A 224,437-nucleotide genomic window follows, 5' to 3' on the forward strand; every position below is an offset into this window, starting at 1 on the left:
CTGTGCAAGTGGAAAGAAATGAAAGACATTTAAAAATGGAAATATCAGGGTTCAGTCCAAGAACTAGTTTTCTACTGTTGCCATAACAGATTACTACAAATTCAATGGCCTAAAATAAAACAAATTTATTATCTTACATGAGTAAGATATGAAATTAAAAGATGCAGTCGTAAAATCAGAAGATGCTTGCTCCTTGGAAGAAAAGCTATGACAAAGCTAGACAGCATATTAAAAAGCAGAGACATTACTTTGCCAAGAAAGGTCGGTCTAGTCAAAGCTATGGTTTTTCCAGTAGCCAGGTATGGATGTGAGAGTTGGGCTATAAGGAAAGCTGAGCGCTGAAGAATTGATGCTTTTGAACTGTGGTGTTGGAGAAGACTCTTGAGAGTCCCTTGGATTGCTAGGAGATCCAACTAGTCAATCCTAAAGGAAATCAATCCTGAATATTCATTGAAAGGACTTATGCTGGAGCTGAAGCGCCAATACTTTGGCCACGTGATTTGAAGAACTGAGTCATTGGAAAAGACCCTGATGCTGGGAAAGATTGAAGGCAGGAAGAGAAGGGAACGACAGAGGATGAGATGGTTGGATGGCATGACCAACTCATGCCATCCAACTCATGGACATGAGTTTGAGCAAGCTTCAGGAGTTGGTGATGGACAGGGAAGCCTGACATGCTGCCATCCATGGGATTGCAAACAGTTAGACATGACTGAGTGACTGAACTGACTAATTATCTTACTCTTCTATATTTCAGAAGTCCAACATGAGCCACACCAGGCTAAAATCAAGGTGTTGGCAGGTTTTGGTTCCTTTCTGGAGTCTCTAGAAGAGAATTTCCTTGCCTTTTTCAGCTTCTAGAGGAAATTACACACATTTCTTGATTCATGCCCCCCTCAATCTTCAAATCCAGTTACATAACATCTTTCTGACCCTTCTTCCCTCATCACATATTTTTGTGTTTCCTTTGCCTTTCACTTTTAAGGGCCTAGCAGTTACATTGGTCCCACACAGATAATCCAGGAAAATCTCCCTCTTTTAAGGTCAGCAGACTGGCAACCTTATTATCATCTACAACCTTAATTCTTCTTTGCCGTGTAACAGTATATTCACAGGTTCTAGGGGTTAGCATGTGGACATCTTTGGGGGACAGGGGCATTATTCTGCCTACCACAGACCTGGAATTCTGAAAGAGGAGATAAGCTTACTACCTGGTATGCGTGATAGCTATTCCTCATGTTCAGGATTTCTCTGGCCTCCAGACCGCGTTAGCCATACCTCCTACCCACCTCCAGCCCCCCTATCAATGCACTGTCACACTCTGTACAGTTCTTTCATAGAACTTACATAGATCGTTTTCTGCAGTTACAAGCAGCTTTTTAGACAAAGCCTAAGAACCTAGCCCTCTTTTGAGCTTCCTTCCTTACCTACCAAAATGGCCACTCCCCATGAAGTTTCTGCCACTTGTCTCCTTGGGGCATTTTGAGCAATGGCAGAGGCCATTTCCAGGCTGGACCTCCAGTTCAGGGAAACAAATTGTTGGGCATCTGCTCTGTGGCCAGCTCTGCACAGAATGCGATCACTTATTCAGCCTGCATGAATCTTTACCTGAAACCCATGAGGTAGGCATGTTATTATCATCCTATTTCACAGGGGAAGAAACTAGGCTCCAAAAAGGTAATCTGCCTGATCCATGGTCACGTATTTAGAAGGATCAAAACTAGATTTTTAATTCAAATCCATGTGCTATGCAAGAGCTGACTCTCTTGTCATGAATTGTGACTCAGAAGCCACACCATCTATTCCATGCCAGTTCCACGATCTCCAAACCCAAAGTGACTGTAATAACAGGAAAAAGGAGTTCTGTGGAGATTGCTGACTGCATACCCAGTATCTATTGTCCTTAGTAACACAATCACCCCTTTATTTGGAGATAGTAATGTCCCCCACTAAAAGACTTCATTCCCCAACTTAGAGGAGACTAAGGAGTAAGTGGAAGTCATTAGCTGCGGGATCCACAAAGTTCTCTATTGTATGCTTAACTCTGCTGCCAGATACTCCTTTTGCCTTTTTCTCTCTTTAGTGCCTACTTGGAATGTGAATGGATGGCTGGAGAGCTGACAGCCCTGTTAGATTTCAAGATGACCATGTGAATGGAAGTCACACACTAAAGAGAGCAGAGAACAAAGGTGGACAAAATCTGTTTCCTTACTGATCATGAAGCTCTCATACAAACTCCAGCCTTCCCACCTTCGAATTCTTTTACATGAAAGAGAAATAAACACATCTCTGTCTTGCTAGAGCCATGATTATTTGTGTATTCTGCTATACGTAACCAAACTTAATTCTTTATTGAAATGGGAATGGAAGCTAACATTTATTGAGCACCAACTATAATTCATGAATTTTCTTATACTATCTCATAATCATCCCTCAAAATAATTCTGAATCACAAGTATTATCTCCACTTCAGAGATAAAGAAACTAAGATTGAGAGATGTTAGTTTTTCCAGGGTCATTCAGTAGTTAGCATAACTGTGATTCAAATCCAACTGATTCTAAACCCTAAGTCCATGGTCTTTTCCATGGCATAAGGACATACTGGATGACTTCAGAGAGTAAATTAAAACTACTTCCTGAGGACACACAGGTGCTCTCAAGTGAGGGGTCCCCCTTGAGTCCTCGGCACTTCAAGTCTCACACAGATGGTGTCTTCATTTGTGCATGAAAGCAAGTCTTGCACGTTTTCTACTTCTTCCTTCTGAGGTGCTGAAGCAGAAAGTTTAAACAGCTGTGAGAAAAAGTTTAGGACTTGGCCTCATATGCTCTTAGAATATTAAAACGGGAAAGGCCCTAAGAGGTCATTATTGGACACGTGTGGAAACTAAGACCAAGAAAGGCAAAGTGACCTTTCTAACATACTCTGAGTTGGAAGCACAACCAGGATTAAAATCCTGGTCTTGATTCTTAGTCTGGTGTTTTTAGCTATATCTGACCACTTTTCCTCCCTATTAGTAAAAGAGAGCAATTGTAGAAAAATGTTTTCCTTAATCTGATGTTTCATCTTTGTCTGCCACAAGTGCCTAGAGGGTTAAATCAATCTTGAATGTTTGGAATAAACCCCATTTGGTCATGATTTACCATCCTTTTTACATGTTGTTAACTTGCTAATTGGAGAAGGCAATGGCACCCCACTCCAGTACTCTTGCCTGGAAAATCCCATGGACGGAGGAGCCTGATGGGCTGCAGTCCATGGGGTTGTTAAGAGTCCGACAAGACTGAGCGACTTCACTTTCACTTTTCACTTTCATGCATTGGAGAAGGAAATGGCAACCCACTCCAGTGTTCTTGCCTGGAGAATCCCAGGGATGGGGGAGCCTGGTGGGCTGCCGTCTATGGGGTCACACAGAGTCGGACATGACTGATGCGACTTAGCAGCAGCAGCAGCACCTTGCTAATATTTTGTTAAGGATTTTTCTATCTGTGTTCATTGGGGAAGTTGGTCTATAATTTTCTTTTTGGTAACATCTTTTGTTAGTTTTTGTATCCAGGTTAATCTGGCCTCATAAAACAAGTTTGAAAGTATTCTTTTCTCCTCTATTTTCTAACAGAGAACACTTGACATTATAAATGTTTAATAGACTTAACTGCTAAAACTAGCCATGTCTAAAATTTCTTTTGTGAGGTTTTGCTAGCCAGTTCTATAGCCCCCTCAAAAGACAGGGTTCTTGAGGTGTGCCAGTATTGATATGTTGTATTTTTCAAGGAATTTGTCCATTTCATCAGTTTCAAAAATTTATTGATATGAAATCGGTCTTAATATTTTCTTATTATCCTTTGAATGTCTGTAGGATTCATAATGATGGCCCCTGTTTTATTTCTGATATTGGTCATTTGTGTCTTCTGTCTTTCTCTCTCAATCTTATCCTCTCAATCTCTATCATTCTAAATAGCTGTTTATCAATTTTATTAATCTTTCCAAAGAATCAACTTTTGAGTTTGCTAATTTTTCTATTTTTTGTTTCCTACTTCATTGATTTGGGGTCTTTATTATTTCCTTCTGCCTATTTACTCTGAGTTCACTTTTCACTTACCTAGCTTCCTAAGGTTGAACATGTGGCCACTGTTTTTATTCCATTCGTCTTTTATGATATAAACATTTAAAGTTATAAGTTTACCCCCATTCAATGCTTTGGCTGCATCCCCCAGATTTTATATGTCCTATTTTTGTTATGATTTAGTAAAAAATATTTTCTAATGTCCCCTGTAATTTGTTCAAGTGATGGGTAGTTTAAAAGTGAGATCTCCAAATATTTGGCTATTTTTTAAGATAGCTTAATGTTGCTGATTTGCAATTTAGATCCATTATGGTCAGAAAGCAGATTCTGCTTGCAGATACACATATTATAAACATGCAGATGTTATCTATATGGCAACTGTAGCATACAGCAGGGCTTCCCTGGTCTCTGTGCTAAAGAATCTACCTGCCAATGCAGGAGACATGGGTTCGATCCCTGGGTCTGAGAGACCCCCCTGGAGAAGGAAATGGGAACCCACTCCAGTATTCTTGCCTGGAAAATCCCATGGACAGAGGAGCTTGGCAGGCTACAGTCCATGGGGTTGCAGAAGAGTCAGACATGACTTAGTGACTGAACAACTCCAGCATAAAGTAAGGGGCTGAGGAGAGAGTAAATTGTTCTCAGTTCAGTTCAGTCGCTCAGTCACGTCTGACTCTTTGTGACCCCATGAACCGCAGCTCACCAGGCCTCCCTGTCCATCACCAACTCCTGGAGTCCACACAAACCCATGTCCATTGAGTCGGTGACGCCATCCAACCATCTCATCCCCTTCTCCTCCTGCCCTCAATCTTTCCCAGGGTCTTTTCAAATGAGTTAGCTCTTCACATCAGGTGGCCAAAGTATTGGAGTTTCAGCTTCAACATCAGTCCTACCAATGAACACCCAGGACTGATCTCCTTTAGGATGCACTCGTTGGATCTCCTTGCAGTCCAAGGGACTCTCAAGAGTCTTCTCCAACATCACAGTTCAAAAGCATCAATTCTTCTGCTCTCAGCTTTCTTCATAGTCCAACTCTCACATCCATACATGACCACTGGAAAAACCATAGCCTTGACTAGAGTGTCTAATTTCTTATATTTTATGAGAAGCATTAAAATATTAATTCTAAGTGGACTGTAAAAAATTAAGAATGCACAGTATATTTTCATCCCAAGAACAGCCACTAAAAGTTCATTTTAAAAAGTATGGCTAAATAGTCAATAAATAAATTAAAATGGAATTCTTATGTATAGCTAATAAATGTGAGTAGTCAGGAAGAGAGGATCAAAAGAGCAAAATACAGAAGGGGCCAATAATAAATAAATAGTAAAATGGTGGAACTACATATTAATCACTATGTTAATATTAATGACATTAAATGTATATTAATATTATGCATAATAATTACATTAAATAACATATTGGGTTGGCCAAAAAGTTTGTTCAATTTCTTCCATAAGATGGTATGGAAAAATCTGGAATGAACTTTTTGGCCAATCTGATATTTTTTTTTCATCTTTGATTTTCAGCAGTTTGAGTATAATAAGCTCAGATGTGATTTTTCTCTGTATTATTCTGTATAAGGTCAACTAAGCTTCCTGAGTCTGTAATTTTATGTGTCTTACCAAATATGGGGAAGCTTCAGACATTTTTTCTGCATCATTTTTTTTATTCATCTCTTCTCAGATTTCACTAACACATGTGTTAGACCTGTTAATATTATCCTATAGACACTTATGCTGGGAGGGATTAGGGGCAGGAGGAGAAGGGAACGACAGAGGATGAGATGGCTGGATGGCATCACTGACTCGATGGATGTGAGTCTCAGTGAACTCCGGGAGTTGGTGATGGACAGGGAGGCCTGGCGTGCTGCGATTCATGGGGTTGCAAAGAGTCGGACACAACTGAGCGACTGATCTGATTGGATCTGATAGACACTTATGTCTCTGTTCATTTTTTTTCAGTCTTTTTTGCCTCTGTGTTCTTCAGATTGAACAGTTCCTATTAATCTGTAGTCAGTTCACTGATTCTTTCTGCTGTTGTCTCTAAAATGCTTTTAAGCCCGACCAATGGATTTTTCAGTTCTAGAATTTCCATTTGGTTCTTTATTAAAATTTCCATTTCTCTGCTGATAGTTTCTCTTTGTTCAATCACTCTGAATACATCTTTCTTTACATCCTTGAATATAGTTATAATAGTTCTTTGAAAACTCTTATCTGCTCATTGTAACACGTAGTACATCTTGGGGTCAGTCTTCACTGATTGCCTTTTCTCTTGAGGTGAATCCCATTTTCCTATTTCTTCATGTACCTAGTAACACTGGATGGTGGCGTAGATATTGTAAGTGATATTTGGTAAGACTGAATTCTACTTTGGCTTTGAAAAGTGTTCTTCTAGAGAAGGTAGTGATTCTGGCTCCAGCTCTGTCTTCTCCACTGTGGTGAGCAACAGCAGATCTCTGTCCAGTTCTTTCAGCCTTAACTGGGGTGCACAGAGTCTGCCATATATAGTATAGTATAGTTCAAGGGTTAGCAGACCATATCATCCTTCCTGAAATACTCAAGGCTGCTAGGTGACCGAGAAGACTCATACCATGAATAGAAAGTGACTGAGCAATGCACCCAAATTTTGTGTTTTCTGGATAAGTACAATTTCTTAATTTCCAACTTTTTAATTTTGCTAAGCAAGGACATTAATAAACAAAACAAAATCTATCCATATTATCACTATCATTTCACAAGAAAGGAAAGGGATTTTAACACCAAAAAAAGTAGAAAAAGAAATATTTTAAAAAAAAGAAATATTTTAAACTGAATGTATTCTGTGTTAGTAAAAATTCACCACATTGCATTACTTTTCTCCCTGGATGACTTGATGAAAATTCCATCCCAGCTGGGTTCCCAACCTAGGAAGGGAAGCTGAGAATTTTTGTGATGAAAGTACTAAGGATCTCAATGTTTGCCAAAACCATTGCTTTAAAGGAAGTTTTAAAACAGAAAATTCAGGACAGTGTTTCCCAAACTTCAATCATGTGAAAATACCATCACAAATATTGCCATGGCTGCATTCACCTGCTTTATTTACTTTCAATGTGTCATTTGTTTACTTAAGTTTATTTTAAAATGAAAGTCTTATATGAACACCATAAATGGAAAGCCATATCCCTTGCCATAAAATCAAGAAAACACAAAATGCTGGAAGGCCCTCAGTCCGCCACCCTTCTGTTGAAAAGGGAGATTAGCAGAGATTAGGGGTTCAAGTTACACCTGCACCAGAATGAAATTTTCTGTTTGATTTAAATTAAGGACAAAAGAATTGAAAAGAACAATTTTCTCATTGTGTAATTAAATGTCATTCAATGCCATGTTCATGTACTGTCTAAAATCACCTCCTAGTGAACTTATGGATGGGGGAAGGGATAGTTAGGGAGTTTGGGATCAGCATGTACACACTGCTATATTTAAAATGGATAACCAACAAGAGTCTTCTATATAGCACAGAGAACTCTGTTCAATGTTATATGGCAGCCTGGATGGGAGAGGGGTTTGCCAGAGAATGGATACATGTATATGTATGGCTAAGTCCCTTTGCTGTCCACCTGAAACTATCACAGCATTGTTAATTGGCTATATTCCAATATAAAATAAAAAGCTAAAAAACAAGGAAGTGTATAAAGGGGAATGGAACTTCAATTATTTATTATATTATATATTATAATTATATTACATATATTGGACGTCCCTTATAGCTCAGTTGGTAAAGAATCCGCCTGCAATGCCCAGAGACCGTGGTTCGATTCCTGGGTCGGGAAGATCTGCTGGAGAAGGGATAGGCTACCCACTCTAGTATTCTTGCCTTTTCCTTGTGGCTCAGTTGGTAAAGAATCTGCCTGCAATGCTGGAGACCTGGGTTCAATCTCTGGGTTGGGGAGATCCCCTGGAGAAGGGAAAGGCTACCCATTCCAGTATTCTGGCCTGGAGAATTCCATGGACTACAGTCCATAGGGTTGCAAAGAGTTGGACACGACTGAGTGACTTTTACTTTTCACTTTCACATTATATATATTATAATTATATATTATATATAAAAATATATAAAAAATATTATATAGCATATCAAAGCCTTCTTTGAAAGAGATATTATAATGAGATGAGAGTTATTTCATAAAAAATTTAAAATACATATAAAAAAGTTGCAGTAGTACAAGAAACTCCTTCCCCCAATATTGAAAAATAAAATAAAATCATCTCTTATGCCAAATAATAATATCTTGGCAGATAGTCTATTGAATCAGAGGCACTATCACACTGTAATTAAGAACATTGGCTAAATTAAAAAAATAAAATTCAGCAGAGGTTTGGGCAGATTGGAGCTCCCTTCTCCTGCTCTCTCCTTTTGAGATAACCCCTCTCCTTGGCTTTGCTGGTGGCTCAGAGGATAAAGCATCTGCCTGCAGTGCAGGAGACCTGGGTTCGAACCCTGGGTCAGGAAGATCCCCTGGAGAAGGAAACGGCAACCCACTCCAGTAGTATTCTTGCCTGGAGAATCCCATGGATGGAGGAGCCTGATAGGCTATAGTCCGCGGTGTCTCAAAGAGTCGGACACGACTGAGCGACTTCACTTTCACTTTGTTTTCTCTCCCTTACAGCTGCTGTATCCTCTGAGTCTTTAAAACAGTTCGATTGTACTTCTACTACCAAATATCAATGAGCCTTATTACATGGATGTTATTTATTAATAAGCAATTGAAACTGTTGGTATATATTGTAGTTACTTATAGAAAAATTTGAGCTTTTATGTAACAGCAATCTGCCTGTAGTTTAACCCATTTCAAATACATGCATAATTTGTGACTCTATCCTTAAATATGAAAGCTCTATTTTAATACACTTTTCTAAATATTTAATATTCTATATAAAATTATATCATGACATTTCTGTTTCCTGATATTTTTATTCTTGATCAGTGGCAGATAGCAAAATATTTGCCATCTCCTTGATTCTTCTAATAACAAAGTCCATAACTATTCATGACTCCTTTATAAACAGTTGCTTCTCATAGACAAACAACTGCTGCATAACAGGTAAATCAATGTATGCTTGCATCCACCAGAAAGAAGCTGATAGATGAAATAAAACTGTGGGTACAGAGCAAGAGTGAAAAGCTGCAAATATAGTAGCTGAGCTTGTTGATTTGGGAGAAAATTAGTCATTTATGCCTACTAAATTACACTTCCTTGTAATCATATCTATTATAATTTTTTCGACTTTATTTCACTTTTTAAGAAAACCAGCTTGACGATATATAGAAAGAAAAAAGAAGTGAAAGTCGTTCAGTTGTGTCCAACTCTTTATGACCCCATGGACTATAGTCCATGGAATTCTCCAGGCCAGAATACTGGAGTGGGTAACTTTTCCCTCTCCAGGGGATCTTCCCAACCCAGGGATCAAACCCAGGTCTCCCATATTGCAGGCAGATTCTTTACCAGCTGAGCCACAAGGGAAGCCCAAGAATACTGGAGTGGGTAGCCTATCCCTTCTCCAGGGGATCTTCCTGACCCAGGAATCGAACTGGGGTCTCCTGCATTGGAGGCGGATCCTGCATTGCAGACGGATTCTTTACCAACTGAACTATCAGGGAAGCACTTCAGGGAAACTTCCCTGTCAGGGAAGCATAACAGGGAAACTGTTAAGCAGCAGTTGGTTGTTTATGACGGTGTATGATCCACCTGAATTTTAACTGCCTCACAGGATGCAGACCTGTGGCAAAAAGCTATAAAACTGAGAAACCCAGTGCTATTCCCTTCTAAATATTGACTCGACTCAATGTCCGCCTTCTTCTTATTACTCTCTATAGCACTTAGGGTACTGGTTGTTTCTGTTTTTTTGTCCAGAGTTTATCATGGGAAAATTGATCCAATCGAGTTATCCCCTATTGTCAGATCTAAAATCACTAGCATTTTGGGCCCATTAAAGAGACAGATCAGCTGGACAGTCTCCTGAGGTGCTGCTCTCTAAGGAATGTTGAAGCATCACAGGAATAAATCAGAAATATGGTAGAAGAATGAAATAATGCCATGTGCAGCAATATGAATGGACTTGGAGATTATCATATTAAGTGAAGTAAGCCAGGCAGAGAAAGACCAATATCACATATCACTTATGTGTGGAATCTTAAAAAATGGTACAGATGAATTTATTCACAAAACAGAAATAGGCTCCCAGACATAGAAAACCAACTACGGTTACCAAAGGGAACAGTGGGGGTTGGAGGGGGAGAGATAAATTAGGAGTTTAGGATTAACATACATATACAACTATATATAAAATAGGGCTTCCCAGGTGGTTCAGTGGTAAAGAATCTGCCTGCCAATACAGGAGACATGATTTGATCCTTGGGTCAGGAAGATCCCCTAGAGAAAGAACTGGCAACCCACTCCAGTATTCTAGCCTGGGAAATCCCATGGACAGAGGAGCCTAGTGGGCTGTAGTCCATGGGGTCGTGAAAGAGTTGGATACGACTTAGCAACTAAACAACAATATATAAAACAGGTAATCATGGACCTACAGTATAGCAGAGGGAGCTATACTTAATATTTTGTAATAACCAATAATGGAAAAGAATCTAAAAAATATATATATAACTAAATCATTTTTCTGTATACTCTAAATTAGCACAATGTTATAAATTAACTATACTTCAATTTTTAAAAAAAAACTGAAAAACAAAGAAATACAGTGACAATTTGCTCAAGTTTCCTCAGGTTACTCCTTCCATAATAGATGAAATACAAATTGTTTCTTCTGTTGCTTAAGTAAACACAGTTCTCAAATAGACATTGGAGAACTTAAAAAGTTCATTGATTCAGACATGACTCTAGGTCAATACATATCTAAGTCATTCTTTTAAAAGTTGTATAATACTCCATGGTCGCTGTAATATATCAATTCTTTTCTACTGATGAAATTCAAAGTAAGTTATTTTTCATCTTTTGTCTTTTGGTTTTGTTTATAGTTTCTTTTGATATATAAAAATGCATTTACTTTTAAGAGGTAATGTATGACTGTTATTTTCAGGTACTCAATCACTCAGTCGTGTCTGACTCGGTGACCACATGGACTGAAGTCCTCCAGGCTCCTTTGTCCACAGGATTTGCCAGGCAAGAGTACTGGAGTGAGTTGCCATTTCCTCCTCCAGGGGATCTTTTGGACGCAGAGACTGAACCCACATCTCCTGCACTGGCAGGCAGATTCTTTACCACAGAGCCATCTGGGAAGCCCATGATTTTCAGGTGGCGACTCTTAGTTTCGGCATTTTATCTTTTCCTTCAGAAACTCTTCTTTATGATCTTATAAATAATTCCTCACATTTGTATCTAATATTTTTATATTTCACATTTAGATTTTTAATCCATCTGGAGTTTATTTTTGCATGTGATGTGGGGTAGAAGTGTAACCATGTTTTCTTCCAGATGGATCGTCAGTTCTGCCAGCACCATATATTAAGTAAACCATCTTTCCCCTCTAAACAAAATGTCATCTTTATTTATATAAAGTCCCCACTTGAATTTGTTTCTGGACTCTTTATTATGTTCCACTTGTCTTATTCATTCTTATGCTATGTATGGTTTTATTATAATAGTATTATAATACATTTTATTATCTTGTATGTAATGTAGAAATTGTGTTTAGCTAGTAGCATAGATACCAATAACAGAAGCTTAACCAAGAAATAAGTTTATTTCTTTCATGTAGAAGAAGTCTGGTACCCTAGGCTAGGGTTGGCATGGTAGCACCATGTTCATTAAGAATCCAATCTCCTTCTATTGCTCTGCTCAGCCATCCTTTAGCAGCGACTTTCACGCTGAGTATTGCCTCATGTTCCAAGATGGCTACTGAAACTCCAGCTGCTGCTGCTGCTAAGTCACTTCAGTCGTGTCCGACTCTGTGCGACCCCATAGACGGCAGCCCACCAGGCTCCCCCGTCCCTGGGATTCTCCAGGCAAGAACACTCGAGTGGGTTGCCATTTCCTTCTCCAGAAACTCCAGCTATATATCCCTTATCCCAGTTATGAAGCAAGCAGAGCAGGGAAGGGCAAAAAAGTACATGCAGCTGTCCAACATCCCTTTTAGGAAGTTTCTGGAAGTCCCATCTAACAAGTTTATTTATATCCCTATCTGAAAGTGAAGCATTTTAGTCTTTTAGTAGCTGGATATTGATTGTGAACCTAGCTAGTCTCAGCCCTCTCCCCTCCCATATCCTTTTCAATTTTTTAAAAATTGTCCTCAGACATTTATGTTTCTTAGTTAATACTTTATTTTTTAGAACAGTTTTAGATTTACAGAAAAATTAGGGATATGGTGCAGAGACTTTGCATCTACCCTCTTCCCATATACTCTCCCACCCTCCCACCACACACACTCACACACACACACAGAATTTCTGTTATTAACATCGTGCATTAATATGGCACATTTGTTAACAATTGATGAACCAGTATTGATAGTGCTACTATTAACTGAAGTACAGAGCTTGCATTAAGGTTCTCTGTGTTGCACATCTGTGAGTTTTGGTACATGCATAGGGCCATGTGTCCACCGTTACAATATCACATAGTTACCATACGAGAAATTTACTGTGCTCCACTTATTCATCCCACTCCCAACGCCTCTGAACTCATGCCAATCACTTGCCTTTTTACAGTCTCTATAGTTGCCTTTTTCCAAATGTCATGCAGTACATAGCCCTTTCAGCTTCTTTAACAAAAATACACATTTAACTTTCCATCACATCTTTTTGTGGTTGAGAACTATTTCTTTTTATCACTAAGTAATATTATATTGTATTATATGGATATATCACAGTTTATCCATTCACATATTAAAGGACGTCTTGGTTGCTTCCAGTCTTTAGCAATTATGATTTAAACTACTATAAATGTTTGTGTGTAGGTTTTTATCTGGACATAAGCTCAATTCATTTGGGGAAATATTAATACCTAAGAGCACAACTGTATGGCAAGATTATATTCGGCTTTGTCAGAAACTGCCAAACTGTCTCCTACGTACCAGTTTGCACTCCTATCAGCAATGAATGAGAGTTCCTGTTGCCCTGCATCCTCTCTGACATTTAGTATTGTCAGTGTTTTGAATTCTAGCTATTCTCACAGTTTTGTAATTTCATTGTTGTTTTAATTTACAGCTCCCTCATGATATAGGTTGAAGATCATGGCATCTGGTCCTATCACTTCATGGGAAATAGATGGGGAAACAGTGGAAACAGTATCAGACTTTTTTTTTGGGGGGGGGGGCTCCAAAATCACTGCAGATGGTGACTGCAGCCATGAAACTAAAAGATGCTTACTCCTTGGAAGAAAAGTTATGACCAACTTAGATAGTATATTGAAAAGCAGAGACACTACTTTGCCAACAAAGGTCCATCTAGTCAAGGCTATGGTTTTTCCAGTGGTCATGTATGGATGTGAGAGTCGGACTGTGAAGAAAGCTGAGCACTGAAGAATTGATGCTTTTGAACTGTGTGGTGTTGGAGAAGACTCTTGAGAGTCCCTTGGACTGCAAGGAGATCCAACCAGTCCATTCTGAAGGAGATCAGCCCTGGGATTTCTTTGGAAGGAATGATGCTAAAGCTGAAACTCCAGTACTTTGGCCACCTCATGTGAAGAGTTGACTCATTGGAAAAGACTCTGATGCTGGGAGGGATTGGGGGCAGGAGGAGAAGGGAACAACAGAGGATGAGATGGCTGGATGGCATCACCAACTCAATGGATGTGAGTTTGAGTGAACTCCAAGAGATGGTGATGGACAGGGAGGCCTGGCATGCTGCGATTCATGGGGTCACAAAGAGTCGGACACGACTAACCGACTGAACTGAACTGAACTGAATGATATAGGTATGATGTTCAGTATCACTTCATATGTTTGTCATCTGTGTGGAGTGTCTGTTCAGATCTTTTGCCCATTTTTTCAATCAGGTTGTTTTCTTATTGTTGAGTTTTAAGAGTTGTTTTTGTATTTTATATTTTGTATACAAGTCTTTTATCAGATACGTGTTTTAAAACATTTCCTCTCAACCTGTGCCTTGTCTTTCTATTCTCTGAAATGTCTTTTGTAAATTTTTTTTATTTTAATAAAGACTGTTTAATCAATTTTTTCTTTTGTGTTTTATGCTTTTAGTGTTGTATTGAAAAAGTAATAGCTAATCCTGTGGGGACCTAGATTCTCCCCTATATTATTGCCTAGAAATTTTAGTTTTTTTGGTTTACAGCTATGTCTGTGATTCATTTTGAGTTAATTTCTGTGAAATGTGTTAGATCTGTGTCTAAATTCATTTTCTTGCGTATGAAGGTCCAATTTTCCATCACAATTTGTTGAAAAGACTGTCCTTTCTCCGTTGAATTGCCTGTTCCCCTTTGTCAAAGATCAATTGACTATATTTGTGTCAGTCTATGTTTGGACTATCTACTCTGTTCTATTGATCTATTTGTCTATTCTTTTGTCAATACCACCTCATCTTGATTCTTGTAACATTAAAGTAAGTCTTGTCAGTTCTCCAACTTTGGTCTTTTTTCAGCACTGAACTGCCTATTCTCAGTCTTGTGCCTTTCTACATAAACTTTAAAATAAATCTGTTGCTATCCACACACACACACACACACACACTTGCTGGGATTTTGACTGGGATTAAATTGAATCTATAAATCAGTTTAGGAAGAATTGATATCTTAACAGTATTGAGTCTTCCTATTCATGAACATGAAACATTTCTCCATTTTTTAAGCTCTTCTTTGATTTCTTTCCTGGTAGCTCAACTGGTAAAGAATCTGCCTGCAATGCAGGATACCCCAGTTCTATCCCTGGATCAGGAAAATCCCCTGGAGAAGGGATAGGCTACCCATTCCAGATATTCTTGGGCTTCCCAGGTGGCTCAGACAATAAAGAATCCACCTGCAATGTGGGAGACCTGTGTTCAATCCCTGGGTTGGGAAGATCTCCTGGAGGAGGGCATGGCAACCCACTCCAGTATTCTTGCCTGAAGAATTCTATGGACAGAGGAGTCTGGTGGGCTACAGTCCATGGAGTCACAAAGAGTCGGACACGACTGAGAGACTCACTTTCACTTGATTTCTTTCATCAAGTTTTGTAGTTTTCCTCATATAGATTATGTATATTTTTGTTAGGTTTACATCTAAGAATTTCTCTTTCTTTCAGTGCTAAGGTAAATGATACTGTGTTTTTCATTTCAAATTCCAATTGTTCATTGCTATATATAGTAAAGCAATGGAACTTTTATCTTGGAATCTTGCTATTATTATAGGTTATTAGTTCTAGGAGTTTTTGTGTCAATTCTTTGGGACTTTCTACATAGACAAGCATGTCATCTGTGAGCAAAAACAGTTTTATTCCTTCCTTACCAATCTGTATACCTTTTACTTCCTTTTATTATCTTTTTGTATTATCTAGGAGTTTCAGTAAAATATTTAATAAGAGTGGTAAGAGGGAACATCTTTGCTTTGTTCCTAGTCATAGGGGAAAAACATCTATTTTCTCATCATTAGAGTGATGCTAGCTTGAGAATTCCCTGGCAATTCAGTGGTTAGAACTCGGCACTCTAACTGCTGTGGTCCCAGGTTCAATCCCTGGCCTGGGTACTGAGATCCTGCAAGCCACATAGCAGGGCCAAAAAAAGAGAAAATGCTGTAAATTTTTGTAGATGTTCTTTATTAACTTGAGAAAGTTCTCTTCTGGTCTTAGTTTTCTGAGGGTTTTTATAATGAATGAGAATTAGATTTTGTCAAATGATGTTCCTTCACCTACTGACATAGTTATACTTTTTCTTTCTAGCCTGTTGATGTGTTGTGTTACATTAATTGATTTTTTTTAATGTTGAGCCAGCCTGGTATACTTGGAATAAATCCCACTGTGTTGTGATGTATAATTTTGTATACATTGTTGAGTTTGATTTGCTTATATCTTGTTGAGGACTTTTACATCTACATTAATAAGAGATATTGGTTCATAGTTTTCTTTTCTTATATTTATCCGGCTTTGGCATTAGGGTTTTGCTGGAATCTTACAATGAGTTAAGATGTGTCCCCTCTACTTCTATTTTCTGGAGGAGATTATATAGAATGGGTATCATTTATTTTTTAAATCTTTGGTAGAGTTCGCCAGTGAACCCACATGGGTCTGGTGTTTTCTGTTTTGGAAGGTTACTAGTTATCGATCCAATTTCTTTAATAGCTATAGGTCTGTTTATATTAGCTATTTCTCCTTGTATGAATTTTAGTTGTTTCTGTCTTTCAATGCATTTGTCTATTTCATCTAAGGTAGCAAATTTGTGGGTACCGAGTTTGTTCTTTTTTAATAATATCCTTTTATTCTTTCAATGTCTAGTAGAGATGACTCCTTAACCATTTCTGATATTCATTTTTTGTGTCTTCTCTAGCTTTTTTTTTAAAACTTGACCTGGCAAGAGGTTTTGATTTTTTTCAAAAGACAGGATTTTTTTTTTTTCATTAATTTTTCTCTATTGCTTTTCTGTCTTCAAGGGCATTAATGTTTGCTTTTACATTTTTTCTTTCTTTCTGGTTGCTTTAGGCTAACATTTCTTTACTTCCTCTAATTTTATAAGGTGGAATATCTTGCTTCTTTTCTAATATATACATATAATGCTATAATTTGCCTTTAAGCCCTCTTTTTGCTACAACTCACAAATTTTGGTAAGATGTATTTTTGTTTTCATTTAGTTCAGCATGTTTTTTAAATTTCTCTTGACATTTCTTTTTTAACCCAGGCATTATTTAGAAGTACATTATTTAATCTCCAAATATATTGGAATTTTCCAACTATTTTTCTGTACTGATTTCTAGCTTAAATCCACTATGGACTGAGGGCATACTTCTATATGATTTCTATTTTTTTAAATTTGTTAAAATGTATTTTATGGCCCAGGAATATAGTTTTATATGAACTTTCCAATCCCTTGGTCCTGTTTATTTATTTATTTATTAGAGGAAACAAGATTGGCAAAATGTTAACATTTATTAGGTCTGTGATTGTGAAAATCTCCATCACGGAAAGATTTCTAAAATTACTTTAAAAACATAACAAATTTTCTGATACATAGTCAGGGATAAAACACTGGGATAAGCCATCATCATCATCATCATCAAACAAGATGATTGTGGGTCTTTGTGTCTCCTCCATCTTCAAATTCTTCCTCTCAGACATGCTGTCCTTTTTTCTCTTTGACTATGCTGCATGACTTTCAGGATCTTAGTTCCCTGACCAGGGATTGAACCCTAACCCTTGGTAGTGATGCTATGCTATGCTATGCTAAGTCACTTCAGTCGTGTCCGACTCTGTGTGACCCCATAGAAGGCAGCCACCAGGCTCCCCCGTCCCTGGGATTCTCCAGGCAAGAACACTGGAGTGGGTTGCCATTTCCTTCTCCAATGCATGAAAGTGAAAAGTGAGAAAGTGTACTGAATTGCCAGGGAATTTCGGCTCTTTCCCATTATTATTTAAACATGTTTGTCTCCCTCCCTCTCTCTTCCACTTCATAGGTTAGTCATATTTGACTGTCTTGATTGATAGCTTTCAGTGTCTTTGAAGTTTGTGCCCTGACTTGCCTAATCAAAAGCTCCATTTCTATTTAGATTTTCTGCAGGTGCTTTGCATCCCTCTTCTTCTGTGATTTCCATTGGCTTAGGGTCACTTCCTTTTTCAAGGCTGCCCATCCTTCTGGCAAAAGTCCCTCTACAATCAGCAATCCAATCTTATCATATATATTATATAGAAATACAACATATTATTTAAAATCTTATACATATATTTTTCACATTCCTAATTTTTCATTCTAAGAAATTCTCAGCCACTAGAAAATTCTGCATACACTCATTGAAATTTCCTCTTGATTTTGTAATTTCCGTCCTCAAATTGTTCAAGCGCCCAAGTAGCTGGGCAGGAAAGGGCCCCAGTTCTACTGTCTGTAGGACCCAGCAGGGCCTCTGCAGACCTTCTAACATGGACACTTCCCCTTGGGGCCCTGTCGTCTCCTCAGCTGCAAAGTCAGCCTCCAGCAGCAACCTCACCCCGCTTCGCTGGACCACAGCTTTGCTCAACTACCTACACCTCCTTCCTGGCTCTTGACACAGTTCACTCTTCTCTGCTTCTCACTCACTGTCCCTCTACCTGCTTCCTTGCTCCACTGCAACCCCTCCTATCCCTTCCTCAGAAGGCAGGGAAGAGAACTCTGCCTCACCAGCTCCTTTTTCCTTTATTCCTTTGACACTGTCCACACAGACTTCCCTCTTCCCTCCCACATTCTCATGATTCTCTTCCGGTCTGTTGCTGTTGTTGTTTTACCTTTTAATATAAAACAAGTACATACTTAGCAGCAGACATTTGATAAGCCTGGTTAAATTAAGATTCCTGGGGGCTTGATCTTCCAGGATATTGACTGTTGGCTGGGATTGGCTTAAAGGCCCAAGAAAAGGATTTGAAAACTCCATTCCATCTACTTAAGTGTTCCACTTTCACCAGAAAAATATTTTCTTAATGGCAAAAATGAGAATTGTGAGCCTGGTATTGACTAAGATCCTTTTGAGGTCCATGCATTATTCCTCCTGTGTTATGTTTATCAAAATAGATTAAAATTCAGGAAACTATAGCAACATAATAATAATAAATTCTAATTGCAGAAAAATTTAAAACATGACTAAGTCAAAAGTGAAAATAAAAACGGTCTGTAATTCCAGCAACAGCATTTGTTTTCCTGATACCCATGTGGAACACAGGCTTACAACCCCTCATCTATGATTCAGAAAGTAAAACCTTTTTGCTTTTGTTTTTTAAGCTTGCAGCAAATCTGTTTGGCTGTGCAGCCTAATCCAAATGGAAGTAGTGCTGTTTACAGTCTTTAGTTATCCCAATTAGTATGAATAGTCATGCTTCACTGCAGAAAGATTAATGGGTTTGGTTGCTGCCTCAAACAGACTGAATGAGCACCTTTGTAAAATCTGAAAAATTCTAAATTCCAAAACACCCCCAGAGGTCAGAATTATGGACCTGAATACTAGAAAGAAGTGATGATAGTAATAATAATTGTCATGATGTATGACATCTACAAGTTCCAGGTACTCCTCAGCCCATTACATATATTAATTAAATTCTTATAGCACCCCACAAGGCAGGTACTGTTATCTTCACATGAGAAGAGGGTGTATTGTACCTACTGTTTTATCGCTTGCTCTCTGCACTTAATATATCTTGAACATCTTTCATTTGAGTGAGTATTAATCAGAAGCCTTATCTTTAGTGACTGCATTGTGTCCCGTTGTGTGGCCATGCTTCCCTTAGCTAGCCCTCTGGCGTTGGACATTTAGATTGTTTTCACACCCTTTCTCTTTGATGCATTTCTCCACGAGATCTTTCTCTAGAGATCAGTCGGTTGCTCGTCTCACACCTTTGAGGAAAGCACGTGACACTACTCATTGGCTCCCTGAAAGGAAACCCTTCCTGCTTATTGAACATCTCCTATTATACATATATATGTTTTATCCTAGCAGGAACATGGTCACATCTCTATATGCCCTTATCGGATTTCCCAGTGTTTGGAGAATCCATTCTGCCATTATTGGGTCAGGATCTGAAATGATGTGACTCTCACTTCATGAAACACAGCCTCTTCTGTTTTCTGCCCTTAACTCCTTGCAGTTCCGCCAGTCTACTTCCTTCTTCATCTGACTTAGTTTCAGAGCGTCAACATGTCATCTAGATGACATCTGATTCTTACTTCTTAACCCTAAATATTTAGTCATATAGGTCCTTTTGGGGATGTCTTTTAACCTTGATTCTTTTCCCAGATTTGGCACTAAAAGCTTATTTTGCATTTGGATTTGTTTCCTGTGGCTGCTGTGATAAATTACCCCAATCTGAGGAGCTTAAAACAACAGAAATTCATCCTCACAGTTCAGGAGGTCAAAAGTCCAAAATCAAGGTTTGAGCACGGTCTGGAGTCTAGGTGTTCTCAGAGTCAAGACCCCTTGAAGGGCTGGAGGACAATCCTGCCTCTTCCATCTCCTGGTGGTTCCAGGAGTTGCATGTAGGCTGCGTAACCCAGATCTCCATCTCCATCTTCACATGGACTTTTTGTCCCTTTGTCTCTCTTCCACATCTCTCGTGAGGACACTTGAGATTGGATTTAGGGTCCACTGGGTAATTCAGGATGATCTCACCTTGACATCACATCTGCATACACCTTTTTGCCCAAGTAGGTCACATTCACAGGTTTCAGGGGTCATGACGTGGGCATACCTTTCAGGGGCACCATTGAATCCATGACAGCACCACTCTCCCCAAATCTAGGGATTGATTTTTCTCCCTTCACACTTTCCGAGTGGAATCTCTTGCCCTTCTTGTTCCCATCCAAGGTAGCCCATCCCCCTCAGAGATGTTTCATTCCTGTGGAGCTTATGAGGTTAAACAATGGTCAGGAGAAAAATGGTTCCTTTGTTCGGCTAATCTACAAAAGAATCCCAAGCCAGTTCTCTCACATACATTAAACATATTTTCTTTACCAAACTAAGTGTTGCTACTTATGCTAAATCTATGAACAATTTTTTTTCTTTACTGTAAGGACCAAAGGTTACATTCCAAGGAGGAGAAAATTTTTCTTGCGTGTCTGCAATATATTAAGTGCTGTTACATTACCTTGTTTACCTCTCATAACAACCCTGAGACTTGCAGACCATTTTCTCTGCTTTAGAGAATCGAAAACTGAGGCTCAGAAAGGTTAAATAACTTGTTAAAAATCACACAGTAACTAGCAGGACTCAGCTCTGTCAAACCCAATGGCCCTTAGATCTCTTCTCTACACCAAACTGCCTTTTGAGTTTTATAGATAAGTGCAGCACGGAGACAGTAAATGCCTCAGAGATCACTAATGATAGTGACAGGACCAGAAGCTTGACTCAACCGCCAGTTCGTTGTTCCTTCCATCACACCACACTGTCCCCGTAGAAGAGAGGTTACCATTTGAACCGGCAGAAGGACACGCACCCTGATTGAGCTCAGAAAGTGCCTGAACTTTGATAGGTGAGCCTGAGTCTATTCTGTCTCCACTGCTGGGTGACAGATGCTCCTGGACCAGTCATTTGGCACCTTTGAAGTTCAGCTTCCTCCTCTGTAAAATGGCATGACAATGAAACTCACCTCCCCACATTGCTGGGAGGATTAGAGAATGCACCCTAATGTATAGGGAGTGAAGGTGTTCCCCAAATGGTAGCTGTGGCAACTCTGTATATTGCAATCCAATGTCTCTTTAAAATTAAAGATGTTTTTAAATTATATAAGAAAAAGAAATTCATGCTTATAGTAAAGAGTATAAAGAAAAACCTCTCCACCTCCCAAAGATCCTAGCACTTGTCTGTGGAGGTAGGTATTGTTAACAGTATTTTCAGTATGATTCCACAAATTTTTGTGCATTTGTAAGTATATATTCACCGACTCAATGGACATGGGTTTGGGTAGACTCCAGCAGTTGGTGATGAACAGGGAGGCCAGGCGTGCTGTGGTGCATGGGGTTGCAAAGAGTCGGACACAACTGAGCAACTGAACTGAACTGAACTGAAGTATATATTCATTCATTGCACAAATAGGTTCATACAAATTCACAGCTTGCTGCTACTGCTGCTGCTAAGTCGCTTCAGTCGTGTCCAACTCTGTGCGACCCCATAGACGGCAGCCCAACAGGGTCCCCCATCCCTGGGACTCTCCAGGCAAGAACACTGGAGTGGGTTGCCATTGCCTTCTCCAATGCATGAAAGTGAAAAGTGAAAGTGAAGTCGCTCAGTCGTGTCCGACTCTCAGCGAACCCATGGACTGCAGCCTACCAGGCTCCTCCATCCATTGGATTCTCCAAGCAAGAGTACTGGAGTGGGGTGCCATTGTACTTTTTACTAAATCATTGCTCCAGGTGTGTTCTCAGGAAGCAGACTCTGAGACAGACTTTAGGGTGCCAAATGCTTACTAGGAAGTGCTCTTGGAAGTAACATCTGTGGAAAGGAAGGAAGGCAGGAGCAAGAGTGGACAGAAGAAGTCAAGATCTTGGACAGCCTTGGACTTCCCTCATGGTCCAGTGGTTAAGAATCCACCTCCCAGTGCAGGGGACAGAGATTTGATCCCTTCTCTGAGAAGATTCCACCTGCCGCAGGGTAACTAAGCCAATGTCCCACAACTACTGAGCCCAAGAGCTGCAGCTACTGAGCCCACATGCTGCAACTACGGAAGCCCAAGCACCTTGAAGCCCCTGCTCTGCAACAAGAGAAGCCATCACAATAAGAAGCCCATGCACCACAACTAGAGAAAGCCCATATGTAGCAACAAAGACCCAGGCCAGTCAATAAATAAAGTATTAAAGAAAAAAAAAAAAAAAGATTTTGGATAGCCTCAGCCAACCAGTTAACTCAGTTAACTGGAGCTCCAGAGTTAACCAGACCATCAGAATTGCCCCAAGCCTTGTTGGTCCCAAAGACCTGGGCTTCAGCAACCTCCGCACCCCCACTATCAGTGGGCCAGCCTGGGAAGGCATGCCCTGGGACAAGGCAACTCTCTGCAGCTGAGGCCATCTGCGCCGGAGTGACAGCTAAGCTGCTGCTGCAGTTGGACAGGTCCTTCTGATTGGGTATCCATCAGTGCATTCCGTGCCCACTTAACATCTCAGTAACACTGAGATGACTTAGCAAGACACAGCCTGCAGCTGCCCACAATGCCAGGAAAACTCGGATGAAATAATGGTACACAACCACCATGGCCTATTTGTCTAACGACTGGAAGACCTATGTCCTGCAGACCTAGTGACTGAAGCCACTTGGGTCTGTGTAAACTTAGAATTAGTTTTATGTGAGTTTTTACTGTCTGGGGGCAGTCACTTTACCTTGTCTTCCCCTTTTGACAGCAGAACTTTTGGTTCCTCTTTGGCTGGGAATATGGTGAAGGGCTGGGGGAGGGGATGCAATTAAGCAAGCACATTTCTCTGAGAGCGAAAAAGAAAGAGGCTAAGGATTCCCATTCTATAAAAAAACAAGCACAAAGGGTCATTCACGTACATGACAGTTGGCCCTTTCTATTGACTTCCTCTTCCCCTGTAGTATTTATCTTTGTCCAGCACTTGCTGAATCAAGTCCCAAGGTGAGAATCTGGAGTCATTGCCACATTGTCTGAGAAGATAGATGCCCAGGCAATGCCCACCAACGGGGGCTACTGTGCAACTCAGCACACCCACACTGTGACCCCATACCTTCCCCGCCCTTCCCTCTTCTTTCCTCCCTCAAATTTAGGCATCCACTTATCCACAGAATGACAAGGAATGGGAAAGGGTAGACTAGACTCCATCCTTGGCATGGAGACATGCTTGAAAGCAAGAATTTGGCTCTAATCAGTATTGTGCGTGTGTGTGCTGCGTGCTCAGTAGCAGCCGACTCTTTGCTACTCCGTGGACTATAACCCACCAGGCTCCTCTGTCCATGAAAATTTTCAGGCAAGAATACTGGAGTGGATTTCCATTTCTTTCTCCATTAATCAATATTACTGATGGGAATATAGCATTTCAAACCATTTTGAAAAGCAGTTTGGCAGCTTCTTATAAAGTTAAACACCACAAGAGCCAGTCATTCCAGCCATAGATAAAGGAAAACCCACGTTCACATGCAGATCTGTACACGAATGCATGCGTGTGTGCTCAGTTGTGTCTGCCTCTTTGTGACCTCACGGACTGTAGCCCTCCAGGCTCCTCTGTCCATGGGATTTCCCAGACAAGAACACTAGAGTGGATTGCCATTCCTAGTCCAGGGGTTCTTCCTGACCCAGGGATCAAACCTAAGTCTCCTGCATTGCAGGCAGATTTTTTACTGCTGAGTCACTGGGGAAACCTTCACATGAATGTTTATAGCAGCTTTATTTATAATAGCTCAAGCTGGAGACAATCCAAAAGTTAATCAGATAAAATTATAGAATATTAATCATCAGTAAGAAGGAATAAACTATTCCTTTTTAAAAGGAGATACACAAAACTATAAAAGGATATACACAAAGCATGAATGAACCTCAGAAACATGCTGGATGAAAGAGGTGAGACTTAGGGGTACATACTGTATGATTCCATTTATGTGAAACTCTAAGAAATCAATTTAATCTATATCAACAGAAAGCAATCCGTAAATGCCTGGGATTAAAGGTAGAAGGAAACTGACGATAGGAGAACAGAAGAAAAATGATGGAAATATTTTATATCTCAACTATGGTGGTGATTTCATGGGTATATAAATTTGTCAAAATCCATTAAACTGTGTACTTTAAATAAATGGATTTCATTGTATGCAAATTATTCCTCCAAAAGTTGATTGAAAAACAAAGTATGTAGGCAAATATTTTAAAGAAAAATATAAAAAGCAAATGAAACCCAGGAGTTTTAACTTTCCAGCTATTTTAACATATTGTAATTTATATTAAAACTGTGAGACAGATAATAGAAAAGCTGTTAATATAAATCATTCTATTCATAAGGGAGTATAACCCCAAGACCACCTCAATAAGCACTAAATAAATATTTATTTTATTTTATTTTTAAACTTTACAATATTGTATTAGTTTTGCCAAATATCGAAATGAATCTGCCACAGGTATACATGTGTTCCCCATCCTGAACCCTCCTCCCTCCTCCCTCCTCCCTCCGCATACCATCCCTCTGGGTCGTCCCAGTGCACCAGCCCCAAGCATCCAGTATCATGCATCGAACCTGGACTGGCGACTCGTTTCATACATGATATTATACATGTTTCAATGCCATTCTCCCAAATCTTCCACCCTCTCCCTCTCCCACAGAGTCCATAAGACTGATCTATACATCAGTGTCTCTTTTGCTGTCTTGTACACAGGGTTATTGTTACCATCTTTCTAACTCACATTCCAGATACAAAAACACAAGTAGAAACTAGTAATAGCAAACTTCCTTGACTGGATAAAGATTATTCATCTGACGAAGAAAGTATTTCAATTACAAGTGCCATTGCATTGGAGGATCTTTCTAAAGGCATCACTGGGACTCATCCTAGGAGAGCCATATACATATACATCCTAGGAAATGTGAGGGAAGAAAGAGGAAGCATATTTGGTTAACATAATGATCGGGTCGGGGTGGGGGGGTATGATAATGGTAAACACTGGGTAGGAACCCCAGATACTAGATATTTGCAATACAAGAACAGTTCTACAGATCAAAAAACTGCCTCACATTCCACACAACTTTCTCATGTCCTGCTACTTTGTTTCATACATCTGTGTATATAAACACAAGGCATTTTTTTCAAGGACTTAACACATAATGAGGAGCTTCTCTGGTGGCTCAATGGTGAAGAATCCGCCTGCCAATGCAGGAGATGCAGGTTCGATCCTTGAGCTGGGAAGATCCCTTGGAGAAGGAAATGGCAACCTACTGCAGTATTCTTGCCTGGGAAATCCCACAGACAGAGGAGCCTGGTGGGCTACTGTCCATGGGGTTGCAAAGAGTAGGACATGACTTAGTGCCTAAACAACAACAACATGTAATGAAATTTTCCAGGAATAAAACTACAACATAATTTGATGGAGTATTATACTTTTGTTTTTTTCAAGTTTTTCTCAGTTGTTGACTATTTAGAAAAACCTTGTCACCACTATAGGTATCTGAATATGCCACGTCTGTGTTTATATAAATGTGAATTGTCACATTCCCAGTAATAATGTTCATAGATAGCGGCATCTGCAACTTTGTTATGACTGTTGGTGTATTTGTGTGCCAAACTTTTATGTATTGAAATACTACTATCTTATTATAAGCTAATTATGCTTTCTTTCTCCTTTACATTATGACATATATTGATGTTTAGAAATCATGAGATTAGTACCCATGAATTCAGATGTTTACTAATTTCAGATTAGTAAAGATGTTGTTGCATAATTTTTGTTACAAGTATGATGGAATAGAGAACCATCGTTCTGGTGTAACAAGCAAAGTGAGGGAAAATATAGGAAAAGAAAAATAGAAGCTGTTTGTCAGAGATATAATTGTATTCTTAGAAAACCCAAGAGTCAACTAAAATCTATTAGGATTGGTGAGAGAGATTACCGATAACTGTAAAGGGTCTTATTACTGCAATATAATGAATATGCAATGGTTTTGTTTTTCTTGATAAATAGCAACTGTGCTTTGCAAGCCCCACTCCCCACCTTAACCTGACACTAGCAGGGACAGGACGGAGGGTGGTGATGAAGATTAAGAGTTGCCCATGAGTGTCTCTTCTGCTACATGGAATGATTTCACTCTGAGCAATGGTTATTTCCTATGGAGGTACAGAGAGGAACTGTTGAGTAGGGGGAGAGTGAGGCTCACATTCTCAATAATGGACAGCCTGCATGGAGGGCTTTGCCCCTGGTTATTCCTCTATTGAGTCCTTTCCCATTCTTGTTAAAGAGAGGGAGCAGGGAGGAAAAGGAAAGGATAAAGTAAAATTTTAAAAAGAAAGTAAAAGAAGAATATTAAAACAAGGAAGAAAAGGGGGTACATACACTTAGAAAAAAAGATATGATACCAAATGTTAAAGTACTTGGTTCATTTGGAGGGTGGAGGAGGTTGGAAAGGTATCAGATGACTTTCACTTCATACAATTCTATATTATAAAAACTTTACAATATGAACCAGCAACTGTACTCTTGGGTGTCTTCTCAAGACAAATGAAGGTGAATGTCCGCACAAAAAAAATCCACACATGTTCAGGCAGCATTGTTTATAATTCCCCAGAAGGAAGTCACACGGAGAAACACAAATATCATGTGATACTGCTAATATGTGGAAACTAAAAAAAAAAAAATGGTGCAAATGGACTTATTTACAAAACAGATTGCAATGAACCTATTTACAAAACAGTGAATCTTATTTCATTTCAATGACAATGAAAACAATTGTCATGGATATAGAAAACAAGCTTATAGTTACCAAGGAGGGAAGTAGGAAAGGAATAAATTGGGAGACTGGGATTGACATATACACATTCCTAATATAAAATAAATAACTAATAAGAACCTACTGTATAGCACAGGGAACTGTGCTACTCAATACTCCATGATGACCTATATGGGAATAGAATCTAAAAAAGAGTGGATATATAGGGCTTCCCAGATGGCATAGTGGTAAAAAACCCACCTGTCAATGCACGAGATGTAAGGATGTAAGAGATTCAACTTCGATCCCTGGGTGGGGAAGATCCCCTGGAGAAGCGCATGCCACACCACTCCAGTATTCTTGCCTGGAGAATCCCATGGATAGAGAAGCGTGGTGGGCTATAATCCATAGCGTCACACAGAGTCAGACACAACTGAAGCAACTTAACACAGCACACACATATGTATACATACAACTGATTCACTTTGCTGCACAGCAGAATTTAGCACAAGCTTAAAAATCAACAGGACTTCAATAATAATTAATTTTTAAAAATATAATAGCCAAAAAGTAGAAATAAACAAAATGTCCATCAACTGATGAGTAAATAAATAAAATGTTTTATATCCCATATAGTAGATTACTATTAGTCAATAAAAATAAATGAAATATTGACATGTGTTGCAATACAAATGATCTCTGAAAGCCAGTCACATATTATATGATTCCATTTATATGGAAAGTTCAGAATATGACAGAAAGTAGATTGGTCTTGCCCAGGTTGGGGGAAATGGAAGGCAGGGTGGGAAGCGACAGCTAAGGGATATGAGGTTTCTTTGGGGGATAATAAAAATGTTCTAAAACTGATTGTGGAGCTAAAAGCCATTAAACAGGTCAATTGTATGACATCCAAATTATATCTCAATAAAATTTTAATAAAAACTTTACAAAGGATATGTACTATTTTATACTAATAAAAATTAGTGATTTTATCTGCTAAATGCACATATTATTAATATTATATAGATTTCTTATATATTAAATATTCACCCCCCAAATATCCAAAATTTTATAATAGGATTCTGTCTTGAGTCCCCTGGATAATTACTTTTATAAGTAGGAAGGTTATCTAACAAAAGCAAGAAGGAATATAATACATTACTGGCAAAAAGAAAAGAAAAAGAAAATCAACATACAGCAGTGAACAAAGATGAGAGTCTGGAAATAGACTCAGCTAAACATAAAGACATTATATGATACTGTAAGCTTTTTAAAATTCCGGGGTGAGGACTCTTTCTTTAATGAATTAGTTCAGTTCAGTTCAGTCGCTCAGTCATGTCCGACTCTTTGCGACCCCATGGACTGCAGCACACCAGGCCTCCCTGTCGATCACCAGCTCCCAGAGTTTACTTAAATTCATGTCCATTGAGTCAGTGATGCCATCCAACCACCTCATCTTCTGTCGTCCCCTTCTCCTCCCACCTTCAATCTTTCCCAGCATCCGGGTTTTTTCAAATGAGTCAGCTCTTCACATCAGGTGGCCAAAGTATTGGAGTTTCAGCTTCAACGTCAGTCCTTCCAGTGAATATTCAGGACTGATTTCCCTTAGGACTGACTGGTTGGATCTCCTTGCAGTCCAAGGGACTCTCAAGAGTCTTCTCCAACACCATAGTTCAAAAGCGTCAATTCTTTGGTGTTCAGCTTTCTTTATAGTCCAACTCTCACATCCATACATGACTACTGGAAAAACCATAGCCTTGATTAGACAGACCTTTGTTGGCAAAATAATGTCTCTGCATTTTAATACGCTGTCAAGGTTGGTCATATCTTTTCTCCCAAGGAGTAAGCGTCTTTTAATTTCATAGCTGCAGTCACCATCTGCAGTGATTTTGGAGCCCCCAAAAATAAAGTGTGACACTGTTTTCACTCTCTTCTTTCACTTTCATCAAGAGGCTCTTTAGTTCTTCTTCACTTTCTGCCATAAGGGTGGTGTCATCTGCATGTCTGAGGTTATTGATAGTTCTCCCAGCAATCTTGATTCCAGCTTGTGCTTCCTCCAGGCCAGGGTTTCTCATGATGTACTCTGAATATAAGTTAAATAAGCAGGGTGACAATATACATCGGTGACGTACTCCTTTTCCTATTTGGAACCAGTCTTGTTCCATGTCCAGTTCTACCTGTTGCTTCCTGACCTGCCTACAGATTTCTCAAGAGGCAGGTCAGGTGGTCTGGTATTCCCATCTCTTTCAGAATTTTCCACAATTTATTGTGATCCACACAGTCAAAGGCTTTGGCCTATTCTTTAATGAATGGAGCTAGAATAATCAGTAATTGAGGGATGAATTAAGTCAGACCCATATCTTACAACATACTGCAAAAAGATACTCCAGATCAATCAAAGTGTTAAATTTAATAATCATAGTAAACAAAACAAAAGAGAAATGAGAATGGAGTATTCATTAGCTCTTTGAAGGACTAGTAACTTTCTCAACTCAAAATGCAATTAGAAAAAAGTATCACTAAACCCAGATATTCAAATGCATCATTTTTTTTCATTTTTAAGTCTTGACAAGTAAACAAAATTAAGATTAAAAAGTGATTAGATTTACGTATATGCTTTTTTGTTGTTCAGTTGCTCAGTTGTGTTGGACTGTTTGTGACCCCATGTACTGTAGCATGCCAGGCTTCCCTGTCCTTCACCATCTCCCAGAGATTGCTCAGATTTATGTCCATTGAGTCGGTAATGCCATCCAACCATCTTATCTCCTGTCTTGCATTCTTTCCAAGACCCCTGCTCAACATCACTCCATGAACCTTTTCTCCTTCCTTCAACTATGTGCTTTTCACAAATTTGCTTCTCACAACACAGGCAGTGCCTGTCTGAAATGAACCTCTCATCTGACTCACTGTGAATCCCCCCTCCCTTTTATTAATAAGACAACATATTCTTGTTTCATTTTTTTAATGACACAGTTAACAAGAAGCAAAAATAATTTAACTATAATATTTGATGCTAGCTCTCTGGTATAATGTCATATTTTTAATGGGAGTAGAAAATGATACACAGCCATAAAATTATGCATTATTTTTTATCCTGTGAACGTGCGTGTCTGTGTGACGATACACATGTGTGTATGTCTGAAGATATTCATTATTAGTAACATCTATAGTGGCAAAAAAAATTGCACTTTTCAAATGTACAGTAACAGGGTAAGCATTACCTTGTAAGCCTGACCCCTCTCAAAGACTGATTGGAGTAAGGACAGATGCCTGACACATCCATCAACCAGCCAGTGACCTATCATTTGTGTGACATGGTTTAAAAAAAAAAAAAAGATAAACTGAGCCTATTAAGAGTCTATCTTTTTTACATTAAGCAACATCTATTGCCCATTGAGTTTAGGGCTTAGAGGTGAAACATTATCTATAAGACCAGTGGTTCTCTAATTTTAATGTGCCTGACAATCACCCAAAGGGCTTGTTAAAATACAGACTGCAGAGCTTACAATTGGCTAGGTCTGGATTGGGGCACAAGGATTGGTATTTCTAACAAGCTTCAAGAAATTCTGATGCTGGTGGACCAAGGACCACACTTTTGAGGACCACTGATGAAGACATTGCCAAAGTGCAACTATTTTTGGACAATGGACAAGCATGTGTGCAGAAGGGAGGAGGATGGAGAAGACCACAGAGAGAAGCAGAGACCAGACGTGGTTCCTGACTACTTTCCAGTTCCCATGAGCCCAGCTGTACTTGAGTTCCTGATTTTAGATTCTATTGGACCTTTCTGTAATCCTTATATTAAAGTTCCTTTCATTTCACTGGAGCCTCCTTGCAACCTGAAAGCTTCTCTAGAACACAGTTGAAAGAATTTTGTGTCCTTCCATAGAGACAAAGTGCATTATCCCTAACTCTATTCCAAACCACTTTCTATGTTACCAAGGTAAAAGGTTGGTATGCATCTTTTCATATCTTTCTCTAAGCTCCATATTTACATATATGCAAGGGTTACTATTTTTTTTTATAGAAATTAAATTATTTTGAGCTAGAATTCCGATTCTGCTCCTATAATATAGATCAACATATCTGTGGCTTGAACAAGATGGGAATTTGCTTCTCTTTTGAGTATCAGGCCCAAGGTGGGTAGTCCAAAACTGGTGAGGTGGTTCTGTTCTGGGAAGTCAACTTGGAATCCAAGCTTCTTCCATCTTTCAACTCCACCATCCTTGGGGGTTGTTTCAACCATATTTTCCAGGGTGGTTCACACCATGTCTGTATTCCAGGCAACAGGAAGGGGAAAGGGTGGTGGTCCTTTCCTTTTACGAACAGATTCTCAAAGAAGGAAAGATCACTTCTAATCATTCTCCTTTGGCCATAATTTAAAACCAACTAACTGCAAAAGAGGCTTAGAAAGACAGTATTTAGCTGATCAAACATGCCTGGTTAAAATTTAGAGATTCTGTTACCAAAGGAAAAGGGGGAAGAACGGATCTTAGGTGTTGGTGGGGGGGGACATTTAATAATCTCTACCACACAGACTGGTGGCTCAGATGGCAAAGAATCCACCTGCAATGCAGGAGACCCAAGTTCTATCCCTGGGTCGGGAAGATTCCCCTGGAGAAGGGAACGGCTATCCACTCGATATTCTTTCCTGGAGAAATCTGTGGACAGAGGAGCCTGGCGGGCTATAGTCCGTGGGGTAACAAAGAGTCAGACATCACTGACAGAGTAACACTTTCACTTTCCCCATGCAGACTATAGACAGTGCTCGACTGAAGCGACTTAGCATGCATGCACTGCAACTTGTTTATTTCATGATGAACTTTCAAGTCAATAAATTTATATCCAATTTGCTTTAATAGCAGCCAATCTAATATCTCATTGTACAGTTATAATGTACTATGTTCAATACTCCTATATTGGTGAGTCAAGTCCACCTTTCTATACCCAAAAAGTTTCTTCAGTGAACATGCTTGCTGATAGACTCCTGGCTTCCTACAACTTTTGTTTCTGAGGATGAATTGCCCAAAATGAGTCAAAGGATGTGTGAGATTTTATGGGTAGCCATTCCCTTCTCCAGGGATCATTCTGACCCAGGGATCAAACCCAGGTCTCTTGCATTGCAGGTAGATTCTTTACTGTCTTGAGCCACTAGGGAAGCCCTTTAACCTTAATGTATATTGACAAATTACTCCCCCCAAATGATGTAATGCTAAGTTGTACATTCATCAGCAATAAATGAGAGTCCTCATTCCATCATGTTATCATTAATGATCTTATTTTTTGCCCATGTCACTTAAATTTGAATTTCTCTGAGTATAAGTGAGGTTGAGGCTATTTAAATCATCCTCTTTATTGATGGTTTTAATTTCCTCTTCTGTGTATTCCTGATTTACCTATGTATCTGTTAGAATCCCAGCAGGAAACCGAATTCATCTGGGATGGTTCAAATGAAGGAGTTGTAATGAAGGCCTTACTAACAGAGCTGAGGGCAGAACTAAGAGGGTAAATAAAAGATGAAGAGCCGGTGAGACACCCAGAAATGAAGCAGAGGGGATCTGTTGCTTCCTCCCAAAGCCGTAAGGACAAGACAAGGAACTAGTGTTACCCACTAAGCCCAGTGAGTACTTACCATGAAGGAAAAGATGTCCTGTAGGAGCTCCTGGGGTGGAAGCATTTCACTCATGCCAGAAACATATCACCAGAAAGGAGAAACATCCTGACTTCTTTCTCTTTCAGCCCTTAAATCTCTTACTGGTTTTGCCCATTGGTCAAACCTAATGAACTAGACAGCCAGCAAGGATCCCCAGTGATGCAGATCCACAGAGCATCCTCTCAGGGCAGAGAACAGATCTGAGGACCAGACAGCAAGGCCAGCACAGCATCCTTTACCCCTTTTTCTACTGGGCATGTGTTCACTCCCTATCAACTGATGTTGTTGTTGCTTAGTCGCTAAGTCGTGTCTGACTCTTTGCAACCCAAGGGACAGTAGCCTGCCAGGCTCCTCTGTCCACAGGATTTCCCAGGCAAGAATACTGGAGGGGGTTGCCATTTCCTTTTTCAGGAGATCTTCCCAACCCAGGGATCGAACTCACATCTCAATTCTTTACCAAGAATGGTAAAGTGTCAGGCAGATTCTTTACCACTGAGCCACCCAGAAACTTGTCAAACACTAGGGATATTAATCCTTTGTCTATAATATGTGTGCAAATGATTTCCCCCATCCATCACCATCTATTGACTCTTGTCTATAGTTTATTTTTTCATAGAAACCATTTTTATAGGCTTGGATTCTATTTTGCTTAACACAGTCTCTACCATCATCCACAAGGTTTGATAAATTGTCTTCTACGCTATTTTCAAAAGTTTTCTTTTTCTGACTTTTGCATCTTTACTTGCTTTGAATTTACTTTAGTATAGAGCATGAAGTAGAGAGTCTCTTTGTTTTCTCCAGATGAAGGGTCAATTATGCTAGCCATAATCATACTTTCTCCACTGATATAAAATAACAACTTTGCTATATTAGCTTGGAATATACACTTTAAATTCATTTCTGAGCTTCCTGTACGATTCCATTACTGGTTTGAGTCAGTGGTGTGCTGGGGTAGTAAGGAATGAAAGCAAATAAGAACATGTAAGAAAGAACCAAGGTCTGCAAAGTGAGAGAATGGCCAAGAAATTCATGAAAAAAATCTTTTGAGTAGACTTGACATACTAAAAGTTAAAATTTTCTATAATGCTGTTCTTTTCATCAGAGTATGGTATAGTCCGAAATGAGTACATAAAAACAGTTAAAAGTGTAGTTGTATTCTAGTACTTTATCTTATCTTCCACATTTCATCTGTGTAACCCAAAGGTCCACCTCTTGATTATCTCAAATTTACCTGCTTTCTGCAGACACTTTTCTTGTTTTTTGCCTCTCCCTAGCTGCCTCTTGCACTCCTGTTTCATGGTTGTTCCTAGAACAATTTCATGGGCCACTTTTTCTCATCCTTTTGTCTGTTTTTCTTTCTCTGATCTTAGTCTTCAACTCCACCAGCTTCTACCCACTCCTCCCCTTCCCCCTTCACTTGTCCCAGGAAATTAAGGATTCATATTTATTTACTGTAAAGCACAACACTATATTACTTATCTCACTCTAATCCAGGCCACCATGAAGTTCTAGATGACTACAACCATGAGGGTCTACTAAAGTATTTGGCAAAGCAAGATATCTCACATTCTGAAGATTTCTGTCTCCAGCTTAAAAAATATTTTTTTATTCTAATTTATTTTTCTTAATTTTTGGTTGTGCTGGGTCTTCATTGTAGCAAGCAGGTTCTTCATTTCAGTGCTCAGGCTTTCTCTAGTTGCGGCACTCGGGCTCACTTGCCCTTCATCACCTGGGATCCTAGTTCCCCGACTAGGGATGGAACCCATGTCCCCTAGATTCTTAACCACTGGACCATCAAGGAAGTCTCAGTCTCCAGCTCTTTAGACGGACAACTTTTCTTCCTGCTCCATATGCATGGTTCTCACAGAGCTGTAATCACAATTTTTGTGCGTAAGAATTTGTGTTCTACTTTCATTTGATGAAGTAACATCATTTGTATATGCATACAAATTTGTGTTCTACTTTTTAATTTGATTTTTCAAAAGTAGTCTTCTCATCATGAGTCTTATCTTTAAAATCTGTATCGTTCCATCATGTAGAAATGACATAATCAACACCCGTTTCTCTAGTGTTGACATCGAAGTTATTTCCTCTTTTTTGCTTCGTAAAATTTGTAATAAAACATTTTTAAACAATTGAACTCCTCTTCCTATCAAATTATTTTCTCAAAGCAAACCCCTGGGAATATGTGAAATGCAGAATGAGAAGTTTACATGTTTATTACCCTCAGTGTATACTGTTAAATTTTTACACCATACAAGCCTGCCAATTTACAATGCCATGAGTTATGAAAATTTCTCCATAGCCTCATTTATGTCAGATTTTGTTTTCAAAAAAGTCAAGTTTATTGATGCAAGTTACACTTAGTGATAATTTCCATTTTCATGTTCATGATTTCCAGCACTGTTGAAAAGTGTACCACTTATTTAAAACTTTTGCTTTCTCTTCTGTATGTTGTCTATGTCCTTGTCCACTTGTAATTGACTTCCTGATACTCTCATTCACACACAGTTGTTAATACTTCATATCTGCTGGAACTGTTTCCTCCGATCTTTTCTATTTTGTACTTAGATCTTCTTCACTTTTACTATGTCCTAATCGTTCAACTTTTCCCTTATTATTTATTCATTTATCTATGTTAGAAGGTAGAAAAGGATAGTTAAAAGTGTATAAATTCAAATTCCACCATTCCTGTTCTTGCTCTGCCACTGTGAGTGACTGGACAGATTACTTAGTCTCTCAAATACCTCTTCCCGTCTGTAAGGACCAGATACCACTGGCAATGGCACTGAGCTCATAGAGTCTTATGAGCCTTAGAGGAGATAATGCAAAAAAAAAAAATGTTTACTGCATAGCAATTAATTAAAGTAGTTCATCACTGTTACTATCATAATCTTTTTATTCCTTCAATAGCTCAAAAACTGGTTGTTTTCCCCTAGTTGTGATAAATGACCAACTCTTTTTTATCAGTTTTCTTTTTAATCTCAACAGTTTATATATAGCCTGTGTTGATGTGTATATGATGGGTGAATAAGAACCAGGAGAAGGAAGTGTAATCCAAGCACTTGGCCACATCCATCAGGGATTCTAACGGGGCAGTCACGAGGGTAATGGGGGCATTCCCATGGGAAAGTGGGGCTTACACATAAAGTCAAAGAGGTTAGTTAGTAAATAGGTTGTTCAGAGTAACACCTGCCAGTGAACAGGAGCCAGAATGGCAGGCAAGGAGCCACAGATGGTAATGTACTTATAAACCCAAATGGATAACGGCTCAGCATCTGACAAATGAAGAAGTGTAGCACCAACACGGAGTGAGCTGATGCCCACAGGCACAGTGAAGTTGGCCAATATTTAGCCAGTATGCATCACAGTGGTGTTCAGTGACACACTGGTATACATTCGTTCTGCTAGAATGCATACTCCTGGAAGGGCGCCAGCTCACTAACGGAGGAAAATTACAACCATCATCAGGAAAGCAGGAAGCCCCTGGCTCATCACTACAATGAACTCCATAAGCCTCTCAGCTGTACTTTAGGAAAATTAAAACTGAGCCCCTTTCCCCAGCTCCAGGCCAGGTTGTGCTGCCTCCTGGATCCAGGTGAGCAGCACTCAGAGCCCACTGCCATCTGCACTGTTTCAGCAGCTGCTGGGCCAGCTCTAAGTACAGTATTGCCAGCATTTTCCCACTCTAACATATTGTGCATTAGAAATTATCCATTGTGACAGCCTCCAGCCACACCAAGATGCATGTCCGGGCATCCAGGTTATCTCCTTATATGCAAACTACTATTTTTATTAGCATTTCATTTAAACATTTGAAGTGATCTGCCTCTAACCTCATTTTGCCCATAAGCCCTATTATTTGTACAGTTCAGTTTTGCAGAAAACAAGATTTTTCAGAGGAATGCAAAAGTGTTGGGCCCCTGTGTACATGAATGTCCTCGTATTCTCTTGGTCTTGCCTTCAACCCCAGCTATTGTTCAGGGACATGATTCCACATTGGCTTCAGCCTTCCTCCTTGGCCATGCCTCGGCCCAAGTATGCACTGCCCATCTCCCCTGACTCCCGAAGTGCTTCTCCGATGTCGTGGTATGGGATGCCTACATGAGCATACTTGATACTTGCTTGTGTACAACCCAGACGTGCAAAGCGCATTACGACCCTTTGGGGCAACCAACCCTCTGCCAGTGCTTACTGGGAGTCGATGGATGAAGATTTAAAAACACTTCTCCGTTGGCTGGTCAGTTGCAGGCACATTCAGAAGTTCCTGTTGAAATCAGGACACAGTTGCCCACAGCAGTGACCAATGCAACTGGCTTGACTTTCCCTCCTTGCCCAGCCAGTCTCCCTAGTCCCTCACTCCTGCTCTCTGGAATCACCTTTCAGAGTAACCACCTGCATACATGTCCTTAGTCTCAGAATTTTCTTTCTAGGGAAACTAAGGCAGTACATGAAAGTGAAAACAGCTTTACTTAACAGTTCATCAATAATCACTGCCCAGTCCTTCCAAGGGCCTTTGCCATCCCTTCCTCAGGAACCCCTGGATCTTTCCGTGATGGTCCACCTACAGGAGTGATGTCTGGCAGAGCCAGGAGCTGCCAGCATCCCACTCCAACACTGAAACAGCATCTATTCTGATGGTTGTACATCTATCAAATCAGTGTTAAGTATTTTAGAATCACCCTGCCAGTGAGATATGGGTATAGATGAATGGCAATCAAGTCCCTATGTTCAACGAAGTGAGGACTGTTCATAAAAGCAAGGTTAGAACACTAGGTAATTTAGACTACATGTCCACTAAGGATGAACAGAAAAACCTGGGTACAATGTTAAAAGTAACAAACAGCTAAGTAAGAAAGTAAAAAATTATGAAGCCACTTAATTGGCTCACAAAAAAAGATCTTCACAAACCAGATAATCACAAGGATGTGATCACTCACACTCACCAAGAGCCAGACATCTTGGAATGTGAAATCAAGTGGGCCTTAGAAAGCATCACTATGAACAAAGCTGGTGGAGGTGATGGAATTCCAGTTGAGCTATTTCAAATCCTGAAAGATGATGCTGTGAAAGTGCTGCACTCAATATGCCAGCAAATTTGGAAAACTCAGCAGTGGCCACTGGACTGGAAAGGGTCAGTTTTCATTCCAATCCCAAAGAAAGGCAATCTCAAAGAATGCTCAAACTACCGCATAATTGCACTCATCTCACACGTTAGAAAAGTGATGCTCAAAATTCTCCAAGCCAGGCTTCAGCAATATGTGAACCGTGAACTTCCAGATGTTCAAGCTGGTTTTAGAAAAGGCAGAGGAACCAGAGATCAAATTGCCAACATCCGCTGGATCATGGAAAAAGCAAAAGAGTTCCAGGAAAACATCTATTTCTGCTTTATTGACTATGCCAAAGCCTTTGACTGTGTGGATCACAACAAACTGTGGAAAATTCTGAGAGAGATGGGAATACCAGACCACCTGACCTGCCTCTTGAGAAACCTGTATGCAGGTCAGGAAGCAACAGTTAGAACTGGACATGGAACAACAGACTGGTTCCAAATAGGAAAAGGAGTACGTCAAGGCTGTATATTGTCACCCTGCTTATTTAACTTATATGCAGAGTACATCGTGAGAAACACTGGGCTGGAAGAAGCACAAGCTGGAATCAAGATTGCTGGGAGAAATATCAATAACCTCAGATATGCAGATGACACCACCCTTATGGCAGAAAGTGAAGAAGAACTAAACAGCCTCTTGATGAAAGTGAAAGTGGAGAGTGAAAAAGTTGGCTTAAAGCTCAACATTCAGAAAACGAAGATCATGGCATCTGGTCCCATCACTTCATGGTAAATAGATGGGGAAACAGTGGGAACAGTGGCTGACTTTATTTTTTTGGCTCCAAAATCACTGCAGATGGTGATTGCAGCCATGAAATTAAAAGACGCTTACTCCTTGGAAGGAAAGTTATGACCAACCTAGACAGCATATTCAAAAGCAGAGACATAACTTTGCCAACAAAGGTCCATCTAATCAAGGCTATGGTTTTTCCAGTGGTCATGTATGGATGTGAGAGTTGGACTGTGAAGAAAGCTGAGCGCCAAAGAATTGATGCTTTTGAGCTGTGGTGTTGGAGAAGACTCTTGAGAGTCCCTTGGACTGCAAGGAGATCCAACCAGTCTATCCTAAAGGATATCAGTCCTGGGTGTTCATTGGAAGGACTGATGTTGAAGCTGAAACTCCAATACTTTGGCCACCTGATGGGAAGAGCTGACACATTTGAAAAGACCCTGATGCTGGGAAAGATTGAGGGCAGGAGGAAAAGGGGACAATAGAGGATGAGATGGCTGGATGGCATCACTGACTCAATGGGCATGGGTTTGGGTGGACCCCGGGGGTTGATGATGCACAGGGAGGCCTGGAGTGCTGTGGTTCATGGGGTCGCAAAGAGTCGGACAAGACTGAGCGACTGAACTGAAACTGGAACTAGCTCACTCTCTATGCCTCTGTGTTCAGAGTTCAGAAGCTCAACAAATAGGGGCAGAGAAAGGAAAACAACACAATTCCCTCCCATGCCTCTTCTTCTTCCCTGACTTGTTTTGTTGTTAACAAGTTTAAAATTCAATATAATCTCATTGGATGTAAAATAAGTAAATAAACACCCTTTTATTTAGAAAAGAACGAGATGAAGAAACAGTGACATTTCTGCCACAAAAGTGAAGACTGAATAGGCTTCTTTGCCTTGTGAGCTAGCGCTGCTTAAAATTATACTCTATACGAGGTTTTGAAGCAAAAAGAAGAAATTAAAGAGACTGTCTAATATAATAAATATTGCATATATAAACAGGTTTACGTAATCCTATTTGCATTTTCTCTGTAACACTTGAGTGCAAGAAATATCACATTTCTTTATTTTTTACAATCATATTAAAACTAACTTAATCCCTCAAACACTCTCATGATTGGTCGAAATTCACCCTTCCCAATTTGGAAGACCTCCCCCAGTGGGCTGATCAGTACCACCAAACACTTTTCCCTGTCTGTATCACAGATCACAGCCCAGACAACTGTGGTCTAATCAAGAATGATCCACTTCCACAGGTAATATCCATTATCTCCCAAATAAACTTAACTGTAGTCCCAAAAGTTGCCCAAGCAGCTACATTTATCTATTTATCTGTGTCATTTATCTATTGCTGTACCTATCACAGAACATCCCCAAAAGTAATGGCTTAGAACAACCATTGTATTGTTCGTGTTTCCTATCCTTTCACGGCTGAGTATGATGTTAGCTGTGAATTATCCATATTTCGACTTTATTATGTCAAAGTACTTTCCTTCCATTCCCACACTCCTAGTTTGTTGAAAGTTTTTTTTTTTTTTTTTACCATGAAATGGTATTGAATTTTATCAAATGCTTTTTCTGTATCTATTGAGATGACCATGTAATTTTTATCCTTATTATATTTAACGTGGTGTATCATATATTAATTTATTTTCATATGTTGAACCATTCTTGCATCTCATCCTTGCTTCCCACTTGGTCATGGTGTATGAGCTGTTAGATTCAGTGTGCTAATATTTTGTTGAGGATTTTTACATCTATAGTTATCAGAGCTATTGGCCTATAGTTTTCTAGTGGTATCTTTGTGTGGCTTTGGTATCAAAGTAAAACTGACCTTGTAAAATGAGTTTAGAAGTGTTCCCTCCCCATACCATCCCTCTGGGTCGTCCCAGTGCACCAGCCCCAAGCATCCTTTATCGTGCATCAAACCTGGACTAGCGAGGGAGGGGAGGGAGGAGGGAGGAGGGTTCAGGATGCGGAACACATGTATACCTGTGGAGGATTCATTTCAATATTTGGCAAAACCAATACAATATTGTAAAGTTTAAAAATAGAATAAAAATTTTTTAAAAAGAATATATAATTGGATGATTAAAAAAAAAAAAGAAGAAGTGTTCCCTCCTCTTCTAGTCTGTGGAAGGGATTGAGAACAACTGGTGTTAATTCTTCTTTAAGCACTGGTAGGATTCATCGGAGAAGGCAATGGCAACCCACTCCAGTACTATTGCCTGGAAAATCCCACGGATGGAGAAGCCTGGTGGGCTGCAGTCCGTGGGGTCGCTGGGAGTCGGACACGACTGAGCGACTTCACTTTCACTTTTCACTTTCATGCATTAGAGAAGGAAATGGTAACCCATTCCAGTGTTCTTGCCTGGAGAATCCCAGGGACGGCGGAGCCTGGCGGGCTGCAGTCTCTGGGGTCGCACAGAGTCGGACACGACTGAAGCAATTTAGCAGCAGCAGCAGGATTCATCAGTGAAATCATCTGATATTGGACTTTTCTCTGTTGGGAGGATTTTAGCTACTAATGCAATCTCTATGCTTCTTATAGACCAATTCAGATTTCCTATTTCTTCATGATTCAGTTTTGTATGTTTCTAGGAATGTATCCATTGCTTCTAGGTTATCCACTTTGTTACAATTGTTTGTAGTAGTCTCTTATGATCTTTTCATTTCTGTGGCATCAGTTGTAACTTCTCCCCTTTCATTTCTTATTTTATTTATTTGAATCTTCCATCTCTCCTTGTTGGCCTAGCTAAGGGTTTGACAATTTTCACTTCCTTTTTTAAAAAACCAACTCTTGGTTTCACTGATTTTTTTTTCTAAAATGGTATGTGCATTTTAAACTTAAGTAGTTTGGGTGAGCTTGTTTTCCAAGAGGATTAGGGCAATTTCTACTCTGTCTGGAAAAGGCAGGGGGTGATATGGTTCTCTATCTGGAAGAAATTTAAGTTGGAACCTTGCTTTGCACTATAACAATAAATTCCATAGAAATTAAAGATGCAAATTAAAAAAAAAACAATTAAAATAGGAGAAAATAAAAGATAACATTCGTTTAACCTTAGAATGGAGTTGGTCCTTTTAAGAAAGACTGAAAACTTAGACACCATAAAAAGAAAATTTCTGGATTCAACCACATAAACATTTAAAACACCATAAACAAAGCCCAAAGATAAATGAAGAGACTGGGAAAGAAACTGGTAAGATACAAAAAAAGTGTAAACATTACTATGAATAATTCTTTCCAATTAATACGAACAAAATATGTAAATAAGCTAACTGAAAAATGGACAAAGACTAGGAACAAATATTTTAAAAAAGAGGACTATAAATAGTCAATTTATGAAATGTTCATCCTCAGAGGTAATACAAGAAAGACACACTCAGCCACCGCACTTGTGGTCTGAGATGGCCCACACTGTCTGTGGAGTGTGCTTCTCTCTGAATAAATGCACTTCTTACCCCAAAAAATAGCAAGACACACTCATATACCTAGTCATCACTATAGCCTGTAAGATGGGCAAAATGGAAAATATTGCTAATGTCTAATGCTGTTGAGTAATAGACGCTCTTGGTCACTCCGACAAAGAAATAATTTTAAGTAATCAATTAGGCAATTGTACTTTCACACCTTACTTTTTTTTTTTTTGGTTCATTGACTGTATTTCCAAGCAAATGGTATTAATTATATCACCAGCTGCTGAATGAAGGTGTGAAACAACACAAATCAGAAGCGGTAGCACTAGAAGCCTGCTCATAGTAATAAGTGACAGAAGTGAAGCTCCGTCTTCCACTTTGCAAAATTTTAATGCAGTTTTCACAATTCAAGAAAAAAAAATAGCAAGAAAAAAATTAATGTTCTCATATTCTTTGCTGATTCTGCTGCTTGTTTTGGAACCTAATTATGCAGTCTATATTGCATTTCACTTCTGCCAAATGAATCTTATAACTAAGCACTCTCTAATAACATGAACTCTTATTTCGAAATAAAGGCTTTCATTTTATTTCCTTCTTTATTTGCAAGTAAGAAAAGAGGAAGTATCACAGGAAACTTTAGGAGGAGATTTTGATCCACAAAAAGAAAGAAGGCAACACAGTCCAGAAAGGAAACACAGATCCACCGGGTTGTCCTACGGTGCAGACCAGAACAGTGTCAGCTAAGGGAGGCAAGACCTCAAAAACCAGAAAGGATGTACACGTGTGTCAGTTGCCACTGGACTTTGTTACAGATCATTCCTAAGAGGTTTTGCCCTTTTGTCCAGCCCCTTCTCCGAGGTCACAGACCTCGCAGAAGAAAGAGCGGTCTGGTGGAGGCTGACCACTAGGTGGCACTATGCACTGTTGGGTGAACCATCCCCTTCCCAGCTGAGACAGGGCTCCCATTTCTACAGATAAGATCTCAGGCCTGCTGGTACTGCTGCTAAGTTGCTTCAGTCATGTCCGACTTTGTGCGACCCCATAGACGGCAGCCCACCAGGCTCCCTCATCCCTGGGATTCTCCAGGCAAGAACACAGGAGTGGGTTGCCATTTCCTTCTCAGGCCTACCAAATCACAACTCTCCTTCAAAATCCATAAACTCAGTTAACTTTAAGAACCATATCATTTTTATCAGAAAGAAAGAATTTTGGTTTGTGGCATGCAAGGGACTTCCACTCTAAATACTTTTTGGAGTAAGTTCTGCAGCCATGAAATTAAAAGACGCTTACTCCTTGGAAGGAAAGTTATGACCAACCTAGATAGCATATTCAAAAGCAGAGACATTACTTTGCCAACAAAGGTCCGTCTAGTCAAGGCTATGGTTTTTCCTGTGGTCATGTATGGATGTGAGAGTTGGACTGTGAAGAAGGCTGAGCGCCGAAGAATTGATGCTTTTGAACTGTGGTGTTGGAGAAGACTCTTGAGAGTCCCTTGGACTGCAAGGAGATCCAACCAGTCCATTCTGAAGGAGATCAGCCCTGGGATTTCTTTGGAAGGAATGATGCTAAAGCTGAAACTCCAGTACTTTGGCCACCTCATGCGAAGAGTTGACTCATTGGAAAAGACTCTGATGCTGGGAGGGATTGAGGGCAAGAGGAGAAGGGGACGACAGAGGATGAGATGGCTGGATGGCATCACTGACTCCATGAACGTGAGTCTGAGTGATCTCCCGGAGTTGGTGATGGACAGGGAGGCCTGGCGTGCTGCGATTCATGGAGTAGCAAAGAGTCGGACACGACTGAGCGACTGATATGATCTGATCTGATCTTCCCTATTTAGTGAATGTAACTAATGAGCCTGCACTCTGGATCCCAAGAGCCTCAACTACTGAGCCCACGTGCCATGACTACTGAAGCCTGTGCACCCTGGAGCCTGTACTCTGCAACAAGAGAAGCCACTGCAACGGAAAAGCCCACGCACTGCCGCGAGTAGCCCCCATCTTTGCAACTAGAGAAAGTCCAAGTACAGCAATGAAGGCCCAGAACAGCCAAAAATAAATAAACATTAAAAAAAAAATCTGAAAAAGAAATAAAAGGGGGACCTAAACCTACCAGACCTTAAAGCATGCAATAAAGCCACTATAATTAAAGCAATTGGTACAAATAGCTTGACAGCAGAGTTGAACAGAAATTCCAGAAAGAAATTCTAATAGATATGAAAAATTTTTTGTATACAACAAAAGTGGCATCTGAAATCACTGGGATAAATAAATGATATGAGGATATCCAGGAACCTTTTGGAAAAATAAAATTCCATACCTCATTGATGGATAAGAAAAAACTTCAACCCAATCAAATATCTAAATGAGAAAAAGAAACACTTTACCTACTAGAAAACAATATGGTTAAATTTCTTTTTAACCTAAGTATAGGAGAAAGCTATCAAACTGATTCAAGATCCAAGAATAATAAAAGAAAAGATTGATAAATTCAACTACATAAAATAAACTTTTGAAGGAAAAAAAAAAAAAAGAACACCATAAACAAAGTAAAAGGATAATTGATTAACTGGGAGAAAATATTTGCAACATGCATTACAGATAAAGGACTAAACTCTTAAAGTGAGGAATAAAGGACCAAAAACTTGATAAAAAAAAAAAAAACAGAGGGAAAAAGATATGAACTAATACTTCACAAAAAGATCTACAAATGGTCTTTAAAGTATGCAAAGATGTTCAGGCTCACTTATAATTAGGGAAGTGCAAATTGAAGCTACAATGATATATCATTTGTCACCTATTAGATTGGGAAAATTGGGGGGGGGGATGGAAAATGACAGCACATTCTGTTGATAAGGCTGTGGGGAAACTGGTACTCTCACACATCACTGATAGAAATCAAAAGTGGTGCAATCCTTTTACAGGGGAACTTGCCAATATCTGACAAAATGCATATGTACTTACCTTTTGTCCTAGCAACGCCGCTCTAGGAATCTGCCCTGAATTTACACCTCCATAAATATGAAAAGGTTGTTCACTGCTGTATTGTTTGCAATTGCAAGAGATTGGAAACAACCTAAATTCCCCTACATAAGCGAGTGTTTGAATAAATTATGGCATATTCACACAGTGAAGTACTTTGCTACTGTAAAAAGAATGAGGAAGAACTGATATAAAGTGATTTCCAGGATATTTCACTAAATGAAATAAGCAAAATGCAAAGGAGCATTTCCTGAGAAACACTTTTATCATGGTGACATGAAGACCTCTGAGGAACTTCCTATAAAACAATCATAACTCATAAAAATTAGCAAAAACATACAAATGCATTTAAACTCTCTGAAAATCACCCTAAGGTCACCCTTATATATCCCACCTTCCTTGGAAAGGATTTGCCAAGCAAAAACGCAATGAAAAGTCTCACCACTGAGGCACTGAATAGATCTGATTACATAAAAATTTTAAATCATATATGTTAAAAGGATCTTAAAACCATATTATTTTAAAAATAAAGATAAACAACCAAATGTGAAAACAATTTGCTATGTAGAAATAAATGCAATGTGGAAATAAAAACCTATTCAAATGAGGACTCAGAGCTTTACTGAGCAAAGAAGTCATCACCACCACATGTTTTTGGCAGAGATTCAAAGTGTCTCGGGAGTGGGGAAAGCCTTATGGTGAAAAAATAAAAAGCTTAAGGTGTGCTTTGATGAGACTCTCGGCACAGAGAAGCTGGAGGTAGACTAACTAACTAGAAGGAGGGTATCTTACGAGATTAGTTTGGGGAGTATATTTGGCTTTCTCTGGTTGGTCCTGAGTTGGAAATTGAGGAGAAGAAACAAACAAACAGGAAAAAGGAAAACTAATAGTCCTTGTTCAACTCTTGATGGTCCTGGGTCACTTTCTACAGAGGTTCTGGTTTGGTGGCCTGGACTGGCCACTACAGAGGATGTAAAACAGAACTCTATTGTCATACCTGGTCTGGCTATTGTCTATTTTTTGTTTGTTTGTTTTATTGTCTGTTTGTATACTCAGTCTCTCCGTAGTTATGGTGTATAATAGGAGAAGCTTATAAAATAGGAATAAGAAAAATTTAGAAGTCCTCAAAGATTAAATGGTCAAAATACATAAAAATACAATTTAATCTAACTTTGGAATTAGAATTAACAAATTCAGTAGGTTCAAATCATAGTTAAGTTTGAAATCTGATTGATTGTCAATGCTCAAGATAAAAGAGAGGAAGATGATTCAATTCTATTATTCCCTGTTATGAGTGTATGTCATGGGCAATGCAGACCCTTGTTCAGATGGTCTTATAAAGTGGGTTAGGATGACTTTGTCTTCAAGAAACAAATGGCCGAATAAATTATGACCCACAGAGAAACACTGATAAAGAGTTAGAGAAACTGATAGTATCAGCTACAGAAGATACTATTAATATTTTAGGGATGAGTTAAGATGGTGTTTTCAAACTATGGGTTATGATCCATTAGTGGGTTTTAAGATCACTTTACAGGGTATAAGCATTTTTTAAAAAATTAATGGTAGAGAAAGAAATATTGTGTTTTTTTGCATTAGCAGTTAACTTTTAGAACCCAAATTTTGGGTAAAATGTGACTTCAGTGTAAACATTAAAATAATTCAACCTCACAGTAGAAGTAAATAGAGATAATTCAATATACTGTTTGTCTAAATGCTACTACATCAAATTGAAAACTTCTGTGCATCAAAGGTTACATTCAACAGAGTTACCTACAGATGGGGAGAAAATATTTGTAAATCATACTGCTGATAAGCTCTTAGTATCCAGAATATAAACAGAACTCCTATAACTTGACATCAGCAACATCAAAAACAGAAAATCCAATATTAAAAATGGGAAAAGGACTTGAACAGACATTTCTCCAAAGATGATATACAAATTGTCAACAAGCATATAAAAAACACTCAACATCACTAATCATAAGAGAAATGCAACTCAAAATCACTCCCCCCACCAAAAAAAAAAAAAACAAACCCCGAAATTAACAAGCATTGGCAGGAATGTGAAGAAACTGTTGTACTTTGTGTACCTTGTTATTAACCTCTCAAAACTTTTAAATAATAATGAAACAAGAGGAAACTGGGCAAGGCACAACCTTTAAAAGAATGACATAGCCCAAGGACATGATATAAACTGATTAGAACAGAGTAGGTCCAAGATGGCAGACAAATCAACTTCCACTAGACCTTGAGCCTTAGTAAACTGCTCATTGTAACACATCAGCAAGCTAAATGACATACCCACAGGCACCATGGCAGTTTCAAGGCTGACCATAAAATTCAAAAAGTGGGCAGTACCACAATTCCTAGAAATCCCCACCCCTTCCCTGAAATAGCTGGAAAACGCTTCCCACTCATTCAGTTCAGGTCAGTTCAGTCTCTCAGTCGTGTCCTACTCTTTGCGACCCCATGAATCGAAGCACGCCAGGCCTCCCTGTCCATCACCATCTCCTGGAGTTCACTCAAACTCATGTCCATTGAGTTGGTGATGCCATCCAGCCATCTCATCCTCTGTAGTCCCCTTCCCCTCCTCTCCTCCTGCCCCCAATCCCTCCCAGCATCAGAGTCTTTTCCAATGAGTCAACTCTTCGCATGAGGTGGCCAAAGTACTGGAGTTTCAGCTTTAGCATCAGTCCCTCCAATGAACACCCAGGACTGATCTCCTTTAGGATGGACTGGTTGGATCTCCTTGCAGTCCAAGGGACTCTCAAGAGTCTTCCCAACACCACAGTTCAAAAGCATCAATTCTTCGGCGCTCAGCTTTCTTCACAGTCCAACTCTCACATACATACATGACCACTGGAAAAACCATAGCCTTGACTAGACGAACCTTTGTTGGCAAAGTAATGTCTCTGCTTTTGAATACGCTGTCTAGGTTGGTCATAACTTTCCTTCCAAGGAGTAAGCGTCTTTTAATTTCATAGCTACAATCACCATCTGCAGCGATTGTGGAGCCCAGAAAAATAAAGTCTGACACTGTTTCCACTGTTTCCCCATCTATTTGCCATGAAGTGATGGGACCAGATGCCATGATCTTAGGTTTTCTGAATGTTGAGCTCTAAGCCAACTTTTTCACTCTCCTCTTTCACCTTCATCAAGAGGCTTTTTAGTTCTTCACTTTCTGCCATAAGGCTGGTGTCATCTGTATATCTGAGGTTATTGATATTTCTCCTGGCAATCTTGATTCCAGCTTGTGTTTCTTCCAGCCCAGCGTTTCTCATGATGTACTCTGCATATAAGTTGAATAAGCAGGGTGACAATATACAGCCTTGATGTATTCCTTTTCCTATTTGGAACCAGTCTGTTCCATGTTGAGTTCTAACTGTTGCTTCCTGACCTGCATACAAGTTTCTCAAGAGGCAGGTCAGGTGGTCTGGTATTCCCATCTCTTTCAGAATTTTCCACAGTTGTGATCCACATAGTCAAAGGCTTTGGCACAGTCAATAAAGCAGAAATAGATGTTTTTCTGGAACTCTCTTGCTTTTTCCATGATCCAGCGGATGTTGGCAATTTGATCTCCGGTTCCTCTGCCTTTTCTAAAACCAGCTGGAACATCTGGTTCAAGCCCACTCATTAGCCTATGAGATTTTTTGTTGTTCAGTCACTGTCAAGTCCAACTCTTTGCGACCCCAAGAACTGCAGAAGGCTAGGCTTCCCTGGTCTTCACTGTCTCTCAGGGTCTTTTCCAATGAATAGGCTCTTCACATCAGGTAGCCAAAATATTGGAGTTTCAGCCTTAGCATCAATCCTTCCAATGAATATTCAGGGTTGATTTCCTTTAGGATTGACTGATTTGATCTCTTTGCTGTCCAGGGGACTCTTAAGAGTCTTCTCCCACACCCCAAAACCTGACAATCCCTGTCCTGGGGCCACTCTCACTTTTAGAGATGGCCCACAGTCCTTGTCTGTGGAGTGTGTTTCTCTCTAAATAAATCCACTCCTTACCTATCTCTTTGCCTCTCAGTGAATTTTTTCTGTGATGAGATATTAAGAACCTGAGCTTCATTAAGTCCTGAAGCCAAGTGTGTCCTTCTCAGTTAAAAGACCAGGTATTCAAGTCTCAGTCTGGGTTTTGGCTGGGTTTGAGTCATGGCACATGAGTTTAAATCCCAATCAGAGTTACGCGTTTCACTAATGTTAAATGTTGGTGAGAGTAATCTCACCACCATTGCTGATAGAAGCATCTCTTACCAGAAAGCAGTTGGCAGCATCTTTCAAGAGACTTTAACACCCATCAAGAGTTTAACTCAACTTATTAATTAATGAGAAAACAGTTATAATCAGTTCCGTGCTGCGATTCATGGGGTCGAAAAGAGTCGGACACGACTGAGCAACTGATCTGATCTGATCTGATCTGATAATCGGTTCCAAAGAGAATTCAAAGAATCCCACAGGAATAGGTCAATCAGGAATACTTTAAAGAATTTACAAATAGATAACAAAGCTGACTGTATCTACTTGGGAATTTTGGAGTCCTTTGTCCCTTCACCCAACAGAAATCATTTGCCTATCTATGGACCAGAGTCCTTTGTCTTGTTACTGATTAGCAGAGACTTGGGACAAACAGGACATTAAGTCATCATTTTTTCTTTTCCCTTTCTCCCCCCATTTCAAAGTCTTATGACTTTTCCTGATAGCTGAACCAATCAGAATATAAAATTAAATATTTAGCATTGTCTCAAGGAGAAAACAAAAAGAGAGAGAGAAAATACAGCCCCAAATATACATTAAGTGTGCCTTTGTTCTTAATGGTAGATTTAGTGGTTTACTTGGCTCCCCTGGCGGCTCAGCTGGTAAAGAATCCACCTGTAATGTGGGAGACCTGGGTTCAGTCCCTGGGTTGGGAAGATCCCCTGGAGAAGGGAACAGCTACCCACTCCAGTATTCTGGCCTGGAGAATTCCATGGACTGTATAGTCCATTGGGTCTCAAAAAGTCGGACAAGACTGAGCAACTTTCACTTTTTTCCACTTTTCTTTCTTCAACTTTTCTATCTTTTTCTAAACTGTCTACAATCAGAACATAGTCCTTTTAGAATAAAAACTAAATTTTTAAAAACACAATATTTTAATTATTAATAATTAGCATTTTAAATAATTATTTTATTATAATTAATTGAATAAATTCAATATAATTAAAATTAATAATATTTTAAAACTGTAATTTTAGGTAAAGACAGTTTACAGGAGGCACAAAAACAAATAAATGTACCCCTAAAATTCAATTCTAAGCAAGAAAATTTTATCTAGAAATCTAAAGTTAAGAGAACCAATATAAAACGTCTGGGATTAGCTACCTATGGAAATAGTCCCAAAAGCGATCCTCTTCTTGTGAATGTTTTTGAGGAATCAAAATGTTTTCAAATTCCCTAGGGAAATCACAGTCTAGATCTAAAATTAAAATAAGGTGAGTATCTTTTATTAATTGCAACATGAATTAATACTAAGGGTGAGATTTAGTAAAGTTAGATTTTGGTCTGCACAAATAATGAAGAAAAGATCTAGACATAAATGACTTGCCATTGTTTCGTCAGTAGTCCTCAGAGGAAAGAATATACTGACTTGAAATGGCTGGTCCTAAATACTTCAATTAAAAAAATTTTTTTAGTCAAGAAGGACAATTTATTGTTAAGTTTAAGAGAAATACTTCTAAAAGAACATACTAGAAATACTTCTAAGTACTAGAAATACTTACAAAAGAACATTCCTTTTCTTCTGTTAAAGTATAAAACATGGAAGCCAAACTGGAAAATTTCCTGAGCCATGTGAGAAAAACTAAATCATGAACATAAGTGAAATGTAGGTTATTTCTTGTAAATGTCTTTGATAATCATAATAGAAACTTAAGTCATCTTCCTCAAAGTGGTATAAAATAATTACTTTTAACCAATCCCCTACCATCTGGAAACTCCCTGATTGCAGTAACCAATCAAGGCAAAGCTTAAGGTACTTCCTCATTTTCACTTTATAAAGCATCCTGTAAGGTCATGCTTCTGAGCTTTTTTTTGTGTGTCAGCTTTCATTTATTTTATTTTTTAATTTTAATTGGAGGCTAATCATTTTACAGCTTCTGAGCTTCATATCAGTTTTGTATTTGAAAGCTCCTGGTTTGCAAACTGTTGTTATACGCACAATAAACTTATCAAATACTATCTTACTGATCTGGTGGTTTTAATTTTACTATTTCTGGATTTTTGACAGTTCTTAATCTATCTTTACCTCTATGATTTGATATCATGTAATCATATCCACTAGAATGATAAGACTTATACACATGTAATCTCCTATTATAAATACCAATGATGGACCCCAGGTATGTTGGTTGGTAGAGTCCACCTTAGAAATTCATCCTGAACTTGCAGTGTCTTTACAAAGAAGTTCAATATCCTTGGCAGCACCTACAACAGTGAGAGTCTGAAAAGTCAGTGCTCAATTGTGCTAATTTCACATGTTAGCAAGGTAATGCTCAAAATCCTTCAGGCTAGGCTTCAACAGTACGTGAACTGAGAATTTCTAGATGTACAAGCTGGATTTAGAAAAGGCAGAGGAATCAGAGATAAAATTGCCAACATCTGTTGGATCATAGAAAAAGCAAGAGAGTTCAGAAAAACATCTACTTTTGTTTCATTGACTACACTAAAGCCTTTGACTGTGTGGATCACAACAAACTGTGGAAAATTCTTAAAAAGACTGGAATACCAGACCACCTTACCTGCCTCCTGAGAAACCTGTGGACATGGAACAATGGAGTGATTCAAAATTGGGAAAGGAGTATGTCAAGGCTGTGTATTGTCACCCTGCTTATTTAACTTACATGCAGAATACATCATGTGAAATGCCAGGCTGAAGGAATCACAAGCTGGAATCAAGATTGCCGGGAGAAATATCAACAAACCTCAGATATGCAGATGATACTACCTTAATGGCAGAAAGGGAAGAGGAACTGAAGAGCCTCTTGGTGAAAGTGAAAGAGGAGAGTGAAAAAGCTGGCTTCAAGCTCAACATTCAAAAAACTAAGATCATGGCATCTGGTCCCATGACTTAATAGTAAATAGATGGGGGAAAATGGAAACAGTGGAAGATTTTATTTTCTTGGCTCCAAAATCCCTGCAGATGGTGACTGCAGCCACAAAATTAAAAGATGCTTGCTCTTTGGGAGAAAAGATATGACCAACCTAGACAGTGTGTTAAAAAACAGAGACATCACTTTGCTGACAAAGGTCTGAATTAGTCAAAGCTGTGGTTTTTTCCAGCAGTCATGTGTGGATGTGAGAGTTGAACTATAAAGAAGGCTGAGCACTGAAGAACTGATGTTTTTGAACTGTGGTGCTGGAGAAGACTCTTGGGAGTCCCTTGGACAGCAAGGAGATCACACTAGTAAATCCTGGAGGAAATCAACCCTGAATATTCACTGGAAGGATTGATGCTGAAGCAGAAGCTTCAATACTTTGGCCACCTGATACGAAGAGCTGACTCACTGGAAAAGACCCTGATGCTGGGAAAGGTTGAGGGCAGGAGGAGAAGGGGGACAACAGAGGATGAGATGGTTGGATGGCATCATCAACTCAATGAACATGAGTTTGAGAAAAGCTCTGGAAGTCGGTGATGGACAGGGAAGCCTGGCGTGCTGCAGTCCATGGAAGTTGCAAAGAGTTGGACACAACTTAGCAACTGAACAAAAACAGTGTTCAGAAAACACCTGGAGATATAGGTGGTCCCGTATGGGAGAACCGCTTTCTCATTTATTGGCCTCAGGGTTCCTATCAGGTAGCCAAGCCTCCCTCAAGAGACAGCAATTCTTATCAGGAAAGAAAAACAAAGTAGCGATAAAAGATGAGAATTAGAGAATCACAGGCAGACATAAAGTTCTTAAGTCTTGGTGATCATTTTCATCTATGACTGGACTTTAATTGATCTACCATCAGACAAACAGCACTGTAAAATAGTTTCTTTTCTTGGATTTATGAGATTCTGCTGTTGTTTGCATTATTTACATAGTGAAGATTCTTCTTCAAAACACTCTCAGTTTGTCTCAGGGATAATCAAAGGAAACGAGTTTCTCTGACTGGCCCACCCTTCAACATTTTTGAATGTAAAGAAGGACAATGTGTTCCTCTGGCACAATAGTTCTCAGCTTCTATGACTTTAAGGATCTACTGTATTTATAAACCTTGTCCCCCCAAATATATATATGCTCAGAATAATTACATATACTCTTGGCAAGCATACCCCTAAAGTCCATTCATGAATCTCCTAGGGGTTCATAGATTCCAGGGTTAAGAACTCCTGATCTAATGACAGCTTTGGAAGTTGATCCAGGGGGATTTCCTGGTGAGAAGCAGGAGTGACCCAACTTCCTCTGGATTATTCCCTTCCTTCCCATTACTCGGTCCCGCTACATACCCTCTCCTCACCCTTGGTCCACTGTTTCCTGGTCTAGAGAGCACCGGGCCTCATTTACCTTTCTATTCCCCTCCCCTAAAACCTCTGAAGCTTTCTGCCTTCCTCCTTCAGACTTCCATTCTAGTCTGCACTTATGGACAAGATTGGGAGGTATGGAATAAAAAGAGTTTATTTGTTTTAAAAATATACAACATGGATGAACCTTGAAGACATCAAGTGAAATAAGCCAGACACAAAAGGACAGATGTTGTACGGTTTCACTTGTATGGGGTACTTAGAATAGTCAAAATCATAGAGGCAGAAAATAGAATGGTAGTTATTCGGGACTGGGGAAGGGGAGAATAGGAAGTTGTATTTTAATGTGTTTAGAGTTTCATCTTGGGATGATGTGAAATTTGTGGAGATGAATAGGGGTGATGAGCACGCAATAATGTGAATGTACTTAATGCCATTGAACAGTATACTTAAAAGTGGTTCAAATGGTAAATTTTATGTTATATATATTTTACCATAATAAATAAAAACGGTGCACATTTACTAAAACAGTCTTCTGTTAGTGTGACAGGTGTTTGATTAAAGAGGTAAATAGGGGAACAAGATAAGACATGCAAGCTCAAAGAGCTCATAGTCTAACTGGAAGATAATCCATATATCAGAGGATTGAAATAATACTTTGCTGCTCACTACAGATTGGAAGAACTGTCCCTGACACTTTCTTATTTCAGGTCTGTGAGATTGGCAAGGGCAGGACTATCACCATCCCTCCCACACCACATCTTTACCCTTCTTCTAGTCCAAGATCAATCATGGATAGGATGGCCAACTAAGTTCAACTTTATAAACGACTGCTGAAAAAATTTTTTTCAGATATTTACATTTCTGAACAAAAGTGAATGGATGAGCAGCGATAACCTGAGATTTCCTACTGCTACCCCAGTTCCTTATTGAAAAGACCCTGATGCTGGGAAAGATTGAAGGTAGGAGGAGAAGGGGACAACAGAGGATGAGACGGTTGGATGGCATCACTGACTCAATTGAGCACGGTCTGGGAGATGCTGAAGGACAGAGAAGCCTGGCCTGCTGCAGTCCATGTGGTTGCAAAGAGTGGGACATGACTGAGTGAGTGAACTTGGAGCCAAGCCTGTTGACTTTTACTGAGTCTGAAAGATGCTTTTCAATAACTTGTTTAACAAGTTGTTTGTGATTGTCTGGACTGCATCAGCTCTTGCAATTCCTTGGGATGCAAAATATATAAATATATATCTTTTCCAACTCAGTCTTTATTGACTCTTTCACCTTGGTATCACCAGTGCTTCAGGTGGAAGGGAAGTGTACCTCATGCATGTCATGAACCCTAGAGCACCCTTCTCAGAGAGAGGATAAATCCAGTTACAGAACCTATATGGCAGTTGGGAGGGGTGGAAAAGGAGCACAGTAAGTACAGAGACTGAGGAGGATGTTGGAGAAAGTTCTTCAGCAACAGGGCGAGGTGGTACTGAAGAGAGAAAACACAAAATTGTAGTCAGCTAATGTCCTAGAGCCAGTTGCTCAGCCACTCACAGAGTGAACTTTTTTATATCTAAAATGAAAGTCTTAACAATACCTACTCAATGGTCTGTCAAGAGCATCAAATAAGAATCTGTATATGAAAGTTCTTTGTAAAGTCCAAAAAACTACTTTAAGATTAGCTTGGTGTTTATTTATATGTGCTTTTGTATGTACATATTTCATGAGAGTAATGGGATTTCAGATGATCTTTGTAGAATGGGTAGGAGTTAAATTGCCAGAGAAGAGATGAGTCAGTATGTGGGGGAAAATGATAATGCTATGATAAAGAGCAATTAACCCAAACAAAACACAATTAAAAGAGTAATATGAGAGGCACTCTTTCCAAAATAATGATACCTAGAAAGTGAAGAGGAACTAAAAAGCCTCTTGATGAAAGTGAAAGTGGAGAGTGAAAATGTTGGCTTAAAGCTCAACATTCAGAAAACAAAGATCATGGCATCTGGTCCCATCACTTCATGGCAAATAGATGGGGAAACAGTGGAAACAGTGTCAGACTTTATTTTTTGGGGGTCCAAAATCACTGCAGATGGTGACTGCAGCCATGAAATTAAAAGACGCTTACTCCTTGGAAGGAAAGTTATGTCCAACCTAGATAGCATATTCAAAAGCAGAGACATTACTTTGCCAACAAAGGTCCATCTAGTCAAGGCTATGGTTTTTCCTGTGGTCATGTATGGATGTGAGAGTTGGACTGTGAAGAAGGCTGAGCACTGAAGAATTGATGCTGTTGAACTGTGGTGTTGGAGAAGACTCTTGAGAGTCCCTTGGACTGCAAGGAGATCCAACCAGTCCATTCTGAAGGAGATCAGCCCCGGGATTTCTTTGGGAGGAATGATGCTAAAGCTGAAACTCCAGTACTTTGGCCACCTCATGCGAAGAGTTGACTCATTGGAAAAGACTCTGACGCTGGGGGGGATTGGGGGCAGGAGGAGAAGGGGACCACAGAGGATGAGATGGCTGGATGGCATCACTGACTCAATGGATATGAGTCTGGGTGAACTCCGGGAGTTGGTGATGGACAGGGAGGCCTGGCGTGCTGTGATTCATGGGGTTGCAAAGAGTCGGACACGACTGAGCGACTGAACTGAACTGAACTGAGTATTAATATTATCATTACCTACTGTTTCAAAAATCCTTCCTAATGTAGTAAGATATGAAATAGAAATGAGAGGAATGAACAACAAAAGGAGGAAACAAAAATTATTATTTGTAGGAACTTCCCTAGTTGTCCAGTGGCTAAGACTCCATGCTCCCAATGCAAGGGGGGCCCAGGTTCAATCCCTGGTCAGGGAACTAGATCCCATGAGCCACAGCTAAGAGTTCTCATGCCAAAACAAAGAACTGGTGCAGCCAAATAAGTAAGTAAAAATAAATATATATTAGAAAATAATGTAGTTTTTTTTTTTTAAATCATTATTTGTAAATGATGCAGTTTCAGTGCTAGAAAACTAAAAAGAATTGATCAAGAGGTTTGAAATTAATAAATGTGTTAGCTAAAATAACTAGAAAGAAATTAATATGTAAAGAAGCAATAGGGAATCCCCTGGCAGGGCAGTCCATTCTGCACTTTCACTTCCAAGGGTGTGGGTAGGGCACAGTTTCAGCCCCTAATCCAGGAACTAAGATCCTGTATCCTGCGGCCAAAAAAAAAAAAAAAAAGGCAGTAGCATTTCTCTAACCAGCTGGAAAAGATTCGTGAAATTATTTTCCAAGCCAGGTCTTTTCACTCTCCTGTCCTTCCCTCCCACCCCATTGCCACTGCCCTGAGGACAGTCTCATGCATTACATATATTCATGTTAATTAGGATCAATGAAATTAAAAATTTATCCTGAAGATTCTGTGTTAACCATGTGGGTGGATCAGGACTCTCTAATAAGACAAGTGTTTATGAGAGGCCCTTCATGTAATGCTTTTGTTGTTTTTGTTAAGGCTTATTTCCGTTTCAGTTTCTCTTAGGTCTTGCTTTCCTTTCGTCCCTCCAATAACTGTTTGCTGTGAAATATAATAACTTGTAGACTTTTGTGATAAGCTGGCAATAAATGCCAGTGTCTGTCTGCACATGGAAGAGAGTGATTACTCTTCTCTTGTCTCCACCCATTTATCATCTAGACAAAGGCTGTGGGGAGGGTTAGCAGAATTATATACTCACAGCCTCCCTCAGCCAGAACATTCCTCTCCCAATCTATCTGCCTTGTCCACCAACACCTGCTGAGGATTTTATGGCCACAGTCTGACTGTCTGCAGCACTCTGCAGTTAGATGGGTAAGCACACTCAAGTCCTTGGTCTGAAGAAATTTAGCCTCTCTGGCCCCAAGGGGACTTTGGCCCTGATTTTAGTTTGAAGTTGAAGAATGTTGAAGGGACTAGGCTGTGACTGGGAGGGCTGAGTAGCTAGATCAGAATGTAGCTGCTAAGTTACTTCAGTCGTGTCCAACTATGTGCAACCCCACAGACGGCAGCCCACCAGGCTCCCCCGTCCCTGGGATTCTCCAGGCAAGAACACTGGAGTGGCTTGCCATTTCCTTCTCCAATGCATGAAAGTGAAAAGTGAAAGGGAAGTCGCTCAGTCTTGTCCAACTCTAGCAACCCCATGGACTGCAGCCTACCAGACTCCTCCGTCCATGGGATTTTTCCAGGCAAGAGTACTGGAGTGGGTTGCCATTGCCTTCTCCAAGATCAGAATGTAGAAGAGGGTGAAAAATGCCCATTTCTTCACTGCCACCTGGGTCTTCTTCCTGGGCTGAATTTGGTACCAGGAAAGGTACATGGATTCACTGAGGGTTGGTGAGGAACATGATTCCTCTTTCTTAGCTTGGCCTTTGTACTTTGAAGCTGAGCACTGTGAGACCAGGCAATGGAGTGAGTAGGGAATGTTACCAGACTTGGTGATAAAACTATGTCACTAGTATTAACTAAAATCCCAATTAGACTTCACTAGTCTTTTCCAACTAATGTCCTTTTTCTGTTTCAGCATCCAATCCAGGATAGCACATTGCACTTGGGGCTAACGTGCTTTTGACCACTGTATAAACCTTCTTAAATGACCATTTCTAGCTCCATTTCTGTACTTTCTTCTAAGACTTTCTATCAAATGTAGAGGACCCAAAATTCTAAAATGGTCAAGTTTAATAAAACTGTCTCAGAACTTTTCATAAACATTTTTTGAAGTGAAATTTCCAGAACATAAGTGTAACAAGAGGTTGCTATTTTAAAGAAAAGAAGGCTTCTACAGTCAAATGAGTTAAAGCAATGCTAAATGCCAATTCCCTTCTTGAAGAGGCAAAATTTCTATCAACATGATAAAAATCTCTGCAAAGTCCCGAAACAAATAAACCAATTTTATCTGATTTGACAGAACTTTTCTCAAATTTCAGTCATTCGTGTACCACCTTCACAGTCTTTGCCATACCGACAATTTATACTGTTACTGATTTAATCTTTTCCTTTAAATCCACTCACATTTTAAAAGGAACATTCTAAAGTACTTTTATATCATTATTACAAATGGAAAATTAGGATCATTTGCCAAAATTAATTAGAAAAAAAATGTTAATTTCAACCAAGTGAAAGTGCAAGTAGCTCAGTTGTGACCTTGTAGTCTCAACTGAGACCTCCAGCTCTTTGTGACCTCGTGGAGTTCCAGAGGAGCCCTTCTGTCCATGGAGTTCTCCAGGCAAGAATACTGGAGTGGGTTGCCATTCCCTTCTCCAGGGAATCTTCCTGACCCAGGGATGGAACCCAGGTCTATTGCATTGCAGGCAGGTTCTTTACCATCTGAGCCACCAGGGAAGCCTCCTGAAGTCAACTCATCTAACTCCAGTGGTTCACACGACAGTTTGGGAAATACTGGTTAACAGAACTGCTTTTTTCCTATCACCTGTTAACATCCTAGGGAGATACTTTGGGAAATTATGATCTAGTTGGTCTATCTCCAAGACTCAGAAGATCAGAAAACATGCACAGGAAGCTAGTGGTAAAGCCCAAATTAAAACTGAAGGCCCCTATGTCCCTCAAGTGGTCCCCTCACAACCCTACTCAACCTCTGAATTTCAGATGTTTCCTGGGCATGGCCAAAAGAGGTTCCTGGGGGGTCAATGTTTGTAACACAAGAAATCCTGATTCTACGTGATCAGGTTGTGATCACACATTTGGGGTTTTAAACAGATTCCCAAACCCAGGTCTAAAAGCTCCCTGTTTTCCTCCAAGTTTCCTACAGGGAGAGAACTTGGATCTGATTCTTTGTCAAAGCAAACAGGTACAAAGTGTTTTCTGATTCCCAACTACGCCCAACCAACTCTCATTCATAGACCAGGTACCTGCACTTTGAACAGTTCTTCCTAAAGTCATGTTATTTTAAAATTTAATTGTGTTTGAGCAAAAGGGTGTGGCAAGAGGGGAAGCTACTGTTAATCAGTAACAGAGAGTGGCAGATAAACAAGGTGCTTTCGGCTGGGCCGGGCACTGTTTGGTCCTCAGTTCTTCTTAAAGTGGCCCCTGAAATGTGAGTACTCCATTCAACTCAGAGTGTTCTCGGCTGTCTTCTCATCCCAAGGGGCTAGACCACAGGTGCTCCTCTCTCCTTCTCCACTTGGCCAGTTGCTCAATGCTATGAGTGGATTTGACAACTAATGCTCACTAATCCTACCCCAGCTGATTTCCAACATTCAGACCAGACATGAGTGCCATTGGACTTGGTAGCCTTTTCTCATTCATAATATTAGACACCTAAAATAATCCAGTCTGTGCTGTGTAATGAGTAATAATAGGTAAGTATTGCTCTTAGCCCTTACCCTTACAGAGCTCTTGTTTCTGTGTTGGTTACTCCTGGTACATTATCCCACTTTCCCAGCTGGTGCTAGTGGTAAAGAACTCTTGCCAATGCAGGAAACATAAGCGACTTGGGTTTAATCCCTGGGTTGGGAAGATTCCCTGGAAAAGGATATGGCAACCCATTCCAATATTCTGGACTGGAGAATCCCATGGTCAGAGGAGGCTGGTGGGCTACAGTCCAAAGGATTGCAAAGAGTAAGACATGACTGAAGCAACTTAGCATGCATATTCCACTGAATCTTAGGATAATTCTGTAAGGAAGATATTCTTTTTCTCATTTTAAGATTAAGTAAACTAGGGCTTAGGCAACTTAAATACCTTTCCAAATTTTCTGTAGTTAACACATGTCAGGTATGAGATTTGAACCCAGGCATATACTTAACAGCAAAGCATATACTCTTAGCCCCTACCCTCCCTTGCCTTGGGAGAAGGGATGGTTTTTACCCTCAAGGAGTTCACATATTTATGATAGTTATTTTGAAGTCTTAAATATCTGCCATCTCTGGATATGTTTCTATTTTTTTGTCTGTCTCTCTTAGGGGTTTATCATATTCTCCTCTTTCTCATAACATGCAGAGTTTATTGAATGTTGTACATTATGGATGTTACGTTGTAGAGCAGCTGAATATTGTTGTCTCCCTTTAAAAAAATGTACACTATTTTTTTTTCCTGAAAATAAGTTAATTTACTTGGGATTAGTTTGATTTGATCACAACTTTTTATTTTAACCCTTTTAGAGACCCTTTATCCTACAGGTAAAAAAGCCCTGTGCCTAAGGCATGTGTTTAAGAAATCCAATTTTAAGGCCTAAGTTTACATTAAGGTCGCTCTACCATCTCTGATCAGAACTCTAATTACTCTCCCAGCATGCTGCGACTCCAAGGATCTCTGTTCTCACAACCCACTGGTAGCTGTTTTCTTGCAGGCCTTCTGGATGCTTTCCTGTGTACATGCAGTTTGGCATTCAAACGAAGACTCGATTTCCAATAAGGGAATCCTTTTGCATATTTTTGAACTACCTTTTAAATGCAGCTCTCTCCTGTCTTCCACTTGCCTCACAAATTATAGGCACCACGATGGTCTGGAATTCTGATCCCTGCCTCCTCAGCTCGGCAAGATCTCTGTGGTCCATTTTGGCTCTACTTCCCTGAACCACAATTTGGAAAGTGTGTCCAGACAGACAGTTGGGTTGAACATGGCTTTCACCTCATGTATTTCTATTTCCTTGAAAGTCACACATAAGCACTGCTTGTTGGTCAGTACCTAAAAACAGTTGTTGCAGACATTTTGCCAATTTTATAGTTGTATATAATGGGAAAGTAAGTCTAATATCTGTTGCTCCATTATAGTCTGACCTGGAAAACTTGGACATTTCTTTTTTTTTGTTCAATCTGACTATCTCTGAATTTTAACTGGCATTTTAGTCCGATTACATTTATTGCGCTTATTGATTGATCTATATTTTTTTTCTATTGTCTACCTTTTGGTTGAATATGTTTTATTTTTTCAATTATTTTCTTTCCTCAGTTTTTTCCTTTAAAAATCATGAAAGTAGTTTTGTTTGTATTTTTTTAATTTCAGTTCACTTCTCTACAAGTTTTTAAGGTCTACATTTTATTTCCATTCTTTTACTAGTTATTCTCGAAAAGTAGACCTGGGTTCGATCCCTGGGTCAGGAAGATCCGCTGGAGAAGGAAATGGCAATCCACTCCAGTACTATTGCCTGGAAAATCCCACGGACAGAGGAGCCTGATAGGCTACAGTCCATGGGGTCGCAAAGAGTTGGACACGACTGAGCGACTTCACTTACTTACTTACTTATAGTTCATATTTGCTCCTCTGCTGAACAGTACAAAGTCTTTAGAAGACCTCTAAATGCTCCACTCTTAATTCATAATTGTTTTCCACTATTTTCACTGAGTCCTTTAAAAAACACACAAATTGTATAACAGCTTAACTTCATATAAATAATGTTTATTTAGGTTTACCTGGGCTTCCCTGGTGGCTCAGAAGGTAAAGAATCTGCCTGCAATACGGGAGACCTGGGTTTGATCATTGAGTCGTGAAGATCCCCTGGAAAAAGGAATGGCAACCCACTCAGGTATTCTTGCCTGGGAAATCCCATAGGCAGAGGAGCCTGGTGGGCTCCATGGGGTCGCAAGGAGTAGGACACGACTGAGCAACTAACACTTTCACTTTTCACTTGCTCACTGTTACCCTTTGGATCTCAGGTCTTTGTACTGAGACAATCTTCCTTCTTCCTGAAGTCATTTTTTAGAAGTTCTTTTGGTGAAGGTCCACTGGGGCAGATTCCCTCAGATAACAATCTGAAGATAGTGTACTCTGCCCTCATACTGTTAAAGAACAGAAATTACACTCAGTTTGAAGGCATAATTGGTTTCATTAGATGATTCATCAATTAAACAGCATCCCATTCAGCATGTAGAAAAGCATTGTTAGGAGATGTACAAAATGGAAGGTTTTCAGAGACAGAAAGAGGTGAGACAAGGATTTAAAAGAGTGGATTATTTCAGACAAGGTTAGGGGGAGGCAGGAGGTCTTAGGCAGATTATCTGCCTAGTGCTGACCAGGAAATTCCATACTGCTTGGTTTAAAAGGCTGCTCCTGGGAGAGGGTGAAACTACAATTAGAATAGGTTATAAGTCTTAATCTATACGCTGAGCACATCATGAGCAATTTGAGGCTGAATTGAGTTACAAGCTGGAATCAAGATAGGCAGGAGAAACATCAACCTTAGATATTCCGATGATACCACCCTAATGGCAGAAAGCAAAGAGGAACTAAAAAGCCTCTTGATGAGGGTGAAGGAGAGTGAAAAGAGCCAGCTTAAAACTAAATATTTTAAAAAACCATAAACTAAGATCATGGCATCCAGCCCCATGGCAAATAGAGGGGAAAAGGTGGAAGTAGTGATAGGTTTCCTTTTTTTGGGCTCTAAAATCTCTGCAGATGGTGACTGCAGCCATGAAATCAGAAGATGTTTGCTTCTTGGTAGGAAAGCTATGACAAACCTAGACAGTGTGTTTAAAAGCGGAGACATTACTCTGCCAACAGAGGTCTGTAAGTCAAGGCAATGGTCTTCCTAGTGGTCACATAGGGTTGTGAGAGCTGGACTGTAAAGAAGGCGGAGTGCAGAAGAATTGATGCCTTTGAACTGTGGTGCTGGACAAGACTCCTGAGATTCCCTTGGACAGCAAGGAGATCAAACCAGTCAATCAAATCAACCCTGAACACTCATTAGAAGGACTGATACTGAAGTTGAAACTCCAGTATTTTGATTATCTGATGTGAACAGCGGACCTGTTGGAAAAGCCCCTGATGCTGGGAAAGATTGAGGGCAAAAGGAGAAGAGGGTGTCAGAGGATGAGATGGCTGGATGGCATCATTGAGGCAATGGATATGACCTTGGGCAAACTTCAAGAGATGGTGAGGGACAGAGAGGCCTGGCATACTGCAGTTTACAGGGGCACAGAGAGTCAGATATGACTGGGAAACTGAGCAGCATTAAGTCTTAAGGTTTAGCACAAGTGACTCCATTTTGGGCTTGTAGTTTCTTTTGTTGAACATAATTTGGAATGAACAGTTAATTCTAGGTTGACAATTATGTTCTTTCAGCACACTGAAGATATTATAAAAAAATGTTTTCTAACCAGAGTTGTGAAATCTGCAGTCAGTCAAATTATCATCTATAGATAATTTTTTTTCTCTTAAGCTGTTTTTAAATATTTTAACCTTTGTGTTCTAGAGTTTTAAATAAAGTGTCTAGGTCCAGATTTCTTTATATCAAGCTTGCTATAAATCATGTTTTGGATATTTATGGATTTACAGCCTTCATCAGAATTGAAAAATTATTATCCATTAACTCATCAAATATTTATTTCTATTCTCATCAATTTATCTCCTAGAAATCCATAAACTAAGTTTATTATTTTATTTTCTTTGTCTCCCAATCACACTTTAATAATCCATCTCCTTGTTTTCCTGTATTACCTTCTGGGTAATTTATTTAGCTTCAACTTTCACTATATTTTTTTCATCCATGTCTAAGCTGCTATTTAATCCATGCCTTTCTGAAGTTTTAAAATGTCAACAATTATATATTTTATTTTCAAATATATTATTTATTTTTATTTCATAAATTACCAGTCTCTTGTTTCTTGATCAGTTTTGTGATTTCATTTTAAACTTTCTTCCAGTATTTTATACAAAGTTATTTTATATTTTGATTTTATAATTCCAATATTTGAAGACCACAGAGGTCCAAATCTGTTGTTGTTTTTTTTCTGGGTCACGATCATAGTAGCTTTTTTTCTCTTATGTTTATTAATCTCTGATTGTCTGATCATATGTATTTATCTTTGGGGATCCTACAGGCCTAAACTGGGGTTTTTTTGATGCTTCTACTACAAGCAAACAGGACTTACTGAAACCATTTACCTCAGATTGAGACTTGAACCCATACACTGTGAATTGAACCCAGCCAGTACTCATGCTTGGAAAATCCCATGGATGGAGGAGCCTGGTAGGCTGCAGTCCATGGGGTCACAAAGAGTCGGACACGACTGAGCGACTTCACTTTCACTTTTCACTTTCATGCATTGGAGAAGGCAATGGCAACCCACTCCAGTATTCTTGCTTGGAGAATCCCAGGGACAAGGGAGCCTGGTGGGCTGCCGTCTATGGGTCACACAGAGTCAGACACGACTGAAGCAACTTAGCAGCAGCAGCAGCAGCAAAACCCTTGCTACCTGGTTTCAGGACCTAATGGAGTTCAGGTTCTTAATGTCTCATCGCATAAAGAATTCAGTGAGAGACAAATGATAGGTAAGAAATGGGTCTATTCAAATTCAGAGTGTGGGCCATTGCAGAGGGTGAATCTGGTGACCCTGAAATGTGGCATGGTTATAAACTAATGAGTGGGAGGATTATTTCAACTATTTTGAGGAAGGGATGGAGATTTCCAGGAATTGGGCCACCACCCACCCCTTGGTCTTGTGACAGTGCCTTGGAATTGTCATGGTGCCTCTGGTGTGTCATTTAGCTTGCTGATTGAGGATCAAGGTCTAGTTGAAGCTGACTTGTCTGCCATCTTGGACCCAGTTGATTCTAACTGGCTTATGTTGTGTCCTTGGGCTGTCATTCTTTCAAAAGTCCTGCCCTTCCCCTTTCCCTCCTGTTACACTACCACCCTGGGATAGTACTTAAGCTTTTTTTTTTTTTCTTATTTAAGAATCTCAGTTTCAAGAAGTGTATTTGGAACTAGTCCAGGTTTGGTCTCTGATCAGTTGACATACTGATACACCATATATATGTGTGTGTGAAAGTGTAAAAGTGTTATTCGCTCAGTCGTGTTTGACTCTTTGCAGCCCCATAGAGTATAGCCTGTTAGGCTCCTATGTCCATGGAATTCTCCAGGCAAGAATACTGGATTGGGTTGCCATTCCCTGCTCCAGGGGATCTTCCAGACTCAGGGATCAAACCCGGGTCTCCTGCATTACAGGCAGATTCTTTATCATCTGAGGCTCCCGGGAAGCCATATATGTGTGTGTGGCTTATATTTATGACAACCCACTCCAGTATTCTTGCCTGGGGAATCCCAAGAACAGAGGAGCCTGGCAGGCTACAGTCCATACGGTTGCAAAAAGTTGGACATGACTGAAGCGACTTAGCACAGAACAGAACACACACACACACACACACATATATATATACACTTCACCAAGGATAAATGTAGATACATATCAACACCAATCTCCTGGCACCTTGCTACTCACATTCCCGTTCTGGTTTTGAAACCCTGTAACAGATTGGGACTTGAACCCATGGTCTTTTAACTGAGATCACACACCTGGTCTCAGGACTTAATGAAGTTCAGGTTCTAAATGTCTCATTGCAAAAGAATTTAATGAGAGACAAAGTGATAATCACCTTTATTGTCAGCCTTGAAACTGTCATGGTGCAGTGGGTGTGTCATTTAGCTTGCTGATATGTTACCATGAACATATACTGAGACTCAAGGTCTAGAGGAAGTCCATGAAAAGCTTAGTTTTTAGAAGCACATTATTTAAAAATGTTTTATTCTAACGCTTATATCCACTGGAACTTTGTGATAGAAAATTTGAAGTTAGTGTTTATAGCTACATTGACAATTGCTTGATTTATTTTCCAGATAAAGTTATGAGGTTGGGAAAGACTTTTGATGAAAAAAAAAAATCAAGTGATTTAAAAAAAATTAAAGAGTCTACTGGAAGTCAACTATCAGCCATTTTAGACCTATTTGGTTCTAATCAATTTATGTCATGTCCTCAGGGTTTATCATTCTTTTGAAGGTTGTGTCCTGCCCTCTTCCCTCCTGTTAGAGTTTCAGGCTACATTTTACTAGGGGTTACTTGAAGACTTGCTTTATTTATTGAAAGTCCTGTAATACCTTAAAAAAAAATTAACCTCTTCCAGAATCTCCTTCCTTTGGAGTAACAGGTTTTTTATAGTATCTACCTTCCCATATTCACAGGGCTTCCCTGGTAGCTTGGTGGGTAAAGAATCCGCCTGCAATGCAGGAGACCTGGGTTTGATCCCTGGATTGGGAAGATACCCTGGAGATGGAATTGGCAGCCCACTCCAGTATTCTTGCCTGGAAAACTCTATGGACAGAGGACCCTGGTGGGCTACAGTTCGTGAGGTTGCAAAGAGTCGGATACAGCTGAGTGACAAACACTTTTCCATATTGACAGAAGTCAAAGTCCTGAAAACGGCTTCATGTTTTTGTTTTTGTTTTTGTTTTTTTTTAATTATGTGCCTTTGGGGATAGTAACAGTGTTAGGTAGGTAGAATAGGGAAAAGGAGTCCAAAATGGCGGTGGCTAAAAGACAAGGAAGGTCAAAAGAAGGTCCAAGGACCAGAGAGAAGACTTCAGGCAAAACAAACAGCACTCCTGGCTAAGCTCAATTTGCATAGGGCAGGCCCAGGTGGAGGAAAAAACAAATAAAAGAGGAGCCAAAGCGCTTTCTCATGGACTCTCCCGCTGCCTGCGCTCTTTTTCTCTCACCCTCCCTCCCTCCCTCCCCACGCACTCCTCCACGCTCTTCTCTTCGAGTCTTGGATTCTCCTGCTATCTTCTAAATAAAATAAAGCTGTAACACTGATTTGCCTAAGCGCTGTAGCACGGTTTGTCCAAGACCTGAGAGCTGTGACGCGCTGAGGGCTTTAATGTCCGTTGCTCCAAATCTTTGTTGTGACAAGACAAAGAACCGAGGAACATACACTCGCGTGACATCTATGGTGCCATGACTTGGATTTAACCTGGCTGAAACAACCTCCGCGCTGAAGAGGCCAAGCACAGCAGGAGCCCAACTCAGAGAAGCTCCCGCCCTACAAGTGGAAGGCAAAGAAACCCAGCGCAGGGGAAGGCCCATCATGCTGGAAACCAGGACAGCGAAAAATGAACTCAGCAGAAAGCTCACGCGGCCCAGTCTCAGATTCCAGAAGACCTCCGGTTAAGGTAAGAGGTCCTCGCTCCTATGGCTGGAAGGACCTTTACAATCTCTCATTTCTTGTTTCCTCAAACCTCCCGCAAACAGGCGGGCGGCAGGGTCACAACTGAGGGACTCTGGAGAGGCTACTCCTCAGCATGTCCCAAAGGCGCTATCTGCTGAGCCCCAGTAACTGTTACCCAAGCCGGTGGGGGTTCTTCTGTCCTTTCTCTTCACTGTGCCAAGGATCAGACCAATGAAACTGTGAGCACCGGTCAGATATTTAGCAAATTTTCCAGCGGGCTTTGAAGGGGATTCCTTGGCATGTTTTTCCCACTGCTTTTTCCTCCTGTCCTTCAGCTCTCTGCCGGGACTCAAGCCTGGCCAAAACTAATGAAACTCAGGCTCTGATGCAAAAATTCATTGAGACAAAGCGATAAGAGGTGGATTTGTTAGGATCCAGAGAGAAGCCACTCTTCAGGGTGTGAACCATTGCCAAGGGCAAAGGCTGGGGCCATAGTATTAGGCCTGGCTAGGTTTTGTGAGGGGATGGAATTCATATGTTAATGAGTGAGAGGATCATCCCAGCCATTGGGGAGCCACCCACTCCTCCCTCTTTTGACCTTGTGCCTTGGAGCTGTCCTGCCACCTCTGGGTGTGTCTGTTGGCTTATAGATTGGGGATTAAGGTTTACTTGAATTTGACTTGTCATCTTGGACCCAATTGATTTTAATTGGTTTACCTTATACCCTTGTGCTATGTCATTCTTTCAAAGGTTGTGCTCTGCCCCCTTCCCTCCTGGTTCATGCTCTTTTCCTGAGCACCATCCAGACCCACAAGGCTGCCTCTACAATCTTCTGGAGAGACAACCAGAAAATAGCTGGCCTTGGGAGGGAGGGAAATACTCTATAATATCCAACCCCTAATCCTACCCAATACTGGTCACACTGGAGATCTTGGGGACGCCCAAACTCCAGTCCGGGGGATCCCAGGAGGTCATCACACCTTGACCTGCCTAGGGATCGGTCTTAGAAAGGTTTTCACGCCTCAACATGTTTGGGGATCCTCTAGTCCTAGGGGTCCCAGGAGGTCGTCACACCTCGACCTGCCCAGGGACCCAATTTTTGTGAGGCGGTCACGCTTCGACCTGCCCCGGGGATTCGATCTCTAGGAGGCTGTCACGCCTCAGCCTGCCTGGGGATCTGCCTCCTGACCCAGGGACGCCTGGCTCTCAGGCTGCAACAGTTCTGGGTAGGATGAACTTACATCATGTCTATTCCCATTCACGGTGAGCAAACTAGCAATGAGTTACAAACCTCTTAATTCTACCCAGCATTGGTCACACTGGAGATCTTGGGGATGCCCAAACTCCAGTCCGGGGGGTCCCAGGAGGTCATCACGCCTTGACCTGCCCTGGGATCGGTCTTCGAAAGGTTGTGAGGTGTAAAAAAACTGCTCCATGAAATCATTCCAAGATTTGGTCTGCCCAGGTTATTACAAAGTGACAATGGGACATCATTTACTTCTAAGGTCACCCAAAGAGTCTCCAAAGCATTGGGCATTACTTATTATCTCCATTGTGCCTGGAGGCCTCAATCTTCAGGAAAAGTAGAAAGAGCCAATCAATTCTTAAAATCAGCGATAAAAAAGATAACCCAAGAGACCTCCCTGGGATGGAAGGAGGCTTTACCAATATCTCTCCTCTGCACCCGCATTGCCCCTAAGGAACAGGTTGGTCTTAGTCCTTATGAGATGCTATATGGGAGACCTTTTGTTTATGTCAATGCCCTCTTCCTAGATCCAGAGGTTCAGACCCTCCAGTCTTATAGCATGGCCGTTGGTCAATTCCAACAGGATATACGCTTGTGGGGTATGAACCAGGACCCAAAAGATTCTAAAGAGTCACCACTATATTCTCCAGGGACTCAAGTCCTAATTAAAGTCTGGAAAGATGGGTCCCCAAAGGCTCAACTCCAGCCCACATGGAAGGGCCCCTACCCTGTAATACTTTCTACCCCCACAGCAGTCAAGGTACCAGGACATGACTCCTGGATTCACTACTCATGAGTCAAGCCATGTAAGAAAACAGAAGAGGACACTCGATACACCTGTGAGCCCCTGGGAGATCTCAGATACCTATTCAGAACTACCAAATGTTAGGTAGGTAGAATAGGGAAAAGGAGTCCAAAATGGGGGTGGCTAAAAGACAAGGAAGGTCCAAGGAAGGTCTGAGGACCAGAGAGAAGACTTCAGACAAAACAAACAGCACTCCTGGCTAAGCCCAATTTGCATAGGGCAGGCCCAGGTGGAGGAAAAAACATATAAAAGGAGGAGCCAAAGCGCTTTCTCACGGACTCTCCTGCGTGCCTGCGCTCTTTCTCTCTCTCTCTCTCACTCACTCTCTCTTTCACTCACTCTCTCTCTCTCTCCCCCACTCCCTCCCTCCCTCCCCATGCACTCCACTCTCTTCTCATCTAGTCTTGGATTCTCCTGCTATCTTCTAAATAAAATAGAGCTGTAACATTGATTTGCCTAAGCGCTGTAGCACGGTTTGTCCAAGACCCGAGAGCTGTGACGCACCGAGGGCTTTAATGTCCGTTGCTCCAAATCTTTGTTGTGACGAGACAAAGAACCGAGGAACATACACTCGCGTGACAACAGTAAATAATGTAAAATATGCATCTGAACATTGATGATATATAATCAACAGTAAAATCATAATAAACAAGGTAAAGTATGCATCTGAGTAGTTTTTCTAGATATAAATTTGAAAAGAAAACACAGCACGGTATCCACCAATAACAGGGGAGTGAAACTACAATGTGTAGGAGTTGAGGGCCTTGGAGGGAGTGCTGAATGACACTGAGGATCTGTAGATATATTTACCCTGGAGATATTTACTGATTATAGCTGTAAGCTAAGCATCCAGCAATTGATGCTTTTGAACTGTGGTGTTGGAGAAGACTCTTGAGAATCCCTTGGACTGCAAGGAGATCAAACAAGAAAATCGTAAAGATCTAAAGAAAATCAGTCCTGAATATTCATTGGAAGGACTGATGCTGAAGCTGAAGCTCCAATACTTTGGCCACCTGATGTGAAGACCTGACTCATTGGAAAAGACCCTGATTCTGGGAAAGACTGAAGGCAGGAGGAGAAGGGGATGACAGATGATGAGATAATTGGATGGCATCACCGACTCAATGGACATGAGTTTGAGCAAGCTCTGCGAGTTGGTGATGGATGGGGAAACCTGGTGTGTTGCAGTTCATGGGGTTGTAAAGAGTCGGACATGACTGAGTGACTGAACTGAACTGAAGCATCTAGGGTTGGCCCTGGGACAGGGGTCTTAGGGCAGGGAACAAGTAAAGCAGCAGAGATGTTGGTATATACGTAGGGCCACAGGAGACAACCCTTCACAGATCACCGCCTTCTCATGGCAAAGGGGCCTGCATAAGTCAATGAAGCTATGAGCCATGCTGTGCAGGGCCACTCAAGACAGATGGGTCATAGCAGAGAGTGCTGACAAAACATGATCCACTGGAGGAAGGAATGGCAAACCACCCCAGTATACTTGCTGTGAGAATCTCATGAACTGTATAAAAGGCCAAAAAGATATGACACCAAAAGATGAGTCCCCCAGGTCTGAAGGTCTTTCCAGTGGTCACACATGGTCTTGAGAGTTGGACTGTAAAGAAGGCAGAACACCAAAGAATTGATGCCCTCGAACTGTGGTGCTGGAGAAGACTCCTGAAAGTCCCTTGGACAGCAAGGAGATCAAACCAGTCAATCTTAAGGGGTATCAACCCTGAATATTCGCTGGAAGGACTAATGCTAAAGCTGAAACTCCACTCTTTTGGTCATTTGATGCCAACAGACAACTCATTGGAAAAGTCCCCGATGCTGAGAAAGATTGAGGGCAGAAGGAGAAGAGGGCATCAGGATGAGATGGCTGGATGGCATTACTGATGCAATGAACATGAACTTGGGCAAACTCCAGGAGATGGTGAGGGACAGGGAGGACTGGTGTGCTGGCGTTCATAGGATCATAAAGAGTCGGACACGACTGGGCGACTGAACAAGAACAAAGGAGACAAACTGGATATTTCAGAAGTCAAATGGAGATATCTAGTCTCCACATCCCCTTAAGATATGTGCCAAATTTTAAAGTTGCTTGGTGTAGGAGACTGAATACCAGAAGCTGAAAACCTTTTAGTGCTTAGTCGCTCAGTCATGGCTGACTCTTTGTGACTCCATGGACTGTAGTCTGCCAGGCTCCTCTGTCCTTGGGGATTCTCCAGGCAAGAATACTGGAGTGGGTTGCCATGCCCTCCTCAAAACCTTTTAAGTCAGAACTTAATCTGTAGAAAACCTCAGAGAAAACAAACTCTTGTTTCTCATTAAAGCTCTGGAAGGTCTTCCCTAGGAAAGAATAAATCAGAGATAGGCTGAGTCTAAAACTGTAATCTATTTTCACTGTACCCTCCCTACTGTCAACACTCAGTCCCAGACTGAAATGAGATGATCAGCCACATCCTCTATCAGACCAACAAATGAAAGGATGAATCCTCTATGATGCAAGATAACGTCATTAGAGCACAATATGGTCATGGTCCTTTATACACAATATCTAGCAACAATTTCTGGTCATGTGAAACCAAAACCATAAGATAAGATAATTAACGACTTTTTGCTTTTTCAAGGTATCTCCTTCTTAATTCAATAACTTGTTGTTGTTCAGTGGCTAAGTCTTGTTCAACTCTTTGAGACCCCATGGTGTCACTTTGCTACTACATGAAAGGAAAGTGAAAGTCACTCAGTCATGTCTGACTCTTTGTCACCCTATGCACTGTAGCCCGCCAGGCTCCTCTGTCCGTGGAGTTTTGCAGGCAAGAATACTGAAGTGGCTTGCCATTCCCCTCTTGGGATCTTCCCAGCCCAGAGATCAAACCCAGGTCTCTTGCACTGCAGGCAGATTCTTTACCATCTTAGCCACCAGGGAAGCTTGCTACTATCTAATTTCATCAAGTAGATTCAATAATTAAGTAAACAGAAAATAAGCAAAAATAGAGCAGACTTCAGCAACACTATGAAACTATTTGACTCCATCCATCCCAACTTCAGAATATACCTTCTTCTCAGGAGCACACTGAACATTTACTGAGACTAATCATATTCTGGGCCATAAAACAAGTCTCAATAAATTTAAAGAGCTGAAATCATACAACATGTTCTTGGGCTACTATAGAATTAAGTTGGAAATCAACAGAAAGGTCTACAGAAAAACTGATTTTTGGAAACCAAATAACATGCTTCTAAATAACCCATGGTCAAAGAAATCGAAAGAGAATTTAGAAAACACTTTGAACTTAATCAAATGAAAATACAACATAATAATCTTTGTGGGAAAACCTCCACAACTATAAGATAATAAATTTCTGTGGTTTAAGCTACCTGCTGCTGCTGCTGCTAAGTTGCTCAGTCATGTCCAACTCTGTGCGACCCCACAGACAGCAGCCCACCAGGCTCCCCCGTCCCTGGGATTCTCCAGGCAAGAACACTGGAGTGGGTTGCTATTTCCTTCTCCAATGCATGAAAGTGAAAAGTGAAAGGGAAGTCGCTTAGTCGTGTCCGACTCTTAGCGACCCCATGGACTGCAGCCCACCAAACTTCTCCATCCATGGGATTTTCCAGGCAAGAGTACTGTATTGGGGTGCCATTGCCTTCTCCGTAAGCTACCTAGTCTTGTGGTATTTTGTTATGGCAAACCTAGCAAATTCCTAAACTGGAAATAACCCAAATGTCCATGCCATGCCATGCTGCTCAGTCATTTCTGACTCCTTATGACCCTATGGACTGTAGCCTGCCAGGCTCCTCTGTCCACAGAATTTTCCAGGCAAGAACAGTTGAGTGGGTTGCCAATTCCTGCTCCAGGGGATCTTCCTGACCCAGGGATCAAACCCATATGTCTTGCATCTTCTGCACTGGCAGGTAGATTCTTTACCACTGCACCACTTGGGAAGCCCCAACCTGAACGTTCATCAACAGATAAATGACTAAACAAATTTGGCAAATTTTGTTGTAATAAAGTGATTAGGGTTAGCATCACCCCATGATAAATCATGTCAGTCTCATTTGCGCCTGACATGATGCCTTGAGAAGAACACCCCATCTCTGTGGACGTCCTCTCTAAGTCCCAGAATCCCCAGTCCCATAGTCCCTCATGAGAACACATCAGGTGAACCCAAACCAAAGGACATTCTACAAAATACCTGACCAGAACTCTTCAATTTCAAGGTCATGAAGAGCAAGTAAAGACTCAGTAACTGTCACAAACTAGAGACATAATGATTAATTGCACTGTGACATCTTTGATTGGACCCTGAACAGAAAAAGGACATTAGTGGAAAAACTGCTGAAATCTAAATAAAGCCTGTAGTTTGGTTAATACTATTACTTTAATGTTCATTTCTTAGCTTTGACAAATGTACCATGGTCATGCTAATATTAAACACCACCCTTATGGCAGAAAGTGAAGAGGAACTAAAAAGCCTCTTGATGAAAGTGAAAGTGGAGACTGAAAATGTTGGCTTAAAGCTCAACATTCAGAAAACGAAGATCATGGCATCCGGTCCCATCACTTCATGGGAAATAGATGGGGAAACAGTGGAAGCAGTGTCAGACTTTATTTTTTTGGGCACCATCACTGCAGATGGTGACTGCAGCCATGAAATTAAAAGACGCTTACTCCTTGGAAGGAAAGTTATGTCCAACCTAGATAGCATATTCAAAAGCAGAGACATTACTTTGCCAACAAAGGTCCATCTAGTCAAGGCTATGGTTTTTCCTGTGGTCATGTATGGATGTGAGAGTTGGACTGTGAAGAAGGCTGAGCACTGAAGAATTGATGCTGTTGAACTGTGGTGTTGGAGAAGACTCTTGAGAGTCCCTTGGACTGCAAGGAGATCCAACCAGTCCATTCTGAAGGAGATCAGCCCTGGGATTTCTTTGGGAGGAATGATGCTAAAGCTGAAACTCCAGTACTTTGGCCACCTCATGCGAAGAGTTGACTCATTGGAAAAGACTCTGATGCTGGGAGGGATTGGGGGCAAGAGGAGAAGGGGACGACAGAGGATGAGATGGCTGGATGGCATCACCAACTTGATGGAAGTGAGTCTGAGTGAACTCCAGGAGTTGGTGATGGACAGGGAGGCCTGGCGTGCTGCGATTCATGGGGTCGCGAAGAGTCGGACATGACTGAGCGACTGAACTGAACCTGGGTGAAGGGTATTTTCTTTGCAACTTTTATGTAAATCTAAAATTATTTCAAAACAAAAAGTTTAGATGTATGTAACTACATTTAACGGATAAGATTTCATTGTTTATTTTTATTGAAAATCAAATACTTAGGAATAAATCTAATGGAAGATATGTGAAACTTTCACTGAAAACTACATACTATTATAGATAGCAATTTTTAAAGACTCAGACAAATAGGATATATCATGTTCATGGATTGGAAGATTCAATATTGTTAAAATATTAATGTCCTCAAATTAATCTGCTGATTCAATGCAATCCTAATCAGAACCCCAGCAGAGCTTATGTGTGTGTGTGTGTGTGTGTGTGTGTGTGTGCATGCGCAAATCAACAACAGATTCTAAAATTCAGATAGACCACAAAAGGGCTAAGAATACCCAAGGTGATTCTGAAGAACAAAAAATGGTACCAGGCAACTTATACTATCTGACATCAAGACTATTACAAAGGTACAGCAATTAACACACTACAAAGAAAGACAAATTGATCAGTGGAATGTAACTGAAAGACCAGAAACCAATCCATACATGTATGGTCACCTGATTTACGACAAAGATAACACTACAGTGGGGAAAAGATAATATTTCAGTAAATAGTGTTTAGGCAATTGAGTAACAACATGGAAAAAAACATATCTTGATCACTACTTCATTCTACACACAAAAACCAATTCCAAGCAGATTTCAGATCTACATGTGAAAGATGAAATAATAAAATTCTTAGAAGAGGATATCTTCTTCTCCTTGAAGTAGGCAAAACTTTTAAAAACCTACATGAAAGTACTAACCAAAAATTTAAAAACTGATATATTGGACTATATTAAAATTAAGAGCTCAAAATAAAATACCATTATGAAAATGAAGAAACAATGCACAGAATGGGGTAAAATATTCAAAATACATATATTCAAAAAAGACTCATATTCAGAATATATAAAGAAGTATATGTAAAAAACAACTTTATAAGTAAAGGATATATAAAGAAATACAAAGACAACCTAACAGAAAAATAGCAAAAGATGAATAGGTATATTACCCCCAAAAGGGGCAGAAATGGCCACTAAATACTATGTGAAAAAGTGCTCAATGTTGTTAGTTATCTCCAGAATGGCTACAGTGAAGAAGTGAAAAATGCCAGATGTTGGAGCATCCAAAACACTTCTATACTAATGGTGAGAATGTGAATTAATGCAATTATTTTGGGGAAACTATTTGGCAATACCTACTAAAACTAAACATACTCTATAAACCAGCAATTCCATTCATATAGGTATATATCCAGTAGAATTGCAGACAGATGTACACCAAAAGATATGTACCAGAATATTCACTGGAATGTGATTTGTAATAGTAAAATACTGGAAACTATCCAAACACCCCAAACGGTAAACACATAAAATTTAATACATTCACACAATGAACAGTACTTACCAATGAGAATGAATGGACCACAAATCCATGTAGAAATATAGATGAAGCTCACAATATTCAGCAAAAGACCCTTCATCCCAAAATACATACTGTATACTTACAACTTTTTAAATTTAAGAACAAGTAAAACTAGTCTATGCTGCTAGAAGTTGGGATAATCATTTTCTTTGTAAGAAGGGATATGTAGGGACTGGGCCCAAGCTAGCGTTCAGTTTGTGAAATCAACACACTATGCACTTCTACTGATGGAAGAAACAATCCCAGAATTTCAATATTTTGAGAACAACGTTTGTTCACAGTATGTATTCATTGAAAGTTAGGAGAGTGGTTTAGCTCATTAGAATTACTCAGGGACCTAAGCTGACAGAGCTGCTACCTAGAATGTTTCTGGTTGTCATCCCACAAAGAAAAAAAGTGCCAGGAGGGTGTTGCATCACCACTCAAATGACCCAGCCTACAGTCACATGTAACACATCTGCTCACAATTAGCTCATTGACTAAAAGGAGTCACACGGTCCCACTCAACCACAAGTGGACAGGACATGCAGTGCTACTGTGTCCAGAAGAGGAGAGAACCTGAAAAACGTGGTAAACATACTGTGCCATGTTATCAGCCAATATTCTTCTGGAACACAATTTCTGGTAGCTACATGGTACTAGCTATAAGCAATCTCATTACATACACGACCAATTCCTTTTGTTGAATATTAATTTGGTTCTATTTGTTTCTGCTAATATTGAATACATCAATTTTGCTCTTTTGTCCACTGTCTTGCTTAAGAGTCTTCAGATGGGCTCAATTTTCTGCCCTTTTGAGCACCTTGTGAGGATACGGTGTTTTGGTGGTATAGTTCAGTTCAGTCGCTCAGTTGTGTCTGACTCTCTTCGACCCCGTGGATTTGGTGTGCAACACCTGCTAACTGGATATAGAAGGTTTGTTTCACAATTCCTTTGTTTTGAAATTTATTTTGTTAAGTTTTGTTGCTGTTAATTATTTTGGGTTTCCCTATTGGTGTTACTGATTTAGATGGTTTTTAGCCAAGAGGTAGCCATACATTTCTCATACATACCTCCTAGAACACTTCTAGTGCCTTAAACTTTGAATATGTTACACTGTCAAATGAAAACCAAATATTAATTACTATAATATTACATCAAATTGAAATGAATAGGTTCAAACAAAACTGAGTTTATCTTACTTAATATACCATAGTACATATTACTGCAATTTTACAATTCTATTTTATATGCCTTGGTATTTTGTTAAAATCAACAAATACAAAATTAGTTGTTTGAAACTTTCAGGTATTTGACAGTGATAAATCCTAATAAGTTAGACAATTTAAGCTCTAAAAAAAACTTTGGAATACCTAATCCAACTTTCTTTTAACAATGCAGAAAACAAGGGCCAGAGAATTCAGTGACTATTGAAGGTCATAAAGCAAATCAATTGCCAAAAGAGATATTCAACAAATTTCAAAGGTATAATCATGTCTTTGATCCTCAAATTTCTGAAAGGATTATAGATCAAAGAACTGACCAGTAGAGTTTTCCAGAATTAATAGTGTCAGACAATATGAAAGAGCATTCGTGCAGCAACATCTTTTTCTGTGTGGAACACCTAGAGTATATTGGCATCATTAATGCTGCTTCTAGGAGAATATCTGTCAAGAAGAATCTGACTGAGAGAATAAAAGCTTCAGAGAGATGTACAGAGTAATTTCTGAGAAGAGTTGTAAGGGGGAAATTTTTTGTGCTAAGGTGACATCAACTGCAAGCAACTTGTGGAAATTGTTTTCTTTTTAAAAAAATAAATGTGAGAAAAAGATTGAGATGTCATTCATCAATTTACTGTACTTATTCTCTTTCTTCTGAATATGAAATGTCATCCGTCCCATGAATAGATGAACTGTTCTTTGTTTTATGTTTCACTGCACCTACCCTACTTCAAGTCTTCCATACGGTGTGCCTTGGAATTTGTTACTTCTTTCAGTTGATCTGGGGAGAAATGTTATTGGATCAATAAGACAATGCTTGAGAAGAAATCATAGATCTGTGTTTCAGGCAAAATAATAAGAGTCATAGCATATGCAACCATAGAAGTCATTCAGCATAACACAGGTTTTAGTGATAAATGTAAGTGCTCAAACTTTTGAAAAGGCATTTCAGGGAGGAATCCTAAATAAAAGAATAGTGACAGAAATTTATTTTTGAAAAAGAGTGGAAATTGGTTAGCAGAATTATTAGATATATTCTAATGCTTTTGTCATTTTTCAAAAATAACTGCTATTAGTCAGCCCAAGAACTTTAACGCTCTGATGACAAAGAAATTCCATAAAATGATGTAAAAACTTCAAAGAGTTAGTGGATAAGTATTTGTTAAATGTCCATAGCACAATGTTTAATTTATAGCAACTAGGAAAAAGGGAAGTTTGACAACTCTCTTTTAATTCATAAAAAAAGCCAGGCTAGCATTTACCTTGATCTGTGATGTACCACAGTGGAAAAAATAAGGATGAAATTATTGAATCTCAAGTTTAAATTGCTTCATCTATCTGTTTTGTATGAATTTTGAGTAAGGTTGTTATTGTTCAGTCACTAAGTCGCGTCCAGCTCTTTGTGACCCATGAATGCCAGGCTTCCCTGTCCTTCACCGTCTCCTGGAGTTTGCTCAAACTCATGTCCGTTGAGTTTGTGATGCCATCCAACCATCTCCTCCTGTCACCCTCTTCTACTCTTGCCCTTAATCTTTCCCAGCATCAGAATCTTTTCCAATGAGTTGGCTCTTCACATCAGCAGCCAAAGTATTGGAGTTTCAGCTTAGTATTGGTCCTTCCAATGAATATTCAGGGTTGATTTCCTTTAGGATTGACTGGGTTGATCTTGCTGTCCAAGGACTCTCCAGAGTCTTCTCCAGCACCACATTTTGAAAGCATCAATTCTTTGGTGTTTAGCTTTCTTTATGGCTCAGCTCTCACATCAGTGTTTTGTTTCCCCTGTTTCTAAATAAGATAAAAAAAAAAATACAGGGAACTATAGTCAGTATCTTATAAAAACCTATAATGGAAAATAATTTTAAAAAATAATACAAGTGTATATGTATAACTGAATCACCTTGCTGTACACCTGAATCATTGCAAGTCAACTATACTTCAATAAAATATATATATTTAAAAAATACTTAACTTGTAGAATTATTTTAAGTATTAAATGAAATAAGGCAGGTAAAGTGCTTAGCTCAGGACTTAGCTTAGAGTCCTCACTCAATAAATATTGAGGACTATTAGTCTTCTATCATTATAATAATGTAGCTCCCTTCATTATTCCACAAATTCATGTAAGTTACTCTGATTTTTTTATCTTAAGTTGATAGGTACTTAAGATCTCTGAATTGTCTTTTTGCAGTAATAATTACTGTATTCCTACAAGGAACATAAGTAAGAGTCATCCACAATGAAAGTACTCTTTTTTTGGCCCCACCGTACAGCATTTGGGATCTTAGTTTCCTGACCAGGGACAGAACCCATGTCCCCTGCAGTGGAAGCACAGAGTCTTAACCATTGGACTGCCAGGGAAGTCCCCTGCAGTGGAAGCAGAGTCTTAACTACTAGACTGCCAGGGAAGTCTTGAAACTACCCTTTTTGATAATCTAGTTTTATATCATATATATTAATCACATGATGAGGCTTCCCTGGTGGCTCAGTGGCAAAGAATCCACCTGCAATGCAGGAGACACAAGAGGTGTGGGTTTGGTCCCTGGATTGGGAAGATCCCTGGAGAAGGAAACATCAATCCACTACAGTATTCTTGCCTGGAAAATCCCATGGATAGAGGAGCCTGGTGGATTACAGTCCATGGGGTTGCAAAGAGTGGGACATGACTGACATGTGTACACGCATCAATCATATTATATCATATATCATATCATATCACACTCCTACAGGCCAGCATTGAAAGACCATTGTTTAAGGAGTGAGCAGATATAAATTCTATGCCCAGCTCTATCTATCTATTCTGCCTTCCATCCTTGAAGTTGATTTAAATAAACCTCTAATGACTGGCATCTGCATCTTCAGACCCATGAAAATGACCTGGTCTGAGAGTTATTCGCATCACCTCTATTCACAGTTCATTGACCAAAACAAGTCACCCAATTGCTTGGGTAGTTGGTATATAGCAGGCTCTGAATAACCAATCTTTCAAAAAATTAAATGAAAACAAACTAGAATGGTTAAATGAGAACAAGTTAGAGTGGTTACTCAGAAATGAGTTGTTTTTGTTAGATGGGAAAGTTATCAGATATAAACTTTGAAATGTATATTTTGCTCAAGTTCAGCAAGGATATTCAAGTAGTTTTTTGTAATTTTACCAAGGTTTATATATATTTAAACTTTTCTCTGAGAATTTCCTTTGGTTTCATTTAGCCTGCTGCTGCTGCCGCTAAGTCGCTTCAGTCATGTCCGACTCTGTGCAACCCCACAGACGGCAGCCCACCAGGCTCCTCCGTCCTGGAGTGGGGTGCCATTGCCTTCTCCGTCATTTAGCCTAATTCAGTTGTATTTTATACCTTTCTAGGCTTTAAAAATTGTAACAAATTTTCCATGGAAACAACCTTCGTGTGCTATTTAGTTATAAATAACTTCTTTCTGGTGATTCTTTTTTCTTACAACTACCTAACAAAGACAATAGTGAACTGTTTTTTTTTTTTTTCCTGAAGAGCAGATGAACATAATACTATGTATTTAGGTAACTATAGTTCAGCATTGGATGTGATCCCAAGGGCTTAAGGGGGGAAAAAGTCTCATTCACTCCTTAAAAGAAGTAAAAAACACTGCTAAAGATATTTAAGGTTTATCCCTACACCCTCTTGAAACTGCTTATATCTTAGTCAATTCTATTGTCATTTAGGAAAATATTTCAGAAACTTAAATTTCCATTTAACATTAGTGGCTTCATCACACATGCCCACATTCTGAGAGCCAGAATGGAGCAGCATTACCCGGTGTAGCAGGTAGTGTTTTAATGCCCCACTCCTATGCCCTTGAACCTTATCATTTTGGTATACAGCTGCTCAAGACTTCCATTTACCAGCACCTGCATTTCTGTATCTGAGGGCGTTCTCTGGCTCCTGGAGCCTGCTCTGCCGATGGACAGTGCAAGCAGAAGTCTGGGAAATTAATCCTTCCCCTGAACTCTGAACAGCTCTCAACCAATGACTAAAGGGCTTATGTATAAATACTCCAGCTCCCTCATCTCATCTTTCAGGTGGTTCATCTGAGGCTCTGTCTTAGACTTCCCCAGAGAGATTTACTTCAGTTACCCACAGTAGGAATTTAAGAATGCATCCTTAATTGGTTCCTTATTCTTTTTTCACTTCCCCACTCCATATCGATGTTTCTCGGAATCATCTCTGAAATAGACTGTGTGCGTGATTAGTTGCTTCAGTCGTGTCTCTTTGCAACCCAATAGAATGTAGCCCACCAGGCTCCTCTGTCCATGGGATTCTTCAGGCAAGAACACTGGAGTGGGTTGCCATGTTCTCCTCCAGGGGATCTTCCCCGACCCATGGATTGAATCTGCATCTCTTGTCTTTTGTGTTGGCAGCCAGGTTGTTTACCACAAGCACCATCTGGGAAGCCCCCTGAAATAGACTGCGGCTGCTGCTGCTAAGTCGCTTCAGTTGTGTCCGACTCTGTGCAACCCCATAGACGGCAGCCCATCAGGCTCCCCGTCCCTGGGATTCTCCAGGCAAGAACACTGGAGTGGGTTTCCATTTCCTTCTCCAATGCATGAAAGTGAAAGTGAAGTCGCTCAGTAGTGTCCGACTCTTTGCGACCCCATGAACTGCAGCCTTCCAGGCTCCTCCGCCCATGGGATTTTCCAGGCAAGAGTACTGGAGTGGGCTGCCATTGCCTTCTCTGTGAAATAGACTACTGGAATTTAAATTCTTGTCCCAGGCTTTAAGACCCCGGCTCATGGGATCTACACAGATCTATCTGTATGGTCAGTTTACTCAGAGTAGCTGTACCCACTCACACTCTCACTAAGGGCTCCTATTTCTCAACAACACTGACAACTTTTAGATTCATCCCATAGTTTCATAGTTTTATTTTGTGTTTCTGTGATCACTAGGGAAACCTGGTCTTTCTTCATACACCTGTGGGCCATATGGTGTTCATACCTTTGGATTTCCCATTTAAGCTCTTTTCCATTTTCCATTGGGTTACCTATATTTTTCTTGATTTGAAATATTTCTCTGTATATTTTAGACATCAATTCCTTGTTGGTTTTAGATGTTGCAAACATCTTCTCCCAGTCTGTCAAGTATCTGTTAAATTCTTGGAATAAGTCTGTATATATGATGTCCTTTGTAGACTGTTAATTTTGATGTATTTTATATATATATATATATATATATATATATATATATATATATATATAATGTTTTTGGCAGGTCTGATTTACAAAGTTATCCCCACACCAAAGCCACACAGACATTATTCTCCAAGATATCCCTCTTCCTATGCTGCTGCTGCTAAGTCACTTCAGTCGTGTCTGACTCTGTGCGACCCCATAGACAGCAGCCGACCAGGCTCCGTCGTCCCTGGGATTCTCCAGGCAAGAACACTGGAGTGGGTTGCCATTTCCTTCTCTAATGCATGAGAGTGAAAAGTGAAAGTGAAGTCGCTCAGTCGTGTCCAACCCTCAGCGACCCCATGGACTGCAGCCTTCCAGGCTCCTCCGCCCGTGGGATTTTCCAGGCAGGAGTACTGGAGTGGGGGGCCACAGTAGTGCTAGCATCACCCTAGCAGAGTGAATCCCTTCTTGTCACACCTCAGATAGTCTGGAAGCAGAAGGTAAGGTGGACTTTGGGATGCAAAAGTTTTATTAAAGATTAGCATCTGTGAAAGGAGAGGAAACAGAACTGGCCAGAGAAAGTCATTGCAGGTTGATAAAGCAAGTTGATAATCACAGGCTGATGAAGGTTTATAAAGCCACAGGCAATCCAGTGAAGCACTTTGGAACAAACACTATGAATCGACAGAGTGTCCTGCATCAGGCTGAAATGGCCAGTCTTTTAGAGTCCACTTGCCCTCAGTCACCATCCTGGAAGCCCTGGAAGGATATGACCTTGGGCAAGACAGTTCCCAGCAGGTGAGGCTGACCCTGAAGCAGCTGAGAGCTGGAGGCTGAATAGTAGCTGCCCTCCCAGAAGCTCGGCAGTGAGTTCTTCAAAGGAGGATCTATGCTCCACATCTCCACATCTAACAGACTTTTTAAAAAATCGACATCATAATTATACATAGATCTTCATTCTTCTTTATAAATTTGGGAAGATTTCTTTGTGCTCCTTCTGGAATTTTGGTTGGAATGGTAAAGAATGTATGCCATTCAATGTGGGGACAGTAGTGTACCAAGGAGATGACCTTTGGTTGGTAGCCAAATAGATGAAGCTCTGGATAAGGAGTGGCAGAGGCAGCAGGCCAGAAAGGCAGCCAGTGTAGTCAGGGGATTGTTAAATACAGAGGGGATCAAACAAATAATTATATATATGTTGAAGTCGATATATATATTAAAAAAATGGGAACCTAGTTTCACTGTCAAAGCGGGGATTTACAAATCTAGAGCAGGAAAATGCTTACGAGTACTCAAGAGATGCTGGATTGGAATCTACTGCATCAGTATAAACTCACAGTTTTAAAATATATTTAGTGATGGATGTAGAAATAGATATTTCTTAGCTCTTACAGCTTGAAAGAAACTAGGTGCCAGGATACCTCCATAGCAAGAAACACACTGAGATCTTGATTTCAGATTCCAGAGTGGAGGCGGGGAAAATACAAAATGAACCTAGAACAGCTGAGTTGAATCAGAAAGTAAGGAAGTTTTTATAGAATGATGGGGATATGCCATAAGGACAAAACGTCAGCCTGAGGGGACTCCCACTGGCCAAATATGGGGCCTTTGAGCAAGAAAACAAATAACTAGAGCAAAACATTACAACCCACTGAATGAGACAGGAATCTATGAATCCATTTGGAAATAAATAAGTAAATGAATGAATGAATAAATAGAAAGGAAAACTCTTCTTTACATTAGAATGTTAACTAGCAAATACAGAGAAAATGGTGGAGTAAGAAAATCACCATTTGATCATCATTGTGATAAGTGATTCAGGCAGGAATTAATGGATGTTAAGACTGGTAGGTGAAGTGAGGAACAGAATATTAGCATAATCTCAGAATATCTCTTTGCAAAACATTTACCATGTATAAAGGGAATAAAGTGATTTTTATGGTAGAGAAGATCACTTGACCAGATGAGTAAAGCTCTCATCACAGTTGATATCATGACATCATGAGTCCCCAGAAAGGTGTAAAGAAAAGTACTGCCTCATTTCTGTGGTTCTCTTGTCAAATGTATGGCCTGAGTCTAGTCATGAGAAACCACAAGGGATCTAGTTGAGGGTCATCCTACGGAATGAAAAGCCTGTTCTTTTTAAAACTGTCAAGGTCATGAAAAATAAGGCAAGACTGAGAAATTGTTCCAGATTCAAGGAGACTAAAATAGATGACAATTAAATTCAACATAATTTCCTGCATGGGTTTTTGGATCAGAAAAGGAAAGAAGATATTGTTGGCACAGAGAGTGACATTTTAATGGAGTTTGTGTTGTATCAATGTTGCTTTCCTGACTTGGAAGGTTATGCAATGGTTATGAAGGACAGTACCTTTGCTTTGTGGATATACACATTGGATGTTTAGGGCTGATAGGGTATCAAGCCTATAGATTTCTATAAGATTGTTCCGAAAAAGACTCAACCAAAACAAGACCATATATAAAGATACAGAGAGAAAGAGAGAGAAAACAGGTATGGCAAGATATCAACAATTAAGGAATCTAAATAAAAAGGATATGGGAGTTCTTACAACTTCTATTTAACTTCAGATTATTTCAAAATCAGTTCAGTTCAGTCGCTCAGTCATGTCCGACTCTTTGCAACCCCATGGACTGCAGCACACCAGGCCTCCCTGTCCATCACCAACTCTTGGAGTTTACTCAAAATCATGTCATTGAGTCGGTGATGCCATCTAACCATCTCATCCTCTATTGTCCCCTTCTCCTCCCGCCTTCAGTCTTTCACAGCATCAGGGTCTTTTCCAGTGAGTCAGTTCTTCACATCAGGTGGCCAAAGTATTGGAATTTCAACATCAGTCCTTCCAATGAACATTGAGGACTAATTTTCCTTTAGGATGGACTGGTTGGATCTCCTTGCAGTCCAAGAGACTCTCAAGAGTCTTCTCCAACACCACAGTTCAAAAGCATCAATTCTTCAGCCCTCAGCTTTCTTTATAGTCCAACTCTCACATCCATACATGACTACTGGAAAAACCATAGCCTTGACTAGATGGACCTTTGTTGACAAAGTAATGTCTCTGCTTTTTAATATGCTGTCTAGGTTGGTCATAGTCAATAAAGCAGAAATACATGTTTTTCTGGAACGTCTTGCTTTTTCCATGATCCAGTGGATGTTGGCAATTTGATCTCTGGTTCCTCTGCCTTTTCTAAAACCAACTTGAACATCTGGAGGTTCATGGTTCACGTATTGCTGAAGCCTGGCTTGGAGAATTTTGAGCATTACTTTACTAGCCTGTGAAATGAGTGCAATTGTGCGGTAGTTTGAGCATTCATTGGCATTGCCTTTCTTTGGGATTCAAATGAAAACTGACCGTTTCCAGTCCTGTGGCCACTGTTGAGTTTTCCAAATTTGCTGGCATATTGAGTGCAGCACTTTCACAGCATCATCTTTCAGGATTTGAAATAGCTCAACTGGAATTCCATCACCTCCACTAGCTTTGTTCATAGTGATGCTTTCTAAGGCCCACTTGACTTCACATTCCAGGATGTCTGGCTCTAGGTCAGTCACACCATCGTGATTATCTTGGTCGTGAAGATCTTTTTTGTACAGTTCTTCTGTGTATTCTTGCCACCTCTTCTTAATATCTTCTGCTTCTTTTAGGTCCATACCATTTCTGTCCTTTGTCGAGCCCATCTTTGCATGAAATGTTCCCTTGGTATCTCTAATTTTCTTGAAGAGATCTCTAGTCTTTCCCATTCTGTTGTTTTCCTCTATTTCTTTGCATTGATTGCTGTGTGGATCACAATAAACTGTGGAAAATTCTGAAAGAGATGGGAATACCAGACCACCTGATCTGCCTCTTGAGAAGTTTGTATGCAGGTCAGGAAGCAACAGTTAGAACTGGACGTGGAACAACAGACTGGTTCCAAATAGGAAAAGGAGTACATCAAGGCTGTATATTGTCACCCTGCTTATTTAACTTATATGTGGAGTACATCATGAGAAACGCTGGGCTGGAAGAAGCACAAGCTGGAATGGAGATTGCCAGGAGAAATATCAATAGCCTCAGATATGCAGATGACACCACCCTTATGGCACAAAGTGAAGAGGAACTAAAAAGCCTCTTGGTGAAAGTGAAAGAGGAGGCTGAAAAAGTTGGATTAAAACTCAACATTCAGAAAACTAAGATTATGGCATCTGGTCCCATCACTTCATGGGGAAATATATGGGGGAACAGTGGAAACAGTGACTGACTGTACTTTTGGGGGGGCTCCAAAATTACTGCAGATGGTGATTATTGCCAACAAAGGTCCGTCTAGTCAAGGCTGTGGTTTTTCCAGTAGTCATGTATGGATGTGAGAGTTGAACTGTGAAGAAAGCTGAGGGCTGAAGAATTGATGCTTTTGAACTGTGGTGTTGGAGAAGACTCTTGAGAGTCTCTTGGACTGTAAGGAGATCCAACTGGTCCATCCTAAAGGAGATCAGTCCTGGGTATTCATTGGAAGGACTGATGCTGAAGCTGAAACTCCAATACTTTGGCCACCTCATGTAAGGAGTTCATTGGAAAAGACCCTGATGCTGGGAGGGATTGGGGGCAGGAGGAAAAGGGGACGACAGAGATGAGATGGCTGGATGGCATCACCGACTCGATGGACATGAGTTTAGGTAAATTCTGGGAGCTGGTGATGAACAGGGAGGCCTGGTGTGCTGTGATTTATGGGGTCGCAAAGAGTCGGACACAACTGAGCAACTGAACTGAACTGAAGGTTGGTCATAACTTTTCTTCCAAGGAGTAAGCATCTTTTTATTTCATGGATGCAGTCACCATCTGCAGTGATTTTGGAGCCCAAGAAAATAAAGTCTGACACTGTTTCTCCATCTATTTGCCATGAAGTGATGGGGCCAGATGCCATGATCTTCGTTTTCTGAATGCTGAGCTTTAAGCCAACTTTTTCACTCTCCTCTTTCGCTTTCATCAAGAGGCTCTTTAGTTCTTCACTTTCTGATATAACGGTGTGTCATCTGCATATCTGAGGTTATTGATATTTCTCCGAGCAAAATACATATTTTTATTTATTTATGGTCATGCTGTACAACTTGTGGGATCCTAGTTCCCTGACTAGGGATCGAACCCAGATTCAAGCAGTGAAAGCACCAAGCTCTAACAGCTGGACCACCAGGGAATTCCCATACATATTCATATATAAAATAAACATAAAAACATAAGTCTGTACAAAAGTTTGTGCACAAATGTTCATAGGAGCATTATCTATAATACCTCCAAAGTGAAAACAATAAAAATATCCATCAACTGGAATGGATAGAAAAAAAATAGTGTAGCCATAGGATGAAATACTATTTGGCAATAAAAAGGAAATAGATACTGATAACTGTTACATCATGAATGAACCTTGAAAATACTGTGTTCAGTGAAAGCAACCAGTCACAGAATACCACAATTTGTATGAGTCCATTTATGTGAAATATCTACAGTAAGAAAATTCATAGAGACAGAAAGTAAATTAGTTGTTGCCAAGGGTTGGGGGGGGACTGAGGAGTAACTGTTACTCATTTGTGCTTCCAACTTCATACCTCAAATTACAGAATCTGTATCTCAGAGTTGATCTCTGAAGTCTCTAGGATCCTCTTAAATTTGTATGTCAGGCTCTTAAAGAGATTGTGTTGCCAAAGTAATAGCCTTGACTTGATGATTTTTAAACAACTTATATGGGGTAATTGGAAAATATATTAATTATTAACTCATTTTAGAGTTGCATGTTGTTCATTTATTTGAAACTTTGAAACATACTTCCAGAAACCATAGAAACTTGGTTAAAAGCTACAGAAGACAAATCCACCACCTAGCGGTGAAGACAGGAAGTTTCATGTGGGCAATACAAGGTGTCTTGCCATCACACGTTCAAGACGACTGTCCACAGCTTTTATCTTGCATTTGTCTTGTCCCCTCATGACTCAGAATAGTTTCATGTACACAGAATACGTCCTGAGGTAATACTTTGTTCATGTTCTGTTGACGTACTTTTAAGTCAATGAAGTATTCTGGACTGTCGAGAATTGTGGGAAAATCAATGGTTTTAAACTTGGGGGTGCTGAAGGTACCTTTCTACTCATACATTTCAAACTCCTCCTCCTCAAGAGGCCCGCCCGGTCCAGCTCTTTGGACACACCACTCCACAAGTGCCTGGTTCAGAGAATCAGGACTATAGCCTTTGAAAAGGTAAAAATCAATACACCAATGGGATCCTTGAAGTCAAGTATTTAACGACTTTGTGTTACCTTCTACAGTAATTAAAATCAAGTCTTCAAACTTAAATTTAAATATCTAAAAGTAGGAATGCACCATCCTTAAACTGCAAAGGTAGGGAAGAGGTCAGGATCCTAGGGTACTGGGCCTATTGCTAAAGGGGGATCTTTACTGGTTTTCCTTTTGGTTTTGCATTCTGCTCCCCCTCCTCCTGCCCCTGCACTTTTCTTTCCCTTTTCCCTTTTCATCTTTTTTCTCTTTCTCCCTAATTAACAGTCCAGCAATTAAGATCAGCACTGTGTTTAAGTGGCATAGGTTGTGCGCTGAACAGGGTGCTTTAATTATTCCAGGTTTTCACCTGAAAATCCCCTTTGCCATCGAAAATATTTCTCTTCGAGTCCTTTCCTTAAATATTAAGCCATTTCCCAACACTCTGCTTTAATTATCGTTGTCTTCTTTCGCAATAGTCGCACTTTAGCACAATTTTTAAAAATCCCTTCCATACAACACAGCAGAGGTTCTGAATACGCCAACTTTAGAATTTTGCCCGTGATCAGCCTTGCTAATAGTTTTCAAAATTTAGGAAGTTCGATTTCAATTTTTTTACTGGGTTTACGAATGCCGGCTGCTTTTCAATAACCTAATAAAATGCATGCTTCTCACCTTTGGAAACTTTTGGGCTCAGTGCCTCCACGGGCATCCGGGCATTTATTCTTAATTCAGCTTCTTAGGCTCCTCGGAGGAGCAGTTTCGACCTAGAAGTTCTGAGAAGCAGTTACACAGAACTTGCAACAGTTGGTGTCGGGCCACAGGCAGGTTGAAAATGATAAACAGGGATGATTTAAGAAACAAAAAGCACCGGAAAGGGAAAAGCTGGGACAGCCGTGGCCTTGGGGGACAGCGCGGCGGCGGTGTGAGGCCCGTGGGGCCGAGCTCCGGACGTGGGAAGCCGGAGACGGCCGAGAAGCAAGCACCGCAGAGACTGCCGCGCGGCGCTGTGTGCGGGAAGGGCGCGCGCCCAAGCCGCCCCCGGGTCCACGTCGGGGCCACCGCGAGGTGAGGCCGGCCCTGCCCCCGCGCCGCCCCCGGCGGGAGGCGCGACGCCCGGGCAGCGGGTGCGTGCGCGGCCCCGGGCGACGCGGCTGGGCGTGCGCGGGGCCGCGGCGGAGGCAGGGCCGGGCGGGCGGCAGAAGATGGCGAGGGTGTGTAGGCGGCAGCAATGCTCCGTTGAGAGACGCGGCTTTCGGCAAGAACTGGACTCGTGGCGCCACAAGCTCATTCACTGTGTAGGTGAGACCCTCTCCCGGCAGCCTTCGGCCCTTGGGCCTCCCCGCTGCCGGCCGCCCCGGAGGAGGGAGGGAGGGAGCCGGGACAGAGCAATTGCTGCTCCGGCCCGCCCGCCCTCTTTGGCTTGGGCGTCCCCCTCCCCCACCCCCCGGAGTGCGGGCGCGCGCGACCTCCGGGCGGGCTCTCCCGGCTCGGGCCCGAGCGCGCGCTCCGGCCCCTCCCCTTCGCGCGCCCTTCCCGGGGCGGGCTCTCGGGCGGGAGCGCGTGCCCCTCCTATCCTCTCTCTCCTTCCCTCCCTCCATTCCTGCCCGGCGGCCCGGCGCCGCCGCCGGCTTATTGTGGAGACTCGCTCCGCGCCGCTGCCGCTGGAGTGGGAGCGGCGCAGCCGCTGGTCCCGCAAAGCCGACCGCGGGAGCCGGGGGCGTGCTGGGCCGCGGCTCGGCCTCCTGCTCCGCTCTGGCCGGCGCCTTCCGCGTCCCACGCAGCCCCTCCCCCACGCGCGGCAGCGGCGCGCGCCCCTGTCCCCGCGTGCACGGGCGGCGGGCGGGCGGGCGTCCGGCGCTCGGGCGTGTGCGAAGCGTGAGGTGGAGATGGGGGCGGAGGGAACCGGAGCTGTCACAGGCCCCGGGTCCGCCTGACCGAGCCAAGTGGGGTGTCATGGCCGCGGGGGGCAGCGGCTGCACTTCCTCTGCGGGCGGCGGCGGCGGCAGCGGCCGGGGAGTTAATCCTCGACGCTCGGGTCGGTGTGTGTGTATTTCTGTTTGGTGTGTGCGCGGCGGGTGGAAGGGGGATGGAACCGGGTGCGACCGGGAAGCCCGAGCAGTGGTCTTGTCCGCTCCTGGGAGATTTTCCGCAGCCGCCGCTTGGCCGAGCGCCTTGTCCGCCGCCCGCCTCCCGGACCTCGGGCCGCCTCGGGTGCCTTTTTCCCCGCGGGCAGAGGGAGCGTGGACGGGGTCGCCCCGGGAGGGGCCGGGCGGCGGAGCAGCGCCTCTCACACTGTGTGTTTTGTCTGTTTTTCTCTCCCAAGGTCCCGTTTCCCTCTGTGCGGCGGCCGGCGGGACCATAAGGGCTTAACTCATATATTTAACCCCCCTCCAAAAAGTAAGTGGCCCGTGTGGTGTCTCCGCTCCGCCCGCCGCCCCCTAGCCCCAGTGCGTCCAGTGTCTGACTCTCCTGTCCCCCAGCATTGTTATTTCCCCATCTTTGCTTCGGTGCTGCTGATGTGTGGAGAAATGCTGTCTCGTCGTTCTCCGTCCCCCACGCCCAGTCCTCGGGGAGACCCAGAATTCGAACCCCCCACCCCTCCCCACCCCACCGTGGGGAATAATCTTGGTCTTCCCAACAGAATCTAGGAGATTCTATCCGTTCGCTTGGGCCCCTCATCCCCTCCTTCCCGACAGGGTTTCGTTGGAAGGAATTATGCAAATCCTGCTTTCTGGTGTCCATTCAGCGGCAATTTCATGCGGTGAGAAGTTCTCTTTGTTGTGCGAGGGGGAGAACAGACACTGATTTAATAGACATATCTGTTGGGGGGAAGGGTAGAGGGGGGTGTGGAGAAGCTCAGTTTGGAAGAATTACAGCACTTGGTTAGCTCAGTGTCTTTGTGTTTGAGCTTTCTGGCTTGACAGGAGGGTATGCCCTTTACAACGTCCCGCAAGGGATATTTTCTGTAATAGATTGAAAAACAAAACTGAAACTTTAAACAAGTGAAAAATAAGGTAACTTTTAGTTAGAGAATATAAACCTTTCCATTTTTACGGCGTTTCATTATGAAAATGTATGTGAATTTTGTTTAGGATTTAGACTGGAATCAAAATTAAGATAGGCAACAATGCTCTAAGGTATCTGGTATCACTTTGGTAGTCCACAGGTTAAAAGTGACATTTTAAAACATATACTTGTGTGAGTAGTAAAGGTATAAATCCATTTTTTGGCGTAATTTGTGTTGTGGCTATATTTTAAAATTTCCCTACTACTAATCCAAGCTCTGTCCTTCAGGAATCAGCCTTTTGGTTATCAGTTATGATTTACTCTGCTCTGTCTCTGCTGGTTTTATTCTTTGAAGTCTATCTTACATTTCCTAAAATGTAACATCAGCTTTAGCAGTTTTAAAATTATGTATTATTTGTAACTGTCATATGAGAGGCCTTATAAGGCATGTAGAGGTTTTGAGAAACATGAAATTAATGAGTTTTCAGAATTGTGAGTTAATACAGAATCCTGATATTATTTTGAAGAATTTTTAGTTCTTTTATTTCTTTCACTTTTTTAATGACTTTTTTTCAGAGGGACTTTTTAGTTTTTAAAAGATAATGAAATTGATAATTATAACCCTATAGATTTCTTAAATTACTATTGCTTTGGTTTAGATAGTTGTTTATCTTATTGTTCGCTTCGAGTTCTTCCCTCTTGCTTCAGCCCCCCCCACACACTTTTTTTATCAGTCATTGCTTAGTCTTAGTGGTGAGTTACTGCTGCTTGACAAAGTGTTTTTTTCTCCCTAATAAAATCCTTATGTAAATACCTGAGTTGACTATCAAATTTTAGATTCGTTTTTTGAGGGAGGATTTTAATCTGGTTATCAGTTTTCCTTAAAAGCATTTTTTTAACTCTGAATCTCCACTTTCAAGGTAGTAAAGTTCAGGAGATTATAAGAGTCCAGAGTGCAGATCAGTATTTTAATCTGAGGAGTAATACATAGTTGATAGTATCCCAATTAAAATCAGTTGGGTCTCATATTTTCTCTTTTATTGTATGTAATTTTGTTCTTTAAGAAGACAGTTCTATGTAAATTGTAGCATTAACTTTATACATGCAAGAGAGGTGGCAGTGATACTTATTTATATACAATCCCAAAGGCAACTCTGTCACTAGCAAATGTAATAATTCCTCTTTTATTTTAATGGGATTGGTTCTGAACAGTTAATCCTCTATTTGATTCTCTTGACTGGTTATCTTAATACTTTAGGGTCATTGCTTTCTAAATGATATTTAATTTATAGCAGTCTTTGGATTACAAGTGAATTCTCATTTATTTCCAAAATTTAATACTCCCCCCCACCTTTTTTTTGGGAAAGAGGTGAGGGTCATGACTGTGGAGGTGGAAGTGGAGGTGTTGGTGTTTCCGTTATTAAGTTTTAGTTGAATTGGAGTTAGCAGGTTCAGACAGTGATGATGATCAAGATGGATATTTGGTAGCCAGTTGATTATTGAGTCCTCAGGGACTAGAATGAGCTTCCATTCTGGGAAGATCAGGGTTCTCTCTGCTGCGTGATATGATGTAACTTATTGCTTGGCTGTTCCTCATCCTTGCTATATTCTCAAAAAACTCTTCCCAATGTAGGGAAAGTTGTGATGATTTCAGTTTAGCTCTAGCTTGCTGGAAAAAGGATAGCTGGATGAGTCTCTGACTAACAAGAGTTATTTTAAATTGCTCTGATTGCCTCAAATGTGCTTATAGCTGGAGCAGTTATAGGAAGCATCTGAATAATGCCATTTTTTTAGCCTTATGGAGTTACACAGAATGGCATGGAATCTCTTCTAGAGTGAAAATTGGGTATTTAATGTCTGTGGGGACTTGCCACTTCTGAGTACTTGCCTAATTGCTTAGCTACTTGTACTAGTGCTGTTTTTAGGAGCAGAAGGCAGTTAGTTGAGTACAAACTTTATTTAAATATTTATTAAGCATATGTCTTGTATATCAGGCACTGTGAGGAAACAAAGATATTGGGGAAATTGCCTTAACCTTGAAGAACAATTTAAAATATAGTGTATTCAGTGCAAGGCAAAATGTGCCGTAGGATAGATGCAAGCAAGTTCTGGGGGCATTTAGAAGTGAAAAAAATGGCCTGAGATGATGAAGGAAGGCTTCATGAAGAAGGTGGTGGATTTTTGCTTCATTTTGGTGAAAATGGAAAAGGCGTTCCTGTCATGTGAAACAAGCAGAAATATAAAAGGACAAGAACGAGTTATCTGTTTAAACTTCAGTCCGTGTTTCATGTGGGGGGTGTATAGGTTATAGGTTTGCAGAGATAAATTGTTGGATTTTCTAGTACAGGTTAAAAAGTGGTCTCTTTGTTAGGCTAGTTGGGGTGTGCAACACACCTCTCTCCTTAGCTCAGGGGAGGATTGTTTCCTTTAAGGATTCCATTGTAAAACTCTACAATAATAATAGTTGTTTTTTAACTCAGCTTGGCAGAGACAATATTGTCATTCACAGCAGTGTCCCTTCTAAGTAAGCTCACTCATTTGGAAGCTGTACTTTGCACAAAACTCATTTTTGGCTTTCCCTAAAATCAGTGGCCTATTCATTCTTAAAGTACACTTAGTATTGGCAAATTTTCATCTTTTAGAGGTTGTATTTGGTATTTGGAAACAATAAAAGAATATTTTCTGTAGCAAATAAAGGTATGTATAAAATAATGAGATTTTTTTTTTTACTCTGCTTTGCAGACTGGCTCAGAACGCTCAGCAGAGAGGCTTTGGTGTGCTTCTGAACTTGTCTGTTGATTCTTATTTCCTTTGTGTCCACCATTCTGCTGAATGGAATCTGGGTATTGGGTAGATGTGAATAAACATAGCTGTTACTTTTTGTAGTTTCAAGTTAAAGACCTCCAAATTATCTTTACTTCATTTCCAAATACTTTAAAAAATCTTGTTCATGTTTCTTACACTTGTACATTGTTTTTGGTATAATCCCAGTGTGAACCGTTCGTTAACTTTATTGACTCTTGTTTGCAGGAAGTTTCCCAAGTCCAATGGCCCATACCCTGAATTTAATTTTTTTGTTTTTAAAATTGAGATATAACTTATGTACTGGAAAAATTCACTCTTAATGTATACAGGTCAGTAGTTTTTAGTTTTTTGAGAAGGTTGTGCACATATCACTATCTAATTGTCTTAATACTTTCATATCCAAAAAAAGAAACTGAAACTCTATACTGGTTACAAGTCATTTCGCATTTCTACTATGATCCAGTCCTTGGCAATCTATTTGCCTATTCTAGACAATTCATATAAATGTAGTATTATAATGTGACCTTTTTGTGTCTGGCTTCTTGTTTTCAGAATGCATCCGTGTTAGTAGCATCCATCAGCACTTCATCGCTTTTTACAGTTAAATATTATTGCATTGTATGAACATACTATATTTTGTATATCCATCAGTTGTGAGACAGTTGTTTCTACTTTTTGCCTCTTATGAATAAGCTGCTGTGAACGTTAGCACCATTATTTGTGTGGACATTTGTTTTCACTTCTTTTCCGTATGTACTTCACAGTGAACTTGCTGGGTCATATACGTAACTGTTGTAACCTTTGAGGAAGTGCCAAACTGTTTTCTTAAGCAATTGAAGTATTTTACATTCCCATCAGTAATGGAGGATGATTTCAGTTTCTCCATAATCTTGCCAACATTTGTTACTGTCTTTTTGGTTACAGTCATTCTAGTGGGTAGGTATTCAATGGTATCTCTTTGTGGTTTTGATTTGCGTTTCCCTAATGACAGTTGATGTTGAATGTCTTTTCATGTGCTTGTTGGCCATTTGTATATTTTCTTTGGAGAAATGTCTGTTCAGATCCTTGTTTAGTTGCTCAGTTGTGTCTGGCTCTTTGCTATCACATTTTCTGTAGCCTGCCAGGCTCCTCTGTCTGTGGAGTTTTCCAGGAAGAATACTGAAGTGGCTTGCCATTCCCCTCTCTTCGGGATCTTCCCAGCTCAGGGATCAAACCCACGTCTCTTGCATTGCAGGCAGATTCTTTACCATCTTAGCCACCAGAGAAGCTTGCTAATGTCTAATTTCATATAATTAAGTAAACAAAATAAGCAAAAATTTAGCAGACTTCAGCAACATTATGAAACTGTTTGACTCCATCCATCCCAACTTCAGAATATACCTTCTTCTCAGGAGCACACTGAACATTTACTGAGACTAATCATATTCTGGGCCATAAAACAAGTCTCAATAAATTTAAAGGGCTGAAATCATACATGTTCTCTGACTACTATAGAATTAAGTTGGAAATCAACAACAGAAAGGTCTATAGAAAAGCTAATTTTTGAAAACCAAATAACATGCTTCTAAATAACCCATGGTCAAAGAAATTGAAAGAGAATTTAGAAAACACTTTGAACTTAATCAAAATGAAAATATAACATAATAATCTTTGTGGGCAAATCTCCACAACTCTAAGATAATAAGTTTCTGTTGTTTAAGCCACCTAGTCTTGTGGTATTTTGTTATGGCAAACCTAGCAAACTAATAACAAGCCCCAAATTGGAAATAACCTGAATGTCCATGCCGTGCCATGCTACTCTCCAGGCAAGAACACTGGAGTGGGTTGCCAATTTCTGCTTCAGGGGATCAAACATGAGTCTCCTGTATTGGCAGGCAGATTCTTTTTACCACTGAGCCACCAAGTTGAGTTATTTGTCTTTATATTGTTGAGTTGTAAGGGTATATTCTGGATACGAGACCCATATCAGTATATGGTTTGCAATCTTTTTTTTCTCATTGTACCCTCAATTTGATAATTAGAAGATAATCTGCAGCATACCTTATGAGGCCAATAATGAATATAGTAGCAATGATCAGAATGAACCAGAGTTTCTCAGGAAAAGCTTCCTTAAACACGCTCTTCTAGGAACTATTAAAGTTGTTCTTTGATGTTTTGTATAATGCAGATATACTTTGCTACCCAGATCATCTATGTTTTTGCCTTTTTTAGTGAGGGTTCATATTTCAAGTTCAGATAGTGTGGTAAACCATGTTATTTGAATCTGTTGCGTGCCTGAGTTTTGGATAGTACATAACTAAGCTTTGGGTGGAGAAGGCTATCTTTTCTCTGTATAGACATCTTGTGTGACTCTGTTCTATGTCTAGTGTTCATAGTGTTATTGTCTTATATCTGCCTCGCACATTTTATATACTTTTTTTTTTAGAAAACTTCTACTTTTATATTATTATCTTATTTTAGAAACTTAAAGTGCTAAAGATGAGCATTAAAAAACTTGGTCAGTTGGGAAACACTGAGTGATAACTTTCAAGTAATAAGGGGGATTTCCCTTAACGTAAATGCTTCCCTCTTATCCACAGAAATAATTTTATGATGTTTTAATTTTTGAAATAGTTAACCTAACTTCCCAGGTAAAAGTAAAACACAGAACTGAACTTTTTCATAGGTAAAATTTTTAACTTAATGTGCTTCAATTGCTGTATGAAATTATATAGTTTTCTACCTCTGTTAATGGTAATACACATCATGACTGACTTTTTGGGTTAGAAGATGTGAACACCAATATTATTTCCCATGAGAATTATTATTGGAAAGACTGCTGTATGATGAGCATTTTCAGTCTCAATATTAAGATAATCTGTTGACTATTGTTTGGTTTTATGATTAGTTTATTTTATCATTATTAATAAATAATTATTATATACTTTTTATTAGTTGACTATTTCGAGATTTCCAGAGGGTACAGTCAGTCATGTTTTTCCTCTCCTAAACTCCCCATGTAAAGGGGAAGAACAACTAATTTTAAAAGGGTCCACAGGTTGTGTCTTGCTTGGTAAAAGAAAACCCCACATCTGAAAATGTGAATTTACTGTAAAAAATGTTATTTCGTGTTACAACGTAATTCATGTAGGCTCAGAAGAGGAAAGACAACAGAGGATATCCAGGTGAGCCTTTCACATGGACCAGCTTAGTTCACAGGGCAATTTGAAGTTAGTAACAAAACCCTTATATTAACAGGGTGTGGATACCTGGCCTTTTCTTCTGTTGATATCTTTCCCACAGACCTCAGATGGGGACAGAGTGGTGAACAGGGTAAAGACGATTGAGGTCAAGATTCAGGATTCTTAGATTTTAGTCAAGTGCTTCTTCAGTTCTAACTTTTTGACTGTGGCTTAGACTTGGTACTTGGCAGTAAGTGTTTCAGAATGTGTGATGGAAGGGGAAGTTCCTGAGTAGTAGATAATTGCTGAGACGGGGAAGGAGCAATTTGACAGGTTATTAAATGTACACTATTTTGGTAATTCAGGCATCACCTGTCTTTAAGGTAAATGAGAGAAATTCCCATCAAAATAAAATAGAAAGCTCCTTGCCTTCACTAAGAATAAAAAGCAAGAGGAACTTAAATGTTTGTGAATATGTGCCCATGTTGAAATGCAGCTTTTTAATTGCATGATTAATGATACAAATACTTACTAATCTCGTCATATGTTAAGTGAATTTTCATTCATCTAGTAAGGAAGCTGACAAAGTTTATCTTGTATAAATGGGCATTGATTTAACTTATTTGATCCAATAAAATAACTTTGATTAGGGTGGGTTAAGAAGTCCATAAATCTTTGGGAGTAGTTATTGAAAAAAACCTTTAAGCTGGTGATTTTTCCATGAGTGTTTAATGTAACTAACATATCTTTTAAAATGACTTAGTTAATACATGCCCTGTGTTCAGTGACCAGTGTGTTAAAATTTTCCTTATCGTTTACCTATTGGAAACCTTACATTTATCTTCAGTGATATTTTTATAATACCGAATATGTTAGATACCCTATCTAGATCATGTTTTTATTCTGGAAAGAGAATACATCAGGGTGAAAACAATGAGATAATATGGATTAGTGTTCTAACAATTTTTTTAGAGGTACTGAAATTTTGCTGTATACCTTTTTCAAAAGAAAAGCAGGTATGATTAAAGTGGGTAGGGCTGTGTTCCGTGTCAGACTTGTACAATCAATATTTATGTGTACATACGTATATTTTTTATGGATAGCTTTTTACTGTGCAGTATTTACTGAAATAGATTTTGGCATGTTAAAATAGAGATATATAGAGAGTCAGATCCATATAGCCTCTTGATAGCCGTTTTAAGACCCATGGCTTATGGCTACCAGTGTACATACATTCTTATCTAAAAGATAACAGTTCCCTTTGACCCCTTCTCCTTAGACAAAGAACTTCCGTTTAATTTTTATATAACATATACAAATCAAAGATTGTTATATTTTATTGGTGATAGACAAGGGTGAATTCATAAATAAAGATAAGAGCAACTAGAATTTTCCACATTAAGTGAGAATAAGTAGGAATTATCAGTAGCTGTAAACCTGTGTGGGATTTAATTTTTCTAAAAATACTTAGCCCACATAAATGACAGTCCAACTTGAACAAGATTGTTAAACTATTAAGAAGATTGAATTATCCGTAGCTTTTGATTGTTTTTAAAAGCAAGAGAATGTAAATTTAATGGAGAATTCTGATATAATAACACTGATAAAAAGTAAGCTGATATTGTGGCAAAGACAAGGAACCAGAGATGTTCATGACCCAGACAATTTTTGCTATTTTTTTTTCCTTTTCCTGAGGACTTAAACTTTATTTAGGAAAAAGTGAGAGGTTCATTTTTGTTAATTGATTAGTAAATATTTATGTATTTATGAAACTACTCGATAGGACTTACTTCTTAAAACTATATGGAAATGTCTGGGGCTTCCCAGATGACTCAGTGAGTAAAGAATCTGCCTGCAATGTAGGAGAGGCAGGAGATGTGGGTTCGATCCCTGGATCAGGAAGATCCCCTGGAGGAGGGCATGGCAACCCACTCCAGTATTCTTGCCTGGAGAATCCCATGGACAGAGGGTCCTAGTGGGCTACAGTTCATAGCATTGCAAACAGTTGAACACGACTGTAGTGACCGAGCATGCATGCATGCAAGTAATATCTAACATTTTGTTAGATATTCTTTAGATATGAGAAATCTGTATACAGGTCAAGAAGCAACAGTTAGAACTGGACATGGAACAGCAGACTGGTTCCAAATCTGGAAAGGAGTACGTTAAGGCTGTATATTGTCACCCTGCTTATTCAACTTGTATGCAGAGTACATCATGCAAAATGCTAGGCTGGATGAAGCATAAGCTGGAATCAAGATTGCCAGGAGAAATATCAATAACCTCAGATATGCAGATGACACCACCCTTATGGCAGAAAATGAAGAAGAACTAAAGAGCCTCTCAATGAAGGTAAAAGAGGAGAGTGAAAAAGTTGGCTTAAAGCTCAACATTCAGAAAACAAAGATCATGGCATCTGGTCCCATCACTTCATGGGAAATAGATGGGGAAACAGTGGAAACAGTGTCAGACTTTATTTTTCTGGCCTCCAAAATCACTGCAGATGGTGACTGCAGCCATGAAATTAAAAGATGCTTACTCATTGGCAGGAAAGTTATGACCAACCAAGACAGCTGATTAAAAAGCAGAGACATTACTTTGCCAACAAAGGTCCATCTAGTCAAGGCTATGGTTTTTCCAGTAGTTATGTATGGATGTGAGAGTTGGACTGTAAAGAAAGCTGAGTGCCAAAGAATTGATGCTTTTGAACTGTGGTGTTGGGAAGACCCTTAAGAGTCCCTTGGACTGCATGGAGTTCCAACCAGTCCATCCTAGAGGAAATAAGTCCTGAATATTCATTGGAAGGACTGATGCTGAGGCTGAAATTCCAATACTTTGGCCACCTGATGCAAAGAACTGACTCTTCCAATATTGATTGGAAAAGACCCTGATGGTGGGAAAGGTTGAAGGCAGGAGGAGAAGGGGACAACAGATTAGATGGTTGGATGGCATCACTGACTCGATGGACATGAGTTTGAGTAGGCTTTGGGAGTTGGTGATGGACAAGGAAGCCTGGCGTGCTGCAGTCCATGGGGTCACAAAGAATCGGACACGACTGAGGGACTGAAATGAACTGAGATATTTTTTATCGAGAGAAAATCAGCTGATTTGAAGAATATGAGTATATATCCAGTTAGAAGCAGAAAAGATAAAAAGTAAAGGCTATATGAAGAAACAGAAGGATCTGTTGTTAAATCATGCTGCCACTAATGTCTAGTTTCTGTGACTTGAGAAGTATAAGCAGTGATAGTAATGATATTGTTGCTGTTATATATAATTGGATTATGAAATAAGCTGCACTCTATAAAACTTGATGTTAAAAGGATAGTTGCTCTCAGATGACAGAATACTCAGGAATTTCAAGTGTTTGATACAATAATGTAGCCTAGGATTCTGCCAAGAACATTCTTTTAGGAGTGAGTAACTTGCTTTTGCATGATGTAGCTTTTCATTTAGTTTTCTTCCCTACTCTATATATCTTCATTTTCTTACACACATTTTTTTCCTTTCTTTTTGTGCGCATAACATAAATCTATTTATGTTTGGAATACATCAAATGAGAAGTAAGCTAAACTAATTAAAAAAAAATATGTGTGTGTATTTTAGTCTCAGGAAACAGACATCTTCAGAAGCCCATGGAGATAAGAATGACTTTAGAAGTAGAAAAATGGTGGTCATAGTTAAGGGAATGAAATTAACTAGACAGAGATTAGTGATAAAATATATTCATTGAGCTTTATTTTTTCAGTGACTATTTTTGGTTCTATTTGCATCATTGTTAATTAAGTTCATAAAACAATTTTATTTAAAGGTACTGCAAGGAAATAGTTTTGTGTCTTCTCTGGCTTTTATCTATTTATGAATTTTAAAAGTCGAATGATTCTTTAAATTCTTTAGTGCTTTACAATTTTCAGAAGTTTCACATACATAATTTCATATAATCCCATAGTAGCTTTTTAAAATTCCCCTAGTCCTATATTATCTCTTTGCTCTCTCCACTGAAAACTGCTAGTTTGTTCTCTTTATCTGTGAATCTGCTTCTTCCTTGTTTTATTTATTAGTTTGCTGTATTTTTAGATTCCACATATAAGTGGTATCATATGATATTTGTATTTCTCTGTCTGACTTATTTCACTTCGCATAATGCTCTCCAAGTCCATCCATGTTACAGCAAATGACAACATTTCATTCTTTTTTATGGTTGAGTAATACTCTTTTGTAGATGTATACTGCATCTTCTTTATCCATTTATTTGTTGATGGACTATTTTTTTACACCAGGTTACTTGGAGAAGGAAATGGCAACCCACTCCAGTGTTCTTGCCTGGAGAATCCCAGGGACGGGGGAGCCTGGTGGGCTGCCGTCTGTGGGGTCGCACAGAGTCTGACACGACTGAAGTGACTTAGCAGCATATGAAGACTATTTGAACTTTTTAATAGATAAGATACATAATGTTAAAAAAATAACTTTTGGGATAAATTTAAATGCTTTTCAAATATTATCCATATCTAGTTAACCCTTTAAAGATTGTATCTTGATAAATGGAAGAGGTAATTAAATGTGCTCTGCATTCAGAAGTTTAATTCCTCTCAGTTCTCCAACTGTTAACCACATTCACAGGCCCATTTTGAAAATACTTGGATATAATAAGAATAACAGGCCCATTTTGGAAACATATATTAAAGCAATACTAAAACATGGCTTTGAGTCAGAGTCAGGCAGAGTTGGGTACAAATTTATCTTCACACTTTACCAGCTACGAGATGAGAGAAATTTCAGTTTATTTCTGTAGTAAATACTGTGTAGGAAGGTTGCGACGATTGAGAAGGAGGCAAAGAGCTTTGTCTTTGCTTAATAAATAATAGATGGCCTTAAAATAAACTTTCTGATCCATAAAATTTGCGCTTTGGATATATTCTGAAAATAATACAGTTTAATTTCTTTTAAATATTTTTTGTAATAGAGAGCAGTGATCTCTCTGGATTTTAAGTTGCACTGTGTTTGGTCTCTCCAAAACGTTTGCATATTTACAGTTTCTCTGTAATGGTAGTAACGTGTGTTATTAACATTATTACATCTATTGGTATATCCTACAGGATAGAATAGAAAAAACATTCTCAATTTTTGGTTTTTGCCAACTAAGAGAGCCTCTATATGTTTTTTTCCTAAGTTAAAAAAACACAAAATATTGTATTAGGTTAAACAGTAGTTGCATCTTGGTCAGTGGAATGGAGTGGGTAAAACCTCATGGCAGGAGCACTGGGTTCTGGCATAAGTATGACTACGACTGTATGATTTTTAAGCAAATGCATCACTTAATTTCTCTGTATCTTGGTTTCCTTATTTGTAAAATGAGAAAGTCTTGGAGAGACTAATTATAGTATTTTAAGAAAAATTACTGTGTTGATTTTTACTGTTGAATAGTGTGGAGACAGTTGACATGAAATCCATTAGGAAATAGAATATTCACATTGTGTATAGCAGGGTAAGAGAGCTAAGCTAAATTATGTACTCAAACCTATTTGTCTTATAAAATGGTAAATAATGTACTCAAAGATGTTTGTCTTTGTATTGTTTATCTTTAAGGACAAAGCAAGATGTGTAAGGAATGGGCAATAGCTCCTAAAACTCATGCCAAATAATATTGCTAACTTTTCGTACTAAGAATATTAGCTAAACACAAGGTGAGAGAAACTTGGCTTCATTTAGCTAATAATAGCTATAATCTGCATTTCATATAAAATAATGTAAATGAATTTTCTTTTGTTTATTCTGTTTTATTTTCTTAAGACTTTGCCCGTTTCTCCCACCCACCACCCTACCCTCTACTCCACCTCCACTCTTCACAGTCGCCAGTCTTTTCTCTCTGCGAGCTTGGTTAGTTGTCTGTTTGCTTGTTTGTTTAATTATTTCAAATCTAACAGAGCTTATAGGGTATTTTTCTTTCTCTGACTTACTTCATGTAGCATGATGCCATGAGTCCATCCATGTTTTCACAAATGGCAAGATTTCATTCTTTTTTTTTTATTATTATAATTGATTTTTGGCTGCACCAAGTCTTGGTTGCACATGCTTTCTCTAGCTGTGGAGAGCAGAGTCTGCTCTCCAGTTGAGGGCCATGGGCTGCTTCTTGCAGAGGCGTCCCTTACTGTGGAGCACAGGCTCTAGGGCATGCAGGCTGCGGTAGTTGCAGCTCGAGGGTTCAATGGTTGCAGCTCACGGGCATAATTTTTTTGCTTTTTTGCGTGGCTGTGGGATCTTAGTTCCCTGACCAGGGATCGAAACTGGGTCCTCAGCAGTGAAAGCACAGAGTCCTACTCATTGGACTGCCAGGGAATTTCTGACATACACCTTTTTGAATTAGCATTTTTATTTTCTTTGGAAAATACCCAGAAGTGGAATTACTGGATCATATGGTAATTCTCTTTTTGAGGAACCTTCATACTGTTTTCCACAGTGGCTGCACCAGTTTATTTTCTTAGCAGTGGTACAGAAGGGCTCCTTTTTTATTTTTTTAGCATCCTTACTGACGTCTGTTTTTTCTTGTCTTTTTGCTAATAACCCTTCTGACAGATGTGGGGGTGCTATCTTACTGTTACTGTGATTTTGATTTGCATTTCCCTGATGCTTAATGGTATAGAACATCTTTTGATGTCCAGCTGGCCATCTGTAGTGTCTCGTTTGGAAAGATGTCTATTCATATCTTCTGCCCATTCTTTTAATCAAATTGTGGGGATTTGTTATTGGGTTTTTTTGCTTTTGAGTTGTATGCGTTCCTTATAAATTTTGCATGTTAGCTCTTATCAGATATATTATTTGAAAATATTTTCTCCCATCTGTTGATCTATGTTTTTACTCTTATACCAATACCATACTGTTTTAATTGCTCTAGCTTTGTACTATAACTAGAAATAAGGAAATATGATGCCTCCAGCTTTGTTCTTCCTCAAGATTGCTATGGCTCTTCAGGGTCTTTTTTGATTCAAATTTAGGATTGTTTGTTCTATGCCTGTGAAAAATACTATTGGAACTTTTAAAAGGGATTGCACTGAATCTGTATATTGCTAATTTCTCTTCCATAGAGTTTATCATTAGTTTATAGAAACAGCAGATTTTTGTGTATTGATTTTGTATCCTGCAACTTTACTGAATTTGTTTATTCTAACAGTCTTTTGATAGGAGTCTTTAGGGTTTTCAGTATCATGTCATCTGCAAATGGTGACAGTTTTACTTCCTCCTTTGCCATTTGGATGCCTTTTATTGCTTGTTCTTGCCTAATTTCTCTAGGACTTCCTGTGTTGAATAAAAGTGATGCGAGTGGGCATCCTTGTCTTGTTTCTGATCTTAGAAGCTTTCACCTTTCCCTTGTTGAGTATGGTATTACCTTTGGGCTTGTCGTATATGGTCTCTTTTATGTTGAAGTACATTTCAACTATACTTGTTGTTTTGTTTTTATTATAAATGGGTGTTAGATTTTGTCAGATGATATTTTCTGCATTTGTTGAGACGATCAGTTCAGTCAGTTCAGTTGCTCAGATGTGTCCAACTCTTTGCGACCCCATGGACTGCAGCACGCCAGGCTTCCCTGTCCAACACCAACTCCCAGAGCTGGTGTTGGACAGTTGAGATGATCATATGATTTTTATCCTTCATTTTGTTGATACTGGTGTATCACATTAACTGATTGGTAGATGATGAACCATCTTTGTATCCCTGGAATAAACCCTACTTGATCATGGTGTGTATTTTTATATATTGTTGTATTTTAATGTATTGTTGAATTTATGCTGACATTTCATTGAGGAATTTTGCATCTTGTTCATCAGAAATATTGGCCTGTAATTTCTTTCCTTGTGGAGTTCTTGTTTGCTTTTGGTATCAGAATACTAGTTTTACAAGATGAGTTTGGCAGAGTTCCCTCCTCTTCTGTTTTTGACATTTCAGAAGGACTGTTACTTATTCTTTGAATGTTTGGTAGAATTCACTTGTGAAGGTGTCTGGTCCTAAATTTTGTTTGTTGAAAGTTTTTTTTTTTTTTTTTTTTAAATTACTGATTCAGTTACCTTGTAGTATCCAGTTTGTGCAGATTTTACTTTTCATCACAGTTTCAGTGTTGGTAAGTTACACTTTTCTTGGGATTTATCTGTCTTTTATAGGTTGTCCAATTTGTTGGTATATAGTAGTTCATAGTAGTCTCTTAGAATCCTTTGTATTTCTGTAGTATTGGTTGTAATATCTCTGCTTTGATTTCTAATTTTATTTATTTGAGTCCTCTCTTTCTTTTGGTGTGTCTAGCTAGAGGTTTGTCAATTTTGAAAGATTACCTTTTGATCCACCTGTTGGTTTTGTTGATCTTTTTTGTTGTCTTTTTAGTCTGTATTTAACTTCCTTCTCCTGTAATCTTTCTTATTTCCTTTCTTCTGTTTGTTTTGAGCTTTGTTCTTTTTCTAGTTCCTTGCATGTCAAGTTGGATGTTGTGAGAGTTTTGTTTTTTGACATTGTCATTTATTGCTATGAACTTCCCTCTTGAAACTGCTTTTATAGCCAATTATTGTAATCTTAGTGTTTATTTTTTTGTTTGTTTTTCAGCCTTCTTGATAACTTTGTAAGTAATTAATCCACTGCTATTTCTAATGTATATTTACCTTTTCAGTGAGGTTTATTCTTTCATGTGTGTTCTTGTTACTAATTAGCAGCCTTTCTTTTCAGCTTAAAAAAGTCCCTTTAACGTTTCTTGCAGAGCCAGTTTAGTGGTGATGAAGAATTTAACTTTTACTTGTCTGGAAAATTCTTTCTCTCTCCTTCAGTCTGAATAATAACTTTTCTGGGTAGAGTATTATTAATTGGAGGTTTTTTTTCTTTTAGCACTTCGAATATATTGTTCCACTCCCTTCTGACGTGCAAAGTTTTTGCTGAAACATCTGCTGATAGGCTTATCGAGGTTTCCTTGTATGTAACAAGTTGTTTTTGTCTTGCTGCTTTTAATAGTCTCTCTCTTGGCATTTTAGTTATAATGTGTCTTGGTGTGGGTCTTTTTGGACTCTGTGCTTGGAAGTCTCTGGCCTTTCTAGATCTGGATGTTTGTTTCCTTCCCTGTTAAGGACGTTTTCGGCCTTTATTTTTTTCAAATAAGGCTTTTACCCATCTCTATTCTTTTTCTAGGGTCTGTATGATGTGAATATTAGTCCATTTAATGCTATCCCATAAATTCTTTAAGCTATTTTCACTTTTTTTCATTCTTTTCTCTTTTTGTTGCTCTGATTGGGTGAATTCCACTATCTTGTCTTTGAGTTAACCGATCTTTTATTCTGCTTCATTTAATGTGCTTTTGAACTCTTCTAGTATATTTTTCACTTCCGTTATTATGCTTTTCAGCTCCATGACTTCTATTTGTTACGCTTATATTTTTCATCTCGTTGTTGAAGTTCTCCCTGTGTTCATATATTCTTCTTCCCAGTTCAGTGAACATCTTTATGACCATTAACTTAATTTTTTACCAGGTAAATTACTTATCTCTGATTCATTAAAGTTTTTTTTTAATACATATTTTAGCTTCTTTTTTCATATAATCAACTCTGGATTGTCTAGGTAGCTTGACTGAATTTGCTTCATGTCTGGGGATGAGTTGACTTATGTAGGTTGACATAAGTTAGGATGACGACAGTAACTAGACTGTTCACCTTTCTTATTAGTCTTTAGCAGGCCACTTTGGATCTGTTGTGGCATGGCAGAAGTACACAAAGCAGGCAGAAATAATGAAGCAATTTTAAAAGCCCCTGGTTGTGTACTTTCTGCTAGTATATTCATGGGCTAAAACAGATCACATGATTGAGCCTAGGGAGATGGGAGAAGAGAATTATAAATGTACATAGCATAGGGCCTAGATATATGAAGGGATGAATAATTGGGTCCATTGGCAATCTACCTTAGGAAACATCAGTTTGACTTCTTCATGTAAGTGTTCATGACGGTAGATATTCATCAAGCACACAGTATATAGTTAACATGTTTCATGTAATCTGTACAGTCAACCTGCAAATAGTGTGATAGCTTTTTTTTTTTTTTTTAACCTTGAAGAACAGAGAATTAGAATGGTTAAATAATAAATGTGATGAAACTGGTAATTTGAATCTGGGAGTATCTGACTTCAGAGCCTGTAGGCTTTTAGATAATTGTAATCATGTAAAGCCTCTTGATAAAAGTGAAAGTGCAGAGTGAAAAAGTTGGCTTAAAACTCAACATTCAGAAAATGAAGATCATGGCATCTGGTCCCATCACTTCATGGGAAATAGATGGGGAAACAGTGGAAACAGTGTCAGACTTTATTTTTCTGGGCTCAAAAATCACTGTAGATGGTGACTGCAGCCATGAAATTAAAAGACGCTTACTCCTTGGAAGGAAAGTTATGACCAACCTAGATAGCATATTCAAAAGCAGAGACATTACTTTGCCAACAAAGGTCCATCTAGTCGAGGCTATGGTTTTTCCTGTGGTCATGTATGGATGTGAGAGTTGGACTGTGAAGAAGGCTGAGTGCCAAAGAATTGATGCTTTTGAACTGTGGTGCTGGAGAAGACTCTTGAGAGTCCCTTGGACTGCAAGGAGATCCAGCCAGTCCATTCTGAAGGAGATCAGCCCTGGGATTTCTTTGGAAGGACTGATGCTAAAGCTGAAACTCCAGTACTTTGGCCACCACCTCATGCGAAGAGTTGACTCATTGGAAAAGACTCTGATGCTGGGAGGGATTGGGGGCAGGAGGAGAAGGGGACGACAGAGGATGAGATGGCTGGATGGCATCACTGACTCGATGGACGTGAGTCTGAGTGAACTCCGGGAGATGGTGATGGACAGGGAGGCCTGGCGTGCTGCGATTTATGGGGTCGCAAAGAGTCAGACACGACTGAGCGACTGAACTGAATTGAACTGAACTGAATCATGTAAATTTGATTTTTAGTTTTTCCCCTCAGTTTTTTCTCCCTTATTTTGGTGAATAAGGATATATTTGTTTTATCAAGTATTCTATACTGCATATCTTGTTTTTGTCCTCTCAGAATCTTTTCCTTTCTCTTTTGGCAGCAGTACCTTGGCTTACCTTTAGGGAGCCACTTCTAACAAATATTTTTGAGTTTAGTGAGGTTTGGATGAATCTGATTCACTCACTTCTGTGACTTATGCCTGGCTGTTGGTCCCAGTGAGTGGGGGATCAGCCTTGAGACTGGCTGGTGGCCTTCTTGGAAAAGATCTCTTTTTCTCTGGGGTAGCTAAGCTACTAGCTTATGAGCAGGAAGCAGCTACCATGAGGGGATATCCTGCCTGCAAGTGAAGTGGTGTGCTTCTGTGCTAGACAGACACAGCGATGGATGGGGGGAGAAATATATCTTTGCATTTGGATCCAACTGTTCATGAAGGGAGCTCTAAAAACCTTACCTGAGAGTTAATAACTATCTTTTTTTGCTCAGAGCTATTTAGTTTGGGTTTTTATCTAAAAAAGTCCTTACTAAAGTAACACTTTTTTTTTTTTTTTTAAGTTCTAGAAACACTATATTTTTCTAAGGGGAGCAGATATTAGTAGCTTGCTGTGGGTAAGCAAATTAAAAGCTAGATTCTCTGGCCCTATGGAAATGGGGAGGGATGATTTGACTGGGAAGATACGGTACAGAAAGAAACATAACAAAATCTAGCACGGGGAGGATTTAGTAAGTTGAGAAAATAGACTCACTACTATAAGGCGTTCACTCCTTTCATTCTTTCTTAGTGAATTCTTCAGTAACCATCTTGAGTACCAAGTACAGTATTAATATAGAGTGCCCATCTGGGTGTTAAAGAGTTCCTTTTATTTTGCATTTTTGGCTTTTTCTATTTTATATTTTTCACTAAGAAACAGCATTATAATTATTGGTTCATGATACCAGGTCAGCCCGCAAACATGATTGAAGTAGACTGAAGGACTTAAGTAATCTTGAAATAAAAAGAACAGACATCTGTTTCCAACACCATCTCCTATACCTTATTTGAAAATTTTGAGATCTTAAATTCCGATATACCATAATCTCTGTGTGTTTTTACATCTGTTATCACATGTAATTTAATCTTCATAATAACTTCAATAGATGGGTATTATTTTAATTTTACAAGTGGAAAAACAACTGTGCAGGTTGATGCTACAACAGATTTACGCTGCCCAGCCTTAGCTGGACTCAGCACTGGGAATTGTTTTGTGTGTTCTCGGTCAGTTTCTGTAGTTGAATCACCATGGTTCTCTTTTAGCCCCTGTGCACTCTGGTTTCTCACTCAGCTAATGATAGTGTCACCTACAGAGCGATGAAGTTTGAGGCTGTGAATGTGAATGTTTCCCCAACATTCTCCTCACTCCTAGAACTACTTGGGAAACTCGACACAAATACCTATCTAAAGCTTTGTTTCAAAATATTGACTTTGAATGAGATAACTATAACATTTGAAAATGTGGAGTCCTGCCTCAGATTTGCTGAATCATAGTCTTCTTAGATGGGGCATAGGAATCTATTTTTAACAGGTATCTCAAGTGAGTCTTCTTGTACTCACTGGAGTTGAAAAACCACGGGCATTTAGAACAAAGTTACTATAAGGAGCATGTAAGATCCTTATTAATTATCCCAGTCTGCTTAACCTTTCTGTGTATATGCTGCCCAGTCCTTGCTCTCTGATTTCTCAAGTCCTCTGACCACAAAATACAGGCCACTCTTTTTCTAGTGTGCAAACATTGTACTACTTTATTTACCTTCTTATCTTTCTTTCTCTAATTCTGCTTCTTCTGGCTTGCAAAACTCTTGAAGTCAGCAACCATGTCACATTTTTCTTTGTATTTTAAGTACTTGGCAAGTGACTGGCACATAGTGGATGCCCAGTAAATATTTGTGGAAAGATAGAAAACTTACTTTGAATTAATACAATGAAATTGAGGAGGAGATAGTGTTCTTTTGAAGTGACTCGAATTATTTAAGGAAAAACAAAATTAGTATGAGAAAGGAGTGCAGACATTTTGAACACAATTTATGGTACCTTCAATAGCTTTAACACAGTGATTTCTAAGGGTAGTTGGATGGGTCAAGAACCACTTTATTACTAGCTGCTGCTGCTGCTGCTAAGTCACTTCAGTCGTGTCTGACTCTGTGCAACCCCACAGACGGCAGCCCACGAGGCTCCCCCGTCCCTGGGATTCTCCAGGCAAGAACACTGGAGTGGGTTGCCATTTCCTTCTCCAATGCATGAAAGTGAAAAGTGAAAGTGAAGTTGCTCAGTCTTGTCCGACTCTTAGCAACCCCATGGACTACAGCCCACCAGGCCCTCCGTCCATGGGATTTTCCAGGCAAGAGTACTGGAGTGGGGGTGCCATTGCCTTCTCCTACTAGAGACTAATTTTCTGTGTGTGTGAATTTTGTGGCAACACAAGTACGACCCAACAGGTGAAACATTATTTCTGTATTTTGTCTTGTTTCACTTCAAAATGTAATCTTTTCCTTTGTATTCAGAATGTATGTATGTATTTGAATTTTCTGAAGTATCAGCAAAAGTAATAGGAAAGGGCTGGGCATTTTCCAGAGACAAATGGGTAAAAGTTGGAGGTGTGAAACAGGTAGACTAGAAGAGTACTTAGAGTAAAAAATACTTGTTTTTTCAAAAAGTCCAGAAACACTTTTTTTTTTTTTTTAATAATGTGTGTGTTTGACACAGTTTGCTTGAGATAGAAACAAATGAATCATGAAAAATGATAGCCATATTAAAAGGCAGGACTATCATGAATGTTCTCGAAGTGGTGATATGGCAAGAAAGAGATATTTCAGTATGACTTTGTTCCACTCTGGCCAGCATATAGTGATGGTGGACATGGGGAGTGTCTTTGGATAGGAAAAGATTTTGTGAATGCTTTATTTTTAAATATTGATACTTAGGTTTTTATAACTCTGAGAGTTCCTTAATATTGTTTATATTTTGCTGTGAGGAGTTCACAGAGTCATACTTTAACAAGCATGAATGAATTTGTTTATAACATTTAGATTTAAAAACCCTCATGGCAGATGGCGTGATGGACAGAGAATGGACATGAATATAAGCTATTCTTTGTCTACTGGCTCTTCCAGTCTGTTTGACAAGTTTGAGAAAATGACTGAAAAAAGTGAGGCCTTGTTTTCAATTGTATGGCAGTATTTTGCCAGTAACTATCAGAGCTTGTTTCTGTTGCAAGTTCAGAAACCCAGTTCAAATTAATCAAAGTCAAAAAGGTCATTAAAAAAAAAGTCATTTTTTAGGATTATAAACAGGACGTTAACAGAGTAAAGCTAAAGCTAGGTTCTGATATGACTGGATCCAGAAGTCTTACATCATCAGAAATATCTCCTTATCTCCATCTCTAAGCATTTCTTTCTTCTTTGGCTTCTTTTTGGGCAGGTATGATGGTAAAGATAATCAATGGCAAGTTTAGAGTTAAATAATTATAAAAATCCACATCGTCTCTTTCTGTATGCTGCTGCTACTGCTGCTAAGTCGCTTCAGTCGTGTCCACTCTGTGCGACCCCATTGACAGCAGCCCACCAGGCTCCACCGTCCTTGGGATTCTCCAGGCAAGAACACTGGAGTGAGTTGCCATTTCCTTCTCCAATGCATGAAAGTGAAAAGTGAAAGGGAAGTCACTGAGTCCTATCTGACTCTTCGCGACCCCATGGACTGCAGCCCACCAGGCTTGTCCGTCCATGGGAGTTTCCAGGCAAGAGTACTGGAGTGGGGTGCCATTGCCTTCTCCACTCTTTCTGTAGAGCACTAGCCAAATTGGGAGGATGGAAGGATTCATGGCCAGGCTTGGGTTATGTGGCCTATCCCTGAACCAGTCACTGAGGCCCGTGCCGTGGACTGTGATTCTCTGACCCAACCAGTGACAGATCCCTGACTTTGGAAAGAGGCTTTAATTTAGCCCTACCTTACGGCTTGAAGAAGACAGTGGCAGCCCACTCTAGTACTCTTGCCTGGAAAGTCCCATGGACGGAGGAGCCTGGTAGGCTGCAGTCCATGGGGTCACGAAGAGTTGGACGTGACTGAGCGACTTCTTTTTTGTACAGGTCTTCTGTGTATTCTTGCCATCTCTTCTTAATATCTTCTGCTTCTGTTAGGTCCATACCATTTCTGTCCTTTATTGAGCCCATCTTTGCATGAAATGTTCCTTTGGTATCTCTGATTTTCTTGAAGAGATTCCCTAGTCTTTCCCATTCTGTTGTTTTCCTCTATTTCTTTGCATTGATCGCTGAAGAAGGCTTTCTTATCTCTTCTTGCTATTCTTTGGAACTCTGCATTCAGATGTTTATATCTTTCCTTTCCTCCTTTGCTTTTCGCTTTGCTTCTTTTCACAGCTATTTGTAAGGCCTCCCCAGACAGCCATTTTGCTTTTTTGCGTTTCTTTTCCATGGGGATGATCTTGATCCCTGTCTCCTGTACAATGTCACAAACCTCATTCCATAGTTCATCAGGCACTCTATCTATCAGATCTAGGCCCTTAAATCTATTTCTCACTTCCACTGTATAATCATAAGGGATTTGATTTAGGTCATACCTGAATGGTCTAGTGGTTTTCCCTACTTTCTTCAATTTAAGCCTGAATTTGGCAATAAGGAGTTCATGGTCTGAGCCACAGTCAGCTCCTGGTCTTGTTTTTGCTGACTGTATAGAGCTTCTCCATCTTTGGCTGCAAAGAATATAATCAGTCTGATTTCGGTGTTGACCATCTGGTGATGTCCATGTGTAGTCTTTTCTTGTGTTGTTGGAAGAGGGTGTTTGTTATGACCAGTGCATTTTCTTGGCAAAACTCTAGTAGTCTTTGCCGTGCTTCATTCCGTATTCCAAGGCCAAATTTGCCTGTTACTCCAGGTGTTTCTTGACTTCTACTTTTGCATTCCAGTCCCCTATAATGAAAAGGACATCTGTTTTGGGTGTTAGTTCTAAAAGGTCTTGTAGGTCTTCATAGAACCGTTCAACTTCAGCTTCTTCAGCGTTAGTGGTTGGGGCATAGACTTGGATTACTGTGATATTGAATGGTTTGCCTTGGAAACGAACAGAGATCATTCTGTCGTTTTTGAGATTGCATCCAAGTACTGCATGTCAGACTCTTTTGTTGACCATGATGGCCACTCCATTTCTTCTGAGGTATTTCTGCCCGCAGTAGTAGATATAATGGTCATCTGAGTTAAATTCACCCATTCCAGTCCATTTCAGTTCGCTGATTCCTAGAATGTCGACATTCACTCTTGCCATCTCTTGTTTGACCACTTCCAATCTGCCTTGATTCATGGACCTGACATTACAGGTTCCTATGCAATATTGCTCTTTACAGCATCGGACCTTACTTCTATCACCAGTCACATCCACAGCTGGGTATTGTTTTTGCTTTGGCTCCATCCCTTCATTCTTTCTGGAGTTATTTCTCCACTGATCTCCAGTAGCATATTGGGCACCTACTGACCTGGGGAGTTCCTCTTTCAATATCCTATCATTTTGCCCTTTCATACTGTTCATGGGGTTCTCAAGGCAAGAATACTGAAGTGGTTTGCCATTCCCTTCTCCAGTGGACCACATTCTGTCAGATCTCTCTACCATGACCTGCCATCTTGGGTTGCCCCACGGGCATGGCTTAGTTTCATTGAGTTAGACAAGGCTGTGGTCCTAGTGTGATTAGATTGACTAGTTTTCTGTGAGTATGGTTTCAGTGTGTTTGCCCTCTGATGCCCTCTTGCAACACCTACCATCTTACTCGGGTTTCTCTTACCTTGGGCGTGGGTTATCTCTTCACGGCTGCTCCAGCAAAGCGCAGCCATTGCTCCTTACCTTGGACGAGGGGTATCTCCTCACCGCCGCCCTTCCTGACCTTCAACGTGGGATAGCTCCTCTAGGCCCTCCTGCGCCCGGGCAGCCATGGCTCCTTGTTTTGTGGCCATTGGTTTAAGCCAATGGTTTAAAGCCTCACTTTAAAGCCACTTTAAAGTGGCTTGGTTTAAGCCACCTAGTTTGTGGTAATGTTATAGCAACTCTAGGAAAACTAATACAGACTGTATTTGCTACATATAAAATTTTTTATTTAGCTCATCCTCTTAAAATGCTGATCATAGATTTCCCAGTAAATGTCTTTTACATTAAAATGGACTTTATGGTGATTTGCGATATCCCTGGAATTTATGGGCTTGGCATTTTAAAGTATGTATTAATAATATTATTGTGACATGATACTTTGTGATTGATTGTATTTATTGAACTCTGCATTTTTCAGAGTCTAGTTATAATATGGTTTAAGCCATGATCCTTGTTGATGAATAACTAAATGGTTATTTTGGTGCTTTTTGACTCCCAAATAGCCCAATGCCATGTGACAACCAGTAGCAGAAATAATTAAAGTGAAAAACCATGTTCTTGTGTCCATATGTTCCTGTGTCCATATGTTCCAGTAGCCTAAATAAGATAGAATATGTCTAGGGCAACTGCCTATTGAAGTGGTAACCTTAAGCAAACTTTAAGAGTATCTTTTGCAGGATTTCTGGGCTCTTATTCAATTTTTGCAGAGACAGTACCTTCAGGGTTTGGTTAAACTTTGAAAAAAATATGGCCTTACGAATATCCTCCTATCTTCTAATATAAGGAAGTTGGATATTCCCTTTGGGTACTGTAGTTCTTACTCAAAACCTTTGTGGTATGAAAATTCATTTTTAAGGAACATAAAAGAATTGATTGGAAAAATAGTTGGAGGAACCTGGTTAAAAACACTTTTAAATATATATTCCTCCCTATATTCACCAAAATAAAATGGAAGTAATAAATAAATTGTCATATTTTACATTATATCTAAGCACAGTACAGTTTTCATTATGAATATTTTTGAAGTGTTGTGTAAATTTTTAAGGTTAATAATTTCTCAATTTAAAGCTCAAATGTTTATTTTTAGAGTGTAACAATGAGAAGTTTTGCCTCCACTCATTTCCCATGTTTTCTAGTTTTACTTTTTTCCTGTAACCATTTTTATTGTGTGTTCTTTTAGTGTTTTTGTGTAAAAATGAAAACAGATGTTAGTGTTTTTCTTTTTTCCTCTTGTCTTAGCTGTAATGATACATACAGAATACCTTCTTTGGTACCTTGCTTTTTTCACTTAATGTGTCCCGGCTATCTTTCCATATCAGTATTTAAAGAGCACCCTCATTCTTTTTCACAGCTTCATTGTATTCCATAGTGTGGATGTGTACTATAATATATTAAACTAGGTGGTGGTTAAACATTTGAATTTTCACTTTTCACTAACTGTGCTGCAGTGAAGAATTTTGAATGTGTACTGTCACTGTGGAACTATTCACAATGGCCAAGACATGGCTGGGTGAATGGATAAAGAATATGTGGTACATACATACAATGGAATATGACTCAGCCATTTAAAAAACTGGCATGTACCTAACAGAAGCAGAAGATATTAAGACGAGATGGCAAGAATACACAGAAGAACTGTGTAGGATACACTCCCAGAAATGGTATTACTGAGTTAAAGGTAAAATGTATTTGTAATTTTGCTAGATATTGCCAACTTGCCCTCTACATAGGTAATATAATTTTGTATTCTATCCATCATTGTAGGAGAGTGCTGTTAGGAGAATGTCTGTATCCCCACAACTGTACCAATATAGTATTGTATTTGACTAGTGGATTTTTGCAAATCTGATAGCTAAGAAATATTCTCAGTGTAGCTTTCATTAGCCTTCTCTGCTCCTCTTGTTTTTAAGGACATTTGCATTTATATTTGATCTTGAATCACCTCTTGCAGTGATGGTTGTGATACACTGCCATGGTGAAAGTAGTAATAATATTTTAACAGAGGAAAAGGAGGTGATGATTGTCATTAGAGAAAAGACTTCTGGATCCTCTCCCTTCAACTCATGAATTTTTATATAATTCAAGATTGGTTCTGAAAGTTCAGATGCTTTGCTATTCCCGCTTTAGGAAGCCTACAGTGTGTGATTGGCACATCAGAGCCATTCAGGTTTTTCTGAGCATTCCTTTTGTATGCTTTCAAGAAAACATAGATTGTTGTCATGCAGTCTCTTTAACCTACTTCACAGGATTGTAGAAAATTGTTCAAATCTTGCCGGAGGTCTGGTCTTGTATTCACTCTGGGTGTTTGCAAAGCAGACTCTTATCTAGTTGGTGTAAGTTGCTTTCTCTAAATGTTTTTGCTTTCATTTAGTGAGTTCTACAGAATGCTAGATGCCTTCTTTTATGGTGGTGTTTGTCTCCAGCTTGCCTATTTTATCTGTTGTTTTTGGCACTTTCATTCTTTCAGAGTCAGCATTCTGTTTACTGAATGTCGGGAGAACATGTAACTCTGAACTGAAACCCTTTTCCCTAAGCAGTTATGTTTCTGTAGCTATTAAATACTGTCTTGGCATTTGTTTATGAATATTATTATTTAATTTCTTAAAATCTGATATCTTACAAATTATAGGAGAAGTATATAATAGAGCATACAACAGATTAAGGGTAATATGAATAAATGTGCTCAGTTATGAAGGGAACAACAGGCAGAATAAGGGTAGAAACTGATGACTCACAGAACAATCCTGTATTCTAAGAACCAAGTTGATAAGAAAGTAGATATTCAGTGACTCATAGATACTGATTCAAAATGTCATCTGTCAAATAAAGGTATATTGACTTATAATGGGCCTCTCAAGTAAGGACAACCTCTTTGCTTTGGGAGCAGTCTTTGTTTAGATGGTTGAATTGCATTTTTAATTTATTCATTGAGTTAAATGTTCTGTGAACATTTATGCTAACTACTAAGCACAATGCTAGATGGAGGGATACAGTGGTGTATGTAGGAGACTGTTCTTGTTCACATGTAACTTAGAGTCTGTTAGGAGAAATAGAGCTGTTAATCAATAAGAAACCTGTAACTAACTGCCCAGTGAGAGGACAGCTCTGCAAGGAGACACTGTTCTCACGGTATGTGTAATTGTGTTCGTGGAGGGGGACAGTTTGAAGAAATAGAAATTCAGAAGAATTTCCAAGAAACTTTTATTTAAGAAGTGAAAAACGAATGAGTTAACTAATTGGGGGAAGGAAGAGGAGAAGAGTAGTAGGTTGAGAGAATTCTTTCAGAGAGGGTATCAGAGGATGTTTTCAGAAGACAAAAAGAAAATAGACCATGGTTTCCGTGTTAGGATTCTGATATATATAAACATATTTCCTTTTCGCCTCTTGGTGACACTTAAACGTGCTTTGTGTGTATGTGGGCTTAATGGCTCAGTGATGTCTAACTCTTTGCAACCCCATGGACTATAGTCCACCAGACTGCTTTGTTCATGGGATTCTCTAGGCAAGAATACTGGAGTTGGGTAGCTGTTCCCTTCTCCAGGAGATCTTCCTGACTCAGGAATTGAACCCCAACCCCATGCATTAACTAGGCTCAATTTTGGTTGTGGAGTATTCTTTGACTGTTTTTTTTTTAATTAGAGAAACTGGGGCCTTCCTTGGTGGTGCTAAGTGGTTAAGAATCCACTTGCAGTGCAGGGGACACAGGTTCCGTGCCTTTTGGGGAACTAAGGTTCCACATGCTGAGGGGTAACTAAGCCTGCGCGCCGCTACTGCTGAGACCAGGCACCACAGCCGAGAGCGTGTGCGCTGCAATGATAAGATCCCATAAGACGCAGGAAGATCCTGTGTGCTGCAGCTGAGACCCACCCCCACCAAATAAATAATAAATAAAATTAGGGAACTGAAAAGGGGGCAGGCACTGGATGTGAGGAGGAAAATACATTGTGTACTCAGGCACTGAATATTTCTGTAAATGGACAGTTGTACAGTCACTTCCCTTAGAGAAGCTTGAAGGCATTACTTACTTGGCACGTATTCTTGTCTTACCATTTTCTCTTTCCAAGTTCAAATAAGAGTGATTTTTTTTTTTAAACCACCATTTTAAATTGAGATATAATTAAAATGCACAGTTCTAAGTTTTGACAGTTGTGTATACCCCCTGTGACATCCATCCAAAACAAGACCAAGAACTTACTGAAAAGCTTACTTCTGTCCTTTTCCGGCCAGTTGTTCACCACCATAACAACTGATTTTTATCACATTAATTAGTTTGCCTACATCCTAGATTTCATATAAAAGAATCATATAGTATGTATTCTTTTGTGTCTTGCTTCTTGTGCTTAAGCAGATATTTGTGTGTGTTGTTATAGTCATTCCTTTTTAAAGTGAATTTATTGAGATGTAACTCATGTAGCAAATAATTCACCTGTTTACTGTGTACAAGTCAATGATTTTTAGTATATTCATAGAGTTGTGTAACGATGATCACATTCAGATTTTAGAGCATTTTTGTTGCTGCAAGAGCTATCATTATATTCAGTTTACAGAATAGAACCCATACGCATTTAGCAGTCATTCCTTGTCTTGTCCCCTATCTTTTTAATCCTGCAGCCATAGACTGTTACTTATTTACTGTGTCTCTGTAGATTTGCGTATTCCAGACATTATTAGTTCATTTTTTATTGCTAAGTGGTATTCCATTGAATAGACTTACCAAATTTATCTATTTCATTGCTGATGGACATTTGGGTTTTATTTCCAGTTTGGGGTTACTATAAATAAAGCTACTCTATAAGCACTTTTGTTTAAGTGTTTTTGTTTCTGTTGAGTGACTCTCTAAGGGGATTGCATGATAGTTGGTTCATTGTTGGACTATGAAATGACTCCCTGCAGGCATAGGCAGGGAAGAATAACTGCTTTTAGGATATATAACAAAAAAAAACAACAGTAGCAGCAACCAAATGCAATAACTTTCAAAAGTCACAATACCTGCCATTTCATAGAGTTCAAGATAGAATCATGGTTCTCTCAAGTCACTTCCTCCCCCAAGAAGGGGGTTCTGTTGTCGCTTTTGATAGTCTTTAATGGACCCAAGAAAGCTGAGTGCCAAAGAATTGATGCTTTTGAACTGTGGTGCTGGAGAAGACTCTTGAGAGTCCCTTGGACTGCAAGGAGATCCAACCAGTCAATCCTAAAGGAGACCAGTCCTGGGTGTTCATTGGAAGGACTGATGCTAAAGCTGAAACTCCAGTACTTTGGTCACCTCATGCGAAGAGTTGACTCATTGGAAAAGACCCTGATGCTGGGAGGGATTGGGGGCAGGAGGAGAAGGGGACGACAGAGGAAGAGATGACTGGGTGGCATCACTGACTCGATGGACATGAGTTTGAGTAAACTCTGGGAGTTGGTGATGGACAGGGAGGCCTGGCGTGCTGATTCATGGGGTCGCAAAGAGTCAGACATGACTGAGTGACTGAACTGAACTGAATGGACCCAAGTAGTCTATGCCACACAGAATCCGACCTTCTCACCAGTTTAGTTCAGTCGCTCAGTCGTGTCCAACTCTTTGCAACCCCGTGAATCACAGCATGCCAGGCCTCCCTGTCCATCACCAACTCCCGGAGTTCACCCAAACTTAGGTGCATCGAGTTGATGATACCATCCAGCCATATCATCCTCTGTCGTCCCCTTCTCCTCCTGCCCCCAATCCCTCCCAGCATCAGGGTCTTTTCCAATGAACTCTTCACATGAGGTGGCCAAAGTATTGGAGTTTCAGCTTCAGCATCAGTCCTTCCAATGAATACCCAGGACTGATCTCCTTTAGGATGGACCAGTTGGATCTCCTTGCAGTCCAAGGGACTCTGAAGAGTCTTCTCCAACACCACAATTCAGAAGCATCGATTCTTTGGCGCTCAACTTTCTTCACAGTTCAACTCTCACATCCATACATGACTACTGGAAAAACCATAGCCTTGACTAGACGGACTTTTGTTGGCAAAGTACTGTCTCTGCTTTTTAATATGCTATCTAGGTTGGTCATAACTTTCCTTCCAAAGAGCAAGTGTCTTTTAATTTCATGGCGGCAGTCACCATCTGCAGTGATTTTGGAGCCTCCAAAAAAGTACAGTCAGTCACTGTTTCCACTGTTTCCCCATCTATTTCCCATGAAGTGATGGGACCGGATGCCATGATCTTCATTTTCTCAATGTTGAGTTTTAAGCCAACTTTTTCACTCTCCTCTTTCACTTTCATCCAGAGGCTTTTTAGTTCCTCTTCACTTTGTGCTATAAGGGTGGTGTCATCTGCATATCTGAGGTTATTGATATTTCTCCCAGCAATCTTGATTCCATCTTGTGTTTCTTCCAGCCCAGCGTTTCTCATGATGTACTCTGCATATAAGTTAAATAAGCAGGGTGACAATATACAGCCTTGACGTACTCCTTTTCCTATTTGGAACCAGTCAGTTATTCCATGTCGAGTTCTAACTGTTGCTTCCTGACCTGCATACAGGTTTCTCAAGAGGCAGATCAGGTGGTCTGGTATTCCCATCTCTTTCAGAATTTTCCACAGTTTATTATGATCCACACAGTCAAAGGCTTAGGCATAGTCAGTAAAGCAGAAGTAGATGTTTTTTTGGAACTCTCTTGCTTTTTCCATGATCCAGCAGATGTTGGCACATGTGAAATAAGAACTTCCCCTAAACTTGTCCTGTCATTTGCCCTCCAAAAGTGGTCTCAGAGTCTGTAGCTAACTCACATTCTGCGTCTGAAAGTCAGATAGCTGGAATTCAGTGTGAACTCTGTTGTTCAGACACATGTGGCTTACATCATAACTTCAGTGTCAGTACACTGAACTTGTCTGAACAAGTTTTGTTAAACCTGCAGAAATTTAAAAACCAGTGGGACGGTGTACCATCAGCATCAGCAGCCATAATTTAGGTATTGTTACATCATGGAGTCTTTAGAAAACCAGCCTTTTGGTTGACTGGGAGACGTTCATGAGCTTTCGTGAACCTCTCTTGCTTGTGGAAAAGACAGCATGGGGCATTTCATGACCCTGAAGGAATTTTGTTGGAAATTTACTGAGTTGTGAGTCTTTACTAAAACAGAAAACTTTCCAGATAGAATATTTGTTGCTAAGCATATCTGTATTTCCCATGTGATAAAACTGTTAGGCAGTGGGTCCCTTTTAGTAGCGATTAGTATGCTGACATCTCAAATCTTGCAAGAGGCTTGCCAATTTTCCTCACTTTATAAAAGTTTCTATCACTTCTATATACTCCATCATTGAAGATTCTTTTTGATTCTTGCCTGTCTGTATTGTATCCAATCTTTGACTCACACTGCCAATGTAATTTTTCTGAAACATGCCATTATCCTGTCAGAAATCCTTCAGTGGGTCCCCATCTTCTTCAGGATAAAATCCAGACTTTTATAACGTGGCTTTCCAGGAGCATTTTAACCTACTGCTTACAGTTTTACCTGATTTATCTCCATATCCCAATAATCAACATGGTAATAGCTAACATTTATATAGTACTTACTTTATATGCCAAGCTCTGGCCTAGGCCATCATAATAAACTATCTATAATTCTGCAAGTAGATCACATACTCCCATTTCCTACCTTTTGCTCACTCTGTACCCTGGAGTCCTATTTTCCAGTCTTCATCTGTATAATAATGCCTACTTGTTCTTTCACATTCCATTCAGACATCACTTCTTAGAAGCTCAATTCCAAAATTCATTTTCTTCATCCCACTTCCACTCCTCACCTCTTAAAATTGTTCTGAGATGTCTGGGCAATGCATGTATAGTATCTAGAATTGAGCAGAGAACACAGTTTTTACTCCCTGTGCTACATCTTCTTTTTAGTGAGTATGGTTCGGTAAGAGTGACTTGCCCTAGTTTAAGGTTAGAGAGAACAAGATTTATGACTATTCATAATCAACATCACCTTCTCAAAATCTGTGTTTGAAAACACCTGGGTCCAGAGGCAAAATTCTTAGTCTGATAATATAGTAAGATAGTCCTTGCCTTTGAAGATCCCAGATTCTAGTGGGAATAGACAGACTTACAAACGGCTAATTATATGTAGCTAGATCAGAGATTTAAACATTAAAAGAAAAAAAGCCATAAAAGAATTAGAAGAAGCCTAGGCAACTTTTTTCTGTCATTCAATTTGGAAAGGCTGAAGGATCTAAGCTGTGAACTATAAAGGAAATGATTGCTTTATTTAAAAATGAAGTATTTTACATGATAAAAAAATTCCATAAAATAAAGCAAATAGAAGAATAAGATTGTAGCTTTTGTTAATACATAACCTCTAACTTCTGCCATATATTAAAATGAACTTGTAGCATTCAGAAAGCAAAAAGGATTAACAACCCACTAGAAAAATGGATGAGAAAATGAATAGAGAAGAAAATGAAAATGATATCACAGAAGTCAGAGACATCAGTAAACATGAAAATTGTTCAAGATTAATTCTAATTGAGGAATTGCAAATTATTTTATTTTAAAAATAATTTTATTTATTTATTTTTGGCTGTGCTGGGTCTTTGTTGCTGCACAGGCTTCTCTCCAGTTGTGGCACGCGGGCGCGCCTCTCTGGCTGGGGGCTTCTCGTTGCTGTGGCTTCCCTGTGGCACACGGGCTCTAGGATGCATGGGCTTCAGTGGTCGTGGCTCTGGGGCTCTTGAGCACAAGCTCTATGTTTGTGGTGCATAAACTTTTAATTCCTCTGTGACATGTAGAATCTTTCTGGAACGTGTCTCCTGCATTGGCAGGTGGATTCTTTACAACTGAGCCACCAGGGAAGCCCATGAATTGCAAATTAAAATCTTTTGACTATCATGTTGAGGTAAGTTGTGTCAAAAGTTCACAAAGCCATCTTAAAGCTCATACTGGCCTAAGATGAAAAACTTGAATATAAGGAAAAATTAAGGACTGCAATAGATTGAACTGTATTAAATAAGTAAAATTGCAGGAGTTCATAATGATATTTTTAAAATAAAAAAGCAAAAATAACTATTGATCACGTTTGGATATTTCAAAGGTGTCAACTCATTATTATGAAAATTTATACATAGAAAGAAGCATGTGTTTTGTTGCAAAGTGTATTTCAGAGTAACCAAAGAGTCAATAGCAAAAAGCTCTTTATCAAAGAAGGTCAGTTAATAAATGAGGACGGTATGAAAGTGTTAGAAAAGACACCATTTTGTGCCCATAATACAATAATAGGTCTAGATGGATCATTGGTGTATGCTAAAAGTATAGGTAAAGGTGTTAGGTAACTAATGGTGGGTGCAAGGTAATATTCTAAAGTCACTGATCAATCTTAGCATGACTAAAAGTAGGAAAGACGTTATATGTCTCTTGATTGGATAACATTGGAAAGGCACAGGACTTCTTGTGAAGTATTCTACCCTAAAAGAATTAACCTGAATCTAATCATATAAAGTAACAGAGGACAGATCAGCTAAGGTTTATTAGGTTGTTGTGAGGACTTTGGCTTTCTCACGTGGGGTGAGATATGTTGCGAATAGCCAGTTTCCCCCATAGCTCACTTAGTACTTCAAGTAAAGTTCGGCTGCATTTTATACAGTCAAACCTGATTTTATTTTCTTTATTTTTTACAGCAGTTTAAGGTTCACAGCGAAATAGAGGGGAAGATAGAACTTTGGCTTTTACTATTAATAGTAGAGTCAGGTGCATTCCAGGCTTTTGAGCAGAATGATCTGGCTTAGTTTTAACAAACTACCTGACTGCTATGTTGAAAGTAGGCTGGGAGAAGGGGGAGCAGGAGTATTAGCAAAGATGCCAAGTTGCGAGATTTTGTGTTAGTCCAGGTGAGATGTGAAGGTTGCCTGTACTGCATACTAGTAGAGGAAGGGAGAAGTGCTTATAACTGTAAATATATTAAGTTGGCAGAAGATTGGTTAGGATTAGTAGAGACAGCATGATTTCTGATTTAATGAGGGGCATGAGAGAGAGATAAGGAGGACCATAGAGGTTTTGGTTCAAGCAATTCAAAGTGCATTATTACCTTTAGAAGGGGATGACAGAGGATGAGATGGTTGGATGGCATCACTGACTCAAGGGACATGGGTTTGAGCAAGCTCTGGGAGTTTGTGATGGACAGGGAAACCTGGTGTGCTGCAGCCCATGGGGTGGCAAAGAGTCAGACACGACTGAGTGACTGAACTGAACTGGACATTTAACCAGGGTGGGAAAGACTGTGAGAGCAGATTTGGAAGAGAAGATAAAGAATTCAGTTTTGAGTATCTTCCGCTTAATAACTATTCATTGTGAATATAGTACTGCCGAATATTAAGAACCAAGGATGTGAGACAGTTGCTGGGAGAAGGCCTTTCATTGTCAGTTTCACATTACTCCTTAACTGTGAGTTCTCACTCATGAGCTTGATATTGTTTCTGTATTTTTTTGTTTGTTTTGTTTTTCCATTTAAGATTTATGCATATAAAACTTACTTTGTGCCAGGTACTGTTCTCTCAAATTCCTCAAGTACTAATTTTTTTTTTTAATTCTCATAAAAACCTTGAGGTAACTGTATTGCCTGTTTTACAGATGAGGCACTGAGAAATTAAGGAACTTGCCAGAGGTCACACAGCTAGAAAAGGTAGAGTTATATCTCATACTCTTAAGTCCTAAGTTTGGTTCCAGAGTAAATGTGAGTCAAATAAAGTGAGCCTGTGAGGCTGCAAAACAAGCATGCGTGCTCAGTTGTGTCTGACTCTTCATGACCCCGTGGATGCAGCTTGCCAGGGTCCTCTGTCCATGGAATTTTTCCAGGCAAGAATACTGCAGCGTCTTGCCATTTCCTTCTCCAGGGATCATCCAGACCCAGGGATCAAACCTGCATTTCCTGCATTGGCAGGCAGATTCTTTACCACAGTGCCACCTGGGAAGCGACTTGAGGCTGCAAATGCTGGTACATAAAGCCCTAGAAATTACGTCTCAAGGTGCTTTTAACCAAGGCAGGCTTTTACGTGAATCCTTTTAACATCAAAAAAAATTTATTTGGCTGCATCAGGTCTTAGTTGTGGCCCTAAGGATTTTTGTTGTATTGTTCAGGATCTTTCATTGTGGCATGTGGACTCTAGTTATGGCGTGCAGGCTCAGTGGTTGTAGCATGAGGGCTTAGTTGCTCCATGATATATGGGATCTTAGTTCCTCAACCAGGGATCAAACCTGTGTCACCTGCATTGCAAGGTGGGTTGTTTACCACTGGACCACCAGGGAAAATTCGTATGTGAGACCTTCTTGAATGTAATGCTTATGTAAGTAGGAAAATATCAATACTGCATTCTTATCCATTCCTTAACATAATAAAGGCTGTATATGACAGTCTCACAGCTAACATCATACTCAAGAAGGAAAAGCTGGAAGCATTTCTTTTAAGATCAGAAACAAGACAGGGATGCTCATTCTCACCACTTTTATTCCATATGTATTGGAAGTCGTGGCCATAGCAGTTAGACAAGAAAAGGAAAAGAATTTCAAGTTGAAAAGAAGTAAAACTGTCACTGTTTGCAGATGGTATGATACTATACATAGAAAATCCTAAAGATGCCACCAAAAAGGCACCAGAGCTCATCTATGAATTTGGTAAAGTTGCAAGATACAAAATTAACATACAGAAATCTGTTGCATTCCTATACAATAACAATGAAATATCAGAAAGAGAAATTAATGAAACAATCCTGTTAACCACTCACATCAAAAAGAATAAAATAAACCTCTACCTAAAGATGTTAGGAATAAACCTCTACCTAAACAGGTTAAAGACAGGTGCTTGAAAAACAGTGACACTGTTGAAAGAAATTGAAGATGAGACAGACAGATGGAAGGATACACCATATTAATGGATTGGAAGAATTAGAGTTGTTAAAATGGCCATACTACCCAAGGCAATCTGCAGTTTCAGTGCAATCTCCATCAAAATACCAAGGATATTTTTCACAGAACTAAAACAAATAATTTAAAATTTTGTATGGAAACAGAAAAGATTGCAAATATAACAATCTTGAGAAAGAAGAGCAACACCGAAGGAATCATGCTCCCTGACTTCAGACTGTATTACAAAGCTGCAGTAATCAAACAGTATGATACTGACACAAAAACAGACACGTAGACCTATGGAATAAAATAGAGAGCCCAGAAATAAATCCACATACCTTTAGTCAGTTAATCTATTGGCAATGGAAGCAAGAATATGCAATGTAAAAAGTCTCTTCAGTAAGTGGTGCTGGGAAAGCTGGACAGCTCCATGTAAAAAGAATGAAATTAGAATAGTCTCTAAACCATACATAGACCCCAAATGTATTAAAGACCTAAATGTAGGGCTGGAAACCATAGAATTCCTAGAATAAAACACAGAAGAACTTTGTTTGACATAATTCATAGCAGTATGTGTGTGTGTGTGTGTGTATAATTCTGATCTGTCTCCTAAGTCAAGGAAACAAAAGCAAAAATAAAAAATTTCTCTGGTGGCTCAGGTGGTAAAGAATCTGCCTGCACTCTTGGAGACCCAGTTTTGATTCCTGGGTTGAGAAGATCCCACGCAGAAGGGCTTGGTTACCCACACCAGTATTCTTGCCTGGAGAATTCTGTGGGCAGAGAAGCCTGGCAGGCTATACAGCCTATGGCGTCACAGAGTTGGACACAACTAACACTTTCAAATGAGACTTAATTAAACTTAAAAGCTGTTTTCCATGGCAGAAAGATCATTGACAAAACAAAAAGACAGCCTATTGAATGGGAGAAGATATTTGCAGATGATGAACCAATAAGGTTTATTTCCAAAATACATAAACAGCTCATAGAACTCAACATCAAAAAAATGTTTGATTTAAAAATGGGCAGAAGACCAGAATAGACATTTTTCCAAAGAAAACATACAGATTATTTCCAAAAGACAATGAAAAGATGTTCAACATTGTTAATCATTCAGTTCAGTTCAGTTCAGTCGCGTCCGACTCTTCGCAACCCCATGAATCACAGCACGCCATGCCTCCCTGTCCATCACCAACTCCCGGGGTTCACTCAGACTCATGTCCATCGAGTTGGTGATGCCATCCAGCCATCACATCCTCTGTTGTCCCCTTCTCCTCCTGCCCCCAATCCCTCCCAGCATCAGAGTCTTTTCCAATGAGTCAACTCTTCGCATGAGGTGGCCAAGGTACTGGAGTTTCAGCTTTAGCATCATTCTTCCCAAAGAAATCCCAGGGCTGATCTCCTTCAGAATGGACTGGTTGGATCTCCTTGCAGTCCAAGGGACTCTCAAGAGTCTTCTCCAGCACCACAGTTCAAAAGCATCAATTCTTTGGCGCTCAGCCTTCTTCACAGTCCGACTCTCACATCCATACGTGACCACAGGAAAAACCATAGCCTTGACTAGACGGACTTTTGTTGGCAAAGTACTGTCTCTGCTTTTTAATATGCTATCTAGGTTGGTCATAACTTTCCTTCCAAGGAGTAAGCGTCTTTTAATTTCATGGCTGCAGTCACCATCTGCACTGATTTTGGAGCCCCCAAAAATAAAGTCTGACACTGTTTCCACTCTTTCCCCATCTATTTGCCATGAAGTGATGGGACCGGATGCCATGATCTTTGTTTTCTGAATGTTGAGCTTTAAGCCAACTTTTTCATTCTCCACTTTCACTTTCATCCTCCACTTTCACTTTCATCAAGAGGCTTTTTAGTTCTTCTTCACTTTGTGCCATAAGGGTGGTGTCATCTGCATATCTGAGGTTATTGATACTTCTCCTGGCAATCTTGATTCCAGCTTGTGCTTCTTCCAGCCCAGCGTTTCTCATGATGTACTCTGCATATAAGTTAAATAAGCAGGGTGACAATATACAGCCTTGACGTACTCCTTTTCCTATTTGGAACCAGTCTGTTGTTCCGTGTCCAGTTTTAACTGTTGCTTCCTGACCTGCATACAGGTTTCTCAAGAGGCAGATCAGGTGGTCTGGTATTCCCACTTCTTTCAGAATTTTCCACAGTTTGTTGTGATCCACACAGTCAAAGGCTTTGGCATAGTCAATAAAGCAGAAATAGATGATTTTCTGGAGCTCTCTTGCTTTTTCCATGATCCAGCAGGTGTTGGCAATTTGATCTCTGGTTTCTCTGCCTTTTCTAAAACCAGCTTGAACATCAGGAAGTTCACAGTTAACATATTGCGGAAGCCTGGCTTGGAGAATTTTGAGCATTACTTTACTAGCGTGTGAGATGAGTGCAATTGTGTAGTTAATCATTAGAGAAATGTAAATCAAAGCCATAGTGAAATATTACCTCACAACTGTCAGAATGGCTGTCATCAAAAAGACCACAAATAAAAAATGTTGCTAAAGATTTGAAAAAAGGGAACCCTTGTACACTATTGGTGGGAAGATAAATTGGTGTAGCCACTATGGAAAACAATATGGAGGTTTCTCAAAAAACTAAGACTGGAACTACTATGTGACCAAGCAGCTCCACTCCTGGATGTATTAATCTGGAAAAAAAGAAAATGCTAATTCAAAAAGACACACTCACTCTGATGTTCATAGTAGCATTATTTACAGTTGCCAAGATATGGAAGCAACCTAAGTTGTGTTCATCAACGAATGAATAGAAAAGATGTGTGTGTGTGTGTGTGTGTACACAATGGAATACTAATCAGCCATTAAAAAACAAGAAGTTTTGCTATTTGCAACAATATGGATGGACTCAGAAGGTATGCTGGGTGAAATGAGAGAAATACAAATACCATATGATGTCACTTATATCTGTTAATGTATTTAACAGAAAAGAAACACTCAAAGATAAAAATAACTAGTTACAAGTGGGAAGAGAGAATGGGCAGGGGCAAGACAGGGGTAGGGAATTAAGAACAAACTAGTATGTATAAAAATAAAGCTACAAGGAGGTATAGTATGGCGCAAGGAATATAGCCAGAATTTTATAATAAATACAAATAGAATGTAACTTTTAAAAGTTACGAATCACTATTTTATACACCTGAAACATATAGTATTATGCATCAACTAACTACACCTTGGAGAAGGCAATGGCACACCACTCCAGTACTCTTGCCTGTAAAATCCCATGGACGGAGGAGCCTGGAAGGCTGCAGTCCATGGGGTTGCTGAGGGTTGGACACGACTGAGCGACTTCACTTTTCACTTTTCACTTTCATGCATTGGAGGTGGAAATGGCAACCCACTCCAGTGTTCTTGCCTGGAGAATCCCAGGGACGGCAGAGCCTGGTGGGTTGCCGTCTGTGGGGTCACACAGAGTCGGACACGACTGAAGCGACTTAGCAGCAGCAGCAACTACACCTCAGTTTTTAAAAAAGAAAAATTTACTGCATCTTTGTCATTTGTTTACGTGACACGTCTGGCATGTTGCAAGTTTGTTTCGGGATTTGTGAACTGATATTATTCCATGTGCTCCATATATTCTTCTATTTAATATTGCGTCAGTTGCTTGACTGATTAATGGTGAAATCCTTAAGGAGTTGGCTGGCCTATTTGCATTGTTATTGGTTTTACCCCTTTTTTCTTTTTTGGCTGCATCATGAGGCTTGCAGGATCTAAGTTCCCTGACCAGGGGTTGAGCCTGGGCCCCTGAAGTGAAAGCTCTGAGTCCTAACCACTGGACCACCAGGGAGTTCCTTTGTTTACTCCTTTTGGCTCAGACCTCCATTGCCCCAAAAGGCAGTGTAGCTTTTTAGTTCAGATTTCTTTTTAATAGTCACAGTGACCTTTACAGCTGTCAGTTTGAAATGATATAATTTTGCAAAGTGGTTTATGTTATTTAAATGTTTTTCCTTGAGGGTTCATCAGTTTCTACAAGGTGATGATGATGGTTACTGGCCCTTTTAGGTTAATGTTCCTATAAGGACCACATAATAAGTATAAAATAGTAATACCTGTTTCAGAATTGTTGGGAAGATTACATAAAATAATGAATGTCAAGTTTTAGAATACAGCCTTACTGTTAGCTGGCATTATAATTTTGTAATATGTGATATAAAATGATAAGGATGTTTATATATTGCATTTATGAACATGGTATATAGCAAATATCAAGCCTGCTCCTCTTTTGGGATGTGAAGCCATAGTAATTTAAGAATATTAGCCAGTATTTTTGGTATTGTGATATTTTATAGATTTTTATAGTGGGACTATCCTCTTAAAAATGATTAAATCTGTTGCCTGCTAAACTTAACCACATTTTGGTGTTTGTAATTCAGTATTTCTCAAGATATTTCTCTATTCTTTGGAGAGCACTAATTTAGTTATTTTTTATTTGATAATAGCTTCCTTTTAAGGGAGTTTTGATACCCTAGAAACTGATCTCAAACCTTTTTGGTCTTGAGACCCCTTAAAAATTATTGAGCTATTTGAAGAGCTATTGTGTTAATAATTTATTTGAAAATAACAATCATCAACCTATTATATGTTAACACTTTAGTGAAAATTGTAGTTTTCTAAAACAAAATCGTTAAGTGGGAAGAGGGGCATTGTTTTTACATATTGCAAAATTCTTTGAAGTCTATGCTAATAGAAGATAACTGGATCCTTATCTACTTTTTCATTCAGTTACTGTGTTTGTTATTTTGGTTGAACTATTTGAAGAAAGTCTAGCCTCACACAGGAATATTATCAGAAAAGGGAGAAATATGTTAATAGTCTTTCAGATAACTGGATATTTTTCTTGGATACAGCACCAAAATTTCATGAGTAATGTTTCTTTTTTTTTCCTTTTAATTAATAAACTATTTTTTAGAGCAGTTTTAGGTTCACAGCAAACTGTAAAAAATATTGTGTTCTCATATATGCATAAACTCCCCACTGTCAACATACGGAATCCCAGTGGTACATTTATCACAACTGATGAGCCTACATTGACCCATCACTATCGCCCAAAGTCCATAGTTTACATTAGTGTTCATTCTTGGTGGTGTACATTCTGTGAGTTTTGACACGTGTATCCACCACTGCAGTATCATGCAGAATGGTTTCACTGCCCTAAAAATTTGTGTTCTGCATGTTAATCCTCCCCTGGCCCCACTTCATCCCAGTCTTTGCAGCCCCTGAGTACTCTCTTCCTGGCTTGTCGTGGCCCGGCTTCTCACTGTGGTCTTCTATGGCCCTTTCTCTATTCAAGTGAAAGTGGGGAGCGCTCTCTGGTGCCTGTTCTTTTTTATTTTTATTTTCTTTTGATTGAAGTATAGTTGACTTACAGTGTTTCAGGTATACAGCAGAATGATTCATTATGTGTGTGTGTATATGTATATGTATTTTTTTTTTTTTTCAGATCTTTTTCCATTTTGGTTATTACAAGATATGTAATTCCCTGTGTTACATAATAGATCCTGGTTTGTTTATTTCTTTGGTTTACGTTTTTAGTTGTCAAAGATTATAATTGTATAATATTGAGAAGTATAGAACAAAATACAATTATTGGAAGATAATTGCTCTACAATATTGTGTTGGCCTCTGCCACACATCAGCACAAAGCAGCCACAGGTACACATAGGTCCCCTCCCTCCTGAACCCCGCTCCCATCTCCCACCCCATCCCGCCCCTCTAGGTCCTCACAGAACACTAGTTTGAGCTCCCTGTATAGTAGTGTGTGTCTGTTTCACTTGATTCATAGAAAACTTTTTAACTTTGATGAAGTTTAGTATTTGAAAGTTTTGTTGCTTATGCTGTTGGTGTGTAAGAATCTGTTGCTACATCTAAAATCACAACATTTTAACCCTGTTTTTTTTTTAAGAGTTTGATTTTTTCCCTTATGTTTAGATCTTTGATACATTTTGGGTTAATTTTTTTATATGGTGTGAGGTCAGAAATCCAACTTGACCTTTTGCGTGTGGCTATTCAGTTGTCCCAGCATCATTTTTTATTTATTTTTTAATTGAAGGATAATTGCTTTGCAGAGTTTTGTTGCTTTCTGTCAAACAGCATCATTTGTTGAAAAGGCAGTTCTTTCCCCACAGAGTAGTGTTGACAGTCTTGATAAAAATCAGTTGACCACTGATGTATGGGTTTACTTCTGGATTCTCAGTTCTGTTGGCCTGTATGCCTATCCTTGTGTCAGTGCCACACTCTTTTTAGAAATTCATTTAATGTTCATTTATCTTTACCTGCGCTGGGTCTTCGTTGCGCAGGCTTCCCCTTGTTGCGGCAAGTGAAGGCTACTCTTGGTTGCGGTGCGTGGGCTTCTCATTGTGGCGGCTTCTCCTGTTGTGGAGCACAGACTTCTGGGGTGTGCAGGCCTCAGTAGTCGCAGCACACAAGCTTCGTAATCGTTCTGACCGTATGAAATTTTCCCAGACAGGGATTGTACCCATGTCCTCTGCATGAGCAGGCAGTCTTACCCACTGCATCACCAGGGAAGTCTAGTACTACCCTCTGATTATTGTGGCTTGTAATAATTTTTGAAATCAGGATATGGAACTCCTTCAGCTTTGTTCAGCTGTCTTCAAAACATGATTGTTCTGGCTGTTGGACTCCCTTGCAATTCCATATGAATTTTAGGGTTAGTCTTTTCATTTCTGCCAAAAAGAAATTTTGGTAGGGATTGCATTGAATATGTACTTCAATTTGGGGAGTATTGACATCTTAACAATATTAAGTATTCTGATCTAGGAACATAAGATGTTTTCCCATTTATTTAGGTCTTTAATTTCTTTCAGCATTGTTTTGCACTTTTTACTATGCAGGTCTGCCACCTCCTTAGTTAAATTTATTCCTAAGTATTTTACTCACTTTGTTACTATTGTAAATGGAATTGTTTCCTTCACTTCAGATTATCCATTGCTAGTGTATAGATGCGGAGAAGGCAACGGCACCCAACTCCAGTACTTTTGCCTAGAAAATCCCATGGATGGAGGAGCCTGGTAGGCTGCAGTCCATGGGGTCGCTAGAGTTGGACAAGACTGAGCGACTTCACTTTCACTTTTCACTTTCATGCTTTGGAGAAGGAAATGGCAACCCACTCCAGTGTTCTTGCCTGGAAAATCCCAGGGACGGGAAGCCTTGTTGGCTGCCGTCTATGGGGTCGCACTGAGTCGGACACGACTAAAGCGACGCAGCAGCAGCAGTGTATAGATTTGAATTGCAAAAGTATAGAAATAGAAACAAATTTTGCATGGTTCTTGTATCTGGCAGCCTTGATGAATTTGTTTATTAGGTCTAATAGTTTTTCTTCAGGATTTCCTATGTATAAGATCATGATATCTCTGAGGAGAGGTAGTTCTTCCTTTTCAATCTGGATGCCTTTTGTTTCTTTTTCTCTTACCAGTTGCCCTGGCTAGAACTTCTAGACAGTGTCCAACAGAGTGAATATCCTTATCTTGTTCCTCTTCTTAGTGGGAAGCGTTAAATCTTTCATCACAGAGTATGTTAGTCCTGAATTTTTCATAGATGCTCACAGTCAGGTTGTAGAGGCTTCTTTCTGTTCCTAGATTCTTGAGTGTTTTTATCATGAAAGGGTGTTGGAAGGGGTCAAATGCCTTTTTTGTGTCAGTTGAGATGATTGTATTATTTTTTCCTATTTCACTCTATTAATATGTGTTTGATTTTTTTCAATTGATTTGGTTTTTTATGTTGAACCACCCTTGCATTTCTGGGGTAAATCCATGGTGCATAGTCCTCTTAATACAGTCCTGAATTTGTTTTGCTAATTTTTTTCTTTTGAGGATTCTTGCATCTATATTCATAAGGAGATTGATCTGTAGTTCTCTTGATGTTTTTGTCTTTGGCAGGGTAAAACCAGCCTCATGTAATGAGTCAGGGAAGTATTCATTCCTTTATTTTTTAGAAGAGTTCGAGAAGAACTGATGGTATTTTTATTTTTTCTTTAAATGTCTGGCAGAATTCATCAGTGGAACCATGTGACCCTTGACTTTTCTTTGTCAGAAGTTTTAAAAATTACTGTTTTTATATCTTTACTTTTATTAAGTCTATCTTTTTTTTTTTTTTTTGAGTAGTTTATTTCTAAGAATTTGTCCATTTCATCTGTGTTATGTACTTACTGGCATACTCTTGTTCATTTTATTTTTTTGTAATACTTTCTATTTCTGTAAAGTCAGTAGTGATGCTTTCATTTCTGGTTTTGGTAAATTGAGTCTTCTTTGACTTCTTGGTCAGTCTGTCTAAAGGTTTGTCATTATTGTTAATCTTTTCAAAGAGGTTTTAGTTTCTCTGGTTTTTTTCTCTATTTTTCTGTTCTCTTGCTTCAAAAACTCTTTACCTACATCTTTATTATTTCCTTTCTTCTGCTTCATTATCATTTTGTTCTTCTTTTTCTAGTTCCTTAAGGGTGGTAGGTTAGGTTATTGATTAGTGATAATTCTTTTTTTAATGTAAGTGTTTACAGCTATGAAATTTCCTCTGAACACTGCTTTTGCTACATCTTATATATTTTGGTGTGTTGGGTTTATTTTCTTATTATTATTCTCAAAGTATTTTCTAATTTTCTTTCTTTATTTTTATTTTGGCCACACTGTGTGAGTTGCAGGATCTTGGTTCCTTGACCAGGGATCAAACCTATGCCCCCTGCAATGAAAGTGTGGAGTCCTAACCACTGGACCACCAGGGAATTCCTTACGGATGTCTAGCTTACCTCTCTTAGTTGTTTCATCTATTACTGAAAGTAGTGTTGAAGTCTACAGCTATTACTTTTCCTCCCTTCCACTCTGTCAGTTTTACTTCATATTTTGGGGGACTCTGTTGTTAGGTGCTTATAAATTTTTAATCATTAATGTAGGGACTTCCTAGGTGATGCAGTAGTAAAGAACCACCTTCCCAATGTAGGAGACCATCCCTGAGTAGGAAATGCAGGTTCGATCCCTGAGTCAGGAAGATCCCTGGGAGGAGGAAATGGCAGCCCACTCCAGTATTCTTGTTGTTGTGGAGTGGCTAAGATGTGTCTGACTCTTGGCAACCCCAGGGACTGCAGCCTGCCAGGCTTGCCTGTCCTTCACTACCTCCCGGAGTTTGCTCGGACTCACGTCCATCGTGTTGATGATGCCATCCAACCATATCATGATCACCCCCTTCTCTTCCTGTGCTCAGTCTTTCCCAGCATCAGGGTCTTTTCTAGTTAGTCAGCTCTTTGCACCTGGTGGCCAGAGTATTGGAATTTTGAACAGTATTCTTACCTGGAAAATTCCACAGACAGGAGCCTGGTGTGCTGTAGTCCATAGCATCATAAAGAGTTGGACAGCTGAGTGACAAAGCGCCCACACAGTCGATAACACTTTATTATATAATAGAGGTTAAGGTGTACAACATAGTAATTCATAGTTTTTAAAAGTTACGTTTCATTTATAGTTACTGTTAAATCTTCTTGGTAGATTGACTTACAATGTCCTTTGTCTACTGTAACAAGTTTTATCTTAACATCTATTTTGTCTGATGTTAGTACATTCACCCCATTTTTCTTTCATTTGCTGTTTTCATGGGCTTTTTCTTTCATTTTTAACTTCTTCATGTCTTTGAATCTAATGTTGAGTTTCTTATACATAGCATATAGTTGGATCATGGGTTTGTTTTTTTTTTTAATCCATTCTGCCTTTTATTGGAGAGTATAATCCATTTACATATAATGTAATTACTGATAAGTAAGGATCTTTGCCATTTTGCTATTTGTTTTTTAACATAGCCCATGTTACTGAACTTTTAGGTCTTCCTTACTGCCTTTTATATCATATAACTATTTTCTAGTGTACTATTTTGATTCCTTTTCCACTTTTACTGTGCAATTTTTAGTTATTAGTGTCTGTCTTGGGGATATATAGTTAACATCTTAATTAATAATGACTTAGTTTCAATAGTATTACAAAATACTTGGCTCATATGTAGCTGTGTCCCTCAACTTTAGATTGTTATTGTACTGTCACAAATTTCATATTTATACATTGTATGCTCATCAACATAAACTTACGATTATTTTTGTATGTAGCTATCTATCACATAAGGTTAAAAAGAAATTACAAACCAAAATGCAACCTTCTTCCTTCCTTCCTTTATCAAACATTTTATATGTGCTAAGTTGCTTCCATCATGTCCAACTCTTTGCGACCCTGTGGACTGTAGCCCACCAGGCTCCTCTGTCCATTGGATTCTCCAGCCCACTGGAGTGGGTTGCCGTGTCCTTCTCCAGGGGATCATCCCGACCCAGAGATCGAACACATATCTCTTAAGTCTGCTGCATTGGCAAGCGGGTTTTTTACCACTGGTGCCACCTGAGAAGTTCATTTTATGATAAAGTGCTTTGGTTATGCTTTCAGATACTATTCTAAATAGATTGCAGATATTATCTTAATTTTTTGAGGTAAAAACAATTTTATAGCCCAGGAAGATGAGGCATAAAGAAGACAACTTTCCCAAGGCCATAGAAGCGTTATAACATTGTCAGAAATCTAAACCCAGGTAATCTGACTCCAGAATCCATGTTCTTAACTACCAGTCTCTCACTTCCTAGAGTACTAGTATTCCTTCTATTACATTACAGCATGGAGTGTAAAATTCAACTGGATACATAAAACAGATGCACTCATGTTGAAAATTCAGGATAGATAAAGCAAAGAGTACTGGGAGTCAGTTGGGAGGAAGACCTATGTTGTGGAAGACCAAGCAGGATCACGACTTGAAATTTGAGAGAAGGACACTTTAGGCAAAGGAGCAGGATGAGGCAAGGGATCAGACAAGCAAAAGCAAGGTGAATTTGAGAAACAGAATACTTTTGGGTTGAGTGTGCTTGAAGAACATTGGGAGAGTATATTGAAAAGGTCCACTTAAGGAAGAATTTAAAAGCTAGACTTCAGAGTTTGAAATTTACTCTACATGCATTAGATAATCACTGAACACTTTAGAGCAGAAGCTATTAAGAATTTACTTTACATGTACGTATATACGTGAATCTGAAGGCTAGCTCAAAATTTAGTGTCATTTTAAAATTTCTAAAATATGGTGAAGCTTATTTCAGTGGGGTCCAGATTAAAGTTTGATCTTTTGTACTGCTGTATATTACAGTGTGTTGGAGATGTGTTATAAAGTGATGATTTTTTAAATTTGCAAATTAGATATGTTTAAGTAAATGTGTTTGATTATATCAAAAGGGAGATGCTTCCTTTCAGAATCATCTCTTGTGTGAGAGATGGGGTGGTGTAATGTGCATTTAATTACATGCCATATACAGTCGTTCAGATCAGCACTGTTTTTTGAGTCCTTCTGAAACCAATGTGTTTGCCAAATACTGAAAGTATAACCATAAATAAGACTTAATCATAATTTTTCAGTCTCTTTTTCTTCCTAACTGGTGAACATTGGAATGCTCTAGTATTCATTCTTCTTCCTTCCTTTCCTTTTTCTTTTGTTTATATTCTTTGCCATTATAGTTTATTACAAGATATTGAATATAGTTCCCTGTGCTGTACAGTAAGACCTTGTTTATTTTATATATATTAGTTTGTATCTGCTAATCCCAAACTCCTAAGTTATCTCTCCCTCACCCCCTTTCCCCTTTGGTAATCATGAGTTTGTTTTCAATGTCTTTGAGCCTATTTCTGTTCTGTAAATAAGTTCATTTGTTTTTCTTCTTTTAGATTTCACATATAAGCAATGTCATATACTTGTCTTTATCTTACTTAATATGATAATCTCTAGGTCCAACCACATTGCTGCAAGTTTCATTGTTTTTTTTTTTTTTTAAAGCAAATAGAACTCGGTATTATTTATTGTTTGCAGCATATGGGATTTTAGTTTCCTGACCAGGGATTAAACCTGTGCCCTCTGAAGTGGAAGTGCGAAGTCCTAACCACTGGACCACAAGGGAATTCCCCAAATTTCATTCTTTTTTGTGACTAAGTAGATCCATCTAGTCAAAGCTATGGTTTCTCCAGTAGTCACGTACGGATGTGAGAGTTGGACTTGAAAGAAAGCAAACCAATGAAGAATTGATGCTTTTGAACTGTGGTGTTGGAGAAGACTCTTGAAAGTCCCTTGGACTGCAAGGAGATCCAACCAGTCCATTCTGAAGGAGATCAGCCCTGGGTGTTCTTTGGAAGGAATGATGCTGAAGCTGAAACTCCAATACTTTGGCCACCTGATGTGAAGAGCTGACCCATTGGAAAAGACCCTGATGCTGGGAAACATTGAAGGCGGGAGGAGAAAAGGACAACAGAGGATGAGATGGTTGGATGGCATCACCGACTCAGTGGATATGAGTTTGAGTAAACTCCAGGAGTTGATGATGGACAGGGAGGCCTGGCGTGCTGCAGTCCATGGGGTTGCAAAGAGCAGACACGACTGAGCAACTGAACTGAACTGATAGATATATCTGATATGTATATCTTCTTTGTTCATTCATCTTTTAATGAACATTTAGGTTGCTCCCATGTCTTGGCTGTTGTAAATAGTGCTGCTGTGAACATTGGGGAGTGCATGTATCATTTTGAATTAGCATTTTATCCAGATGGATGTTTAGGAGTCGGATTGCTTGATCATATGGCAACTCTCATTTTTTAGAGTTTTTACAGGAATCTCTATACTGTTTTCCTATCATAGTGGCTGCATCAATTTACACTCCCATCAACTACTGTAGGAGGATACTCTCTTCTCCACAACCTCATCAGCATTTATTACTTGTGAACTTTCTGATGATGGCCATTCTGATCAGGGTGAGGTGATGCTTCGTTGTAGGTTTTGTTTACATTTCTCTAATAAATAGTGATGGTAAGCATCATTTCATGTGCTTATTGGCCATCTGTATGTCTTTTCTGGAGAAATGTCTGTTTATGTCTTCTGCCCATTTTTTGATTGGGTTTCTTTTCCTTTTTAAATACCCTCATTGAGTGAATAAGATCTTGTTCGTGCGTGCCAAGTCACTTCACTCATGTCTGACTCTTCAACCCTATGGACTGTAGCCCACCAGGCTCTGACCATGGGATTCTCGAGGCAAGAGTACTGGAGTGGGTTGCCATGCCCTCCTCCAGATCATTCCAACCCAGGGATCAAACCTATATCTCTTACGTCTCCTTAATTGGCAGGTGGGTTCTTTAGCACTTGCACCACCTGGGATGCCCAGATAAGATCTCATGTATTTCTAAAGCTTTAAGTTCTGTCTGTACTTAGATGATTTCCAGTTTTATATCCTGATCCCATTGTCTCCTATTTCAAACTCACCCATCCAGTTGTTTCCTGCACACACCCACTTTGATTTCCAAGAGACAAGTCAGATTTAACGTGTCCAAAACTGAACTAAATTTCTCTGTTCCACTTGTTTCCTCCTCCAGTCTTGTCTTAGAAAGTTACATTACCATTTACCCAGTTCTCAGACCAAATAAAGACTAAGTGTCCTCTCCCTCTGCTAGTGCATCATCAAAGCAAGTTGGTTTAATCCCCAGGTTATACTCTGTACCTTTCACTGATTTCTGCCTCCACCACTGCCACTCTGGTTGTCACCATTATTTCTTGCGAAGGCTGTTGTAATAGTCTCTTTATAATACTTTATTCATTATCGGTTATCTCTGCAGCCACCTGGTAAACTTAAACAATATAAATCTGACCATATTACTTCTGCCACTACCCAGATATAAAATTAGTGAATTTCTGTTTAATTCAGATCCCAGTCCTCTCACATAGATAGCCTCTGTGATCCTGCCTGTAGATACCTGTCTCGTCTCCTGCTTTCTTACTTTGCTCAGACCACACCAATTTTCTTGCTGTTTCCCGGATATACCATACTTCATACCCTTCACTGCTTCAGTGCTGTTCCCTCTGTCTAGAACGTTCCTTTGTCTTGAATATCTAGATGACTTGCTCACTCAGTTCATTCAGTGCTCAAACATTCAGCCTCTTAAGAGTCTTTTCCCGACCTAAGAATTCTCCACCCTACTCAGTTTTCCTCCGCATTTCTCAGTGTTACCAGTAATGGTTTTTCAGGGTTTAGTTATTGCCCACCCCCACCCCACCACCAGTCTGCTATATCCTTCAACCAGTTCTTCTCTTACTTATCTTTACCACATATTATTCATTGTCATTGTCATCATTATTTATATATTTTTATCTCCTCTGCCAGAATTAGAGTTCCGGATAGGAACTTTTGTCTGTGGTGTTCACAGCTGCATTGATAGTGACTGACTTATAGTAGGTGCTCAATAAATACAAGTAAATAAATATCTATAGTCCACCAAGGACAAGAGCCTCAGAAACAACAGAACTTTAAAAAAAAAATTACTGAACTCTCAAACAGTAGTTTTAGTATCTTTGAGAAAATATGTAATGCCAGGGCTATTATGAATTCAGTAGTGCTTTTTAAAGAAATAATGCATTTTGTTCACAGCAAAAAATGCATTTAGAAAAGTAGCGGCTGTATGTGCAAGCACATTTTTATTTAATTTGCAAACAGTGCTCATGTGGATGTACTGACCTTCTAATGACTGAGTTCCTCTAAGGAATTGTGGCCCACAGATTGTGAACTCCTGATGTAATTGACTCATTCCTAATCAACTTCAGATTTGCATTTAAATGGCTTCTTTTTAGCATAATTACTGTACCCAAGACAGTTTGATATAATAGAAAAAATGAACCAAAACTGCCCTTGAATTTCCAAAGAACTAAATCCAACTGACCTAGTTACTTTCTACCTTTGCAATTTTGGCTACTTAACATCATGGAGTCTCATTTATGGCATAATATATGTAAATATAATTATATAAAGTTATTTCGGTTATGTTCCAGCTACTCGAGTTGTATTTTCCCTCCTTAATGTACTAATACCACTGTTTTTCAGGACTTTATCTCTCTCGATTTATTTCTGTCTTTGCTGTGATTACAGCTTTGCACACAAAAGTGTGCCTGTCATCTCTGTTCATGGGCCGGCAAAGCAAGCCTTAATTATGTTCTGGTTTTAGTTCATAGGTATAGCAACCTTTTTCCATTAGATATCGGTTGCTCTTCTGTTTCATTTATTTCTGTTTCTTTAGGTCTTCAACATGCTAGACTCACAAAATGAGTCATTTTAAAATATTAAACCTGTGAGGTAAATAGAAGGGTATATTTGTATTTATCCAACTAACACTTACTGACTGCAGTTTGGGAACAGGCAGGCTGATGTTAAGAAAAAGAAGAATAGGTTCCTGTTCTTTGCTCAAAAGTCTAGTAGGTAAAATCCACCCTGCCCCCCAATTTTTGTTTTTTTTTTTTTTAACTGAAGTATAGTTTTCTAGCGGTGCAACTTCAGCACTGATGGGGCTGTTCCTAACTTCGCCTGATGAGGTTTTGGACTGAGATAAAGGATGCCTTAAAATTAACTAGATTATGGGTTGCAGGGGAACATTCTGGGCAGAAGGCTTGCTGTGCTTGAAAGGCATGGAAGCATTGACATGTGTGTAATGACTGATAAATCAGTCTGGCCAGAGCATAGAATATGTAGAAAGAAAATGGCAGGGCAGACAGAAAAGTGGTTTGGAACTAGACAGACCCTCAGTGATCTTGCATGCTAGCCAGGAATTTGAAGTCTTCAGTATTGTCAGTGGAAAGCTATCAGAGATTTTTAAAACTGAGAAAAGATGGGAGAGGTTTGATGGCAGTGTGAAGGATGGTTTTTGGTAGATTTGGTGATGTAGGGAATGTTTTAAGTAGTCAGATGAACTAAAAATTAAGAGATGTCATTAGTATTTTGTGTGAAGAAGTGAAAAGCCTGGACTTTATAGAGTCACTGGCTTGGTTTTAAACCGAGGGTCTGTGTCTTTGTAGTTAAATGAAAAAAAAAAAAAAAATAGCTGCTTTGATTTTCTATTTTCTTACATATATTGGGTAATAGCAATAATACCTGTTTTACAGTGTTCCCCTGACGATATTATCATAATGGGAATGAAGTACCTGATACAGTGCTTACCTTGTTTGATACCAGCTAAGGGCTCAGTTATTATCTATTATTATCAACATGAGTGACATGTACTGTAATTACTAAGGTACAAAATGGTGAAGGCCTGAATTTAGGAGTGGAAAAGAGAATGGATTTGAGTGGACCTTTTATGATTCAGGTGAATAGGATCAACTGATCTAGGGAAAGAATGGAATCATGAACCAACTGAGATTTGTAACCCGAATGACTTGGGAAGGGATTAGTGATGCTGTTTTCTTGGTAAGGAGTACAAGAGTCATCACTGGTTGAGGTGAGGGAAAAGGTGTAGGATGATTTTCATTTGGATTTTTGGAGGTATTTGGGATATCTTGGTGATGATATGAAGCAGGCAATTAGAAGTAAAGTCTGGAGCAAGAGATAAGAGATTGGAGTGGTCAGTATATGCATGGTACCAGGAATGTGTGTAAATCTTAATGGCAGGGCATGTATTTTAAACATTTGCTCTGTATCCCCACACTGCTGAGTTCTGTATAAAACACTTGATTGGTTCTTACTATAATAAGTGTGAGATATAAGGTGACTTTGTATGTAGAAAAGATAATGACATAGTTACTTTGATTTCTAATTTAAATGTTTATTTAAATTTATAAATTTAAAACCTATTCTCTTAAAATACAGATCTTACTCCAGATATTTTAGTTAACTTAAAACATTTTTGTCTATAAACTTAAAATTTTATATTTTCCCTTTAGTGATTTAATAAAACCTTTAGATACTTTAAGTGTTATTATTCTTAAATTGTATACGTATTGTAACAAAGTATGTAAACTTAGTAAGATTTCAGCCTGCAATCAGACCTAAATCACCTATTCAATTCTACATTTCAAATTAAAATTCTCAACACAGGCTAACAGGCCAAATTTTCTTAAAACATTGTAAATATTTACTAAATATGCATACTTATTTTAAAAGTTTCATTGACATATAATTTATGCACCTTGCAAGGCACTGATTGTTACTATATTTAGAGTTATGTAGCCATCACCAAAATCTAATTTATTAGAATAAGTCTATCATCTCAGAAAAAAACATGTCTTTTCGCAGTTATTCCCATTTTCACTCCCAGCCCTAGGGAAATCACTACTTTTAATCTCTACAAATTTGTCTTTTTTGGACATTTCATATAAATAGAACCATATAGTATGTGATCTGTTATTTTTGGCCTTTTTCACTTAGCATAATGTTTTGAAGTTCACTCATCCTTATTGTAAAGTATTCCATGATATTGATGTATTGGCTTCCCAGGTGGCTCAGTGGTAAAGAATCTGCCTGCCAGGGCAGTAGACACAGGAGATGCGGGCTTGATCCCTGGGTTGGGAAGACCCCCTGGAGGAGGACATAACAATCCTCCATGTTCTTGCCTGGAGAATCCCATGGACAGCAGAACCTGGTGGACGGGCTACAGCCTATGGGGTTGCAAAAGAGTCGGACATGACTTAGCGACTAAACAACAATAAAAAAACGGATATACTGCATTTTATTTATCCTGGATTACTTCTTAATGTAAAATAGTTAAGGTTTAATTCTCTTAAATCACTCCTATACTTTTTTTTTTAAAGGGAACAACTTGAAAATAAGTGAACTAAGCTACTGCCCTAAGTTAGAAACTTAACGACAGCAGAATAAATCCACAGAAAATAGAAAGATAATGAAACTTAGAGTAAAAATTGATGAACCAGAGAACAAAGAGAAGATCAAGAGAAGTCAAAAGGGAGTTGGGAGGGGGGACTAAGAAAACAAACCTGTTAAGATTAATCAAGGAAAGAAAGAAATAATATTGTGAAAATGAAGATGACAGATAAAGAAGAGATAAGGGATTTACAGCAACATTATTTTACAATAGCCAAAAGGTAGAAGTAACTACAGTGTTCATTGATGTATGAATGGAGAAATATGATCTATGTATTAACGAAATGGACACGACTGAGCGACTGATCTGATCTGATCTGATTCAGCCTTAAAAGGGACAAAAATCGTGTCACATGCTGCAGGACGGATGAAGCATGAGGATATTATGCCAGTAACTAAATGAAGTGAGCTAGTAACTAAGTGACAAGTACGTACTCTTATTCCACTGAAGAAGTGCTTGCGGTAGTTGCGCTTGTACAGACAAAGTAGAATGGTGGCTGCAAGACTGGGAGTACAAGCAAGCAGACAGTTACTCTTCCCCTATAGTATAAAGTTCCAGTTTTCTTCTTCAGCAAAATGAAAGAAGCACTGGAGATGGATGATGGTGCCAACACTGTAGAATTTTATGCGATAGTAAATGTAAAAATGATTAAAATTATAAATTTTATATTATGTATATTTTGCCACTGCTTTCAAAATGATAAGGGAAAATACGATCAATCATATGCCAGTAATTTTTTAATTAAAGAAAAATATAACTTCCCAAAAACTGACTCAAGAAATAAAAAGCTTGAATAGTTCTATAACTATTAAATAAACTTAATAGTTAAAACAAAGAGAATAACCCCAGAATGCTTTACATGTGAGTTCCTCCCTACTTTTTTTAAGGAAGAAAGCTTCCCACTTTTCTGTCACCTCCTCCAGAAAGTAGGAAAAAAGGAAATATATCTCAGTTCTTTCTAGAACGATATTTGTCAAACCAGACATACAAGAAAGAAAATCATAGGTCAGTTTCACTCATGAAATAGATTAGCCCTTTAGTAATAGAAAAATTCTTCACTTTTTTGTTATATGCTTTTTTCCTTTTTTAAATTCTTATTGGACCATTATGTTGTGTTAGTTTCACGTGTACAGCAAAGTGGATCGGTTATACATATCCATATATTCACTCTTTTTTAAAAATTATTTTTCCATGTAGGCCATTGCTGAGTATTGAGTAGAGTTCCCTGTTGTACAGTAGGTTCTTACTAGTTATCTATGTTTTATACTTTTATCCTTGAATAATTCTTTTCCTGATTGTCACTGCCATCTCTATTGCTTTCTTCTTAATCGTCTTACATTTTTCTCACAGCTGAGCCTCCCTCTTTGGTTTAACATACCTGTGTCACTTTGAGTCTGTTATGAACTGCATGCTACCGGGCCCTGTTGTTTATTCACTCAGTCATGTCCCACTCTTCAGCAGCCCCATGGTTCGCCAGGCTCCTCTGTCTATGGGATTTCCCAGGCAAGAATACTGGAGGGGCTTGCCATCGCTTCTTCAGATCTTCCCATCCCAGGGATCGAACTTGTGTCTGCTGCATTGGAAGGCAGATTCTTTACCAGAGACAGGGAAGCTCATGCTATGCCCTGTCACTTTTTTCTCTTTTGCTTAGTTAATTTAATTGATTAATATTTATTGTAACATTTACATGTTTGATATTTGTCCTGAAATTGTTTTTTTGTTTCTTGTTTAGCATGCTTACTTTTTGTTTAGTTTTAAATTTTACTTCCTTTTGTAGTTGTTCTTTGTTGTTCTTTATTTCCTCCGGTGATTGGAAATTCTTCAGCCTTATCCATACATTCTAAAGCAAATTTATGTTAAACCTACATTTTCTTATTAACATCAAAGAGTAATGACTATTATAAATTATTCCCTCATCCTGCATGCACACTTGATCTAAGCATACTTTATTTACTCTTCTTCACCTAAGATTTTTTGTAATAGTTTGGGATGTTATTCCTAAATCATTAATTTTAAAAATTATATTGTGTTTATTTAAAGAATTCTTTATCTCTTGTATTAAACTGAATCGCCTCATATTAGTAACAAGTGTTTATACTTAACTGTTAGTTTTGCTGGTACATTGCTTGCCATTATTTGTTTTTAACTTTTTATTTTGTATTGGGATATAGCCGATTAACAAACAGTGTTGCAAGTTTCAGGTGAACGGCAAAGGAACTCAGCCATACACTGTTATTTTTTATATAAAGTGTTTGTCATTTTTAGGAGGTCTTTGTTCTGAATTTTTTATTTTAGCTCAACCACTTTAACTGTTACTAGTACCCAAGTAAATGGATGTATTACTTTTTAAATCAGAGCATATCTAGTATTTTTATTTTATCCATATCTGTGAATAATAGATTGGCTTTAAACATTTTTTTTTAACCTTCAGAATTTTGTAAACATAGCTCCATTGGCTTTTAGCATTTACTTTTACTAATGAAATGACTGTCATTCTGAATCTCTTTCCTCTTATTTTGTGTAAATTAAGTAAAAATTTCCCCTTATTTTGGAGCTTTACTTTTATTTTTGAAATTCAGATATTCTGCCCGGAGAGTTACATGTATCAATATGCTTTTTTCCCCCTGAGTATTCTGCCCAGGACTTCTCAAAACACATTAACTATGAAGATGCATAACAGTATTCAACATCAGGAAGTTTTCTTTTTGTTCTCGTCTTCCCTCTTCATCCCACCCCATTTCTTAAATTTAATTTTTGAAAATTTTTAGTATTTTCTCTTTCTTGTTCTGGAAATCCTCTTTCACAGATACTGAATGTCCTGGCCTCCTCCTCATCTCTGATCTTTTTAACATGATTTCTTTGACTTCAGATTTACTATGCATTATGGGGAGCCTGGTGGGCTTCTGTCTATGGGGTCGCACAGAGTCAGACACGACTGAAGCGACTTAGCAGCAGCAGCAGCATGAGGACATTTCTTGAATTTTTTAAAATTGCTAATTGGTTGTATATTTTTCTGTTTAATACTTTATTTGGTTATTTTGGCAGTTTGGGTTTTCTTCTTTTCTCTTCCCCAAACACATATTCTGCACTCCTTTTCTGGAGCAGCTTGCTTTTTGTTTTAAATGCTGTTCTTCCCTGGCTTCAATAGAAACACTATTTGTAGTTTTTTTCAACCTCTAGTATTTTTCTTCATTAATTCTGTTTCAGTTTGGGCTGTTAGTCTTGACTAGGTTATTGTTTGTCTTCAGTGTGTGTCTTATCAGGTTCTTTCATCAGTTTTTGTGCTGGGTGGTTCTCAGGATGGTGAGTGAGCCAGCAGATGTGGGCTGGGAGCAGATGCTCAGGGAGAGAGGAAGAAGCATGTAATTGTCCAGCAGGGGCGGATTGCCTAGAGTAATGAGAAGACAGCCTGGTTTTGGCTCTTTACCTGTAGAAGTTCATCCAGAATGCTTTGGTTGTATGATAGATACCTTAAAGTAGCTGAAACATTGATTAAAAAGGGTTTAATTACCTCTATTCCTTTGGATTGAGTATAAAAGATTGTGTAATCTGGTGCTTTTTAATTATTCATTTTGGTGCATACTTTTAAAGAAGGTAAGTGTGGTATTCCCAAGTTAAAACCCTGAGTTTTAAGCAAAAAACTCCAGATACTATCAGTCTCTTTTTTTGTGTATTAAGATACTAGCTGATGATTGTTACCAACAAGCACCTTTGAACTGATATTTTATAAAATAATGATACCGTATTGAAGATTGAGCTTTTTTTTTTTTTTTTTTTTTTATTATACCAGGCACCAAGCTTTGTAAGATATCCAAGGGACCTTGATGTGAAAATTGTCTCTCAGACTGATAATCACTGTACTGTTCTCTCAGGAAAGGTTCCCAAGACACGTGAACCATTTTTTCATTCCATCTATGATATTTTTCTTATTTCAGAACTACAGGCTGTTGCTTACTTCAGTTGTCTGTGTATTTGATACATTCCTCTCATTACTTTTCATAATCTGCTTTTCCCATTTTGGTTAGAAATAGAGTAGAGATATGGTTTAGATTGAAGAGGGTAATATGTGAGAAATTTTAATCTTCTGTCTTTTGTTTTTGAGAGGTAGGTTATTAAAATCAAACTAAAAACCAGAGAGCCCTAGTATAAGAGGAGCATTCTGGGAAACAGGAAGGCCTCCTTCCTAGCCTTCTTGGCATATTAAATCTCCTTGAGGACCTAAACATATGGAAAGAAAAACAGAAGCCAGGTTTAGATAGCCTATGACAAATCTTATGTTACAGAATACTTTCACAGACAGTGCTTTGCATGTGATATTAATAGAAGAGAGAAAACATAGGGCAATTAACATTTATTTAAAAGAGAGGGAGTGATAATGTGAATTCTGAGGATGAGAAAACTGGAAACCCAGTCTCCTTGAGGGCGGGTACCATGTCTGTTCCTCATTGCCTACCTATTCAGTGCCTGTCACTGTCCCTGATAGGTGGTAGGCTTTTGGTTAAGTATGTTAGATAAGCAAATATCTATTTGTTGAATAAGCTGAAGAATGCCTTGATGGAGATAATATATTTGGGCAGAAGTGAAATGAAAAGGCTTCAGAAAATATGAGGACATAGAAGTGATAGATGATTGAACACGTTAGAATACCAGCCTGGTTGGAGCTGGGATAGTGAGCAGGGAAGTTTTGAGAAATAAGGCTGTCAGTGGTAGGTTAGGGTCGAATTATTAATTATAAATGATTTTGATTGCTAGACTTAGGAATTTGGGATTTGTTTTTAAAAACAAAGTGTGGTTTTGCTGAACAGTTGGTCACATTGTTAAAGTAGTGTTTTAGGAAGACGATCTGAAGACACAGTGATTGTCTTCAGGTTGCAGTGAGAAGAGATTGGAGACGAGCTTTCATTCCAGTTGCAATGTTGGATAGGGATTCTTTGGCCAGTAGTCGTGCTCAATAAAATTATTAATATTTCTTTACATGTAATATGTTACATACAGGTGAGTTTTAAGCCCTGGTGATTGAACATAATGACATAGCTGTCTTTTTCATTATGTATTTAATTTTCCTTGGCATTTTGTTGTTGATCTTCATGGCTTTTCTATGAGATCATGGTATAAATTTTGAATACATTTATTCTTTTCTTATTTGCCTTTTGTTAATGTCAAGCATAGCGCATGGGACATTCCTTGTTGCTATGCAACTGCTAAATTCAATATTTAATATTAATAAAACTGAGTGGCATTAAATTCAGTTAAGCAGAGTAGGCAAAATATGACTTAACGGTGTCTGATCAGTATCTGTGTGGTTTAATGTATTGTTGCAGACATGAGCAAGAGTAGTGACTTGTTTACAGTTGCTGTTTTGATCAAAATTAATTGTGGTTAAATCTTTGCTTTTATGACCAGATTTTTTTTCTTGTTTGATTATTTTTGGTCTTTCCCTTTTCCTGTTCTTTGATAATGTGATTCAATTTTTGTTAGTGTTTTTGTGTTATTGATGTTGTTACTATTCTTTCTAATTCTGTTATCTTTTGTAATTTTTAAAATTTTACCTACCAAGGCTTTTATTTGATTTTTTTCTTTCTTAGTATTATTTTTGCTATATTCACATTTTCCCTTTGAAGAATTTATGCTAAGCATACACATTTGGAATTTGTTATTATTTCATATAAATCCAGGTGAAAGCATATTAGATTTGCTCTTCAGAATAAGAGCCACCCATAATCCCCTTTAGTTATTTGCAGTGTGTACTTGGTACTTGCCAGATATTGAAACACTTTCATTAATATTTGTGAAGTTAGAAATCCATTTTGGGAGTAAGAGGGCTCTAGAGGCAGGCTACAGGATTTTTTTTTTTTTTCTTTGTAAGCTAGTGTTGAAAATATTTAGTTTGCAGACCCAGGATAGGCAGTACTTAGCATTTCCTTCTCATTCCCTCACCACCACCTTCCCACCCTCAAAAACCTTAGCCCAACACTTTATCCTCCTTAGTGTAGAGAAAAGAGGACATAGTAATTTAGTGAACAGTGTTTTAATTACAGTGGGCAAATAATAAACAGGGTAGATATTTCCCATTTGTTTGAATGGGTAGTTTGGTTTTGCTAATGTCCTTGGAATAATTTTGATGGGAAGAACAAAAGAGAGTTGAAAAAAATTGATTGTTAATAATAAATGAAAAACCTAGAATCTAGAAATCATGAAAATAGTATAGGAAAGTCAAGTAACTACAGTGTAGATGGTACAAACTCTAGGGTTTACCCTACTGAATATGATGACTTACTCTTAAGGACAGAGGAATCCTTTACAGTCCAGTGTTGCTCTTATAAGGAGGTAAGATACTGTTTCTTGGGACCATCTTTCTTACCCCCTTACTTTCCAAACTCTTTCTGGTGATTGTATTTGTGGTTAGGAAACGTCCCTGTTTGTGGGCCTCATGTGCCCACCAGGCTGTAGGATTTTAAATTAGTGGTTCCCTCACTTTTGAACATGGGGGTACTTTTTAATAATTAAAAAAAAAAATTGTAAACCCTTAGGTGATAATCAGATTATGTGACAGAATGCATAGTGGCCCAAACTACGAGGAATTCAGTCAAACTTACATATTTTCTTAATTACAGTATTATTTCTGTACATTTGAAATGTGTACATTGAATGCACAAGACCATTTATTTCTTTCTTAAGGTTCATGCTTAAAGGACATGGATTTATAGACCTCTTGTTTTACTTACTTGAGCTCCAAATGAAGTCATGATACATAGAGTTTGGGAACTGCTGTACTAACCCATTATTTGTTGTGTTGTATGAAGGTACAGTTGGCTTCTCTTTTGCATTTTCCTCCTTACTCTTAATACCCATAGAAGACAGCAAGGTGACAAAGATATTTTTTAACTTGTTTTTCATTGAGTTAATCAGTGGTATTTGAGGTAATATATTAGAAAAGTTTATTTTTGTTTTCATTTTCTAAACATCTATGTATAGGTATCTTTGAATTCTCTTTGTCTCTCTTTTTGTGTATAATCAGTGGTTCATAAAGGGACCCAGTAGTTACTGTGGCAGTGTGAACTAATGACAAAAGTCTTTTTCTTTTTGTGATACAAATGTTGTTTTCAGTGAGGCTTTTCCTTCTTAAAAAACTGTTAGATTGAAGAATCTATTAACTCAGTTCAAATTCAGAAGTACGCTGTTTAGATTAACCCAGAACACTGAAAATTTTGAAGCAGTTTGACTCTTCATTTGGAAAGGTGCCTCTTAAAATGAAGTTTGAAAGTTGATGTAAAGAGGTATTTGGAATTTTGTAAGATGGTAAGAGACCTCATGAATTGACATTCCTTCATTGGTTATTTCTACTGTTGTTTTGTATTGTCCATGAATGGGTTGTGAATTTGTATTGAGTGTTAATCACTGACGAAAATGCAAATACTCCTTTTAGATTCGTCATTGACACTCTGCTCAGCATCCTTTCAATAACAATCTGGAGGTCCTGAGAATGGAAAGAAAGCACCATCATTTTTTCATGCAACTAGGTTAAAATTACTGTAGGGAATATTATTGTAATAATGAATTTTTTTCATCCTTTCAGGGTTTGAAAGTATTCTTGAAGGGCTGTTTGGACCTGCATTATTAAAAGATCTCAGTTTATTTAAAGGTACTCAAAATCTTTCTTTGGTATTTCAAATTCTTCCTGGTGACATAAATGTTATCTTGGTGACTTAAGCCCCAGTCTCCTTCTCCTTTTTATTCACAGTTTTATGTGGGATGACGCTATACCCATGTAAGCATCTTTTTGCATGTAGTTATCTGTGATAATGCAAATATATTTATGAATAAAGTATATTAACTAGTGAACAATTATTGCAGATAAGGAGCCTGTATTTTTGGTGTAGTTAAACCAGATAATATTTTTGAAATTAGTTCTCATTTGTTTCCTGAAAAATCCTCTTTTGTGACTATTAATTTGTTATTCCTACTATTTTTGCAGACTGTGAACCTGAAAGCATTTCTGATTGGACTTTTGATGAAAATTGTCTATTCTGTTGCTTGAGAAGAGATAAAGTAAAGGTAACCAAGAAACTTGTGAAACTTGTCTAGAGTGGTATTTTGTAGATTTTATTTTCCCAAAACTTGGTTACTTTGTTGGAGAATTTGTAGGAGTACAGATTCCATGTTCATTTATAAAGGATTTGATAGTAACTCGGTTTAGCGATTTAGATGGTTTCTAGTCTGTTGTTTAGTCTGTTGAGAAATCTATATCCCAACATGCAATGCCCTATTTATGTAGTTCACTAGACAGAATAATTAACTAGGTCTCAAACTGTTGTGTTATTTTAAATATGAAATGTAATTCATGTAATGGGAGTCATTTATACAGTAACAAGCACCTAGATCAAGTAGTTATTAATTCATGTAGACTTACGATGGACTATGGTTTATGCCGTCTTATGTTTCTTCATAATACTTGAGCATGGATGCTGTTTATATTCAGGTGTAGAAACTGGCTGTACCTTAGGGTTTCTCTTGTTTTATTGCTTTGTGTTAAACATAAAAAGAATTTTGGTTTTAGACATTAAAGTTGTTGGAAATTATTTATAATTTTACAGTCTTATGTTTCTTTTCATGGTATTTCTATTCCATGGAAATGTTTAAAGCATTTTTAATTCCTTCCTTTTCCTTGTACACTTCTGACTTCAAATCATTGACCAGGTTATATCAGTTCTTCTTTGTATTGAATATCATTCTTTTTCTCTTTTCAGTCATCACCATAGTTCAGACCATTAGCATTTTTCTGGGCTACTGAAATAATGATTCCTCTCTCTCAGTTTTTGTCAGTGTGTTAAACACTGGTACATGGTTAAACCCTTCTCCTCCCTGCCTTCCCGTAACCCTCACTCTTCAAGTAGTATGGAAATGTTAACCCACACTCAGTCTCTGGTGACTTTACAGTTGTCTTTGGGATTCATTAGCCTAATGCTCAGAGTCTCAGTACCCTCCCAGTTCGGTCCACTTCTCTTACCAATACTACTAGTCTTCTACGCAAAATTGGTCTGATCATTTATAGTAAACAACATACTTTTACCATTTGGACTAGGCCATTGCACTTGTTCTTTAAAGCTTGAAATTCTGCTTGCTCTTAGTCTTACCTTAACTCTCCTTTCTTATAAATGGTATACCTCTGCTCTTACTGCTGTTTCAACACTTCACACTGTTGTAGTAAATGTTACACCAATTATTTGTCAATTAATATTCTGCTTTCTGTTATTAATCCTTTTCTGTGTTTGAGTCTTGTGTTCCTGACTACATTGTCAACTTGTGAAGACCACGGACCATGACTTATGCTATTTTGTACCCTTGCATATAGCCATTCTACCATTATTTACTATTGTTGGCAGGTTGCTTTAAATCAAAGCTAATTTAAGAGCATTTTAATGTTCTTCTTTTATGGCATCTTTTTCTTGCTTAAGTACATGAAAAAATTATTGCTGTGACTATCCAGGATGGTCTGTTTTTATTGAATTAATGAGTAAAGTGTTTTGAAATTTATTGTAGTTTGGAAAAGACCAGAAAATTAAGCAGCTACCAATGAAGTTTAAGTTCATCATTTTAAACTGTGTGTCTTTGTGTGTACATTCATATATGTTGTGACCAATTATTGAGCAAGTTATTTAATAGGCATTTTGGCAGTACAGAAGGAGCCAATGGTTGATTACCTTTTTTTTCAGAAGAGGATTGGGAGGAAAGCTCTTCTGTGGTCAATAATAGAGTACAGTATATTCTTGTAATATGATTGAGTTTCCCATTGCTATATGAGGATAAAATATTTCATGAATATTTTTAGAAGAAAATACAGAAATAGCAAGGCATGGAACCATGTAGCATTTAACCATGTAGCAGCTATTCTTGCTGTTTGTAGTTCTATAATTTTTAGTATTCTAGTTAGAAGGAATATTTGTTTGAAAGGCCAGCTAGATTTGGGAAAGGTAGTCTTCTCCATTAGATATTTCACTACCTGTCTTTGGCATTTGTTTTTATCAGAGACAGCCGTAGTGTCTGTGTATTTGAACATAGAGAGAGCCTAGAAAACAACTTGTCAGATACATAGCTTTAGTTGTGTTAGATTGAAAGTGATTGTGTTGAAACTCTTCCAGACATTTGTGCATCTTATCTGAGAAGGAGTAGATCTGGAAGTTAATTATACCTACGTTGGGTTGAGACTTGGCTGACTTTGGTGGTGGTGGTTTAGTCGCTAAGTCGTGTCCAACTCTTGTGACTCCATGGGCTGTAGCCTGCCAGGCTCCTCTGTCCATGGAATTTTCCATGCAAGAATACTGGAATGGATTGCCATTTCCTTCTCCAGGAGAATCTTCCCGACTCAGGAATCGAACCCAGGTCTCCTGCATTGAAGGCAGATTCTTTACCGACTGAGCTATGAGGGAAGCCCGAAAGATTCCAAAAAATGAAAGAAGTACGGGAGAGAGTGGTTAACAGCCAAGAGGTGGCAGCATAGAGCACAATATTGGAATTTTGATTTGAGGTTGGCATGGTGCGATGTCAGGTAATATTTGAAAAAGCTGTTAGAAATACTAGTCTGATATTTAAGAATGAGATGCAGATTATTCCTAATTGTTTTTAGTTAATTTGATTTTCATTGGATACTATTAGAATGGATAAAATAAATACATTATTTACATTTACTTTCAAAAATACCTGCCCTTTCTTGGTGACTCAGTTGGTCAAAGAATCTATCTGCCTGCAGTGCAGGAGATCTGGGTTTGATCCCTGGGTCCGTCAGGGAAATCCCCTGGAGAAGGGAAAGGCAACCCACTGTAGTGTTCTTGCCTGGAGAATTCCATGGACAGAGGAGCATGGTGGGGTACTGTCCATGAGGTTGCAAAGAGTCGGACACGACTGAGCAACTAACACTTTAAAAATATCTAGTGAAAAATATGAAGTTGCCTTTTTGGAAAATATAGCAGGAACTTACCTAGAAATTAGTAAAATGATTGTTCATCTACACTTCAGCAGTTAGAAAATATATTTTATATGGGAAAGGCAAGTAACATTTTTTTGAGCACCTACTATGTGCCAGTTACATTTATTTGCTCCCATTTAATTCTCACAGCAACATCCCTATAAAGTTAGTTAGAAAGTTGGTTAAAGTCATCCCAGTTTTACAGATAAAGAAATGGCAAGGATCAGAGTCTGAGTTATGGGCAAAGTTGCATAGCTGGGATTGGATCCATGTTTTTAGAGTACATGTATTTTGATTACAAAGCTAGAAACATGAATATGGAAAATGGTAGAGTAAGAATTAAGTAGTATTTGAAATTACTCAGTTTGGAAGAGGAAGAGAATAAGAGTGTAAAGGGGCATGAGTATATTTGAAATAGCCAGTCTCAGTTGTTCTAGGAGTCCGTTAATGAGTGACTGTCTACCTGCCTGCCTTACTTGGCTTCTCCCTTCTTTCCTTCCTTTCCTGTTTGTTGGGCATGTAGTATATACTCTAAAATATGTACTAAATGAATAAGAAGAAGTCAGTGTACATAATGAAGTTGGAGAATTATAATATTATAGCTAACTGTTTTGACTGCTTACATACACCAAGTATATACACAAAAAGCTTTCTGTGTACTATACACTTATGAGGCTTTTCTACTTTTTCTTAGCTTCTTTTTGAAATAATTTTAGATATATAAAACACTTGCAAAAATAATAAATTCCTCTATACCTTGGTTTCCCAAATTATAATGTCTTATGTAACCACAATACAATGATAAAAATCAGGAGATAAACACTGATAAAGTACTGTGATCTGCATACCTTTCAGAATTCACCAGTTACCCCAATAAAGTCATGTTTCTGGTCCCGGAGTCAATCTAGGACCACACTTTGTTATATGGTTGTCATGTCTGTTTTGTCTCCTTTAGTCTAATAGTTCTGTTTTTCTTTGCCTTTCATGATGTTGACACTTTTGAAGAATGCTAGCAGATTGATTTGTCTCATGGCTCCTCAGTCTGTCTGATGGTTCCCTATAATTGAATTCAGGTTATGCAAGAATTACACAGAACTGACGTGGTGTCATCCGTAGTGCACCATATCAGGAAACACTTGGTGATGTTTAATTTGATCACTTGGTTAAGATTGTGTCTGCCAAGTTTCCTCTACTGTAGGGTTTCTGCTTTTTTCCCTTTTGTGCTTGATAGGTATCTTGTGGAGACATACTTTGAGATTTTGTAAATATTTTTTTCTCATCATAATTTTAGCATCAATTGATTAATCTTGTCTGAAAAAAAATACTAGCATGGTGTTTACCAAATGATGCTTTCCTAGTTCTGTTATTTCTTCAAACTCTATTTGTTGAAATCTTACTGTAAGGAAGATGTTTCCCTTCTCTATTTATGTTTTTGTTGTTTACCTGTCAGTATTGACTCATGAATTCTTATTTTGTTCTTTGGATTATAATTTATTGCAATCATTATTTATTTTGTAGTTTGAGTTGTTTTACATTTGTCCATTGAAAGCCCATTCTGGTTGGCTTTTCATATTTTTTTTTTTTTTTTTTAGCATGTTTCTATCAATCTTTACCTTTTTGCCCCAAAAACTGTTCCACACTTATCTTTGCTTTCTCTATCAGAACCTTGGATTTTGCCAAGGAATCCTCATTTCTTTTTTTTTTTTTCTTTTAAACACCAAAAACATTTTGCTTTGGGGTATAGCCAATTAACAGTGTTTTGACAGTTTCAGGTGACCAGTGAAGAGACTCAGCCATAAATATACATGTATCCTGATGCTGGGAAAGATTAGGGGCAGGAGGAGAAGGGGACGACAGAGGATGAGATGGTTGGATGGCATCACCGACTTGATGGACATGAGTTTGGGTAGACTCCAGGAGTTGGTAATGGACAGGGAGGCCTGGCGTGATGCGGTCCATGGGGTCGCAAAGAGTCGGACACGACTGAGCAACTGAACTGATCCATTCTTCCTTGTTTTTTTTTAATTTGGAAAATTGTGTAAGATAGCAAAACACTAGGTATACTCATTGTACTAAAACATCATTGCTTCTAGACCTCCTTAGTTGTCTGAGCTAGAAAATATGTGTGTTAATACTTGAATATATGTACACATACACCTGTATTTCTATATCAGAAGCTATCTTGTGATGCTGTTATTAATTGTAGGATTGTGTTGATAGCATGAAGAGCTGATCCAATAGTAGTGAAGGAGTACTGGAGAGAGGGAAAGAATTAAAAATTACTTTCAGTATTTCATATCCTTAAAAATGGACTAATTTTAAGCGATGAATCAGTGTATGATAATGGATATTCTTGTACTTGGCTGAGATGGAGATAGCTATTGTAAAGAGTTATGGATGTTTTAATAACTAAGGATAATGTGAGATGGGATTTCGTATACAAATATGAATTGTTTATGCTCCTTAAGTTTATTATAAGGCTATTATTAGTGAGTTCAGTATTTGACAATCATGTTAGGAGAATGTTCTAAGAAGTTAGGACTTGTGGTACATTTTTGAAGAATATATAGGTCTGGATAGACAGACACAGGAGAGGCAGAGAATTTATTTTTGTAAGTAACCAGCAATAAGATTGGAGTAAGTCAAGAAGATCCCCTGGAGAAGGAAATGGCACCCACTCCAGTATTCTTGCCTGGAAAATCCTATGGATGGAGGAACCTGGCGGGCTACAGTCCATGGGGTCACAAAGAGGCGGACTAGACTGAGCGACTTCACTTTGACTTTTCACTTTCAAGATTCTCTTTCTTTCGGTGCCCATCTGTTCTCAGGAATCCTGTAACTAGATACTTTTCATGCCTATTATTAGCCTGTCATGTTGTGTTTACTTTGAACATTTCGTCATTTCCTCTTTTGTGAGTATGCACTAATTAGAAGTTTTAGAGATATCCTTCTTACATTTTAATTTTTATTTCAGTTTTAGCACATTGAAATTTATAGTAAGAGCAGATGCTAAATCTAAGTTATTATTTTCTCATTGTATTCTGCAGCATGTATTTATGCTGAATGTATCAGTTTGGGCATATTCAACACTGCTGATAAAAACGTCTGTCATCTTGTCCTAGAGAACCACAACTCAATAAGTATTCACAGTACCTATTATGTAAATGGAACTGTGGAAGAAAAATGTATAAATATAGTGCTTGTCTGTTAGGACTGAGAAAGAAGAAACAAATCTGAGAAGTTTAAGAGTTATTTACTTAGGAGACTTAAATAAATACAGGATAAGTTGAATGAATACCAGACATTAGTACATGATTAATTACTTATGAAGTTAAGTGTACAAATGTAAATTGCAAGACCTAACCTTATTGTATTTCCAGAGGCTTTTATATATATTATTTTAAAAGATTAAGGAAAACCACTTGACACGGTGAATAAGTGCTCATCCAAGATTCAGTATCAAAGAGTTTTTTTTCTGGCCGGCAGGAGCGTGATTTGTGTGTATGCATGTGTGTGTGTGTGTGTTTTTTAATGTATACTCCCAGTCTGTGGGCTTTTTTCCCCTAAGACAAACATACAGATTCAGAGAAATCATTAACTGGAGATCAGTTCTGTCCAATATTATGTGGTTAGAATTAAGCAGATACACTAGTTATTTGGCAGATTTGATAAAAGTCTGATTCTTGGTAAACCAGAGTATACCAGAGAAGTAAAAAATGGATCCCTCCTTGCATATGGAATATTGGTGGCTAATGAAATTAAAGGAGATTTAAATCCTCCAACCTGCTTTGTTGCTGTTGCTTAGTCGCTTCAGTCATGTCTGACTCTGTGTGACCCTATGGGTTGTACCCGGCCAGGCTTCTCTGTCCATGGGATTTTCCAGGCAAGAATACTGGAGTGGGTTGCCATTTCCTCCTCCAGGGGATCGTCCCAACCCAGGGATCAAACCCTGGTCTCCTGCATTGCAGGCAGATTCTTTACCACTGAGACACCAGGGAATACTGACAACCTGCTTGCCCAGAACCAAAGCTCTGTCATTGAGAGTAAAGTTCCCTGCTTCATTCTCATGTGATGTTTAAAAGGTAGTAGTTAGCAAAAGAAAAGTTTTAAAAACTATACATGTCTAACGGAAGAAAAACTAACAGCAAGTTCTGATTATAGATACTGGTGAATTAAATAAAATAGTAGTAAAAGACGCTTACTCCTTGGAAGGAAAGTTATGACCAACCTAGATGGCATATTCAAAAGCAGAGACATTACTTTGCCAACAAAGGTCTGTCTAGTCAAGGCTATGGTTTTTCCAGTAGTCATGTATGGATGTGAGAGTTGGACTGTGAAGAAGGCTGAGCGCCAAAGAATTGATGCTTTTGAACTGTGGTTTTGGAGAAGACTCTTGAGAGTCCCTTGGACTGCAAGGAGATCCAATCAGTCCATGCTAAAGGAGATCAGTCCTGGGTGTTCTTTGGAAGGAATGATGCTAAAGCTGAAACTCCAATACTTTGGCCACCTCATGGGAAGAGTTGACTCGTTGGAAAAGACTCTGATGCTGGGAGGGATTGGGGGCAGGAGGAGAAGGAGATGACAGAGGATGAGATTGCTGCATGGCATCACCGACTTGATGGACATGAGTTTGAGTGAACTCCAGGAGTTGGTGATGGACAGGGAGGCCTGGCGTGCTGCGATTCATGGGGTCGCAGAGAGTCGGACATGACTGAGCGACTGAACTGAACTGAATATAGTCATTTGCTTCTACTTGCACTTTAGGCTTAATTTCCATGTACAGTAATAACAGATATACTGATAAGAATCATTTGTGGTACGTTTATTGGACATTTTTAATACTGTATTTAACTCTTTGATATGTAGGCAGGCTTCAAACTTCGTCATTTTCCTATTCTTTAACCTATTGGTCTGCTTAACAAAATTGAAAATAATGTTGAAAGTGAAAGTCACTCAGATGTGTCCAACTCTTTGTGGCTCCATGGACTATACAGTCCATGAAATTCTCCTGGCCAGAATACTGGAGTGGGTAGCCATTCCCTTCTCCAGGGGATCTTCCCAACCCAGGTCTCCCACATTGTCGGTGGATTCTTTAGCAGCTGAGCCACCAGAGAAGCCCGAAGATAACATTGACATACAGTAAACATTGTATTAAGCCCAACAATTCATATTTAGTTAATGTAAAAAGCAGTAATTTACACAAAATAAGCTTTCTTTTTAGATAACTGACCTTAAAAAATATAGGCATGTAAAATGGTGGAGTCATTTTCCCTAAGACTTGATGGCATTTAAAATAATAAGCATAGGAGAGTGGCATTTAAATCAATGGGTTGCATCTTGTCAGCTCTTATTAGCTTATTGCTTGAAATGTCAGTAAGCCATTGGTAGTGGACATGGCTGTAGCTGTAGCTCCATGTTCTACTTGCATAGGTCTTTTAAAAATAATTATTACAAAACCTGCATGCATACATATGCTTTTAATTCATAGATTTACTGTGTGGTATGGATTTTTTTTAACACTATTTAAATTTTTTTTTTTTAACACTATTTAAATTTGGAGAAAGTGAAGAGGAACTAAAAAGCCTCTTGATGAAAGTGAAAGAGGAGACTGAAAAAGTTGGCTTAAAACTCAACATTCAGTAAACGAAGATCATGGCAACTGGCCCCATCACTTCATGGCAAATAGATGGGGAAGCAGTGGAAATAGTGTCAGAATTTTATTTTTTTGGGCTCCAGAATCACTGCAGATGGTGACTGCAGCCATGAAATTAAAAGATGCTTACTCGTTGGAAGATAAGTTATGACCAACCTAGATAGCATATTGAAAAGCAGAGACATTACTTTGCCAACAAAGGTCCATCTAGTCAAGGCTATGGTTTTTCCTGTGGTCATGTATGGATGTGAGAGTTGGACTGTGAAGAAAGCTGAGCGCTGAAGTATTGATGCCTTTGAGCTGTGGTGTTGGAAAAGACTCTTGAGAGTCCCTTGGACTGCAAGGAGATCCAACCAGTCCATTCTGAAGGAGATCAGTCTTGGGTGTTCTTTGGAAGGACTGATGCTAAAGCTGAAACTTCAATACTTTGGCCACCTCATGCGAAAAGTTGACTCATTAGAAAAGACTCTGATCCTGGGGGGATTGGGGGCAGGAGGAAAAGGGGACAACAGAGGATGAGATGGCTGGATGGCATCACCAACTCGATGGATGTGAGTTTGAGTGAACTCCGGAGTTGGTGATGGACAGGGAGGCCTGGCGTGCTGCGATTCATGGGGTCGCAAAGAGTCGGACACGACTGAGCGACTGAACTGAACTGAACTGAAATTTGGAGAACCCCATTACAGCGTGGGAATGGTCTTGAATTTTGACAGGAACAGCTCTAAAATGTTACCCATCAGTTTTGTATCACACTTCTTAAGTCTAGGCCTTCTTAACCTTTCCCAAGTGAAACTTGTTATTTTTTCTTTCATTACTTTTCCTAAGATGTTATGTCTTGAAAATAAGCAGCTATGTAAGTGATCTCCCCCATTCTTATTCCCCCCAGGCAAACTCAAAGGTGACAAACTTTAGAGTTAGAAAAGAAACTTGAAGAAATGTTAAATCTTTATTTTTTGTTTAAAGTTTAACTTTATTAACTATTTATTGCCCTGACAACTAACTACCATGCTCATACAATTTTGTTGCTTCATTTATTCAGTCCTTGCTGTTTCAGGGATCAGTAGAGCTACTTTTATATAGTTCTTAGAGAACTTTAATATTCTGTCAGGGATCAGAAAATCCAGCCCACAGTCTGTTTTTGTAATGCCTACAAGCTTAAAGAAGTAGTTTTGGAGGGGGAAGAATGAGGTGTTACAGAGACTGTATGAGACTTGCAAAGCCTTAAATATTTACTCTCTGGCCCTTGACAAAACATTTTATTACATTTTGAGTATCTTCCATCAGGTTGTTGGAATTAAGAGAATGCTGAAATTTATTAATTTCCGTATCCTGTTTACTGCTCTCTGTGTTTTTCTTCCTCTGTGTATCAGAGCAACAACACAAGCAAATATAATTTAATGGCAAGAGAGCTAGGATTATAGAGAAGAGAGTAGAGAAACAAGGAAGACTTGGCTTGTGGAAGGAAAGTAGAGTTCAACATTTGTCCACCCGACTTTTTTAAACTTTTAACTTTCAATAATTGCACATTTATAAAAAAGTTAAAAGAATGGCACGAAAATTTTCGTGTGCCCTTTACCTAGATTGCCACTTACTTTGCCATATTTGCCTTGTTAATTCATTGTTCATCTTTCTGTTTCACAAATATTGCATATCACACACACCCGCATCTTCCTGAACCATATGAAAGTAAGTTGTAGACATCATATCCCTCATACCCCTTTCCTCCTAAGTATTTTCATGTTTATTTTTCTGTTTCCTAAGACTAAGGATATCCACTTACTTAACTACACAGTACAGTTACCAAAAGTCAGGAAAGTTAGCTTAGATATATTGTCTAATCTATGAATCTCATTTAATTTTTCCCAGTTGTCCCAGTGACTTAATAGTTTTTTACCCACTCCTTTAACCCAAAATCCAATTTAAGATTATTCATTGAATTTGAGATTCATTACTCTTTAGTCTCCTTTGATCTAGAATTGTTCCTCAGCCTTTTATTTCTGTATTTTTAATGACATTTACGTTTTTGAAGAGTGTAGGTCATTCATTTTGTAGAATGTCTCTTAATTTAGGTTTTCGATAGTTCCTTCATTATTAAATTCAGGTCATGATGTTGTATCAGGAATATCCAGTGATATCCTTATCAGTCCATCACATCATGAAATACACACAGTGTCAGTTTAGTAAGTGATTTTAACTTTGACAAGGTTTATGCCCATTGGGTTTCTCCACTGAAATGTTAACTGTTTTCCCCCTTATAATTAATAAGTAATTTGTACATAGATACTTTGAGTGACTGCAATGGTTTTTCCTCACCAAACTTTCATCATTTCAGTTTTAGTATTGATGGTAGTTTTTTGCTGGATTAAGTTATTTTTCCAGTGATTTGAAAATAGTGATCTTTCTGACTCCATTATTTCTTCTATTAATAAATTGTTTAATTGGCTTTAAAAGCTGGCTTAAAACTCAACATTCAAAAAACTAAGATCATGGCATCCAGTCCCATCACCTCATGGCAAATAGATGGAAAAAGTGGAAACAGTAACAAATTTTATTTTATTGGGCTCCAAAATCACTGCAGACGGTGACTGCAGCCACGAAATTAAGATGCTTACTCTTTAGAGGAGAAGCTATGACAAACCTAGACCGCGTATTAAAAAAGCAGAAATGTCACTTTGCCAACAAAAGTCTGTATAGTCAAAGCTATGGTTTTTCTAGTACTGTACCAGTGTGAGCACCAAAAAATTGATGCTTTCAAACTGTGGTGCTGGAGAAGAGTCTTGAGAGTCCCTTGGACTGCAAGATCAAACCAGTCAATCCTAAAGGAAATCAACCTTGAATATTCATTGGAAGGATTGATGCTGAAGCAGAAGCTCCAATACTTTGACCACTTGATGCAAAGAGCTGACTCATTGGTAAAAACACTGACACTGGGAAAGATTGAGGACAGAAGGAAAAGGTGGCAACAGAGGATAAAATGGTTGGATGGCATCACCAACTCAATGGACGAATTTGAGTAAACTCCAGGAGACCGTGCTGGACAGGGAAGCCTGGTGTGCTGCAGTTCAAGGGTTGCAAAGAGTTGGACACTGCTTGGCGACTGAACGACAGCACTGAGGAAGAGTTTTCTCTTCCCTCTGCCAGTGTGGAGTCAAGATTCTCTCTCTATTCAGTAGGTTATCATGTAGTGTCCTAGATCTGGTTAGTCAGGGCCTCTTCAAGCTAACCTCCCATGTCTTTTTGACATGTCCCCGTCATTTTTTGATCTTTTTTATCTACTTTCTATTACAGGATATTTGGTCTTTTCTGTGTTCCAAAACAGGTTTCTGTTTTTGTAGGGGGAATCTGGTTTCTTTGGTGAGGAATTGTTAATGCATATACCTACTTTTTAGTCCAAGTAATATAGCTTTATTGGCAAAGACCAAATGTTGTGCAATAATCAGCCTTATCTTCATTTATATCTAAGGATATAGAAAAAAGTATCAAAATGCCACCATTTCGTGGCTGTTGACATACCCAGTCAGAATGCTATGCAAAGAAGTGGATGGCAAGTAAAAGATACTGTTTTTTTTAACCTCCAAGTATGCTTGCTTGAAGAGAAAGATGCGTGCGTGAGTTTTTGGAAATGTGTCACATTTTTCTATGACTCTGAAAATGTAAGTAAAGGTCATTTGTTTGATTTCATGTGGTAGTTCAGAAGTCACAATTCAGTGATACATTCAGTATCTAGCATTTTTAATACCTGAATCTATTTTGAATGATTTTTATTGAGGTAATATTTATACATAATGAAATAAAAATTCATTTTAGAGTACATATAATGGATTTCGATATGTGTATACAATTGGTAACTACCATCACAGTCAAGGTACGAGACAGTTTCTTCACCTTAAAATGTTTCCTCCTGCCCTTTTGTAATCAATCACTTTATTGGACCCACAGACCCCAGCAATCTTTATAATTTTATCTTTTCTAGAATTTTATGTTTTAGGAATTATAGGTATACAGTCTTTTATTTTTTACTTCTTTCACTTAGCATAACTTTTAAATATTTATTCCTGATTTTGTATATGACGTTTCATTTCTTTTTATTGCTAAGTCAGTCTCTGGGCGTGAATATGCTACTATTTATCCATTTTTTCTTTTTAAGTAGAATTTGAATTGTTTTCAGATGTTGACTATTAGGCTTATTCACATGTTAAGTCTTTGGGCATGTATTTTCATTTCTCAGGGATTCTATACCTAGAATTGGCATTGCTGGGTAATATTGTAATCGCACATTTAACCTTATACTGTCATGTATTTCACCAAAGTGACTGTGTTTCTATCAGCAGTGTATGGGAATTCCACCGTTGCACATTTTGCCAACATTTTTATATAATTGGTCTTTTAAACTTTACCTATTCTGGTAGGTCTGTAGTGGTACCTCATTGTGATTTTCATTTTCATTTCCCTGGTGACTAGTGCTTTGAGCGTCTTTCTTTGTACATATCTCTGTGAAACACAGTATAAATTTCTTGCTTTTTAAAAATACTTGGTAAGCTGTAATAGTTCTTTATATATCCTGTGTAAAACCTCTCATCAGTTTTTTCTCTTAAAACTCAGGATTTTATGTCCTTTTCAAGAAATGTTTGCCTAATCCAGTGTCAAGCACAAGGAAATTTCATATTTTCTTCTGAAAGTTTAGTGATGTTAACTCTTACATTTTGATTTATTATTCATATCTGGTTAATTTTTGTATATGTTGTATGAGGTAAGTATTGAGGTTTATTGTATTCTGTAAGGTAATCCAGTTCCAGCATCATTTGTTAAAAAGACTTCCTCCCCCTCTGCCTATGGAATTATCTTGGCATCTTTAGGTCAGTTGATCGTGTACCCTGTAGACGTGTTTCTGAACTTTGTCCTGTGCCATTAAACTGTATGTGTCTATCCTTACATCAATACTACAGTGTCTTCATTGCTCTATCTTTATAGCTTGAAATCAAGTAGTATGAATCCCATTTATTTTCATTTTCAAACTTGCTCTAGATCCTATATGTTTTTAACTTATCAATTCTTAAAAAAGACCTATTAAGATTTTATTAGGGTTGTGCCAAATCTGTGGATCAGTGTGGAGAGAATTAGCAGTATTAAACCTTTCGATTTATGATTATGGTTTATCTCATTTTTATGCACATCATGTCTTATTTCCCTTAGCAGTGTTTTGTAGTGTCAGTTTAGCATGAAGAATTTTATTTAGTGTTTCTAGTAGTACAGAAAGATAGTATTTTTTAGTTGTAGAGAAATGTTATAGAGTAAACCTATTTGGAAACATCTTTTAGATGTTTATTTCTTTGTCATTCCCCCAAATGTAATAAAATAAAAATAAATGATATGGATTACATATTTTTAGATAACCAGAAGCTTAATACAGAATTTGAGGGCTTTTCTGTTGAAGAAGATCGCAGCCCGGTCAGTGTATCGTTTTCCTGCTTTTGGTGATGAGTCATACGACCACAGCGTGCTGACAGCTCGCCGCAGCCCCCTCTCCCTCTGCCTCTCCCTGCCACTCGCACAGCCCCTTACGAGGGGTTTCCTTAAAAGGACGCTGGAAAAGTGACATAAACTGGTGAGGCTACCAGAGAACATAGCAACTGAAAATGATGACATAGTTTTCCCTGAAAGCTGTATACAGAATTAAGTTTTACACGCACATACACACACATTGTTCATTTTCCCAACACTAGCACTTAGAAAATAAACATTTCATAATACTAAAATGTAAAATAATAAATATGTGGGAACTACGTGAGTTAACAACAGGATTTTCAGTTCAGTTCAGTTGCTCAGTCGTGTCTGCTCTTTGCGACCTCATGGACTGCAGTATACCAGGCCTCCCTTTCCTTCACTGTCTCCCAGAGCTTGCTCAAACTCATGTCCATCAAGTTGGTGATGCCATCCAACCATCTCTTCCTCTGTCGTCCACTTCTTTTCCTGCTTTCAATCTTCCCAGCATCAGGGTCTTTTCCAAGGAGTCAGTTCTTTGCATCAGGTGACCAAAGGATTGGAGCTTCAGCTTCAGCATCAGTCCTTGTAGTGAATAGTCAGGACTGATTTCCTTTAGGATTGACTGGTTTGATCTCCTGTAGTCCAGTAGACTTTTGAGATCCATTAAATTTTGAGATAAATGTAAAGCAGTTCCTAAAAAAAACGACTGGACATCTTTAAGGATGTTGCTTCTTCCTGAATTACTTTCTAAATATAGTGCTAATCAGATCAAAACATGTCTTTGGAGAACTAGTGGTAGTGGGAACAGAATTGACTGAGTGATTTTAAATGCAGTCTGATGGAATAAAGGTTGAATAGCCAGGACATTTAGGAAAATATAAGCGACAAATGGAATTTGCCTTCCCAAATACAAAGACTTACTATAAATATGTAATAGTTTTTAAAGTATGAACTGATGATGCCTTTTTTACAGGTCCTTATTAAGGAGAGAGCTTTTAAAAAACATAATGACTACTCCCTACCCCAGAGTTACAGAATTGAAAGCTCTGGGAGTATGTTCTAGGCATGTATGCTTTTAAGAAGCTCGTAGTAGATTCTGGTAGGACAGAATTACCTCTGACTGTGAACCAACCAGTCTGCATAGACTAATTCTTGAATTCTGAAGGAAGCAACTCATAGTGATATAAATTCCAGTTCTGATCTTGTTTTATTCCTATTTAGTTCTGGGCCAAGAATTTGTTTGGTGAGGAATGATAATAAATGCAAAGAACAGTGGTTTTTTTGTTTAGAGTGTGTCGTATCATTTTGTTGTTTTTGCCACACAATACATAATGTTTCCTTTTAGAATTCATGTATGAGGGAGGGGACATCACATGAATTAACTTCCTATCTCCTGACTATTGTATTAGCTTTTTCAGCTCTGTGTCATAGAAACATTTTTGTTCTCATTGGTTCATTTAATTTTGGTATGCTTAGCTACAGTGAGGGAGGATGAGCTACATTTTGTTTATACGTCATTGCTGTAAATTTTTAACTTCATGGCCAGATGCACTTGAAAAAAATACATGATTTTGTGCTGTATTTTTCATCTTTGGTTGTAATATGGTTAAGATTGTTTTAATTAAAACAACTATTTTGTGAAAATTATTTTTAAAGGACATATAAACTTGGAAAAGTTATCTTAAGGGCATAAAGCAAATGGAGAATCATTTGTTCCAAAAAAAAAAAATTCTGTTTAATCTTTGTAAAAACAAGAGTCTTAAGACATTTGAGCTATGACCCACTCCTACTTACTTCCCTGAGCTCAGTTTGAGAGAAGCTGTACTCTGAACAGGAGGGGAAAACTGTGGGCATTTTTTATACATTCGGGATTCTTATTGCAGAAACTTGAATCCAGACAGATCAAGTAAAAGGGCCCAGGGCCCCCTTTCCTCACTCAGCCTTTATTGTGAGTGGAAGTCTACTGTAGACATAGCAGGCTAAGAATACTAGGCCTCAGTTGCTGGGCCAGGCCTCAACCAAGAACGGCAAGTTATCTGGCACCCCCACTCACAGAGCACAGATGTCACTCTGAGAGAAGTGAGTCACTCTCCCAGCCCGCAGTTCCTGTGCAGAGTGTCAGAAAGGTTATTCCTAAGGGAGAGGTGGGCCTTAAGAATAGAGACCTCTGTAGCTCTCCTAAGAAGACTAACTTTATTTGAAACAGAGCTTGCAACAAGATGTTGAAAATTATGATCTTTGTGGCGAACAGTTAAAAGGAGGCTGGTAGTTCCTTGTGCTAATAGCAACAAGTGAAATGGCAGACAAGTTAGAAGTTTAAAGAGAGAACCAGAAAAATAGCAAGAAAGTGCCCTCCTGGGGTTGGAACAAGCCTCAAGACTGGCAACACCCTGCCCCTGCAACAAGGCTCCACTTTTATTGGATCAGACTGAGGTGCAGTTATTCTGCAGGGTGTGGCAAAAATAGTAGGACAATTAGTAGAGACTGTTATCTGGGTTGGGAAACCACTATAGGCAGATCAACCAGAAGATTACAAAGGAGACATTCAAGAAAAAAACTGCCAAAGGGAGCCAAGCTAAACCCATAGTTATTCCTGGTGGACAGAGACTGCACGCTCAAGACAGCATCCTCTGAGAAGTGGTATCAGAGGCTACACACTGCTGGGGAATTAGAGATAAAGACGGACATTGTGAGAAAACAAGAAAAGGGTCAATCTATAACTATATTCTCTCCTAACAGTAGACCCCCAGAATGCATGAAGCAAAATGCTACGGAATTGAAGGGAGAAATAGACAATTCAACAGTAATAGATGGACACATCAGTAGTCCACTTTCAGTAATGGATAGAGTAGGCAGAAGATCAACAAACACGGAGGACTTGAACAACACTATGAATCAACTACATTTAGTAGATATCTATAGAACACTCCACCAAACAAGAGCGAAATACTCATTCTTCTCAAGTGCACACGAAACATTCCCTAGGAGAGACTATATGCTGGGCCATTAAAAAAAATAAATTTTAAAGAATTATACAAAGTATGTTTTCCAGTCACAGTGGAATGAAATTGGAAATCAGTTACAGAGTAATGTAAGTAAGGAATTCACAAATCTGTGGAAATTATGGCACTTCTAAGTAACCAGTGGATCACAGAAGAAATCACAAAGGAGTAGAAAATAGTTTGAGATAAATAAAAGCAAAACCAAAACATACCGAAACTTATGAGATATAGCTGTCAGTACTTAGAAGGTAATTTATAGCTACGAATGCCTACGTTAAATGAAAAAGCTTTCAAATCATTATTCTAACTGTCCACTTTGGGACTAGAAAAAGAAGAGCAAATTAAACCATAAGTAAGCAGAAATAAGGGCATGAGTAGAGCAGAAATAAATAGTAAAATAGAGAATGTCGTCGTAACTAAAAGTTGGTTCTATGAAAATGTCAATAGTTGAGAAACTCTTATTTAATGCCGATCAGAGTAAAAAGAAGATTCAAATTACTAAATCACAAGTGATACAGGGGAAATCGCCACTGACCTTACAGCAATAAAAAGGATTATAAGAGGAGTACAGTTGATGATATGTATGCCAAAAGATGAGATAATTTAGATAAAATAGGTACATGCTTACAAAGACACAGACTACTAAAACTGGCACGAGAAGAAATAGAAAATCTGATCAGACATATGTTGCAGATTGAATTGTGTCCGCCTTCCCCCCAAAAAGAAAATGTTGAAGTTCTAATCCCTGGTACCTGTGAGTGTCAGTTGCTCAGTCATGTCCAACTCTTTGTGACTCCATGGACTATATAGCCCACCAGGCTCCTCTATCCATGAAATTCTCCAGGCAGAAATACTGGAGTGGGAAGCTATTCCCTTCCCTTCCCTTCTGGCATCTTCCTGACCCAGGGAGTGAACCTGGGTTTCCTGTATTGCAGGTGGATCCTTTACCATCTGAGCAACCAGCGAAGCCTTAAGACATTTGGAAAAGAGGTCTTTGCAGATGTAATGAAGTCAAGATGAACTTTTACTGGATTCAGTTGGGCCATAAATCCAATGACTGATATCCTTATAAAGAGAGTTGGAAAGACAGACACACATAACATAGGGAAGAAGGCAATGTAAAGATGGAGGAAGAGATTGGAGTTATGCTGTCACAAGCCAGGAAACACCAAGGATTGCTAGAAACTAACAGAAGCTAGAAAGAGGCAAGAAAGGACTCTTTTCTTGAGCCTTCAGAAGGAGCAGGCCCTGGAGACACCTTGATTTTAGACTTCTAGACTCCAGAGCTCTGAGACAAGTACTTTTCTGCTGTTTTTAGGCCACCCAGTTTGTGATAGTAGTTACATTAATAATGTGTATAATTAATAATATGTGTGTTAGTCGTTCGGTCGTGTTTGAATCTTGGCAACTCCTAGCCCTCTAGGCTCCTTTGTCCATGGGAGTCTTCAGGCAAGAATACTGGAGTGGGTTGCCATTCCCTTCTCCAGGGGATCTTCCCAACCCAAGGATTGAACACGGGATTCCCGCATTGCAGGCAGATTTTTTACCATCTGAGCTACCAGGGAAGCCCATATTAGTAATAGCCCTAGGAAATTAATATGACCCAGAACAAGTAGAGATTGAAATAGCAATTTTAAAATATTCAGGAAAAAAAAGCATGGCTAGTTCACTGATGATTTCTACCAGATATTTTTTTTAAAGAATACCAATTCTTCGCAAACTTGTCTAAGATATAAAGAAGGAACATTTCTTTATTCTGTGAGGCCAGTATTATTTGAAAACCAAAACCAGGCAAAGACATCACACAAAAAGAAAACTGCAGACCAGTATCACTAGTGTGTAAAACTACACACTAGTATAATCACAAAAAATCCTTAACCAAATATTAGCAAACCAAACCTAACAATGTATAAAAACTGTTATACACCACCATTAAGTGAGATTTGTCTTAGGAATGCAAGGTTGGTGTAACACCACAAAATCAATTAATTTGTAATACAGTGTATTAATAAAATAAGTGACAGGAATCACATGGTCATCTAAGTAGATGCCTCCCAAATCCAATACCTATTCATCATAAAAATGCCCTGCAAACTGGAATAGCAGGGCACTTGATCAGCCTGACCTACAGAAATGTACAGCTACTATATCTGTGTTGTTGGTTAGTCACTAGGTCATATCTGATGCTTTTGCAACCCTATGGACTGTAGCCTGCCAGGCTCCTCTATCCATGATTTCCCAGGCAAGAATACTGGAGTGGGTTGCCATTTCCTTTCCAAGGGGATCTTCCTGATCTAGGGATTGAACCCACATCTCTTTCATTGGCAGACAAACTCTTTACAACCGAGCCCCCAGGGAAGCACAGCTCACATGACACCTAATAGTAAAAGACTGAACCTAAAATCAGGTAACCGCTTCTCTGGTGTTTTACAACAGGTTCTAGCTTTGGAAGTTAAGTGATAAAAAGAAACGAAAATTATCCCGATTATTAAAGAGGAAATAAAAGTGTGTTTGCAAATGACATGATATTATATGTAGAAAATCCTAAGGAATCTGTAAAACACAATTAGATTTAATCAGAATCAGCAGAGTTGCAGAATACAGCATTTTTTAAAAAAAAATAGTTGAATTTCTATATATTATCAGTGAGCAATCTAAACATGAAATTAAGAAAATTCCATTTACAATAGCATTAAAAATAAAATATTAGAAATAAATTTTAACAAATAGTGTAAGACTCATACACTGTAAATGATAAAATATTGTTGAAAGAAATTAAAGAAGATGTAGATTAATGAAAAGACATGCCATGTTCATGGATAGGAAGTCTCAATATTGTGAAGATGGCATTTCGCCCCAAACGATCTGCATGTTCCCTGTCAGGACCCTAGCTGGTTTCTTTGCAGGAATTGCCAAGTTAATGATAAATTCATATAAAGATCCAAGGCACTCTGAATAGCCAAAACAATCTTAGAACCAATTGACAGGTCTTGCACTTCCCAGTTTCCAAGCTTACTACAAAACTGTAATGATAAACATAGTGTGTATGGGCATAAGGACAGATATATAGAGATTCACGGTACAGAATTGAGATGCAGAAGTAAACTTTATTGCTGGTGATTTTTCACAAAGGAAGTTGGACCCCTTCTTACACCATACAGAAAAATTTAGTTGAAATGGATTTTAGACCCAAAAGTAAGTCCTAAAATGGTAAAGCGACCCCATGGAGTAGCCCGCCAGGCCCCTCCATTCTATGGAGAACGTCCAAGGAATTCTCCAGGCAAGAGTACTAGAGTGGGTAGCCATTCCCTTGTCCAAGGGATCTTCCCAACCCAGGGAATGAACCCGTGTCTCCCACGTTGCAGGCAGATTATTTACTGTCTGAGCCCCCAGGGAAGCCCTTTTAGAAGAAAACATAGGAGTAAATCTTCACAGCCTTGGGTTAACCACTAGTTTTTTTAGATACAATAGCAAGAGCACAAATGGCCAAAAAGAAAAAAGACAAATTGGGATTCATTAAAATTAAAAAAGTTTTGTACTGCTAAAATAGTATCAGTGAAGTGTCAAGAAAGTGCACAGATGGGAGAAAATATTTGCAAATTACATATCTGATAATGAACTTGTATCCAGAATATCAAGAATTCTTACAGCTCAGCAATAAAAAGATACTTGTGGTGGTGGTTTAGTTGCTAAGTCATGTCCAACTCTTTGCAATCCCATGGACTGTAACCCTCCAGGCTCCTCTGTCCATGGCATTTCCCAGGCAAGAATACTGGAGTGGGTTGCCATTTCCTTCTCCAGGGCATCTTCCTGATCCAAGGATCAAACCCACAGACCTGTGTCTTCTACATTGCAGGCAGATTCTTTACCCCTGAGCCACCAGAGAAACCCCAAAAGATAAATAGCCCAATTGAAAACCAAGCAAACTGTATGAGTATGTATTTATCTGAAGGAGATACTTGAATGGCCAGTGGGCTTCCCTGGTGCATCAGATAGTAGAGTCCACCTGCAGTGCCAGAGACCCAGGTTCAATCCCTGGATGGGGAACATCCCTCGGAGAGGGTGTGGCAATGCACTCCAGTATTCTTGCCTGGAGAATTCCGTAGACTGAAGCCTGGTGGGAGGCTTCTGGGATTCACATAGAGTCAGACACGAGTGAGTGACTATCACTTTAATATTCAAGCAAACAAAAAGATATTTAACACCAGTAGTCATTAGGAAAATAAACGCAAGTCTAAATCATGAGCTATCACTTGTTATGTATTAGGATAGGTGTAATCAAAAAATTACAAATATCCATGAGTATGTGGAGTGGAAACCCTCATTACTGTTAGAAATGTCAAGTGGTGCACATCTTCAGAACATGGTTTGACACTTCCTTAAAATGGTAAGGTAGTTACCACGTGATCCAGAAATTCCACTCCTACCAAGAAAAATTAAAATATATATCCACACAAAATTTGTACACAGATATTAAAAGCAACATTATTCATATCACAGTAGGCAAAAAGTAGAAACAACATAAAAGTTCATCAGCTGATGAATGGTTAAAATGTTTAGCCTTACAGTGGAATGTTATTTGGCAGTAAAAGGAAGTAGATATTGATACCTGCTACAACTTGAATGAACCTTGAAAACATTATTCTAGGAAAAAGAAGTTGGTCACCAAAACCCAAATATTGTTTAATTGTGTGAAATTTCCAGAACAAGTAAGTCTTATGGGGAGTGACTGTTACTGGATATAGGGATTCCTTTGGTACAAAAATGTTCTAAAGTTAGATTATGGTGATGATTCTGCATTTCTAGGGATATACTAAAACATTGGATTTTACTTTAAATGAGTGAATTGTATGGTGTGTGAATTACAAACAATGAAACTATTTACAAAACAAAATGAATAGACATGACTACAATTATTATGAACCAACTAAAAAGTAAGCTGTATATTTCAGAGTACAAATTGATAAAATTTGTAAATGTTTGAGTCAAGAAAGGACATGTAGCTCTTGCCTTACTGAATGCTTAGATTAGTTGCTCTGTGTTGATTTAGGTAGAAAGTAGCCTGAATGCTATGTTAAACATAAAGTGTAGATAATTCTGTTCAAAGTCAACTATACTGACTAAATATAGGGCTAAGGACACTTAAATAGTTACACCATGTAATGTCTGATTTTTAAAAATCAATAAACAATGAATGGCATTGAAGTGTAATAATGCAAATAAGGATTTTATCAAACTCTCTAATACCTGTTCTTGATACATTTTAAATGTTAAATTTGTATCAAAATTAGATTGTGATTCATTTTCAAAAGTTACTTTCTTAATAATTTCCTTCATCCATAGAAGAGAGTGTTGGCAAAGAGAACTGTAATAAAGGTTTTTATAATGATTTGTAACACTTAAAATATTTTAAGAAATTTTAAACTAATGTGGCAAACATACAGTGTCTTACGGAAAATGTTAAGGAATCATTGTTTTAGTTTGAGTGTGCAAGAGAGTTCTTCATCGTGAACTATTTGCTTACAATGTATAATGTCCTTCAAAAAACATATTTTGAATTGGACTGTTGACACAGTTGAGTCATCATGGGGAAATCATGGAAAGTAGATGGCATATATCATTGGGTGTGTTTAAAATTTTTGAGGAAATCACTTGTGAATTGTAATGTGCCTTGAACGTTTACTTCCTTTTCATTGTGCCAAGGTATGTCACCTTTTCTTTTAGTATTTAGGGCACTTTAAAGTTTTCATGACACAACTAAGTGCATGTGTCGATGCATTGCAGTGAAGTAAATTATAGGACTTGGACTCAAAATACGTACTTTTTCTTTATACTCTCTGTTTTCTGGCATCATAATTTACTATTTATTTATTAACTGCAAAGGTGGAAGTAAGTGCAAAGCACTGTCAGCCTAGACCAGTTCTTCTGCCATCTGAGAGCATATTCTGAGAGTCATCTAGAATGGCATTTTGAAACTTTGATCAGGACCCACATTTTTATATTACAAACATATTCAAGCATATATACACATATATATAATGTTGAAATGTTTACCCTTAAGATAGCGAAGTGTTTAACTCTTATAATCAAATGCATTCAATTTTTTTTTCCTAGTGCTAGTTTTGACCCATTAATTTCACAGCCCACTAAAGATTTGAAAGCTACCATTTGTAAAATAGTACTTTAGGGACAGAATTATTAAGTCAAGTACTTTATTTTTGAGTTTCTGTCCTAATGGCCCTTAAAAAATGTTTTGTGTCTGGAGAAAACACGTTATACTGGTAGGGCGAACATGATTCTCAAATGAGATTTGGTGTTTAAGATATCTTTTCGTGTGAGTTGGGTTGTCTGTAAACTGTTGCAAAAATATAACAAGAACCGATGTACTTGAATGCTCAAAGAAATTTTCCCTTTTTTAATTATAGTTTAATTGGAGTTAACCTATAAATTTAAGCAAAATTCATAATCAAAAAACACCCCAAATAATCTTTTATATTCATTTTGCTTTTATACTTTTGTGGTGATAAATACTATCCTGACTTGAAGTTCTAAAATATTTTAATTGTATTAAACTGATTTATCTGTTATTAACATTTGTCTTTGATTTTGGATCTCTGCTTTTGATATTGAATGGGGAAGGATTTTTGTGCAAACATTTCATCAAATATTTTTGCAGGGACACTTAGTCGGTCTGGATGAGCCAGCTTCGGGAGCTGGGCAAGAAGCTCTGCTTAAACAAGAGCAAGCAAAAATCATTCGATTCGAGAGACAAGCAGAAGAGTTCCTCAATGCAGTCTTTTGTAGAAAAGGTTGGTTCCAGTGAAGAATGACATTTAGTATCTGCTTGTCTTATTTTAGTCTCCTTAATTTCAATGTCAGTTTTTAAAAGAGTTTAATTTAAACACATTTTTCTTTATTGATAGTATACTTTATAATTTTCTATATTCCTTTGGTCAAGGGTAAATTGGAATGGGTGATGCAGCCCTCTCCCTCCTTTTTGCTATGCAGTGATGGTACTGGATAAGATTTAGTAGTTAAATAATTCTTAAAATTATTATGAATGTGTGAAAATTGTAAGGTCTTAGTAGTTCTGTATTTTGTTAGACAAATTTTCTTACCTAAGCAGTCACTGTTGGGAGTTCCTTGATAGTCTAGTGGTTAGGATTCCAGGCTTCCATTGCCATGGCCCAGGTTCATTCCCTAGTCAGAGAACTAAGAATCTCACAAGCTCACAATATGGCCAAAAAAAAAAATGAAGTCACTATTTTAGTCACTGATAACCATAAAACTGTATAGAATTTTAATAATTCCTCATTGAAATTTCATTTGGAGGAAAAAGTTTTATCTTAAAATTAGATCTGCAAACTTTTTTTTCTCCTTCAACAGCCTTGTTTTACTAAAAATTTTAAGTACTAAAAGAAAGAAATTCTTTCTAGATGAATTTGTTTTCCTTATTTATGCCATCTCTCTAGTTCCACAATGGTGATTACTATGATACTCTCAAAAGTTTTTTTTATTTAATCTTCAGCAGACTCAATTATTCCATTTTATTTAATATTTCTCCATGTGTTCTGGTTTACACCTCTCATTCCTTTAAAAGTGGCCTTCTCTCTTCCAAAATTTGAAGGGTAATGTTTGTCTATACACTGGTTACAAGTCTGATAAGTGCAGATTCCAACTGGTTGGTTACATACACTTGGAGACTAGCTGAGCTTCTGTTTAATGTGATTGATATTTTCAAAAGGGAGTATGAAGTAAAGTGACATACGAAATTAAGGAGTACAGAAGGGTTTTGTTTTTCAGAGGCACTTTTTTCCCTTCTTTTTCCATCAGATCTCCAGATAAAATTAAATCTTTTACTACATCCTCACTTCCATTAATATCCTCTAGTACCCTCTGACCTCAAGCTCCCAACCAAAGGCCTCCATGCTCACCATTTCATTTCCATAAAATACCCTGATTCCAAAGCTGTGTTCAAAACGTTAGTTTTATGAACATTTGAGTGTTTTATTAAAGTAACTCACATTTAAAGTATAAATGACTGATAGATCAGTTGTGAGTTTATTTAACTAAATGAAATATCTTTCCAGCTTCTCTGCTGTTCCTCTCCTTTAGGAAGTGCACCGGGTCATGGGTCTAACACCTGTAGGAAACGTCAATAGCTGAAAAGAGGAACTCCTCTTCCTAATTTACATGGAGGAACCAGCCACTTTTAATCCACTCTGCTTAGGGGGAGTTAGTGAGGTTAATCACAAGCAGATTCTTGAAGAGATTTCTAGCCTGCTTCTCTACTAGTCCCATCTCTTTGTTGTATAGGAATAATGTAGGTTAAAGTTCTTATAAGTGTTTTTACCCAAAAATTAAATTTAGGGGTACATACCCTTTAGAGGAGGAATTCTTACCTTGGAATAGGTCTTAAGAAATGAGAATCCTCTGAAATTGTAGAATTGTTTGTATATTTGTTTGTGTACTGGCATATGATGCTTAGAAAAAGAAATAACTGCTTTGCGGTTGGAAGTTTCCCCTTTATGTACTAATATTGTTACTTTTAGATTTTTTATTAATCCTCTTGGGTGTGTCTAAAGATGGGCATTAGTAGGCTTCAAATTGATATCAAAAAATGTTCCAGAGATGTAACAGGCAATGTAATCTAAGGACAATATTTTATTTTTAATAAATAAGATATTTGGATTTAGTCATTTGTTTCCAGAGTATTACAAATTGTTTAAATAATTGAGTATGAACAGGTTATCTGTAGCTAGGTAGAAACATTAATTGCAAATAAAAGTAGGTTTTTGTGGTATGGACTCTATATAGTAAATTCCAATTTAAGGACAGTACAGCTGTCATAATCATTTCTTTTCATCTGGCTTTGTCACTTGTCTCTCGAAATTTGACACTTTCCTAAAAGTTAGATTTGCATTTTAAAAACATAACAGGTGGCTATGATGTAGCATTCACGTGCTTTTCTGTAGTTTTAACTTTGACCTGATATGTTGTTTTTATTTGACTCAGTTGTGCATGTTTCCCTGAGGATGGCTAGGTTTATAGATGTTGTGTTTTAAGTAAATTAAAGAATGAAATGCTTCAAGAAATTTTCAAGAGACATAGCAGGAAATGATCTTTGATCATAAACATGAACTGTTTCATGATTATAGTAGTTCTTCAACAGAGAGGCAAAATATGCTGCAGACATTTAAAGATCAAAAGTAGCTATTTATGGTTTTTATCCTAAAATCTTTGACTCTTTGCAAGTCTCTTTAATATTTATTAATCTAGTTAAACACAGAAATATCTCATAAATTCATTTTGCTTCCTGTTTGGAAGCTCTCTTTTATTTTCCAGCTTTTCAGAGGATAAAAAGAGTAACATATTAAAACTTAAAATTATATACATTCAGAGGATTTTATGATATGGAAAGAAAAAAAGTTAAATGACTCTCTACTTAATAAGAAATCCTAATAAGAAAACCCAGAGTAGAGAGGTTGAACAAAGCAACACATGGCTAAAATGTCATTAAACCATTTAAGGAACCCCTGTCAGTGATTGTAGTAACTTCTGAACTTAATTACCTAGTTGAATACGTTTATTCTTCAACCATCTAGCATACCCATAGTCTCTCTTATAGAGAGGAAACTTAAGATTGAAAATACTTTATAGTAGAACAGAAATGTTATTATTGATAAAACAAGCCTTATTAAACTCCAGAGAATTAAATATTCTGACTTTAGGATATGACTATCTTCTGATATTGAATATTGTCCTTCAGGAAAAAAATTTGTTCTTGGGAGTCCTGTTTGATTTGAATGATGTGTTAATGGTTTTTAGATTTTAGTGATAAATTAATAGCAATTAGTCAGTTTTTCTGACTAATCAAGGTTCCTTATAGCTCCAAAATACTATGGGTAAAGTAACTGACTTTCTGTGGTTAATCTTTAAAAGAGTAAGGAAACTCAGGTTTTCTGAGACCCATCTTCTAAAGCCTAGGAAGTGTAGGAAGCAAGTATAAAATATGGGTGGAATGTTTTAATCAAGGGTCTATCACTAGCCATCTGTACAAAATTGAACATGCCATTTACTCTTTAGATCACATTTATCGCATTTGTTGCTTTTTTTTTTTAAGAACTGTTTGTTGACTGATTTGATATTGATCCATTTATTAGTCAACTAAATACAAATGCATACTTTATACCAAGATCAGGTGCTAAGAGTACAGGAGTAAACAAACATTATCTCTGCTTTTCTCAAACAACGTTTAATCTCCCTGATAGTGTGTTAATGACAGAGACGTGATGATAATATATTTATGCAAAATGTTTTCCCTTTTATTTTACTTTCAGGGTCCCTTCCAGTCCTGAGGGTTTTATAAGTTAGTGAATTCATATGGTCTTTATTTTAAAATTAACATTGATTAGAAATTGATAACTTAGATGTTTATTACTTCCTCTTCTATTGTGTTCAGTGGTTGGTAGAGCATAAAGAACTTACCAAAAAGTAAGTTGGTCTTAAAGTTTTGAGATTTGGCATTTAAACTCCTAGCCTAGAGATTCTAGAAGTGTAGTCCCCAGACCAGCAGCATCTAGAAACTTGTTAGAAACACCAATTCGTGAGCTTACTCTAGAACTGCTAAATCAGTAACTCTGGAGAAAGGACCCAGCAATCTCTTTTTACAAACCCTCAAAGTGGTTGTGATGAGTATTAAAATGTGACATCTGTTGCCCTGGCCTATCATGAATCTTAAGTACCTCCTTTTATAATGTTGATATGCCTGCAGTCTTTAAGTAGAAAGTGTTCATTCTTCAGTAATATAGGAAGATAATGGTTGAAGGATCTAGGGGAAACCAGATGTGATCCATAGGTGGTAAAGAGGGGAGTAATCATTTCACTAAAAAGGGGTTTGGGGATTTCTATATCAGGTAAGTGATTCTTACCCATATGATATACTATTTGTTATCCCTTTATTTGATGTCATATTCGGGGGTGGGGGTGGTATGTAGAAATAATTTTATTAAAATTTTATTTTTAAAAATCAACTTTTATAAGCCTGCAGATTAAAAATATAGCTCTAAGAGGGAATACTATTTTTAGGATATTGCATTTTAAGAAAGAAAAATAAAATGAAATTTTGTTTGCTTGAAAGCTGTCTCTTTTTAGTACATTGTCCCACTTTAAAAGTAAATAAATCTTTGTTTACAGACAGTCCCTGGGTCTCCGACCCCAATATTCCCCTAGTGGCCCGTGAGATCATGCAGCGAATGATCCAACAATTTGCTGCTGAATATACCTCAAAAAATAGCTCTACTCAGGACCCCAGCCAGCCCAATAGCACAAAGAACCAAAGCCTGCCGAAAGCATCTCCAGTCACCACCTCTCCCACGGCTGCAACTGCTCAGAACCCTGTGCTCAGCAAACTTCTCATGGCTGACCAAGACTCACCTCTGGACCTTACTGTCAGAAAGTCTCAGTCAGAACCTAGCGAACAAGGTATGGTTTGATGTCAAGATCTCCTCTGTCCAATAGAATACTTTTAGTTTGGGGAGAAAAAATGGTATTGGCATGTAGGGCATCACTAATGTGATTTTTAAATAATTCTGGACTCTGCAGTGATAGAGAAGAAGTATAAATTGGCTACCTTACCCATCAGTAGTTCATAGTCATGATTGATGTACCACCTGGGAAAGTTAAGTGCTTATATTGTTACTTGATATTTATGTAAGTATTGCATACTTTCCAAAGCATTGTCATATCCATTGTTTTTAAAATCCTTTTGAAAAATTAACTTTCCCCCCTTCCCATCAATGTTTAGGATTAGCACCTACCTGAGAAATAAATACATCTTGTTAGGTAGGAGTTACACTCTGCATGTGAGATCATGAGGCAAAAATATATATTACTTGCATTTTTAAAAAATTCAGGGGATTAGAAATACTGAGAAGATAGTAGAAACACTTGGGTTGTTAAAATATATCCAGTATTTTATAAATACACATACATACACTGTATTATGAACTAGTTAGAATATTTTCAAAAGGTCTATTGGTGAGGCTGCTAATTAAGTTAAGAGATTGAGAGGGTGTCAGTTTTGCAGAGCAGCTATTTCTTGAGTCTTTGAAAAGGTACTCTCTTAAGTATATTATATCTTTGTTGCTTTGTGATCTCATTTTACCTTTAATTCCACAAAGATGAAGTAAGCATTTCAATTTGGCCACTATTTGAAGCGCTACAAGTTATAGATTAGCAATATCTGTATTACTGAGATTTTATTGCCATAGAAGTTTCGTAAAAGTGTGAATTTATTGGTGAGAAATACATTTATTTTGCAAAGTAAGTTTAATTCATGTAGGAATCTCTTTGAAAGAACTTTATTTTGCTCATTTTAAGTAGTTTATGAAGTAATGACATTTAATGGGCTGGTTTTAGTTGCTTCTTAAAGAATATTTTTTTGAATAGCTTTCCTTTGCCACCTTTCTCTTTCTGTGAGTGAACAGCAGTCAAAATCTCTTAAGATTTCCCAGCAGGAGACCTTCTAGACCTCCTTTGGTTACCATGTTGTATAAATATAAAGTTATTCTTTTCCGTTTTATAGAGAATTGTTTTCTTTACCACAGATTGGTAGTTTTCATTAACAGTCTATTTGCTCTAAAGGTTGCATTTCAAACTTCAGGTTTACAGTAGGAGAATGATGGCATAGAGGTTGTGTCTAAAATATTAATAATGGAGATTAACATACAAAGATGTACATTAGTCTAATTTAACTTCTTATGGCAAGTGTTATACTTGAAAGGTATGTTGTGTTGACAGCAAGAGAAATTCGAACTAGATGATAGGATTATAGTATATCAACTTCAAATGAAACATTTCTAAAATTATTTTTCCTAACAAATTTTAATGTATTTTCAACTTAAATCACAATTTTTCAGTGGTAGATTTGAAGTATGTTGCCTATAATATGATTAGACTATGAAAATAATACTGTCTTTGGTTGGTAATATTTTAAGCAGTGCATTTTCTTGTTAGGAATCTAATTGGATTAGATCTCTAATGGAATACTTGGTTCTATAAGATTTCAATTATGTTTTTAGAAATATTAGTGGCTCTAAGAGACAACACAGTGTCCTTACTTTGTATGAGTTGAGGGCTTTTTTTGGTTTATAAACTGAGTTGCATATTTATTTCTAACTACCTGAAATAGGGAGTTACAGTGTCCTCGGACAGAAGTCCCAAGAGGGTTCTGTATTGGCCTGGTCTTTAATATAACCAGATAGCAGGCCTCTCTGCCTACCAACTGAAAATCAAAGGCATTGAGTATTCCAATTTCGAACAGAACAGCAGCTTTACAAGTTATCCAGACTATGAGTTTTCTTTTCTAGACATGTCTACAGGGGGAAAAAATGGCTTTTGGATAGAGCTAAAGTCTTCTATTTTATGTTCTAATAACATGAATTTGTGATTTTTATAGTAAAAGAAAGAAATGATTATTCCCCCAAGGCTCCCATCAGTATCAAGGCCGTGTCATTCTTCTTTCTTTCCTTAAACTTTGCCATCAATTTATAGTAGCTTATTAATTGAAAAACCTTGCCTTTGTAAATATGAGCAAGTAAATTTTGAATCTCTGCTGATTTTCCCCGAAAGTTTGAATCCAAATATACAGACTTTGGCAGATATGTCCCCAATAGTAATTTGGATATATGCAAATTATAAACAGTTAACAACTGATTCATCTTGCATATTATCTTATACAGTATATATGTTTACTATAACTATATAAATTTGTTTTTAAAATGAGTTTTGCATTTAAATTTTTTCTAAATCTAATTTTTATGTACCCCTGATACTTCAGGTAGCCTTAGCTCTTGAGAAATTTGGTTTTATAATTTGTATGACATCTCATTAATCTTATATACTTAGATCAAGGTAATTTAAAAAATAACATCTCATAGTTCTATCACAGAGCCTCATATGATGTAAACTGCTGTTTCTAATATCTCACTGTATCTTAACATCTTTAGTGTTATGCTTTAACTTTTCTTTTGTCCTATTAATAAAATGTTTAACCCTTGGAGATGGTAGATACAACAGACTTTGATAAACTTATGTCTCTTGGGGAGAAAAAATATCCTGATTCTATTAATGAATTGGTTTTGTAACTGAAAACGTATGGCTAGTTTTGTTTGTTTAGTTGAGTAAGCCTACTGCTTTGACACTTTTAGCCTATTCAGTTCACATTGCTCCCAGTTTTTAATATTCTCAGGTGTTTCTTTGTGTCTCTGCAGACGGTGTACTTGACCTATCCACTAAGAAAAGTCCGTGTGCTGGCAGCACTTCCCTGAGCCATTCTCCAGGCTGCTCCAGTACTCAAGGGAACGGGTAAGGGACAATATTTATGGCTTTCCACAGTTTTATAGGGGACAGTTTATCAAAGATTGATGCCAGTCTCCCTTGTATGTTTTAAAACAGTCCATTAGAGTAACACTCCTATGGTGGGTTACAGTCCATGGGTTCACAGAGTCGGACACAACTAAGCGACTAACACTTATAGGTGGACCGTTAGTAAAATTACTTTTAGTCTGTCAATCAAGTAAAGGCACAATCTATGAAATCTAGAATTGGCAAGTATAGTCAATTTTGCCCGTTTAGTACAAATAGTAAATAATTAGGAATATGGCAAGAATGTCTTTGGGTTTTTTGTTGTTGAGTGTTGAGGAATATGAACCCAACCTAAATAATTCCAGAGTTCACATGTAAAGGCACTGTTTTGTATGCTGAAGTTGTTGAATGAAAGTTGGGTTCCAATCTTTAACTTGGTGTTGCTAACGGAGTATAGGGGCTATTCGTTTTTTCCTTGGCTTGGTTTGGTTTGGTTTGGTTTATTGATTTGAACTGCAATTTTAACTCTTGTGTGGCAGTTCAGAAAATAATTGTGTGTATTTTTTGTTTTTGATTAGATAAGACTGGTTGTCGGTGTTGATAGATAACCATCTTAAGCTTCCAAGACATTATTACATGATCAGTTTTGAGAACTATTACCAGACTAAAGAGGATTTCTAACCACCCAATTTTATAGTGTAAGAATTATCTAATTCTCTCTGTATGTGTACATAGTAGCCATTTTTAAAAGTCATATATTAAGATGCTTAGATGCCATATTGGGAAGGCATTTCATAAAACTGTGTTGTGACCAAAAATGAGCTTCATCTAGATATGAAACATAGTTAATTATTTAGGTTTATTTAAATCTTAGAATGTCAACATGGGGAAGATATTTAGGTATCAAAGGAGTAAGTAGGCACTAAATGGACTAACCTTTTCCAGCTTACTCTTAATTACCTTCAAATTGAAGGATTCCTTTACTGACTTCTAAAATGCTCCCTTTATTTTCTCTAAAATTCCATCATCTTCCTTTTTCTCTCCTCCTTTATTCAGTCTAAAAGTTAACACTAATTTAATTCATTTTGCATAGTTTACTAATCATTTTTTTTCTTAAGCCCTTTTTTCACTATAGTTCATACTATATATATATCTAAGTCATCATGGTCCCAAATCATTTGGTTCCATTTATATATCAAAAAGCTTGAGTTGTGTAAACAAGGACACGTGTAGAAGCCTAAGTGCTGTTTGCATAAATACATCCCTTGTATAAGATTTTCTTTAAACTTGGCCACCAGATCTGTGTACTGTATGGTTGAAATTGCTGTGTTTGTCCCTCTGAATGGAAAGCAAATGCACTCATTGTGGTCGAGTTTTCTGGAAGACGAAAGCACCAACAGTACTGCCTGCCTTTTAGTTGAATTGTCATCCTTATTATATTATTTACTGGTAACAGCAGAGTCCCTGTAGACTTTCGGAAAACATAGCTGATTTACCATTATTTCTGCAAAGTTCTGCTTTTGTGCCTAGCTAATGTAATTATTCCCCTTGGGCATGCTTTAGCAGTTACCAGTTTTATCATTGATAAATCCTTCTCTACTGTAAGAATGAAAACCTTATGAATTAACTTTATGTCAGTAGTTGATTTTTTTTTAAGCATTATTTGAAAGTAACCCACTTAAAATTTCAAGATCAGTGCTTGGTATTTTAAGAAGAAGGTTTCCTTCAACTAAAGAAAATGCTAAAAAATTGTTTCTATAACTCTGACAATAATTACTTTGAATAGAACTTAAGGAACAAAGTTTTTGGGAAAATAAAGGGCAGTTTCTTTAAAGCTTGGATTATTTCAAATGGAAAAATGAGTGGTATTTGTGTATCTGCAACAAATAGTGTTTTAAATGAAGAAATGTGGTAAGTTATAATTTGATGGGTAAAAATTTCATTGCTTTGATTTGGGGTTCCCTCCCCTACCGTGGGGCTGGTAGCCATATTTTTTTTTCCCAAGCAAAATAAGAAATGTCATTTGGAGTTGCCTGATTTTTGATAAGAACATCAACTTGTTTGTGGGAATAAATGAGCAGTTATCTGTGGGTTCCACCAATGTAAATTGTTCGTTTTATAGCTGATTGTCATGAATGTTGAATATGTTGCATTAAAATAAATAATTTGGCTTACTCTTTTATTACTGTACTTGTTTAGTGGTAACGTCACGTTGGTAACACAATTCTTTGTAGTATGGAGACTTGATGATTACTTTGTAATTAGTAATTAAGGTGCTATTTTCAGACAGTTGCGCGAAACTTTTTCTCCGAATATTTGTGAACCCAACCAGAGACTAGCTGACAGGTTTAATTTTTCTTTGCCCAAAAGCTCCTGGTTTTTTTTCTTTTTCTTTTTTTGTTTTTTGCTTTTGTTTTTGTTTTTTTGTGAACAAGTTTAAAACTAACTGCTGAGACCATTTTTTTTTTAAATTTTAGAGAAAATAAATAAATAACACAAAGTGATGTTACCCAAGCAAGGCGTTCTAATAAAGGAGTGGTCCCCTCACCCATCCCTCCCTACCTGTGCAAGTCCTGCTCACATCAGTTTCCTTCCATCCAATTAGGCGACCTGGGAGACCCAGCCAGTACCGCCCAGACGGACTTCGGAGTGGTGATGGGGTACCTCCAAGAAGCTTACAGGATGGAACCAGGGAAGGTTTTGGACACTCCACATCACTCAAAGTTCCACTGGCTCGATCCCTGCAGATTAGTGAAGAACTACTGAGCAGAAACCAATTGTCCACAGCTGCCAGCCTTGGGCCGTCTGGATTACAGAATCATGGACAGCACTTAATATTATCCAGGGAAGCCTCTTGGGCAAAACCACATTATGAGTTCAACCTCAGCCGTATGAAGTTCAGGGGAAATGGTGCACTCAACAACATCAGTGACCTTCCTTTTCTTGCAGAAAACTCTGCCTTTCCAAAAATGGCACTTCAAGCAAAACAAGATGGGAAAAAGGATGTGAGCCATTCATCTCCTGTAGATTTAAAGATACCACAAGTTCGAGGAATGGATCTTTCTTGGGAATCTCGCACTGGTGATCAGTACAGCTATAGCTCTTTGGTAATGGGTTCACAAACGGAGAGCGCGCTTAGTAAAAAATTAAGGGCTATTCTTCCAAAACAAAATAGAAAAAGCATGTTAGATGCTGGACCCGATTCTTGGGGCTCAGATGCTGAGCAGTCTACCTCTGGACAGCCATATCCCACATCGGATCAAGAAGGAGATCCTGGCTCCAAGCAGCCTCGGAAGAAAAGAGGGCGTTACAGACAGTACAACAGTGAGATACTGGAGGAAGCAATCTCAGTGGTTATGAGTGGAAAAATGAGTGTTTCCAAAGCTCAGAGTATTTATGGGATTCCCCACAGTACACTGGAGTACAAAGTAAAGGAGAGGCTGGGCACTTTGAAAAACCCTCCAAAGAAAAAGATGAAGTTAATGAGGTCGGAGGGGCCAGATGTTTCTGTAAAGATTGAATTAGATCCCCAGGGAGAGGCAGCACAAAGTGCAAATGAATCAAAACATGAGTAGGAATACTGTAGAGTGCCAATTACTGTACACACTGGGTGAGCACTGCTGCGTTGTTCAGCTGTCGTGGCTGCGCCTAACTTCATTTCTGTGACACTCGTTTCTTTGCAGACTTTGCATTGACCTGTGTGTACAGAGATGAAAGGTGCATTCTGAATGTTGCATATTTTAAATTTTTCATGTGCAGTATGGCTCGAGATATTGTTTGGCCTTTTTGCATGTTTCTCTACAAAAGAGAATTGAGTTACCTCACAGAGAACAGATACATGGAAGTGGACTCCTTGCCTTTAGAGCCTGCATGCTTTTCTTTCTTTTTTTTTCCTTAAGTTATATTTGCCTTTATTTAAAAAGAAAAGAAAAAAGCCCCCTTTTAGAAACCACCTGTCGTTTTGGGAGCTTTATCACTGCAAATTGGAAAGCCATCTTATAAAATTATTTACATTTTTTTCTTCAGAGATTCAACTAATTTAAGGGTTAAACTGAAGAAACTAAGGACAATGAACCTTTGAATTTAAGAAATTTGACTGTTCAATGATAAATAATTCTTTGGATCAATTAACATTTTTATGGTTTCCCTTCTCACTGTTAAGTTTACTTAACAAATTAGCAATCTGTTTAGTGCTCACCCAGAGGGGAAGGAGGTGGAAAATGTGCACACACTACCTTCAGAAATGCTTCGGTTAATTACGTTGTAACACTACCTTTGCTGTAATTTCATTTGGGATTTTCTAAGGGTAGAATTTGGTCTCACCCGACAAGTGAGGATATAGCCTTATCTCATGGAGGACGAGCTCCGTTCTTACTCAGGAGCAGTCAGGGTACAGTTCATAAAACAATAGAGGATGCCTCATTTTAGCAAACTAAGTTTCTTTGTATTCTTAAATCTTTTTACAGATTTGATCATGTGCTAACTAACGACTGAATGTCAGTTGCAGCAACTATTTTAAAATTTTTAAGATCTGTTTGTTGGGGGGATGGGAGAAATAGGGGGTAAATGTGTGTGAGTAATTATAATAATGGGAAAGTGGTATCTAGATTTTACAGCCTCAGTAATCTGCTCAAATATCCACACAAGTGAAGAATCTGTGTTTGTGGTGAGAGAAAAAAACACAAACCCAAGGTAACCTAATGTGATTTAGGTTGCATTTCACTTCTAACAATAATTCAATCAGAAATCAAGCTCCTTAGCAATTCTTTTTTAACTAATTCAAATACTAATACAAGGTGGGCAGGGATTTTTAGTTTTTAATTTAATTTGTTGTTTTGAACTTTTTTTGGCATCCTACATACTATCCCTTTCTCTACTTTTCTGCTATTTAGCTGATTTTTATGGTTGTTTAGCACACCGTTAGCACAGGGCCTTCCAGATTATGTTCTGTATAAGCACTCCTTAACATCTAAGCTTTTTTTTTTTTGAGATGGGCTTTTAAAATCACACTGATAAGGCTTGTGACATTTATTTTCTACAGTTTCTTGTGCAAGAACAACAGGTAAATAAAGCCCATGAAATTTAATTTTGCATCGTGACCAAATTAAAATTACTCTTTCTTCAAAACAAAATCTACCATACATGACCCTATATTCTTACCTACTGAAAAAGGTGATCAGGCCCTTCTAAATGCTTAACCAAAAACAAACCCCAAAAAGTCATTGGAATTTTTTTGGTGAAATAAAATCAAACTGGGAGCGTTAAGTTGAGGTTAATGATTTCTGATGGATACTAACAGTTTGAGGAGTAGGTCCAGATATTCCCAAGGCATAAATTCTTGCCTGGAAACTTTGGAGCAGTTAATTAGGTTAACGATAGTTTTTCCTTGGCACCCTTTGTGTTCAAAGGTTAGGCACACCATTGCTGTTATTAAAATACACACATTCTTGGCATAGCCTGGGCTTGGGTTCCTCTTTTGGTTTGGTTATTATGTGTAGCAGTTTGATCGGTGGATGACTGAGCCTGTTTCCTCTTAGTTTGCTAGTCTTCTCAGCAGAAAAAGCAGTTTGGGTTCAGAGCAGTGTATGACTCTGCAGTATTTTCTAGCCTAGCTGGAAGTTGCAATAAAAATACTTAATGAAATGTATGGTTTTCATCTGCAGTTGAAGGAAGTAGTAGAAGTTTTGCTAAAAGCAAAGGACTAAGCTTATGAAGGAACGCCTCCTTTGTTCCACACTCGATTTGTCACACACAATTAATTGTAACCATGGTGCCTTTTTGCATGATGTTTGGGGGCATTCTATAGCCCAGCATTGCTGCAGAAAGGTCCTTTGAGCAATTAATTTGTGCTTCTTTTTAATCCCCTCAGAAAGGCATCAATAAGGCCCATTAAAAAATCTGGCCCTAAAAGTTCAACTTTTGTAGAGTTTTACTGTTCAGAGAGGTTTTAATCCCATGTGGTAGTCTCTAAAGTGACGTATGAGTTGAGTTATGTAAATTTTGTCATTGTAGTGTAATGGAGTGATCATTTTACTAACATAAATATTTTCTATGTGTGTTTCAGTGGATGACAATCGAGCAGCAGAAGAATGGTGTGCCTACCCTTTAATGCTGCAGTTTAAATAAGAGAACTTGTATTGTGTCATTTCAGATTGTAGGCTGAGAGTTGTAAATAGTGAAAATTTGAGTACTTCTATTATTTGTTTTGGTTAGAAAGTGAATTTAAAAAACAAACCAAACTCTAAACTTTCTCAGATTAAAAGTCCTGAGACCTGAAGATTGTAATATTCATGTCTGTGAAGCTTTTAAACATTACACTTGAGATCAGTCATGACTTGATATTCAGGTAAATTTTCTTTTCCAAGAAGCTTTTGAATAAGCATATTTCCTCCAAAGGTCGGTTGGTCTCTCTCTTTTTCCTTTTGAGTGTAGATTATTTTAAAGCACTAATTGCATTACATTGGTAACTGCAATATAAAATAGCCATTATTGTTTTGTGAAGCATGGTTGAAATTAGATAGTGGTCCCTTTTAAATTTCATGAGCCTCTCAAAAAAAAAAAAACTTTAAAAAAAATACAGAAAGCTGCTGAATATTTCAAAAGATATATATTTTACCTTATTGTAGGTTTTGTAAAGTTAGTTTGTAATATTCAGGTGCACTTTTAATGTTAAATTTTGTGTTCAGAGTTCCATTATACCACGTGTTCCTTGGATGTGGCTCGTCACATGGCTGGCTCTCAGTCTTGGTGCCGCAGTGATCCCGTAATATTTGATTTCCCTCTTGATTTGCCACTATTCTGTATTGGCACTTTCAGTGTAGATATTCTAGTTTGGGGACATCCTCATAAATGTGTAATAGCTATTGGTCCATTCGCATGCTTAATTTCTGCTAATCAGAGTTTTGCATGGCCCAAACAACAGTTGACCATTTTTATGGTATGGGAAAGTATAGTTCACAACTATCTTTGTCACAAAAGCCTTTTCTCCTTTCATTTTCCAGTAGGCAGATGATGACATTACTTCAACTGTATATTATTCAAACTAATGTTAGAGAGAGAGAGTGTATTTAAAATCAATTGCTACATTTTTTTATGAGAAAACATAGATATAGAATAGATAAGCTATGGCACTATAAAGTCAAAAAACACTAATTCTGTGGAAGGATTTCTAGGTGGTATTTTTATCATTAGCATTCTCACTTCTGAAACAGTCATCAAGCTTGACAGTAACGTATTTATCATTTGTTCAGAAGGCTTACAAGTGACTGAACTGTGTTTGTGATGAGCTATACACTTTTTTTCTGTTCCCCAAATACCATGAAGGACAAGGTCTCTCTTTCAGGAAAAATAATTTATATTTGTGTATAATACTTTTTAATGTTAAGTTTGTTGTTATTCTGAAGTTTAGATGTTGCTTGACAAACCTTGGCTGCAGCAGATCATGGATATGAGTAAGGCTTTGTGTGATAATAGGGGTCCTTATGTGAAGTTAATTACTGTTCAGTTCTGGTGAGCAAGCTCAACAAGTGTAAAGTGTATATTAGCTTTATTTGGTACACTTTTACTTTACAATATTGAAGTGCTTTTAGAACTCTGGTTATCTTATATAAACCATTACCTCAATCAATTGGCATTTCCATTCCCCAGCATTTTACCTGAGCTATTTATAAGATGAGCTATATGGGATCAGATAGTAAAATAGTAAGGCACAATGAGAAGTTTAGTTCCCAATTTTCTGGAGAGAACTCTAAATTAGACTAAAAATGACTACCTGCAAAGGCTCATACCATAACTACCTTTTGTCATTAGGCAGTACGTAGCAGCCTTGGAGCTGCTAGTGAGCTGCGTGTTCTCCCCCTGCCCCAAGTAAGCACATGGTGCGAGGCTTGGCTAAGCCTTTGTGACTCTTTATATTTCATTGACCCATAATAGTGACGCTTGGATTCAGTCAGTTATTTTTATAAAACAAATTATTGAGTCAGCCCAGTGTCAGAACCTGAAATTATTTTGAGTAGTTACAGCTGATATGACAGCTCAGTGTCATTTTCTAAGAGCTGTTATCTCTGTAGGTTTAGTTTTGAAACGACACATCTTTCTTTTGTAATTATTCTTTCTTTAAATGCCAGAGTTTGTTTTTATGTGACCCACCCTTTTCTGTGTATTCAGGTTGCTGTCGTTGGTGATGGAATATGGCAATAGACTGAATTGCTCTACTTAGTCTTTTATAGGAGACATTAAAAGTTATAGGTTAAAATTTGACCTTCATGAAAATAGCAAAGATTGTTTTCCTTGTTACTTTCCATTATAATTAGGTCTTCATTAATACTATGGTCAGGCCAGTGTTATCAAACTTAATGGCTTTAACCAAACAGCCCATTTGGAAACTTGATTAAGCTATATAAGGATTTTTTTTTTTTAATCTAATTGCTTTCAAGCACTACTGAAAAGGAAAAAAGTATAATCGTGGTACAAGGAATGCAGACCTCCAAAGTCATCTTAGTTTTTTTCTGGATACATTCTGTCCTTGAGACTTGAGTAGGATTTGTGAACACGGTGACTGAAGGGAAAATAGAGGAAATTCTTTTCATATTCTCTGTCTCTCATTCCCAAATAAACTCGCATTTGCTTTTTAAAGAAGCAGACATTGGCCCTGTAGCTGTGTGCCCTAAGTGTTATGAAGGAGATTGGAAGAGGGAGTTGGGAAGTAGGGTGGGGGGGGAGTAAGTAAAGTTGAAGAAAGGATTCTGCCCTATAACTAACTAAAACTGAGTCGCAGGATAGGGCACATGGGACAGTTAGGCCGCCTTCATTTGATAGTCAGAAAAATCTTCTAGATTATTTGAAAAGTGAGAATCAAGACAAATAAATGTTGGCTTGACAGATAACAAAATTTGAGTTAATTCTGCAACTATTGGGGGGGTAATTTTAAGGTTTCCAGTTCACGTAGAGCTATATCAAAAGCCGAAAAGCAAGCACTTTTAGTTAATCGTAGATTTATCGGATGTAGCAAATATTATATCATAATATTTAATCTTTATTGTTTGAATATGAAAATAAACTCTTTACCCCATCTTGAACTGTCACTGAGCAGGTTCAAGATGGTGTTTTCAACACTGGAAATGACCCTACACACATACCAAAAAAATCTAAAGCAGTTAAGACATATTTTAAGATCCATACCTCTTAGACTTTGTAGATTTATCTTGGGAAAGAATTTATGAACCTGTAACCAGTATTAGTGCAGTCTTGGGTTCCTTGTTCTGCATAATTGCACCCTTTCTCAGGTATGTCCTGAAAACATAAATTTTAAAATAATCTCTTTAGAGATTAGATTCTCAGTGGATAGTGTGTGAGGGGACTGGGGTGGGGGGGCGGCGGGAGGGTTGGACACAGGACACTGACACAGTAGAGCAGGGATTTTTAACATACAATCGCCAAATAGAATTTCAATCCGGAATATTTTACCCCCTCAGAAGGAGTTGAATAACATCTCTTATTTGGTGACTACTCGGTGCTACACTCCTAAAAGTCTTTTCTTTCAATCCAGGTAACTTTTCCCTGCTTGGTGGAAGGGTATATAGTGAACTTTACTGTCACTTAGGAAAGCACTTGTCTGAAATGTTTAAAGTACTAGAAAAGGGATAATTCAGCACTTTTTCTGTTACAACACTAAAGTCTTAATTTATCTTCAGAGTCTTAGGTACTGTAAGTTTTAGGGTGATTATTTAAAAATATAAAACATATTACATACTATGGGATCAGATCACATTTATACAAATAATTCTTGTCTTAATTTTTTAAAAGACAATAACATTTTGTACCTTTCAAGCAATTCCAAGTGACTGCCTCATTTTCCCCATTTCATTAAGCATTTCAGGCTGAGAATTTGGAATTTGAGAGGAGGTGAGGGGGAAATTCCCCAAAATGAAAAATTGTGTCAGACAGTTTTAGAAAAATAAATCATTAGGAAAATGGGTAGGGATTCTCTCTCCCTTTAAGTCTTCAGGGAATGAGCAGTATTTAGAATCTTTGGCTGAAATTCAAGCCTTTTTACTGTGTAAATTTTTAATATTAATTCACTGACATGCTTTTTACATCAGAGGACTGAAAATGGATCTTAATGTTTTTAAGTTGTGGAAGGGTATATTTCTAAAATGAGGGGGGGATAATTAACTAGGTTAGTATACCAGCATTAGTAAGTTTAAGGAATTTTAGTATGTAATAGCAAAGTGTTTGATTAAAAGTCTAATCCTATATTGCTAGTCAAAATTAGTTACATTCTGATCTAGGAAAGATATAGTCATTGGATATTGATATGCTGTGCTGTCAGAAAACCAGACTAAGATAGAAACCTTTATCTGACTCCCACATGTTGCTTGTTCTGATGGGATGTATACTTTACAGCAGCTTATTGCTGCTTTGAGAAGAAATGTATAAACTATACATTTGGAGTGTTTGCATATAATTCTTTATAACCTCCACTTTAAACTGTCAGACATTGGTATTTTATCAGTCCACACTGTTAAATAAAGCTAATGTTCTTAGGAATCCAACTTGTACACACTGTTTAAAAACCCTCAGGGACAGTTTACACACTATTCTCACTCAATTCAGGTACTTTGATGCTATTCTTAAACCTAACAGTGACTTGTATTTTTCTGTTTTGCTTTTATTTTGACGTGCTGGTAGCACATCCTTGATGAATGTCAACTTAAAAAACTCAGTTCAGGTATCCAGGTATAACTCAGCCAAACAGATTTTAAAGCTGCATATAACTCTCCAGCACACGGTGCCTCACACTCTTATAGTGGCATTCTATATATTCAGTTATTACTACTGAGCAGATAATATGGGGGTTCCTGTTAACAGTGTATTTAAAAAAACAAAACGTGCATAAATGTATAGCCAGCACATGCAACACACATATACACAGTTCAACTATATATTTTTAAATGCCACTAATAGCCAGCACAATTAAATGACATTCCTTGCTGCCTCTGTAAAATATGACAGATGCAGTTCTTCCTCAATGTGGCTCTTGCTTCTTCACCATACTACTACTAAATTCAAGCACTGGTCCTTGGGTGTCTGACCTCTACATTCTAGTTTATGCAATGTCTTTAGAGAATTCTGTGCACTGGCCACTGTGATGGAACCATTGGGCCAGGAGTGCTCTGAGTTTATTAGTAGTGATTCTGCCAAAGTTGGTGTTGTAACATGAGTATGTAAATGTCAAAAAATTAGCAGAGGTCTAGGACTACATATCAGCAGACAGTTTTGTCAGTATATTTTGTAGCCTAGAAGCCCTCAATGACAAGTTTCTGATGTGAAGTTCTAATTCCAGCTTTAGCCTTTGCATCTTTTAATGTGAAGACTTGTCTGCTAGAGATCTTTATTCTTTAAAACTACTTTTGTTTTCTGCAGTACTATCTGTGGTTAACAAAACAGATTATTCCTCTGCTTTAATATTTGATATCTTACATCTAAAAGGCATTCTCCGTATATAAAACCTGAAACCTTTGAAGATACAGAAAACGGCATCTTTCAGATTTCTAGAAGTTTGAGTGTCATGCAACAAAACAGGAACCCCCTTTACTCTTATGGACCTCATTTCAATATACTGTTTACAGTTTGACGGAATTGTATAATTTAATATTTCTCTTGTACTGTAGTTTATATTTATTTACAGATTTTTTTGTACGGTGTGATTTGAACTTTTTGTTCCTTGCTATGATCAATGTTTATGTAGTAGAGCACTTACGATCACAAATTAAGTTCTTTGGTTTGATTGCACTACATTAAATTTTTTTAATGCAGTTCTGATTTTTGACTGGACTAAAATAAGCTGTGTCTTAATGTATGTGATGAGTACTTAAAATTTTAATCCATGTGGTCCCCCCCCTTTTTTTTGCATTGTATGTCAGATGCGCTAGTTCTTCCGTGCATGTGTAAGAGTTAATGGTTCCATTGTATTATTTGACCATGACATTTTGGAGAAACATTCCCAGCTGTAATGTTGTGTATGGTAGTTCTCACTGGATGCTAGACTTTTCAAAACCACTATTCTTCTAATAAATTTTGTTGTGAAAACTGTTTTAAAAGCTTGGTTTCTACTTCTTAAGGGTATAATGCTCTTAAAAAAATCCACAAAGGGGGTAAGATTTCGAGGTACACTATAAATGCACGTGGTAATCAAAGTTTGTTTGTTTTTTTTTCCTTGGTGATAATTTATTTCCATGAAATCTCTTAGATAACCAGAAATTGCTGCTTCAGTATTTGGATTCGGTACTGCCTTCTAACTGTCTTTACTAATTTGATGCTCCCCTACCTCAGTTCTCTGAATTGGATTATTCACTGTTTTCAGCTCAACAAAGTATATTGATAATTTTCGTAATACCTGCTTGCTGAACTTAATTTTTCATAATTTTATTACAGTAAAACTCTAATCTGGGATTACTTGCCAAGAATAATGATTGATGCATTTTTGTTTGCTCTGAAAGCACTGTCAGTCAATTAAGGTTATTTTAGCAGTTCTGATTCTTGGGAGAAGGCTGGTATTTCCTTTTATCAGCATGTATGTCGTTCAGCATTAACTTTGTGGTTTTAGAAACTAGGGATATAAAAAAGTTTTTTATTACAGAATGATTTCCATTGTCAGATGGTTAAAGAACAGCTGAATTATAGTGATAAAGATAGAAATGATAAACCAAATGTTTTAGAAAGCTGCTTTTTCAAGCTTGTGATATGTAGTATAAGCTGGTTGAAGTGATTTTCAGTCACTTCTAATGGCATTTTATATTTTTTAATGTTATTGTTGGTCTAGGTTATCTTTTAGTTAATATTTGTCTCATTTCTTTGGCTGCCTCGCTAGCACTTTTCTACCTTCTGGCTTGATGTTTATAAAACTGGAAACTTTGCTGGCACTACAGGCTTGTTCGTTGGCTTCACGTGGCCCCTTTACTCAGTTACGTCATGTGTCTGTAGAATGTTTTTCTGAAAACCTAAGTATTATTTCTTTGTACAAAACTGTGGCTACATGTTTCTTGTCATTATCCATTTTTAACTGGTGACCAGGTCAGTTGTGGTAGGATTTTAATCTGGCATCTCATCAGTGAACTTATCCTAGTGATCCTATCTTCATGTTGATAGCTCTTCAATTATGACCTGATTTTTAAAAAGGACTTATTTCTTCTAACCCAAAATTTTCTCCTCTGATTTTGCTGATACTTTGACATTAATTCAAGAACTCTTAGGAATCAGAAATCACATAAGGGAAATGGTGTGCAAAATGGTCTCTGCTTTCTGAGTTGTGGAGTTATTTTTTCCTCAAGGACTGTGAATTTCTCTCCCCAGACACTTGTATTCAAATGTAAAAACATAACCCAAGTCATAAGATGTTAGATTTTGTATCTGAAATGAGTGAAAATCCTTTTCTTAGCAATGTGTAAAGTCACATAAGAGATAGCTGTTCTTATACTCGATTATCACTTTGTCATTATGTGCTTCTAAGTGGTAAGCATTTAATACAGAATTTTATTCATCATATTCACCCTTTAAGTTGGATGTTTTGCTGTTTAGGGACAAATGGTAGTGTTGGTATCAAACTGTGTTTGTAACTAGACTAGACAGGCTTGTTTTCAGAGGTTAGTGGAAAAAAAGTGTTCTCAAAACATTTTTTATTTTGTTTATTTTTTTTCCAAAAAATACTTTGTTTACTTATTTATTGGGCACATGGCACATGGAGTCTTAGTTCCACAACCAGGGATCGAACCCTTGCCCCCCTGCATTGGGACCTCAGAGTCTTAACCACTGGACCACCAGGGAAGTCCTCTGGAAACATTTTAAAAGATAACATGAATATGTAATGAGTGCTTTAAGTCATAATTTGGTTAGAGTTCAGCTTGGAAAGTAAGCGAAAGTGTATTAAAATCTATAGGTATGAAATCTTTGTAGGCATGTTGTTGTTGACTCGTAGTTTTAAAATATTAATTGCACTGTTCTTGCCAATTTTATTTGATCAGCAGTATGGAGTGATATGGAATTATTTGGTAATATAAATTCTTGCAATTTGGTATACTAGAAAGATCACTTGCTTTTTCATCTGTAAAGTGAGAATGCTGTCCTGTATGCCTTTTAGGCCCTATTTAAAACTCTGTGCCTATTAAAACTGCAATTTTCTGTTGAATGTGAGGCAGATACACCAATTGTATCTGTTCAAATATTGAGTAATACGGTAGCAACCCTTTATTGAATACTAGGGTCTTATAAACCTTAGGTCTTATCTTTGCATTTGCAGCATTTTCAAAAAGAACAAAAGAATAGGTCTGAATATCATTTTAGATGGCTTTTATTTAAAATAAGTCCATTTTGTTACATTTTTGTTATAAACTATGAATGTGATGATCTTTTTGCAAAAATTAACTTAAGCAGTTACTTTTTATTCTGATTAATTTTAAAGTATTGATATGTTCATAATTTTTGTTTCTTGTGTGTGCAGGCTAGTTCTGCTTTGAATGTTAGAGCGCAAAGAGTTCTGGGGCTCATTGGATGCAATTTGTTTCAATCAAAATCAGTCTTTTAACAGTACAGATGCCTGAGTCAGTTTATAAGAGTGAGACAAACATGTTATATATTTTCAAATTGTAACACAGGAGGTTTTTGGGGGGAGGTGTTGCATTTTTTAAGTTCATTTATTCAGCAAATCTTTTTTTTCCTAATTCTGTCAAAAGACATATAATTAGTTTTAACCATTTTTAAGTGTATAATTTAGTAGTGTTGTGTATATTCACATTGCTGTGACCACAGGAGGTATTTTATTAACCCACTGATTAAACACTGTTGGTTCCACCCTAATCTTTTATTTTTAAAATGAAAAACATGGAACTTGGGGTCTTTTGGGGACTTGTCCGCTCTCCTAACATATAATGAGTTGCCCTTAACATGATTGCAAACCATTATACTTATCTTTATACCACTTTGGCACCCTTAACCTAGAATTAAAGTGAAGGATTTTATAATTTCCTTTTAGATTCACTTTTAACTAATTAAATCAGCTATTAATTTAGTTTCATTTTTGAATAAATAAATTACATTGCTTTTTAGGAGGAGAATTTAATCTGTATTATGAAATTGCCAGTAAAGAAATGTGAGGTATTTAAAACTTCTTTGTTAAATAGAAATAAGCATTGTTGACTCTGTGATGGAAGAGGTGAATCTTGAAGAGTAGGTAGAGCATCGAAGAGTGGAGAATACTTCAAGTTTAAGAGAGAGAATATGATGAGCCTGGCTTAAAATCCTAGCCTTTGTACTTTCTTAGAACATGGTCTTGAACAGTTACTGAGCCTTTCTGAACCTCAGTTTTCATTTGAGTAATAGGGGTTTATACCACCCACCTCAGAGATTTGCTTTGAGGCTTAAATAAAATTCTGTATGTACAATACTTAGCACTATGCCAGGCTTTTTGCAAGTGCTCAATAAATGAGAGTTAGAGAAATCACCTGGTAGTTAATTTAGTGTGAGGGGTAAAAAGAGTGAGAAAATCAGTTTGAAAATTGTGGAGGAAGTTGTTTACATTAATTAAAACTTTGAATGTGAGGCAGGTGAGTTTGTATTAGACCAGGACGTTGTCCAGCCAATCTTGTTTTAACTCTTAACTTGTTTTAACTTTAATCAGAGACATAGAAATGGTAGAACTACAGTTGAAACATGAAATGCTGCTTTTCTGATTGCTTTGTCCTATTTCAGAGAAATGTTATCAAACTACCAATAATTTTTTGTTTCTTTTCAAAGATTAAATAGAATAAAAGTTGTTTGGAAAGTAGATGTTTAAAAAGTATAAAGTTACATAGAATTTATCCTCCTTTCCATTATATGTAGTTTTTTTTATTTTCAAGGTTGAAATTTTACATGCTTTGAATTTGCAGATTTTTCTTTTTTTGTGGTGGTAGTTTGAAAAACACAGTGTAAGAGCTAGGTGGGATGGTGGAGATGTGTGTGTGCTTGTGTGTTTAATCATCAGACCTTTAGTTTTCCTATAAAAGAATTTGGGGACTACACTGCCTTTTTAATGAGATTCTATTTACACTCTTGCTGAATGGGGGTTCTGTGCATTTCAAACATATCCTAGCTAGCACAGTTTAAGTGTTCATTTCAGTGTCTGTTAAAATGACTTGAGACGTTTTCCCCAGGAAAAACCTAGTAGTGTAATTTTAGCTAGATAGAAATGGACTAAGAAGAAAATAATCAGGATAGCAGATTCTTGTGAGGTGCTAGGAATTGGTGAGTCTGTGTAAACCAGCTTTTCAAACTTTAATCAGCTGGTTATAGCTTACTAGTAAATTATAAGATCAGGGAGTTCTAAACATTTTAAAAATACATTAAAAAGAAGAAAAGCCAATCAGAGAACATAGCATAATACACATAAATACTGTTTTGTTGAATCTTATATGTTACAATACACATCCAAACTAGAACGTGTGTATTGAGTCATTTATTTCTTGTTCTTGGCTTCAGAAAGTCTGCTGCTAAGTTGCTTCAGTCGTGTCCGACTCTGTGCGACCCCATAGATGGCAGCCCACCAGGCTCCGCCATCCCTGGGATTCTCCAGGCAAGAACACTGGAGTGGGTTGCCATTTCCTTCTCCATCAGAAAGTCTAATTCTTCTTAAAGCCATTATGTAAACCGTACCTTTCCATCCCTTTTTTTCTCCTTTTGGTACTAGCAATCTCTGTGCCTCCAGGTAGGAGCCTATCCTCTTGCTGTCTGGCATTCAAAATTCCCTTCCGTTCCCTGCCTTGTCAATTAGATTTGAACTCATTTTCTTTGAAAACTTTTTCTTTTCCTTTCTGATTGTCAAAAATGTTTCCTCTTCCCTTTTTAGTTCCTTTGAAAAAGGAAAGAAGGAAAAAGGCCTTTGAAAAAGGTCTTAGGAAAACTATTATCACTACATAGTAATTTATTCAGTTAGTTTATTCATCACTTATGCCTGAGATGAGCTAAGCCCCAGTTTGTAGGCAGTGAAACCACCATGTTAAAAAGGCCAAAGTCCTGGACCTGTAGACACATCCACAGTCTGCTGGAAGATGTAGCTATGTCAGCTACCGTGCCACATGAATGCTGTTTATGAAAGAGAGACAAACTGTGAGAGTAGAGTTCTAACACAGCACAGGGAGAAGGTGCTAAAGGAGAATGGACTGTGAGCAGTGGGAAGTTGACTGAAATTTTATGCAAAAAAAGTGACAGGATCAGATTTGGGCTTTAAGAAGACAGCAGTTCTGGGTGATGTACAGCAAACTCTACAATGAGGAGATTTAGTTGCAGGGAGGTTACAGTGTAGAGTTTTCCAAAGGAAGTCGAATCAGTATAGATGACGTGGATTGTATATTGGAAGCAAGAGAAGTGACAAAACTAGGGATAAACATTGAATAAACATTGGGATAGTGTTAAGTACCTAAGTTGAGTACACGTGTGTGCATGTGCATATATGTTTGCTTATATTTTGTCTCCCAGCCTTCCTAAACAAAACCTTGAATATACAGATGATTCTGCATAGTTCCCCTCACTCCAGTGTATCTCCAACAGTAGCCTTGAGTGTTTCTGGAGAAACATGGGGTAAGGGATGTTTATAAAGCAGTATTTATTCCAAGAGCACACTCCAGAGAATGGTAGCTGAAAATAGTTTTCTTATTATACTTTAAATTCTAAAATGTATATACCTCCTCTAGCAGTCATGAAGTGAACAAATAAGAAATAACACTAAAGTTTGTATAAGATACCTTAGGAATCGTTTTAAATCTTAAATCCTTTTACATTTTGCAAAGTTGTCTATGTCCTTTACATAATTGGTTAATACTTAGGAGTGCCATCATTGTGTCAATTTTAAGTGGTTTATTGTATGACACCAAAAGTAGAACTTGCCACTTTTAAGGATTATACCACAGATTTATATGGTTTCAGGCATGGAGACAAAGAACTGCAAGAGAACATGAGAAAAGATACAGACGATCCCATAAAAATCACAAAAATACTAGATAACTGCTTATTTGGATATTTATGTAATCTGCTACTTCCTCTCTTCCTTTCACTCAAAAAGAAACTGGGTATATATGTTGAAAACTTAGCACTTTATTTGTTCAGAGGGAAAAGCATTTGTGCTGCAGGACTCTGTCGTGTCCTTTTGCTTTGTGTGTGTGTCAGCTCCCCATGCCTCCTCTAGTCTTCCCTCTGCATACATGCTGCCCTGCAAGGTGATCGTTTCGGGATTTGTTAGAGGTTATTGGTGTTAAAAAGAAATACATTCCAACAGTACTGGAAATCTTGTCTAGACTGACTCCTCTCAGTTCCACTCCAGGGAAACCATACAGGGTTCTTGGTCACTGTTGGGTCTTGACAGGTGTTTCTTTCCCCTCACCTGCCTTGAACAGAGCGTCGTGACACAGTGCCTTTTCTCTCACTCGGGGAGTGAGCATCTCTCTATTCTGCCTAAACAATGGTATTTTTTTAGTCTGTCATCGTCCTAGTCATTTTAAGGGAGTTGAAGAGCAATTTCCCCCACAGAACAACATAGATTGTAATCCCCTACCTGACAGATACAAAGACAAAAAAAAAAGAGAACTAGGCCAGACTTGCTGACTTGTCGTAAGCTCTCATGTATCCTGACCTAAAATGTCAAGTATGCTGTTCAGATCAGATCTCTCTTTAATCTGGTTTCGGTAACTCCGTGAGTCTAGGGACAGACACTTTCAGTTCAAATCAGCCCTGAGCAGAGATCTGTCTTCTTTGTCTGTAATTACTGTATTATTTTCTGAAGTCTATTTTAAAGTGTCTTCTAAGAATTTGTAGTTATAATACTCATTAATAATTTAGGTTTGTGTTCTCATCAAATGAGTATTTAGGTATATCATTTAAGGATATTTCTTCCCCTATGTCCAGAAACTATCGTTTTTAAAATATATGCCATCTAGTCCAAAGTCCCCTGTCTTTCACTGCCACTGAACCCCTCCCTTCTTTTGTTTATATTAATTAACGAAAGTTGGAGAAGGAAATGGCACCCCACTCCAGTATTCTTGCCTGGAGGATCCCATGGATGGAGGAGCCTGGTGGGCTACAGTCCATGGGGTCGCAAAGAGTCGGACATGACTGAGCAACTTCACTTCACTCACTAACAAAAGTAATGTATTTAGTAATATATTTAGTCTTGCATGCAGAGCCATAACTAGGACTATAGAAACAAAAATCAATATGGTGGAGGGGGATGGCGGATAAAAATTTTTCAGAAGTAAGTAATTTGGTAGAACTGTTAATTTTGTGAGCCTGATAAATTCCTAGAGAGGAGACGGAGGCATTGGACTGTTGTGGCTAATGACACCTTGTTCTGACTTCTGACTCACCAGTGTAACTTTCTGATTATATTTTGGCTTCCCATGTACATTTGCTTCTAGGGTGAAATATGTTAAAGAGTGAACATGAGGATCTCCTTGATATATTATATTTTTTATTGTAATAAAGTTGACAATCTAGCTGAATTTACAGGACATAAAAAATACAACATATAAGCCTTAAACTGCTCCTATTAATATATATACCCCAAATAATAGCCTTTTATTAAACCCTGAGATACAGAAAAACTAGCAAACTATCCAGTAACCACTCTCTGAATTACTTCTTTTCCCTAGTTTACGGTATTCATAATGTTTTGAGCCTCTGTTCTGCCCTGTTTTTAGTAAACTTGGTTAAGAACACAGTAAACTTAGCTGTCAGAAAGGGATTGCATGTCTTGTTTTAAATCAGTAGTTCTCAACTATTCGTCCACTTCACACCTGAGCAAGATGCCGTGTTGCCATCAGCAAGAGGGACTCTCTGAGTACTCCTACAGGGTGAAAAGACACAGATACATCTTGGATTTGACCCCTCACCTAACACATACACCATCCCCCACCGTTCTGATCTCTCTTTAACGCCAATTTTGAAATCATTTTCTGTCTAAATCCATCTAAATTCTAAGTCCAAATTTAGATAATTAGGATTTCAGTTCAGTCGCTCAGTTGTGTCCGACTCTGCAGCACGCCAGGCCTCCCTGTCCATCACCAACTCCTGGAGTCCACTCAAACTCATGTCCATTGAGTCAGTGATGCCATCCAACCATCTCATCCTCTGTCATCCCTGTCTCCTCCCACCTTCAATCTTTCCCAGCCTCAGGGTCTTTTCAAGTGAGTCAGCTCTTCTCATCAGGTGGCTAAAGTATTGGAGTTTCAGCGTCAACATCAGTCCTTCTAATGAATATTCAGGACTGATCTCCTTTAGGATGGACTGGTTGGATCTCCTTGCAGTCCAAGGGACTCTCAAGAGTCTTCTCCAACACCACAGTTCAAAACCATCAATTCTTCGGTGCTCAGCTTTCTTCATAGTCCAACTCTCACATCCATACGTGACTACTGGAAAAACCATAACCTTGACTAGACGGACCTTCATTGGCTAAGTAATGTCTCTGCTTTTTAATGTGCTGTCTAGACTGGTCATAACTTTCCTTCCAAGGAGTAAGTGTCTTTTACTTTCATAGGATTTCACCCACCTGGAAATCAGGTATTAAGCTGCCTGATTTTAAGAGGCCACTTTCTGTGAGCTTAAGAACTTTATTTCTCACTTACCACTTTTACTGTTTCTTGCTTCAGTTCAATCGCTTAGTCATGTCCAACTCTTTGCAACCCCAAGGACTGCAGCACACCAGGCTTATTAATTACCCTTTTACTTTTTCTCCTAGTTCAGTTCTGGGAAAGAAAATTTGATTGTTCCGTAGTTTACACATACAACTGTACATGGCCTTTTGAATAGTGAAAAAGACCTCCATACCCCAGGCTTATCTTCTCCACTACACACAGAAGAAGCACACACAATTTTGTCATAAACCTTAGTGTATCCCTGTATCCAGTTATGGAAGATACAGTGTGAAATAGCCAGAGGTAGATGCACTTCCCAGTAAAGGATGAGTACTTGTCAGCAGACTTATCCAGGCCCTTGAACATACTTATATTTTCAGTGCTTAAAGGACTAGAAGTAAAGAATTAGGAAACATAATTTCAGACTATGATCTGGCAAAAATTACAACTCTTTAAGCAGGGCTAGCAGTGCGTTTTGGTGTTTTCTTGTATTTAAAGAAAAATCGAGCCAACTTTATTTACAGCTCTTGACTGGTCACTCAGTCTAAACTGTTGTCTCAAGCTTTCTCTCCCCTTCTGGTTTCCTGGGATTATCTTTTTCTCCTTTTAAGATTAGTTCTCATCCAGACATCGTTCACTCTCTCCCTCTTGGTCTTTTTTCAGTCAGAAAGAACATATTTTGGTCATCAGTGATGTTGCCTTTGCCATCGGTAGTTCTAGAGCAGATACTGAGAGACTACCTGAATCCCTCAGTTCCACGTTCTAGACTCTTAAAATTGTCATTTCAGCTCTCTGCCACATCTCTTGTTTATTTGACCTTTTACCTTAAGAGAACCTAGGCCTGGACCATCAACCATTTATATTAACCGCTGGAATGTTATCCTTTGTAAATTTAAGTGTGGCGGTATTGACAAAGTAGGCAGATTCAGCTCTGTCTAATTTCTGATCTAGAAAAATGTCATTGAGTAAATCATTAAAGATAAGATTGTGAAACAACACATCATTCTTAAACTGCGTTTCAAAGTTTTTATGAATATTATCTTATCCTTCTGCCACGCCCTTAAGAATTAGGCATTGAATTGGGCGTCGAAAGACAAAGTGTTCAAGGTCACACAGGCCATTTCTCAGTAAGTAGAGAAACTCAGCACTAATCCCGGTAGTTGTCCTCTTCTATAGCCCTCCTTTCCATTTACCAGTCCCTAGGATCTCACTGCTCTTTCGTGGTAGTGGTGAAGTGTTTCTGACTGATGAAAAATTGACTTAACTATTAGTGTCCTGTTGATGAACAGAAGAAATGTGAAATCAAGCAAGTGATTTCAAAATCTGTGATGACTTACTGTTATTTTAAAACTCTAATATAGTCAGGTGTGATGGGCATACTATGATGTCAGCTATAATCACTGAACTAATAATAAAACATAGTGCTTCTGCTTAGGTCGGGTTTGCATGAGTAGTCTGTAGGACAAACTCGGCCCTCTCTGATTTCCTTATTTGCTCTTTAAAAAGTAATCAGGGCAAATGCTGTATTTAGGCTCTATTGAAGGCCTGAGACTATGGGAAGAATTGAATAGAAGCAAAGGTAGAGACCAGCTATTTAAAACTCAGGCAAAGCTGGCCAGCATCCATTTCTTTAAAATATGAAAAAAGAATAATAGAATTAAACTTCAGAAAGTTGATGTTAGTTTTTAAAACAAAATAGTTGAGAGATGTGAAAAGAAAACTAAACACAGATTTTATTGAAGAAGTTTCCAGAGAAAGTCAAATAAGGTAGGAAGCTGGGTAATTGAGCAGTGCAGTCAAAAGTAATTTTATTACTGTAGTTGTAAAGTTAGGTATTATAACAGGGCCCATTTAATGACACTTGGACAGAGGTTGGTATTAATGCGAAGGTTCCCAGATTCAGGTGAAGCTCCTGGTGGGCACAGTCCTGTGTCCCTGGTTGCCTACCAGACAGATTCAGAATCTTATAAACATTTCAGCTCAGAACTCTTCAGACACATAAACCCCTACGGTCAGCAGTTGCCAGCTTTGTTGTTTGTGTTCCTATCTCAGTAAACGGTACTGCTCACAATGAAAACCCAAGAAGCATCCTTGATGCTCCCTTTCCCTCCCCTTCTTTTTTTGCTAAGAGAAAACAGAAAAGCATGAAATGTTACCCCTACCTACCCGCAGGTAGTTTACATCTTCTTGGAAAGCCAAGACAAAGACAAGACTAAGTCAGTAACAGATACAAATTGCGGGGTAAATGCACAAGACCCCTATCATTGCCAGAGAATTTTACGAACCACTGTAGCTTCAAATTTCAGGAAAGGATACAGTCACTCTAGGATGATAGTTTTGAGGTGGCCAAGGATCTCTCCTGCTTCCTCTGGTGACCTGTGGTTTACCAGTACATTGTCCCTAATCCTTTTTCCCAGGAATGTACACACAAAACGACCCTTTGTTGATGTCTCTTTCTCACAAGCAAGGTTGCCATTTACAGTTTTAATGTTTGCTCATCTCCTGAGCATCCCAAACCACTGTTGTAAATGCCTTTTAAGGTTGGGATGGTCTGTGTCCACCTCACTGATGCTGTTTTTCAGCCTCCACATGCTGTATTGCATTGTTCCAGGTTAGAGTTAAGTGGGTACTAACCATGTGTCTCCAGTATGCCTTAGTTGCGAAGACACCACTTCCACCTGCCATAATGCTGAGAAATAGCTAACACCAACAGGTGGCTGGCTGTCTACTTTGTCCCTGAGGACTAGCCACATTGCCATGGTCATTGCTTCAGAGCTGACTTGGAAGATCTTACATCAGTCAGGGGTAAATAAAATATTAAATCACTATTAATTTATTGAGACATATGGGATAGCAGGAGATCCAAGTTTCACAATCGTAAAGGAAGTATCATCTGTAGATTAATCATTATTCAGTTTTTTATTCTCTCTGAGCATCACTTTAGAAGAAAGTGCCTCCTCAGTTTTTTTTGAGAGCACTCTGTACTTTTATTGGGCACACACTCCTTGATTTCAAGAATGTCAAGGCATGTTGTTAACTCCGAACACAAATCCTGCTTCCAGAGAACTGCCTCAGGCATGAAGCAGTTTTAGAAGATTTTCAGACTTTACCATTTATCTCTTCATTCTTTTCTACAATAAGATGCCAAGATATTTCTTAATCCTTCTCATAGATCTTTGTCAACTTTTTCCCCCCTTTCTTGTATTGCTAAAATGTACTTAGGATATATTCTTTGATGCATTGAAAAGGCTGTTAATATCCCACTTATTTGTAGCTACCTGTCTCAGAAATATCAGGAACACATCCAAGAGCCAAAAACAGAAATAAAGGATTCTGAGCAGTTGAAGTTGTCAAGAAATCTTTGTGGTTTACTTACAAAACTCTTCCTCTAGCCTTCATTCAGAGCTTGTTTGTTTTCACGTAAGGTACCAGTCTAGCACTTGAGATTTGGATTCTCAGCTAGTGAGCAGAAGTTTTCAGCTAAAGGTGAAAACGAGACTCTAAACATAGCTGCTCTTTGGAAGCCAGGCAGAAGAAAGATTTTTAATAAAATACAGACTGCCACCTGACTTTTTTGTATTTAAGCAGTAGATTTACCTACTTGAGTGACTCCCAAAGCTATCAATATATTTCAATTCAGCATAATAAAAATAATAGCCAAGCTTCAATATTAGTGTACATGGTAATGACCCTTGAGTCATTAAGAAAGAATAAATTATGTTCAGAGGAAGAGACCATTTTTTAAAGACTTCCACCAAAAATACTTAAAATTTTTAATGTTTTTTGCTTGAAGGATAAACTTTGATTGTCTAGAAAATCCATTTTGTGGGGTTGTAAGAAAGTATTAATGTACATTTCTGGTCTCTGAGTTATTTTCACTGAAGCATGTTTAATGTGATTGGCTAACAATAATGGTAACTGGTATTTGTGTAAACTTTGTAGGTTTTCTTTTGCAACTGTCTTAAGTGGTCGATGGGGCAGGTGCTCTACTAAGCTCTAAAACGGTTCAGTGTTTTGGCCGAAGTCACACAACTAGCACCGGGTAGACTGCTGTCCAGTGTCCCCCAGACTGTATCCTGTAACACATAGTAACAGCAGTTAGTAACACTGGGTGGACCTGGACACTAGGCACCTCCTGGGGGAGTCCTTCAGCAGGGACCTCCTGACTTCCCCGTGAGCTGCCAAGTCTGCAGCTTGCAGGAGGAGTGTGTTAAGTCCCCGTGTATATCTCATTGAGTCCAAGAGTTGAAAATGATTTTGCAGTCACTTACCCAAGGGTGTCACAGGTGTCTCCCCTGCTCTAAAGGAAGAGAGGAGCTTACGTTTTCATTGAGTAGATGCTCCTACACTATTGAATAAAAAGCATATGGGCCCTGAGAAGCAGTTTTGGACAGAGAATAAAACATAAGTAACACTGATGAATTTCATAATGTAAAAATGGCTCTTTGGAGAATGATCACACTGATTTCTTCTTTCTCTTTGTCTGTCTAGTGAGAACTCAGCAGAGGCAATAGCAGTACATTCTAATCATCAGTCGAAGTCCCCACTGGAGAAGTTTATGGTCAAACTGTGCACACATCATCAGAAGCAGTTCATTCGTGTTCTGAACGATCTGTACACTGAGTCTCAGCCCGGCTCGGAGGACCTGCAGTCTTCTGATTCTGGAGCCATGGACGCCTCCATCTGCGATGCTGGCTGTGCCCAGCTAGGCACCAGACATGCAGAAAAGGATGCTCTGTGTCTCAACATGAAGTCTTCTACTTCTGTAGACTTGCCCATAGACTCTGGAGGCTCCCACAGCCCTCCGCATTTGACAGAGCAGGCCCTAAAGGAGCCTCTGCCTGAGACAAATTCTGTAGATGGACGAGAGAAGACTCTGACTATTGTCCAAAAAGATTCCTCTGAACTTCCAACCACTAAACCTAATTCAATGGATAATTCCACTCTGGGATACCTCACTGCACCGAATTCTTCCTCATTAAACTTCCACCGCATCTCTAAGAACCCAGAGGGGCAGACCACTGAACAGGAGCAAGACACAGATGTGAAAATATGTGAAGATGGTAAAGACCATGTGCCGAGCACAGCTTTAGTAGAAAATCTAATTGCAGTAAAAGCGGCAGCTGAAAATAATGAGGAGAGCAACAGCTGTATTGTTTCTCAAAGAAATTCATTCAAAGCTTTATCAGAAGAGGCTTGGGACTCAGGGTTTATGGGAAATTCACCTAGAACTGCTGACAAAGAGAATGCTTTACAGTGTAGCTCAAAAACACCTTTACGCCAGGACTTAGAGGCATGTGAACAAGATTCAAGGCCAAAGCAAGAGAACCATCTTCACTCCCTAGGAAGAAATAAAATGGGTTACCATTTACAACCCAGTGATAAGAGCCAGTTTGATCATTCCAAAGATGGTTGGTTAGCCCCCAGCCCCATGCCACCTGTACACAAAGCATCGAATGGACACTCACGAACCAAGATGATACCCACCTCCATTAAGACAGCTCGGAAAAGTAAAAGAGCATCAGGGTTGAGGATAAATGATTATGATAACCAGTGTGATGTCGTTTATATCAGCCAGCCAATAACAGAATGCCACTTTGAGAATCAAAGATCGATATTATCTTCTCGGAAAACAGCCAGGAAGAGTACTCGAGGATACTTTTTCAATGGCGATTGTTGTGAGCTGCCAACCGTTCGCACGCTGGCCAAGAATTTGCACTCCCAAGAAAAAGCAAGCTGCTCAACTGTGGCATCAGAGGCAGTGGTCACTCCCAAGCAGACCCTTGTCACGTCAGCACCTCAACCCACAGTAGAAGTAGAGCATCCCAGAGAAGACAAGCCTGAAGAACCTAGTAAAGAAACAACCCCTCTCACGGAAGGAGACAGAGATGCATCACCTGAAAAGGAATCTCAAGAGCCAGAGGTTTGCCTCGTGATGAATAACGCAAACCCAAGTGGCTCCCCCACATCAAAAGAAACGGCAGCCTCCAGCCCAGTGTGGCCCCTCCCTGCTCATCTTCCTGAAGAGAACCCACCAGAAGGCAGCTCCATGGTCTCAGCTCCCACAGGAAGTGAGATGTCTTCCCCTGAACGAGACCAGCAGCCAGCTGAAGTGCTGAGTACAGAGGAGACGAGTGTACCCCAAGTCTGCCCCCTACTTCCCTCCGCAGAGAGCATTTCTGAGGGAGGCAGTGACGATGTTGCCCCCAGGCCTGCTTCGCCTCCTGAAACAGCAGAGAAAGAGGAAAGCCCTCTGTGTTCAGAAAGTCAAAGTCCCTCCGCGGGCTTGGATCCTCCCATGAGCCCAGGAAAGGCCGAGGAAGAGCCAAGTGTCGCTACTGAGGCTGAGACCGAAGATGCTCAGGAGCTAGATACCGACCCACTCTCGAAGGAAAGCAGCACTTTGACAAATGAAAACCCCAGTGAGATTGAGGAAAGTGAGGCAGCAGGTGGTACAGAAAAACTAGAGGGAGAGGACGGTGATGTAAAACATCCTTCAGAAAAAGATGCATGCGATCAAAACACCGAGTCACCTGAAGAGAATCTGGACAAGAAGAAAAAAGGTAGAAAATTCCTGGAGGCCTCCGATAGGTGTCTGCGAAGTCAACTTGCAGATTCTTCCTCTGCCGAGAGGTGCCTAAAAAATCAAAGTTCAGATTCTTCCTCTCTTAGTGCTGACGTCAAGGTTTCTAAGAGTTCTGGTGCAAAACGCTCTAAAAAAGAAGGGTACCCTGTTGGGACAACACCCGAGAGCTTCCCTACTGAAGGCTGCCATACAAAAGCTCCAGAAGACACTGAAAACCCAGTTGTCAACGAAAAGACCCCTGAGAAAGACGCTGAGCAGGAGGTTGAAGCGGGTGGGGTGATCACCAGGCAGACTTTGAAAAACATGCTGGTGAAAGAAGTCAAGGGGGAAGAAGGAAGTCTTTTCCCCAGCAGTGATCCCTTAGCCACAGTTGGCCACCCCCTGCCTGGAGAGAAACTGGAAATCTATGTTCAGTCTAAATTAGGTGAGAACAGTACTCAAGAGCTCTCTGAAAGCATTCCTTGTACTTTCCCAGAACAATCACAGGGGAAGCCAGGACCTGTTCCTGCAAAGGAGACGGAGGAGGCTGTGAATGAAACAGACAGTGCCGACAGCCAGCATAAAGATGGCGATAGTGATGATGTGCCGTCTAGCACGCTGGGATCATCAAGTAGTGGAAATGCTGACACTGCAGTGCCCCCAAAATGGGCCCCGAGGCTTACAAGACTGACCTCCTCCACCTACAATCTAAGACACACTCATTCTTTGGACTCTTTGGATACTATAAAAGTGACTTCCGAAAAGGAAGCAGCACAAGGAAGCCCAATCCCAAAGGAAAAGGCAGCTTCCGAGAGTGGAGATCCCATAGATGAAGGTGATGTGGACCCCGTGGTGGACGAGCAGCCCAAGTTTGTGGAATGGTGTGCTGAGGAGGAGAACCAGGAGCTCATTGCCAACTTCAATGCCCAGTACATGAAAGTTCAGAAGGGCTGGATCCAGCTGGAGAAAGAAGCCCAGCCAACACCAAGGGCAAGGAACAAGTCTGATAAGCTGAAGGAGATTTGGAAAAGCAAGAAAAGGTCACGGAAATGTCGGGGTTCACTGGAGGTTCAGAAGTTTTCTCCTGTTCAGATGCTGTTTATGACAAACTTTAAATTGTCTAATGTTTGTAAGTGGTTCTTAGAGACAACTGAAACCCGGTCTCTCGTCATTGTGAAGAAGGTCAATACTCGTCTTCCAGGTGACATCCCACCCGTCAAGCACCCTCTTCAGAAGTACCCTCCTTCCAGCCTGTACCCCAGTTCACTACAGGCCGAACGCTTGAAAAAACACTTGAAGAAATTTCCCGGAGCTACTCCTGCCAAGAACAATTGGAAAACACAGAAGCTCTGGGCTAAATTTCGAGAGAATCCTGACCAAGTGGAGCCAGAGGATGGCAGTGACGTGAGCCTCAGCTCCAGTCCTGAAGAGAGTGTAGAGGAGGCCAAGGAAGGTAGAAGCAGCCATCCTCCCACCAGCTCACCAACCCCAGCCAGTACCCGCATCCTTAGGAAGTACTCCAACATTCGAGGAAAGCTCAGAGCCCAGCAGCGTTTGATCAGGAACGAGAAAGTCGAAAGCCCAGTTGGTCCGGCTGTGGAAAGCAAACAGAGTTGCAAGAGTGTGTGCATCAACCCTCTGATGTCCCCCAAGCTCGCCCTGCAAGTCGGTGCAGATGGGTTTCCCATTAAGCCCAAGAGCCCTGATGCAACGAAGGCAAGGAAAGGGAAGCAGGTGCCTGAGGTCTTGCCAAAAGCCGAGGTTCAGAATAAACGCAGGAGGACAGAAGGCGGCAGCACTCAGGACAGGAAGGACAAAGGGCCTGCAATGAAGGCCAGCAAAGAAAGGCATGTTGATGGGTCCACCAGAATCTCCGCTGCCAAGAAGCCAGCCGCAAGGGACAGAAGCAGCCAGCTGCCCAAAAAGACATCTTCAAAAGAGAATAAAGTGAAGATCCCTAAAAAATCACCTGGAAAGAGCTGCCCGCCCTCCAGGAAAGAAAAAGAGAATGCAAACAAAAGACCTACCCAGCCCTCTGCCTCAGATCCAGTGACAAAATCGGCAAAGCAAAAAGGGGCAGGTGAGTCCTCTTCCAGGCCACAGAAAGCCACAAATAGAAAACAGAGCAGTGGAAAGACTCGGGCCAGACCCTCAACAAAAACCCCAGAGAACAGTGCGGCCCAGAGAAAGCGAAAGCTGAAGGCAAAGCTGGACTCTTCCCACAGCAAACGAAGGCGGTTGGATGCAAAGTGATTCGCAGGGCAGTAGCCCAGAGTTAAAACTGTTCTATTAGAAGTAACCCTTTATTTTGCATTAACTAAATCTGCTTTTATAAGCTTATCAAGCCTTTCAAATCTGCAGTTAATGGAGAACACCACAATTTAAGATGTCAGAAAGTGCGTCTCAGATGGAGAAGGGAACTTGCAGAGTCTTTCTCTGAGGCTGAGTAAGGGAAGTTATATATTATATTCTGGTTGTTCCTTGGGTTTTAAACTTGGAACCAAGCAGTTTTAGTTTTTAAAAGTACAGTGCCTTATTTATCCTTTTTGTTTTTAAATTTACAAAAGCTAAAAAGCTGATCTATGTGATTAAAGGCTTGTATTTTATACTTGACGCACAAGCACTTGTACTGTAGCCAAGAAGACCACCATCATGCACATAAACGTAGCTTTTCCGCAGCCACCCTGCAGTGTCAGTACACGAACAGATGCTCCTCTTTGCAAACCCCCGCAGTGAGCTTCCCTCTGTCTTGTTTGTCTAAACGATATTTGAAAGCTGAACCAAATCATTTTTACAGTATGTGGAGAATGCAGAGGGAATTTATAATTATTATAAAAGATTAACACTTCTGTTACCCCTTTTTAAAAATTCGTATTCGTTGTTGGTCACTCATCTCTGATCTTTTGTCATTTCAGGAAATAGATTCTAAATTCTGTGCCCGTGGGACAAAAGGTTGTCACAAGGTGTTAATGTTGATATATGAGGTCTGAAAATGACTCACATCCCCCAAACTATTTGCATTACTGATTCTTCCCATCCTTTTCATTTTTGATCTTGCACGCTTGCTAGCACACTAATGAGGTTTTCATCCTACTTTGGGAGAAAAAAAAAAAAAGCTAATGTCTTTTTGCTGTAATTTGACAATTGGGGTAAGAGTGACCATTCTAATTATTTTTCTTGTCTTGAGTACTTCTGTATTCAAAGAAAGCCAAAATGTTGTTTTCAGTAATAGGAAAGTTTAAAAGAGTGTGTGTGTGTTTGGGGGTATTTGCATGTGGTTATAAAGCCACAAATGCCTCCCATTCCCCCATTCCCCCAGTTAAATTCTTCTTCTTGCAGTGTGATAGGCTGTTCATGAGCTGAGTAATTAGCATAGGCCAGATGGCTTAAATGTAGCCTAGGGTCTCTATGAGCATCCCCCAAATCACTATGGCACCAGACTCAGAATTATAAAAAGGTCAGAGCAGCCTTTCAGTTGGAGAAAGTAGCACCAACATCTCATTGTGTGCCCACACACACCCCAGTACCAGGAGCTGATGCTCAGCTGGTATTCCAGTGTGAAATGTATATGTTTTGAATAGATGCCCTTTCTGATGGATTAACATCATACTAGTAGTTAATGCTTATAGAATCACAATGGCCTCTATCACGTCGGGCTCTGTTCCATGGCTCAAAAGCGAGAGCTGCAATATTTGTAACTGATGTTGTTTGAGACCTGAAATGAGTGTATTGGCTTTACCTTGGTGCCTATAACATTGCTCCATTATAACACAGTGTGTACTCGGCATCTCCATTGGGCCGCTCTGCCAATAAGTCTTGGTCGCTAAAGCTTCAGCCAGCTTCTCTGACATGCTCTGTCCCCAAAATAGGCTCGTATGGACAGCTGCTATTCCGTCCTTTTTATTAAAAGATTTTCCATCCCTATTGCTTGAAATCTGTTTGGATAAACCCAGATGTACCTGTTTTCATGCATTAGTTCATTCAGATCATGATAAAACAAGTTTTCTCCCCATTCTGTTAAAATTTTGCTGTATATAATGAAAACTTCTGGGATAGGATTAGAAAGCAGTGTTTGATTCATGGGAAACTGAGCACGGTGTTGATTTTTGCAGATAGTGAAGCTTACTATCTTCAAATAAGCCTTTTTTTTGGCCCCCCTAGTATCTCCTCTATCCCATGAGTCTTTTTTTCTTTTTTGTATCTTTGACCTTGGCCATTCCAGAGCTACCTATATTAATGAAACTGCTGAGAGTGTGTGTGTTGGCAACCTTCCTCAGCATTAAGTTGCACAGAAGCATTAACGTGTTTTAAGTAGGTTCATTTAATCTATGTAAGTGGTTTTAAAGTTTTTTAAAAAATCTTTTCATAGAGTTGTCACTGGATACTGTTTTTGTGGTGACTTTAACAGTGGAGGTTTGCCCACATCAGGTGTGCTGACCCCTGTACGTACGTTCAAGGTGCCCCTTAGCTGCATACAGACGACCTTGTAAGGGTGCTTGGGTTAGGTTAGGGAGAGATGCCAGGCTGGAGGTAGGTGGCACTTTTCCAGTTGCAGGTTATAATCCATTCCATTCCTTTTCTCATTTCTTTTTCATTTTTAAAAGCTTATCACTTCAAGATCATAGCCTTCTCTCCCATTCTAGACAGCATTGGAGAAAAGATATCAATGTGCATCTATTTATTTTATATACCTACCAATGCAATGGCTCATCTTTAAAATCAACTTACACTTTATAACAGACTACATTTAAGTAGACTGGGATTCTACATAAGTAAGACACTTAAAAGTTTAGAATTATATTTGTTGAATCTCACTTTTGCTGATTCAGTTAACTTTACTAATAGAAGAAAGGAAAAAAGTAGACTTGAGGTCCAACTCTGGAAGGCCCATTTACACTTGCAGCAGATGCTGGCAAGCCTGTGTCTCAGACTTTTCCAAGCCTAGACTTGGTTCTGACTCAAGACTCCCCTTGATCTCCCCTCCTTGCCAGACCTCCTTCCTGTAGCCATCGTCCCAGTGTGGCTTGCACCGGATGCAAAGGCAGTCTGTCCCACCTTCTGGATTCCAAATTTAAAAGGAATTCAGCTCCTGGGCCTGTACTCAGAGAAGTGACTTTTGGAGCTGACGTTGATGACCAGAGAACATCAGTATTCCCTCTGAGCTTCTGGGGGAGCTGGAAGATGCCTGGAAAGCAGTCACTAAAGCTCCACCATAGCTCCCCAGATCTGGCCCTCTTTAGGAGGCCCTTTTCCATCTCCCATTTTCTACCCTCTGAGGCTCCCCGAGTTTGGAGGAACCACCTGGAATCTGTGCCCTTGGTCAGGGTCCAGAACCTCACCCCTGGCACTGGCGCAGACATGTTAACGGTCTTGCAGCACAGCAGGAAGGCCATGGACCTTTGTTCTGCTTGTGAGGCTACGTATATACAAATGTTAGTCACGTCGATTAACCTGAAGTTGCTAGTCCCTTGGCTCCCTTTGGTAGGCCAGTTCTGTTGTATCTGCATTTCATTAAAGACTTCTACACAAGCCTTATTTTAAAAATAATCTTGGGCCATGGGTTTCATGCCTCCTTGTTCCTGTGTAGTATAGATGGAAGAGGTGTAGTCAGTCATCACTTCATAAACGTGGTTCTTCTAATGGGGTCCTCTATGCATCACGGGACTGGGCAGGTGAATTCCTCACAGTTCAGATAGGTCATCAGTAAACACATCACTTCATGACAGTCATTTTGAATTGGAGTTTGGACTCTTCTCCCTTGGGATGAATTCTGCAGTGAAGCCTGAAGCTGTCACTGTCATCTGTGGGCAGCGTGCCTATTGAGCAGTGGGCCTAAGAGCCAAGAAGGAAAGGCCACCGTGCCACGTGAGCAAGCTGGAGGCGCTGTAGTGGCACCATCGGTGAGTCTGGCATCTGGTCACTTTCCCTGGGACAGAACTGGAATTTCCCCAGGTGCTGGCAAAGGGTACCCCAACCGCCTGCTCCTTATGGTTTCAGGTCAGCCCATGCAGGCTCTCATTTGGCCTGTAGATGATCCTTCACTGCTCTGCAAACTGTGGGCTGGTCATGCTTTTGTAAATAAAAGTGTATTGGAACACAGCCCTACCCACTCATTTAGGTATTATCAGTGGCTGTATGTATTTACAGCAGAGTTGAGTGTCTGTAGCCGAGACCACATGCACCACAAAGCCTAAAATATTTACTACTTGGATCTTTGAGAAAAAGTTTGTTGACCCATGCTTGAGAGAAGAATCTTTTTTAGGGGGACTGGGGGGGGAACTTCGCTGGTTTATCTTCTCCTTTCTTCTGCCTCTTCTTTCTGTCCTCTTCTCCTTCTTCCTTATCTTACCTCAATTTTGTTCCTTTTATATCTTTATTTTTTCTTGCTACAAGAGACATGTTGCCATTGCACATCAAGTACCATCTCCTGAAACCTGAACTGCCTTAGCCTCACATCCTATTAGAATCTCCCATCACCTTTAGCCTCTAGAGTCAGAATCTGTGAGCAAATAGGAATTGGAGTTGTAAAAGCATGTGGCCTGGGCCTCTCCTTTCATTCCGTTTTTATCATAGACTTGACTCTGGCTTCACTTCTTGTTTATTACTAATCAAGTAAGCCAAGATTTTCTTTCTTTCAAAGTTAGTTCAGACTTAGTTAGGTGGATGTTCAGTTTTCTGAACCTTACGTTTAGGTATGAAAAGCCTTTTCACAAAGGGGAAAAAAAAAAGTCCGATCACAAACCCAAATTGTTGTTTATTATATCATAGTTCTGGCCAGCTTCTAGGAAAATGTATTGACACTGATATTTTTTTCAGTCACACACTCTTCTTTCGAAATAATTATATTAAAAGCAAGCCAACAACTGAAAAACAGAAGCTTGAAGTGCTTTAGAAAGAATAATAGAAAATTGGAGCATATTATAACCTGAATGTGACTGAGAAGTTATGGATGATATCTTTAGGTTAAATCCAGTTAACTTCCAAGGTGTTGTCTTCTCCCTCCCCAAAACTCAAGGATCCGTTTCTATGCTTTTTATCAAAATGAAGGATTGATAAAATTTTGTCGGTGGCTCTAAAACAATGACTGTTTCGTATGTTTTGAAACAGATAATTATCATTTGAATTGTTTACCATGAGTTTTTATCTTCTTATGGCTTGATATCCACTGAAATACTGAAATTTTTCCAAGCATGCAGTCATGTCTGTGTCAGGCATACGCAAGGCAGTCCTCACATCCCAGCATTGTGTACTTTGCCCCAGGCTTGCTCCCAAGTCCTTTTCAGGGAAAAAAGAACAAAAAGATTACTGTAGTTAAAACTAGCAGAATTTTGGGAAGCCTGTTGAGACAGCCTTTGATATAGCTCATCCCTTGAAACATGAGAGCCAACTGCTGTCATCTACAGTGGGTGGGCTGGAAGACAAAGGCCTGACCTCCTTCCCTTAAAGATGTTAAGTCATGCGGAGGCAAAACCCCAGAGCCCTCTGATGCTGCTCAGGCCTCGCCATGCTGTACTGAGGACCCAGGGAATCACCTGGGGCACTTTGCAGGCATCCTTGTTCATGCTTTTTTGCCTCTGGTTTGAGCTAAGGCTGTCTCTTCCTTGCAATACCTTCCCTTTGATCCTTTTCCCAGAGCCCTGGTGGTTTACGTCAGTGCTCAGAGGGGCTGACGAGCATGGTGACAGAGGCTTTCACCTGCGTGGGACCATTCCATTTAACACGAAGTGCTCCGTAGGCAAGCCACATGGAAGTAGCTTTTTTCTCATTAAAAAGCTACTCATTTTTTGCTTATTAAAAAAGATCCAACTTGCCCATGGTTGTATAATCCGCCAGAGATTGGAGGAATGCATTAAACAGGGTATAATGGGTTATGTTTTAAAGAAAAAGAGACCCATTTTTAGACCCACTAAAAGTGGCCCACATAGCCTAAAATATAAATTACTTAATACCTGACCCTTTTCGGAAAAGGTTGATCTTGCCCAGTCCTTGCAATATGTCATTCAAGAGCAAATGGTGTGGTCAGTTAGGCACAGATATATTTTTTTCATGTAGTCCAGCACTGCAACATTTCTTTCCTTTTAGATTTTACCATTCCTTGCCTGTTCATCTTAGCACACAGCTGCTATCCCACATTGTTCCTAAATAATGTTCACGTATTAAAGAACACATCTCCCTTTGTGGATTGAATATTTGTTGAATTGTGGACATTCAATCTGATCTACCAGAATACCAAGTTTAAAGTGAAAAGTACAAAGTCTTAAACTAAAAGTACTACGATTGTCTTCATGTTTATGAGTTAAGGTGAACTTGACTCTCATGGAACGACATTCCTCGACAGCAGTGCTCAGCACACACGGATTTACTCATGAGCTCAAGAGCCCAGAGCACAGCCCCTCCCAGCAGGTACGGGCGTGCTGGTTTCGCCCCCAGAAACCATACAGTGTGTTTGTGTACAGTATGTTGGCGAGTTTATCACTTCCCAGGCTTCGGTCGTTACTTGTGAACACACATGGCTGGTCTTTGCCTGTTTGAACCTCATTCCAGATCCCCCATTCTCAACTATCTTAAAAATACCAGCATGTCAATGGCACCTTGTCAGCACACCAGCAGCTTTAGACCGAAGTTCAGGGTTCTCCAGCCTGGCCAGCGAAACCCACTCCTGCCTGGTTAGGCCTAGCTCACCTCATTTTAAGGCCCCACCTTTGGCATCTTGCCTCTTCCCTCTCCTTCTGCCCCCAGCCCCCTTCCAGGAGGCACCTTCTCTAGGAAGCCACCTACCTTTGGAGTGCTTCGCTGAACATGTGTATGTCATATTAGAAGCATTTCATGACTTTTTCTTCTCATGTTTAGCCATTGGGTCCAAATGCTATTCAGCTTATCAACTTTCTCACTCAAGTTGTTTTCTGTAATCTACACTTCATGTCATCTTACAGCAAATGCTGTAGAATTTGGGAGATAGTTTGTGGAAGAGATGCTGTACAAACAAGATTTGCATAATTTTGTATATTTATACTACAGGTAGGGATGAGTTAGAGCCCTATAGCTTAAGGTTGTTAGTTTCACCAGTGATTTTTTCATTCTTAATAGCTCTAGGAGAGTGTGTGACTGATTTCAAATACATATATATAATACATATTTATACACACCACTGTGAAATTTATTTCACTGTGTAAATAGTGGTATTTTCCTGTTCAAATGCTTCTATAGAAAGTATTTATTTTAACAAACAAAAACTGTCAAAAGGGCTTTCCAAAAAAGTGTTCTTTCTAGAAAACCGATCCTCCCCAGCTCCCATGCTCAGCCACTGAACCCCCAAACTACATCATGAAGGCAAAAGGGTGAAACCTTGAAGCCCTCACTGTATTGGGGCAGACACAACTGCATCGGGAACCTGAGCACATTCCCCACTGTCACCCCATCCCAGAACATAGTGGGTCTCCCACGATGGGGTCAGCTGTGCCAGCCATGGCATCGGGACTTGTCTCAAGCCACCCACTCCTTATATACGCAGTTGGCTCATTCTACTGTACATTTCAACAGCCTGTGCAGGGAGATGAACCTTCGTTGTAACCCCAAGGAAATCCAAACCTATACCTGTGGGATATGGAGAGACCACTGGTTGCCTAAAGAAAGCATTAAGATGTATTTTAGTCTTTCTCACCTTCAGGAAAGACACCTGTTCCACTCTCTTAAACCAGGGGAGCTAAGCTTGTTTCCTCCCGTACCTTGACAGTGCTGAGCACCTTAGCTCACAGCCGTCGCCGCCTCCCCCCCCACCCCCTATCTGTCTCACAAGCCTCCACACAGATGTGGGTCAGCCCCACCTATAACCGATGGTACAGGATGAGGCCGTCTGCTCTAAGATGTATGCAGCGTTACTTCTCAGGAGTCCTGATCTGCAATTCAGTCCCCGTAGATGTAACGGAACCGATGCTTTCCCATCGTGTTCCTCCTCCCTGTGCCCCATTCCTGGGCACCCTTGTCTGAGCCACAATTCTCTTTCTGTCCAGCTGGCTGGCTGGCCTGAGAACTGTAGCTCCATGCCTGCAGAGAGCTTGGGACTGGACACAGGGATTCGTGTCATCCATTTGAACCATAATTTGCCTATTTACTTATGGCCTCCCTTTGTCTTTTCTAAACAAATGAGGAAGACACTTGAACAGTAATGCTGGAGAATGTTTTTTCTAAGATACTGTTTGTAAGCAAATCTGATTTTAAGATGAAATGTGAATGGGTAACTAGGTGCCAGGGAATTTAGCACTGAACTAGACAGTTGAATCTTTTTTAACCTTTGCAGGAAAAAGTAAACTTTGCTCTCATCTAAATGTTCACAAGAAATAATGTTGTAAATAGTTTTTTAAAAAATATTTATTACATGTGCTGTATACAGATTCATGTTCTGAGTGATGTTGGTTTGCATTGTAGTATTGTAGAAGAATATATTTTGAGCAGTGGACTTCCTTTCATAACACAGTACACACGTGGAGAAAGAACAAAAATGAGCAGGTTGAGAGCTGTTTGGGGCGTTTGATCTGTAATGTTACATCAAATCCAAGCTTTAATTGCCCCCTCTTCTCATCTGGTTATGGTATATATTATATATATATATATATATACACACACACATGTATGTACGATAAACTGGTCAGTGGTCAGTCCCCAGAGCAGATTTCCAGGTGTTCTTTCTGATGTGTTGCCCGTAAGCAATAAGACTCTAGGTAATAACATTTATTCCGGGCTCTGCGTTAGCCCTTGTCTCAGAGGATAGGGTGGGGGGTAGAACAGCTCTTGCTAAGACCTCTTGCCTTTGCTGGAGAGGTTGCTGTACTTGAATTTTTGCTTCTGTTTGTCTGCACGCTCCTTCACATTATACACTGCTAGCAATGGATGAGAAATCTGCCAGGACCAGACACCTCAAAAATTGGACGTAGAGACTGAAAAATTACCAATTTTCCATGAATTTTTAGGGTTTACAGAATCTAGTTGAGGCAAAGCTCATTTGGTTATAGCATAAATGTAAGAACTTTTTGCATTAAAAATGTAAATGGTCAATACAAAGTCCCTTGACTATATATCTGACCTACCTTTAAGAGCTAGCCCATTTCCTATATTCCTCTGTGCCTGGGTTTGAGATGTCCAAAGCCCCAGTGCATGTCTGGGGTTAAACCCATTTAGGTTCGTGCAAAGAGGGCAGTTGCTCCTCCAAGTATCCCAGCGTGTCCAGTCCAACAGGTTTCTAAGCTGTTTCGCAACCTCTCCTTGTGACCGTCCTGAACTTTATGAAAAATACCCCACACCCAGATAACCATGAATAGAATAATGTAGTTTTTTAGGCTTTTTGGAATATGTCTTCTCTTTTGTATTTATGATGGTGTTTGGAATTTTTCACTAGTGTTTTTTTAGATCAAAGTGGGTGCATTAGGATAAAACTTTCCATTGCTGCCCCTGAAAGCAAGCAAGAGGAAAGAAATGGACCTATGTGTGTCATTGGGAAGATGACTACTTCTTGTGGTGGGGGGAGGGGGGAGGGAGCATGGTAGATTATGTGGGGGTAAAATAGAATTCCGGCCTGAGGCTCCCCGAGTCTTATTACCTTGTAATAAATAATCCCTTTATTAGCCTCACTTAATCTCAATAGAAGCCTGCTGTTTACCCTCAGGGAACAAGTAGTTTTCAAAATTGAGCTCCTCCAAGGTCATTGGCCAATGCCTGCGTGCAGGCGTGGGTCGTCTTTGTGAACTCATGGCATTATTTTCCCATATGCATTACGATAGTATGAAATTCAACCCCAACCTGTATGAAAAGCACAGCCCAGGGTCCTCCTTTCAGGCTAGAGTTAATGCCTTTGCGAGGCCAGAGCGTTCTAGGAGGCCCATGCAATTTAACTGAAGCTCAGGTGCCGTGTTGGGTTTTTTTTCTTTTTAGGCCACAACCTTCAGAATGAGTTTAGGGCAGGGCTGCTGATCCAGCTGTGGATCCAGGGAGCTCTCAGATGAATCTCTGCCGTTCCTGTAAAGGTCTTTCTGGTTCTTCCCCGTGTCGTCCTTGCCGAGGTCAGTCTCGTAGCTGCTCAGGTGTGATGTCTCGTGAGTTGTAGCCAGCGACCCAGATGCCCAAGGGCGTCTCCAGAGGGCCTCGCTCCTTCCCGGTGCCATGTGTGTGCTCCGGACCTGTGTGAAGATGGTCTTGTCAAAAGTAGTGACATGAGAAATCCTGCAAATGGTAACCTGGTGATCAGCATGTTTCCCTTGGGCCTGGATTTCCACTATGTTAGTGAGTGTAGGAAAATACTGTGTCTGTTATGGATGAAAATTCAATGTATGCTGTGAATTTGTTGGTTTGAAACATTGAAAAATTTTCATTAGACAATGTTTACATACCTCACCTGAAGAACCTTTGAGAGTGTATATATGAAATTTAAAATATATTAAGTTGCTTTAAAAACAATATGTATAGCTATAAAAGTTGGAGTTATTTTAACTTTGAATATGTACCAAGTCTCAAATATTGAAATCTTGTGGACTCTGTGCTTCTGTGTTTTGCTTTCCTTTTAGACTGTGTAGGAAACTGTGTTCTTGTTACTGGTAAAGGGGCCCTCAGTGAAATCCAAGCTTGGAAGAATTTCCTAGGTTGTTTCAGATTTTCTTGTTTGGTTTTGAGGGATGGGGTATGGAGCTGGAGGCTGTGTGGGAGGGATTTCTCTAACATTGACATCTATTCCATGAGCTTTTCCTAGGCGCTTATTTTATTGCAGTGTATTAAACTTCTTTGATATTAAAATGTGTTTGTGTAGTTCCTGGAGAGGGTGCAGAACACACGGAAACCCGGTGTTCAACTCGTAGTCTGTGGCAAATTTGTTAAGTTGCCAGAGGAAACTAAAAAGCAATACTTCCTGGGACGTCTCTCATGGTCCAGTGGTTAAGACTTCCGCTTTCCAATGCAGGGAGTGCAGATTTGATCCCTGGTCCGGAAGCTGAGATCCCACATGCCTCACAAGCAAGAAACCAAAACATAAGAGTAGAAACAATATTGTAACAAATTCAATAAAGACGATAAAAATGATCCACATTTAAAAAATTTTTAAACAAACAGCTCCAGAATACTTAATATGCCTTAGGCCTGGGCCACCGATATTGGGACTTAAACCTGTTTGCTACATCTGTGGCCATTTTGTGAGTTATGCCTAACTTCAAGGAATAAGAAACCCAATGAATGGTCTTGGGAATTCCCATGGCAGAACTGGGAAGGCTCTAGTGGTTCATCTTGAGGTCCAGGGAGCACCTGACCTCATTGCTAAATCTAAGGGGTGAAGTACACAGCATCCCAGCTCCCTAGCCCATGCTGGGTTGTGGCAGAAAGGTGGCAGGAAATCCTTCCATCTACTCACCTCATGACCTGTTCCATTATGTTCTTTCAACTTTCCTGCGTGCGTGCTAAGTTGCTTCAGTCGTGTCCATCCCTGTGTGACCCTATGAACCATGGCCTGCCAGGTTCCTCTGTCCATGGGGTTCTCCAGGCAAGAACACTGGAGTGGGTTGTGATGCCATCCTCCAGGGGATCTTCCCAACCCAGGGACTGAACCCACATCTCTTACCATCTCCTGCATTGGTAGGTGGGTTATTTACCACTAGGGCCACCTGGGAAGTCCTTCAACTCTCCTGGA

General features: G+C 38.9%; 1 protein-coding gene and 1 long non-coding RNA gene across 16 annotated transcripts; both read left to right on the plus strand.

The window, feature by feature from the left end:
- The first annotated feature begins 66,506 nt into the window (after positions 1-66,506).
- Positions 66,507-213,729, plus strand: LCOR (ligand dependent nuclear receptor corepressor). 15 transcript variants are annotated; one of them, XM_055559821.1, is made up of 9 exons: positions 89,824-89,959; positions 90,984-91,057; positions 91,357-91,421; positions 151,663-151,728; positions 152,062-152,141; positions 175,865-175,997; positions 180,385-180,672; positions 183,462-183,555; positions 208,701-213,729. In XM_055559821.1, the coding sequence occupies exons 3-9, from the start codon at positions 91,376-91,378 to the stop codon at positions 213,025-213,027; spliced, it is 5,034 nt and encodes a 1,677-aa protein (XP_055415796.1). In that variant the 5' UTR covers positions 89,824-89,959; positions 90,984-91,057; positions 91,357-91,375; the 3' UTR covers positions 213,028-213,729. The 15 variants fall into 15 exon arrangements, with proteins under 15 accessions (XP_055415801.1, XP_055415795.1, XP_055415796.1 ...); XM_055559822.1 differs by having other exon boundaries at positions 89,824-89,955; XM_055559823.1 differs by lacking the exon at positions 89,824-89,959 and adding an exon at positions 90,233-90,695.
- LOC129636441 (uncharacterized) lies at positions 119,904-135,319 on the plus strand. The gene is made up of 4 exons (XR_008706922.1): positions 119,904-123,362; positions 124,820-124,903; positions 125,090-125,141; positions 125,353-135,319. It is a non-coding gene; the product is annotated as an uncharacterized LOC129636441 (long non-coding RNA).
- Positions 213,730-224,437: the final 10,708 nt, after the last annotated feature.

The sequence above is a fragment of the Bubalus kerabau genome, chromosome 22, assembly GCF_029407905.1.
Source record: "Bubalus kerabau isolate K-KA32 ecotype Philippines breed swamp buffalo chromosome 22, PCC_UOA_SB_1v2, whole genome shotgun sequence".
NCBI lineage: Eukaryota > Metazoa > Chordata > Mammalia > Artiodactyla > Bovidae > Bubalus > Bubalus kerabau.

What these genes read in the sequence shown, in the direction of transcription:
- LCOR (XM_055559819.1), top strand. Translation starts at nt 90,614, where the DNA reads ATGGCCGCGGGGGGCAGCGGCTGCACTTCCTCTGCGGGCGGCGGCGGC. An exon ending in AGATCTCAGTTTATTTAAAG is followed by an intron (nt 151,729 to 152,061) that starts GTACTCAAAATC and finishes CTATTTTTGCAG; the next exon opens with ACTGTGAACCTGAAAGCATT. An exon ending in TGCAGTCTTTTGTAGAAAAG is followed by an intron (nt 175,998 to 180,384) that starts GTTGGTTCCAGT and finishes CTTTGTTTACAG; the next exon opens with ACAGTCCCTGGGTCTCCGAC.